Source organism: Perognathus longimembris, chromosome 19 (assembly GCF_023159225.1).
Source record: "Perognathus longimembris pacificus isolate PPM17 chromosome 19, ASM2315922v1, whole genome shotgun sequence".
Classification (NCBI taxonomy): Eukaryota; Metazoa; Chordata; class Mammalia; order Rodentia; family Heteromyidae; genus Perognathus; species Perognathus longimembris.
The window spans coordinates 39,814,748-40,103,105 of NC_063179.1; the positions used below are offsets into that span (position 1 = coordinate 39,814,748).

General features: G+C 37.5%; 3 protein-coding genes across 6 annotated transcripts; 1 reads left to right on the plus strand and 2 right to left on the minus strand.

Moving 5' to 3' along the window:
• Positions 1–9,419: 9,419 nt before the first annotated feature.
• Adamts6 (ADAM metallopeptidase with thrombospondin type 1 motif 6) lies at positions 9,420–226,779 on the minus strand. Of its 3 annotated transcripts, XR_007214095.1 has the most exons (27): positions 226,457–226,779; positions 217,937–218,306; positions 214,448–214,812; positions 205,106–205,274; positions 197,205–197,419; positions 196,228–196,311; positions 195,584–195,729; positions 155,186–155,287; positions 153,063–153,106; positions 148,328–148,433; positions 133,812–133,958; positions 125,758–125,899; positions 111,982–112,089; positions 102,616–102,761; positions 100,562–100,625; positions 91,894–91,996; positions 80,832–80,965; positions 79,189–79,312; positions 78,300–78,380; positions 75,416–75,579; positions 74,650–74,788; positions 56,096–56,225; positions 47,702–47,906; positions 35,060–35,236; positions 32,209–32,365; positions 22,125–22,965; positions 9,420–9,430 (listed from the first exon to the last, which is right to left on the minus strand). XR_007214095.1 is itself a non-coding variant. In XM_048368166.1 (26 exons), exons 2-26 carry the CDS (start codon positions 218,031–218,033, stop codon positions 22,856–22,858), a joined length of 3,459 nt encoding a protein of 1,152 aa, XP_048224123.1. In that variant the 5' UTR covers positions 218,034–218,306; positions 226,457–226,779; the 3' UTR covers positions 19,874–22,855. The 3 variants fall into 3 exon arrangements, 2 of the variants coding, with proteins under 2 accessions (XP_048224123.1, XP_048224125.1); XM_048368166.1 differs by lacking the exon at positions 9,420–9,430 and having other exon boundaries at positions 19,874–22,965; XM_048368168.1 differs by lacking the exons at positions 9,420–9,430; positions 155,186–155,287 and having other exon boundaries at positions 19,874–22,965.
• Positions 226,780–237,910: 11,131 nt separating this feature from the next.
• On the minus strand, positions 237,911–260,831 carry Cenpk (centromere protein K). Its single transcript, XM_048368202.1, has 9 exons — positions 260,652–260,831; positions 257,742–257,798; positions 256,658–256,730; positions 251,214–251,260; positions 247,764–247,846; positions 247,578–247,676; positions 246,228–246,360; positions 242,579–242,629; positions 237,911–238,578 (listed from the first exon to the last, which is right to left on the minus strand). Exons 1-9 carry the CDS (start codon positions 260,766–260,768, stop codon positions 238,420–238,422), a joined length of 819 nt encoding a protein of 272 aa, XP_048224159.1. The 5' UTR covers positions 260,769–260,831; the 3' UTR covers positions 237,911–238,419.
• Positions 260,832–262,556: 1,725 nt separating this feature from the next.
• Ppwd1 (peptidylprolyl isomerase domain and WD repeat containing 1) lies at positions 262,557–283,391 on the plus strand. Of its 2 annotated transcripts, XM_048368225.1 has the most exons (11): positions 262,557–262,771; positions 265,677–265,779; positions 268,422–268,522; positions 268,673–268,793; positions 271,029–271,476; positions 274,421–274,611; positions 275,793–275,982; positions 278,290–278,471; positions 279,715–279,796; positions 281,327–281,509; positions 282,638–283,391. In XM_048368225.1, exons 1-11 carry the CDS (start codon positions 262,576–262,578, stop codon positions 282,779–282,781), a joined length of 1,941 nt encoding a protein of 646 aa, XP_048224182.1. In that variant the 5' UTR covers positions 262,557–262,575; the 3' UTR covers positions 282,782–283,391. The 2 variants fall into 2 exon arrangements, with proteins under 2 accessions (XP_048224182.1, XP_048224183.1); XM_048368226.1 differs by lacking the exon at positions 262,557–262,771 and having other exon boundaries at positions 265,728–265,779; positions 268,422–268,447; positions 268,771–268,793.
• The last annotated feature ends 4,967 nt before the right edge of the window (positions 283,392–288,358 follow it).

The following is a 288,358-nucleotide window of genomic DNA, read 5'->3' on the forward strand; positions in this document are numbered from 1 at the left end:
TGGGTTGGTTTTTTTTTCACTATTCCGTCCAACATTTAGAAATCACAGTTTGTCTGACGACTCTCACCCCACTGCTCAATAAAACAAGACCCCCCAGCCCCTCAAATCCCCTCGCTAGTTCCATATGTTCAGTCATTCCAGGTCTGAGGCTCTGCCTAGCGTCATCTGCCAGGCCTTGAGGATGACCAGCGGGGGTCAAAGGGCAACCACAATGGCTGTTGCCAAAGGGCAGGGGCGGGAGGGGGATCTGGCTTGACACTTTTGATCCCTTTCTGCTGACCTGCCCCTGTGGAGAGGCAGCTTGCAGAGCCCTGACACTCTTTGGGGGCTCATTTTCCCATGGCTGGCTTCTGTAGGGAGGAGGCTGTCTGGCCAGGGGAAAGGGAAGAAATCCAATCCTAATGGAGTCCACAGGGGGCCCTGTCCTACCCCGTGCTATGAAAGAGCCGCCTTCACACGCCTGACCGTGCTCAAGCTGTTCTCCACACCCTCCAGGATGCAAACTCTGCCATGCTGCTCAGCCCTCACTGGACACTCGTGACCCCAGGCGAAGGCCCCGGTGTGAGCCCGGGACACGTTCCGAATGGCAAACTCACCATTTTAAGTACACTCCTTGATTCATGTAAGTCATTTCCGTTCAAAGCTGCAAATTATTAAAGCAAAAATCCACCTGCATTCCAATTCATTCAACTGTGTTTGTTCCTGGCCCAGGGACACAGAAAAAACACAGATCCTGTCTCAAGGAACATGGGGTGTATAAGGAGGGTAGACAGTACATAAAGCCAAACTAAGAATACATTTGCATTGCAATCGAGTCCTGTGTTCATTTATTAATAACACTGGCTCGCTCTGTATTTTGTGTGTATCAGGTGCCATGTGTGATTTTCAGCTCATTAATGGCTAGACGGTGCAGGAGTAATCCATCATCAACCAGTGGCCGGAAGTCAGGAGGGAACGCTTGGTTTCCTGCCCTCCCCACCATGTTTGTGTTAAGGTGCTTCATATATATGTGTGTGTGTGTGTGTGTATGTATATACACGTATATATGTATATACACGTATATACGTACGATATACGTACGTATATACATATATACGTGTATATACATACATACATGTGTACATATATACGTACATATATATTCTATTTTCATCTTTAATTATTTGTACAGAGGAGTTGCCATTCAACAAAGCAGTTGATGAATCAGCAAGGCAGTTGAAGATCAACGTCTCCCCCTTTCATCATTCCCACCCAGCCCCCGTGGAGATGCGCAGCTTAGGCTGCCAGCCCCTGTTGATCCCTGCCCGGGCTCTTTTCATGGCTTTCAACATGAAGCCAACTTGGCTTCCACAAGAAAGAAAAGTTCACAATTTATGTCTCAATGGAGCATCCTGAATCAGAAAGTCAACATTACGACATGCCCTGAAATCTAAAACATTTTGAGGGTTGACATGACCTTCAGGAAGTTTGGAATATTTGAATGATTTTGGATTTCAAATATGATCAGAAAAGTGTATGCAAACATTATACAAATCTGAAAAAAAATATAATTCAAACAATTATACCATCCAGCATTACCCTTCTTGGGCATTTATCCAAAGGAATGTAGGTCAGGATATAATGGAAGTTTCCATGTTAATTGGAGCACTACGCACAATAGCCAAGCTCTGGAGGTGGCCCTGATGCCCTACACCCCATGAATGAACCAAGAATATGTGGTATGTGTGCACAATGGAATATTACTCAGCCATAAGGGAGAATGAAATTATGTCTTTTCCTTGGTAAGTCATTAATCCCCTCTGTAGTAGGGTTTCATCTTGTGTCTTGAGCTCTTCTGTCTTCTCATTTTATTATCTAACATTTGAGTTCTTTTTAGTCAGTGTATACCTTTATTAAGCTCTAATTCAGAGCAAAGCATTTATAGAGAATTTTTTCTCTGGTTCATAAATTTTCCTATGCCCTACATTTTCCTCATACTCTGAATTCTTGTTGTTGTTGTTTTAATAAAGTGTCTGGCCAGTTGACCAAATGACAATTCACAGAACGTAGAAATTAATGATTTCGGGGGGAATGAGGGATGAGGTAACAAACAGTACAAGAAATGTATCCAATGCCTAAGGTATGAAACTGTAACCTCTCTGTAATTCAGTTTGATAATAATTAAAAAAAAGAAATTAATGATTTCAAAGATAGTATGAACCTAAATAGTTATCATTTCATAAGTCAGGTAATGAGTATACTTCTTTTTTTGAACATAGTCATCCCTTCCTTTAATTTCCCTCAGTTTCCCCTTCCCATCCCTGCTCACAAGTTACAGGGGTCATTTTCCACACAGTGTATATTGAATAATGTGACTGCATTTCTTCTCTCTTCCTCTCTCCCTTTCTGTATCCCCTGCTTTGCCCCCTCCAAGAGAAAAAAAATATCCAAACCAAAGCCACCACTACTACCAGCAACAGAAAAAAAGCAATGGTTCCATTTCCTGGAATTTGTCAATAAATAATATTTTAAACATTCAGGGAATTTATACTTCTGTGTTCCTCCTCTAAGGGCATCCTCCTTTATGATTTTTTTTTGCTTGTTGTTTAGTGGTAGTACTGAGGTTTGAAGGTAGGCCCTTGAGCTTGAAAGGCAAGTGCTTTACTACTTGAGCAATGCCTCCAGCCATTTTCTTTAGTTATTTTTCAGGTAGGGTTTCTCTTCCTTGCTAGAACTGTCCTCAGACTGTGATCCTTCTACCTATGCCTTCCTCATAGCTCTGATTGCAGGTGTGCACCACCTGTACACGCCTGTATGTACATATGTACGTACGTACGTATGTCTGTCTGTATGTGTTTGCAATTCTGGGGATGGAACCCAAGGCTATGCACAGACTAGGCAAGCTCTCTCTCATGCTCTCTCTCTCTCTCTCTCACACACACACACACTCACACACACACAGACAGACAGACACACACACACACGGAGCTACATCCCCAGGCTGGATCCTGTATCTGTCTTTTTTACATTGTATTCTGCATAATATCCCCTCCTGTGGTGTGCATAAGCTCCATGCCATTCTGTTCAGTTGGCTGATTCTGCATGTTATGAAACTGTATGTACCACAGTGTCCTTGTACACACATGAATTCCACTTACATTTCTTTCCAACTCTTCTGAGACGTGTCTTCTCTGAGATTATAGATACAGCAGTATCTTTGCTGTTGCTTTTTTCTTTTTATGATGAAGTTAAGTTGGCAGGTGGAAATCTGTGAAAAGCCATAGCTTTGCACAGTGATCTAGGTTGTGGTTTCCTTTGAAGTTTTTTTCCAAAACGCTTGTGCTATGGTTTACTCTCCTTTCCTGTAGATACCAGGGCTGTGCTTGTTACTGAGCCTGGCATTTGTTAGTCTCTGCTAAGATGGTCTTCTTACTTGTGAAACTACTACTGTCCACTAGTAAGGGGACCATGCTCAGGAGTCACCAAATGACCTGTAGACTTGTTTCTTTCAGACAGATCTGGAAAATACTCTTAAGACTTGGCAGAATCTTCAGTATCTTTGCCTAGAGTGAAGCAAACATTGGGTTCTAGTCCACCTACTCTAGGAATAGGAACTGGGGAACAAGACGCTCCCTAGTTGACAGCCATCTGACAGGAACTATGATTGATAGCAGGAATACTTGATCATGTTGTGAAGTCAGGAGCTCGGAGATGGAGGATGGGTAGTAGAGGCATGGCTTTCGTGGTAGAACACTGGCTGTGAGCAAGAAAGCCAAGCACAAGTGTGAGATCTGGAGTTCAAACACTTCTACAGACCCTCTCCACCCTCCTCAAAGAAATAGAATAGAAGGTGGAAGGGTTGAGATGTAGCTCAGAGCCTTTTCCCAGTGTGTGTTGAGGACTGGGGTTCAATCCCCGGCACTGTCAATAAAAGAAACACCAGGAACAAGATAGACAGACCCCTAGCAAACCTGACCAAAAAACGAAAGCAGCAAACCCAGATAAACAAGATCAGAGATGAAACAGGTAACATCACCACAGAAACAACCAAGATTCAGAACAAAATAAGGGCCTATTTTGCAAACCTTTATGCCAACAAATTCGAGAACCTGGAAGAAATGGATGATTTCCTAGAAAAAAATTCGTATCCCCAAACTCAACTATGAAGATTTAAACCTTCTGAACAGACCCATATCCAGCATTGAAATAGAAAAAGCAATAAGTGACCTCCCATCCAAGAAAAGCGCAGGTCCAGACGGATTCACTGCAGAATTCTACAAGGCCTTCAAAACAGAACTCACACCAATATTTCTCAAACTTTTCAATGAAATTGAAAGAGAACGTTCACTACCAGACACATTCTAAGAAGCCAGTATAACCCTCATCCCAAAACCAAGCAAGGGCTCATCACAAAAAGAGAATTATAGACTGATTTCCCTGATGAATATAGATGCAAAAATTCTCAACAAAATTCTGGCCAATCGACTTCAACAGGTCATAAAAAAAAAAATCATACACCACGATCAAACTGGATTCATCCCAGGGATGCAAAGTTGGTTCAATATACGCAAATCAATCAATGTAATCCACCACATCAACCGGAACAAGGTAAAGAACCACATGGTTATATCTCTGGATGCGGAAAAGGCATTCGATAAAATCCAGCACCCATTTAGGCTAAAAGCCGTAGAAAAACTGAGATTCCAGGGAACATTCCTGAATATAATAAAGGCAGTCTATGACAAACCAACAGCAAGTATCATTCTAAATGGTGAAAAACTAAAGCCATTCCCTTTAAAATCAGGAGCAAGACAGGGATGTCTGCTCTCTCCCCTTCTCTTCAACATAGTACTAGAATTCCTAGCCAGAGCAATTAGGCAAGAAGAAAATATAAAGGGGATCCAAATAGGAAAAGATGAAGTTAAACTTTCTCTCTTTGCAGATGACATGATCCTATACCTAAAGACTCTACTCCCAAGCTACTAGAGCTGATCTAAAACTTTGGCAAAGTTGCAGGATAGAAAATAAACCCTCAAAAATCAATGGTCTTTCTATATGCTAATGACCCGAACGCCGAGGCTGAAATGAGGAAAGCAACTCCTTTTGCAATAGCCTCAAAAAACATAAAATAACTTGGATTAACCTTAACGAAAGAAGTGAAAGACCTCTATGATGAGAACTTTAAAAACATGAAAAACTAAATTAAGGCAGAACTAAGGAAATAGAAAAACCTCCCATGCTCCTGGATTGGGAGGATTAATATAATCAAAATGGCAATATTGCTAAAGACTATCTACAAATTCAATGCAATACCCATTAATATCCCAACACAATTTTTTAAGGAAATAGAGGAAGCAATCCAGAAATTTATATGGAACAATAAAAGACCCAGAATAGCAGAAACAATCCTAAGCAGAAAGAACAGTGCTGGAGGAATTACAATACCCAACTTCAAGCTGTATTATGAAGCTATAGTAATAAAAACAGCTTGGTATTGGCACCAGAACAGGCCTGAAGACCAATGGAACAGAATTGAAGACCCAGAAATGAACCCACAGAACTATGCCTACTTAATCTTTGATAAAGGAGCTAAAAAATAGGATGGAAGAAAGACAGCCTCTTTAATAAATGGTGCTAGCAAAACTGGTTCAACACATGCAACAAACTAAAACTAGATCCTTATATATCACCCTGCACCAAAATCAATTCCAAATGGATCAAAGACCTCGAAATTAAAACAGATACCCTGAAAACACTAAAGGAAGGAGTAGGAGAAACACTTGGGCTCCTTGGCACAGGACGGAATTTCCTTAACAAAGACCCAGAAATGTGACAAATCAAAGAAAGGATGGACAAATGGGACTGCATCAAACTGCAGAGCTTATGCAGGGCAAAGGACATAGCTCGTAAGATTAAACAGAAAGCCCACAGATTGGGAAAAGATTTTTACCAGCCATACAATGGACAAAGGCCTCATATCTAAAATATATACAGAACTAAAAAAATTACATTCTTCCAAAACAAAACTGCAACGAACCAATAGCCCCCTCATCAAGTGGGCTAAAGACTTAAAAAGAGACTTCTCTGATGAGGAAATGAGAATGGCCAAGAGACATATGAAAAAGTGCTCTCCATCACTGGCCATAAAAGAAATGCAAATCAAAACAACATCGAGATTCCATCTCACCCCAGTAAGAATGTCCTATATCAAGAAAACTAACAATAACAAATGTTGGAGGGGATGTGGCCAAAAGGGAACCCTACTTCATTGTTGGTGGGAATGTAAACTGGTTCAGCCACTCTGGCAAGCAGTATGGAGATTCCTCAGAAGGCTAAACATAGAATTCCCCTATGACTCAGCAGCCCCACTTTTGGGCATCTACCCAAAAGACCACAAACAAGAACACACTAAAGCCACCAGCACAACAGTGTTCATTGCAGCACAATTTGTCATAGCTAGAATCTGGAACCAATCCAGATGCCCCTCAGTAGACGAATGGATCAGGAAAATGTGGTACATATACACAGTGGAATTTTATGCCTCTATCAGAAAGAATTACATTGCCCCATTTGTAAGGAAATGGAATGACTTGGAAAAAATTATACTAAGTGAAGTGACCCAGACCCAAAGAAACATGGACTCTATAGTCTCCCTCATAGGGAATAATTAGCACAGGTTTAGGCTAGTCACAGCAGAGGATCACAAGAGCCCAATAGCTATACCCTTATGAACACATAAGCTGATGCTAAGTGAAATGAACTCCATGTCATGGAAACAACTGTTATATCACTGTTGTAATTACTTTCAACATGCGAGGTGAAACCATAGCTTCTATTATTGATGATCCTCTTGTATGCCCTTCCTGTGGTCGTACCTTCACTATCTCTGTATCTTATCTGAGTATATTGGAAACCGTGTATACAGGTATTAGAACTAGGAAACTGTAAGGGAATACCAAAATCGAGAGACACAGAGTAAAAAAGACAAACAATTACAAAAGCAATACTTGCAAAACTGCTTAGTGTAAATCTACTGAACAACTCATGGGGGTAAAGGGGGAGGGGGTGGGGGGATGAGGGAGGAGGTAACAAACAGTCCAAGAAATGTATCCAATGCCTAAAGTATGAAACTGTAACCTCTCTGTACATCAGTTTGACAATTAAAAAAAAAAAGAAACACCAGGAATGAAGGAGAAAGTCAAGGTCCTATGTTTGAATGCAATGGTGGAAAAGGGTCTCTTTGACATACACCACAAGCTAGGGCAATGGCAGACTGACTGTGGGGTACTGGTAAGTAGGAAAGCACACAGTTCATACACAGGACATCATTTGAGCCTCCTGCCAGCACAAGGAGGAATTACATATGGCAAACCAAGAGGGGAATGAAGCAGGTAAAATAGGGACAGATGGCAGAGACAAGTGTCTCTGCCACAGTGTCATCGCCTGTCCTCTAGGTGAGCTGTGTAGGGAGGATCTTCTCAGGCCTCTTCTGTGTCGCCTGTGCTTTAAAAGGGATTGCAGCTAGCTTACAGAAGCACAGGGCTTGCAACCCATTGCTGCTTTACTAGTGCAAAAAAAATAGATGTAAACAACTGTGATCAAACTGTGGCAACACCATTCAAAGCCATCTCCCTGCAGGCTGTGCCAGCAACAGCAATCTCGTCATCCTGGACAGCTGGTCCACCTCGCTCCACATGCCCTGTCTCTAGGGACTGGCCACTCCTCCTGGCTTAGTGCTTTATTCTCTTTTGTGATTTCTAGTATGATTTGAAAAACTAACTATCATGCCTTTATGCTGAAACTACTTGATTTTCCAGTTTTCTCTCTCTCACTCTCGCTCGCTCGCTCGCTAGCTCGCTCCCCCCCCCCACTATCTCTCTTTTTCTGACTCTGTTGCTACTGTGTTGGGTTTTTTTATGGTAATTCAGAGCATTGTTTTTTCCCCCTTTGTTGATAAGCTTCTTGACAGCCATGAAGTTGTCTGGTCATTTTAGGTTGGCCTGGCACATTTTAAACTGTCCCAGACTTATTGAGAGGAAGCCGCAGGTCCTGGGGGCTTTGGTAGGAATTGAATCTCGTGATCATTTTCAGAGATGGGGTTGCCCTGAGCCAGGTGTGGTATCTGATGTGTGCCAACTGGACCAGCCAGGGTCTAACAGTGAGCAGCGCTGAGGAGTGAGTCCCCACACCTGCTGTTCCTGGGGGCCACACACAGGGACAGTACAGGTGTCTGGCGTCTATCTGTCCTCCCAGGAGAGAATCCTAATGAGGGGAGCCACTCTGTTTGCCTGCTTGGCTGCTTTCCTGCCCTGTTTTGGGAAGGTCTCCATTGCACGTCACCAATTGTTTTCCAACTTGAATTCAAAGCCAAAGCCGTGCTGGGCCTTCAAATTTTTTGGATGTTTGGTGGGTGACACTTGTATCAGAAGAGTGCTGTGAAAGAGGCAAGAGGTCTGCAAAAAAAAAAAAACAAAAAAAAAGCCTGGCTTGGCTGGGAGGCAGGAAACCTAACGCTGGGGCTATTTGTGCCACACCGCTGTGGAAAAGTTGACGCACATCTCCATAACTCAACTTCTCCACCTCAAAAAGTGGGGATGATTCTGTCCATCAGAGCTTCTGAGGCCGCAGGGCAGGCTTGGGAATTGTGTTCCAAAGGATCTGAGTCTCTGGTGTAATAAAGCTCTCTGCTCATAAACCAGCCCGATTATTTATCATCTTGTCACAACTTCTCTGCCACCAGGCCAGACAGACAGTGACGGCTTGCTGATGCCCATTTCTCTCTTGTTGGACTGAACACTTGAGCTCTTCACAGAGCTCCCCTGCCCCCACCCCCACCCCACGTCTGCCCAGCCATCATCACAAGATATCAATTCACCAATCTGGTACACAAGGCAGGGGCACTGGCCACGGAGACGGCAATCGCTCTGCGCATGGATTGTTTCTAATGCTGGGTACAATATGGTAACTAGAAATTAGCAATCATGACAGTGGGTTAAGATCATCATCTTCAGACGACTTGCTGTCTGGCAAATGTGTTTGATCAGGCCTCTGCCACAGGCCCCTCAGTGTTTCTCGCCCTTGTTTCTTCCCTCCATCTGCTCCACAGCCGCAGTCCAGGGCCAGCAGCCCGCCTTAGTCCTCATGACTGCACCTATTTTGGTCAGACACCAAGGGAACAGGCAAAAATTCTTACAGAATTACACTGGGGAAGGATCTACCCAGATTTAGCAACTTCGACATCTCAGATGGAAAGAGTAGAGCAATTCTGAATAATAGATGAGGAAAAGATGCTAGAAACAAGGGAGGGCACTATTTTTTAGTAGGACTGAAGACAAAAGTTCAGGGATCAGGCAGTAGGGAAGAATGCCTTCCGTCTTCAAGGCGGGGCACCAATGGCCTTTCCCCCAGTTCTCTGGCAAGAGCACCAGTGATATTGCATACGTCTCTGAGCCTGGCCTCTTTTCAGTTCTCTAGATACATTTGGAAGATTTCCCAATGGAATCTCAGAATAGCTACCCTCAGTACAACCTGCTCACAGGACTGCAGAGCCAGGAACGTCCCAGGGTAAGCATTGTCTCCAAGGTGATGCTTTTACAAGGCAGTCCCCCTTCCTCGGGAAGAAGAAGAAATGAGAGAGAGAAGAAAAGGCAGGGAAAAGGGTCATATCATTACTAAATAGAATGTAGCATTCAAGGATGTAAGTCCACTGGAATGAGCATCCAAAATGGAAATCACCCAAATGGTATCTGATTGGGACAAGCCAATTTCATGGCAGAGGGGAAAAAGAAAGTGCCAACTACCAATGGCCAGGAGTCCAGTTGCTCACATTTCATTGGCTGAGGACAGTGAGTTATATGGCCAAACTCAAAGGCAAGGTGGTAGGGGTAGACTCTTGCATAGCGGGAACCACTGCAGGTCACGTGGCCATGCAACTCACGTGACAGTGAGCATGTCTGCCAGGAAGAACAGGGCTGTTATGACAAGACATGCCACCACTAGATGAATGGGGACCACCATCTTGTTTCCCTCAAATCAACACATAGTCTTAGGGTTTAGAGCATGGCGAGTCCTAGGAGCCTTTCTTCTTTTTCTCTTCCTTTGTTCTTACACCTTTCCCTTCCTTTTTCCTTTCTCCTCCTTCCTCCCTCCCTCCTTCCCCTCCTACTTCCCCTTCCTTCTGTCTTCCCCTCCTTTTTCCTTTCTTCCTTCCTCCCTTCCTCCTTTTTTCCTTTCTCTGTTGTCTTCTTTCTTTTATATAATATACATATACTTTCTTTCTTTTTTCTTCTTTAGTGCCAGTACTGGGCCTTGAATTCAAGGCCTAGGCACTGTCTGTGAACTTTTATTTTTATTTTTTAAATCAAGGCTAGCACGATACCACCTAATCCATATCCCTCCACATCTGGCTTTTTGGTGGTTAATTGGAGATTAGAGTTTCATGAACTTTCTTGCCTAGGCTGGCTTTGAACCTCATTCACCAAATCTCAGCCTCATGAGTAGCTAGGATTACATGCACCTATTCTTTCTTTTATCTTTTATCTCCCTGGTATAATATACATGATATAAAACTTGTCATTTTCACGGTGTTTATAGTCAAACAGCATTACGTTGAATAGAAGCAATCATCACTACTTGTCTCCAGGACTTTTGATCTTCTCCAATGGAAATTTTATGTTCATTAAATACTTCCTCTCCCCACTCCCTCCACCCTCTCCTCCCTTGCCATAGCTCCTGGCAACTATCATTTTACTTTCTGCCTCTATTAATTCGTCGGCTCCAGAGAGCTCGTGTAAGTGGAGTTGTGTAGTATTTGTACTGTGTGTCTGGCTTATTTCAGTGTCATGTCTTAATTGTTCATCCATGCTCTAGGGTGGGTCAGAATATCCTTCTTTTCAAAGGTTAAAGACTCATCTGTGTACGTGAGCCCCACGATCCATCCATCCACTCGTCTGTGGAGGGACTCCGGGCTTGTGTCCTCTTTGTGGCTACTGGGAGCAATGCTATAGTCGATGTGGGAGTGGAAACATGTCTTCAAGCCTCTTCTTGCAGAGGAATTGCTGGCAATTCTAAGTTTAATTGTTGTAAGCAGTTGCCATTCTAGTTTTCATGGAGCAGGACTTCATTTGTCTCTGAACTGAGGTATGTAAGGATGTCTGCTCTTGATGACATTTTTCCTTGTTTGTTCCCCCTAGCACTACCTAGTCAGTCCTTTCTACATCTGGATGTATTCGTGAAGAATTTCAGGGTTTTTTCCAACATCATTAAGTTGGAAGAAGGAAGAGTCTAATATACAGTTTTATTCAGTCATTTTATCCTCAGTTTTGATGTCACCTTCTAATTTGTCTTCTATACAGCTTCGGGAATGGTTGGGCTACAACAGGTTTAAAGTGTTGCTTAGAATAATCTGTGGATTATGACATTATCTGGAGCTCTTGGGTGCAGTAAACTCCTCCTTTCAATTACGGTAACAATTCTCTCAGTAGGAGTGGTTACAGTTTCCTTTATGTAGTAAAGGAAGGCCAAGTCTGTGGGATTCAAAACCCTTGCTTTCATGAATAATTCAATACGGCAGTTAATAAAGATGAGTAATTGTTAATATGCAACTGGAGGGCCGCAATGATGGGTGATTATTCAAGCTTCTCTAGACAGAGCAATGATATCATCTGGCCAGGCTTCTTCAAGCTCCCTTGCACTGCAAGGGGACTTTGCTAGTTATTTATACAAATCCCCCTCACTTGGCCAGAACTCCCCAGGCTTTTCTTATGCTGTGGAGATACACCTGGTAGCCAGTGCAGGCCTCAGCCTGGCGAGCTCTGACCAACTAGTTCCCCAATACCGGGCTTCAGACACAGTCCTGACAAATCTATCTGAGACCCCCATGTGGCTTCTCAGCCCCTACTAACAGCCATTCCCTGTCCCTTGCTACAGAGGTAAAGGTATTTCAAGTTGGCTCAGTCTCCCCTAAGCTGGCCTCTCCCCATGTGGCTGAATTCTGGCTTCTGTGTCCCTGGGATTCATTCTCTGGGGGGCTCTTAAACGTTCTTGCTCTCCAAGGGAAAGTGGCAAACCTGCAGAAACCATCCTGTTAGCCTGTGCTCCTGGTGTCTGGGCTGTTCCCTGCAAATGAAAGGAGCACAGGAGGATAGACAAAAGAAAGCAGAAGAGGAGCCTCTAAGGGCTGGGGGACTTCTGCCTTCCCTGGAAACCGCCTTTCTTCATATTTAAGCCACTTGCATGGTTGTTTTTGTTATATACTTGCAGTTAAAATCTTCCTTCTCTGAAAAAAAAAACCAAAGACAAAGGGAAATAAAGGCAGTTGTAGGAAATTTGAAAGCACAATGTATTGCTTTGGATATTAAAATGTACACTTTGTTGTTATTGTAGTTTTGAGATGGTGTCTCACTGGATGGCCCCACTGGCCTGGAACTTTCTATACTGCCCAGGCTGGCCTCAAACTCACAATCCTCCTATTTTTGCTTCCTGAATGCAAGGTTTGCTTGTGTGTGCCATTGTTTTGTCTGAAGGACATGGACCTCTGGCTCCTGGCTTTCCTCTCCTTACTTGCTTTTCTGCTTACAAAAGGAAAGACCAGTTAACTGAGCATTAAACTCTTGACTGAGAGCTTAATCCCATTGTGTAATCTCCTTTCCTCCCTCTTTCTCCATGGCAGAGCTTTGTGGGACTGAACTCTTTCCTCCCAGGTACTCATCACCTATGTTCACCAAATAACATCATTCACCACATTTGTTGTATTGCCCTCTCTGTAATTCACCGAAACAGTAAGGGGGAAAAAAAGCTATTTGAAAGCTTTTTGCAAACATATCTCACCACAGAGATATCTTCTTGTGTGTGTGCTAGTTCTTGGGCTTGAACTCAGAGCCTGGGGGCTATCTCTTAGCATTTTTACACAAGGATGACACTCTGCTATTTGAGCCACAGCTCCACTTCCAGCCTTTTGGTGGTTAGTTGGAGAAAAGACTCTCATGGACTTTTCTACCCAGGCTGGCTTCAAACTATGATCCTCAGCTCTCCTTAGGTAGCTAGCTAGGATTACAGGCATGGACCACCAATGGCCATCCAAAGATAAATTGTAATTATACATTTTATTCCACATATTCCCTGGTGGCAATGAATTATTAATTCCTAGTGGTGATAGCTGAAAATTTTGCAATGGGCTTGTGGACTGAAGGGGACATAGGAGAGGGGTTTTACAACCCGGGGTCTCTTTCTATACAGACTGCAAAGCTCAGCAGAGCCACAGACATTGAATAACAAGGCCACAGAGCCTTGTAAACACTGGGGATTGGAGAGGGAGAGAATATAAATTTAAAATGATTTGGGGTTTTTTGTTTGTTTTTTTGGCCAGTCCTGGGCCTTGAACTCAGGGCCTGAGCACTGTCCCTGGCTTCCTTTTGCTCAAGGCTAGTACTCTGCCACTTGAGCCACAGCACCACTTCTGGCTGTTTTCTGTACATGTGGTGCTGAGGAATCGAACCCAGGGCTTCACGTATTCGAGGCAAGCACTCTTGCCACTCGGCCATATTCCCAGCCCTGATTTGTTGTGTTTTTTTTTTTTTATATGTTTGTCAGGTAAGTTCTAGCAAAAATGCTGGGAAATAATATTTAGTTTGTATCTTGATATGTGTACATGTCTACTTAAAAAAAACCCAAGTAAAAATTTACATAAGTAGGAAATACTTACTGTCGTCAAATGATTCACTCTTGGAATTCTTTACAATAGTTGCATTCACTCTCATAGACATTTGTTTACATAGTAGCACAGCAAGTTAGAAGATTCAGCTCATTGCTCAAGGACGACCATTCTGCTAGTCAAATGACAGATTTATTTCGGAAGCATCATGCAAATAAGTGGGAAACAATGACATTACACAGATGTACACTGAATGTAAGCATTGGGGTGTATTTGTATTAGTATGCAATGGGGGTGCATTTGTATAGTTCCATCAGTGGCCAAGAAACAGACAAACTCCAAGTCTTCCATTCTCGGGGTAGCTTCATTAATGTTGCTGACAGATCTCAGTTAATTAGCTGTCTGGAAGGAAAGTGTTTCTTTTAGAGACTCCAGGAAGGTGAGATTAGCACTTTGCTAATTTCCAGCCAAATGATTTGGCTTCCAGGGTTTAAATTTTACTCAATCCTTGGTGAGGTCAGATAGAGATCTTTCTTCACCCTGATCCAGAAGACCACACCATCTAGGTGGTCCAGGTTCCTGCTAATTTTAGAACGGGAAATAGCAAAACATTGCAGGATATGGATTTCACACTGAACGATGAAGCAACGCCAGTGATTTTTAGACAAATTTTAGACAAAATTTTTAGACTGGGTGGGGACTAACAAGAGGAGGTTGTTCTGTCAGGGAGGAGAAAGAAGGTTAAATACCAAACTAGATTATTTGCAACTATGAAACTGAAACAAGGAAGCCTTCTGGGAATGCTACTGGGGTGGGGGTGGGGAGAAGTGTGATGGGAGGGTGAAATTGACTGGAGTACAGTATAAACATATGTGGAGCTGTAACCATGAAATCTTCTCCTGTATATCTAATATAAAAGTGATAGTGATGAATAAGAGGTTGGAAGAGAAAGACAAGGAAAAGGAGAAGGAGGAGGAGGAAGAGAAAGAACAGGAGGAGGAGGAGAGGAAGAAGAAGAGGAGAAGGAGGAAGAGGAAGAGGAAAAGAAAGAGGAAGGAAATTAGCAGCACTGGTAGTATGGGGGAACCTTTTGTTAAACTGGAACTTTTGTATACAAATGAATGAAATCTTTTCAAAGTAGTTGCTTGTTCAAAAGCACATTTGAAATTCCTTTCTACAGTCTTATTTGTCATAATCTACAAGCTATTTTTGGCAAAAATTCTTCCATGCAAATTACTCACCAAAGCTGGTCTGGAGTGAGTTCGGGGTTTTCGTTGGTTTGTTGTCACAAATCAGCTCCATCCTATTAGAGAAGGTCTCTGAAGAAGCAATGTTAGAAAGTCTTTGAAGGATGACTTTTGCAATGAGGACAAAGTGATCTCTGGGGTTACATGGAGGGGAACAGCATTCATTTGGATAGTTAAGTTCCAACGTGTTGATTTTTATGCCAGACATAGGGAATAGTTGTAATAACCTGGGGAGGCCCGAGTCTGGACTGGCAGAGAACGGAGGCCTGAGAGCAGAGGCCTGCTGAGAGTGGAGGCCAGAAGAGAGCTGGAGGCCCAAGGAGAGCAGACAGAGAGCAGAGCTAAGCTGAGCCTGGTGCCTGCTGGATGAAGGAAGCCTGAGGCCTGTGGAGGGGCCCAGAGCCTGAGGCCTGTGGGGAAGTCCAGAGCCTGAGGCCTGTGGAGGGGCCCGGAGCCTGAGGCCTGTGGGGAAAGTCCAGAGCCTGAGACCTGTGGAGGGGCCCGGAGCCTAAGGCCTGTGGGGAAGTCCAGAGCCTGAGGCCTGTGGGCCCAGAGCCTGAGGCCAAGCAGACAGAGAGCTTGGAGCTGAGCAGCCCAGGAGACCGAGTCTGAGGCCTGTGGAGGCAGGAGCTTGGAGCCTGAGGCTTGTGGAGAGGTTCGAAGTCTGAGGAGAGGCGGAAGGCCTGTGGGGAGGCCTGAGGCCATACAGGTGAGGCCTGCAGGAAGGGGACTAGAAAGAAGCTCCCTCCTTTGGAGGGTTGGGGGTTTGAAGGTGAAAGGTTGCAGGTTCGGAGGTCAGGGCAGGCCTCAGTTCTGGGTAACTAGCCCAGGACAAAGTTGTCGCAGGCCAGCATTTGGAGGCAGAGGGCTGTTTGGGTTCTGGGTTTTAGGTTGTAAATAAAGTTGCTTTGTAAAAAAAAAACCCATTCCCATCTTAAGTTGTGCCTCGATGGATTGTTTTCGCTCACGGAATACAGCATAGTCTGTACACATAATATCTACAATTGTGATTAAATGCGTGATAGAAGCAGTGGATCTCACCACTCCCTTCCAATGGGAGCGAGTGCACGCGCACGCGCCGCGCGCACGCGCACACACACACACACACACACACACACACACACTAAGCCCATCAGGTAATCGTGTCTTTTCGGCCTATCATGCCCTTTAGAAGTTTTTCAGATCCAAATGGGTTACCAGGTTATTATCTTCTTTCGTTATTTTAACTATGGCTTCTTTTTAATCAAAAGTATATAGGACACTTTATTTCATTTTTTCTTGTTTTGTTTAAATCAAATGATAGTCTGTATTTTTTTCATCACATACCTCTCTCATACCTATCTCAGGATTATACTTTTTATATTTTATTTTAAAGTTTAAAGCTCTGAACCAAATTACTTTTTACTGCTCTTTGAGTGTCCATATGTCAAATATTGATCTTTTATGTCAGTATTACCTAGGGCACCTAGGATAGTCTCCCAAGACAAAATGTATGGGAAACAGAATTAAGTTCTATTCATTGATGTAAGATTAATTGGAAGGGTTTTACAAAACACAAAAACATGTTATGGAAAGAAGAGCAATAGCATAAATTCTGATTGTCTTTGGGCCACAAACAGAGCATATTTAATTAAGCTTTAGCTTTCTGTTTCCCTAGTACCCAGAGTGACCTGGCTCAGGGAGAAGTTGGGGCAGAAGGGCAGCAGATCATATCTTGCCAGGCTGGGTTAGGCCAGAGCAGCTGCTGGGCCGGGCATGGACGTGGGTGGCCACCTGTGGCTCCCAGAACAGCTGTTTGGTAGAAGGCCAGCTAAAGCCCCATGGTGGGGTGGAGACTGGAGGCCACTTGGGCGGCCAATACATTCTGGCATGGGCTGAAAGAACACCTGGTTCTATTCTGTGGACCCACCACAGGTCAAAGAATGTTCTTGCTGGCGGAAACCCGATGGCCTAAGTTTCGAGTCCCAGTGGTCTTTCTCAGACTTAAATAGAGAGAAACCCACCTTTCTTCCTAGGAATTTCTTCTGAAGTCAATCTTGGAATCCTTCTACTCCACTTGTGCTGAAATGGGTCAGCTAGGCCATTTGGTACGTCTGAAAATGATGTAGAGGACTTTCAGGCAGGGAAGGCCTCTGTGGCTCACAGCAAGAGAAGGGCACGCTTTGTGTGCAAGTGTTTGGCAACTGACCTCTGTGGCGGTCATCTTTCATCCCAGACAATCTCTGACCTCCCCTTGCTCCCCTTCCCACAAACAATCTACAGGCTTAGATACCACTTTGGGACCAGTCAGCAGACACAAGAATTCCCATACTTATCACCAGCACCTACCAAGACAGGAGCCCTAAGCTCCACCCTTGTCTGACCTCCGAAGCCCCTCCCATGACCTCATGTCCATTGTTTTTCAAGAAGGAGGGCCTCATTTCTTCAGGCCGGATGAATCAGTTTCTCTCTGACATTGGGGCATTCTTCTCAACTTCTTAATCCAAGTGCAGACCAGGCAGCTCCTCCTCTGTGAGTTAAGGAGCTTGACGCTCCTCTAATTGGTTCCCTGACCTCTGGTCCAACCTGTCCAAGTCTCAGTTCTGGCACTTGTACATAGGGATGCATAATAGCATCCTCTTAGTTTTGCTGTAGCTCATTCTAAGAGATACCATGTGCTGAACATTTAATGGACCTGGGCCCATAGGTACTCACATCTATGAACTATATGAGAGAATGACAGTCTCTGTGTCATTCTCCAGACAGAGGCTCAGACTGTCCTTGAGTAACTCTGGATTGGTACCTTCTATTGCCACCTTTGCTTGGGATTTCAGTGGTCCTGTCTCCTAATACTGTTCTGACAGTAGACATTCAATAAAAGTGAAAGACTGTGGACCCAAAAGCTGACATGCCACTAACAACTGCCCTTACTGGTCACACAGACCAGGCCCTTTTCAAGAGTGCGTCAGCTTTGTTCTAGTTGAAATGGTCTTCTGATGGCCTGAGGAAGAATGTACTCTCAGCTCTGGGAGGCCTGGAGTTGGTGAGATTATGTTTCCTCTACCTCTATGAAGTAGATAGATATGTCTCCCTATTCCCCTTTGGTCTCAGCTAGTGGAGTCAACTGCTGACAGTTGACAGGACTGAAAGGGCTCTGACCTAATCAGTGGATGGATTCATGATTTGTTGGCATTATCGGGAGGTGATGGAAACTTTGGAAAGTGGAGCTTAGTTGGAGGAAGGTCACTGAAGTATATTATCTGGGGCTATATCCTGTCTCCTCCCTGCTTCCGGGCTGCTCTATAAGATGAGCAGCTTTCTTCCACCATACCCTTCTCCTATCACATTCTCTCTTGCCACAGGCCTGAAATCGATGGAGGCTGCTAGCCAAGGGCTTAAACCTCCAAAACTAGGAGCCAAGGTAACTAGGAGCCTTAGGGAGTATAAAATCTTTAGAATGGCATTAGTGTTCCCTAGGAAGTGGCAAACTCTCCATGGGAGGCCGATTGTCCATGGAGTTAGTACCCTTAGTACAGTATCACCCTTTAGACACTTCAAAGGAGGAGGCATGTCCCGCAAAGCATAAAACATGGAAGGAAAGATACACTCCAATCTGAGGAATCTTAAGTTAAAGCAAGCCCTCTCTCTCGGTAGTCCCCAGCCCCAACCCCCAGCAGGACTAGCCTTTGCAAACACAGTGATACCCAGGAGAACCAACCATTGGTATCACGATCACCCCATTAACTGAGCATTTGCAATACTTGAGCCACTTTTTGCTCCTAGGGTGATCTAGGGGAAATATACTTCTAACCCTAATTATCTTACTTGACCAAACCTGACTTCTGTTCTTGTTGTTATTTATTTTTTGAGACAGGACTCACCACAAAGCACAGGCTGATCTCAAATTCCTGATTCTCCTGTCTTAGCTTCCTGAGTCCTGGGGTTACAGGTGTTCATCACCAAACCTAGTTTACCTTTAATGTATGAGTGTGCGTGAGTGTGTGTGTGTGTGTGTGTGTGTGTGTGTGTGTGTGTGTGTGTTTGTATGGGGCATGGAGATACTGGACTAAAGGAGCATGATGCTTAGATTTTCTACATATATATGAAGTTGTCATTAAAGTATTAAGTAGTTAAGCATCTAGGAAGGTCACACAGATTTAAAAGGTTTTTATATCAAAAAGTATAAACAAATAATACATATATAAAATTACCCTTTTATATTATTGTATCCTTCAATTCAACAAACACTATTAGGTCACTATTGACTTAACAGGAAGTGTGTGAACAGTGTGTCCATCATGCTTCTATGTCCCCTGTTCAGTCTCTGTAGAAAAATCCGTCAGGATGCATTCCTTGGTCCTCACCTGAAGAATTTACAGGGTAAGCAAAGAAGGAAGGAAAGAGTTGTGTACAGAATGAAGATGTGTGGCAATGGCCAAATGAACTTCCTTTCTAGCCTCAGAGTAACTGGCTGCTGAATACTTGGCTGTTCTGCAGGTGTAGTTTGAATGAAAATCCTAATGCCCTTGCATCTAGATAGGACTAAAATAGCCTCAAATAAGAGCAATCCCCAAGAATGGTATTATGGTAGCGGGTGCCAGTGGCTCACACCTGAAATCATAGCTACTCAGGAGGCTGAGATCTGAGGATCATGGTTCAAAGCCAACCCAGGCAGAAAAGTCGCAGTGAGATTCTTATCCAATAACCACTCACAAACAGGAAGTGCTGCTGTAGCTCAAGTGGTAGAATGCTAGCCCTGAGCACAAAGAAGCTAAGGGACAGGGCCTAGGCCCTGAGTTCAAGCCCCACAACGAACAAAAAAATTTTTTTTAAAAACATATCATGGTTATTTCAAGCTGTATAATTCAGATAATATAAATGTGATATCCCAAGGCAGGGATTCCTTTCACTGAGTTTAATGCAAGCTTTTTGGGAAACAGACCACTTTCACTGTATTATTCTTACAAGCTGAATTTTTTATTTTTACTAAATTATCTATATTTTAAAAATCTGTGCCTGGTGTGGAATTTCACTCCATCAAGTGTTACAATGACTTTTTTTTTTTTCATTTTCATTACAAGCAAGAGAATGAATGTAGGACAAGTGTTAGGAAACATGGCAATAAATTAGAATATAATTTACAAAAGCAAAAAAAAAAAACCAGTAACAGTGTACCACATTAATACTGCATATAAAATAATAAGCAACAACTAATCACAATGATACAAAGGTAATTCCATTCTGTATTATCAAGGATACTTAACGTGACATTCACTCAAATAGAAAAGTTCCTAATGGGATATACTGTAAGTCTCATGTAGCTCTAGGGATTCAATCATTTGGGTATGTTTGCATTTCTTTCTTTTTTTTTTTTTTTTGGTAGACTATTATACCAATGTCAGAGACTGCGCTCAGCCATGGTATCAGTTTCCCTGGGGTTCCCGAAGCAGATGTCAGAGCCTTTGGACATCTTCCAGGGCAGCTGAGCCTCCACGGAAGAGCCTGTTGTTATGGTGTAGGAGTAGGGCTTCCTGGAGCTACCTGAGTGGCGACAGTAGCAGTGATACTGTAACGTGTTGTGGAATATGTTTGTCTTTTCTCTCTTCTTCTTTTTCCTTTTAACCAGTTCAGGTGGAAACTCAGGGCCTACCTGAAAATGTTGAATCCTATTACATTCTATGCTTTGTGGCATCTTGAAAGGCAAGCTATGCTCCAGGGCAGGGATCACCCCAGCGGGAACTCAGGCCTCGATCCCCTTTCCCGCCGCGAGGCACTGCAAGGAGCCATGGGTCAGCCCTGATGGTATTAGCTTCCAAGTGGGGATAAAGTAGGACCTTTGGTCAGTATTGTATCTTCTAGAAATAAAAAAAAAAATGTGCTGCTATTTGTGTTAATGACAATCAGATGTAGATAGGAAACCTATGCCTAAACGGCCACACAAACCACGTATGCTTTATTTAATTTCACCAGGGCACATTAGCACCAAGTTAATGGTTCTTTGAAAAAGGATCAAGAGGGAATTCAAGCTTCAACTGCACTGCCCACGGGCTGCTTTTCTTCCCCAATTAGCTAACATGGCGCTTGGGTTGGTCTTCCAAGGGCAGCTACATAGATAGGGTTTAACAGTATCTCTTGTGTATCAAGAGATCTTTCTGGAGAACTCAGGGATGGGAACTGCGATACTGAGAGACAGGCAGGGCACGAGAGGTGGGTGGTTGTGAAGGAATGTACAGAAAACAAGCCAGTGCCATCTAGCCGCAGCAAACCTGGAAGATTAGGTGACATTTCATATCTCAGTTTCTTTTCCTTCTTGAAAAAAAAAACAACAACGAATCATGGTGTGTAGGACACATGCTTTTCAACTGTACATACTATGCTTACAAAGTAGCCATTTCGTTTTGGTGCAAGCATGATCTATACACATGTACACCAAAAGAGGCCTGTTAAACACAGAGCACATTCATCAAGAACCTGCTATGAGCTACAGAGTATTCAAGTACAAAGTGTTACTATAAAGAGTACCCTTTAAAAAAAATCTAGCTGTTGACTCTTTGGGTGAGCAGGATGTGAAGATAGGGGCTAGTCATTTTAATTTAGGTGGATGACCTTCTAGAATTTGACTTGCCCAAGAAACTGGGCTTCACATTTAATCGACAGTAACAAGACAGTATCCATTTTTTAAAAAAATACTAAATCCTTGGTAGGATGATGGTTAGAATTACGCCATATGAGCTCTAGTGTTGGTGAGTTTTTCTTCTTTGGTTGTTGTCCCTTGCCTACTTTCAAACTCAAAGAAATAGCACATTTATATGCAAGCACACTCATCTATCCATATACTCAAGCGCCTGAGCTTGTGCACACACACGCACACACACGCACACTTGCTCTCATAGAAATAAATGCCCTTCTACCATATCAAAGAAGGGACATCTGGAACGCATCATAATTGTCAGCAAATTGCAAAAGGGGCTGCCTGGTTGCTGCCGAGGCGGCCTATCTTGTGTCTGGCATCATCTCATTAGGCTGGGCATGCGCGCAACAATCAAGGCAGAAGCTGTTGTGTGGCTGGTGAGAATGTAAACACAATGAGTTTGGGGGGGGGGGTGGCAGGGAGACTCAAGTGAAAAATAAGGCATGTTGTGGGGTATGGTGGTAGTAGTGAGGGGCCGGGTACTTCAGTCTCCACCATACCACAGGTCTGGCTTCTGGATGAAACTGAAATGTTTTTCTCTTAAAGTTTTTAATGGAAATCTCAGCTTCACTTGCACACTGAATTTATAGACTTGCACAGCTGCAGCAACCGATGCTTTGCTTTAAACTAAGTCCCTCATTGTCCACGTTAATATAGTTTTATATATGGCTCACAGCAGTGTTCAGAACAGGGGGATTATTCCTAAGGAAATTAAGTGGAATGGAGGAGAAGAATACAAACTTCCATTACTTTTGATTTATAATTGGTCCTTAAATTACAGTTCAAAGCCCATTTTATAATTTAAATGGTGGTGCTGTTGTAGTGAGATAAAGTATAGTAAATATTTTTTAAGCTATGACTTAAGAATTCTGAATCTTCTTTACTTCCATAGTTAACCAAGTCATAACAGCTACATTTTAAACAGTTTTAAATACAAATGGATTCAGTGTCATTGCTAAGTCCATAATAAAAATTATCTTAATGGTCCAAGGAGGTAAACAGGCTATTGGATTTACTCGAAAGAACACAAACGCTCCACAGTAAGCAAGTCTCCCTGTGTTGTTTGGATCTCTCCAATCTGGCATTCCCTCCTAATACCGTGTCCAGCACTTTGGATCAATAAATCCCACTTCACAGAAGTTAAAATAATATTGAATTCCTGTCAGCTAGGGCTGACCAGTGGTTACGTTTTCCACAGGGTAATGCTTTTGCAAGGACATCAGTCCTCTTCCTCGGGGTGGCTCTCCTCCATGGATGCATTTCCACGATGAAATGACAAGGCTCTCTCTCTCTCTGGCTTTCCGTGGGTCAGTGTCCTTGGCAGGTCTTACAACACATCTGTCTGAAGTATGCTCGACTGCAGAACTTGAACTTCAGCACCAGTGGGCAATAAGCCACTTTGTTCACATCTTTGCACTCTAATGAAATGGGGGCAGAAAATGGAAAACAATTAGGGACACATAAACAAGTACATAAACAAGCTGACGGGCCTGGATGCTTAGCAAGGATCCGCTCCCCCAATCCACCTTGGCGTGCATATTCATGTGGTTTTTGTTTTTGTTTTTTCAGCATGCCCTGTCCGGTACAGCCTAGCAGAAACATTCTTTTGGTATGGTTTAGCACAATTTTTTTTTTAAATAAGTTTGCAAGGTTTTCCTTCCAGACGTTTATAAGTATGGTGCGTGCCCACTGCGTCTTGAAAGAATTACCATTTGTTGGGATAAGTGATCACTTTAGACAGCTTGGAAACATGAGTCATTTTTCTTACAGAGCTTTTATTGCTTCTTTCTCAAGGGCTATTTTATTCAACAGTGCAAGGTTATCCAAAATCAAACATGAGTTGTATTGTTTGATACCAAAGTCCACGTCTCGTCTCAAGAGAATCTCTGCATCTGTGAGGCAAGGGACGGGCCTGAGTGAATGAAAAGGATTGCTGACCGTGGCCTAGATTCCGCCACTGCACTAGACAAAGAGGAAAGCTTTGAGGGGTTGGCCTCAAATGGCAGCAGTCTGTGGGTTATGGAAACATGTAGAAATGTCTTTTTTTTAATTTGGAAGTGAGACATGGCCTCCTTTTTTCCTATGTGTATTTTCTCCTCAGTGCTAGAATTGCCACAGTTGCAGTCTGCAGCGGTTGCAGCCAGAAGGTGAATCAATGCCGTCTCCCCCTCCACCAGAGGCTGCGTGCAGAGGTGGCTGCCGGTCCCCCCCCCCCCCCCACCAGCCACGCCAGTCCACCGCGGCTCACAGTGGCAGCCATGTTCTTCTCCAGATTCGGCATCCTTCCACCTGGAGATGCAGAAGGACTTTCTCATCTTAGTAATGAAATGCTTATACACGCCCAAGAAACCAAGTCCCACCCTCGTTTTGCCCAGGTTGGTTCTATGGAAGCATCCTGGGTAAACGATCTAAGGCAATAAGCATTCAGGTGGGGCACTGCTTGCATTTCCCCCCACCCCCTTCAGAAATCCACTAAAGCTCTAAGGAACTAATATCTGATGCATGGGATACACATGGAGAAATTAAATGCAAATAAATGGGCAAGTTTCCAGTTCTTCTTATTAGAAATGTACGGTAACAATCTTCCGGATCCCACTTTAAAATCCCTTTCAATGACAGTCTTAAAATTTGAAACTGGAATCCTCAAATCCTCTAAACACATAAACTCTGCCACTTACTCAAGATTTGATTTTCAAAGAGAATAATATTTAGAAATTTGAACAGAAACTTTTCACATTAGGAGTTTCAGTAAATTTGAATTTTGGCTGAATGATGGTTAAGAAGTACAAAAAATATTCTTTAAACTTTGTACTAAAAATTGGATAGTATTTGGTGGATCCCATGTGAATCTGAGGTGAAAAGAATACATATTTTAAGCTAGAGGTAATTAGTATTATATCTTATTTCTCCTCTCTAGTCATGATCAGCAAACATACCCAGCCCCCCACAAATGTTAGAATATGAATATGCATATTTTGTAGGAACATTTTTTAGCACAGTTACCAAGAAGTCTATGTGAGAAGCGGTGAGAAAAGCTGAGCCTACCCCTGGTAATACAAAAATCACTCAACTTCAGTCCCAAATCACATTATGCTCTGCAACAGGTCTTTTTGTAAGACTGTTTAAAATACAAAAGTAAACTTTGGCTTTAACCTTCTTTGCCAAAATATAAAAATGATTTAGCTGATAAACAGATAGATGAGAACTGGTTGTTTTAATAGTACAAGGACATAAAATTAGAAGCCAGACTGCCTGGATTTAATACTAGCTTTGCTGTGTACTACCTTTGTGAAGCAATCACTTCTCTGTTTCTAAGTTTTCTTTTTCCATTTGTCTCAAAGAGTGATTATTCAGTTTACCATGGAACATAGGTGACTACAGGTTTATCAAATAGAGCAACTGCATAGAAAACAAATGGTAAGTGTAGGAGATTGAACTAATGTCTCTTATTGTCAGAAGATGGGAAGGAAGCAAGGCGTTAAACTCTAAACTTCTCAATGGGAATGTGATATTTGAATTGCTTCTGGGAAAATACTGCCCTGAAAATACAAATCCAGTTGTTTCAGTCATTTAGAGTAGCCAGAATTATTGCTTCCTACCTTTCATCCGTTTGCACGAGTAGACAGATAATGTTTAGGTACATCAAGAAATTTTAATGGTATATTATGGAAAGTATCTTCAAAACATTAATATAGAAATGGAGGGACAAAGGGCAAACAAATGCAGCCATGGCACTCACTGGACACCATATTAAAAATGAGCTATACAGCTTCTGGTGGGATGGGGGGGGGGGAACTGGGAAAGAACAAGGCAAGGGAGGACTTTGTCCAAAAGGGAATGTTCTCTTTGACTATGTAACTGTAACCCATCTGCTTAATAAATATTTTTAAACTAAGAAAGATTAACAATATTTTAGAGACCTGTTTTAAATTGGGTTGGTGCATTCGGGCTGGGCACTGTCAGTTTTAGCTTGGCTAGAGAGGGGTGCTTTATTCTAGGCTTGGATTGACTTGCTCCTGATGGAGTTGAGGGGTCCTAATCACACAGCTTATCCTTTCACTGCTCTTCCTCATTCTCAAAACCCATTACAATCATGAAGTCAGTTCTTTGTCTTCTACTCTTGAGTCAATACATAATACAGCTAACTTTTGTTAAAAAAAATCTGGGAAAATTGTACACCAATTACATTTTCCCACTGAAATCAAAACAATCACAAAAATGTGTTTTAATACAGGAATGATGATAAGTTGACATTGTTCTCTGGGTACTACTTAAAATTTTCTCTATACCCAAGTTTTATTTTTAGTATTTTTATCTAAAAATAAATACTAATAGATCTACTCAATAAATCCATTAGGTCTCTTCCTTCTTCTCCTTCCTCCTCCTCTTCTTTCTATTCACTTCCCCCTTCCTCTTCCCTCCTCCTCCCTCTTCTAAGGGAGACAGGGTCTCCCTATGTAGCCCATGTTGGCCTCTAACTCATGACCTTCCTGTGTAGGTTGTTGGGATTTTGTATAAATACATCTGCCTTACGAGTTTTGATCTTTGCTATCATATTCTTCTCATTCTATGTAAGCACTCTACCACTGGCCTACATCCCTAACCCTTTTCCTATATTTTAAAAACATGGAATCTGAGCCATAAGGGTTGTAGATTTTAAGAGGAAAAAGTTTGTTTTTTTCTGTCCCACTATCAGCTGGGCGTACTGGCTATCCCAGCTAACCACTCTCCTGGGAGGAGAATGGCACCACACTCTGTCAACCTTTTTCTTGTAAGGATGTTGGAAGAGGAAGAGGTCCTTATTATAGTCTGTCTTCCTTCCTTCCTTCCTTCCTTCCTTCCTTCCTTCCTTCCTTCCTTCCTTCCTTCCTCTCCTTCCTTCCTTCCTTCTCCCTTCCTTCCTTCCTTCCTTCCTTCCTTCCTTCCTTCCTTCCTTTCTTTCTTTTCCTTCTTTCTTTCCTTCCTTCCTTCCCCTCCATTCTTCCCGCACTCTCTCTCTCCTTCCTTCCTTCCTTCCTTCTTTTTTGCTGGTCCCGGGGCCTGACCTCAGGGCCTGAACTCAGACTACCCCTGAACTTCTTTTGCTCAAGGCTTAGTGCTCTACCACTTGAGCCACAGCACAACTTCTGGCTTTTTCTGAGTAGTTTGTTGGAGATTCTCACAGACTTTCTTGCCCAGGCTGGCTTCAAACTGCAATCCTCAGATCTGAGCCTCCTAAGTAGCTAGTATTACAGACAGGAGCCACCAGCATCCAGCTTATATTGTTTCCAGGACACATTTTGTGGAGTTAACTAGTCTCTCCTTTTACATTCTATTCTGTTCCTGCTTAACACACACACACACACACACACACACACACACACACACACACACACACACTCCCCAAGACCAAAGAATTCTAGTAGAAAAAAAAATCAATTGATAGAGTATGCCAAAATTTTTGGAAACACATCAAGTATCTGAAGCCAGCCCCTGTGTCCTGTGATATGAATTCAATCTATTATTATGACTGTAAATAACTTGCCACACATATTGGTGTGGTTCTTATTGGAAAACTAGGCTTTAGTAGAGCTGAATGACGAAATTAGACAACCTGTTTCATAGGCAGCACATGAATCTACTTATCACTGATGTGCCAATGAGATTTTTTCCCCCAGGTGCTTTACATTAGTCTTCAAAAACACTGATCTAAAAGATATGCTTTCAAAAGCCTTACACAATTAGGGTGCAGTTGGATTCAAATTCATTCTAACTTTGAAGTCTTGATTTGGCCTAGAGAAGAGAAGGCCAGCTCCTCAAATGGAGTGCTTTAGCATTTCATTCACCAAACACTCTAGAGCTTGCCAACTATACCACTACATGTACATACACACAGATCTTTCCACAACCACAGTGGACCCTTCAGTGTCTATCTTTGTAGAACCGTATCATAGATTCTCTGTGCCTCTAAGCTGTTTATGAGACTCGGATGAACATAGTAAGTGGAGTTAGGAATTAAGCACCTAAGGCATATCTTTTGGATTAAAAAATAAAAGTATCTGACAGACTACCTGACGAAATGGGAAGGCGGACATGAGCATGGTGCATGGTTGGGGAGGTGTCCTTTGTGAGCTCTTCTTGATAAAATTGCACTTGAGGCCTTGGCATTTTATACATCTTAGCCAAGGAGGAAATCACAAGTCTCACCTGGGACATTATTCACTACTATAAGAGCAGTGCACCCTGTAACTGATTTGGGTACCCTGGGCATTGTATATATGTTTATTGGAGCCAGGGAAGGGAAGGGGAACATCAAAATGGAGAGACAAAGGGTAAAAGGTGAACCAATGCAACAGCAATACTTATAAGACAATATGCTGTAAATCAACTGTACAACTGGGGTCGGGGGAAGAAATTGGGGAGCAGGGAAGGTGGGAGAAAAATGAGGGAGGAGGTAACAAGGTTGATAAGAAATGTACTCACTGCCTTATTATGAAACTGTAACCCTTCTGTACATCACTTTAACAATAATTTACTTAATAAATTTAAAAAATAAAGGAAAAAAGAGCAGTACACCAAATTCCTTTTATCTTGAAGCAAGGTGATACCAGCTACCAACCTCTATTCTGACTTCACAGGACCATGGAGGATTGCATTCTCTTTTTGCTTTCCCACTTTGTTTCTGCCCAGTTCAATTCCCTGGATGCCACCCACACTCAGCCCCATGTATATAATCCAACCCAACTCCAGACAGCCAGGAATGTGAACCTGATTAGGAGCTCTTTGAAGTGGTAAATAAAAAATTAAAAACTGACCTTCCCTACCTCCTAGAAATCAGCATTCAAGTGGTCTTTACTGTTTTTCTCACTGATTTTAATACCTCAGATTCTACACTAAAACCTAAATTCTGTAGCTATTTTGTTCCAGTGATCTCGGCATGAGACCTTTGGAGCCTCAAAGGCCATCCCAAGAGCATCTATGTTGCAGGAGACTGAGATCCATCAAAGCCACCATCAGACATGGTAGGCTAGTATAGTAAACCAACGTACTCTGACCAAACCTTTCCTGGGTTGGGGCTCAGAACACACCGTGAATCACTGACCTGACAGCAATCAATACTAGATGACACAGTGTCTTGTGCTGTCAAGAAGTGGAAAAGACTCACCATATAAACTACAAGGAAACTTGAAACTGCATGTACAACACAAAAAAATGGCATTTGTTGGATAGAGTTTCATGTGAGCTTGAATAGGCTCGTCCCAGCTGCCATACATACTTTAGAAATTGTTCGTAGGGTTTCAAATGCAGTGGTACGCAGTGCGACTATAATTCACCTTCAGCAGCACTGGTGTGTTACCCTCACCAGTGGCAGTCTGTTAAGCTGTCAAGATCATGCTTACGTTTTAGCCTTTTGCTGATGGCTTTCAGAAATAGAAAACTAAAGCAGATGTTCAATATAGTAAATTATATCTTTTTCCTTTCCCTATTTCCCTACCACTATTTTGGCTTCTTGATACCCTATTTCTCTTTCTCTTACTTTTTCTCTTTAGCTGTCACAACTCTCCATTTCATCATTCCTCCATTTATTCTACTATTGTGATTCATTTATCTATCTATCTATCTACCTACCTGTCTATCTGCCTGTCTATCTTGAATTCTACCTATCCATCTTGTTATTGTTGTTTTTTGCTGCTAGGTAACTGAACTCAGGACCTTGCACAAGTTAGCTATCACTGAGCTATATTCCCAGCCCAAAGCATCCTACTTTAAAGAATGAGTTAATAATAGTATGTAGACAAATAATTGACTTTTAAAGTAAAAAATGATATAACCCTTTTCTAAAAAGATCTGTTTACTTGGGCTAGACCTATCCAACTTGAAAGATGTTTCAAAATTATATCCATTGTTCTAGTTTCCTTAGGACTTTGTTTTAAGAAAAATGATCACCGGGTATGACAAAATTACAGAGACCTAGCCTTTTTGCAAAATGTCTGGTGTGGTGGTGCATACCTGAATACCAGCACTTGGAAAGGGAGATCACCAGTTCAAGGCAAGCCTGGGCTACATTTCGAGAATCTGTCTCAAAAAAGCAAAACAAAACAACAACTAAAAAGTATATGTGCATCTAGTGGAAACTGACATGTGTTTAGCTCTGCCAGATCTGAGTTCAAATCCTTTCCCTACGATATCCTAGCTTTGTTCATTTGTGCAAGCAACCCTTCCTCTCTGGGCCTGGGTATCTTTAGCAGTAATAACGCTCAAAAGATTGTTGTCAGCATAGTAAGAACACATACACATACAGAGCGATATATTTATGTATGTCACATGAGTAAGATAGCTAATATGCAAAGGGTCTAGAAGAAGAAGCTGATAGTTACAATTTTCCCTCCCATTGAATTTTCACATCTTGACATTGTGAAAGAAAAACAGTCTCCCCAAATCTAAGAAACTGATTGGCTAATAACTTACAGTGGGTCAAAGTTATTTGCCATAGTTTCCTGGAAGGGAGATATCTTTACTTAGATTATTTAGAAGACAGTTTTTCCAAGCAAGCTACTTCTATCCATCATGGATACTGAGCTCTTCTTAAGATAGCCTTTTCGAGAATGTCTCATAAAGACAAAAAAAAAGTAGTCAGAGAATTTACAAAGTAAAGTTTTGATTTGCAATTAATGTAATACAGGGCTATACTATTTTGAAAATATAAAAATGTATAACAAATGTATTGTATTATGACCTCAATATATAAAAACAGGACCTTTCGCAAAGAGGCAAGGACTCTGTATTCTGTCAAACCAGATATTTGCTTTTACATATTTATGGCAGTTTTTTTTGTTGGTTTGTTTGTTTTATTAGCACTAGGGTTTAACCTCAGGACCTTGAGCTCTTTGGGTTGGCTTTATGCTAATGGCTTGCACTTGAACCATGCCTCTAATTCTGGTTTTTGCTGGTTAATTGAAAATAAGTCTCACAAATCTGTCCATACTGGCTTTGAACTAGATCTTAGTCTCCTGAGTAGTGAGCATTTAGGTGTGAGCCACAGGAACTCAGCTTCTGACCTTCATTTTCAAGCAGAGCCCCACAGTTAGGTTTCTTAGTTACTTTAAATGTGTCATCTTCTATCTGTTCATATGCACGATTTGATCACACCTCTGCTTTATGGAAAAAGGAGTCTGAACCCCATTCACTACGCCATATTTGCCTCCAGATTCTTAACAGCTTTCGATTTCCTTTGGAAGGGCTTGGGGGGAAGGGGGTCCGGAGTGAGAAGGACTGGAAGTCATCATGCTTGCCGGGCAGATATTGTGCATTTAAACTATACTCCCACTCCTTTTTCTTGCTTCAGCTATTTTTTGAGGAGAGCTTTGAACTTTGCCTGGGGCTGCCTGGATCACTGTCTCCCTACTGAGGCTTCTTACATAGCTGGAGGGATACAGATGAGTACCACCATGCCCAGCTTGTTTGTTGAGATGGATTTTGCTAACTTTTTTGCCTGGGTTGACCTCAGGTTGAGATTCTCCCTCTCTCCATTACAGGAATGGCACCTGACTTTTTATTCTTATTTCTGACATAGTGCTTTGTGTGTAGTAGAATTCAACACACTTTTTGAATGATTGATTAGGTGAATGAAAGTACTTTTCTTAAAGTAAAGGATAAGAAAATTGAAGATTTTGGCTGATTCTGACAGTAATGAAAAGAATTTTCCAGTATCTAAGAAAAAGAGACATGTTAGAGCACTGTCATCCTGCTTTATTAAGAGCCACACAATTGTTTTCACCTTCTACAATGAGAAATTGAGCATTTATACCACAACTACTTTTACATATATGCCTTCATTACACATAATAATTGTGAATTGAATTTTCATAGTGGTTGAGATTTATTGTCTCATCAAGAAAGAAAGCTTGGGCTGAGAATATGGCCTAGTGGCAAGAGTGCTTGCCTCAGTATACATGAAGCCCTGAGTTCTATCCCTCAGCACCACATATATAGAAAAAGCCAGAAGTGGCGCTATGGCTCAAGTGGTAGAGTGCTAGCCTTGAGCAAAAAGAAGCCAGGGACAGTGCTCAGGCCCTGAGTCCAAGCCCCAGAACTGAAAGAAAGAAAGAAAGAAAGAAAGAAAGAAAGCTATGATTTTCAATATTTTTAATTAATTAATTTATTTATTTATTTTGCCAATCCTGGGGCGTGGACTCATGCCTGAGCACTGTCCCTGGTTTCTTTTTGCTGGAGGCTAGCACTCTACCTCTTGAGCCACAGCATCACTTATGGCTATTTCTGTTTCTGTGGTGCTGTGGGCTTCATGCATGTGAGGCAAGCACTCTACCACTAAGAGACATTCCCGGTCCAGAAAGTTTTTACTTTTCAGAGTGACTCACTAGACAGCATCTTCACATAACAGAGTTCTACTTAAAAAACATTCTAATTTGGCCATGACCTCAGGAACTTCCCACTCTAATCTCTCACTTCATAGATTGGTAGGCTACTTCTAGAGCAATTAAGTGACTTAGTAAGGCTATAGAGTTCCAAGAGTCAGCGTTAAACTTAGGTCTCCTGGTATTAGTCCAGTGCACACACAAAGCTTTCACCACTCTGTATGCAAACAACACGCTAACCATGGGTTTCTAGGAACATCAGAGGCATCATGAGAGACCACAGACCTCTATCCACAGGTGACTTACCTTCAGTACTGGAGATGGGTGTACTGTCACATTTACTTTCACACTGCTGCATGGACGGAGGCCGCACAGTATCTGGACAGTCACTAGATGCTTGGCCAGTATAGGAGAGACACTGCACCGTACGCATTTGCTGTCCAAGGCCACACTGGGCAGAACACTGCATTCAAAGGTAGAGAAACAAAATTATGGTTTCAACAATTCTCAGTACACAGCTGTAAAGGAGGGTCATCTTTGGGAGATCATTTATTCTACTATAAAATTGATGTTAAAACTCATCGCCCTAGAAAGCCAGAGTTTCCAGAAGATAAGAGCAGGTAGTTGCTTAAGCTCTTTCTCCAACAATTGCATGCCATGTTAATGAAATGTAATGGGAGAGGAATGAGAAAATTCCGGTGATGAAGTAAAATACTGAGAAATTCTAGACTGGGTGATCCCTTTTGGTCCCTATTTATTTTAGGCATTTAGGTAAATAACCCAGCAGGCTATTAGACTGTTGCTACTATAGTAACAGTGATTGGCATGGAGCCTGCTAACGGGTCATTTTTTAAAAGCTTGCATAAGCATTTTCATTTTCCTAAGGGATCATAGGCCACACACCTGAGAGGTGATCAGGGATTAGCCAGTTAGCGTGTTTCTCTTTCCTTGTATCTACTCAAGGATGCAGTCACTTCAGGATTGTAGCTACTGAGTGGCTCAGTGTTGCTGGGACTACTCAGCTGTCTAGCTAGAAAAATGGAACTAGATCTGGACCTGCCACCCAAAAGCCTCTGAGATCTGTGATCAAAAGGATAGAACGCTTACCAGTACAAAGACAGGGGAGGGTGTGTTTACAAGGTATACACATTGAAGCCTTATTGCATTTGTTTGCAGTAACTCTCAGAGAAAAGGTATTCATATAGAAAATAAGGATGTCTTCTTGTACAGAATGACAAGTAAATGCACCCTAAAATGCACAAAAATGTGTGATATTACAATGTAGTATGAAACTGATTCTTCTATGGAGAAATATTTATTCTTATCAAGTGTACTCCAATTGAGCATTTTGGAAATGAAAAGAATCTCTCCAGAATTGCAAGCTTTATTTCATGATGATACAATCTTCCCTAGAGCTTGGCACAGAAGAAATATGTTTACTTACCTCTGTGGGCACTGAAAAATTTTGCTTTCTCCCAAGGAAAGAGAGCAAGTGTATATATGTACTGCTATACTCCAAAAATGTTGAATTTTTGCTATGCTCTAATAATAGTGGATTTGGGTCAAAAGTTTGTTAACTACTTCTGGGGATCAAACCCAGGGCTTCATGCACACTAAGTAATTGTTACGCTCATGTGCTATAGCCCAGCTTTGAAATGCCTTTTTTTTTTTTAAACAAGTGATGGCAGGTAAACAAAATCATACTGTTATAGTTTGAGTCTTGGGAAATAGAAAATGACTAGTGATCGGCAAATTATAATACCACAGTAAAAGGATATTGGCTGGCTAGAAATTTCCTTTCTATGGTATTATAGTTATTATCATAATCATCATCATTAAGACAGGTTCTTACTGTGTAACACAAGCTTGCTTTGAACTCATGATCCTTTTGCCTCTATCTCCCAAGTATTGAGATTACAGATTTGTTCACCATACCTGGCTGTTTTATTAGTTTCTAAGTATAATTTAACAGATACCTTATTTGACGTTTAGAAGAGCAGTACTTAATTTTCCTATGTGCCTCAAATATGCCAATTTTTAATGAAATTGTAAATGAACAGATATAACTTTATTGTGAAAAACTTGACACTACAAAGTGTATGTTAGCATTTCCCTAGCCTCAGGTCCTCAGCTCCTCCCACTAGCCCCCAGATCCACCCATACCTGATGAGCCACTGCTACTCACTACTAAGACCTACCTACTTCCCCTTTACCCCCAGAGAGAAGCTGCCACCTGGATAAGGTGCAGATGCCATGTAGCTCCCTCTCCCGTGGGATCTATGGCCCCACTAATAAACCTCCTTATGAACCTTCTTCTCCTGCCTGTGATTATCTCCACATGGTCCTCTGGAATGGCCAATACCTATGCTTTCAGTGTATATACAGATACTATGTAATGGCTAATTTGAACCATCCTAGCCAATTAATCTAGCTAATTAATAAAGGATCTACATTACAAAGTTTGTCATTTTTGTGATGAAAATCAACCTGCTTTAATGGGATGTTAGATAATTTATATCAAGTTAACACAACAGTACATGAGAAAGAAAACTAGGAATTGGAACATAAGATAAAAATGAGTCTACTATAAAAAAATACACACCTAAGCCCAATTCATAGCCTCTACCAAATAAAGAGAAAACATTTGAAGTGCAAGTATTAATGATATTTCTAAGACTGTCAAACACATTTTGAACCTAAAGCTGCCCAGATGTCTCTGTGAGGTTAGAAGGAATTAATTTTCTTTTTGCATGTGTGACATTGAAGACATTTGGTGTTAAGTAAGTTGATCTTGAATTAGAATCTAAAGCTTTGGTCCTTCTTCAAATCTGTACTGATGGGGGGGGCTACCTCTATTTTAATTTTAACTTAAAATGGTAGGAGAGAAAGTGTAGGTGAAATTGGGGTGTGGGGTGGGGGGGCAGGAAGCATGTATGTTCAAGGCCAGCTGGGCTAAATAGTGAGGCTTGATCTCCAAATCAAGAAGAAAGAAAAGAAAAGAAAGGGAGGGAAGTATGCAGGTGGGGGCCAACGACTGGCTTCTCTGCAGCTCAAGCTTAGATTTCCGTGTGAGCATGGCGGCTCCGCAGACAAAACCTCAAGAGCCTCAAGTCTGCATTTCTGGGTTCAACAGGACCCCTCGATCCAGGCACCTTACCTGGCCCCAGTCTCCTGTCACCCAGCGAGGAGGTGGGCAGCGGCCCAAGCTGCAGCGGATGCGAACAGGAGGTTTGCTTTCGTCGGGACATTGAGCCGCTGGGAAGGTTTTGGCAAGGTCACTGCTCTTGCACAGAACGATCCGGTGCTTGAATCCTGGACCACATTTCGGAGTACACTGGAAATCAAACACACATGAAGGAGTCACAACAAGGTAAGGGCAACACTTGCAGGGAAGTCTTTCAAGAAGTAAAGAAATGCACATGTGTCAACAACACTCAATTCTAGGCAAAATCTCTTAGGTATGAAATTCCTCAAAAGTTGTAAAACAAGTTCTTTGATCTTTTCCTTAAAGTCTTGAAGAGCTGAAGTCAGTGTTTGCTTCTTTTCCTTTTTCAATCCTGGACCTTGAACTTGTCCTCAACACTTTTCTGAGCTTCTTTTGGTTCAAGGCTAGTGCTCTACCACTTGAACCAGAGCACCACGTCTGGCTTTTTCAGGGAAGTTTATTGGGGATGAGAATCTCACAGGTTTTCCTGCTTGGTCTAGCCTGGGACCCATGATCCTCGGTTCTCAGCCTCCCGAGTAGCTGGGATTACAGGGTCTAACTCAGCATTTGCTTTTCTTGGATAATTTCTTTTCTTCTTTTACTGGATATAGGCTTATTCCTCCCTATTCTTGGCTTCAGCTGTACTAAGATGCTCCTCATTTTTGGAATGTGGAATTCTTGCTTTCCTACTTGCTGGTATAATTTTCTTAAAGGATTTTTTTTGTTATTGTTATTAGTAGATCTCAAGAATTTGTCTTTGTGAAGCAACTATTCTTATAGTGTGGTATCTAAGAATATATAGGTATTGCACAAAGAAGGAAGGGAGGAAGGGAGAGAAGGAGGGTGGGAGGGAGGGAAGGAGGGAGGGAGGAAGGGAGGGAGGAAGGGAGGGAGGGAGGGAGGGAGGAAGACAGCTCTACTTTCCTTTGTCCACCAACAACAAACCTAATGAACTTGACTGTTCTTTTGAATGGGATCTGTCAACTTTTCAAACTGGGGAATAGATGCTTCTTGGCATGCCATGATTGTTATCATCAAGCTCATCTCTACATGTTTCTAAGTCACCTCTCTAATGGGGTGGCTGATTGAAGGACTGAAATTCTCCAGCTTGCCAAAATGTCTAGACCCTTCCTTAAAATCTGTACTTCCTCTTACTCAAGTGAGGACTTGGCTTCACTGTTTCTATGCCTTTCATCCAGGAAGTATACAAAACTGGGGACACAAAAGGAAGTTAGATGGTTTCTAACCTCAATGAGCTCACAGTCTTGTTTAGGACATCCATGTGTGACCATACACTGATGTTACACACCATAAAGGTGCATGCAGAACATGTAAATTCTTGTGTGCCTAATCACAAGTTTGTTTCCTAAGTACTTTTTTTACATATCTTTCTCATCTCTACCACACTATAACCTGAAAATCACTCTGCTTCTGGTCCTGCTTTTCATTTGATCCCCACATCCTGGTTTTGAATAGGCACCTAATAAATAGATGTTATTCTGTATCCCAAGAGGTGATGTTTTGATTTACTTACTGAATGATGATATTTTCATGAACATTGTATACATTATTTATTACAGTGCTAGGAATTCAAACCAGGACCTTGCCCACACAATGCTCTGTCACTGAGCTGTATCCCCGGCCCCTGCACACATCTTTAAATCATAGTGGTAGTAAGGGTCATCCTTGTAATAGAAAGGGAGAACAATATTGATTTTTTCCAGGTACAAATCAAGGATTCTATACAATTTCCTTATCATCATGAATGTTGTAACAGAATGTCTTTCCTCTAGCCTAGAAAGTTTCATTAAAACTAATTTTGAAGGATGATGATACAGTTTTTTTTCCAAGACAGATCTAGAAGAAGCAAAAATTGGGAAGTTTAGATCAAGAGGAAAATTCCTTTTCACAGTACAATAATAGCCTTTAATTCTGCTGCCACCTCCCTCTACCCACATAACCAGTCTCTCGGTATTACTAGTCAGTCTTCTGATTCTCTTGCACATCTATTGATGTCTCTCTGTCTCCACTGCCACTAAACTTATTTCAGACAACCATTTCCCACATGAAATTTTGCAACTACTTCCTAATAGTGCTCCTGTTTTTCAGCTCTTGCTTCACTCCCAGCCACTTTCTGAACATCAGAGGAAACTTTGTAAAGCACGAGGCTGATAATATTGCCTTTTAGCTTCAAAAAAAAATCGTTAATGGCTTACTATTGCTTTGAAGGTAAATTTTAAACTCTTTGAATGTGCATATTATATCATGAGAGCAAGGTTCTACTTAACCTCTTCAGATTAATTTCTCTATATCTCTGCCATGCTAAATATTTGTAGTAGTCTCTAGTGCCATCCCAATGCCTGGCACAAGCTAACAGTGTCGCTGCTGCTGCTGCTGCTGCTGCTGAAACTATAGTGACTGCTCAAGCCCCCTGCCCCCACACTATACTACTAGCTTTTGTGTATGTGTGTCAATCCTTGGGCTTGAACTAGGGGTCTAGGCACTGTCTCTGAGAGTGGCTCAAAGCTAGTGCTTTGTCACTTGAACTACAGTCTGACTTCCAGACTTTCCTGCCTGGGCTGGATTTGAACTGTGATCCTCAGATCTTAGCCTCCTGAGTTGCTAGACAAGGATGAGCCACTGGAGTTTGGCTCACTAGGAGCTACTGTTGAAGAAACCGTATATGGTAAGTATTATGCTAAAACTTGTGTGAGATGGCCATTATTATTATACTTTTAAAACAAAAAAGAAACACCTAAGTGATTGGTAGAAAATTGTTAATACTAAGTGTGTGTACATATGAGTCATGAGTACTTGACTAGATACTAAATATTTCTAATAAATTTTTTCCTTATTTATTGTCAAAGTGATGTACAGAGAGGTTATAGTTTCATATGTTAGGCCTTGGGTACATTTCTTGTACTGTTTGTTACCGCCTCCCTCATTCCCCCTTCCCCCTCCCCCTTTTCCTTTCCCCCCATACGTTGTTCAGTTGGTTTACACCAAATGGTTTTGCTTTCTAATACTTTTAATACTAATAATTCTATTTCCTGGATATAAGGTATGCTTATATGGCTAAATTTAATCCCCACTGTAACCCAGCCACTTTATACTTCAACTATGTAATCATTTCTCTAGAATAAAGTCTTTATCCAAATCTCTTGATTTTGCCTCACTTTGCCTTTTAATTTCCAAGCCAATCTCTTCCATTATCCCAGCAAAGCAGGTGGTGATTTCTGCCACCCCAGGTAATGGTAACACGAAGGAATCTACTTCTTTACATTCCATTAAGGCTTCACAGCATACAAAATTTGCCCAAATACATTATCAAATGATGTTTGAGAATTATTATAAATGAGAAAAAGACAACTGAGTTAATGAGTAAACTGAGTTAACGACAAATAACAGAGCTAGAACAAAGTCCTAACCTTCTGATTCATTCTTTTGGGCCTACCTATTATCCATTCCTCTGTTAGTATGGTATTCCAGACTGCTCTTCATACTCACAAAAATAATTTATAAGAATACATAATAAATATGAATTAGCTAATTCTTATAAAGGATAGAAGATCCCTTCATATTTTCAGAAAATAGGCAGGGAGTGCATAGGTTATATAGGAACTAGGTCTTGATTTTGAGGTTATAATTAGCATCTAATTTGGAAGCAAAGAATGAAAAAATAAAGCACTTCTAGTGCCCCTTGCCCCTTTTCACATTTTGAAATTATCTGTATGTATAGTAAAGGCTGAGACATGCATTTTGCTTATTCAAGTATGTTTTTTTTCCAGTAGCAAGGAGTTTCTGCTATTATTTTAAGAATGTAATCATCTCAAGCAGTCTATACTAAGAGCATATGCCAAGTTCTGCTTACAATTAAGGGACGCAGACAATGCAGACAGACAATTCATCCAGATGTGTCTGAGGAGCCACAAGGAAACCAAACCCAAACAAAACAAGTAAGACTGATGATGAGAACGATAATAATAATAATAATAATAATGAGTTTTACCACTATATCTTACGTATCAGGCAGTGTTTAAATCTTTATATGTAGCAATCTAATTCACCCTCACAGAAACCCTATGTATAGCATTGTTATCACACTTGTTTCCAGGTGAGGAAACTGAAGCTGGGGAATACAGACAAGTCCAGATGGCAACTTCCTGTCAGAAGAAAGCTTGGCAACACAAGTGTCAAAGACAGCAGCCCTCTGAGGGGTACTGTACAGTTACATGCAAAACTAATTAATGACACCTTCCAAAATCCAGGCAAGACATTGTTTGGGAAAAATTATACCCCCCAATCCACCAAAGAAGAGCTCCAAGGAGGGAATGGCTCAAATCTACAGTAGTTCTCCATTTTTTTTCCCCCTGTGGTTTTGCTTTCCACACTTTTGTGGTCTGGAAATACTGAATGGAAAATTTCAAAAATAGGTAATTCATGTTTTAAATTGCACACCATTCTGAGCAGTGTGTTGAAATCTCCTGCAGTCCTGCCTGGAACACGAATCATCTTTGTCCAGCCAGGCCACGATATGTTCGGGACACCCCCCCTCCCCCCCCCCCCCCCCCGCCTCTTCCCACCCCCCACCCTCCCGCCTTAGCAGCCATCTTGGCTATCAGAGCGACTTGCCATAATGCTGCATTTGTGTTCAAGCAACCTTTATTTTATTTAGTAATGGCCCTCCAAGGGCAAGGTTGGTGACGCTGAGCATGTGACTCTGTCAAAGAAAAGCTATAAAATGCTTCATTTCATTGAAAAGGTAAAAACGTCCAACCTAAGAAAAATGAAATTATATGCCATATACTAAGAACCTGTATTCTATCTGTGCAGCAAAAGGAAATGTACGTTTTGCTATTGACTTCAAGTAACAAGAATTATGGTCACACTGTGTTCAGTGCTTAGTTAGGGTAGAAAAGACATTAGATTTATGGATGAAAGACAGGATACATCTTTCTAAATGGCCACAACAGTATGGAGTCATAAGAGGACTTCAGCAAGACATCCTCTGAAATGAATGACAGGAAGCCATTTGTTACCGTATGGGATGGTGACACAGATTCAAGAATAGGTCTGGGCTGAAAAATATAAATACGCTGAGGGGGCTGCATCTGCCCATGAAGTTGCTGTTACATTTCTCACAGAGTCGTAGAAGTTGAGGAGAAAGGAAACTATCCTTTGTCTTCCACTGTGATGAAACTAGGCACTTCTGGCACAAGACACCCAGTGTAACCTATATTCATAAAAGAGCAAACGAGATCATACACATAGAGAATAATAGATACTACGTTAGCAGAACGTAGGGCAGATAAAGAGGCCAGGTGTATGCTGTAGAAGGCATGTGCTCTCAAAAACAAGAACAGAAATAGTATTTGGAAAAAGTCACCATGGGGTTCCCTTCAAACTACAAATTGTAAAAAGGCCTCATTTTTTTTTAAAGTTCCAGTCATTGTCCTGCTAAGCTATGTCTCCATCCCATTTTCCTACAGGCTATGATTTCATGCTGAGAATGGAAGCTAAATGAAAAACTGCCCTCAAAAATTCTCGTCTCTGATGCCAAAGGTAACAATAGATCCCATCCCATCTCCAAAACCAAACCAACCACCCAACCAATCAACCAAACCAGAATTACAACACCTCTCTCTGCTCATCGAGTGCTGACAGCCTGGTTGAATCCTGTAGACTCTCACTTTCTTTAGTACCTGCATGATCCCTTCTAATAATTATAACCTATGTGTTATACTTTCTGGAACCTATGTGTTATACCTTCTGGAGCCTATATTCCAGAAAGGTAGAACAAGTGTCTACATCAGGTCTACTTGGAGCCTGTGGTCTATGGCCCACCACAGAGGTGACACTCACATCTCTCTTATTTGTGTTTTAAAATCCCCAGTTTTGTTAGTTATTGCTAACCTACTCTGGTGCCTAATAGATCAAGTTTTGTCTTCATGATAGTATGTTTAGGATAAAATATGGATATATAGGCTTCTGCATGAATCATGGAATCAGGTATCCAATGGAGCCCCAGTATATAAGGGTTCCTATTGTACATTCCTACCACATTTTTATTTAGTAAATACACCATGCCCAAGCTCTACAGAGCTAGCTAAAAATACTACATATGCACAGCAAGTCTCTCAACTCTGGTCTCAGCAAACATATTTCTTTTTTTTTTTTCCTCAAATTTTTATTATCAAACTGACGTACAGAGAGGTTACAGTATCATACGTTGGGCATTGGATACATTTCTTGTACTGTTTGTTGCCTTGTCCCTCATGCCCCCCTCCCTCCCCCCCTTTCCCTCCTCCCCCCTGGTGTTCAGTTCACTTACACCAAACAGTTTTGCAAGTATTGCTTTTGTAGTTATTTCTCTTTTTTTACCCTGTGTCTCTCGAATTTGGTATTCCCTTTGAATTTCCTACTTCCAATACCAGTAAACACGGTTTCCAATATACTCAGATAAGATTACAGAGATAGTGTAGGTACAAACATAGGAAGGTGATACAAAACATTATCTATAATAGAAACTACACATACACATAGGACGTTGAAAGTGGTTACAACTGTGATATATCACTTGTTTCCATAACATGGAGTTCATTTCAATTAGCATCATCTTATGTGTTTCTAAGGGTATAGCTATTGGGCCTTGTGATGCTCTGCTATGGCTTGCCTAAACCTGTACTAATTATTCCCAATAAGGGAGGCCATAGAGTCCATGTTTCTTTGGGTCTGGGTCACTTCACTTAGTATAACGTTTTCCAAGTCCTTCCATTTCCTTACAAATGGAACAATGTCATTCTTTCTGATAGAGGCATAAAATTCCATTGTGTAAATGTACCACATTTTCCTGATCCATTCATCTATGGAGGGGCATCTGGGTTGGTTCCAGATTCTAGCTATGACAAATTGTGCTGCGATGAACATTGTTGTGCTGGTGGCATTACTGTGATTTTGTTTGTGGGCTTTTGGATAGATACCCAACAGTGGGGCTGCTGGGTCATAGGGGAGTTCTATATTGAGCCTTCTGAGGAATCTCCATACTGCAGCAAACATATTTCTTAAGGGTGATCATAATAGTAAATGCCTAAGGTTCTAAAAACAATAAACGGCACAGGGAAGCCACGTTGAAGGGACTCATTCCAAGCAGAGTGCTATCCTGCAAATCCTTCTCACCCTACATCAGAGATATTCAGGCAGGAACAGTCTTTGTTTGTTTGTTTGGTGTGCTTTTTAGTTTGTTTCTTTTGCTTCAGAAGCCCTCTGCTTCCATTAATTGAATTTCACAATTGCCTCTCTTCTGGATGCTGACAAATGTGTTTCCCATCTTACAATCTGTTTTATTAAGCAATCTAACAAAAAGGAGCAATTCCAGAAGAGGAAGGTATAGCTATGGTTAGTTATATGTATGGTTAATAGGAACTCACTTAAATAAGAATGCTTCAGAGCACTTCCCTGGAGTAAGACTGGTCCATGCCACATAAAAGATGTTTCTGCATGGTTTTTGAATATGCTATAAATCCTCTAGTCATTGCAAGAAATTTAAATAGTTCAGCAATAAAACTTTATTTTTAGGCTAAAGAATATAGTTACAAATATAAAAATCCATCATTCTTCCATATAATAAACCAGAAAGTAGTATAGTAGAAGACATTATTTCAGTAGAAAGTCTGCTCTCTAATAAAATTATTTCTATTTTTCTCTGTTGTAGGTGAATAATTGTTCTACCCTCTTGCATTCATAATTTTCAGATCTCACCATTATTTTAAATCAGATTAGACCACCTATATAGGAGGTTGGGTATAAGAGGTGGTTTTTATGAGGCACTTTTACGATTATAAAGCAAAAACATATTTTGTAGAAAAAAGTACTTAAAACCACACCAGGGAAAGTAATTTGGCCTCCACTTATAAAAGAAACATTGGGCAAGGCATCCTGACTCAATGTCTGTAATCCCAACATCTAGGCTGAGGCAGGAGGCGGGTGAGTTCAAGGGCAGGATGGACGTAGTAAGCTTCTCTGTCTCTCTCTCACACACACACGTGTGCACAAATAAAAATACTAATATTTTGAGATTAGAGTAAGTTCTCACTGCAAAACTATGCTTAACTAATCATAGAAAACCAGAGTGGAACCTAGGGGCACGGAGAGTGGTAGCACCATTGTCTTCTCAAACAAGATGCAAGCCTTGTAGGTACACTCCTCCCCCCTTGTCCTCCTTCAATAAGGCTACCTAAAAATCCCACCGAGTCAGCGGAGGATGCTGCTTATTCCTTATCCACTTGTGTAAGAAAAGTACACGAAACAGGCCGAGGGCCAGAGGTACTCTGGGAAGTCAACCGTTCTGGGTTAGGACTCTTGGAACCCATCCATAACATGTAGCAGCACTTTCAAGAGCTACTTGCCAAGTGAGGGCAGAAAAATAAAATATTTAAAGTCCAACATAATATGGGTTATCCTGAGACTGAGAATAGATGATAGGAAACGGGAAAGCCATACGTTCGTAAGTTCCATAAAAAGCTGCCAATGAGCCATTTCCCACCACAGCAAATTGGCTCTTTTTTCTTTTGTTATAAGCACTGGGTGGGTTTTCACTGTTGGGGAAAATAGATGCTGGCTTTCCAACAATGGAAATTTTATACTATAGTAGAACGGATGACAAAGAAGTAGAAAGGGTCAAAGGTAAGTTCCTCTTACTGCAGTGTATTTTCATCAGCTGAACCTCGCCCTTCTGTTAGCAGAGCTCACCCAGATCATTGCCGGGAAGGAAAAGGAGCAGAAAGCGAAGTTTTCATGGGTGTGTCAAAAGAAAATCTTGTAAAATAGTTACAAAAAGTTAATCATAAGGAGATTGAACATTGCCTGCTCTTCGACTGAGAAGAACAGAAGGGAAACATGGGTGTCTTGCTCTCCCTTAGCTACTTGGACATCTGTCTCATTTGATGCTATTTATTTACTTTTTACCCATTTAGGGAAGGGATGGGCTGCCTGATAAAGGTATAGAAGCCTGAGAACACAACCCACCATTTCCAACATAAACAGGAGAGACTATGGGACAGAAATCCTCTCAGCTTGAACAAAGAATGACAGCACTACTTTACCTGAATTTTCTAAGTCATCTGTGGAGAGACAACAGCAGCTACCAACACCTTACTGAAGGTGATACTTCCAACATGGGTATGCCACTTCCCAGCATTCTTTCTTTCTAAGGTTTTGGCTCAGCTATCTTAAAGAAGATAGCAGAAATGTGATTAAAAAGGCTCTCTGCATGCATATCCATACACATATACGTGTGTATACGCGCACAGACATATTTCTTTAAGAACCTTCACTGGTGCTTAAAAGTATCTTAGATCCATTTGCACAATCTACATAAAAGAATAGATAGATACGATTGTGAAACTTAAGAACAGGTAAGAAAGATCTATTTGAAACTGAATTTAGAAGCAACCCATATGTGTCTTATTGATATGCTTCCATTTCAAATAGTAACTTTTAAGGTTTTTCTCCTCCGCCCCTCTTCCTCCTCCTCCTCTTCTACACTCCTCTCTTTCTCCACATACACACACACAAATGCTGAGGATTAAGCCTAGTGCCATGTGCATGCCAGGCAATCACTTTACCATTTGAATCACAGCTCCAGCCTTGTTAGTTACATTTTGTTTTGTTTCTGACACAGGACCTTGCAACTCTTTTTGCCTGGGCTGGGCTTCAAACTCAAAATACTCCTGCCCCCTCCTTCCTAGTAGCTGGGATTACAGTTATTGGCCACCATACCCAGCTTAAAGGTTTCCTCTGCAAGGTGATTACATTTGGTTGTTTTATTTTAAAACAAAAGTCAATAGCACCCACCGGACACCAGTGGCTAACATCTATAATCCTAGCTGCTCAGGAGCTAAGATCTGGAGATCATAGTTCAAAATACCAGCCCAGGCAGGAAAGTCTGTGAGACTTTCATCTCCCATTAACCACAAAAAAAGGGGGCCAGAAGTAGCTTAAGTGGTAGAGTTCTAGCTTTGATCACAAAAGCTCAGGGACAGAACCCAAGCCCTGAGTTCAAGCCCCAGGAACAGCATCAAAAAACAAAACAAGATACCATTGGCACAGAAAAGCATAGATCAGGCAATAAACATGAAGCAAGTCTATATGTGATAAACTTCTGTCTTTCTGTGTGGCTAGAAAAAAAATTCTTCTAGTTTCTGCAGAGGAAGGATGGTTTGCAAAGATGATTTCATTTAGACTTGTGTATTCAAGCCTTCCTATTACCTGTCATTACTTAATTCAATCTTCTTTTCCATTTCTATTTATTCTTTAACCCAGCACTTCTCCCCAATCTACTTTCATCTTACAATCACTGTTTTTCTGTTCTGCTACTTTTCTCATCAGATAAACCATCTCCAGCTTCCCTAGTCTATCTAAATTCTATTACCTCTTACATTCAGCTAAATCTGCCTCAACTAAAGAGAGTTCCGAGCTGGCCATCAGTAGCTCGTGCCTATAATTCAGGAGGCTGAGATCCAGAGTATTGCACTTCAAGGCCAATCCAGGCAGAAAAATTCAAGAGATTCCATCTCCAAAATAACAGAAGATCTGGAGGGGTAGAGTGCCAACTACACAAGCATGAATCCCTCAGTTCAAATGCCAGGACTGGCAAGCAAAAGAACTTCAGATTTGCTCTGAATTTTTACAGTAGTTATGCATTTATATGTCACAATCCACTTTCAACAGACACTATCATGTTCTGTAGTTGTTTCATGAATATGTATTATTTTCCCAAGCCTACATTGTTTTTTTCTATTCTCCAGAGTGCCTGTCCTTCCTTGACCTGAAACCTTTAAACAATTTTGTCTAATCAGAAGATTCCCCCATTATGATTTCTCCTAACAAATTTATCATTACATATCAATTTTATGCATTTATATAAGGCTCCTATCCATGAATATGTATAGTACCCTGCAGAACATCTATAGTTTTAAACAATCATAGATTTCATCTTTAAAATGCATTTGGAACTTGATGTAACCCTGTTAAGCAAAGTGGTTTTCTATAACCATGAACTGGCTAATCCCCATGTCTCTATAATTGATTGAAGCTACAAATAAAAAAAGTAGGTAGGCAGAATGTAATTACTAAAGTTGGAGGATAAACCAGGAAACTTGGGAAAACATTCCCAGTTGCTGCTGAAGGTTCCATGGCTCACCACAAACTGGTCAGACCTTCACTTCCATGTGCCATCTTAGAGTCCTCCCTCTACCCTGGTACCTCCAGGACAGCAAGGCCTCTCAAGCAGTAAGAGTCACAGGGGGGAATAGGTTTCTAAACTATAATCATTTTCTTCTTCATTCATTGGGTGGTTGGTTTTTGACACACTTGGAAGATCTACTAGCAATACCCAAAGGAAGTACCATAACAGAGTCTAAAGCAGCATCCTGGTTTTCTGGCTTGAAAGACTTAGATCTAGCTGGGTACTCATTTTGTCTAACATTAGCCTTATGGAAGGATTCTTTGGAAATCCTTCTCTTGAGAATCCTGCAGCTCTTCTTTGTGAATGTGGAAAGTGATATATATATATATATATATATATATATATATATATATATAGAGAGAGAGAGAGAGAGAGAGAGAGAGAGAGAGAGAGAGAGAGAGTGTGTAGTGCAAACTAATCACCTCTTACTTTATTTTCCTGACTGCATGTAGATTATATTACTTTGTACATAAGTATGCCCCCAAGAATTTTAGCCAGATAGAGATGAATTCTGACTTTGCTATTTTGGTGTTATAATCGTAAAGCCCATGTTTCTTCCCCATTTGCAAAGAGAAACAGTTGAACTATACAGACACAATATGCCACAAGTCATAAGGTATAAATAAAATTTATATCTAAAAATAAAGTCATTAGCCTATTCATATTAAAGAAGATTTTTAAGCCGGTGCTGGTGGCTCACGCCTGTAATCCTACTATTCAGGGTGCTGAGATCTGAGGATTGTGGTTCAAAGCCAGCCTGGGGAGAGAAGTCTATGAGACTCCTATCTAAATGAACCACCAGAAAACTGGAAGTGGTGCTATGGCTCAAGTGGTTGAGTGCTAGCCCTCAGCTGAAGAGCTCAGGGGCAGGACCCAGGCCCAGAGTTCAAGCCCCACCACCGAAAAAAAAAAAAAAAAGATTTTTAAAAACTATAAAAATATGTCTTCCAAATAGAACACTAGCAAAGATCATTCTAGATCCCCAGGAAGTGTCCGGATAAGAAAAGCTCCTGATTTTCTTTTTGTTCATCTGCTTTGAACTAATTCTCACTAATTCTGAGCTTATGAAGCTGGATAACAATAAGAAGGAAAAAAATTCATGTAAGTAGCCACCACAGAGTTATTTCAAATTCACTTTCAACTTCTGCTTTCTCAGTGATTTCCCTGCCTCCAAAACCCTTTACTTCCTGGAAAGCAGCAGTAAAGTATAACATGGCCAAACTCATTGTGAGGCTGTTCTTACTTGCTAGGTTCTAGATGTCCACGTGCTAGGGTTGTCCCTAATACTAAATGCATTTGGCATTGCTAGTTAAGACATCTGAAAACATACAGCCTTGTCATTCTCTTACTTCAGACCAGTCCAAAGCCACCCACTGAGGTGGACATGACTGGTTGTTGCAGGACTCTTTTTCCATAGGTCGGTGGGTCAAACAACCACTGTAGTCCAGCGTCTCCTCCTCCGAAGGCCCGATCTTCCGGATGCAGAGCACTGCCCGTGTGCGCATGCCCCCATCACAGGTCTTGCTGCACTCCAACCAATCCCCAATGAACCACCTGGAGCAGGAAGCGGAGGAACACAGATAAGCGACTCATCAGTGCATCCAGAGTTCTCAGTCAAGTGAACGTGCTTCTGAGAAGGGACTACATCCTTTACCCAGAAAAGCTGACAGTTCCATGTTGGCTGATGTAACAATGCAAACGAAGGAGTCATACAGGAGACTATTGATTGCTATTTACTTGCCTCCTGGAGGGTAGCATTTGGGCTTTGGAGCAGGTAGAACCCATTTTCCTCTAGGCAATGCACTACTGTCATCAATGAACATGCTCATGCTCTTGGGTATCAGAGAAAAGAGCACAAAAATTGTAAGGCCAAATTCCTCACCGTTTCGCTGGCCCTAAGCTCCATGGTGCAGTGTGAAATAAGGAAAGGAAAATCTCAACTGAAGACAGAGGAGTGGTGTCCTAACTTGAGCCTGGGAGTACTATCCTATTGAGTCTGGTATCCTAAATTTAGCTGACTAAGCCATAATGGCCTTTGTAAAGCAATTTTTCAAACTTAAGACATTTGTCAAAGTCTAAGTTTTTTCAAACTAAAATTCTGTTTTGGAATGCTAATTTACTCTTGAGTTTTAAACATTTAAATACTATCATATTTTTTTTCCTGATATTTTCCAAAGGAGATTCAAGATGCTTTTCATTTTATTTTCCTTTCTGTTTTCCACAGATGAACACAATCCCAAGTGGTTAGTACCATTTTTGGTCAGGAGAAAAATGTGTACTGAGAATAATGACTTGCATGCCAGCTATAGTGAAACTGTGATTCAATTTGCAACAGTGATTTCATCACCAAGATTAGGGGATAAAACAGAAATGTGTCTAACTCAGCCACAAAAAGCTCAGTCATACCACTTCCAGCCATGATCTCATTAGGTCTCATAATGGAAGAGGGACGGAGCGCTTCAAATTAAACACAGGTGCAGGCTGAGGGTAGCCACCGGGATTCAGAAGGTGCTGCCGTTCCTCAGGGCATAAGGTCAAGGCCGCCTCTGCCCTTTAATTATTTGTCCTTTCTTTTCATGAGAACCATCTCTCCCTCCAACTTGGAATACAGGAAAAGAAAAGTAGTATTAATCATTCCCTCAATTTCCTTTCTGACTTTCATTTCAGGAATCACATTCAGTGTCTGATGCATCTTTATGATTCATCAGGCTGCCTCTTAGCATGTCTCTGAACGGTTAAAACATACCCTGCTTATTTACAACATTCTGCAATTTCACCACTGCTTTTGATTATCTTAGTTGGTCTATTTTCCATCCTAGGTTAAAATGTCCCGACTGCCTCATCTCTTATACATGTTTGGTCCTTTGATGTCATTCTTTCTATTTTTCTATCTTTTACCTTCTCCTTTTTAGATGCAGTAGTAAAAACCTGAACCTGAAATTACCTTTGGCAATCTCAACTACTGAATCTTTACAGCCTAAACAGTCCCAAAGCTAGTTCTTCCTGAGCTCTTCCTAAAATTTAATGATCAAACTGTCATCATCCTCACAAAGTGCCTTCATTACCATCAGATGGTAACAATTTGGACATTCGTATCTGCAGTCAGATATACTTAGCTAGGTGCTGGTGGCTCACAGTTCTATCCTGGGGGAGACTGAGGTTGGAAGGATCATGATTTGAGGCCAGCCCAGGCAAAAAAGTTCATAAGAGTCTTTCTCACCCCAAGCCGGGCACAGTGACACATGGCTGCCACTTCAAGCTACATGGGGAGCAGAAACTGGGGGGAGCTCAGTTCCAAGCCAGGCCAAGCAAAAGATGCATGCATGCATGCAGGGAGGGGGGGAGGGGGGGGAAATCAAGACCCAAGCTCAAAAACAAACAACAGAAACAAAAAAAAAAAAACCCAAAATATACAAAGACAAATGATTGGAGGTGTAGCTCCGTAGTAGAGGATCTGCCTTGCAAGAAAAGTACCCGGGCTTCAGAAGAGAGAGAGACTTTCTCTGCACTCCATACAAGCTGTCTGTGTCTTTAATTATACTAACAGTAATATTTGGAGAATGAACGAAGAGAGACGCTATGCAAACTATTGTTTCAAACTTGATAAACCAGCATATTTTTGAACAGAGAAATCATACAACCAGAATATGAATATGCTTTGATAAATAAAAGAAAACAGCATATAAAAATAAACTTAGTAAATACTGGACGGAGGATCGATTTCCCAGTCTAGAATGAAGCTGTGGCTGAAGTGGTAGAATGAGGGCCTCGAGCAAAAAAAATCTAAGGGACAAGGCCCAGGCTGTGAGTCCAAACCACAGTACGGCGCCAGAAAAGGTAAAAACCTTAAGAATTTTCTAACATCTTTGAGACATTCAATTATATAACCCATTGGCTATTAAAACCTTTGTAAGTTTTAGTCTTATTTATTTATTTATTATTGTAGTACTGGATATTGAACTCAGAATCCCACAGATATTAAGCAAATTCATGGAGCCAGATTCTCAGTCCAATTTAATGGTTAGGCAAGGGGTGTGTCTCATTAGCAGAGGGCCTGTCTATGTGCATGAAGCCCTGGCTTTGACCTATACCACTAAAAAAAAAAAAGCCAAAAACAAACAAAAGGTTGTAAAAAAATAATTTTTAGAAAGATTTTCAAAAAAAATTTAGTATGAAAGAAAATAGTAATTTCTCAGCTACTTGGAGAGTGAAACTAATATTAACAGGAACTCTACCCTTCTAAATATCCTATAATGTATGTTTTATTTTAAAAAATCAATACCATAAATTCCCCCCTTTTTTGCCAGTCCTGGGGCTTGAACTCAGGACCTGAGCACTGTCCCTGGCTTCTTTTTGCCCAAGGCTAGCACTCTATCTCTTGAGCACCACTTCTGGCTTTTTCTATATATGTGGTACCGAGGAATTGAACCCAGGGCGTCATGTATATGAGGCAAGCACTCTACCACTAGGCCATATTCCCAGCCCATAAAGTCCTCTTAAATGGCAGCAATTGAGACTATGTCGAAGAAGCAAGCAAAATGAGACCTACGAAAGCGCCACAAGACACTTGGTTTGAGATTTACAATATTTGCAACGTCTGGGAGAATGAGGAAAACATCACTGGAGATTATTTGCCCTCATCTGGGAAATTATGACAGTTGGCTGAGATGACGTCTATGTTTCTTCCTAGGTCTTAAATTCTGCAGTTTTTATAGAGGACACTGATGAATCCATTTTAACACTTAACAAACTATAGTTGTCCCTGGGCGAGGTTCAATGACTCAAAATAATTGTCAAACATTAGACCATTAAAACTATCATTGAAGAAAACCTAGCCCCATTATAATTTTTTTTCTACTCTCAGCTTCTGTAACATAATTCTCTTATTTTGCTTGTAATGTTTTGCCTGGTCATATAGTTGCTTTTATATGCATGTGTCTAGTTAGATAGATAATTGTTAGGAACCTAAGGTGCAGTGCTTTGTGTATTGCAATTAATTAATTCATGTTTTCAATTTTCATCCACAGTATTATCATAATGTATCGTCTATTGTTCAATGTCTCCAGTTTTAACACATATATGTATTTAAGAACTCTTCACATGAGGTCATTTGTAGAAATAATCTTGCTATTCATATGCACCATGGGAAAAATTGAACTCCTGGCCTTTCTTTTTGGTTTCCAACCTATTACTGCCTCCTCTCCTTCAGAAGGGCCACAGCTTCCCATCAGTCATATCTTTAAAACAAATATATTTTGCTTTGTCTCAACAGGTATCTCAGAATGGCCTCAAACTTACCATCTTCCTGTTTTAGTTTGAGTGCTAGGATTACAGGTATGCATCCCAAACCTAGCTCTATCAGACAAATACTGTAATATCAACTCCTCCCTTCCTTTTTTCCAATTATTTAGGTTTATGTCATACATTCCATTGTACTCACTCATAGTCAGTTTACAACCTTGACTACTATACCCTTTCTCATAAAAAGTCGCTGCTATGAGCATATTAATTTTCCCCAGCAAGAGTTCTGCTGATCCTCAAAGTTTTCCAAATAAACACTACTGCTGTTTCTCTATCAATGGCTCTTTTGTCTATTCTTCCATCTCCTGTCATTTTCATTATATAATACAATGATAAATATCACTGTCTCCCATGTTTCCAATATATGCTTTCAATATAACTAAAGACCTTTGAAATATTTTCATATTTGAAAAGATATTTTGTGATAAAAATACCATTTGGGGTTTTTAAGTAATGGTCTTGTAAAACAATACTACATGAAAATACAGATTCCTTCCTCAAATCAAAAGAATATGTATCAGGTAGACTAAAGATTATATTAAAGGAAGAAAGAAACTTTAGAATAGGTAAGACTTTTCTAAATATCCGATCAATGAAAGAAGTAGAAGTTTTAAAGTTTTCCTAAGCCATATTTTAAATTTTATGAAAAAAACTGGTGAAGTGCCATAAATAATATGGAAGACATATTAGAACTTAAGGAAAATACTTGTAAAACCAGTAAAAGTTACTATCTTTAATACATCAAGAGTTCATTGAAAATGAGTAGCAAGGTCAAGCTCTAGTTACTCACACTGAGCTATTCGCCTCCTAGCTACTCAGGAGAGAGAGGTTAGAAGGAGCTAAGTTCAGGCACAGCCTAGATAGAAAGTTCCCAAGGTCTCAGCTTCCTGTAATCTCCAGTGACATAAGGAAGCACAAGGTGGAAGACCACAAGGCAGGTTGTGATCAGAAGACTGCAATTCCAGCCCAGCCGCAACAATGTCCAAGAGACCCCATCTTATCAGAAAAAGTTGAGTGTGGTGGTATATGCCTATAATCCAATGTACGTAAGAAGTATAACTACAATCACAGTCTAGGTTGCTCAAAGCAAAAGAAAAGCAACCTTATCTCAAAATATAACCAGCATAAAAAGGCTGGAAGCAGGGCTCACGGTATAGAGTGCTTATCTAGCCTAGTATAAGACTCTGAGGTCAAATCCCAGTACTACCAAAAAAAGTTTAAAAAAAAGTAAAAAAAGTTAAATACTTCTATAAAAATGGCATAGGCTACAAAGAACAAAGCAAAAAGAAATGTATAAACATCCCATGAACCCAAGTTTTTAATGTCCAGTCTCAGCAATCAAAGAAATTCAAAACAGTGGAGCAGATACCTGAGTTTTTTCCTCATAAAATAGTCAGTGGGTTATATCCATGTAGGGCAATGGCATCTTTATATATTATTAGTGGGAGTGTACATTCAAACAGCCTTTCTGATGAGCAATCTGACAATGTGTCTCAAATCTTAAAATGTGCTTTTATTTGAAGCAGAAATTTTATTCCAACTTATTTTTCATAAGGACATAATCTGGGAGTGCAGTCTTGGTGGCATATAATGGTTAGCACTATGATTATCACGGGAGACTCAAGGCCAGAATACAGCCTAAATTGAGCAACTGTAAAATACCAGTTTAAATAAGCAATCACAGATCTTCGAAACACTGTCATAGATACTTAATATTCAAATTATTTTGAGATCTGACTACTAATCATCATATGTAGAATATTATTTTGTTCTATACACATACTTATACATATGCAGAAAAATGACCCAAGATGTATTCATCAATAGTAATATTATCTATCACATCATCATCTGAGAAAGAGCCTGATTTCTTCTTTCTTTTAATAACTTCTTATTATCTATAATCTATTATTTTTATCCTTAGAATTGCAATGTCTACTGGGAATCCTATTCTATATGACAACCACTCTGAAGAATCAGGATTACCTTTTTCATAGTGTGAGTTGGAAAGAAGAAATAAGAAATTAAGAAGGAACTGAAATATAGACTGATATATTTATAATATGTACCTGGGAGAAAAAATGAGGGAAGAGCTAACAACTTTGACAAGAAATATACTTACTACTGCACGTATGTAACTGTAACTATAACCCCTCTGCACATCATCTTAACAATAAAATTAAATTAAAAAATAAAATATGTACCTTTAGAACATTCCAAAAAAAAAGAAAACCGTTAGACTAAATTTTTCTAGCTTTTGCAAATTCCTTTGAACTTCCCTTTTGAATTTTATCCTTTTCACTTTCAAACTTAAGTTTAATTTCATTTAAGAGGAAAAGAGATAGGGAACTTAATTTTAATCATGCAAGTTAACATGTTCTTAAACCATTAAAATTAAAAAAAAAACTCCATTGTAAACCCACATTGTATAGATGAGATGCAATGACCAATGACTGAAATCTCTAAGGACACAGGACTTTTAATCATGTAAGCTTGAACAAATAAAAAAGTCTTAGGTCAAAAGAAAATAGGGTAACCAGTCCTATTCAGATATCTTAAATGGTTGACAAAATACCAAGCAGGACATTTGAGGATTTCAAATCTTGAGTATCATCAAATGAACTTGGTACATTGCAACTTCACGGTTACATGAACAATATCCTGAAGTTATTGGAAATATGAGAAGAGGCAAAATTAGCCCATGAATTTTGACCATCACTTTGTTTTGCATAAGGAAAAACTATTTTTGATAGTGAAAAACTTATTGTTAGGTACATTTATAAAGATAATTGTCAGGAAAGAGGAAAATGGAAAAAATAAATAGTCTTAATAATACAGACAATAAATTATTACATGTCTATATTTTCCCATTTCTAAACTGTAAGGATTTATGTGGTGATATCATTTTTTAAAAAAAAGATAGACATAAAATTATAAAATCTTAGAATAAGACCTTTTTATAATTCTAGTGTTCCTTGCTTGGTAGTTACTATACTAAATCATTTCAAGAGACTAGTAAACATATTGGAAAAAAATCTAGGTTCATAAGACATTACTGTTTGGGGGGTATAAATAAAATGTACCTGGATTTGTGTGTGTGTGTGTGTGTGTGTGTGTGTGTGTGTAACATGCACATATATATATTTTACTGTAAGTCCCAGGTTTTTGTGACTCTACTGTGGTCATATTTGGAAAAGGCTTCATTATAAAGTGTTTCTCTAGAGTTCTAAAGGGTTTGAGACATATACATTCATTAGTTTACTCTTTATTCCCCTTCTTATCAATGGCATAGCAAAAGGGTTAATGGCTAATGTGATTTCCCAAACAACAATGAAATGCCTTTGAAGATAAATGTCTGTCATGATCAAATTAGTAATTATTGTCTTTGCTCAATCAAAAATCCTTTTTATTCTTATAGATTACAACATGTGTTGGACAGCAGGTCTCCTTCTAAAGCTGTCATTAAAATGACTGTCTTTCTCTGGGTGCTTCCCTTTACTTTGCGTTATAATTGCTGTATAAGCCACTAGAAAGAGACTCAAGTGTACACCTCAGTGCCTGCACCCAACACTCAGGAGCCAGGATACCTTAAATAATGGAACATAAAACTGGATCCGCAAGTTAAAGCACTGATATTCCATTCTGGAGCTTTTCTAAATCATTTAAAACATCTTTAGGACCTTAGGTACATTTCTGGAAAAGACAGGAGTGCAAGAAAATCATTCTCTCTCTCTCTCTCTCTTTTTTTTTTATCAAATTAAAGTTATATGTGTCATCAAGAAGGGAGGAAAATGAGTATTATAGTTGTAAGGCACCATTTGTTGCAAAGGGAAACCTGTTAGTAGATGTTAACATGCAACATGTATGCCTTGGGATTTTTTTTTAATATGTAGAAGAGGTGAGCTCTTGACAACACAAATTCAGAGTGCAGATGACCCACAAGGAAGTACAGACGCGAAAATGAAGCCAAAGAGAAACAGGTCGGAGTCATTCACCCAGGCTCCCAGCTTGAACTGTAATCTTGTTTGATTCAGAGAAAACAAAGACAATCACTCAAAAGTTCTCAAATGTTTTCCCCTATTCATTGTGATCCCCTGTGAAATGCCCTTGAATTGGGGGTGGGGGTGGGGGAAAGAGGCTCCGTTGCTCTAGTTCACTTGAAACCCTCTGCTGGATGTGGCTTAGAACTGATGCAATAGAATCATTCCCAACACTGTGGCAGGACCAAATTCTTGCTTTAAAGCAGTTAATAACTGAAGCCTATGCATACATAGGGATCTTTGCTTAGTAAAAAGCCATCGGTCTCCTATCTCCTACGATATTTCCTCTCTTTTTCATCCGCATGAATATGTATCACAGGAATATGTTTCCAGGTATGACTATATAATCTCTCTTCTCTTTGTAATGGGAGACCGCAATTGTCGCCTTCCTCTCTTACTTACTCAGGTGGACAGGGCTCTGTGTTGCAGGCTCTTTGATTTTCTGGTGGCTTACTGTCAGGATCACAATAGTTGTTCTGGACGATGGAGTTGTCGTCTACCCTTTTGCACACCACTTCCTGTCTTTGGACACCTAGAAGAAAGGAAAGTAGCATTAGCTGCCAAGCAGTTTACTTTCCCAAAAGTTAGGTCTGCTAGCTTTCCACTGCGGGCAATGAACCACACTGGATCGCTGCTGTCTTATCTGTGCCAGAAACACTTGACCGCTTCTCTAAAAAGGAGAAAAGTCCTGGTCATTATACTGAAATTTTAGGGAAAAATGATTGCGTTCATATTTAGGAAAATAACTGCTTTCAAGGGCAGAAAAGACACTATTGGTAACTTTAAACAAGTAGTACTTCCATTTGTATAGTCTTCTTCTTCATGCTTTCCCTAAAAGCAAACTTGAACTTCCCCAAATATTATGAGATAAGATGTATTACTGTACATTTCAATGCAAAACAATGGCTACATGTTAAAAATAAAACAAGAAATCAGGCGCTGGTGGCTCACACCTGTAATCCTACCTACTCAGGAGGCTGCGATCTGAGGATTGCAGTTGGAGCCAGCCCAAGGAGGAAAGGCTGTGAGAATCTTATTTCCAATTAACCATAAAAACCTTTAAGTGGTTAGAGCACTAAAGCTCCGGGACAACACCAAGGCCCTGAGTTCAAGCCTCAAGACTGACACAAAAATAAACAAATGAGCAAGGGGGATGGGTTTCCTTTTGGACATTTTTTGACAAGCCCCATCAATTTAGTCTTTGTTAGAACACATCACGTCTCTATGTTTTATCTTTTCCCCCACATGTACACACATAATCTCTCTAAAAGCCCATGAAGTTTGCACTTCAAAAATTGCATTGTCCCTCTTGTGGGCTGTAAGCAACTAATCTGTATTCTCTAAAAGAGTTAATTATATTGTTGATTACATCACCAAGGAGACACATGCATAGTTCATTCAAATCTTAATTTATGGAATACTTACCTTGTTCTAAAAAACTTTAGTCCATGGGATTTGTTGAGCACAACTAAAAATATTCTCATTACAGAATGTGTAAAATTCTCACACACAGGTCTTATTTATTGGCAAAGTTATTGATTATATTTTGCTCACATTTCACATAATTCAGACATACAACATACACTCTTACTTAGAAACGCCCATGATATACAGTGTTCACACTCCTTTTCTCTTTTATATTAAGGAATCAGAAGAAGTAGAGACAGACATAGTCTGACTGAAGAGGAAAAAAACCCATCTAACTACAAGAAAATACCTAATGTTTCAGATCATCTAGGCAGCTTACTTTTAGAAAAAGGAATAAAAGTACAACCTAATCTGTCCCTCTAAACATCAATCTCAGCCCAATACATAGGAAAAGTAAATTACTCAGCAAGAGTTGTAAAAGTTACACGAACAAGATTCTGAAGATCACAGCCTTGCACCTAGCTAAACTCACATGCAAAGAAAATCCTTCTGTTTTTTTCCCCTCTTTCTTTTCTTTCGGTTATTTTAAAGATATCATTGCCTTAAAAAATACGAGTTCCATTACAAAAATCAGAGAATCTGTGTGAAACAGGATCATTCAGTGAAGGAAAGAAACTGAAAAGCTAGGTGCCAAGTGCCTTCCCCAATCTCCCTTGAAAGTCACGGGAATTATGGTAGAGTTGTCATGGGAGGTGCCCCAAGAAGGCCTTTCAATGGAAAGATTGACAGCAAAATTCATTAACCACCATGTGGCCAGAGATCTCAAGCCCATGGCAGTGGTCAATCATTGAAAGCAGGATTTTTTTCAAGGCTCTTCCTGGTCACCTTTTTAAGTTTTACTAAAATTAGAAGTCAAAAAAATAGTCAAACAATGTAAGTGGAGAACTATCTTAAAATTATATATTGTATTTAGTCTCTCCAACCCCAACCCCATGGGCTAGATGACTCAGTTTATACAATGACAAGAGTTTGGAATTCTTTAATATTGAACTTTAGATTTTTGAAGGAAGAATGACTCACTTCAGGTATGGCTATGACCCATCCACAGATGTTCCGTGATACTCATCAGTTTACTTCCCCACTGCATCATCCAGCGGGGAGATAACTGAGTCCATGTGGCCCTCCTCGATAGATAGACCTACCATTAGTCCCACAATTCAACTGCCAAAAGCAGTTACAGGTGTAGGGTACATCCTCCACACACTGTGGTTCAATAGTTTGCTTGTCCCAGAAAGAGCAAGGGATTGGTTGTTTATATATATATATATAAGTTAGCATGTATATTTTTTTAAAAACCTTTCAAATATGTCTAAATTTGAAACAAGAATGTTGGCATTCAGTTCACTTGTTTCTCAGAAAAGGAGAAACATTTTCAACATTAGAAAATGGAACTGATATTATTGTATTAAAGTAAAATCTTACCATTTGGGGGTGCCAGTCCTAGGGTTTGAACAGGGCCTGAGTGCTGTCCCTGAGCTTTTTGGCTCAAAGGTAGTATTCTACCACCTGAATTGCAGCTCCACTTCTGGCTTTTGGCAGTTAATTGGAAATAAGGGTCTCTTTCCTACCTAGGCTGGCTTCCAACCACAACCCACAGATCTCAGCCTCCTGAGTAGCTAGGATTTCAAGCATGAACCATCAGCACCACACTCAAAACTTTACTTTTTTTTTTTAAAGTTGACTCTAGAAATGTTGTATGGCTATAATCACATGTATTAAATGCTTAATGTAAAAGCAGAACCTCTTCAACTTGAAATATGGATGAACTATTAATATAATTACTAGAAATGTGCATTTCACTTTAAGTTGAATTCTAGCCACACACACACACACATATATACATATATATATATATACATATTGTCCTAGATAATACTTATTGTTAAAAATTTCAAAAATATGCAAAGCCACAAAACACAAAATAAAAATTACCAATAGTCCCATATTTTTGTTCTAGACTTTTACATTTTAAGAATTATTTTGTTATTTGGGGAGATATAGTTTAAAAAAAAATACATGCATACACAAATTAAAACTACCCAGCTGAATATGGCAGGCCACTCATTCATTCAATAGATAATACCTACTAAATACCATAATACAATACCTAATAAATACTGTAAGACACTGGACTATGTGGTAAAGACTACAAACAGACTTAATTTTGCCTATGCCTTCCAGATGTCTTAAAAAATAGAAATTAAGAGTATTTCTGGGTTTATTCCTGCTTCATGATTTCAGACTATTTTTTATGAAGTAAAAAATTAAAGTCCTTGAAAGGACAGCTGAGATTGTTCCACATTTTATGAAAATATTTTTCTTTGCATTCATCTTTTATTAATTTTCTTCCAAACTGTTATATTAGACAATGTGGTATTTCACACTCAAGAACTGTCTATACCAGTAACCTATTCCAAATCTTTTTACAACACTACTATTTTCCTCTAACAGTGCACAAATCTTCCAGCTTTTACCCCAGGACCTGGCAGGATCACAATTTCTTTTTTCTACTTTGTTTTTAAGTTAATAGCAACATGATAATGATAAATGAATGTACCTACATGGGTGGATTTTTTTAAAAGATCTACTTTTAAATCAAGGCAAATTGCACCTTTGAACTTTATAAAGTAGAAAATACAGATCAACTGGAAATAATCTAAGTGAATAAGAAAAATGGAATTTAGAAATTTGATTAGTGTCTTGTACATAGCTTCTTTCAAAGTAGTCTGTGAAACATTGCTAAGTTGATTTTAGACCCTATTGGGAATAATTACATCAAGTTACATAAAACCACTATGTCTTCAAATCAAAAGACTTACAGTTTATAAGGAAAATAACATAAAATGCCCACATGGTCATTCAGCATACATCTAATCAAAAACAAAATTCTAGTGGCTTAGTGTCCATATTCCCTGGAGATAGGCAGATGTTTTACTGAACTTAATTGGCCAAACTTAAAACTGCACTGCTTTATTCATAAACATCTAAAGTTACTGGGATGCCAACTGTGTATCTATTTTTTTCCTCGATGGTTAAGTTAGAAACTTAACCTTTATAAAATTTATATATATATATATATATATATATATACATTATTTGTTTGTTTGTTTGTTTATGCCCATCCTGGGGCTTGAATACATGGCCTAGGCATTGTCTCTGAGGGTTTTTTTTTTCTCAAGCCTAGTGTTCTACAACTTGAGCCACAGCTCTACTTTTGACTGTTGTTGTTTTTTTTCCATTTCTTTTGTTAAAGTGATGTACAGAGGGGTTACAGTTTCATACGTAAGGCAGTGAGTACATTTCTTATCCAACTTGTTACCTCCTCCCTCATTTTCCTCCACTTTCCCCCTCCTCCTTTTCCTCTCCTCCCCATGAGTTGTACAGTTGGTTTACACAATATAATTTTGTAAGTATTGCTGTTGCATTGGTTTGTCTTTTTGTCCTTTGTCTCTCAATTTTGCTATTCCCTTTCCCTTCCCTAGTTTCAATACACGTATATATAATGTCCAGGGTACTAAGATCAGTTACAGTGATATCAGGAGTTAAACATGGGAAAGAAATAAAAAGGGGGGGGCACAGTTTCACATGGCATGTTGAAGATAACAACAACAATGATATACCACTTGTTTCCATAACTTGAAGTTCATTTCACTTAGCATCATCTTATGTGTTCATCTGGGCATAGCTATTGAGCTATTGTTATCTTCTGCTAGGACTATCCTAGATGTGTACTAATTATTCCCTATGAAGGAAACCATAGAGTCCATGTTTCTTTGGGTCTGGCTTATTTCACTTAGTATTATTTTTTTCCCAAGTCCTTCCATTTCCTTATGACTGGGGCAATGTCATTCTTTCTGATAGAAACATAGAATTCCATTGTGTATATGTACCACATTTTCTTGAAAGGACATAGCTTGCAAGATAAGTAGAAAGCCCACAGATTGGGAGAAGATACTTACTTTGACTTTTTGATGGTTAGTTTAAGATGAGTCTCAGAGACTTTCCTGCCTGGCTGTCTTTGGACCAAAATCCTCAGATCTAAGTTTCCTGAGCAGCTAGGATTACAGAGATGTGTGAGCCACTTGTGGTTCAATGATTCTTATCCCAGAACCATGGACTAGAGATGTAGCTCAATCAAAGTGTCATCTAACATCTGCAAGATTGTGGGTTCAGTGCTCAGCACTGAGGAAAAACAAAAGCAAAACAAAACAACAAATCTCTTTTTTTCTGTGAGTTTATTTGGTCCTATCTTTATTTTTCTTCTAATAGTTAAAAGCTAAGATCTATTTTCCCACTAGTTGTTTTTTATAGAATGGAAGGATCCAGTTGAATCACTGATCTAGCAAAATATGGCTTTTAATGGCATTTTGAAAGAGGAAAAAGAGTAAGAAGCACAGAAAATATCAGGCGAGTGCTGAGTGGATTCCCTCACTTGTTGTTCTTATTTTGGGAGATACTGGTGGCTGGTTCCAGTAAGAAAAATGCACAGTCCTAAGGCCAATGGTGAATGAAGACTTCAGAGACCTTGATTTCTTGCCTCTTTTCTAGTATCTTCCATGCTTCCCTCATAAACTGCTAATGTTCTCATGAGATCCCAGCCTATCTTCTTTCAGAGAAATACTTTTATAAACCCCACTTGTGACACAATATTCAGTATTATAGTGCTTTGCTCAGGACAGTTCACCATTTTAAAACCGAAAGAAGACAATGTCCAAGTCACTGTTTGAAAAGGTTAGAAGTACTAAACAAAGAAATATATAGGGGTAGGAGTGGATAAGGGCAGGGAAAGAGTTGAGTCTTTTTCATTCTACTCATAAAGCCTGACATAGGTCACAGGCATTCAATTGACAAATGGGAACCACAAAGAAGTGAGTAAAGAAAAGAATTATAAATGTATCTTTGGGATAGATGGGTAACTAACCTCTGAATTACTGAACTTAGTGTCAGAGCATTTTATTTCTACCCAAGAAGCATTTTTCTGAGATTGATGGGAATGAGAGCTGTACTAAAAATGTTGCGGGTGCCTAAGGCACTAGTTTGCATCCAAAGTAGTTAGCAATCAAGAAGACACTCTATAACACAGTACACAGAGCAGATGGCTAGTGATACCCATTCAGTCGAAATCTTCAGTGCAGATAGCATCAAAACAGTGACAAGTGCCAGGAAATTTTTTAAAAAGTTCTCTCCCTTTCACTGCTGGAATCTGGCTGTTGTGCTGCGTGATCATTGGCCAGACACAAGCATTTACAGGGCCGAGCCATCTGCCTTGGATCTAACAGCTGGCACCCAGAGTACCAATCAACAACACCCAGATGGCTTCCTTCTTTTGAAAGAGCCTCGCGCTAGTTTTTATCTTTCAAAGGTTTCTCTTCTCTGCTTTCCCAGAGAAAATAAATGTCCCAAGGAAATGTAGGATGGCCAAAAGGAAACTGTGACTCTAAAAATATTATATTTTTCTAAAGCACTTGCAGATATTAATGATAAGGTAGAATGAGGACTCCATCTATATTTAAGGCAAGGTTTTCATTACTATACAGAGAAAAGTAAGACAACCTTAATCTCAATGAGATTATATTAAAATGGGGGGGCAGTTAAAGTAATTACCATTATAGTTATATTGCATGATGAAGATACCTTATCCAATAAAATGTTTCATGTTCAGAGCTAATATATTTAGCTTTATGTTCCTTCCATTATTTTGTACTGCTGTCTGATTTGCCTTTCCTGGTTTTTAAAAATTGATTTTAAGAATTCTCTTTGGCTAATGACTATGATGTTATTCCCTTTACCTTATTATGTTCTGATGTTTTTCCTTACCCTAACTCTCCTCAAGTTTAGTTACCTCTTTTTGAGATCTGTACAGTTTAGATAAATGGTCTAAGTTTTCATTTCCTTTTGTAAAATGTGGCAATCAAATTAGATGATTTTTAAATTCCATAAATTCTATACTACACTCTCTTTCCTTCTTCCACACTTTAATAGTTCAACATTTTTTCCTGTATGTCTGCTTTCCCTGTACTCTATACACTAATAAATCAAGAATATAGGCAGCTGTGATTTCCTACTTGGTTTGAGAGTGTGAATTCTTACCAGTTTGTTGCATGTTAGCCCAAGGAGCTAACCATGTCAAGAGGCAGAGTAATATTAACTAGAAAGAAAGGATTTTTGGAAGGCAAATTTCCCAATATAATAAAAGAATCCATATTACTAAAAAGGAAAAGGCAGGGTCTTTGGTAGAAACTTACTTGTTTCTAGCACTTAAATTTTTAGTTTTTGTAAATTTTCCTTATTTATTTTTATACATAGTATTCTTTTTTTTTAAATTTGTTATCCTTGGGGCTGGGAATGTGGCTTAGTGGTAGAGTGCTTGTCTAGCATTCATGAAGCCCTAGGTTCGATTCTCAGCACCACATATACAGAAAACTCTGGAAGTGGTGCTGTGGCTCAAGTGGTAGAGTGCTAGCTTTGAGCAAAAAGGAAGCCAGGGACAGTGCTCAGGCCCTGAGTTCAAGCTCCAAGACTGGCAATAAAAAGAAATATAAAATTTATTATCCTTAAGAACTTGTACAAAGGGGTATCGACTCAAGATGTTGTGAGTACAATGCATCTCAACCTATGTCAACTCTCCTAATTCTCTCCCCTCTCTCTCAACCTCATCCATGCCTTCATTTAAAATTTTAAAGGACTGCTATTGAGAGTACAAGGCCTCAAGCTTCTTTGTTCATTGTGATATACTTATTACCAATAAAGAAGCTTTTATTATTTGTTTGATTGTTGGTCCTAAGGCTTGAATTTTGTGTCTGGGTGCTGTTCCTGAGCTCCCTTTGCTCAAGGCTAGTGCTCTACCACTTGAACCACAGTGCCACATCCAGCTTTTTCTATGATTAATTGGAGATAAGACTCTCAGGAACTTTTCTACTTGGGCTGGCTTTGAACCACAATCCTTAGAGCTCAGCCTCCTGAGTGACTAAGATTATAGGCGTGAGCCACTGGTGCCCAGCAGAAACTTTTATTTTGAATCACATGTAAAAATCCTCTTCTTGGAGGCAAAGAGTAAATATTTCAGATTGATTTAAAGTGAAGACACAATCATAACTAAGCTCTATAGCTATTAAAGGTAAATCTTCATTTCTTCAAATAAGAAAATAAGAATAGTAATACCAAAGGCAGCCTTAATGTTTTCCAAAAGTACCCTCCATAGCACTATGGTTGTTACAAATGCTGTTTTGAACAAGAATTTTGAGAAGGGAAACATAATCTGTGTCAGACTGATCATTCATATGACAGAACTGCCACAAACTTTGGTTTCATTCTTAGTGAGTGAAACTTTGCTTAAGTTAGAGTACATTATCTAAAGAAACATAGGTGACAAAAGAAGAAGAAAGACAGCATTAGGGAAAATGTTTTGCACTAGCAGAGATTTCTTGTCTTCACTATAAACCTTAAGAATAGATAGTGGTAAACACTTTAAAATGCTAAGATTACCAAGCAAACCATCCACGTGTAAGATTTTTTTGTTTTGCAATCAGAAATCTTGTGTTGAAAATGTACAAGGAAATGCAAAGAAGCTTTAGAAAAGTAGGTTATATAAAAGAAAAAGAGGAGTGCAAATAATTATTTGGGACAAATAAGTGAACAAACACATTAACTTTCAGAAGTCTGAATGAGCTGTTGTCTGAGTTTGTATAGAAGCATCACTCCCTGTCCTCAAAGGGCATGCTGTATGAGAACACAGGGAAACCAGGTGTCATCCATGGTTACAGAGACAAGGACTTCAGGAGCTGTGATGTTCACAGATGCCCTGCCATGGTGCCTGGTAAAACTAGCCCCATAGGTTACAGCACGTTTTTCTTCTCAACATTGAAAATGACCTAACAAGGGCATGGGGGAGGAGACTGAATATGGGCATGCACTGACAGACTATTAACTAGTCTTCTAAATATCTTTCTTTTTAAAGACCAAGAAGAAAATTAGGGAATGTTGAACAAGAATGAGCTTCTAAACTCAAGTCACTATTTTTTCAGGGGTTTGCATTATGAAAAACATCACTGTGATCTGGTTTATGTCTGAGCTTGGTATACACAGAAACAAAATGTAAAGGGACCCTCATAGTTTTGAATAACAGTACATTGTACAATCTGACAGCAAAAATACCTGTCACAGGACATTTTCTCAAAAATGAATTATGTAGCTGTGGTTCTTCAAAGGGGCATATAAGGGAACAAGTAAATGCTCTTAATTATGCCAACTACGATTTCATCTGTAACCTGTTATTTACCTTTGCAAGGAACTTTCACATAGAAACTCCCAAGTCAAAGATAAGCAAATTTAGACAGGATTCAGTCATTTTACATCTTTCCTGCTTGATTTCAAACCTTGGAAACAACCATTAAAGAACGTGAGCTATGGCTCGAGTGGTAGAATGTCTGCCTACCAAGTGTGAGGCCCTTAGTTCAAACCTCAGTACTATCAAAACTAAAATAAATAAATAAGGATTTGATTTTGCTTTCTTCTGTCTGTACTAGTTTGAGAATTCTCTGAAAGTCACAGTGTATTCATCCTTTATATGCTGCCATACAAGTGTTAGTGATTATTATGTCTGCAGAAGTTCAGGCTCACTACTCTACCTGTTTAAAACACATTCCATTAGTTCACCAAAACAACTGCAAACTAATCTCTTAGTGATGTTAAATGTGCTAGGTAGACATTTTAGAACTGTCAAGAAATTAAAAGGACGTCCTTTTAAATAAAATAAAATATTTGGCTCTTGTTTTCTCTGGTAAACAGGGAGATGTTTTGCGAGCTTTTTCTTTCTTTTGTCAGGTATTAGGAACTAGCCTACAGATTTCATTGCATACTGTTTCTTGTGGCGTTTCAACTCAGGGTCTTGTGCTTGCAAGGTGTCTATCCACTCTCCAGTCTTCTAATAGTTACTTTAAAAAAACAACAACAAATTTAAAAGTGTTTGTTTGTTTGATTTTGTCGGTCATGGGGCTTAAACTCTGGGCCTGGGTGCTGTTCCTAAGCTCTTCTGCTCAAGGCTAGTGCTCTACCACTTTGACCCACAGTGCCACTTCCGGTTTTCTGGTGGTTAATTGGAGATGAGAGTCTCACAGACTTTCCTGCCTGGGCTGGCTTTGATTGGTGATCCTCAGCCTCCTGAGTAGCCAGATCACAGGCGTGAGCCACTGGTGCCCAGCTACAAAGTGTTATTTTTGAATATACTTACCGCGCTTCCCCCACTTCTCCCTTGGCACTGGTGACTGAACTTAGGACCTCAATCTCGGTAGGCAGGTGCTCTACCATTTGAACCATACCTCCAACCTCTCTGTCTGTTGGTTCTTATCACACAGTCCTTTAAGCCTGAGCCAGCCTGGGCTGTGATCATCCTACCTGTGCTTTCCTGTGTTACTAGAGAAGACCGGCTCTGACCACGGAGCCCAGGCATTGTGTCTTCTCTGACGCTGGGATGACAAGTAGATGCTACCACACCCAGCACTGGCTGAGATAGGGTCTCATGAACCTTTATGCCCCACTAGACTCAAACTGTGATCCACTGATCTCTGCCTTCCAAGTAGCTCTTAAAAGAACATATTGTACACTTTATACAATCTTGCATTCTTATACTGAGGTTTGAATTCAGAACTCTCACACTTGCTAGGCAGGCACTCTACCAGAGAACCACATCTCATCCCCTCATTTTCACTGGGTATTTCTGAGATAGGGTCTTGTTTCTGGCAAGGCATGAGCCTGAATCACAATCATCTTCTCCTCGTAGCTGCGATGACAGACCTGTGCCACTATGCTCAACTCTCTGTTGAGGAGTCTTCTGGACTTTATTGCCTGGGCTATCCTTGAACCATGATCCTCCTCATTTTATTCTCCCGAGTAGCTAGGCTTACAGGTAATGATCCACTCAGAACAATATATCATCCTCGAAGATAACATATAGTATTTCCATAGAAACATCTAACCTTTCAAAGTCCAAGGCAATTAGCTTTTTTAATTCTTTAAAGTTATTATGCTAAAAATTATGTTGTTACTAAACAGAACAGTGTAGGGTATTACACAAACTTGTTAGGCAACAAGGAAATAATTGCTATTAGAAGCTCATTGTAGATATGTCTTTTCTTCTTCCCATCCTTTCACTTTCTGCTTTAATTATCTAATAATCTCATACTGAGCTAATAAAGGCCCAGGAGAGAAACATATGCTAGAAGACACATCAAGAAGGATATTCAGTACACAAATAAAGAAATTCACCTACTTTAAGACCTCTAGTTCTTTCATTGGCAGTGCAGAGAATCTAAACATTTACATTCTGCACACTATGATGGCTCTGAAGAGTGAGCTTATATGTAAAGGTGACATTTTTCCCATGTGAATGACACCCATTTTACACTAAATCAGGAATCTCAAAGCTTGGGTTAATGGAACCCTCAGGATATTGAGTTTTGTTTATTAGACAGGTCTAAATAACAATTTTTATGGCAAAAACACAGCTCTAAATTAGGAAAATTCAAAATTGTAATTGAAAACCACTTAAGAAATCATCTGAGAGCTCCAGTATAAGAATATAAGACTCCAGATGAATTGGGTAAAGATTCATAAAGTAAAATAAACTTAAAAAAGAATTTGACATCGAAAAAAATATAGAATAACCTCCATGTTTATATGTTATTCATTCATTCATTCATTCTGTCTGTCTCTTTCTTTCACCCCCACACACATACCCTCACATTAAGCTCACAATGACATCTGGGAAAGAGAGATCAAAATAAATGCAAGGAGCATCACATATAGAAGAATAGATTACATAGATATAAAAGAGAAAATAATGACAGAATTTCATATAGTAGCTGGAAATCAATCACACTCTTTAATGGTCAAATAGTACATGTAAAAGATGCTTTAAAAACCTGTACTATTTGGTTTTCCATTTAAATAAAATATGGCCTGTGGCAATAAATCTGTCTCATTTTGCAATGATTAGTTAAGCAAAGTTTTAACTTCTCCCCCTTATCTGTAAAGTAATATATAGCAGACAATGCTTTTATTTATAGAACCTAACCAAATTGAGGTTTTTAGCATGCGAATTTTCACTTCTACAGAAATAAAGTCCTAGGAAAGAACAATTTGGACAAATTATTAGGAGTGTTAACAAAGCTGATGGAAGGACAAAGACTGTATATTTGGAGTACAAATATAAACCAGAAGTAAATACAATATATGTAATTTTGATCTTTCTTTTCATGGTGAATTAGGTATTCTTATAGTTTCTAAAAAACCAAATAGGTATAAAGTTAAATACTAAGAGCATCAACTCTTATGTTTGGGAGGTTTTATTTAAAGCCAAGAGATTTTGTGAAATCAGATGGGAGATAGCCAAACTGGGAATGGTTTGAATATTGGGGATTTGAAGATACCCAGAAAGACAAGTTAAAAATTGTGAATATTTTTGCAGTCTGAGTCATTCCTTTAAAAAACTATCTTCCTAAAACAATGAATGCACAGACAAGAAAAGCATTCATTATTTTTTTTTATAAATACTGAGTTAAAACAGGGATCCTATGTGTTGTGATTTGACTGTGAGTCTAATGGCTATCTGGGCATGTACAGGCTGAGTACACCTTATCCAAAATGCTTAGGACTGAACGGTTTCAGATTTCAAGACTGTTTTATTTGAGAATATTTGCATAGACTGTATTAGTTGAGCATCCCTAATCTGAAAATATGAAATCCAAAATAAAAAATTGGGGGTATCTTCAGAATTTTGAATTAGCGATGGTCAATCTTCATTCATTTTAGTTCCCAAGTACCCCCTGAAACTTGAAATTAGAATGAAAAGCTTTAAAATAAATCTGTTTTGCACAATTTGTCATTTTAAAAATCTTTATTGGATGCTTATAAATGATTCATTCGGTAAAGATGGAAAGGATGTGCATCAAGTGAGCTACAAAAAATACTTGCCTTTTTTTTCTTTCACATACTGATTGAATTTATTTTGGTTATATACCCATTAATGGGATTGTTGGGTTGTACTATAGTTCTATTTTTCATTTTATTTATTTTTATTGTCAAAGTGATGTACAGGGGGCTTACAGTTATATACATGAAGTAGTGAATACATTTCCTCTCCAACTTGTTACCCCCTCCCTCATTTTTCTCTCACCTTCCTTCCTCCCCTATCTCCCTCCCCGCCCCCACAATCATACTAAGTGAAGTGACTCAAACCGAAAGAAACATAGACTCTATGGTTTTTCTCATTGGTAATAATTAGTATACATCTAGGATAGTCCTAGCAGATGATCACAATAGCCCACTAGCTATGTACATAAGCTCACATAAGATGATGCTAAGCGAAATGATCTCCAAAAATATGGAAACAAGTGGTTTATCATTGATGTTGTTTTTAACGTACTATGTGAAATTATTTATTTCGTTTTCTGTTTATCTTCCTTAGGATTTAGCCCCTGTTGTTGGTGTACCAAAATACTTTCTCTAAGCATGTTTGAGGGCCAAGAGCTACACTATATAAAATCATGAAACTGATTGGCATTCTTTCAATTCTTACATTCCTTCTCTGATGTCAGTCTTTATTTTCTTGCCCTAATATTCATTCCTAAACCTCATTAACACTTACAATTAACTACTTGCCAATTGGTGAGAGGTGTGTTAGTAATGTACCCCCAGAGATATTTGCATCTGAATGTTAACTAGGGGGTGGGGGTGGATTAAAACTTTTAGTCCAAATCAAAGGCAATGCTTTTCAATGTGAGCTGCACATTAGAATTGCTCAGGGATCTTTTCAAACTCTGATGCCCCAACCAATTAACTAAGACTTGGGTTAGGGAAGCAAGTACTAGAACGGCTTAAAGTTTTCCAGGTGTTTTCAATATGTGTTGCAGTTAAGAACATTACTTCTAGTGAAAGTATTTGATAAAACAAACTTTCAAGTGAGTGAAAGAGATATATTTGAGTAAGAGCATGTTTCTCTACATAGAGCTGCTAACTGGTAAAGGAGCTCTATTTAAAGTCAAACTATTATTTTCTCTTTCTTATTAATATATATTAATCATAGAAAAGGGTTCATATGAAATTTCCATTCCAGTATCCATGTTCTTTGATCAAATTCATCCCTCCCATTACTCTTCCTCCTTCCCCCTTGACACTTTATTAAGCAATTTTACTGGGTTGCATTATTCTATTTGCATACATGTGTTTGAAATGCTTGAATTACTAGACAAATGCTACATTAAAATATCACTAGAGACTAACTGCTAAGTCTGGATTTCAGCAAAGTATCACTTGACATTTACCTACAAAATAAAAATAGTAGCAATGCCTATCTTAGTGTTAGAACTACCTGTAAGTTAAAAAGATTAGTGGTTGTATAAATTACAACTGTAATATAGATTATTACCTTAAAAACTGGTCACTGCTTTAATGGGCATTTATTTTAGGAAATCTATGTGTCAAGCAAAGTTTCTGGAAGTATTGTGTATTGTGCTTTTATCATTAGAACCTGTATTACCTGGAAACTTGTTGGCAATGTAAAAGCAAGACCTGCTGAATCAAAAACTAAAAGCAGAACTAGTTGTGTTTGAAGCCTTCCAAGCAATTCTGAAGCATGCTAAAATTTGAGAACCACCATCTAGCCAAATACCAGCAAAAAAAGAGGCAGGGGAAGGAGAGAGAGAGAGAGAGAGAGACAGAGAGAGAGAGAGAGACAGAGAGAGACAGAGAGAGAGAGGAGAGAGAGAGAGAAAGAGAGATTGAGAGACATACAGAGAGAGAATCTGTAAAATTAAAGATCAAAGAATAAATATACACATTTTATTTTAACCTTGAAAAAGGTCCACTGGCACAAATTACTATTCAAAATAAAACTTTTTGTGCTGTGTTTCTCAACCGTTTCTCTATCAATGAGCACATGCTATTCACTAATCCTAGTATTGGTAGTGCATAAATTTGCGAGTCAGATGAATTACAAAGTATGCAGTAGTTTGAACAAAGGATAAAGAAACTCTAGCAGGAGTGCCAATGGGTCTGAAAATAGGCAAGTTTTAATTCACTGGGTTTTCTTGAAGAGGCAGAGTCACAGCTGTATCTTAAAAATTACATTTATCCTAAAAGCAACACCCTGTAGCATCTCAATGTTCCCAATCACGCTAAGGAAGTGTTTCATCACTGACTCAGAGCGAAGGCCATTACTTGGACTGACTCAGCCGCAATGTTTCCTGCATATTAGATTTGTCATTGGGTGTGCTAAGCAACAGAAAGTCTGAAATTGTCTTATCTTATTTTTTTTTCATTAGAAAAAGCTATCATCACGGCTCCCAAATTCAAAGTTCAAAAGTCTGGACATTAATAGAACATATAAAGGGCAATCATTTTACCAGCATAAGTAGGTGGATAAGAATGAGTCATCTGGTAAGAAACTTGAGGGACTCTCTTCTGACTAAAACTGAAAGTTCTTTGACATGTCTTGCTTTCTCTTTCTGCACTTAAAGAAATGACAGTCTCAATAACTTCTCTAGATAGATAAAACTAGAATATCACAATTATGAGCTGACTTTGTATTAATATTAAGTTTCTGAACAAAAATAAAGTATACATGACTTTTTCTTGAAAGGTTTTTAAACTGCTGAAGCTTCACTTAACCATTACTGAGTAGTGACTCTGGTTCTCCCTTTGATTTAAATTCCTGAGTCTCACAGGACATTATGTTCCTCAAACATAGGCTTCCTTATTTAGAAAATTATGGTTAAAGTAGGGGTATATATACTGAGAGGAGCTTCAATGATTGTTATTTACACTAGCCTACCTACCCTAGGATGTTCTATAGTCTCTGCTGTGTGCTACTTGCGCTCTTTCTACTATAGAATACTTACACATTCTAAACTCTCATTTGTATGCTTGTCAAAATTAATTCCTCTCACTCATTGACTGCTCATGAACATTTATTAAGTGCCCGGTGTGTTCTAAAATATTGTTCTGCCCTGCAAAATGAGTCTCCTGCGAGGCGCAGGCTTCCGTGGCCAGGCTATGGGTTGTGTACCTCAAGTGCTAGAGTTCAGTTTCTCTGAAAGTCAACACCCATGACACACAAACTTGGGTGAGAATCAGAATCGTAGACTCCTGGTCCCCAGTTGAAGAACTCCTACTCAGTAGGCCTGAAATGGGTCCCCACATCGACATTTCCAGTCACTGCTCAGTTGGTGTTGATGGTGGAGGTCTAGGGACCTCACTTTGAGAAGCACTTATCAAGCTAAATGACACCTCATACGGCAACTTTCAATCGCCGCACCTTCCTCTCCCACAGAAGGTAATGTGCTAAAGGCCTAATTCAAATTCATCACCACTCAGAAGCAACCAGATTTTGGCTTCCAAGAACTACCTCAAATATCTAAGATAGAAGCTCCAGCATCAAAAACATACATATAAGGAAGAGAAAACACGCCTTCCCGGGGCTTTTCTCCCACCCTGCTTTTTGTTTCCTTGTTTTATCCCCAAATCATAGGAAGTCATTTCTAATTTTTCTCAATACACATGTTATAAATCACCACCAATGTTTTAGATTTTCTTCATAATTTTTACTCGAAATAAAACAATTGTTTTCCTTTTGGATTAATGTTTCATTGCATTTCCCCTACCCCTTCCATTTTTTGTTGTTGTTGTTACACTATCTGTCCTCTGAACAAACAGAATCATAGGGTTGAAAGAACATTGAGAATTTGCTTAATCCCTCGTTGGCCTCAGACAAGACTCTAAACCATCCCCATATATAGCAATTTCAGAAAAAGAACAGGCTCCAACGATTTCCCATTCAACATTCTGTCACACACTTGAAGACACTAACACACTACCCCATTGCCTTCTTCTCTTCTCTAAGCTAAGCAACCTTAATTTTAGCCTTTTGGAATTTCCTAGACTTTAAATTATTTGGACTCTGCTTTAATAGGTTTATCTTACTTTGCCTCAGGGACCGAGCTCTGTATGTGCTCTTCTAATGGAGATTTTTTTATTGGTATGTGGAAGAGGGAAAGTTAATTTATCCAGACTAAAAGTAATGCAATTGTAACAAATATATATGTAAATGCCACTAAAAATAAAGCAGTGGCACTCACTTGAATAAGCAGTAATGCCATTAGTGGCATTAGCAGGAACTTTGTATTTATTAAAAGAAAGCAATGTGGTATAGCAGTATAAAGTACCATTTCACAGGTAAAATGGGTAGGGATTAGAGAATTTTAAAAATATAATGATATTTCACATGGAAGAGACCATTAATAGATTATTACTTTGCTCTTTTGATTTTTTTCACATAGCCTTCACTATGAAAATTGGAGTTGTAGTTCATTGACAATTTGATTCTTACGAGCTTAAAACTGTGGAATCTGTTGTATGATAATCCTCTCTCTGAAAATGATTTCTCCAAGTCTCAAAGAATCAGAGGGATTAGCGACTCCATGACTATGGGACAAGATAGGGATATGGGACAAGAAGAGGGAATTCCCTCTTCTTGATTCAGACTGGGGGTGTAGGTCATACATTAAAGGACTCGGTTTCACCTTGACTCACTCTAAACATCAGTCCTGAAAAGTGAGTCTTTGCTTTTGGAGTGGTGAGGTGGTGTTCAAGTCCAGACCAGGTCTGAGGACCCGGCTTGTTTCCTTGGGTAGTGGGACCCCAGTATGCGGTGGAGGCCATGCGTTAGTCTCCAGAGAGAAGGAAGATGCTGCTTGCACAGCACTTCTACTCACCAGTCCATGCAGCAGCAAGGGTGTTGGCTTTGAAGGAAGCCAACTGTCCTGCTCTCCCAGCCAGAGGTAAAGAATTGCATTGGTGGCCACTAGAGGGAGGAGGATTAGGAATAGAGTAAATTGTGGGGAAAAGGCACCCATGAAAAACGCACATGGGACAACCAACATATCACCAACCAGTGCCTAGCAGCTGCTTCTATCTCTCTGAGGAATTGTAACGGGATTGCTACACACCATTAGCCCAGAGAACCAGACACCAATCATTACTTGTAGCTTCCCATTATGTAGCCTCTTAACTTTGATGGCGGAGAAGGGAGTTTGAACAGGGTTGTGGGAAACACACCATCACACAAACACAGGCACACATACATTCTCTTCCCCCATTCTAAGAAGTTGTATCTGTGATGTCTGAGTTTTGCTCATTTTCTTATGGAAAAACTTTTTATGTTCTTTATGAAGAATATATTCATACACAAAAACAACAAAAAACAGCCCACCTTCAAGATAGTCGGGAAGAACAGCAGCAGAGACACTCATTGTGCCAAGATGTATTTTACCAACAAATCTGTATAAATTACATGAGGTTGAAAACAAATGGAATATAATACAATTAAAGTAAAGTTTCTTTTGCTAAATTACAGCTTGAAGCAAACCTGCAAAAAATGTTTCCAATTAGCTTCTTCAACCAACACAAAGCACAACTGAGAGAATGTTTTGCTTTCCATTCAGCCCACTGGGTGGGCTGCCTAGCGGGTGTCTTACCTCCAGCGCAAGTAGCTGAGCATTCTGACCAAGGCTGATGGTGCCACGTAAAGCCCACTTCATTATCTCCACTGCCCGTCCGAGTGATGGGAACGTTGAACTTATACCTAATTCCCAAATTCTGTTCCTGGAGTAGAACCTGCCATTGAAAACAGCTGGTGAAGATAATTAGAATACAATGAGCCTTCACTCAGATATTTAGTATTTCTTTTGAAGAAGAAAAAGTTACATAGCAAGTCTTATAGGAAACTTAAAAAAAAAAAAACATTTAAAAAGTATCTATCTTATCTATCTGTCTGTGTGAACGAGTCTTGTGCCTAGGCTGGCCTCAAATTCAAGCTAGCTTTCAAAGCACATACATTAAAATGTTTCTCTCTTTAGAGTGTGATAAAGCGAGGATGAACTTGGCTAGAATATAATGTAAATATGTGGAGATCTAACTATGAAATCCCAATCCTGTCTAACAGATACGTCAGGGGTTTTTTCCCCCTCAGTTTTATTTTCATGGATAGGCTACAAACATTTCTCCCTTCTGTTTTGTTTGGATATAAAAATATTACTCAAGAAAGCAACAAAAGACAAAACAGACACATGGAAAGAGCAAATACTTTAACTGTGCACAGATTCTGCTCCCTTAAAGAAATCATTTTACTTTTATTTACCTTGATTTCACCACCAGTAGAACAGAGATAGTAAAATCCAAACCCTCTCACCTCAGAACAGGGGATGAAAACTAGGACAAATAAAATGATAAAGACACATTTACCATGACAATGAGATTTTCAGAGGTGGGACCGAGAGCTTCTAAGGATTCAGGTTCATCCGTTGGTCTCTTGTAGTGAAAAGCTGTTCCAGCAACATCAAACTTCCTAGGCCAGTCAATAGTCCAGGCACCATTAATGTAGTAATCGTCCCCTTCAGATTTTAAAGCTAGAAAAGAAAATGAGAAAGTTCATTTGCTAAATTATCATAGGTCAATTACTGCACAAAAGTATACAATGAACATGGATGTTCACTTAGACAGATGATGACACTTGGCCAATTCCTGGTCCCTCCCTCCCTCCCTCCCTCCTTCTAAATAGTGAAGTAGCAATTGACTGAGCAGCACAGGGAGAAGCTGGAGCTCTGCACACTGTGACATCAGAACTAAAGAGAAACTAAAGAAATAGATCCAAGCCGGCCTCCAGTGGCTCACGCCTGCAATCCTAGCTATCCAGGAGGCTGAGATCTGAGGACTGAGGTTCATAGCCAGCCTGGGCAGTAAAGTCCATGAGACTCTTACCTCCAATTAACCACCAGAAAACCGGAAGTGACATTGTGGCTCCAGTGGTAGAGCGCTGTCCTTGAGCTGAAGAGCTCAGGGACAGCGCTCTGGCCCAGAGTTCAAGCCTCATGACAGACCAAAAGAAAAGAATGAAAGAAAGAAAGAAAAAGAAAAAAAATAGGTCCAAGTCCATACAGAAAGCTAACATATAGCAAGGGCAAAAAGCTTAAATTAGTAAAGACAAAGAAATTGGACTAAGATAGAAGACTAGCCTTTGGGGAGAATACTGATGTTCTATCTCATTCTTTATATATAAATAGACATCCCAACTCTATTCCCAGATAGATTCTGAAAGAGTTCACAACAAAGACTTGTATACTCATGCTCAAAAGATAGAAACAATGTATCCACAGACGGATGGACAAACAAACCATGGTAGACTCATAATGTAATATCATTCAGCTATTAAAAGGAATGAAATATTGTTGCATACTATACTATAGTGAGCTTCAAAAACATTATCCTATATAGAAGAGGCCAGACAGAAAAGTTCATATATTGCATGCTTCCATATACAAAGAATAGTGTAGAATAGGTTAAAAAAAAAAACTATAAGGACCAAAAATAAATTGATGGTTGTCAAGGGCTTGGGCAAAGGTACAGCAGACTGCTTAATGGACACAAGGTTTTCTGTTGGGATGATGAAAATGTTTTGGAATGTATAAATGTCATTGAATTGTTCACTTTATTTTTAATGCTTTCAAATATTTATACTTTTCAGATGTGCATATGTTACATTTTAATCAGAATAACCCTCTCTATGGCTTTCTCTTTCCCACTCCTAACTTTCAATTGATCAATAGCTCTCAGTGTTTCTTTACATCACTTGTATACAGACTGGAAATGTATTTTTAAATGATTCTGCCTTCATTGTTCTTTTACCCTTTCACTTTAAGTGCTCAATTTTATGTGATGTGAATTTTACCTCAATAAAAACAAAACTCCAAGAAAAAGAAGAAATGCCAGAGGGATAAATGTTTACATGTAAATGTAGTTAAATTATAAAGTGCCAGAAGAAAATGTAGCAGAACTTTTTCTCATAACATTACAGTATAAGAAGCTTTTTAAAGCATGAAAAGAAACTCAGCAAGGAAAGGACTAGAGAAATATCTTAGTGGAAGAACACTTGCCTAATGCCTGTTGTTCTATTCCCAACATCCCCTCTCCCTCCAAAAAAATCATATAGAAAATTAATAGATACACAAGTTTTTAAAACCTCGATAGGAAAAAAATATATTCAAAAAGCTTTTTAAAAGGCTAAATGTCCCTGGTTCCACCTACAATCATAGCTATTTAGGAGGCTGAGAACTGAGGATCACAGTTCAAAGCCAAGCTGGGCACAAAAGTCTGTGAGACTCTTATTTTCAGTTAAACACACACACATACACACACACACACACACACACACACACACGAAGTGGAGCCATGGCTCAAGTGGCAGAGCTCTAGCCTTGAGAACAACACACACACACACACACACACACACACACACAGGAAATGGAGCCATGGCTCAAGTGGCAGAGCTATTGTTCTCAAGGCTAGAGCTCAGGCCCCAAGTTCAAGCCCCAGGACCAGCACCAAAGGAGGAAAAAAAACACACACAAAAAAATAAGCTAGCATTTCACTTAGCATTTTATATTATCCTCTAAAACATGGGATTTAACTTCATTTCAGCAGGAACGTGTTCTACCTCAAAGCATGTCTTTCATCTCATAATGAAATAGGGGTTCCGGTCTGCTCCTGCACCACCTCGGCCACATGGTTGGGGGTAGGGTCTGGGATCTTGTCTTCAGGGATGGGGTAGGTGAAGTCCCTGCCCCCCCCCCTACCCCCCAGCTGAAGTTCATACCTGATTCCTGAAGGCAGGGGCAGCACTTGGCTGATAGGTTACTAAATGTGTCAGTCCAGTGCCTGGGTCTGGGTTTCCTGTGGCCCTGCCCCCTGACCTGACCCTATTTAGACCCTGACCAGCTCAGGTGCCATTACACCAAGACCCATGTCTCCATGTTCTTCTCCTGTCTCCCGGCTCTTCTCTGGTCACCAGGGCATCCCAGTCCAGCTCCCCATTGGAGCTGAATTGGTTTGCTGGTATTGTTTTTGTTCTTTCCTTCCCCTCTGGCCTGCATGACTCAGTTTCCTAACAGTGTTGAGTATATTTGCTGGCTGCTGGTCTTTGAGACCCGAGTCCACCATTCAGTCACTGGCCTTTTAATAAAGATCCCCAATTCTACCTTTCAAAATATGGCTTCTTCATTGTCTCAACTTATAGCAATCATACTGATTTGCTTTTCCTCATTCATTTTTAAAATCTAGCAAAACAACTTACCAATGTAGTTCTTTGACATGGCAACTTCTCTGACTTCAATGTGGACAGAGCCTCTGGGTATCTGCACCACTTCCATGTAGCCTGGGACATAGAAGATAGCCAGTAGTAAGCAGCCTCTACCAGAAAATGAGTGTTCAGTAACTACCCAGTCATCCGTGTTCCTTACTTCTTCTATTCTCTCATTGACTTTGTACTTTATAAGTGAGGGAATATGGGCAAATTCTTCTTTAGGTTCATGAATATATTTTAGAGAAAAGATGTTTGTTTTTTAAATTGTCTCTGTTTTTAAAACTCCCATTGTTATTAGCTCATCATTTTCCTCCTAACACACAAAGCTCTTGTCAATATTCTAGGGATTCCCATGTCCAGTTGGGTATGATAGTACATGCCTGTAGTCTAGGACATCTAAGAGGCCGGGAAAGGAGAACACAGGCAGCTTGAGCTTAGGAATTGTGTTGTGAGCACCACTGTGGGACGTCATATTTTACAAATCCAGAGCTGAATGCAGCTTACTGGGAGAATAATTACTGATTAGGAAGGAAAGGCTGGGTTCTATCTTCAGCACACGCACACACACACACACACACACACACACACACACACAAAAGGAAAGAAGGAAAAAGAAGGGAGGGAAGGAAGGAGGGAGAGAGGGAGAGAGGGAGGGAGGGAAAAAAGGAAAACAAGCATAGCTAAATGAAGCCAAGCAGGAAAAGAATAGTCTTTTCCTCAAAATACTTTGCACAAAGCCCCATATTAAACTTAAATGACTGAAAACAACTTAGGGATAATACCACTGTCTGCCTGAAAACAGAGACAAACCTAAGGGGAGAGAAGAAGTGGAGTGTTTTACAGTGCTGAGCGCAGGGGCGCAGCCGCCCGGGGCGCTCACCTCCTCTGGGCAGGGAGTCGTTGAAGAAGCCCTCAAGGGCGTCACAGGAGCTTCCATCCCCACCGCAGACCCGACAGCGATCTTCCCGCGCATCCGACCCCAGGATATTATCACAGCCCACGTGCTGGAGACGCACAAGAATGTTCAAGGGTGTCAACAAAGAACCTCTTGGAAGCATCACGAATCAAATACATCTCACTTACTGAAGTACTTGTTCTTCCAGGAAAGGAAGTTAAAAAAAAAAAAAAAAAAAGAAAAGAACTATTTTTCCCTCTGCCTCCTTTTCTCAGTAAGTCCCAGTGAACATTTCTCATTCTCTACGTTTAAAGGAAAGACCATTTGTCTCCCTAGGAATAGATGCCAATATTTCGATTCCAGCTCATGTCTTCTTTCACATATACATCATGTTCTAATTCTTACAATAGCGTAATTTGTTAGCAACCAATCAAGAATTTAAAAAAATGAAGAAAGATAGCTTATAGTCCTGTAGTCCCGACTAACCACAATGTTTTTTTTTTTTTTCTCATCTTAAGCCACTGTCTCATTCTAGATATTGCATTGTCAGTATTAGAGATTCCTGTTTCTAACAAAGAGAACATGGAAGCATGCCATGTATAAAGCTGAAATTTTACCTTTTATTTCTTCATGTAAGTATTAAAATGTGGAATTTTAGTATTTTTAGCATGGTTTGGTGCTCGAATTTGCACATTTAATCATTAGCTATTGGTAATATACATGTTAGCCCTGAATAAAAACTGTGCTTGGAACATTGTAATATATAAAAATATAAGTGCCATCACAAAATAACTTTTCCTTAAAGGAGATAAGTATACTCTCTTGTACACACACACACACACACACACACACACACACACACACACACACACACACCTGAATCATGACATCTATCATCTACTAACCAGAAAGGCAGGAATTTTTCCAGGAAAAGCTGACACTAAGCAAAACAGACAGCATTTTTATCTCTTCTTTCTCAGTTATTTCTCTTTATCATTTAGTTATGTTCTTTTTTTAAAGTTAAACCAAACCAACAAAGCAAAAAAGTGCTGAGAACGGTGGTTTGGCTTTTCTTATTATGATAAGATTCATACACACATCTAACAAAATTGCATGCATTTCCTCCTACAATTTTCAAGTATTCTGACAAATTCCCTAAAGTAAATGCTTTACTAAGATAAAGACTAACTGTATAAGGAAAACCATCATAAATACTTTAAAAGATAAAAGAGGAGGACTGTAGCAGTTTCACACTTGGAAGAAAAATCATGCTGTGAAAGACATAACATGTGCAAATAAGAATATATGATAGTCATAGGAATACTTACTCTCTGTTTCTTTTTCAACCGTTTTGTTTATAAAACTGAACAAAAGAATAATGGAAATTAAATTCCAAACTAGCTTCATATCCCTAGCAACTGCTTTAAACAAGAATGATCAGATCAAGTCACATTACTCTTGTGCATAAATATGAATGGGTCTTTCTACATAACTGATGGACTTGATTTAAAATTGAATTTGCCTAAAGACTTTCTTAAAAACAAATTAACTAGAAATAAACACCATCTATTCATTGAGAAAAAGATAGAAGTCTCAAAAACCCCAATGAGGAGTAAAATCTGAGCAACCTTGCATTCTCCATTGATACAAATATCCAATGAATCTGCATTGCACTGGGTCCCATCAATCACTGCAGGGGCACGTTCAGTGTAGAAATTGTAACCTTCAGCCAAACAGTTTAATGCACACGGCTTTACACCACCTGAACAAATAAAACAGAAGAGCAATTTTTAAAATAGGATTGTTCTTATGAAGGATGAATTCGTAATAGTTACAGCAAAATTATAACTCATACATACTGTTACCTGATTATATACCTAGATGTATAAGTTTCTTTCCTCTTTAAAAAAAAAAAAAAAGCATGTTTGCTGGACACCAGGTCTCATACTTGTAGTCCTAGCTACACAGGAGGCAGAGATATGTGGATCAAGGTTCAAAACCAGCCTGAGCAGACAAATCCAAGAGATTTTTATCTCCCATTAACTAGCAAAAGGCCAGAAGTGGAGCTGTGGCTCAAAGAGAGCACCTGCCTTGATCACAAAAGCTAAAGGCAAGTATGAAGCTCTGAGTTAAAGTACAGGCACTGTGAACTAAACTAAAATAAGTTAATTCTTATTTTCCTTATTTATGCAACTTAAAAAAGGCCCTTCTGAGTAGTTTTAATGTGTTAAATTTTTCAGGTACTTCTACTGTATGTTTTCAATATATTTTAGTTCCAAAGGAATCACAGTGGATATAATCAGATGTTAAAAAAATTAGGAAAGAAAAATATTTCTAAAAATCAAGGAAATAAAGCTTAAGGAGGATTGAAATAACAACAAAAACTCCTGTTATATATACTCATGAGGCTTATAAGTAAATTCTGCTACACCAAACAAGGATATGTAGTTTTAAAACAAAACTAAATTTGTTTTGCCCTTAATAGTATCACATTCTAAGAGTTTGAGTTTATCATGTCAAGATAGATTCTTGTGAGACTAGTAATGTAAACAGAAAGTTAATGACAGCACTTAAACATGGACAATTTGTATGAGATTAATAAATTAATGATAAACATAAAATCATTGGTTTTCAACATTTCTTCATTACAATTGAATAATTAAATAATATCTTAATGTTCTCTTGTGAATAAATGTATATACTAATTTGGGTGTTATCATCTTAGAAACATGTACTTTTAAAGGATAAAGTAAAAAACAGTAGTGGCAATAAGAACACTAAATATCATGACTTTATAATAGGTATTGGATAACAAAACTAATGTAGATTAATTGTAAGGAAAATAGCCCATTAAAAGATGTCACTTGTAAATATGTAGTTACAAAATTATGTGTTAAAATATTTACTTTAAAATCTTCATTCTGTGAGGTTTATAATACTTTGGTCTTATTCTTAGAAATAAAGAAGACAACTCCAAGAAAAGGTAAATTAGGCAGATAAATAAAAATATGCCTAGGTTCTAGTGAAGTTTCTTAGAAATTTGATTTCTGCAACGTGAGTATATATATTTTTTAAATGGAGTTACATTGAATGATGTCATTAATAATAAATTAGAAGTAGCACATTCTACTGGGGTAAATAACTATTTTATTTAAATTGTTATGCAAAAAATGTCCCAAAAATTTTAGGTATAATTTATTATTATTTTTTTAATAAAAGGCAAGTGGTACCTGTGGCTCCTGCCTATAATCCAAGTTACTCAGGAGGTGGAGATCTGAGGATCTGTTTGAAGCCAGGCCAGGCAGACAAATTCTAGACTCTTATCTCCAAATAACCAGCAAAAAGTTTGAAATGAAGGTATGACTCAAATGGTAGAGTACTGGCCAGTTGTGAGTGAAAAAGCCAAGAGAGAGCCTGAGGCCTTGAGTTCAAGTCTCAGTGTTGGGGGGGGGGGGTGGAAGGTGGGGAGGAATGATGAAAGCCTAGACCTTTTTTTTTAAGCACAAACTACTCTGGTTTGGAAAAACTTGTCCTAAGCTACCAGTTTATATATTCTACAGCTAGAATCCAGGTCCATGTTTCTTTCTATTTTTTCAAAGAAAAAATGCTTCTACATAACTAATAATATTGTTTTTTGGCTTAGGTTAATGACACATTTTTCTATACTAACAAAAGAATGAAAAGTAGTAAATACAATTATTTCTTCCTGAAATCATAATAAAATTAATTGTTTTTATAGGATTCTCAAGAACAATATGACTCTAAATTTCTGTGGACTGCATAGGGATTTTTATCATAATTAACAGTGCTTTTCTCATTTCTAATGTTTTAGAATTTAACATAGCACATTATGTTCTAAGATTGCTAACCCAATTATAACATAATATTAATCATATAAGGTAGTATTTGGTTGGAAAGACACTGATTGGATTCCTTAGCCCACTGTCCTGCATCATGGAAATAGGAATAAATTTCTTGTTTACTGCTGAACACGTGTTCAACTTTTCCTGTTACAATGAACCTTCAGAAAAGGTACTTTTGGCGTGACATAATCAAGACTGAATAAGAGAAGTCTTTATTATTCTCCTGCAGAAGCAATGACTTTTACAACCACCTACAAATGAGAGTACCTTTTGTGAGACTGAGACTCCATGGGAGTTCCAGCCAACCATTGAAACAAAAACAAACAAACAAATCTGAGGACAGATTTAAGAATAGTTTCTTTTCCAACATAGCATCTTGTGAGTTTTACTGTTACATTAGTTCACCCTTTGTTCTTTGTCTCATCAATTTTGGGGGGTGGGTGGGTGGAGGGGAGTCAGGGAGAAGGGAAAGTGGGAGAAAAATGAGAGAGGGGCTAACAAGGTTTGACAAGAAATGTACTTGTTGCCTTACTTAGGTAACTGTAACCCCTCTGTACAGCACCTCGACAACACAATTAACATTAAAAAGGAGAATAGTTTCATTTGATCTTCACTATAGTTTCATATCTGTGTCTAAAACATCCACACAGCCCATTATTTCTCCAGTAGGGCACAAATGATATGAAAGCTCCCTCAGCTGTGTGGAACACTAAGAAGGAGGCTCACTTCTTTTTCATCCTGCCCAAACTACTGTGTTGATAGGTATGGCTTTAGTGTCTTAGAAAATCTAGAGACAGAGAAGAAAGGCCACAGGCTTAATAAATGATGATATTTCCATCAAGAAGGTAATTCATGAACCATTTGGGATATTTCACCTGTGGACACTCTCACAATGGATGATGTGAAAACCCTGAAGGCCTCCTCCTCATTTCTCAAGATCAGCAATCTATGTGTGCCCCCATGGATAAGGGTCTAGTGCAAGTATATAACACAGATATCTAGCTCAGGATCAACTTTGCAAGACTAGAAGAAGGCACAACAGTCTAGCACACCACTGTAAGAAAAATAAACAGGGGGCTATCAGCACTTGGGGCTGCTTTATGTGATCTAAAGAAGAACATCAAATCTTTATTATTATTATTATTATCTTTAAGTAATTGTACTAAGGGTTTCAATTGAACATATCAGTTTATGAGTTCAAGGCATCTTGACCAAGTCAACCTCTTCTATCATTCTTCCCCATCTATCCCAACTCCATCAATCCCCTCAAGTTACCTGGGAGAATTTCTCCACAAGAGAGAACAGTATGTATGGAGTAGGTACCAATAATTGATATCTGGTAGAATTCAGCATGCTGCAGTGGGTTCTTTGCTGAAGAACTCAGTAAAAACTACTAGAGTAACTGCTTCCTCAAATGTGAACACAAGAATTTAAGGAACAAGAAAAATCAAGAAAACACAGAGCAAATAATTCTAAGGAACTAGAGATCTACAAAAGACCTGATAAAAACTAAAAGCAATTATTTGTTAGAGATATAGGAGCTTAAAGATACCATCTAAGACCTTATGCTGAAGCCCCAGTGAAAGTAACAAAGAAAGAAGGAGGAGAAAAAGGGGGTAGGGGGAAAGAAAAAGGAGCTACAAGAGAGCAAAGATATTCAACTATTTAATTCAGAAAAGTAGCACATGAGCAAATGAGATGTTTGATAGAGGCAGATCTCTCTCTCTCTCACTCACACACATATGCACAAGCACACACACATATACAGAGCAAAGAAAAACAAAACAAAAGTTCTGGAGCTGAATATAATAAATGAAAAGTGCATCAGAGATATCAACACTAGACTCAACCGGAAAAAAATAATCAGTGGGCTCAAATGGGGTCATTCACTGAAAAAGAAAAAAGGAATGAAAAGAAATCCAACACAATTTATGGCAAAATAATTTAAAAAAGAGCTATAATATTCACATGGTGTGGGACTCTTAAGGGAAAGGAAGCTTGCTTAAAGAAAAAAAATGGCTAAAACCTTTTCAAATCTGAGAAGATTAACATCTAGGTATAGGAAGCTCAGTGTTCTTTAATAAAGTTCAACCCAAAGAAAAAGTGAAAGGTATAGTATAATAGAACTTAAACATTAAAGTCAGCCCAAGCCCTGAGTTTGAGCTACAGAATCAGCATGTGCGCATGTGCACACACACACACTCCCTTTAATAGAGAGTAGAAAAGACCAAGAAAATTATTATAAATAACACTTCCAGATATATATGCATCTAACACTAGAGAAACTAAATATATAATAAAGCAAATATGAACAGACCTGTTAAGAAAAATACGCAGCAATAAAACAGTAGGGAGCTTCAACAGTCTACTCTCAAAAACAGATTTCTGTCATCCAGACAGAAATTCAACAGGAAAATGATGGAGTTTATATTGTAGATCAATGTCCTTAACAGACATACAGCACAACAACATTAAATACATTTCTCTCAAGGGCATGCATTCTCTAGGATATGCACTAGGTAAGCCATAAAAGAAGAAATTTAATATCGGAATCATTTTATACTAGAATAATTAGACCATACAACAAGAATCAACTAATTTAATAGAATAACAATTTCTATCATCTATTCTGATCACAATGGTCACGACCCAGCAGGATTTATCCTAAAGATGAAAGGATGGCATAACAATACAAATCAATAAACATAATACATTGTGTTAGTATAAAAAGCAACAGGCAAACCTTAGATGATCATCTGAATAGATGCAGAAAAAGCAACTGACAATCTAACAATCTTCAATATAAAAATTTTCAACAAGGCTGGGTCATGGTGGCTCAGACTTGTAATCCTAGCTACTCAGGAGACTGATAACTGAGGATCATGGTTCAAAACCAGCCTGGTCAAGAAAGTCTATTAGACTCTCAATAACGCTTCAAGGCAGTGTGGTTGTAATGACTTTGGATATGACACCTACAGTGTACATGACAAAAGCCAAGATAAACAAGTGGGACTGTATGGAAGTAAAGTGTTTTTCACAGCAAAGGAAACAGCAAAATGAAAAGAGACCTATGGGATTGGCAAATATATTTTCTCACCATATATTTGATGAGATGAACGACTGAAGGAACAAACAGAACTCAATAGTAAAGTAAAAAAAACTCCACTGAAAAAATAAGCAATAGGACTGAATTGACAGGTATATCATCAAGGAAAAGAAAATCAAACCACAAAGAGATATTATCTCATACTTATTATGACACTGATTAGCTGAAAGTCATAAGATAACAAGCGGCAGAAGGAGTTCTGAGAAAAGGGAATTCTTACACGCTGTTGGCAGGAATGTGATCTATTACTGCCAAATGGAAAACAGCAAAGAGTTTCCTCAAAAATTTAAAACCAAAACTACTATAAGATGCTGCATTCCCCCTTGTGGAGATATATCCAAGGAATATAAAATCACAAGTTCAATGAGATCACTTCATTCTCATATTTTATTCCCTAGCAGCCAATATAGAGAAACAATTTAAGTTGTTGATAGATGAATAGACATAGAAATTGTGAGGCGTGCACACACACACACACACACACACACGCATGCATACATACATATAGCTTATTATGAATTATGTTATACATTTCAGTCTTAGGAAAAAGCAATTGCTATCACTTGAAACAAATGCTTGGACTTGGAAGACAGTATGCTAAGTGAAATAAGTCAGGCTCAGGAAAAGAAACACTGCATGATCTCATTTGTATGTAGAACCTAAAAATGTCAAACTCATAGAAACAGAAAACAGAGAGCAAAGATTGGCTGAGTGGAGAGAAACTGGGAAGGTTCTGGTCAAAATTATAAACTTCAGTTATAAGAGTAATCAATTCTAGGTCTCTAATTTACTATAGTTAACTGCAACATTATAAACTTGTTGATTAAACAAAAACAAATAGAGGAGTGGGGTATTGAAATGAAGAAAGGAGGGGAAATAGAATGCAGCCATAATATTCAGTGCATACCCTATGAAAGTATGAAAATTGAGAGGATAGGTTGGGTAAGACAGAGAGAATTATGAAAGGGGCGATGTTGATCAGGTTGCATTGTACTTGTAAACTTATTTGTTGAATGGTAACTCCTTTGTGCAACTATTTAAAGATAATGAAAACATTGTATAAGAAAATAAGACTTGAACAAAGAAAAGCCAAATAGAGAACATGGAATCATATACTAACTGTAGATTTTGACACTTCTTTCAGTAGTTAGTAGAAAAATAAGAAAAACACTCTAAGTCAACTTGACCTCAATATGTATAGAATAGTATCCAGGGCTGTGGATATGGCCTAGTGGCAAGAGCGCTTGCCTCGTATACTTGAAGCCCTGGGTTCGATTCCCCAGCACCACATATACAGAAAATGGCCAGAAGTGGCGCTGTGACTCAAGTGGCAGAGTGCTAGCCTTGAGCAAAAAGAAGCCAAGAACAGTGCTCAGGCCCTGAGTCCAAGGCCCAGGACTGGCAAAAAAAAAAAAAAAAAGAATTTAGAATAGTATCCAGTAACTGTAGAAAACATATCATTTTCACATGTACCTAGGACATTCATTAAGAATACAGACCATTCTCTGATTATAATTAATGAAACAGATATCTAGAAAATACTTAAAAATTATAAAAGTGATTTTAAGAAACCCATAGTATAGAGGAAATCTAAGCATAAATAAAATTAGTTTGACCTTAAAGAAATAAAATTACAAACTGAACAATGCAATGAGAAAAGTACACTAAAAATAAATAATATAATGTTATAAAAGCAAAAATTAAGAACTAGAAAGAGAATTATGCTAAAACCAAAATTTGGATTAAGAGATTAAGAGATTGATAAATTCCAAGCAAAACTCATAATCATAAACAAAGAAGACATAACTGTCTTCACTGTCAGAAATTAGGATATATATCACTACATAACCTACAGATGTTGAACAAAATAAGATATTAAACAAAATACATGTTATGATCAATTGCTATCAATAAATTGGACAACATGGAAAGAACAAATTTCTTTAAAAAATGGAAGAGAAAAAAGTTTTGAAAAATATGAAAATCCTTATTAATTAATGGAGTAGAATTTGCAGCATTTTTTTCATATAGAAAAAATAAACTTGAGTGTTTTTACAAGTGAAATCTATTGTAAGAACTCATATCAACTTTTGCAAACTCTTTCAAATTAATAAACATTATACTCTGGAATCCAGCTACTAAAATTTGTTAAAGATACCACATGTATTAAAAAAAACCCTACAATTCAGTATTGCTTACAAATATATATGTAATAATTCAGTTAAAAGCCCAAACATATATATGTATATATATTAATATCATTATATAGAGTTTATCTTGAGGTTATAAAGTTTTTTGATGTGGAAAAGTCTACCAAGCCTGTCAGCATTTTCACAGAATAAAGAAAACAATATAGAATCAGTATATGCACAAATTGTATTAGATAAACAATCTAGTACATTAAGGTAATAAAACATAAAGCAGAAAAAAGGAAATATGAGAGAAATATGACTGCTTGTCATGAAAATATAATCTTCAAGACAACTATTAGAATATCAGAGCTTAGAAATGTCACAGAATACAAAGTTAATACACTAAAATCAATTTTATTTTTATATACTAAATCAAATAATTAAAAAGAAAAATAAAACACAAATTGCTCAGGAATACATTTAATAAAAGATGTGCAAGACCTTATACTCTATTTAGAATGCTCTATTCAAAGGACAAAAATTAAGAAATACTGGTGATGATGTTGTAAAAAGGAAAATTATGAACTGTTGGTAGGAAAGTAAATTAGTGCAAACACTATAGAAAACAGTAATGAAGTGCCTCACACATCAAGAAGTAGAACCATTCAGTTCTAAGTACACATTCCAAGGAAATGGAATCATTATTCAAAGAGATACCAAAACACATCCATGCTTTCTGTGGTACTATTTACAACAGGCAAGATATAGAATCAATCAAAAACCAAGCTATCAATCTATTAATGGATGAATAAATTTTAAAATTATGTATATAGTCATATTTATAAAATTTATATATGCATATATGTATATATGTGTGTATGAATTTCAAGGTCTCTAAAAGAGAACTGGTAATATCTGATAGATGGAAATGTAATTGTCCTGATTTGATTATTACACACTACATGTATCAAATTACCACCTTGTACTACACAAATAAATACAACTAGGCAATAAAAAACATTTAATTAACCATGGCTTTAAAAGGCAAAAGATTTGAGCAGAGTATGAAAATATATAAATGGGTCCTAACTACAGAAAATCAGCGTCAATATAATCGACCATCACAATAGTTAAATTAAATCTCCATTGAGACACCAGAAAGAAAAATTACTGGTAAGTGAAATAAATAAGGCTCTCAAATATTGTTAGTGAGAATGCAATATAGTACCATCACTTCACAAAACATCTAATGGTTCTTTTAAAACTCAACTTACACTTGTCCTATTGACCAGTAATTTCACCTCTGTGTCTTTACTCAAGAGAAATGGAAATATATGCTCAGAATAAGAGCTGTTCACAAATGTTCATAGCAGCTTAGCCAGGCATGACAGCTCAACACTAAGAAGAACCAAAGTGTCTGTGGAGAGTAAGATGAAAACTGTGGTTTCTTCAATGGACTATTGCTTTGCAATAAAAAGAGATGAGCTATTCCTTCTGAATTCAACAATTGCTCAAAAGCAATGGCTTTAAAGAAGCCTTACACAGAGGAGTGTATATAGCATTAATACAAGTTATATGAAGTTCTGGGACAGACAAAACGAAGCTCTGCTGATTAAAAACAGAAGTCAGAATAATGCCTTGGGGAGGACTTGCTGTTAGTGATTATAAAGAACTCTAGGACAGTTTAGATGGAAGGCTTCTGTCCCTACATCCTCATCTCAGTGTGATGATCAGAACGTTTGGAAAGTGATTAGGTCATCACTCAAGAACTGGCTTAGCGGGACATCAAAGAACTCTTCTTCTCTCTCCCAGGTGATGATAGGCCAAGAAGATGGCAGTTTGCAATCCAGAAAACAAAAGCAAAAAAAAAAAAAAACACAAATCCTTACCAGAATTCAACCATGCCGCACCCTATTCTTGGACTTCTAGTTTCCAGAATTGTGAGGAATAAATTTCTGTTATGTAAAGTCTTTATTCTAATTGTTCATGGAAGTGTGAACGGACAAAGACTTCCTCTTCTCTGATAATTTTGGAGGTAATGGTAATGTTGTGTATAGAACAGGGCTTCACAGCGACATGAGTTTGTCAAAACTCGAGGAGCGCACAGTAAGATTTGTGCATTTCATTGGACATACTTTTACCTCAAGTGAATGTTTCTAAAGTGAATTATGGTTAATGGCATGCATGATGAAATATTTAGAAGAAAATGACTGCAGTTTAATCTGGAATATATTGAATATAGATTAATAAATGGATAAAGAAGTGAGCAGATATGAACAAAGTATATAGGACAATGCTTGTGGTAAAATATTAGTGATGAGTATACAAATATTACTGTAAAATCCTTTATATTCGTCTCTATGTTGAATAACGAGATTCTACAAAGACAAACAGTACATGTTGTTTGAAAGTACAGTAAGCTCACCTTCTTTAAAGATCTATTACATGCAGTGTTACCAAGCATGATAAAATAAATAAGGAAGGAAAGTAAAGAAGGAAGGAAGGACGGAAGGAAGGAAGGAAGGAAGGAAGGAAGGAAGGAAGGAAGGAAGGAAGGAAGGAAGGAAGGAAGGAAGGAAGGAAGGAAGGAAGGGAAGGAAAGGAGAGAGAGAGAGGAAATAAATTTCAAATAAAAACATATTAGTACCCCAACTGCATCATGCAGCTCATTCAAAGTGGAATGGTTCTCATGGCTTTCCACATTATCCCAGGTATTTTTAAATACCTTCATTTTGTGAAAATATGCTGTTAAAGAGCAAATAGTGACCCCCAAAGCAAGGTGAAAGTTGGTATGCTTAATTTCAGTGAAAAAGTAAAAATTGTAGATTTGCTGAAAGTGGCATATCTTTAGCAGTATGGGGACACCAAATCTGGTACCTGCAGTAAGAGCATGAAACAGTATTCTGAGCATTTGTGGTCATTTTTCTCAGTGGTGTTCTCCATGGACCCATGTACCTGTGGCTATCAAGGGTCTTCTGTACATTCAATTTTTCCACAAGAAAACTTCAACAAAATTTAGTTCGTATTTTGAGAGCGAAAAAACCCCACCTTGCTTGCTGAAGAACTAGTGTTTGATACATGCCTACATTAAAAAGCAAAAAGGGTTTCTAATTGAAAAAAACAAACTAACTAATAAGTGGGAAGATCTTAGATGCTGTGTAAGAAAGAACTCATTTTCCTGTTTCGTGTGAGTTGATTTATAATGGCATGCTTTGTTGTAAGGATGCTAATTAGAAGTACTCAGTGATTATAACCTAATTTACATTGATTCCAAGAGCGCCTCAACTCACAGCGCAGAACTCACAAATTCTATACAATTTTTATGTACATGTCTCCTTTTTAGGAGTTTTATATCTTGTTAAATAGAAATTTGATTTCAAAATATAATTTCTGATTATTTATATTAACATATAAGCCTTATCACAGGGAAACTAAAAATAGGAGCCTTTTAAAACAACACTAGCACTTCCCTGCTTTAACATTTAATTTTACCTATCATGTGCATAAATGTGTGAATGTGTATGTGTTTATTTATTCTCATATTTGCAAAGCTCTCAAGCAAGAATGCTCTGCCAAGTTTATACATTACCTCCAGTATAGGGTTTCCAGTTATAATACTTTCCTCGGAAAGGCATATTGTCAAAGTCTGCACACTGTTTTTCTCGAAAATCTCGGGAACCCAAAGGGCATGGCTAAAATAAAATAAAATCATAAATGGTACCATTGTTGTAAAATGCCAAAACCAAGGGACGTTGTCCCTAAAATTAAAATCACCAGAACTCCATTGGATTAGCTTACTGCCTTACTCTGGTTGTAATTCTGGAATTTGCTTTATCATTTTACAGTAAGTATTCAGAGAGAAGTGTCTGAATTGTCATATAGCTATTGAGGAAATAACTAAGATGATTAAAACAGAGTGAAGTGTTAGTTACCATATCATTATACATTTGAATGCATGTCATAGTCCTCTTTGTAATCAACCCACCAAATGTCTTCTTACAAGCACATACAAAAACTAACGGAAGAAAATGAAACACAAATGTCTTTATGCTAACAATATTTTGAGGACCAGGTACCATGGATAGAGGTCTTTATTTTAAGTGTAAGGGATTCAGCTCTATATATTATAGTGTGGACCTTTACTGTTTACTGAGAGAAAAAAAACCCAAACAACCTGTCTTTTAAATGTGGAATGAACTGGATAAAATGGCAAGCCTCAGGTCTAAATACCTTCAAATTCAGGAGATTTGGATTTATTAAGATACATATTTCACTTATTTTACAGAAAATAAAACACTAAGTTGGTATAAAACAGTTGCCTGCTTTTGGGAAGGTAAGGAAAGATGTTGAGAGGGTGAAGCAATGATCATGAGCTCATAAAAAACCTTGAAATGCTTCTTCGCTAAGAAAATGTTTCTTTTCTTTTTGTTCTGTTTTGTTTTTATGTCTGAGACGGAGACTTGAGCTCGGACCTGTCATTTTTGCTTATTGGCTGGCTCTCTACCAATGGAGACACACCTTCCAACCCCAACTAATAAATTTTTGGAAGAGAAAAATGCTGCCAATCTAGCTAGACTTCAATTCCAAATAACACATCATTCTAAACTCAAACTTTAAGTAATTCAAGGATTTAAACGTGTAGCATCTCAAAGTGTTTGAACAACATGACTTAATTTATCTTTGAAATTCCTGTCACTGGAACACTTGAAAAAAAAGTTACTGATTTTGAAACACAGAGATAACATTCTCCTTAAATATGAAGCAGAATATGTCATTAGGTGAAATTCTTAAGGGATGCATTAATATTAGTGACAACTATGTTATCTGGAGGACCTTTCTAGTACCTTCCCTTGGAACTCTACATTTGTGACATATCAACTTCAAAAGCTCTGGTTTAAAAAATACTGGGAGCATGCCTATACCCTATGAAGAAAGGGCCTTGAGTCTTAAAATATAATTTAGCACATTAAATTATGACACTCCCAAACTGAAACCTAAAAGATATTCTGATCAAATTGCTTTTCCTATGTGCCTTTCATAAAATATTACAAAAACCTATTTACCGTAAGCTCTATAATGTACATGCAGAAGGATATGACTGTGGTTGTTTGTGTTAGTATTTGAAACTTTTAGAATACTATAGATTAAAGGAATGCTTTCCTTTTCTACTATTTTTCGAGAATCTCACATAAGAACTAAAGTTGTCAGTGGCTTTTCCATTCAGCAAAACTATTTTTAAAGCAAATACCAATTTCAAACACTATAGGTAATATGAAGTATAGGTACAAGCTTTCATGGTACAAGCAACAGGCAAGTGTTGGTAACATACCAACCTTAACAGTACATCCAACACCTTTTAAACTCTTTGGAGAAACAAGACACAAGTGGAGAAAACAAAACTACATAATGATTTCAAGCAATTAAAGACCACATCAAACAGTTGTCATCTGATACTGCGCATAGGTGAAGGAAGGATGTGTGAAGTGGTAAGTCAGGGTAATACTGACCGAAAAGGAAAACTCTGGATATGCTCCAAATTACTGTAGTCACTGATAGATTTAAAACAAATGATTTTGGAAAAAGTGGGGTACTATGAAGACATAAAAAGCAACAGAAACCAGAAGGAGATGATATGTTAAGAATGATTAGAGAAAGGCCATGTTAGGTGAAAGAGAGGAACTGCAAAGAAGCGTGAGAGGAAATGACACTTCATGAATCAAATCCAGTCCATAGCGAAATTCTTCACTAACAAGTGAAGGCAGCATGAAGGACGTTCACTAAAAGCAAAGAAAATACAAATACTGTCTTTCATCATTTTCTAGGATTTCTCCTAAATAGAAGGAAAGTAAGAATCTGATAGAAGGATTATTACTGCTTAATGAAGCACTCCGATAACATTCTTACTGTTTAATGAAGCACTTAGATAACTTAGATTAGAACTAATCTTCTCTTGTCCTGTGATTAGCACATAACAATAAGACAATACTGGCTAGTTCCTACTCTATGATGTGCCCATTAGAACGTGCTGTCTGTCCATCCCTCTCAACACTCTTGTGAGGTAGTCAGAACCAATAATCATTTTATAAGCAAACGTAAATGGGGCCCAGGAGGGTTGATTAGAACAGATGTCAGGGGCCAGGGACACCTTTGTCATCTGAATGGGAGCATCCTCAGGATAATCCAACACAACAACAAAAATTTAAGGGTCAAAATGCAAGTGAATATCCACATCTGTGTGCCAACAAAGACATTGATAGAAAGAGATAAGTCACATTTGACCTGAGCAGTACAGTTTACCAATTCCTGCTTTAGGGTGTTAACAGAATAAATACTTTTCTGGGTAACATTTTGTAGAAAGAAGTACCAAACTGACCTATTAATTTTTGAGCTAATCTAGAAACATGCCTTTCATGGTGTTAAAGGTGATTTATTCTAATTTGCACAGATGATTACACTTTATGTAAAGTTATCTACAGAATGGTTATACTGTTCAAGCCCCATGACCAGCAACAACAACAAAGATACATTGGATATTCCTCTTTTCTGTTTTCACTATCAAATGCGTTTTCCCTTCATCCTTATTACACCAGACCCACCTTCAACACTCTCCAATACTAATGCTTGTCTTCCTCTTCAGGAAAGCAACACATTCTTAGCAGTTTGTACTCTGGTAGTTGAGAGTGTTTGAAATCCAGCCTCTATGGCTTAGCAAATCCTGTCATTGACAAACTAGTACGAAGACAAGATGTACTGTTGTTCTTCTATATGGACACCCTTGTCTAAGTTACACAAAGATGCTATGTGGGTTAATAAAAGTTTTGCTTCTACACGATCTAACAAGTTGCAAACAAAATTCCTGACCCCCGATTATTAGATACTCTCTGACTAAATCATTTCCAAAGTTAATTTTGGTGGCCAGTGCAGAAAGAAGCACATTGATCTCAGTTTTGATTTAGCTCTTTCATCTTGTCCTGGAAAATGTGGGAGGGCGGGTGGGTATATGCATGCGTGCGTGTGCACGCATGCACACACATATGCTAGCCTTCAAACAGTACCTTGTGCATTCTAGGCAAACACTCTACCAGCACTACATTCCCAGCCTTTAATTATAAAGAAAACAAAAGTCTGACAACTCACATTATTCAAAGTTGAACCCAGTTTGATACCACAATCTTCTACACAAGTTTTTTTTTTAATTAAAAGTATACTTTTATATTCCATGTGTACTCTGGACTTAAAATGCTATCAATCCATAACCTAAATGGTCCTCCTAGGCTTATAAAAATATGAAGAAATAAATGTACTTGGTAAGTGTTAAGTGTCTTGTAAAACTAAAATAAACAAATTCTATTCTGTGTTGTAAAACCGAATCCTAAACCAGGCTTTTCTAGCTACTTGGAAGGCTGAGATGGAGAAGATCATGGCTCAATGTCAGCCCAGGCAGAACAAAGCTCACACGATCCCTCATCAGCCCACAGCTGGGCACAGTAGTGCATGCCTGTCATCCCAAGTTACACTGAGGCTGAGACCAGAAAGATGGCAGTTCCAAGCCTGGGCGGACAAGTCCACAAGATTCTATCTCCACGGAGGGAGGCTGGGCACTGTGGTAGATGCCTGTGATCTCATCAAGGATGTAACATCATGTCATAAGTGGGTACCCATGTGAGAAGGGAGACCCTATCTCAAAAATAGCCAGCAAAAACCAGGGATGGAGGCATGGTTCAAATGGTAAAGCTCCAACATAGAAAGGTAGAACACCTTGGACTGCCAAAAATAAACTAAACTAAAATTCCTATATCTAGGATAATTCTAAGTCATCAGAACAAAAATAATTCAGGAAAACAAAAATATATGATTCATAATCAATTTGTCTATATGCAAGTCAAAAGGACATTCCATAGAGATAATATTTAAAAGCCTATTTCTAAGCAACTCCTGAATAAACATTTCTTCAGAAGATTGAACACAGAACAAGGGTTTTCTTGCAATGGCCCTATCAGATAACTGTGCTAGTTCTTACCTTTGCACAATAATAAAAAATTATCAGGACCTAATCAGCCCCTTGTCACTATGTCCTCTGTTGCTGGAATCAATGAAAATTTAACACTATCATTTACATAAGATTCTGCCTTCCAAACCTAAGTTCCGATAGGTCAAACTTACTGGGTTAACTCATCCTAGTTAATTCAGGATGACAAATACATACTTGTAGTTTCTGGTTTAATGGTAAGACTACACTTCACTCAAGTCTATGTGTTTTGAATAAATGTTCCTGATTTCTTAAATACTTTTCTCAATTGTCTAGTTCCATATTGTCCAATGATTGCCACAGGCCATATATGGCTATTCAAATATAAGTTAAACTTAGAAAAATATGTTTTTCAGTTACACTAGCGACATTTCAAACACTCCCTGGGCTAGTGGCTACTCTGCTGGACAGTATACATATTTTCATTATTGAAGAAAGCATTATTACAGAATGCTGCTCTAGATTAGGTGTGTGGAAAAATTAAAATTTTATCTATTATCTATTTTATCTCCAGCTTGTGTAAATTATGTACAGACTTTTTCAACTTAGATAGTATGGGAAATAAAATTTAATATAAAACTGCCTCAAGTTCTGAGTTGGTAGTCAAGATTAATGAGAACATTTTAAATTATGTATATCCATAGTTGTTACATTAATGCAGTTACATTGCATGTCCATATAATTTCTAAAAGCTGAAAGAGAAGATGAAGACAGAAATGTCAACTTATCAATAGTAAATTCTACAACATGAGCTTCTAATTCAACTCATGAATATAATATAATGCAACAAGCCTAAAATATCTGGTATTTTTTTACTATGACCTATTCGACATTATCCCATTATCCCTATTATATAATAATATAATGTAATATAATATTACTAGGGCTTACGTGTGTGCCCCCCTCTACAATTATGTAATAATGAAAATAATTGGGATTTAGAGATGAGTTTGAGTTGTTCTCTCCTCCCTGAGTCTGACATAAAGTAGTTACTCTCTTCTTCTATTTGTATATAAAACCTTTTCTTCTGAGATTCATGCCATTCATCCAAATCACTATTCATACAGTAAATGAAATTTGCTTGCCCTCATTAAGGAGTGTGCTACTGATTTATAGTCTTGGAATATACCTACAATCTTACTATCTTTGAAGTTCTTTCAACTCCTTCACTTCCACTCAAGTTTAGACATGCATCCCCAGGACTGCACTTCAGATTCGTCATCACTGAGAATTTTCTAACTTGTTATATCTTAAATGCAAATACATTCCACTAACTATGATCTCAGTTTCTAACCTCCTGACTCTTTTTGTCCTATTATGCTAGTTCTTTCATTTTCATGGCTCTCTGATGTTAGGTTCTTGGTTATGTTTTTCTCTATGAGCTCTGTCCTGTTGTACTCTTGTCTTCATCTAATCTATTTTCATTGAAACTATGAACCTACAGCTTTTTTCCTAGTGTCCTAATGCCTTAAAGATTATACTTTTAAGTATACTGGCATTGCACTTAATATTCTTTTCATCTAATGTGTTTTCATTGTCTCTTTCTCTTTTTTCCTGGTCAGTTCCCATTTGTCTTTTGAGTTTCTAGCTTTCTGTGGCAAGAAATCTCGAAATCCCTAATTAGGCCACATGCCAATTCTGCTTTCTAGCATTTCACACTCATTCCAGCATCTCACTGATGAGTCTGCATTGTGATTTTCTGCCCGTAAGTGATTTCTCAGGAAGCTATAAGATCCTTAATCGCAGAGGTTTTCCTGAATCTTGCTTTATGTGTGTGTAAGTGTGTATGACACTGGGATTTAAACTCAGGGCCTCACACTCAGATTACTGGCTCATCTAGTGTTCTACCTCTTCAGCTGTTCATCCAGCCCTACTTTTTACTGGTTCTTTTGGAAACAGCCTCATTGGCCTTTTCTATTCTGGCTGGCTTTGAATCAAAATACTCTAGATCTCTGACGACTGAATAGCTAAGATTACTGGTGGGAGCGACTAGCATCATGTATTTTCTTTATTGCTCTTTTCAGATTCTAATATAAGTAGGTATTCAATTAATTTCTTGAGTAACTAAAGAAATAATACAAATTTTAAAAGATCATCATCATTGAGCTCTATGAAATTAGTCTAAGATCCTAGTTTAATAGAATGAAGTATTAGAAAGCAGAGGAAAATAGAGTAGGAGAAGGAAAGGTTGCAATTTTAACTACCGGATTCAGGATAGGCATAATTAAGAAAGTAACAATTGAGTAAAAATGAAAGAATGCTCTTAGCCATTACATAGCATGGGAAACAAGTACAAAAGGTCAAGAGAACATCCTAAGGTGTTCACAATTGTCATGTTTAAGGAAGGAGGTCCATGTGACTAGAGCAGAGTTAGTGAGGAGGAAAACACTAAGACACGAGCTCAGAGAAGCAGTGAAGGCCAGAAAGTATAGACCTTGCAGGCCTCTGAAGGACTATGGATTTAAGTAAAATTGCAAGTCATCACTGAGAAGTGGATAATGTGTCTCGCTGTGCCTACTGTATTGAGAATTGGGAGGGATGAGTATAGTTATAGGACATCTTCATAGTAGAGGACATTAAGTGGAATAGGTTTGTAGCTCAGCAGGACAACACTTTCCTAGCATGTATAAGGTCTTTTCTTGATTCCTAGTACCACAATATTTTTGAAGGGCTTTTTAAAACAATCCTATGGAAGATAGTAGAAACTCAGAGCAGAGTTAGTAACAGAGGTAGTGAAGTTGTAATAAGTACTCAGATAAATGACTTATTTTGTAGACAAAATGAGTAGTATTTCATGAGGATTTAAACACAGCTGCAAGACAGAAGGAAGTTGAAAAGACTTTAAGATTTTTAGCTTAAGCCAAATGAGGTCAACATTTGAGATGGAGAACGCAGATGGAGGAATAGATTTATGGAATTGTTTTGTAGATAATATTTGGTACATTTTACATATCAAATGGTTATTAAAAGTCTAATCGAGTAGTAAGATATGTGCCTAGAATCTATGGAAGAAGTCTGGTCTGAAGATAGGAATTTGGTGGTGAAATAGCAATGTGCCTTTTGCTGGTATCCAAAGAACTGAAGCTGGATGAGACTCCAAGAAAATGAGTGTTGAAAAATACGAAAAGGGCCAAGGACTAAGTCTTGGCTAGTCTAACATTAAGAGAAGAGAAGGGAAGAGGGGAGGGGAGGGAGAAAGGGAGAAGAAGGAGGAGAGGTAGGGAGAGAAGCAAAAAAACATTGAAGAGTAAAAGACAACCTTTGAGAAGGCAAGGAAGATAAAGACTCCAAAGTAATTATTTGCTTTATCAACTAGAAATCAACTGTGACATGATAAAAGAAAAATATTTCAGCACAATAGTAGAAGCAAACACCAAATGAGCAATTGAAAAATAGAATTGGATTCTGTATGTCTTTTGGGAAATTTCTTTCAAAGGACAGTAAAGAAATAGGAATACACTGTCAATTTCTTTTTTTTAGATAGGAGCTTGTTTATATGCATATGGAAAAATCTATAAAAGAACATACTAGAACCATAGTGCATATGCTTATAAGTTCACAAGACCTCATAGGACTGTAGAGGGTGAGCGAGAGGTTAACAATCTGACATCATGAAATCAAAGGCTGCAGGAAGAAAGAAGACTGAAACATGAAGGAGTAAGGAGACATAAAGACATTCAGTCCAATTCTAGGCCCAGATACTGAGGATGAAGAGAACAGAAGCTCCTATTTGCAAACTATAGAAGAAACAGATTTTGCCAGTGTTGGATCATGAATTCTTGAGGACACCAAAGAATTTTAGCAATTGGCAGACGTAGGAAACAAAGGAGGTGATGTACGGAGTCCTATTAAGTTTTATAGGATTGGATGGAAAGAGAGGAGAACGGTGCAGGAGTTCCAACATGCTTGCAAAGAGAAGCTCAGTAAAATGGATGCTGATGAACTTAGAAAAGATAACGGTGGAGAAGTAGTAAATGTTCTGAGGCTGAGCAATTTAGGGTACATGTCTCTCTCCCCATACCTGGTGGAAACTAATGCTGGATGTTCTCTTGGACTCTTGTTTATGAAAATAATAGAGTTGAGGCCAGCTTTATTACAAACCATTTAGGAAATACATATGACCCTCACACACATGGAGATCTGGCTGAACAGCTTACAATTTTGAGTTTTTCACGGCTCTGGTGAGGAAGGCAGCTAAGTTTTCATAGAAGAGTTTGGTTTTACTTACATCCGTGTTGCAGGAGCGATACCGTTTCCTTTCGCCAAGGCAGTATTTTCCACCTCCTGAAGGTCTGAGGAAACATTTGGTTTAACATATGAATACATCTATGCCACAGGCAGTACAGACATTGCTGATGCATCATACAACTTTTAATACAAATATACATTTAATACAAATATAATATCAATCATTAAAATGATAACCATGTGGGAAATTCCCAGCAGTAATTATGGTTATGGAACATACAAATTAGGAAGATTTATCTGAGTATCTTAACTGTTAGGATTTACATGATAAGAAAATGTGGTGAAATTAATATATTTTTAATTACCAAACTACAGTATTCCGTTAACAAAAGGAGCTTTACTTATTTAGAATGAAAAGCCACTTCAGTCACATTTAACAAATCAATAATCTGATTATATATAAGTAGAAGTTAAGTTTTTCTCCCAGATGGGAAGCAGAGACTATTACATAACTTTCTGGAATTAGCTCCAGCTCAAAGTAAATAGTTTGGAGATGAATTTCCATCTTATTTCAAGTATTACATGAGGTTTAAAATTCATATTTTAAAAATCAGATGGCCTTGTACTAAATACATTTTTATATAACAATTTGACAAATTGTGGATTTACATAAGCTAAGCTGTAAGGATTTTAATATTTGGGAAAACCATATGCTGTTCCTAGCATACACAGTTACTGAGTGGAAAAATTATCTAACTTCTTTTAAGAGGTCTAGATCATTCCCTTACATCTCTGGACATATATTATTTGAAACAAACTCATACTAATTTGTAGCAGCCTGTAGTTGAATTCAGGTTATTCTGCACTTGCTTTAAAATGATCACGTTTACTAGTATCGATGGGAAAAGTAAAGCTAGATTTGGAATCTATTTCAATGTCAGCGAGCGCTGACTCCTGTAAAGGAAAGGCAATTATTCAGCTTGAACCAGCTTAAGAGAAATGGGTCAGAGAAACACAAGTTGGTGGGAATGGTGGTAGTGATGGCTAGCTTATAAATGGGTAACAAGAAGTTCTGTTTAATATTAGAGTAAAAATTAATAGAAAGCAGGATAATAGAAACAACTAATATGACGGTAAACTCTTTTTAAGCTAAAGAGATAAGAAATTAGAAATTTGGAAAAAAGAAACAAAAGGAGGGGCCTTACTTAAAAAAATAACAATAAAAATAGATTGTTTTTTATCATAGGGGCATCTAAATATCATCAAAGGATCATACTGTATCAACTACTAGCCAGGAAAAGAAGGCCCTCAGTGTCGGTTCTGGAAGAAAAAAATATGGCACCTGACATACAACAGCTAGGGAGTTTCATCGCCAGCACAGAAAGTACCACTGAAGAGCAGTCCACCTGCACTGGCATCGGTGGGAGGGAGACGCAACAGAGCTGGCAAAGGAGCCTGGTGCGGCTGGCCTCAGGCCAGGGCGACGCTGGCTGGAGAAAGGAGCAGTGGGAGAAGAGCAGTCTGACCTGCACAAAACAGTCGTGGGGAGCAAGGTGGTGGCAGCTCGGGAAGATGATTAATGGGGGCATGTGAATGGAAACTATTTTAACACATGGGCAGTATCCTTTTCATTGTGATTTGCGATGCGAATCAAGGCATTTCAACCCTTGAAGTGCTCTCATTGGCCCTTTTAATACTAATGTAGCAGTAATAATTTTATGTGACATGTGAAAAGACCTTAGGTTTCCTGGGAATAATGGTAATGTAGCAAAAACCAGACCTGGATTCATCCATAATTCAGTAGTTTTCAGAGGAGGAAATCTATCTGATTATTACTAGATTAGAAGTCTGGCTTATCTAGGGCAGATACACAATGCATTTCTTTTCTTTTTCTTTTTCCTTCCACCATCAAGGGAAAGGAAGAAAGAGTCTTGTCTAACAAAGCTCCTCCACTTTCCTGTGCCTATTGCTTGTTCTGAAGACAAGCATTTGGCTCACTCACGAAACGTTTTTACAGATAACATGTGAAACCACAGCTTTGACTCATTTCCAACTGTGTCTTTCTGTTGGCTCTGGCTTACTTTAGCTACTTACGCTGGGCTGCCACAGTGTCTTAAGGATGAAGAGACGCCTCCCCCGCAGGTCCTGCTGCACTGGCCCCACAAAGACCAGGGACCCCAGCCCCCATCTGTGCTCTGGGGCCACGTGCCAAAGGGAACACAATCTCCCTGATAACACCACTGTAAGATTGCACAGAAAAAAAAGAGCAGAATTAGATTGTAGGCAGACAGAGCTGTCAGGACAGAAAAACATAAGAGTCGGGCAAATAACCAACTTTAGGCATTAGCCTTCTCAGAAGAGATAACAGATAGTTCCTTCACTGTGATTACACTCAGGGAAGGTGCATGGGACTTGTACATTATCTTTCGGTAGGCCATGATTTTAGACATCTTTAACATGTACCAGGAGTGTGTGTAAAAAAAAAAAAAAACTCACTTCTCTTCTTGTTTTTCTTTCTTCAGACTTTTAATGTTTCTTGTTATGGAACGAGCTACAGACCTCAAAGTCTTTTTTTTATATATCTTAGTAATTTTTTTAAAAATTGTTATATTCCACTATTATTAGACTCACAGAATGATAGCACAATATGGAAAGTTCCCCAGTAAGGAATTTTTATGATGGTAACTGCTCTTTCTTTTTAAAAAAAAATGGTTGAGGCTACAATAGTAAAAGAATGTGTTGTGGCATTTCATCTACATCAGCACTGCAGACATAATAAAAGTAATGCCAAGACACTAGGGATTGGGTACAAAAAAACCCTTATATACACTGACTAGCCATGTGTATGGCCCCCGCACGAACATGTGTACTGGAATGCTGTTCAGCTTTATTCTCTGCAATAAACCACACATACTGCCCCTAAGTAGAAAGCCAGGAATAATTTATCGAGATGCAGACATCGCATAATCAGCTCATAACTCCAGCGTGATAAATCTTATTTGCAGAATATGACAAAATAAAAGTCTTCTTTAAAACCAATCATTTGTACATTTTTATTAGTGCGCTTTTTGAATGATTCAACTGACAAACCAACCGAATAACACAAAAGTCACTCCTCCACACGTGTAACAATAGGAAGCATGGCTACTATAGTTGAGCAAGCATCAGTACATTTGAATATTAAATGAAAATACAAAGGGACTACAGTGTATGGCACTCGGAAGATCATCAGTCAGTGATGCTAATTCTATCACCAACTTTGTTGAGTTTTGCCCCCAAGATATATCTGAAATTCCTTCACTTTTCTCATTCTTCACTGCTATCACCCTAAACCAAACGGAGTAGCTTCTAGCCTGGTCATTCAGTCTCCTTTTTGCTATTGGAACTTATTTTGCAGACAGCACTTAGAGGTATCTTTTTAAAACACATAATTGCATCATGTCAGTTTGTTGATAAGAGTATTTCAGCGGTTTTCTACTTGCCTCAACTCCTGTGTAGAGGACTAACTGACCTAGCACCTGCTTTCTTCAACCTGTCTCCTTTACACTGATGGTTCCAGACATCGACTTTTTTTTCTTTTTTAAATACAGAAAGCTTATCCCTAACCACTCATTCTGTATTTGTATTTGCCAATCCTCCTGGTAATACTCTCTTCTTAATTGTTTATTTTTATTTTGTAATTGTCATTACATTTCGTTCCTTATGATGATGAAGAGGATGGGAAGAAATCTAAGCTCTCCTGCATGCTAGGCAATCCCTCTACCACTAAGCCATCATACCCTCAGCCTTTTCTATTTTGATTTTGAGTTTTTCATCTTTTTTGAGACAGGGTCTACCCATGTAGCCCAGTCTGTCTTGAGCTTGTGAACCTTTTGGTTTGGCTTCTTGAGTACTCAGATTATAAGGATGCACCACCATGCCCAGCTTCCAATTCCTTGTATTGCTAGGTTCTCATTTGGTCTCGAATCAAGGATCATTTCAACAGACAGGCTCCTGGACTACTTTATTGTGAATCTACTCCTCTCTCTGCCAGGATGTTCTCTCTTATCATTTAGCACTGCTTTAAAGTATCCAGTTTCTTTCAAAGGATGTCTTTTTTCCCTCCCTCCTTAGAATGGAAAGGCCTGGAGAGTCATACAGGAATATTAACTCAATGAACAGAAAGAAATTCAGTTTTCTGGGATCACTAGCCACATTTCAAGGCTACTGTAGCTACATATGGCTAATGATTACTGTGTTCTACAGAGCAGTTAAGAGAACATTTCTATTATCACAGAGGATTTTATTAACAATGATTAATGTGTAGAAAAGTGCTTATAATTTAGAAAGCATGAAACAAAAATCACTAAATGAATAATTCATTAATTATATAAATTCATCATCAGATAGGCACTAGAGACTCTAGAAGTTGAGAAAGTCAAGTTCCCTGAGTTCAATCCCAAATACTACCAAAAAATAGTTCAGGTATATATATATATATGTTTTCCTGTTACTTCAGATTTCCTTGATTATACCCAGGCCACCTTAAGACTACTGATGGTATGTATACAGGGAAATTTTCACTTTTTAAATTATTCTTGAGAGAAAGCAATTGTGATGACCCATAGAATATTAATAAGATGTACATTCTACTGAAGAATTTTATAAGACTGCCACACATGTTTCTAGGATACTTACTAAAATGTACAGCAATGTGAGAAGTCACATAAATTCGCTTGTTCTCTTTTGAAAGCTTATTTTCTGGCTGGGACTGTATGTAGCTTAGTGGTAGAGAAGGTATTTATTATTTGAGGCCCTGGGTTGAATCCCCAGTCTCTTCTCAAAAATTAAAAATATAAAACTTATTCTTAAGGCAAAAGATAAATATACAACAATATTTATCTTGTTAAATGGTGCTGAGCTTTTGACATTAATATCTATATACCATAGTATTTCAAAAATGGCTTATGAGAACTTTTTATGCATAAATTGATGTTTACATGAATTAATCCCATGGAGTTATAATATGACAATTACAATAAAATTTTAAATAACAAAGTAAATGGCTAAGAAATTCAGTCACAGTATAAGTATCAATTTTCTAGGAGTGGACAAGTGATTAGTCATTAGTTTAATAACTTGTTAATAACTTGCTAATAACAGTTTGTAAGTGAACAACTTCACCTTATACAGAAAACAATATTATACATTTCAGTTTTTTTCCTAGAAGTATCTCAGATCTCAGGATCTAAAGCAAATCACCCAATTTCTTTCGTTTCCCTAACTATAAAATGGGAATTAACTTTAGGTTTTTATTACAATGTAGTTTAGAGTAAGAGAACATTAAAAAATTGGTATTTCAGATGTATTGCCACGTAAGTTAAAAACCTAACATCTCGTTTGATTTTGACTTCTGGCAAAAGTGTTCTTTTGTGTTTTGTTTTCTTTGGGTTTTCTCCTCCATATTTACAGGAAAGAATCTCCTTGCAAGTTTTACTACTTTTTTTCCATTGGTAGTAAATATCTTCATGCCAAGGAAAAGATTTAACTGAACAAATTAGCTTTAAGCAGTCCATACAAGATTTCACATGACTCAAATGATTTGAGCTACTTTCTTCCATATTTACATTAATTCATATATAAAATATTGCATGTGTAATGTGTAAATAATGAAGAGAATAACTATATTGCACCAAAATGAAATAATTTGAAATATATAAATCCTATAAGCATATGAAGGTAAAATTTTGGAGTGTTGTGTCATATCTCTCTCTTTTTTTTTTTTTTGGTTTTTACATGAAGTTCCAAACATACAATTTCCAGAGGCATAGTATATTTATTTTATTAAACTAGAAAAGTAAAATATGCATATACAAAGCTGTTTCTAGTCTTTACTCCCAATAGTTTTAGTCAATTTAGTAACTTTGGACTCTTCTAACTAAGTTATGTTACATCAGTCTAAATTACCTAGTTAAATTGGATCAATCTGGCCTCCCTTCTCCTAATTCAAGTGTGTTTAATAAGCTCAAAAGGTGAAAGAAATAAGACCATCACATGCCCAAAATAAAATCTTATATTGCTTATTCTTGCTTTTCATGTTCTTCCTAAACTAAATATATTAAATACTACATTGAAAAATATGCCAGTGAACCTTTAAAAGACTTCCATTAGAAACAGTAGTCATGGAGGAATCAATATTGTTCTCTCAAGAATTGTTTAATATCGTGATTTATACCAAGGGGTTCTCTTTAAACAATCTATTTAAGCAATCTAATTTTGGGACTGTGTCAGAAATTCTCAAAGGAAATTTCCAAGATGAGTATATGAATTATTTTAACTTTTTTTTCTTTTTAACTGCAAACATTTTAGGATTTGATTTTGGTATATGTGGTAGCAATCAGAACTAGGTCTAGTCAACATCTGGGATGAGAGATCACTAAGGAAATCCTAAGCTTTTTAAAGGAAGTGATATTGGTGATTAACAGAGAAGAGTCTACACAAGTCATCAGAAGCACAAAATCACAAAAGGCCTTCTCTCTCTGCTGTGCAGGTGTGGGAATGTTCAAGCTATATTTCAACCCAAATTCTAATTTAGAACTTGTCATTCCATACTTTGTAAATTTCTAGAGTGGCTGGAAGAACTACTCTTTTTTTTTCAGTTCCTGTATATAGTTTAGGGTCCAGTCAAAATATAGCATATCCTGCCCTAAGTGGATTAATATCTAAGGCTGCACCTACTTTTGGGTATCTATCCAAAAGACCACAAACAAAATCACACTAAAGCCACCAGCACAACAGTGTTCATCGCAGCAATTTGTCATAGCTAGAATCTGGAACCAACCCAGATGCCCCTCAGTAGGCGAATGGATCAGGAAAAAGTGGTACATATACACAATGGAATTTTATGCCTCTATCAGAAAGAATGACATTGCCCCATTTGTAAGGAAATGGAAGGACTTGGAAAAAATTATACTAAGTGAAGTGACCCAGACCCAAAGAAACATGGACTCTATGGTCTCCCTTATTGGGAATAATTAGTACAGGTTTAGGCAAGTTACAGCAGAGGATCACAAGAGCCCAATAGCTATACCCTTATGAACACATAAGATGGTGCTAAGTGAAATGAGTTCCATGTTATGGAAATGATTGTTATATCACAGTTGTAACTACCTTCAATGTACCATGTGTATCTGGAGCTTCTATTATTGATGATGTTCTTGTATCACCTTCCTGTGGTTGTACCTACACTATCTCTGTAACATGAGTATATTGGAAACCATGTATACTGGTATTAGAAGTAGGAAATTGAAAGGGAATACCAAAATTGAGAGACTCAGGGTAAAAAAAGAAAAACAACTACAAAAGCAATACTTGCAAAACTGTATGGTCTAAGTGAATGGAACACCTCATGGGGGGAAAGGGAAAGGGGGAGGGGGGTATGAGGAACGAGGTAACAAACAGTACACGTAATGTATCCAATGCCTAACGTATGAAACTGTAACCTCTCTGTACATCAGTTTGATAATAAAAATTTGAAATAAATAAAAAAAGAGGAAAAAAAAAGATCTAAGTCTGCAAATGTCTTATTATAAATCCAGTGTTTTGGAAAGGCATATGATAATCTTAGGCTAATCCAGCTCAATGTTTGACAATCGAAGACATTGGGAATCAGTGTCACTTACATGTAACCCTAAATATTGGACTATTGCCCAAGTCGGCTCTTCCAGTGTCCTTATATCTCTCTTTTGGCAATATACCAAATATTTGAAACCTTCTTTGTGGTCATCAACAGAGACTACAAGGATTGGGTTTTGATTATCCTTAATCTCCCATTCAGTAACAATGCCAACACTACTACTAAAGCTTTTACAATCTAAATCTTTATTTACTATTTCATCAAATATGGCAACCCTCTAATTCCTGGCCAAAGGGCTATTGCTGATGCTATATCCAAAGAAAGTTCTCTGGCTGAAAATTCTATTGACTGATTTGTAAAACACTGACCCATGGACACACAGTACCAGTTGCGCTGTCTGGGCCCATCAAATTTCTTCCTTTGGTTAATGCTACTGTCCCTGAGCACATCCACTCAGAGCATATGGTTCTTATTCAAACCTTGAATGCCTTATTCAGGCAAACATCCAATGACTGTAATAGCGATGTCAGACCCCCCAGGACTCACGCAAAGATCAGTTTTTAATTTTTTGGCCATATTTCTTACTCCATCTGCTAAATGTGCATGGAACGATTCCCATGCTTACATGGAACATTTGTGGAACTGTGCCCCGGGCAGGAATCCCATATCTTTTGCAGCCAGAATTTGACGAGATCATCATGGATCCAATCCTCTGGATATGTCTATGCTATCACTCAAGCAATATTTCTAACCCCTCCCTTTCAAAAAAAGATTTATTCAGAAAACAATGAGCAGCTTTGGTTTTATTCTGTTGGCTAGACGGGGTGTAGGTTTCTTCTTGTTTCTTCTGGTGGGAGTAGTTTTGAAACTCGTTTTTAAGATAAAAAAAAATTGTGGATGTTCCATTCATGTCTCTGAGACACAGAAACTCATTCCTGTCCTCTGTGATAGCCTCTGCTGTCACTCAAGGCAGTCAGCCACAAACTTCTCTGCCCATCACCATCTAACAGGTTCGAAACTGAGAATAAGAGGTAATGATGATGCTGAGGAAACCCCCAGAAACCTCATGAGGTATTATTTCATTCCATCTCCACAAAGCTCTACGAAATACGTGAACATTGGTTTTCTATCACTTTCAGGTAAAGAATCCAATATTGAAACAATTGCCACATAATCATATGTTCTTAGTTCAGTGCTGTACCCATACTATCTTCTTACTATGTTATTCAGATAAGAAACTGTTACAGGTAACAAACCCGTTTAGCATGAAAAGTTAAAATCAACGGGGAGGTAGAGATGGAGAATCATGGTCCAAGGTCAATATAAATGCTCTTCCCAGGAACATGGGGAATCAAAAGTACTGTACATCTCAGGATTAGAGATCCAAAAAGTTGACCACCGGTAAAAATCCTATTAAGTGAAGTGAGCCCGACTCAAAGAAACATAGTCTCTATGGTTCTCCTCATTGGTAATAGTTGGTACATGTCTAGGATAGTCCTAGCAGAAGATCACAATAGCTCAATAGCTAGTTCATTTGAATACATAAGATGATGCTTAGCAAAATAAACTCCAAGTTACGAAAATAAGTGGTTTATCATTGTTATTATTATTTTCAACATTCCATGTGAAATTATGCTTTTGTTCTTTCATCTTTCTTCCCCATGGTTTTACCCCTGATATCACTGTAACTTATTTTGGTACCCTAGGAATTGTGTATATGTCTATCAGAACTAAGGAAGGGAAGGGGAACATCAAAGTGGAGATACAAGGGGTAAAAGGCAAACCAATGCAACAGCAATACTTACAAGACAATATGCTATAAACCAACTGTACAACTTGGGGGTGGAGGGGAGGGAACTGGGAAGAGGGGGATGTGGAAGAAAAATGAAGGAAAAGATAACAAGTTTGATAAGAAATGTACTCACTGCCTATGTATGAAACTGTAACCCCTGTGTATCACTTTGACAACATATAAATAAATTAATTTTTTTAAGTTGACCACTATTAACATAGATTAAGAATGTGAATGTTTAGAAATCATGTTTGGCCCAGTTTCCCTGTCTGTGTGTCTGTGTGTCTGTGTGTCTGTGTGTCTGTCTCTCTCTCTCTGTCTCTCTCTGTGTCTCCCATATTTTATTTATTCTTAAGAATAATTTTATTTCTCCTATCTGCTTGTCTAAATTTACATTTAATTACAGTTAAACTTATATTTAATTACATTTAATTCATAGTTAATTTTAATATTAAGAGTGTTGTCTGAGTATCTCTCAACATGGTATCATAGGCAGATAGGGGTAATATATGACATTTCACAGCCTCTTTATAATGTACAAATACCAGGATATTAAATAAATGTTTGTCTTCTAAATGATTGGTGGGGTCATGTGTTCTCAAATAGCCACTACTCATCATTTAATTATTTGGTGTGATTATATAACTCATAGAATGCTTCTAGGAGAGCTCTTAAAATTTTTACATTGTTGTGCTTTGGGTCAAACCAGGGCCTTGTACATGCTCAGCATGCTGTATCTGACATGCACACGTGCTACGCTGTTTATGTATCACAAAGTTACAGACTCAGCCTGGGCTTCAAAAACAGATGTATTCTTTTGCTTAAAAATAATTTAAAAACCATCAGGCCTAGCAATAGCATTATTCTAGAAAAACAGGAATAGATCACAAGAATAATAATTAATCAATGACAAATGAACAGTTTCTCACCACGACTTTGCCCCCTTACAGTTGTATATTTCTTTGCAAATTGATGTAAATTGCTACTTGTCATTGACAAGATTGGTTGATTCCAAAATAAACCTACGCTGTTGTTGCAAGAATGTGGTTCCTAGTATTTTTCTATTACTTCGTGAAAAAAAAATAAAGAATTTTTAGTACTTCATGAAGGTTTTTGTATTTTTATTGGCTACTTACAAAATCTGGAGGGGGAAAAAAACCCGTTAATCCTTTTAAAATAGCCCTATCAATTCTTATATTTAGAACAATTTACCAACATTTCCAAACCCAGCATGGAAAAGCTATCAGTATGGCACTGGGTCGTGGGTCCTGGATGAAGCCGTCAGCGCAGATTAATACACTGTGACAGCTGCCCAAAAAAAAACTGCATTCTTTTTATTTAAACATCCCACTGCAAGCTGAAATTCAGAGTAATCTTTGTTGAAAATAGCCTACTTAACAGCGAAGAAATCAGAACTAAGAACAGATGACAAGTAGTAGTTATTATTATGAATTCATTCAATAGTAATAAGTTCTAGAATTTCCATCTATAACAATTCCTAAACAATTGGTAGTGTAGATTATGTCTATCCATATCTATTTGAATAATTCTTACCTTCTCCCCGTGTACCTGAGGATGGGGACCAGCTCCTCATGTATGCTAAGAAGATGCTCTATCCCTCACTTCTATTTCTAGTCCTGTTTAAGCCATTCTTAATAATAACTTTGAAAATTAGGCCAAGGAAGACTAAGTGGTTTTAGTTTGACTATTAAGTCTGTTTTGGAGGTCACATAACTTTTTCTAGGAATTATTTATCAGTAAAAATACTAGATTATAGAATATGACTATGAGATTGTTGTTGAACTTTTCTTGGTGCAAACATAACTTACATACATACCAATAGAAGAAATACAAAACTGACATAGAAAAATGTTACTCCCTGTAAATTCATACATAACATATTGCCCAATATAACAACAATTGGGCTTGAAATTCATTATTTTTTAAGTAATATGTATTAATTTTATAGTGCAACTCAAGAGTTCTTAGTGATCGTCAGAAATATATTAGTTTAGTCTACATGTCAAAGAGATAGTAAATCATTTGAGCTTACCCCTTTCTCAATATTCCCAGTTTGACACAATGTCCCTTCAGCGGCGGGAATACTGTTGGTAACACAACGGTTGCTTTTGCTGAGGCACCAGAGCTCTCTACACACTTCCTAGGAAAGAAGGCAAAAGCAAGTTGATCAGGAATAGAGAAAGACTAAAGCCATGTCAACTCTTACATAAAATCCTCATACTCAGCATGATTTCAAAAGAGATCCCAGGTCTCGTGTTGCTGTGGAAGCACAATGAGAAGGATTTGGAGAAGGTTCTTTAAAAAAAAAAAAAAAAAAAATGTAGGGGGCTGGGGATATAGCCTAGTGGCAAGAGTGCCTGCCTCGGATACACGAGGCCCTAGGTTCGATTCCCCAGCACCACATATACAGAAAACGGCCAGAAGCGGCGCTGTGGCTCAAGTGGCAGAGTGCTAGCCTTGAGCGGGAAGAAGCCAGGGACAGTGCTCAGGCCCTGAGTCCAAGGCCCAGGACTGGCCAAAAAAAAACAAAAAAATGTAGGCCATAAAATGTGGTATATATACACAATGGAATTCTATGTGTCCATCAGAAAGAATGATATTGCAGCATTTGTAATTAGGAAAAAATTATATTAAGTGAAGTAAGCTAGACCCAAAGAAACATATTATTGAAAAGGACAATGTTTATAGCATCTGTCAGGCAAACATTCGATCGAGATAGGTTCTAAACACTTTATTTTCTAAAGTTATCTTGAAAATCTACCTAAAAGTAACAAGTGCTTATGATACTTTCTCAAAGTCTTAATGTCAAGATTCACATTATAGCTCTCAGTGTTTACAGAATAATGCATGTTTAAAAACAGAATTATTCATCAAAGAGGAGATTATTACCTTAGTGGGTTTCTAGCAGTTCAAATTTTTCTAGGGCACTCTCTGTTCACAGGACATTATGAGGACATGGGACTCGAAATGTGCATTTGGACACACTCAACATGTTAAACTAGTCACAGAGAAAGGCTCTGAAGAACTTTCAAATAGGTTTTACTATTGGAAGTTCAACTCGAGGAAGAAAAATTATGTTATTCAATTTAGGACGAGTGACCAAGATCAAAAATAAATATTCTTGGAAATAGAAAAGGCAAGCAAATGTCTTTCATATCAAGTAAGTAAAAAGTGTGAAAAAGTGAAGAGTATAATTAGCAAAATGAAATCATGATTTTTTTTGGACTAGCCATCCATCAGGTTAGTTCTAGAACACCACAGCTTTCTTTCACATACTCATGGTTTCTGGTGTCAATTAAGATTTGTTTTATTACCTCTATGAAATAATAAGTCATTGTTGCCATGTTAGGATTCCCTTTGTAACTTAAATTTTACTTTGTGAAGCTTCTCTGGGAGGAATTTGGTGTTGTGCTGGCCCCTGAGTTTAAAGAAGGAGACAGAAGTTATCAATAGCCCCAGCAAAGGACATTTCTGCTCCATGACAGGGTACAGATAAAGTGGTATCTCTAATAGCATAAGGTCAACTCCTAACCTGTAAGGATTACTTAGTGGTACCAAAGGAGCTGCAACATTCTTCACTCATTTGAAAGGACTGAATGAGGCTCTACTATGCACCAGAAATAATGTAAGTGCTATGAAAAATACTATGATTACTTAGAGCTCATTGGGAACTAGAATAAGTAAAGAAAAAAAAATCACAGTCAGACAAGAACCACTGATTAGTGCTGCTCTCTGATCAAAGTTTGTCCATTTTTATGACAAAAATTAAAAGAAGGATGTCAATACAGTTGCTATTTTCCATAAAACTAAGTTCAACAATCTTAATGGATTGTCTTGGTGATGATGGTGGTGGTGATGGCGATGGTGATATTAGCGTTTGAACTCAGGGTTTCACACTTGCTAAGCTGGTTTTCTTCCAGTCTTGGTTTTTGCTGGTTGTTTTTCAGACTGGGTTTTGCTTCCTACACAGGCAAATGCCTGTATGATCCACTTGTTAGGCAACTTGGTAGGTAGACTAACAATGACAATGGCTCTTGTAGACACTTTTTAAATGCCTAAACTGGACTCAAATTGTGACCCCAACATTCAAAGGTCTGTAAGTAGATAGGATAACAGGGATGAACCAACTGTGCTTGGCATATTTCTTGTTTCATTCATTTTTTTTTATATTACAAGAGACTGAAAGAGTTCTAAAGTTGGTGTCTGGAGTTTATAGTAGTCATTACAAAATGTTCCTTTAGGCAAAATTGAAAGTTGGCCTGTCTATCTTGCTTTTAAATATCAGTAATTATCAATGCTCAGATTTCCAGTCTGCTTAATTTTTTTTCAGATGAATGTTAGTATTTGAAAATACTAACAATATAAAACTTTAGCAAAAATAAGTGATAACAAAAACACATTTAGATAACCAAGGCTTATAGCAACTATCTAATATGAAATAATCTACTTGACATGCAAAAAGTAACTCCTTTCAACTGAGGCTACTTTGATCAAAATAGTGTAATTAAGGGCTACAGTGTATATAATGAAAAGGGTAGAAAGAAATTAGGGAAACGATCCCATTCATAGTATCATCAAAAATTAAATAGCTGTAAATACATCTAGAAAAGGATGTGAAAGACATCTACAATTAACTGTAAAGCCTTGAAGAAAGAGATTGAAGACCACAAAAGATAGAAAGATTTCCCATGGTGATGGATAAGCAGAATCCATATCATAAAAATCACTACATATCTATAGAAAGCAATCTAAAGATTCGATGCAGTCCTCATCAAGATTCCAATGTTACTCCTCACAAAAATTGAAAATTTGATCCTAAAATTCATATGGAAGTACAAAAGACTCAAAACAACCTAAGCAATCCTGAGCAAAAGGGGCTAAACTAGAGGTATCGTAGACCAGACTTCAAATTATACTAAAGAGCCATAATATCAGAAGAACGTGCTGGCACAAAAACAGACATGAAGACCAATGGAACAAAATAGAAGACCCCAACATAAACACAGATAACAGCCAGTGATCTTTAACAAAAGATACAAAAACATACCTTAAAGAAAACACACTCTTCCGTAAATGGTGCTGTGAAAATTGATTATCCACATGCCAAAACAAACAACAACAACAACAAAAAAAAAACCTCTAATACTCTCACCTTGTACAAAGACTAATGCAAAATGTATCACAGATATTTCTTCCCTAGTATCAAGGTTTGAACTCAGAGCTGGTACTCACTGGCTTGTCTGCTCAGAGGGTATTGTACCGCTTGAGCCACGTATCTAGTCCAGCTTTTTGCTGGTTATTTCAGAGATAGCATATTGGCAGACTTTTCTGCTAAGATTCTCCAGATGTCAGCTTTCTGAATAGCTAGAGATTACAGGCCTGAGCCACAAGCACCTGTCTGTATCAAAGATCTTAAGCGGGGCTGGGAATATGGCCTAGTGGCAAGAGTGCTTGCCTCCTAACACATGAAGCTCTCGGTTCGATTCCCCAGCATCACATATACGGAAAACGGCCAGAAGGGGCGCTGTGGCTCAGGTGGCAGAGTGCTAGCCTTGAGCAAAAAAGAAGCCAGGGACAGTGCTCAGGCCCTGAGTCCAAGGCCCAGGACTGGCCAAAAAAAAAAAAAAGATCTTAAGCAAAGACTTAAGACTTTGAAACTACTACAGAGAAACACAAGGAAAATGATCGAAGATATAACTTTAGGCCAACATTTCTAAAACAGGACTCCAATTGTTCAGTAATTAGGAGCAAGAATTGACAAATGGGCCTGTATCAAACTAAAACAATTCTTCATCATCATCATTCAAACTAAATCATCAGTAGAATGATAGGCGATCCACCAAATAGGAGAAAATCTTTGCCATCTATTCACAAAATCAAAGATTAATATCTAGAATACACAAACACCTCAAAAAGTCAAGCAACTAAAGAATATATAACCTAATTAATAAATAGGCAAATAAGTTAGTTCTCAGAAGTCTATATGAGAAGGTATACAGCATTATTGGCCATAAAGGAAATGCCAATCAAAACTACATTGAGATTCCATTTCATCTTAGTCAGAATGGCTGGAATGAAAACTAACCAAATGCTGACAAGGACACAGGGAAAGGAATTATCTCGTGCCACTTCTATGGAAATCAGTATACATCCAAAAGCTAAATTAGACCTGTTACCACTCTACAATAGCACTCTTTGGCATATATGCAAAAGCATGTAAATCCACACACAAGTCCAATCCCTGTACATTCATGTTTAGTGCAGTACTATGTATAATAATCAAGCTGTGGGATCCGGCCAGGCACCAAAAACTAATGAATACCAAGTGGTATCTATGCTTCATGATATACCATTCAACCATAAAGAAGAACAAAATCTTGTTGTTTTCAGGCAAATTGATGGAACTAGAGATCATCATGGTGAGCAAAATAAGCCAAACTATAAGTCAAATGTCCCATGTTTTCACTCATATGTGGAATCTAAGCCTAAAATGAAGAAGAGGAAGAGGAAGAGGGAGAAGAAGGAGGAGAGGAGGAGGAGGAGGAGGGAGAGGAGGAGGAAGAAGTGGACATGAACATAAAAGGGGACTTCTGGGGTAGGGATGAGCAGGAGGAAGATAAAAAGAAACCATAGGGCCAGATGCCAGTGGCTCACACCTGTAATCCTAACTACTCAGGAGGCTGAGATCTGAGGATCATGGTTCAAAGCTAACAGGTTCAGAAAAGTTGATGAGACTCTTATCTCCAATTAACCCTCAAAAAAAAAAAGTCAGAGTGGAGCTGGGGCTCAAGTAGTAGAGCACCAGCCTTGAGTACAAAAGCTCAGGGACAGTGCCCAGTCCCAGAGTTCAAGCCCCAGGACTGGCGTGGTCACAAGCACACACACACACACACACAAGAGAAGATATAGGAGGGTGAAATACAGAGGCTCTCAGTGTATTACACCCATCTACATGAAGAGAGTACAATGAAGCCCATCATATATGTTTAGAAAATGGGATAAGAAAAGAGGATTCGAGAAATACAATGAAGGGAGGATAAAAGAAAAATTGAATAATTGACTATTTTACAAAGACCCTCTCAGTATAATTAAATTCAGTATAATGACATGAGAAATTAGATTGTCACTTCCATCTTTTTCAAGTAATTACATGTTAGGAGAAACTAAAAAGTGGGAAGCAAATCTCTTTGATTTCTGTAGACAGTATTAAAATGACCACTTTATAAAAGAGGGGAAGGGGATCATAAAAGTACAACATTATTTTATAATTAGTATGAAAGGAAGTAAGGCAACATACAAAGAGACAATGGTATCTCTTGGGAGACTCCTTATGCCATTTTGCATCCTGAGGGCGTCCATCCTTGCCGAGGAAGTGCTGTTTCCCTATCAGTAGCAGTCTCAACAGCTGCTTGCCCTTCAGGGTCTCCATGACCAACAGAGCCCCGAAGAGGTCAGGCAGGAGCATCCGCGAGGAGAAAAGTGATTTAACCTTTGATTGCAAAAGGAAAACTGAACATGCAACAACGTATGGTGACCTCATGGGCCGACTCCAGGTGCCTGAGAGCTTCCAAAGAGGGCAATAGATCCTTCTTTTTGCCTTGAAGAGTTTGCTTATTTATTATGTAAGTAAACATGCAAGAGAATCTAGAAACACAAAGGAACAACAAAAACCCTGACTTAGAAATTTGGCTTAATAAGGGAAGACCAATTGGAAGAAATTCCAAACATGATTAAATGGTTCAAAAAGAAAGAAAAAGAAAATCTAAGAAGCAAACCCAGGTTAAAAATTACTGACCTTGGGGACTGGGAATGTGGGTTAGTGGTAGAGTGCTTGCCTAGCATGCATAAAACCCTGGGTTTGATTCCTAAGTAGGACATAAAGAGAAAAAGAAAAAACGAAAGTGAGAAGTAGCACAGTACACAGTAGCTCAAATGGTAGAGGGCTAGCCTGGAAGGGCCACACCCTGAGTTCAAGCTGCAGGACTAGTCAAAAAAAACAACCTACGGACCTTTACGCATACTTGGGATTGTGGTCTTAAGATTTTGCCTTGGAACCCAGGAAAAGTAAAAATGAAAACACTCTCCTATCACATACATGCCTGCTAAATATATAGAGATGGCAAGGGAATACTTCTTTTATTCCCTAACCTATGTCAAATTACACTGGAAAATATTTATGCTACCTCAAGATATTTAAGGCAAATGATTCTACAATTTTTCTGTTATATTTAATAACTTGAAATTTGTCCTTCCCATTGTAAAAAAAAAAAAAAAGAATGATTATTGTGGGTTTTTTAATGCTTGTGGTAAAAATTTGCCACCATCATTCAAACTCAAGTAAATGTTCTAAAATCTTAAGACAAAACAAAACAAACAAGCTACTCAAACTCATTTCATTTAAATGAAGCTACTCAATTTAAGCTACTCAAACTCATTTAAATGGTTCCACAATGTACTTCTCAAGATTTCACTCAACCTCCAACTTATTTGTATATCTTGACCAAAAATAGTCTAAGTAGGGAATACTCTAAAAGCACAAAAAAACCTAATCAATGTACAATTATATGAATAATTCTTAATAATAAAACAATGACTTGAATCTTAGTTAACTGGTGGGAATAAAAGAATAACCAAAAGGGATTAAAAGGCCATACTGTCCTAGCCATGAAAGAGACTGTGATCTGAAGACCATGGTTCAAAGCAAGCCGAGACAGAGAAATCCTTGAGACTCTTATCTCTCAGCAGCAAAAGGCTGGACCTAGAGGCTTAGTGCAAGGCCTTGAATTCTAGCCCCTTTACCAACACCAATAAGTAAATAAATAAACAAACATGAATACATCAAAAATACGTAGTAAGGCCATGCGCCGGAGGCTCATGTCTGTAATCTTATCTCCAATTAGCCACTCAAAAACTGGAAGTGGAACTGTGGCTCAAAGTGGTGGAGTGCTAATCTTGAGCAAAAAGCCCAGGCCCTGAGTCCAAGCCCCACAACTGACCAAAAAAAAAAAAAAATCTGTAGTAGTAGTAGAAGCAAAACACATCAGTTTTGTGACATACTCTCCAGAGGGAGCATATTCCAATGAGAGAACCACTGGTCTCTAGTATTGCCTGTGACTTACAAAGACATATTCCATATAGATACTATTCCATATTTTGGCTTTATGTGTACATTTTTGTATCTATTTTATTTTTTCTTAATTTAATTGTCAAGGTGATGTACAGAGGGGTTATTGTTGCATACATAAAGTGGTGAGTATATTTCTTGCCAAACATTTTTACCCCTTCTCTCATTTTTCTACTACTATCCCCCCACAATCCCCTTCCAAATTGTAAAGTTCATTTCCAACATACGACCTTGAAATAAAAGCAGATAGCCTGAAATATAAATTTTTTATGATATACTGTTCTACTGGGTAGACAGATGAGAAAATGTGAAGATTTCAGTAGACTTCACTAACTATAAACAAAGTACCTATATAGGAAACTTTTTCCTGCTATAAATTCATACAATCTGATATTGCATTTCCAAGATAAGATGTTTTTCTTTTTTCTTTTTTTGCCTGAACTCAGTCTGGGCACTGTTCCTGAGCTTCTTTTGCTTAAGACTAACACTCTACCACTTGAGCCACAGCACCACTTCTGGCTTTTTCTCTTTTTGTGGTACTGAGAAATCGAACCCAGGGCTTCATGCATGTTAGGCAATCTACCACCAAGCCATATTCCTAGCCCTCCAAGATTAGATTTCTTAAAATCTCTCATCCTTTCAAGTATGAAACAAATATGGTGCCTAAACTTTTGTAAATTTTGTTCTGTCATTTAGTCATTTCATTAAGGTACAAAAGGAGACAAATTTAAATACTTTATTTTGATGTGCAAGTAAAAAGCCCTTGCCACAAATGAATTTCTTCTGGAAAGGCTCAAAATTAATGAGAAATCTTAAAGTTTCCAAGGCTACGTCATCTTTTTATGTTATATGTTCTTTTCTTTTTCCATCATAATACTGGGTTTTTGCCATCAAAAAGTCAAAATCATGGGGCCTTATATATAAACATCTTTATTAATTGTGTCTCATAGACATGGGCAATTTAAAAAGAATGAAAACATTCACCTAGAAAAGTATAGGTGTTGCCACAATGGAATGCCATCAGTGACAACCATTTTGAGTTCTGTATAGTGTGTGTTAGGAGAAACGGACTATGAAAAAGAAAAGGCTGCGGGCATGGCTCGGGAGCACAGCACTTGCCGAGCACTCACAGGCCCTGAGTTTTTAGTTTTCTAATACACTTTTTCCATCTTACAGAACTGTATTTGTTCCCTAAGATACAATGTGCCATAAAAATGGTGTCATTTTCTGCAAATCTGTAATCTCTCCTGGTTGGTCTCCTTTATTAAAAACACTTCAAAAGTTCAGTTTCTCATTACTCTTCAAACAAACAACAAAAAAAAAATGTTCTTTTACTTTAGTTCTTTTTTATCATTGGGGATGCATTCTTCACCCGCTAAGGAACCACAGTTGTAGGGAAAGCTAAAACGACATTCCCGAAACATATAAAGTAGGGTGAGATTTGGCTTCCTCTTTCTTCTGTGCATGCTGTTTAGAAGTCTTAAAGCGCACAGTCCCCCTCTCAGAACTTTGAGCACACAATAGGAGAGTCTTCACCCAGATGAGTGAAGACACAGCTCTTCACCAGCAATTCTTCTCACTCATCTATTCAACAAATATTTATGGAACAACTAAATGAGCAAGACATGGAGCTATCCACTGTGCAAATAATCATGAGCAAGTCTGATGAAATCTCTCTCCCTAAGTAAATAACCTTGTCATTACAATGACCAATCACTCAGCCGACAAAGATTTACTGAACACCTACCAGAAGGCAGAGAACTATTCTTAACTAAAGATAGGGCAGTAAATATTAAAAGCAAAATCTCTGACTCCAGGAAAAATAGATTCTAGTAAAGAAGGTGGCAATGATTAAGATGAAAATATATAATATGTTAGAAGGGCATATATATTAAGGACAAACTATTGCAAGAAATTATGCATGTACCTACATGTGTAACTTGAAGGAAGGCCTCCTCTGTTTAGTTAGTTAAGTAGATAACTGGTGATCAAGTATGCAAAGTGATTATGACTTTTAATAAATGCTGGAAAGGAAATGAATAATATAACGTGAAAATGAGTAACTTGGAGGCCTATATGCAGAGAACCTACACTTATGTCAGATGTAAATGATGAGTTCTGTCAATATGTGACTCTTCCCAAAATACAGAAGGCTCATATTTTCCTAAAGCAAAACCACATATCAACTATTCAGAAATGATACAAAAGATGGCAGATATTGATAGACAAATGGGAACATTTATTGAATACCCATATGCCAAGCAACTGAAATCTAATTTCCATGCTAGTCATATGTTCTTGTTATCTGAAGTTTATAACCAAACTAGGTTGTTATCAAAGGGAAAAGGTATCCCAAAATATGAATAAAATCTACTGACATCAAATTTGACATGAAAGGTAATAGTGAACGGTGAACAGGTATTTTTTATTCTGTCAAAAATATCCTGTTGCACTGTGAAATTATGTACTAAAATATATTCTCATTTACAGAACATATTACCTATTTGAAAAAAAGGATTCAATTGCACACCGAGATAGGTACTAACTGTATAACATACTATGCATTTATGTGATAACTCAAATCTGTGTACACAGTGACAAATTCACATAAAATTAAACAGTTCCCATAAATTAAACCAAGCTATGATGTCTCTAAAATTTAACTGGCTAAAATTTGCCTCTAGATGAACGATCTCTTGATGGTTAATAGTAAATTATATACTAGATATTGTTAACCTAAGTTATTAAGTTCATTTGAAAATAAGGTATGGGATATGATTTAAAGTGGCAGAATGGATCAATAACGAACTAAGCCTGGGAAAGCCCTGCATTAATTGGTGCTTTTTGGAAAGCAGTCAAAGGACTCTCACAGTCCCTACCTTATAGAAGCTCATAAGTTAATTCCTTTTTAAGTTCAAACTCACTCTTACTGCAGTACGCTTTTTGCGGATCTAGTTCTTATTATTCTTTCCAATAAGAAAGAAAATTAATCAAAACTGGGAGAAAAGTGAAGCGATACACTCAACAGAGCTTTACAGGAACACATTTACTCCTCTAACCGGTCAAAGAAATACTCCCTTCACACACTGATACTGCTATTTGACTTAGAATGTATTTTCTTCCGGGAAGCACCCAAAGCTTGCTAACATAGCAGATATTAAGGATAATCTCTTAAGGATCTGGATTGGCACACTGTTTATATTTAATTATTAAGAATTCCTAACTTTTTTTTAGTATAGCAATACATCTCATATAAAAGAAATCACTTACCACAGTGGTTATTTAGAAGGCAGAGATCAGAAAAAATGACTTAGTTCCAGGCCAGCTACTACAAAAAGCCACACCCCTACCCCAATCTGCGAGGCAGGCATAGTAGAATACACTAGTAATCCTAGCTACACCAGAAGCCAGAGGTAGTAGGATCTCCGTCTGATAGTGGCCATGGCTCACGTGATAAAGCTCCTGCCTTGTATGCAAGAAAGTCTACCTAAGGGAGGGGGAGCGGGGACAGGACAGGACAGGACTGAAATCTTACACTCAGATTCGTCTGGAGCAGCTCTCATGATCACCTCCCCCCAAAAGGGACCAGAACAATATGAAGGGTTTGTTTTTAGTAATAAAAGTAAGTGATATCTTTCTGATGAAAACTAAACGTGTGTCTTTGGAGCAAAATATAGCTGCTGTCTTCATTTTAGTAGCATAATAACTATACCTAGAAGAAATAGAACTAGCCGATTTATATCTATATATTTTGACTGTAAAGTGAGCAAAATTGTGTTCCTTTATGCTTAGTTTTTCCAATGTGTAAAATATAAAGGAATTATGAGTTTCAACAATATGGTTGGAAGAATCTCAGGGGAAAAAAAAGATATTATGCAATTTCCAATGACTATGAATCATTTACAGATTACTACATCATAGAACTAAATTACTTTGCATGATGTGCCATACTGTTCTCTTCTTTATTGTTACAGTCACTATACTTTTCTTTCTGTCCTACTAGAATTTAAGAATATTGGGAAAATAAAACTAGACTATATACAAGAATTAATTGTGGAAAATGTTGCTCCAAGTAAGATAAAATAGAAAATTGTTTCAGTATAACTCACATGTACATAGATTGTCCCACTCACTATGACTGCAGTACAAATCAGGCAATATATGTCATAAACCTAGAAGTAAGCCAGCAATAACCACACGATGATCAAACCATAGAACTTCATGCTCTTGCTCAGCTTGCTTGCTGACAGCTTGCAATCCACCACTCCAGTCATGCCTCGAATCTGGCATTTTGCTAGATAGTTGGAGATGGAATCTCAAAGATTTTTTTTGGCCTGGGCTTGCTTGGAACTGCATTCTTCCAGATCTTCTGAGTAGCGAGGGTTACAGATGTGAACGATTGGTGCCCAGTGAGCATTCCTTACAATCATGCTCACATGCTCAACTTGTACCAAAAAACAAAAAAGCAACAAAAAACAACAATATTTTTTTTTTGCCTTTTCAATTTCCTAAGCCCTAAACTTACATTCTTTTTTAATCTGGCAAACCCTTAATGTTTCAAACAATTCTAAATACGACTTTAGAAAACCATTGTAGCTTTGATTATGGAAATCCAATCAGGTAAGCAAGTCGTGCTGCAGTTGGCAATGAAGGAAAAAATAAGCATCCGTTCTAGCACCAGTAGGAAAGAGGAGAGGGCAAGGGGGAGGGGGAAGGGGAGGGGGGAGAGGGAGGAGGAGGAGGGGAAAGAGGTCAGGAAGAAAGGCAGAAGGGAAGGAAGAGCAGCAAGAAAATTTATAGAAAATCTTAAAATGTAAGAATTTTAATAACACATAGGTCTCGAGAAACCATCATTTTGCAGAAGACATCAAAACATGAAAGGATTCAAGATAAAACAAACAGTACAAGAAATGTATCCAATGCCCAACGTATGATACTGTAACCTCTCTGTACGTCAGTTTGATAATAAAAATTTGAGAAGAAAAAAAAAAAACATAAGAAGCTGCATAAGCTTGCAAGATTCTAGTGTCTCTACCAAGCTTCTCAGTGTTAGTTTATATATGTTCCATATGTCTTTAGAACTATAACACATAGAAACATCTCAAAGCAGAATTAATGAAAATACAATTTTGTAATTAGATTATCTCATGTCTAGTCACTCTAAAATGAATGAGAAATTTACCTAAAGTCAGGAATCAAGTAGTTTTTAAACTAATTTATTCAACAAAAAAACACTATCTACAGATCCTACAAATCAGAAAAACATAAATCATCTAATGTGGAAAATTAAAGGTGGATTTAAATCTCAATTTCCAGTAGGCAAAAAAACATACATTAACCATTTCACTTGCCAATAAAGAAATGAGAGCTATAAAGATTATATAGCAAACATTTCTAATATTATCTTATTAAGAATTTCAAGTAATTAAAGTTTAGTTGTCCTTTTTTGGGAGAACAATCTAGAATAAAAGAAACTAACACCATATGGAAATAAGAATAAAAGATTATAAAGAGAAAGGAAAGATGAAAGTTTTATTCATGGCTCACATATTCAGATACTCACATGCCATCTTTAAAAACCTAATGCACAAAACGTACTGTCAAAGCCTACCAAAAGTAATAATAAACTTTTCACCCGGGAGATATTTACAAAATCACTTCCTTTTTACTGTGCCCAGGAGAGTAACTGATACAGTACAATGAGGATATTATTCAAACTTTAAAACTTAATTCTTATTTTTGCTGTGTTTAATTTATTTAGGAAACATTTAAACTTTACATCCGCCAGGAAGTGGAGTTGTGGCTCAAGTGGTAGAACATTAGCCTTGAGCAAAAGAGGTCAGGAACAGCACCTAGGCCCTGAGTTCAAGTCCCAGGACTGACACAGAAACAACAACAAAAAACTGAAGCTTGGGACTTGTATTTTAACCTGAAAATTTGGGGCACACAATTTGGCATTTTTAAAATCTTATTTTAGCTTTATTCCACATACTTAACTTACATACCTACGATGAGTTCCCTTCACTAGACACGGATACAATGAGTTCCCTCCACTAGACACTGAAATCTTTCCATGTGAAACTTAAAAGAATTTTCATATGTGTTCTAATATAGACACTGTGGTGTCTCTAGGCAGAGGTGAAGAATCAGTTGTAATGCTTCCATCCTTTTTCCACAAGTTTTCCTTGTTCACTAAAGGAGTCAGTGTCATGTTGTTCCTGCTTGGTGGTGGTGTTGGAATGTGGATGGCACAACCTGCAGTGACTCTGTCCTAGCTACTATGGATTCGAGCAAAGGAACGTAGCCAGTGAAAAATGCCCTTTACCCTAATTATGAGCGTATCAGAAATGGGGAGTGGGCAAGACTTAAAACCCATCACTTCAAAAGAGAGAACTGGCAACATAAAGATTAAAAAAAAAAAAAAAAAACACCAAACATAAGAACCTATTCAAATTCAACTTGCATCCCTCCCCCAAAACATTGAAACTCATTTAATCTTGCAATGGTCAAATATTTAAAAATAGGTGTGATATGAAATGATAGCATAAAAGGCAGTGTCAAAAAGTCTATTTAAATCAGTCACATCACTGAAAACAATCCGAGCTCAACCATAATTCCATGTACACATCTGTGTCATAAAAGACCACATATCAATGACTAAACGTAAGGATGAAGGCCTCTTACCCCATATTTACATTGGCGGGATGTTGCTCCGTACTGGAAACGGCATTGCTCATCGGCGTCGTACACCTGACCTGGGGCCACAGCTGGATAAAGAAAGTCACGCTTGGGAGGCTCATTATCAAGGCAAGTACCACGGCCTGAACTGTTCAACATAAAGGATCAAAGGAAATTAGGTATTCTGTGGACTACTTCTGTCACAATAATGAAACCATGTCTTGAGATCTTTGTTTTAATAATACGTTGCAAGAAAACAATAGCTTGTATCAATAAGTAATCATGTGGCAAAACAAAGTAGCTTTACTGAAGCTCAAATAAAAGCTCCAGATCATTTGTTTTCCAGTCCCAAGACAACAAACGCATCTCAGACCACAATCTGAAAGAACTCATGTTGGGCTTTCAAACACTGGTTCGCACTAATTTCTAGAGAAATCAAAATGGATCTTCACATTGCTCTAAGCCTCTTGTTTATTTTCATTGAAAATATAGCCACATCTGGTAGTAGAATTAAAAACATGAAATGTGGAACATTTTTGAAAAATAATTGTACTTGTAATCCTTAAACGTCTAATTTATATACCTTCACCTTGGTCAGAACAAAAGGCCTGTGGTAACTCATGTCAGTGAGTACTTGAAGTACTTCACTAATAAATGGACTAAATGACAGGCTAAGATCCAAGATTCTTCTCTCAACTATATTAGGATGCTTAATCTTTCAAAAGATTCCATATTTCATCTAAGGTCATCAGAATTGGAATAGAGAATGTTCTTCTCTCTATAATTTCTGCTTTGCAAATATGCCTGTATTCAAACATAATATTTTAATTCAGTGGAACAAATAACTTATAAAATCACTAAAAGCCAGACAGAAAACCTTAGCTTAAAGAGCTTTAAACTCTGCTAAATATAATTGTTCATTTTTATTTAGTCAGTGTGTATAAAATAGGACAGATGCTTTTTTACTTTCATTTCACGTGTAAGTTAGAATTTTTAAGAATCCCTATGCCAACATTTAAAAATTTTTTCCAACATTCTTGTCCATTGTGCCAGCACTTGTGTTTTTTTTTCCAAAATCTTTTCCATCCACTTTGCCAAAGGAAAATAATTTCACAAGTAAAAGTTCCTCAACTGTTTTTTAGAACAGTAAATTTTTTCATTTATAGATAGGTAAGAAAAAATCATGTATAACAACAGTTTCATATTCACTTATTTCATATTCACAGCATTTATCATATTCTTAAGTATAAACATTTACTTGTTATACAAAAATATTTGTATTGCAGCAAATAATAGCTTTAAAAAATAGAATCATATTATTCCAAAAGTTAGATAGATTAGAAAGACTGAAGAGATGTAATAATGTTTTCTTTATACTATTTTTCTTTTATTTATGCCCCTCTTAACTAATTTTTAAAGAGAATATTCAATAAAATGTTTAGATGGGATACTTAGATATCATGCCCATATAGATGGATTTTACTACTGGCTGTTACAATCATTTCAGTCGTCACCACTCATGATAGCTAACAGAGAACAGCTGTTTACCCAGCTATTCTGTTTTCATGACAGAACACTTATTTCATTTTTATGACAGTTTCAACAGTTGATCTGCCTCATCACTTAAATTATTTATACATGACTTTTAAAAATAACCAGTCATTTTTCTGTAAACGTTCAGCAAATGCAAATCTATTAGTAAATTTAAAATGGTATTTTAAGGTTAATGACAAAGAGGTCATATTTGAGTAACATATGAAGAAAAAAAGATCATTGTAATAATAAGGTGAAATATGTGTGAAATAATTGAATAAATTGTCATCTCCCAAATTTGCCTTCTAAAATATCAGTTTTCTTTCCATAAAACTATAATAATAAAGCTATAAATATGTTTGTGAAAGGAGTCAAATATATAATAATAAGTTTAAATTCCATTATAAATAAATAGAAAGTACTCAGAATGTGTACAAAAGAATCTAAGTTCAGTATCTTATAGGAAATAAATACTTACCAATAGCATAATAAAAAAAGGATAGAATATATTCACATAAGAGTACCAATTCAGAATCTATTACATTTTTAAATATAATAAAATTCAGGGATACAGAAAATGAGACTAAACATTTGGATAAAGAATTATACAGACCCCAAAGGAGAATCCAAAGCAAGATATACTAAGAAAATAATTCTTTCCTGATGGCAAAAATTGGCATAAGTCAGAAGGAAGCAAGAATAATTACTCCAATTAACATTCTTATTTCAATGTATTAATAGTCTTCTAATCATGGCTAATGTTCTTTTAAAAAAAAAATCAGATGATCATTGCAAGAACTTTCAGACTAGAGAGAATGCCATGAATCTGGGCACCTGGGGCCAAATCAATTCTCAGGTTTATCACAAATGTAATTTCATTTCCATAGTTCAAAAGCATCTATTTCTTTTGCATAAATGTGGTAGAAATAGCTAAACAAGTTTTGTTCTTTTTCCTCCAGTAGAGTAATACAGCATATGAAATAAAATATAAAAGCAAACCATATGGTCCTCCTAAAAATGAACCTGTATTTAGGGACATTATCCCATTAAACACCTTTTGAAATATCCTTAGCTATGTTGTACAAATTAGCAAGGCTTTTTAAGTCAAGAATCCTACAAGTAAGGTGTTGGAAATATTTCATGTCTGATTAAAATTATTTCTACACATTTTTTTCCTGGGGGACTTGAACTTGGGGTCTGAGCTCTTTTGTTCAAGGTTAGCACTCTACCACTTTGAGCCACAATGCCACTTCCAGTTTACTGGAGGTTAATTGGAAATAAGAGTCTCATGGCCTTTCCTGCCTTGCTGTCTTTGAACCATCCTCAGATCTCAGCCACCTGAATAGCTAGGAGTACAAGCACAAGCCATCAACACCTGGCTTTCTACACATCCTTAATGTATGTATGGTATAATTTTTCTTAGCAATCATATTCAGAACTATAATGAAATCCCAATTAGTATGTTTGAGGAAAGGAATAATTTTCATATGTTAATGCTTAACTGAGGTTAAACAATAAAAATGCTTTTTTACATATTAAAATTGGTGTATCACTTTCCTAGTACTTTTCCTGTAACTATCAAGTAAGTAAAGTCTATAGATCACAATCATCATTAATTAAATGTTAGAAATACTAATTTGGGAAACTCATGCCTTCAAGTTATCAATCATCATTCTGAGATACACAGATGTAAATACAAAAGATAAAGAACATGGGTCTGAGAGACTGACATGGAACTCTAGAAGGGCTTTTCTCTTTTTATTTTTAAGAAAAAAAAACTGAACTTTAGTCAACATCTACAATGCACCTATAATTATTAAGTTTATAGGCTCTGTTTTTGTCTATGTTTCTGAAATAAGTAAAAAAAAGTATAAGTTTAAGAATATACTTCTTCCTTCACTATGTAATTCACAATAAAGTATATTTACATTTCCAGAAATCTTTGCAGGATGATAGGATAATCACATTTTATGTCTTTTACTTCTAACTTAGAGGTATTTTATTTATATGGTCTAAAAAGTTGAAATTAGGAACATGAGCAAGCTCTTCAACTAAAATTTATGGATCCTTATGTAAAGTAAGTCTTACTGGCTTTCTTTCCAGAATTCTAATCAAGAGTTAAGTTCATTTTTACTAAAACAATCAGACTATAAAGTAGAGAAACAATGTCTTGTCTATATTATAGGGAATCAATCTGACTAGCAATCTTTTCATACAACTGTTCATAGTTTAACAGTCATTATTTCACAGTCCCTTAACAAAAAGCCAACTATCAATGCTCCTTGTCTTTTCTCTACAAGTAATTCAGACATAATACAAACATAAATTAAATAAAATGAATGAAGCTGATATCATCTATAACAAGCCATTGGGCTTGGACCTATGTTCTCGTGTAATAATGCACTTAGGCAAATGTAAACCTAAATGTATTATATTGTATGAACTGTTTTCTTTAACCCTAATAGGAGGCTTCAATTTTGTACTTAAAGTGGCTTCCCCTATCCTCTTCCACATGCAATTATGACTTATCAAATATATATAAATATAATATTATATATACAGTTAGGGCAAGGTTCCCAAAATGTGTCAGTCAGATAAATGGAAAGAAGAAAACCTTGTCAAGCCACACTGCTTGTTGGATACATGTGTTAGAAAGGTCCCATCTACAAACACTGTTTTCAACCTAATGGATTGATGTTGACCTTCAAAGGAATTTCTAGAGAGGACAGTGTGTGTGTTGGTCATTTTGTCCATCCTCTATTATTTCTCTTATAACTCTACTCTTACTTTTCTTCCTAGTTCACATCTAAGCTCTAACATTCAGTTTTCATACTCCCTGGAAATGACTACTCTGTATTTAACTTGGAATTGCAGGAAAGTTTGCTATGGATGTTTTATATTTCAACCGTTTAACAGATTTTAACTTCACGCGAGTTGGTTCACAGAGCCCCCATAATTTTATTTTTAGAAATGTTACGCAATTACTCTGTACTACTGGTAGGTGGTGGGGAATGTCTGAACACCTGGTCTAAGTTACTGCTAACTGCCTTCTACTGCCTGGTAAATTCGCCCATCGTCATCAGTGAATGTGAGCCATAATACCAGGTTCAGCTTTCTCTACTTTCTAAGTGAATAAATGAATAAATAAATAAGTCCCGCAGGCAGATAGGAAGGACACTACCTGCAAAGCCGTCGTCGGAAAACATCACAAGCTGGAATAACACGTCCATTTTAACGGAAATGGGTTCTTTATTATTTAATCAGGACGGCTTCTGGGCGATTCATGAACCACTTATTGAATCACCGAGTATAAGAAATCTGAAAAAAAATATTGGGAGTTGGTAAACACCATCTCCTGATCGATCAGTAGCACCTAGTGTTTCAGAATGACATGAGAGACTTTGTATTTTACTGGCATTTAAAGGCCATGGACATTTTTTTTCAGTTGAACATAGGAGTGAATCTTTATAAATCATAGAAAGCTCATTGTTAAAATCCACCGTCGTCTTTGGCCTATACAAGTCACTAAGTAGAGAAAGGTATGCATTTTGTTGGCTAGGCTGCAGTTCCTGAACAATTCATCTTTCAAGATTTCTTTTTCTTGAGCAGATAAGCTAAAATAGTACTATGAACCTTTTTGTTCCAACTACAAAATATAAATGGAACTTTAATCCTTGATCAGAATCTCACTGGCTTTTCAAAAAAATCACCTCTAACTGTTAAAGCAATTAAGTGCATTGCATCGATAAAGGGGAAAAATGAATTGAGAAACTTAGTATTGTCTTTGTGCTCCAGTGAGCTGACCTTTCTCAAGGGCCTTGTGTTTGAATATTTTCATGGTTTAGACAGATTATAATCATATTTGTTTAGCAAATTACTAAAGAAGGGAGGAATACCAGTTTTTTCCCCATGAGTCTCTATCCATTTTCTTTCATACGCATTGTTTTATTCATGGCTTCATTTTTGTATGCATTCCCATGAGGAATTCCATGAGATACAGTGTGAATAAACCCATTAGAACCCCATCAATGCTAATCATGATTACATATACAAAATGTAGAATAGCAATAAGGATTAAATAATGCTGTTTGCATTAATTTGGCTCAATGAAGCACCTCATTGCAACTAGTAATAATTTATATATATTTTTTAAAACAGAGGTGATTTCTTAACTGTACTTTACCAAAAATTCAGAGATTCCTTTTTGTAGTGTCTTAGCACCTACAATATGGTTTCAACTATAGAAGACCTAGCAAAAAAATCAAAATTGGTTCATGTACAGATGTATGTATGCATGTATATACTGTGTGTGTGTCTGTGTATGTGTGTGTGTCTGTGTGTGTGTCTGTGTGTTTGTGCCAGGACTGAGGCTTGAACTCAGGGCCTAAGTGCTGTCCCTGAGCTTTTCTGTTCAAGGCTAGCACTCTAACATTCAAACCACAGCTCCACCTTTTTGGTGGTTGTTTGGAGATAACAGTCTCAAGGATTTTCTTGCCCCAGCTGGCTTCAACTTTCGATCCTCACACCTCAGCCTCCTAGTAGCTAGAATTTCAGGTGTGAGCACCATCACTCGGCCATCTATGTACATTTAATATAAAAATAATATGTACAACATGCTAATGTTTACAGCATGAGAGTATTAGACTCTGGCCTTGTACTTAGTATACGGGGATGGTGCTAATGAGCAATACACACCTGTGAGACAGAAACAGGACACAAGAGAAAAGGAAATTGTACTTTAATAAGCAAGAGAACGGTTGCCATTGACAGTACATACATAGGAAACCTGAGCATAATATAATTCATCTTTCTGATGATAGAGATTAAAAACTACCATAAAAATGTGAGTCAACTCAATAGAGAAATTTCAGGTGTTGTTTGATATCTGTGGATACAGGATCAATAATATTTAAAATTTAGGAAAATTATTTCATTTAAACCATCTTATAAAATGACAATACTCATGCTTTATATTACCGACTACCAAAAGATATTGACAAAATTCTCACAAAGGACTATTTTTCATTGTAGTCCATCCAATTTAGCACTAGAAATAGTGTTATAATTTTCTGTCATTAATATTAAAAGTTGTGGTTCTATGATATTCAGAAGTATACTCTGAAATGAATTTCCAAATCTTTCAACTCTATTATTGCAAGAGACTATTTAAAATTTATATTTTTAATTTGAGTAAAATTCTGTGCTAAGTTAATTTCAAATCTGCTGATTGAGACCTTTTGAAATTCTGATTATAAGTTTTCAGAATATATGATCTGGCTATTCATACATAAGAAGGAAAATTTTAGTGAATAATATTATCATGTACAAGCCACCTAAAGTTTCAAGTTTTCTTTCTTTTTTTTTTTTTTTCTTGCCAGTCTTGGGCCTTGAACTCAGGGCCTGAGCACTGCCCCTGGCCTCTTTTTGCTCAAGGCTAGTACTCTGCCACTTGAGCCACAGTGCCATTTCCGGCTTTTTCTATATATGTAGTGCTGAGGAATCGAACCAAGGCCTTCAGGTAAACTAGGCGAGCACTCTACCACTAGGCCATATCCCCAGACCTCCCTGTGTTTTGTATGCTTCATTTTTTTTCAGGAATATTTAACTTTTCTTATCTAAGAAAAAATAACACAAAGCAGTGCAAAGAAATAATGAAATGATAAAGCAAGGAAACCTTGAACTTACATTAAATAGTCATGACTAGCATCTTAAGGAATGCCTATAGAGTGTGTTACATAAACATATTACAGCAGTATACATAATTATATACATAACATAAAATGATGTAAGCATTATTTTAAGTTTACTTAAAACCCTAGGATACTAAGGATTAAAAAGGTTGAATAATATGCCCAAGCTCACACAATTAGTAAGACCAAAGTCTGTCAGTTTCTAAAGTCCAATTCAGAAGTTCTATGTAGATAGATGTGCAAGAATATCATTTTTCCTAAACAGAGCAATATCTGTGCTCATTACAGTCATGCCTGCTCTCATTTATATCTCATCATCACATTTAACCAAGTTTTTGAAATATACATCGGAGAACTAGGAAAGGAGTTCCCAAACTTTCGTTTTCTCCTCAAAGAGTCATTTGGCTTTGCTGTTGTTGTTTGTTACTATTAGATACTTTGGCATCTTACAGAACCCAGTTTTTAACCAACATGATTAAATGTACCATCAAATTTAAAGCATTTGAGTTAAAGTTTGGCTTATTTGCTATTTAATTATGTTTCTGTGTAATTTGTTTTCTGAAATTGCTTCCCATTTATTGAAAAATCCTCATTATTCATATCATCAATCCTGCATACATGTTTCCTCCACTTCCTCTTGTTTATTCAATAAGTTATCTGAGTACGAACTAAAATAATTTTCCATAATGATATGCTAAAGCATGTTGGGATCAGCCTGAAATATAACTGGGCTCTATAAAAGTTAATCATTATGCAAAGTTGAAGCACTATATATTATGCTTCTACCAGTGGCTTACTTCTAGAGCAATTTATCATCACTCTCCAGAGATTACTTACTCTAGAAAGCTGGTTATATAGTCTCGACTGCAGGCAGACCAGGAAAAAGGATTGGTATTTGCAGTAATGTGAGCTGCCATAAGTTTTGCTGCTTCATGACCTTTGGTCCCACAAGAATTTCCAATTCCATCATGGTTCATACCAAAACTGTTTTAATGAGGAAGAAACATGAGAAACAAAAAACAAAAAAATAAGAAAAATAAAACAAACAACCCCCACATAACTTTTATTTCCTTATTTGGCTGTTTATTGCTGTTATGGCTAGCATCAAAACAGACCAAACCCTCTAAAGAACTTTAAAATTGTCATAATAATTGCAAAAAATTCAATGCTACATATCTGATTCTCTTCACATTTATTACATCACATATACCCCATGTTATCTCAGTTTATCTTACATTGAGCAGAAAAGATAATATATTACAAACTCTCACTTCATAGTTGAGAAAATAGATTTAGAAGACAAATGAAATATTAATAATTAGACAATAAGCAGGGTGCCAATGGCTCACCTGTAATCCTAACTACTTAGGAGGCTGAGGTCTGAGGATAGCTGTTCAAAGCCAGCCCCAGTAGAGAAGTTCCCATGAGACTCTTATCTCCAATTAACCACCAGAAAAATGAAAATGGCACTGTGGCTCAAGTGGTAGAGGGCTAGCCTTGAGCAAGAATAGCTCAGGGACAGTACCCAGGCCTTCTGAATTCAAGGCACATGACCAACAAAAAATTATTATTATTAATATTATACAGTAAGTGTTGAAACTGTTAGTAGAACCCACCATTAAATAATCTGTTCATTCTGTCTCACTGTTTCAAACCAAAAAGGAATCCAACAAAAGTCTATGATTCAATGAATTCTAAAATGTAGGCCAAACACAATAATCCTTTATCTTAACATTAATAGAAGAAAAATAAATGCCTACATAATTTATGTCTGTGTCTGTATCCAAAACACCCTTTGAAAAACTTGACAAATTTAAGGGTTGTGGTTTTGCTTTGCTTTCAAAGCTTCCCTTTTCTTTCTTTCCTATTTACTATAGCCATTCTTAGTGCTTTGTATAATCTCAAAACACATTTCCATAATTAAAAGAACTCTGAGATGCATGTGCTCACTGTATATTAAATATTCTGTAATCTTTTTCATGAGTGGCCAGAAGATTCAGTTGAATATTACTTTAAAAAAAACATGTTTTCATTTTAATAGTCTAGCAATGTACCTTGACATGTATTCAAGGTAACTGGACTATAAAACAGATCAAGGTAACTGTTATATGAAATCTGGAAAGGTAGTGGAGAACAAATACCTAAAATAGGTAATGAAAGTAAATATTCATATTTGCCCATGTGACAATGTAGGGACATATGATATTGGCACTGGATTAACAAGCAAGGCTAGATTTGGGACATGATTGGGAAAGCCTTCATGAGTATATTATGAAAGAGAACTAAAAAGACATATAATATGTCCACATATACAGGAGAAAATGGAGGAGCTAGTAATTAGGTGGCAGAAATAAAATTAACACATAGAAGACATTCATAAGAGCATTCATAGCCCTGAAGTAAAATATCAAATCACCTCCCAAGAATACTAATATTTAGTGTTGTCATTTGACATCAGCCCACTGGAGTTCACCTCTTTGAATCATCTGTAAAGGAAGTCTCACATAAGTTGACTCTGACATATCTGTCAAAACAATCAACTACAGATTTACATCGTGAGCTTAATAGTGTCAATGTACATTTCAAGAAAAATCGGAAGGCCTTATTTCTCTCAAAAACTGATGCTGTTTTATTAATACTATTGCAATTGTTTTCAAGTGATGATATTTGAAGAATATTTCATTTTAACAACATTCTTATAAATATCCCTATGTTATGCAAAGACAGGTAGCAGCAAGATTTTAAGAGAATCAATTTGAAGATCCTTCTTTATATGTGCTTTCTAATAGACCTCAAGCTTCTGCTTTTTATTTATTAGCATCTATTAGTTGTCCAATTGAGTTTCTTTGCAATACTTTGCAATTCAAGGTACAATAATGTACCTTGATCATATTTACCCATTCATTGTTAACCTTTATCTTTATACTCAAGCTTCTACTTTCAAAATTCTATTTCTCTCATCTAACAAAAAAGGCATATCTTTCATAACCGTAATTTGAGAACAGTGCATTACTTTGGAGTATGAAAACATGGTGCCAAGAAAAGAGCAAACTGAAAACATCTAGTGTCAATGTTAGGAAAGAAAATGACTTCAGTCATTTAGGGACTGTGCTGTGTCCATAATTCACTGTCATCGAGTTTGAAAGAACTTCTCAAATTAATAGCTAACAGATTGGCAAAGTATTTTTGGTGATTGATCACTACTATTCTGTTTGGAAAAATAATTTAAAAGTTTATAGAACTAAGTGATAATTCCATAAAAATACTTTCTATCACTATTTGTGTATGTAACCAAGTTTTCTCAACATTTATATCTCTAGAAAAAAAGACATATATAAAATATGAAACAATATATAAAATATAAAAGTGGATGCAATAATTTAAAATCTAGCAATACTGACATAAGTTCAGTAATTGGAAATTACATCTAATTAATGTATACCTTTTAATAAAAACTTTGTTTTTATACTTAATTATTTATAAATTATGTAGTGCATGTTCTTTTGAGCAATCACCAGTAATTATTGTAGTGTTATGAACATTCAATGAAAAGAAAAAATACCTGATCATCATAAGAAAATTTGAATGTAATTTGAATTTATATATGTTTTATTTTAGGTATGTGTAACTTAAAAATAATTGAATATATTAGAATCTATTGATTAGGCTAAACTACGCATTGAATATAGTAGGATATATTAAAATATATGTTAAAATTCTTGAAGGGCATCAGCATATTGCGTTAAAAGAAGAAAACAATGATGTAATTGGGAAAAAAAAGAACAGGTTTCATTATGATGCCCAGGCTGGCCTTAAACACGTAGGTCAAGTGATTCTTTGTTGAGATTTTTGAGCCCTTCCACTGTGTACAATTATGTAAAAGTCTGGCTACAAGAAACGTGTGTGTGTGTGTGTGAATTTTTAAATTTATTTATTTGCTTTTAGTATCTCTAAGCAGTTGTACAAAGGAGTTGCCATTTAACCAAGCAGTGTATGAACGCAATATGTCTCGATCAACGTGACTGGTTTCAGTGTCTTCAGTAATCTTACTCACCCTCCCCTCCCCACACGCTTCTTTGTTTCGTAGGATATACATTGGATTCTTGACCGCATTGTTTCCTTCCGGGATCATTGTTATAGCTTGTTTTACGTATTTTTTCATGTGTAATGATAGTTACCTAGTCATTATGGTATCTAAAATGATAGTATTTTAAAAGGAACTATGCCTTTTTATTTTTAAATACAAATATTTGCAATACTTTAGAAATTGTATCCTGACTTAGAGATAAAAGAAAAAATAGAAATTTACTGAAAAAAATATATATATAATAGAATTTAGGTTTTTAAAAATAATTCCTTCAGAAACATACAATCAAAAAGATTTTTAAGGCTGGGGATATAGCCTAGTGGCAAGAGTGCCTGCCTCGGATACACGAGGCCCTAGGTTCGATTCCCCAGCACCACATATACAGAAAATGGCCAGAAGTGGCGCTGTGGCTCAAGTGGCAGAGTGCTAGCCTTGAGCGGGAAGAAGCCAGGGACAGTGCTCAGGCCCTGAGTCCAAGGCCCAGGACTGGCCAAAAAAAAAAAAAAAGATTTTTAAAGGAATGAATTTGGGGAACTGAGTACCATATCTTTACAGTTTAGGTGTCAGATGCAGATAGTTGTTTTAAGAATTCAGGGCCCAAATGGTTCTTTTCTTTGTTGCTGCTTTTGTTTTCTTTTCCTTTTGTCTTGTTTTTTCATTTAGCTCTCTTTGGGAGGGAAAGAGGGGGGCACAAAAACGGAGGGACAAAGGATAAACAAATGCAGCAATGATACTCACTAGACATTATTGAAAATGAACTACATAACTTGTGGGTGGGGATGGGGGAAAAACTAGGGAAATTTATTCTTTATCTGACTTATAGTACTGTAACTTCTCTGTACATCATCTTTATAATAGCAATAAAAGTGCATTGAAATTCAGGTTTCAGTCATCTAAGAGAATGTATAATCATGTAGCGTGTGTTTCAATTATGGGAAATCCCTAGAATGATCTGCCACTGTTCATGGATGATGCAAAGTGAAATGGACATTTACATGAACTATTCCTGAAGTTGCCTTGAAAAGATCCATCGCCCAGGCTGATCAGGATAAAGTATACATACATTTCTCTTTTAAAAATAGGTTTCCTCCTGAGAAAACTGCCAGCAGACAATTTGGCAAAAGAAGTCAAACTTATTAGGTGATCAGAGAAAACGAAACAAGATGTCCCTTCAAAACTATTCCATGAGCTAAAGTTAAAGTGCTAGCTAGGATTAAGTGTTGACATCGGTGTAGAGGGACAGTTGTATTGTGGTCAAATCATCTGCCTAGAGAGCAATTCAAAGCAGTACTCAGTCACATTAAACAAGAAGATACGTTATGACCTCGCAATCCTTATTCCTGAGCACAGATCTCAGAAATATTCTCAGAAGGAATATAAAGAATGCTTACTGCAAAATTATTCATGACAGTCAGGAATTGTAAATCACGCTGGCATCTGTCACTACAAAATGGATATTAAGTGAACAATAAATTATTTTCATTTGGTGGTTTTGCTTTCCTTTTTTTTTTAAGTGGGGGGAGTGTTGAACTCAGGGCCTGTGCACTAACCTTGGCTTTTCTGCTCAAGGAGAAGGCACCATCTACCACTTGATGCACAGTTCAATTTCTGGCTTTTGGTAGCTAATTGAAAATAAGAGTCTCACAGACTCTCCAGCCTGGGCTGGCTTCCAGTCAAGATCCTCAGATCCCAACCTCCTGTGTAACTAGGATTACAGGCATGAGCCCACTGGTGCCTGGCATGAACAATAAATTGTTAGTGTCAAAAAAAAAAGTTGTGGGCTGGGAATATGGCTTAGCGGAGAGGGCTGGCCTTGCATTAATGAAGAAGCCCTGGGTTCGATTCCTCAGCAGCACATGAGCAGAAAAAGCCAGAAGTGGTGCTGTGGCTCAAATGGTAGCTTGTTAGTCTTGAACAAAAAGAAGCCAGGGACAGTGCCCAGGCCCTGAGTTCAAGTCCCACAACTGGCAAAAAAAAAAAAAGTTGTGTGTGAGTAACAGACTCCTGTTGATTAGCTGCAAACTATGAGATGCAGAATTTGAGATATATCCTCTCTCTCTCTCTCTCTCACACACACACACACACACACACACACACATACTTCCCTTGAAGATGATTAATATAACAAAAATGTAAAATATCATATGATACATCAAAAAGGGAGAGAGAGTTTGACCAAAATAAAGGGTATCATCTTTCAGTGTTAAAGCAGAAACTATCTAGACTGAGATAACCTGTGTAATAAAAATAATTGAATTCAGCTTCTATAACTCAAAGAAAGTCTATCTACCAATCTATTGACATACATGCTTTTCTCAAATACTTTATCTATAAATTAGATCATTTTCTTGCAAATGGCATTTTTCCTTTAAAGTCATATTTACTATATATATGGTTGAATGTATGTGATAAACCTGCCAGTATAATGTCAGTTTTATCATATACGTACATATTTAAGATATGTAAGTTAGCTAATTTTTTATTGTATTTTGTGTCCTTTCTAATACATTTTCTGGCCAATTAACATTGTGGAAGTAATACAAAGAAATAATTTGCTATTAACTTGCGGATATAATTTTTATTAGATGTTTTGGGGAGATTTATAAGAATGAAAAGAATAAATATAACCTACGGAGTATACACTTAATATGCATTTAGTCTTTAGAACCTTCATAAAATCTTAACAGATGTTTTCAAGTCAAGCAAAATATCTGTACAATTAGAAATCTTAAAATACCTAGTTTTCACATGTTAAGCAAGCTTAATTTTAAAACCGAAGACAGTGGTCTCACTAATACATCAACAGCATAGTTTTCTTTTGATGGTAATGGTGCTTGAAACTGTCAAAAACTTTATTTTACAATCACTAGTACAAAGAGCATGTACTTTTAAACAGTCACTAAAGGGGAAAAAATCAGTAGATGTGAACATTAAGTTCTTCAAATTTTTTACTATGATAAAAAAATTAGGAAGACTTTTTAAATGATGAGATATTTGTAGTCTAAATTGTAACTACAGGATGTCAATATTAAGCATTCTAATTGAGGTAGAAAGGTACAAGGGAATAAAGAGACATCTTTCATTAGAGTTCTTTGTCATGGGTGGACCTGTTCTTATTCATAACTGATCTTGGCTATAAATCACTTGTTATAATAGAGCAAAGATGGAATTTAAAGTATATACTCAAAGCCTTCTGTGTCCACATCTGGTAAATATTTTTAAATTTAGTAGTTACCCAATAAGATAATTATTACAATTTGCTCATGTGTTTTTTAAAACAGGGGTTGGGGTTTAATTTTCCTTTTATGCTTTATATTTAATTTACTTAAACAAGTGAACTCAAAATACAGAACTTATGTAGGAAGATATTTAATGAGGGTGGTTTCTAGCCGACTCTAGTAATAAGACTCCATGTATATATACAAAACAATGTTCCCATTTCTATAAGCAGTTCTGAGTTAAAAGTTAGGTTTCCAAAACCCAATGAAATCACTTTAATATATCTGTATTTCTTCTACTATTATTTTACATATTATTCCTTTCATTAAACTCTAAAGATGCCAAAAACCATGTAAAACTATCTACTAAAGATACACTAAGAGTATCTGGACACAAGACACCCCACAAGAAGAATCAATGAGGTGGTTGTGTGAATCAAAATTCTCAACTGAAGGACATAGAGATAAAAAGACTATAAAATGTGTACACACACACACACACGTGTGCACATACTCTCTCTCTCTCACACACACACATCTATGAACTCTAAGACACTAGGCAAAGACGCAACTTACATGGAATTGGAATATTAGAAGAAAGAGCATAAATAAATAAATAATGACAGATATCAAACCATAGATGGATTTAAGAGAACAAACAATGGAACAAATGTCCAAAAATCTACACAGCTAGACATATGTTTCTTAAGTAAACTGAAGGAAATAAAAGAAAAATCTTTCAAGGTGCCAAAGAAAGATGCTTCTTCTGTCTTAGTTATAGAAGAACAAAATGAGAATTACAGCTACTTCTCATAAGAAATTCTATAAATTATGTATCCCCTAGAACTAGCCTTCAAAAGTAAAAGAGAAATGATGAATCTGTTCATCAAACCTACACTGACAGAATGGATTGTGAAAGGCCATGCACTATAAGAAATAGTTGTAGGGTTTTTTGGTCGGTCATGGGCTTGAACTCAGGGCCTAGACACTGTCCCTGAGCGCTTTCACTCAAGGCTAATGCTCTACCACATTGAGCCCAGCTCTAAGAAATGTGGTGTTTTTTTTTTAAATCCATCAGAAAAAATAAAATTATGTAGACTAGAAACTCAAGTAACTTTTAAAAATGACAGTAAAGGAATACTAGAATGAAAATAAAGGCTTTCCTCTTATGTTGAGTTGATATAAAAGATAACTTCTTCCTGGCACCAGGGACTTCCAGTACCACAGACAATCAGGAAGCTGAGATCTGACCATTATGGTTCAAAGCCAGCCCAGGCAGGAAAGTCTGTAACACTCTTATCTCCAATTAAACACTAGAAAACTAGAAGTAGAATTGTGGCACAAGTGTAGAGCACCAGCCTTGAGCAAAAGAGCTCAGGAGAAAAACCTAGGCCTTGAGTTCAAGCCCCAGGAATGATACAACAAACAAACAAAAACAGAAAGATAGATTCTTAAGTAACAGCTTAAAATGTATTGGTTATTACAGTAAATAGGCAAATGAAACAAAAGACAAGAATACCAAAAAGGACAAAAATGAGAAATTGGAATATGTTGTTATAAAATGTCTATTTTATTCATAAAATAGTATAGAGTTACTTGATCGTGGACATAGATTAGCTGTTATAAATATACTTAATAAAAAAAAGTATATTATCTGATCACAACAGAAGAAATTGCAAACAAAATTTTAACTGAAGAAAAATTAAAATTTAACATAAAGTGTATGTAGGATAGTGACAGGCTTCTGAGAAAATTAGTCTATATTTTCCTTATTAAAGAAGGGAAATCTGAAATCAACGATTTAAGCTTCCACTTTGAATAGGTAAAAAAGAACAAACTAAATCAAAGTAAGTATAAGGAAGATAAAACAGAGTAGCTCAAAGAAATAGAAAATAAACAACCGGAAAAAAAGATCAATGAAACCAAATGCTGCTTATAGAAACAAAAAAGGGGGTGGCAAACAACACATTAATTATGTTATAGCTAGATTGACCAAGAAGAAAGAGAAAACAAATCACAAATATCAAGAATGAATAGGAGAGTTGTGCACTGGTGCTTCATATCTATGATCAAAACAACTTGGGAACTGAGATCTGGAAAAGGGAGATTTGAAGCCAGCCCAAGAAGAAAAGTCCTTGAAATTCCATCTCTAAAATAACAGGCAAAAAGATAGACGAAGTGTCGCTCAAAATGTCAGCTAAGCAAACAAGCTAAATGAGAACACACCACCCTGGATTCCAACCTCAGTATAAGAAAAAGAAAGAATGGAGACATATCATTATCAAAGATAATGACATTAACAAAGATATTAAGAGCAGATTACGAATAATTGTGTGCTGACAAATTTGACAAGTCAACGGAAATAAAGTAATATATAGAATGATATAATTACCAAGAAGTCTCAGAAGATTTAGAAAATGTTCTGTAATATCTGGTAAAGAAATTAAAATATTAATTAAAAACCTTCCTTCCCATACAAAATCTCACAGTTTAGATGGCTTTGCTTTACCTATCAGCTAAAGAACAAATAACACCAATCTTAAATGTACTAATTCCTCAAGGAAAAACAGAACAATTCTTAATTTATTTTATTAGATTAACTTAATTTTCATACCAAAATGAGACAAAAGCATTTAAAGAACAGAACCAAATATTTTTAGCAAATTTTGCTGAGAAAACTATGTATTCATTTGAGAAAAATGATAAGCTTCAATCCAAACCTTTAGAGTTCGTGAAATTTTAATTTTTTTGCTTTTCATGATTCACCATTAAAAATGATGAGAAGCAGTAGACAAGGAGAAAATAGTCAAGACTATGTATATATGATAATATATATTTTCAATCACAGAATATAACTAAGTTAAAACATGGGGGAGGGATTCACAGAAGTTATGAATGACAGATACACACGAATCTGCCCATTAGCACTAATGTCATTGTCAGAAAATAGATGCTCACTAGAGATCACTAAACGTAACAATAGTTAAACAAAAAGCCTATAGCCGTAACAGAAATCAGTAAAGATTCAAAGTAATTAGAACTGTCATAATCTGCTGATGGGAAAGTCAAATGCTATACTAACTTATAAAGACTGTTTATCATACAATTAAACTAATAATAGTACCAGCAATACCACTTAAGAGAAATGAATGTCTACAGACATTACACCAATTCTTAACAGCCTCAAACTAGAAGAAAACTCCCAAAGTGATAGATGAAATAATACTATTCAGAGAAAAGTATCAGGTAATACTCAAAGAACATTGATGACTCTTAAAAATACTACACTGAGGAAAAGAAGCTATACACAGAAACTACTATATAACTAAATCTATATAAACCATATAGACCTAGTATATAACTCCCCTTCAAAAAAAAACAGATAAAAGACAAGTGTGATCTATAGTTGTCTGAAACCAGAACAATGGACAGAGGAAAAAAGAGATTTCTTGAAAAAGAAAAAGTTGAATTTTTATCAAATAATAAAAATGTTAAAATCTTGATTTATGGAATTGATTATAGAGTAATGCATTTTCATCCAAATCATCAAATTATAAGAATAGTATTTTGACAGCAAAGCTACACAAATCAAATAACTAAGTGTATGTTTATTATTAACCTTTTATTATGAAAGTACCCTGATTAAGCATTTAAAGACACTTTGGTACTTGCAGAAGAAGGGAAGGTTATATAAAAGATAACTTTATTATCTTTCCAAAGCCTTGCCATATTAGTCTTTTTAAAAATACTCATCTCCTGGACTGGAGAATGGCTCAGTCCGGCCACTTGCCTGACAAGTGTGTGGCTCCACGTGAAAGCCCTGGCACCTCTTAACGAAAATTCTATAGACAGTATATTCCTAGCTACCAAGGAGGCTGAGCTCTGAAGGTCAGAGTTCAAAGCCAGCCTAGGTGTTTCTTGAGACTCCATGGACTCCGATCCATTAAGAAAAAGGTGAATCGGAGACACCGTTACAGCCGTTGAGTGCCCACTTCCAAATATAAGCATGTGTTCAAGCCTCCCTATAGCATTAAAAAATAAAGCAAGAAAGCAAGAAAGAAAATACATCCCTATTCATAAGACAAATATTGCTACTTATTCCTAAAGGCAAAACCAATCCTTTCCAATACCTTTCGATCTAACTTGGAATATTTTTACAAAATCTCCCAAAAATTAGAGTTAAAATCCACTTAATCACAATTAATTTACTTATATCTTTAAAATATATCATCTTAGGGCCTATTCTTTTTTTGTGTGTGGAAAAATATTAAACTTATCCAATAGCAGAGAAAGTAGGATAAGTGACAAACATTATCAACATTATAAAATCTGAGATGTTGAGACTTGTGCTTTCTCTCTTTTTTCCTTTTCTTTTGGAAGCAAATCTTAGATATCCTGTGACTTCAGTTCCACAAACTTCAATACGCATCCTTAAGAAATGAATTTTGGAGCAGGAATTGGCTCAAGTCGTGTAATATTTGTCCAGCAAGCATGACGTCCTGAATTCAAGCCCCAGTGCTGGATTTTTTTTTTTTTAAGGGAAGGTCCTGGGCATTAATTCAGGACCTGGGCTCTGTCCCTGAGCCTTTTTGCTGAAGACTAGCACTGTACCATTTGAGCCACAGCAGAAGAGTCTTAACGAACTTCTCTTCCCCAGGCTGGCTTCAAACCTCTGTCCTTAGATCTAGGCCTCCTGAATAGTTAGGATTACAGGTGTGAGCTAACAGAGCCTGGGTTTTTTATGTTGTACATTAGTCTGAATACATTAGATGTGTGGCTGAATTCTTGCCATCCTTCTTTGACACATTATTTTCAGTTTCTCAAACCCATGACAATTATACAATTAATTCAACAATCTTTCAAGGAACATTCTTTCCTATAAGATTTCACTAAGTGCCATTGGCTTATAACCAACTTTGAAGCTAGACATATTTAAATATAATATACTCCAATTTTTTATTTGACAAGGAAACTAATTTCTAGACTTTTGAAAGGGGTGGAAAAAAATAACCAGCCACTAATGCCTAAATAAAGAAAAATTACCCTATACCTACTTGAAATGGATATAATATCACTGTTAGTGTATACATTGGTTATAAGACATATTCCAGACAATTTCATTCCCAGTTCTCAGCACGAGTTAACATGCTGAAGTGCTGAAAGCATAACTTTAAGATCTTAAGAGCAAGCAGAGTTATTTTCAGCCATAAAACAGATCTTCTCTAATAACGTAGTAATTTGGTATATTAATGAATATAGTATGCTAAATATATTCTGCTCTGATACCTAGGGAAAGAAGGGTAGAGGATGGCAACATAGAAATCAATGGGACATGAAGAAAAATAACTTTTTCCTGTCAAATTACATTTTTGAATGAAAATATTCTTCTGTCTCTCAATCTACAGGATTATTTTAGATATATTTCTCTCCATTCACTCTCAAATAAGAATTAATTGGAAAACTTAATTACTCCAAGGCAAATAAAATGAGAGGTATAGTCTACATTTTTACAATTGTTCTACATAAGATAGAAATCACTCATCTTAGGAAGAATTCAAAGGAATCATTCTTAAGGCCAAACAAATAGATTAAAAAAAAATCTTAATGATAGAACAGCTGACACTGATCAAGATGCACTATACTCATAACTGGACTTATAGAATTGTGATATATTTGTACAATTACTTAATAATAAAAATATTTTAAAGAGAGAAATTGATAAAGATAAAGGAGAGGAGGCAGAAAAAGATGGGAGACCCAGAGAGCTCATAGGTGGATAGAGAAAAACACTAAACTTAAAGACCTAAGAAAGGCCCAGTTAGGGGCTGAAAATATGGCCTAGTGGTAGAGAGCTTGCCTCGTATACATGAAGCCCTGGGTTCGATTTATCAGCACCACATATATTAAAAAAAGCCAGAAGGGGCACTGTGGCTCAAGTGGTAGAGTGCTAGCATTGAGCAAAAAGAAGTCAGAGACAGTGCTCAGGCCCTGAGTTTAAGTGCCAGGACTGAAAAAAAAAAGAAAGAAAGAAAGAAAGAAAAGGAAAAGAAAAAGTCCAGTTAAATTCTTAAATGATATAAAGATAAGCCCTAACAACTTGTTTAAGTATAAAAAATAGTAAAACTTAAAATGTGTATGTGAACACCCACTTGTAACTACATGAAATAATAGAGCATTCATATACACATTATTTTCCCACTATGTGGTATGTGTCTGAAACTCTCAATATAATTGAATTTAACAGAACCTACTACATTGCATATGAGGGTCATTAATGAGCCAGATTTTTCTTTTCTTTTCATCAGGGCCTTGTACTTGTCAGGCAGGTGCTCTGTTTTTTCAGCGATGCCCCAGCCCCTTTGACTCTCATGGCTTTGTTAAATAGGGTCTTGCATGTATGCTGGGCAGTCCTGGACTGCAGTCCTCCTGCTTATACTTCCTTACACTCAGTTTTTCAGTGGAAGAAATGAGGGTCTTGTGGATCTTCTGCCTAGGCTGGTCTTCTACCACAAGCCTCCTGAACTCTACCTCCCAAGTAGATAGGATTACAGTACAAGCCAGCACACCTGGCTTGAGCCAGATGTGTGACTTAATGATGAGATGTCTGGTTTTGCTTATTGTCCTGATGATTATTGTGATGGAAGACAGAAAATTATGTTTAAGACAACATTAAAAGTGTACTGCAAGCTTTAATAGTGACTTTTGTGTGTCTAAATTGAGTCAGAATTGAAATTCACCAGTTGCTTGAATTTATACCTGTATCAATTCAAAATTTATATTATTTTAAAGATAAGATCACAACAAAGGTTGGAGAGAGAGGGGAGGCAGGGAAGGGAGAAAGAGGAAGGGAGGAGAGAAGAGAAGGAGGAGAGAGGGAGAGAGGGAAGGGAGGGCGGAGGGAGGGAGGAAGGTAGGGAGAGAAATAAGCTAGGGAACTACTTCTGAAGCAAAAAAAAATCATTCTTGTTTTCTCTCATTGGTTTTTTTTTTCACAAAAAGATGATAAACCTTAGATTCTACAAATATCAGAAATACCTTTATATATACTGCTGTTTTATGTAAAAATGCTTGGCTATCCTTTAAAGGGTTTTTCCTTTTTTCTTCTTAGCAGATCTATTAGTCTTTGCTAAAGGTTAATGGTTTCTATTTTAGAGTAAAAGAATTTTCTTTAAACAAAACATAAAAACACCTGCATTTGATAGTAAACCAGAGGACCTTTTATTTCTTTTTTGACCTGTCAAGGTACTAGACTCACATTTAAATATGACTAATTAATGACCAGTCATGTTAGTCTTATAAGCCCCACTTTTTTAAAGTAGAGGAAAATATTGTCAAAACTTCTTGCCCCTGCCCCACCCCCATTGTGAATAGACTTTTACATTAACTTTTTCCTGTTGTTTGAAATAAATGAAGAGTTTTGTTGCCATTTGAAGATTGGGGGAAAGCCATATGATAGTTTTTCCACTGGCATGAATTTATTTAAAACAAATGTTTAAAATTTCACGTGCTTTGAAGACCTGAGGGTGATATCTCATTACACATACAACAAGTTTTGCTTTTTTTCAATGACATGCAAGTATGTCTGAATGTACAAGTTACATCACAATGACTGCCCCACTTTTATTTCTGGAAAAAGTGTATTGCATGAAGAAAGAAACAAAAAGGATATTTTATGGTAGTGGTGTCAAAAATGTATATGTATTGTCAGTTGAAGAAAACAAAGTTTAAACCATTGGACTTTATGAAGAACTGGGAATTCGGGAGGGAGCTAAAATGAAAGTGTTTCATATATAAAAAATAATATGTAAGTCTGGTGCATTCACCACTGAGGATACCAGTAACTGAATCACAAAAGTTATGTAACAAGTCTCTAGCTCTTTGGACCATTGATCTCAATACCCCAAAAGATAACAGTATCTACTGAAATCCAACAAAAAAAAAAAAATCCCTATAAAATATAGTTGAGCACAGGCTTTCCAAACAGTAGTTACAAGAGGCTCAAAGACTAGAGTTCTAAAATTTATTTTGATTTTCTTAAATTCACTCACTTGTGACCAATCTCATGTGCAATGGTAAAAGCTGAACCCAAGCCAATGTCTTCATTAATGCTGCAACTCCTTTCAGGCTCACACATTCCAGCCACAGAGGCCAAGCCTGAATAAACAGAAAGAGACACAAAGGGTCAAGCCAAGGTGTTTCAGTCTTTAAAAGCCCATACTTTATAAATGCCTGGATTCTTTTTAATAACCTCCATGCACAGAAGGAGCAGTTGGCAAAAGGTTAACTTTCTAGTCATTTGCAAAATCACTGGGGGGAATTTCACTTTGCAGGCTAGACATTAATATTTTTTGAACTGCAGTCAGTACTGGAAAATGTCTAGACTAGGGGTTAGATTTATAAATTTTACTTCTGGTAACTTGGGACCACCTAGTAACTTGAGCCAGAAGAGGGAATTTAAGAAAGCATTTCTATTTTAACATTCTTTAGGCTGTAGAAAGCAAAATATATTCACATTATTTTTCTAAAGAGATCTGTTTAAATTTAGTGGGTTCATAAAAATATACAAGCAACTTTTTAGTTATCAAAAAAAAGAGGAGGAATCCCAAATGTTTTTAATGACATTTTTATCAAAACAAAATGAATGATTCAAAAAAAAAAAAGAATTGTGAAAGATCGGAGGCTTCTGCGTTTTTTTAATCTTCTGAAATTGAACTTGATGCTAATGCAATGATTTCTTTTAGTATTTTAATGGGAAGAAAGTCATTCACAATCTCAGTGTAGTTTTTCTCTCTTCCATGCCCTTCAATAAATCAAAAACCATGGTGTTAATTCACCGATTTTAGTGAAAGGTTTTGTTATTTGAGGTATTCTCCACTTGGGAATTTTAGTATGCAAAAGCCTTAAAATTTACCTCTAAGAGAATATCATGCTTCGTGAATTAGTACAGAACTTTATACTGGTGCTTAGAAAAAATAATTTTTGTGCCAAAGGAAAATAATGTCATTATAATGAAACGGGCTAAATCAGACAACACACAAAGATGATACATTACTTAGAAGATGTTCGAGGAAAAACATTTTTATGTTAGTAATTCTATGTTCATTGTCACTCAAAGATGAAGAATTACCTTCTTGCCAAAATTATTTCGATTCAACTCAATGAATATTTACTGAGTACAAGAAGCAACATTCCATGCTAGGTACAATCACATTAATTGAGAACAGCAAATGCTATTAAATCTGTATTTTTATAAGTGACAGAGAGCTCTACCAGTTGCATTTCTCCATATTTTCTTTTTGCTTTTTTTTCTTTCTTTCTCTGTCCTTCTTTTCTTCCTTTACATTGGTATTGGGGTTTGCACTCATACTTGCTTGGATCACTTAGATGGTACTTTTCCACTTGAGCTACACCTCCAGCCTTGATTTTTTTTTCAGCCTTGATTTTTTTTTTTTTGGCTGATTATTTGGAGATAAGACTCTTGTGAATTTATCTTCCTGAGCTGGCCTCAAACTGCTGTCCTCTAGATTTTAGCCTCCTGAGTAGATAGTATTATAGGTATACAAAATCAGTGCCATTGTTATTATCCAATAAAAATATCTAATATATTAACTATTGAAACATTGTGATAGAGTAGAGGTTAGCTGGACTACTAATAGTTTACTTTCCCTACTATTTTATAAGGGATACGCAAGAGTTAGGGAGAGAGTTGATTTCTGTCTCAGGAGCTATTAATATTGTCATTGAGGGCTGGGAATATGGCCTAGTGGCAAGAGTGCTTGCCTCCTACACATGAAGCTCTAGGTTCGATTCCCCAGCACCACATATATGGAAAACGGCCAGAAGGGGCGCTGTGGCTCAGGTGGCAGAGTGCTAGCCTTGAGCGGGAAGAAGCCAGGGAAGGTGCTCAGGCCTTGAGTCCAAGCCCCAGGACTGGCAAAAAAAAATACATATACATATACATATACATATATACGTATATACATACACGTATGTACATATACATGTGTATATATGCATATACGTATATATACATATACGTATATACATATATATATAGTCATTGCCCCTGTCCTGCCCTTCCATTTCACTTAAAGGTCTTGAGACTTGAAACAATTATTTACAAAGAGAACACAGTTGGGGCAAATGAATTTTGTTGCTAACCAAAAATATTTAATAATACCAGGTGCTGGTGGCTCATCACCATAATCCTAGCTACTCAAGTGGATGAAATCTGAGGATCATGGGTGAAAGCCAGACAAGCAGGAACTGTCCATAATACTCTTATCTCTAATTAACCATCAAAAAGCTGGAAGGAGAGCTGTGCCTGATGTGGTAGATTACTAGCCTTGAGCAAAATAACTCACAAACAGCACCCAGGCCCTGAGTTCAAGCCCAAAGAGTGGTACAAAAATAACAGTAATGACAACAGTAAGAAAGATTACTTCTAATTTCCATTGAGGCAAACATGCGTATACACAGTGAGATTCCAAAAAAACTTGTGGCACATCATGTAGCTTTAAGTTACTGGGTTCCACGATCGTATGAGAAGAACAAACTCATAATGAATACTATTTGTATTTTCAGCCAATGTAGTTTAAGAATTTCTTTTTTAAAAAGAGAATGACGAAGTATAATTTTTATTAACATTTCTTGTATTTACCCCAACTATATTATTACATGGAGCAGCTTGTTTGTTTTGTGGCTTCCGTGTTATCGTGGGATGTTATTGATTTTTTTGTTTGCTTTTTAATTTTTAAATTTTGGGGATTTTTTGTTCTTTTTAGCATATGCTACTTGCTCTATTTTCACTTGAGAATTCTCACTCATACCCTGAAGCACAGATTTACTTCTAGCTATCTGACATAAAATTGTTCATTCTACTCAGAGCCTTTTTAAGAAAGAATATTTGACCAATAACTACTTGAAAAATAAATGTGAATCTGAACAAAAGTGAGAACATTTTAAACGATAATATATAATCACAAGCTCCTGCCATTTTTAAATTCGCTATAAAACTGAAACTGTTGAGGTTGTTATGTGTGATAGTGTTAATAGGGGTTTGCATACGATTTGGGTCAGTTAGATTTCCTCAGTTTGATGACCACAGTTTACACCCTTCAACCTAATTAGCCATATTACAACTGGCTAGAGAATATGCAAAACTCAATACAAAATTCACCACGAAAGTTACTAGAAAAATAATCGCTTGATTACAATCAAATTATTAAAAAGTAATAACTAAACACATATATTTTCTTCTTAAATGATTTTAATAATGTTCTTGTAGCAAAAGGGTGGGTAGCCTGAGTTAGTTATCAGTTCAGGGTTCTCTCCACCGATCTTTTTAACCAAAAACAGTGCAAAGAAAATCATTTTGGTGTAAGTGCTTTCAGCAAAGAGAGATTTACCTGTGTTAAATGTTTTAAGAAGCAAACCTCTTCATGGCTAATATTTGGGACTGGCTAATCAAATTTCTTATTTAGCTATAAATCTTCACGAAGATGAGAGTACGAAAAGATAGGTAAAAATCATAAAAAGAAAAAAAAAGACCAAAGAAATTCCATTCTTTATAGAGATTTTTACTGCCCAGGAAGTTGAATAACAGTCTCTGAAATTGACTTTGATTCAATTTTCCTAAAATAATTAGGATGTACATAGGAAATGATTTCCTAGCTATTTCTTTTACATATATATATATATATATATATATATATGTAGAGAGAGAGAGAGAGAGACTTGTGTTAGAGAAACCAGAAATTTTACTTTCACTGGATTACATTTGGCATGTACAACAGTCTTTATTTATCATAAATTAAAAGCTCCTGCTCCTTGAAATAATACTAATTGTCTTGTTATCTTCCCCTGGAAAGCCATTACCTCCCATCCTCCCCATTTTTTACATGGTTAACTTTCAACCAATATTGAACTATGCTCTCTACCAAGACATGACTATTTAATTCTCAAGTACTACAGAAATGCTTTCCTAAAAAGCAAATGCTATTTGGGGAATATAAGAATGATAATACGATCTTCTCTCCACTTCCAGCTATAATTGTTTTTATTTTTATTTGGGTACTAAATAAAATCTTAATATCTTAAATCATGGGTATATACTCTTTTCACAAAATTGTACCAAAACCATATTGTTCTTGCTGGACACTTATGGCTCATGCCTGTAATCTTAAGAATTGCTGTTCAAAGCCAGCCTGGGCAGGAAAGACCATGAGACTCATCTCCAAATAACCACATTAAAAAATCCTAACTGGAGCCTGGGAATATGACCTAATGGTAGAGTGCTTGCCTTGCCTTGGGTTCCATTCCTCAGCACCGCTGTGGCTCAAGTGGTAGAGCGCTGGCCTTGAGCAAAAAGAAAATAGGGACAGTGCTCAGGCCCTGAGTTCAAGCCCGAGGACTGGCAAAAATAAAAATAAAATAAATAAAAAAAATCCTAAGTAGAGCTGAGGCTCCAAGTGGTAAGGAACTAGCCTTGAGCAAAGAAGCTCAGGGACCGTGCCCAGAAACTGAGTTCAAGCCCCACAACTGACCAAAATATATGAATACATAACACATATATATATGCTATTTTTTTCTTGGTACCTTTCATTTAAGTATTCCCAGATTTTTTTCCTTTTCTTCAGTACCCTACGATACAGGTTGATTTCACTGGCCTTCAAATGACCAAGGTAATAAAGAATAAAGTCGCTTGGCCAAGAAAACAATGTGAATTATCCTTCCTTTGTTTGTATTTAGTTATTTATTAGTAAATAAATAAAATAAACTTACCCAAAGTTCCACAAGGCTTGTTTTTGTAAGTGCAGATATCATACCTGGGTAAGAAAAACACAAGAGAAAGAAAATGTGTAATCTGGTCATATTTGTAAAATGATTTCTAGGCATTTATCATATTTCTTTGTTGGAGCACTCACTGACTGTCAAAGTACAATCAACGTGATTATGAGCAGCAAGCTGGAGAGCCAGCATTGTAAGCTCTCTGTGGGGCAGATTGGCTGCAGGTCAACATAATATGTGCCAGTAAAAAGGCAAGGTTAAAGTGGAATTTTGTAATGGAAAGTTTCATAAAGCCATCCACCATATTATTTTGAAGCTAGAATTGCTTCTCTGCAGGTGGCTTTTAATGAACAATCTCTTTCAAACCTGCTGGAATATAATCTTAAAGCCACACATTGTGTTTGATATGTTTGAACTGTATGCACTATTTGAAGTTCCCTAACATCTAACACCACTTAAAACATGACAGTATAATTCAAAAATGGGAATTAAGATGGCATTATATATTCTTCCTACTTGTATATTAGCAAGGCATCATTAAGTACAAATCAGTGAGGCTGGGCATGATGGCTCTCTCTCTTGTGTACCAAGCTACTTGAGAAGTAAAAATTGGCAGGGTTATGATTCAAGGTCATCCCAGGCAAAAGGTTAGTGAGATCCTTCCTGGACTGGGCATGGTGCAACATACCTCATGCCAGCTACATGGGAAGCATAAATAGGATGATCATAGTCTAAGGCTAACTCAGGCAAAAGCATAAGACTCCATTGGAAAACTAAACTAAAGCAAAAAGAGCTGGAGGTTTGTGGGTCAAGCAGAAGAACACTTGCCAAGCAAGTAGGAGATACTGAGTTCAAACCCTACTAATGACCAAACAAGAAAACCAAATACTTCACAAGGGATGCAATAAAGGTCTAGATGTGTTGCCCAACAGGCACTTGGGGTGAAAGACTTATTCTAATGTTGTCTTTCACAGTAACTCAGTACAAATGATTGAATTCATAAAATAATGTTGCAAGTTTAAAACTCACATTTAAAATGCTAAGTCAATAGTGAAACATTTATTTTGAACATTTTTAGATATCCATTCAACCTAATCTTGAGACAAGATATAGCATGTCTAGAGTAAGAATAAAAAAAAACTTAACAGAATGAAATTTTTTATTTCTCTGTGTTTTGTGTAAGAACTGAAAATATTTTCATGTTTTAAAAAAAAAAAAACTAAGGGGCTGGGGATATGGCCTAGTGGCAAGAGTGTCTGACTCATATACATGAGGCCCTGGGTTCGATTCCCCAGCACCACATATACAGAAAATGGCCAGAAGTGACGCTGTGGCTCAAGTGGCAGAGTGCTAGCCTTGAGCAAAAAAAGAAGCCAGGGACAGTGCTCAGGCCCGGAGTCCAAGCCCCAGGACTGGCAAAAAACAAAACAAAACAAAACAAAAAACCTAAAGCTTCATAAAATACAGAGAATTCTAAATTGTAAAAAATGTATTTTAGTATAACTAGGGCAGGAATTAGTAGTGAGTTGTATTCTTAATCATCAATCAACATAAAAAGAAAAAAACTATAACCAGTTATACCAACGGTGCTACTAAACATACTAAAATCCCTAGGGATTACCTCTGTTGTTTCAGAATTTCAAATTCTTCATTCTATTCATTTCATATCTAAGGAAAGGAAGTTTCTTTTCTCCTGATCATTCATATATTCAACTTCTTTCTTTTCTTATAATTTTTAAATGTAAAATTATCATGTTTGGGAACACTCTTAAATGCAAAATATATACAGGGTACTGGTATACTCATGAAAAAGTACCTTAAAGTATGTTTTGGGTGTCACAACCAATTTATCTTGTGACTGTCATGTGCTAACCTATTACATTACATAGACACAACTTATTCCAGAAATCTCTGAAAAGATGTAAGCAAAGACTTTTCACAAGTAATGCAGATACAGATGTTTAAACAGAATTTATTTCTAAATTCTCAACACCCAGATTTGGCCTTTCTGGAAACCAATCTGCCTGAGAATTCACTTGCAATCCATTAGTTTTCTGTCCAACCTCTTTCCCAATTACCCTACTCCTACTTGCTAAAAAAGAAAGTAAACCTCTCACCTATCCCAAAATTTGTGATGGTATTCCATCCCCAAAGTAAAACTCTTCAAGACATAAAGCACAGGGTCAATGAAGAAAACATTGGTACTGGGAAATAATAACCTTAGGAGCAAAGCAAGAAATATTGAAGAATATGCTTATTTCATCTTTGGCAAGGGTATATCAGTCTTCCTGTTTATAAATCCATTTGTATATCTATATCTCAACTGAAATTTATAAGTGAAATTATTTTCATGGAGTATATTGACATAGTCATTTAATCTAAAAACAAAATCAGATGACTGATTTAAACAAATTATATGGTGAACATTTTTCATGACTGAATGAACTAAATATGCAGCTCCAAAGTTTTGATGAGATCCATTTAAAGCATATAAATTTAAAAATATTTAAATAGCAAAGTCCAACAAAATAAACACTAGGAAGCTGGGAGTAGGGTGGAGTCAAGGAGAAAGATGTTGACAAATGAAAAGCAGAAGAGGGGGAGATAGCAGTTAAGAATTCAAGTACAAAATAAGAAAAGTGAGAAAAGGGTTGGGGAAGGAAGGGATGGACAGGGAAAATATTGACAGGGGAGACATGGCTCAAAATACATTGTATCCATAAACTGCTTTGTTAAACAACTCCTTTGTACAATTACTTATAGATAATAAAAATGGAGAGAGATGAAACCAATTTAGATTGTACAAAATGATACACCTTTTAAAATAATTCATTTAGGTCAGTTAAGTAAAAATAAATAAATAAATGTCAGGACAAATGATATCCTTTACTTCTAGCTCACACGGTCTTTTTCATTATTATTTTGGCTATATTTGTTATATTATATTTATGATAAAAGTACTTTAATCACATTGCATTTATTTCATAAAGACAAAAAAACACCATTCAATAATATGGGCTAAAACATTTTATACATTTATGCATTTTCTTCCCATTTCCCCAATTCTGATATATCTGTGGAATTCTCTACCACATAAAAGGGGAGCTTTAATTTCTTCATGGCTTTTGAGCTCTACTCACATTGGTCCTTCTCTATCCTGTGTATACAGATAGCAATTATGAACTATGGATTATCTTTAATACCAGTATTGAAGAGTAACATTTTAATACTCATTTATACACAGACTTTCAAAGAACTTCCATTACCTGACATGTTGGGCACCTGCTTATAGCTTTAAGAGGCGGTCCTAGGCCCACCCCTTCTCCTGGCCTGGGGTCTTGTGGCTGCTAGCCCCACCTCCAGCCTCGGACTGCATGGGCGCCAAGATGGCGGTGAGCGGAACCCAGGGGGCGGTCCTGTGGGACATGACGACCGCCCATAGAGGAAGTCTCGTGATATCACTGTGATGGACAGCTCATAATCAGCCTATCGCCGTGTCTAGCTCGCCACTCCAAATCCCTCCCCTTCCTGCTGCCATTACTGCTATATAAACCCCACCCTAAAAATAAAACCTCGGATTCTCGCATGACGGTTCCCTGAAGCGCCTGGCGACTGAGTCCTAATTTAAACGTAAGGGGGCTGGGTGGGCGTTTTTCACGACTACACACGTCCTCGCTTTTCACACTAGGGCACGCTCCAGCCTTTCCCCCGTGGGTCGGGAGAAAGCGCACGAGGGCCCAGAGCCCTACAATACTACTGTACATGAAGCACCTAAAGATGAATAAGTAACATAGCTGAAATCTAGGTTGAAAAAGATAAACATAGATAAGCTACAAAGCAATGTAGAAAAGCAGAATAAATAAAACACATGTAAAAATTATATAATGCAATCAATATTTTCTAGCTATTATAATGATGACATCTGTACATAGTTATTTTACACAAAATAATTACAGAAAGAGTGACTGATTCTACATAGCAGCTAAGAAGCAAATGCAAATAGCTTAGGTCAGTCTGCAAAAATAGAAGTTCCTAAATGATGGAAGACATGATAGGGTAAAAAGAAAAGTAATTCATGAGGACAAGGCATGGTGGCTCATGAATGAAGCTTAGCTACTCGGAAGTAGCCTGAGACTAGAAGAATCATGGTTTGAGGCTAGCCTGAGGAAAAATTTTATGAGACCCATCTCACAAACAAGTTGGGCATGATGGTATATGCCTATGATCCCAGCTTTACGGGAGGTATCTGCATGGGATGATGGTAGTCCCAGGCTGGCCTAGGCTAAAACTCAAGACCCTACCTAAAAAATAAAGCAAAAAGAAAAAGTACATCATTGTTGTAATTATTTTCAACATGCCATGTGAAACTATACCCTTTTTTTTCTTTTTGTTTTCTCTTGTATTCCCTTCCTGTGGTTTTACTCCTGCTATCACTGTATCTGATCTTAGTACCCCGGATACTGTATACACATGTATTAGAACTAGGGAAGGGAAAGGGAATACCAGAATCAAGAGACAAAGGATAAAAAGACAAACGACTCCAAAAGCAATACTTACAAAACCATTTGGTGTAAACCAACTGTACATACAACTCATGGTAAGGGGAGAGGGGAAGGAAGAGGGGGGATGAGGAAGAAGGTAACAAGTTGAACAAGAAATGTACTCACTACCTTACATATGAAACTGTAACCTCTCTGTACTTCACTTTGACAATAAAGAAAAAAATAAAATAATTTTAAAAGAGGAAAAGTTAGGGCATAGCTCAAATAATAGAACATCTAACAAGCCCAAGGACCTGAGCTGCAACCCCAGTACCACAAACAAAAACAGAAGAAAGAACTAAGCATTTACACACACACACATACACACACACTCATCCACAATGATACCTATTTCATTAGATTATTCTTGTTTATATTATTCTTACAATCATCTTCCCTGAATATATACAATAGTAACCGAATATGAACAGAAGACTTCAGCTTTAGATTATAAACTTTTTACCACCTTATTCATTAATTAAATAATAAAAGTAAAAGTTGTACTTGTCATACACATTGAGAATACATCTGAAACATTTAAGTTTTTATGCAAAGTAAAGTTCTTCAACCATGGTTAATTTTCATTTCAAAACTCAGCTGATGAATACAGACAAATTTCTAGACTTTCATTGAGTGTTTACTCAGTATTTTACAACCTGCACGTAAGTGTATCAAATCTGAGGAATTTTAATTATTTTTAATCATTTAGTTGTTATTTTTGCCTTCTACAGATGTACTGCTCTTTAATATTCTACTTTTTCAAAATTTTGTAGGTGTTTCATATTCCTACTTACCCTTTTAATGTACTAATTCCTGTTGCCTTCCCTACAAATTGTTCTCTTTACTATTAGTAAATGTAAAATAACCTTGAGAAGTCACTTAATTCAAGCTGTACTACATTTATGCTAATGTTTCTGAACCAGCTTTTTCAGTTCTGTGATATGTATTTTAATAGTGTCTTATATCACTCATATTTTCACCTTCATGTCATAGTAATTCTCACCATCTTCACACTTATATCTTGCCCCTGACCATCTCATTTTTATCATCACATTCATCTTTAATCTCATCCACTCTCCTACCATACCGTAGGATTTGTCTTATTTTCCTGCAGATCTAAGCAGCATGAGGAAAAACTGCTAAGAAGAACATGCAAGGGACCTTGTTTTATCCTGGAAACATAAATAGCTTTTAGAGGCTATAATGCTTCAGTATGAGCTGAAGAAGAGACTGAGGAACAGAGTTTGCATTACTCACTATAAGGACCTTTCACACAAATCAGTCACTACGAAATCTTTAGTAGTCCAATGTGACAAATTAGTTGTCTAGTAATCAGATTACAGTTAGGTCTGTAAATGTGTAAAGCTAGACTAAGATACACACTAGAATCCCAAGGAACAATAGCAAAGCTGAGGTACTTAGAAGAAATACTCTGCTTTCTGATTTTTGAATACAAAAAGAGCATCTCATCTCTGTAGTACTTTTTTGTTGTTGTTTTTCTTAATGAATGTTTTCTTAATGAATGAATAATAAAGACTTAAGGACAAATCAACAAGAATTAAGAAGAAATAATCTTTCACCATAGTCAAGTATAGAATTAGCCCAGATCACCCTCAATGAACAAATGGATCAAGAAAATATGCCAGGTGTAGTGGCTCATGCCTGTAATCCTAGCTACTTAGGAGGCTAAGATCTAAGGACTGCAGTTCATATCCAGCCTGGACAGGAAAGTCTGCGAGACTCTTATCTCCAATTAACCACTAGAATTCTAGAAGTGGAGCTGTGGCTCCAAGTGGTAGAGTGTTAGCCTTGTGTTATAAGGTAAATTATCCAAGAAGCCACATTTTGAAAGATCAAATCTTGGTGTCTTTATTACAGCATTCGCCCTCTGTGGACAGCCAGTGGATACAAAGGCCTGCAATCAGCAAACACCCTTCACATTGTTAGGAAACAGGCCAGAGAGGAAAGAACAAAACAATACCAACAAACCAACTCAGCTCCACTGAGGGCTGAAGTGGGACACCATGGTGACCCGAGATGAGCCAGGAGACAGGACACAGGAGGCAAAGACACAGACATGCAGCACGGCATAATGGAGCCTCAGCTGTCTGACCCTAAATAGGGTCAGGTCAGGGGGCAGGGTCACAGGAAGCTCCCAGTCTCAGGCACTTGACTGACAGGTTCAGGAACCTACAGACCAAGTGCCCACCTCTGTCTCTAGGGATTCAGAAATACCCATCCCTTCCTCTAGGAATTCAGGCACCGCCTTGGAGACCAGATGCCAGACACTACGATTCACCATGTGGCCAATGATGGTGCTGGCCAGATCTGACCTCCTTACTTCATTTGAAAGCCTCACTTGTGAATCTAGGATCGTAAAAGTTATTTGTTCTCCTCTGCAGTGGTGAAACTCAAATGTTAGTGAAATAAACTTTTCTGTTTTCTTTACATGTAAAGACAAAAGCATAATAAAACTAACTTCAATTTAAAGGGTTTTACTTTTTTCTTGTGGTGGTGATGGTTTTTGTTTTCCACTCCTGGGACTAATCCTTTGTCCTTCTCCACCTGAACTGTCTTCAGTGGTTTTGTCACTTGACTGATATCACAATATTTATTTACAATGAATATAGTATATTCATTATTCTATATTTTATGTACTACAAAAATGAGATTTTATATCATTTGTAGACTGAAGTTTAGGAACTAACACATTTTAATATCTATATCATTAACAATATATCTAATCATTTTATCTAATCAGCTAAGATATCTATAGATTAGCAATTAAAATCATTTTAATAGCTTTATCATATTCCACCATATAGATGTAGCAAAACTTATTAAATCCCTATTGTTGAAACTTTAAACTGTTCCAAGTTTTCACTGATAAAAGACATAATACTGGGGCTGGGAATATGGCCTAGTGGTAGAGTGCTCGCCTCGTATACATGAAGCCCTGGGTTGATTCTTCACCACCACATATATAGAAAAGGTCAGAGTGGCGCTGTGGCTCAAGTGGCAGAGTGCCAGCCTAGAGTGAAAAGGAGCCAGGGACAGTGCTCAGACCCTGAGTTCAAGCTCCAGGACTGGCCAAAAAAAAAAAAAGACATAATGCCACTATTTATTTATATATTGGTCTAATAATGCTTCCTTATAAATTCCTAGACATGAAATACATGTAAGAATTATTATTCATACTGTTGTAATCTGGCCCATTTAATCCTCTAACATGATATCCATCTCTTTCTTTTCTTTTCAGTTTTAAGACGTATTTGCCTTCATTTCCTGAAATAAAAATGTTCTCTTATATTTAATCACCTCTAACCATGCTATTCTCTTTCCAGAACACTAGTCTACTGAGCAAATGGTCTTTTGCTAAGTTTCTCTTACTGAATGTTCAGAACTTTTCAGTTCCCTGTGCTTTCCCCTCCCACCATAGTTCTCGTCACCTAGATTATTTTATGTATTCATCTTTCTAACTAGATTGTAATGTTTTTGACATCAGAAACTAATTTGTTTTATTCACTACTGTTTCTAGTTGAATTTCTGAAACATGGAAGTGTTTTGTGCTTACAAATTTAAAACCCTCCAGAAAGATATCACTTTGAAAGTCCATTTGCCAAAATCTAACAACCATACCAAATTCTCAACTCAATTTTCGTTTCTTACGAACTATTAGTAAAAAATTATTTTTAAGTTACCAACACAGTTGAATGATAAACTTCTTGTAAGTCAATGAAGGAAGAAATTTTTTAAGTACACGTAATATACTGTTAGGTTTTTTTTATAGTACTAGCAAATAGAAAAGGAGACAGAGAAGAAGGAGCAGGAGAGGAAGAGGAAAGAGGAAGAGAAGAGACAGAAATGAGGGTGGAAAAATAATGACAATGAGGGTTGTGTGGGTTTCTGTACAGTGATTATAATTGTTAATAACACATCATATAAGGACTTGGAAAAAAATCATACTAAGTGAAGAGAGCCAGACCCAAAGAAACATAGATGCTATGGTTTCCCTCCTAGGGAATAATTAGTATATGTCTAGGATAGACATAGCAGATGATCACAGTAGCACAATAGCTATGCCCAGATGAACACATAAGATAATGCTAAGTGCAATGATCTCCATGTTATGGAAATAAGTGGTATATCATTGTTGTAGTTAATCTCAACATGCCATGTGAAACTGTACCTTTTCTTTTTCTCTGTGGTTTTACCCCTGCTATTACTATAACTGATCTTAGAATCCCGGATACTGTATATACGTGTATTGGAACTAGGGAAAGGAAAGGGAATACCAAAAGAGAGAAACAAAGGATAAAAAGACAAACCATTCCAAAAGCAATACTTACAAAACCATTTGGTGTAAATCAACTGTACAACTCATGGAGGGGGAGAGGGAAAGGGGGAGGGGGGGCAGGAGAAAAATGAGGGGGGAGGTAACAAGTTGGATAAGAAATGTACTCACTGCCTTACATATGAAACTGTAACCCTTCTGTACTTCACTTTGACAATAAAGAAAAAAATAAAAAATAATATACCATGTACTTCAAACTTGCTAAACAAATATATTTTAAGTTTTCATTCATACAAACAACTGATGATTATACAAGGTAAAATAGATATGTTTATTAGGTTTAGTAATTTCACAACTTACATATATATACGTATATTAGTATATTACATTATAAACAGTTTATACACACGATTTTTACTTGCCAATTTAACCTAATTCAAGCAGTAGGAGTATATAGCTTATTATTCACTAAGAATAAATGAAAATATGGTTACTTGTAAAGCCAAAAGACAAATAATCTGCAAAACCTAATGAGATTATAGATTTAAGGCAATATTGTATTTGTTATCCAATCTTCAAAATTTCTTTCTTCTCCCATTTTGAGAATTTGTTATTAGAGACACTGGGCTATGCCTAGTTCTTTGAGCAAGAGACATAGAAACTGAATCCTATGAGACCTTCAAAAAGGAACCCTTTAAACACTCCATGGGTTTCTATAGCTAGCTCCAGAGTTAGTTGAAAATCTTTTTTGTTGTTTGTTGTTGCTTGAGACTGGGTCTCACTGTGTAGGTCAGGCTGACTTTGAACTCATGATTTCATGAGTAGGGGGACACATACATGTAATCAATTACATACTTAGTTAAAAACAATCTAATACTGTATTTTTTTTTCAGTCAAGGGGCTTGAACTCAGGGCCTGGGAGCTGTTCCTGGACTTTTCTGCTCAAGGCTAGGACTCGACCACTTTACACCATGGCTTCACTTCCAGTTTTCTGGTAGTTAATTGGAGATAAGAGTTTCACAACTTTCTTGCCTTGGCTGGCTTTAAACTGCAATCTTTAGAGCTCAGCCTCCTGAGTAGCTTGGATTACAGTCATCAGCCACTAGTCCCTGGCAGAATTTTGTATTTTTAAGAACTTACTGTGGTGATCTAATCTCCCTTTAGTATGAGTTTTAAAAAGGCGCTGGGCTTCTCTTCCTTCATGTCAATTCTCCTAGAACCTCAGAGAATTCTGTAGAACCTCCATAATTATTTGTAAATAAATAATAAATGAACTTAACCTAACAGAGTAGCATGAAAAATAGTTAAAAATGATTTTTTTTCAAAATAGTTAAAAACAGTTTTGCAGGTCCACTCAATATGAATCCCATAATTTAAAAAAAAAAAAAAAAACAGAAAAAGATTGTCCTAAACACAGAAACTACTGGCTACAAAAAAAAACTTAGTAAGATGCAGATGGCTTAAAATAGTTTACACAAACATGAAATGCATTATGTTTGGATTCTAAATGTGCAGTAAATGTACAACTGAAATTCCTCTTTGTAAGATCTACAATTATGGCAAATGTCTTAGTATTCCAAAGACACTCAAATAGCCACCATGACCATCCACCTTTAAAAAAAGGGAAGGCTTTAAATATATACATAAACCTGGTACTGGAAGTTCAGTACCAATACCACTTCATAGGACCAGGCACCTTGGTTTCAACCTACTACTCCCAAATTGTTTCCGTTTCTACACCACTGTAACTAACAATCTTGCCAGACTACACAAAACCATTCAGTGGTTTTGTCTGATGTGGAAAAAAGTCTATGAGGGACTAGGAGGGCCACAATTTTCATGCCAGGATAAAGATCTAAATTGGTTGAGCTAGAAATTAGTGCCTTAACCCAAAGCATCATCTTATTTCAATTTTCTACCTTTTTGAGTCTAAATAATTTTTACCAGGGTAATTTTTTCACTTAAGATTGTACTTCACTGGGGGCTGGGAATTTGGCCTAGTGGCAAGAGTGCTCGCCTCCCATACATGAAGCCCTGGGTTCGATTCCCCAGCACCACATATACAGAAAATGGCCGGAAGTGGCGCTGTGGCCCAAGTGGCAGAGTGCTAGCCTTGAGCAAAGAGAAGCCAGGGACAGTGCTCAGGCCCTGAGTCCAAGCCCCAGGACTGGCAAAAAAAAAAAAAAAAAAAAAGATTGTACTTCACTCTGGTAGATTTTTTTTTAAAGCATGTATGTATAGAGCTTTAAATGTTTGTATAGTAACTACCATGTTATAAAAATGAGTGTCTGGATAGCTGAAGAGAATACGAAGTGAGCCTATCAGAATATCAAGATTGTAGTCCTGGTTCTACTTATAACTAATATTAATTCTTTGTCAAGTCATATCATTGTGCTATAATTTTTAAATGCTGGCTCCCTAGACTTCACAGTATTTGTAGAAAGCCAGATGTAATATTCTATATGAACACAAAGGTACTTCATAAACTAACCACTTAAACTTAATAAAATAGTATACTTTCATTGTTACTGTGTTAACCCAAGAGATTTCTGTTGATTACACTATTTTTCTACCAAAAAATTATCCAAGAGTTCCTTCTCTAGGACTTCTTCCTAACAATAGTTATAATCTATAGGGAGATTTTTCCCTGTCAATTCAACAGTACGAAGTAGTGCTTAAAACACAGTCCATGTAGGGGCTGGGGATATAGCCTAGTGGCAAGAGTGCCTGCCTCGGATACACGAGGCCCTAGGTTCAATTCCCCAGCACCACATATACAGAAAACGGCCAGAAACGGCGCTGTGGCTCAAGTGGCAGAGTGCTAGCCTTGAGCGGGAAGAAGCCAGGGACAGTGCTCAGGCCCTGAGTCCAAGGCCCAGGACTGGCCAAAAAAAAAAAAAAAAAACACAGTCCATGTGTTCCAGATGAAAATTACCACAATAGCAGGAATGACAGGACTCAATTGTTTCCATAACATATTTCTCTTTTCCCTTACTTTCTACTGACTTCCGAAAACATTTCTGCCTTCATCAGAATGTGAGACAGACAGAATTCAGTCCATAATTTTCACTCCATTAGAACTCATAAAATGCTCTTTTAAAATAAACTGATAATTCTATTTCAACTAAGATCCTTTTAAAGAAAAATTTTAAGTATCATAATATGAAAATTATACTTTCTTATAGTTTGCCATCAAGGACATACCATTTATGTAAACTCCAAGCTGAAAATTAAAACTAGCACTAGAGGGTTGTATAATATCCAGAATTCATAAACTTATACTTAAGGTATTATAAGATCATGTCATCATTTGTGATTCATCATAAATTTAATTATATTCAAAGTAATTTTTGTACTTAACAGTCACAGAAATCTAATTCTTAATTCTTCTGTGAATAAAATAGCTAACCATCACATTTTTAGGAAAAGTATTAGAAAATTATAATATGTAGGGCTGGGAATGTGGCTTAGCAGTTCAGTGCTTTCCTAGCATGCAAGAAGCCCTGGGTTTGATTCCTCAGCACCACATAAACAGAAAAAGCCAGAAGTGGCGCTGTGGCTCAAGTGGTAGAGTGCTAGCCTTGAGCAAAAAAGAAGCCAGGGACAGTGCTCAGGCCCTGAGTTCAAGTCCCAGGACTGGCCAAAAAAAATACACTATGTTATATAAATAATTTCAATATGAATGGCTTCAAATTTGGGGAAATTTTAAAGTTAGAATTGGAAAAGTGGAAAAAGCATTAACCCGTATTTTCCCTACAAACTGATGCTTTCTAGTAAAAGATATAAAGTTTATTGGTAACTCACGTAAGGCCTAGTGCTTCCCTTGCACCTTGGCAATGGACAATTCCACATCCTGAAAGCTCACTGAGCTGATTTTAGTATTATTCACTCCTTTCATCAACTCTAAAATGGGGTTATGTATAATCCTCTAAATACAAATCCTGTTTGGAAGCATTGCTGAGTGGAGCTCTATGCTAGTAATGTGCAATTGCTAAGAAACTTTCAAGTAATCTTTAGGGAGAGCTACCTGCCAAACAATACCATTTTGTTCATGGCAGGAAAATTACCTCTGGGATTTAGAATTTCAAATCAAAACAAATCATCAGTTATTTAAGAATGCTTCTGTCAATAGAAATGTTCACATCATGGAAAGACTGTGTCGCCATCATTAGTAAATGATGCTTTATTAAGTTCTTGATTGTAAAATCCTTACTTATTTTGATATCATCTATTTATTGTAGCTATGCTGCCCCAATCACATCCGCTTATCAGAATATAATTCTAGCCAGCTTGGTCATGACATACAGCTTTTGTAACATACAACAGCATTCCTGTCCTTTTAAAAGTGGTTGTGTCTGTTCAAAGCTGACAAAGATAAACTGTGTAACTTATATAGAAAACAAAACAACTGATCCACCATGAGATTCACCATTTATTAATTTGTATTTATTTATTTTTATTAGTATAATTATTAATTAATATATGCCTCAGAACAGACATCTATCCCTGAAGGACAATAAAATAACTGTCTCAATTATTCTAACAAATTTCCATGATAATCAATAAATATATCAAATTCCTATGAGCTAAAACATGGTATTACATGTATCGCATAATGCAATAGATTAGGAAAATGTATAACATTTTAATTTAAAAGTTTTCTTAATATTAACTAAATAAAATGAAATGAAATACATTATTTAGCATAGAATTCTTAAGAGTCTAATAACCCTATCCTAAGGACCTTCTTTAGAATGTTAGATAGGCAAATCATCTTTTATGTAAATTTATATCAACTCCAATTTTAGCAAAAAAATCCCAGATAACTTCTTTTTATGAAATTAAAAAATCATTACCTTATAGTGTACCTCATTTGTTTAGGACTTATAATACTTTAAAGATATAATAAAAATCATTTATAATTCCAAGTAGTAAGCATTCCTACATAATCAAATGCTAACAGATAAGTTTCTGTGTTAAAACCTTATAGTAACAGAATTAAATGTAAAATATTGAAATTTAAAAATGCTTTGATATTATAGGCACAAAGTGATAGACTAGACCCCCCCCAAAAAAAAGTTCATTTATTTCAGGATTAAATCAGATTATTTCATCATCTCTTAGAAAAATGCTTCTAAAATTAAGTTGGAAAAAATGTAATTAATCTAATAAATGCAACCTAAGAGATACAAAAGGATACATTTTTCATGTTACATAAACACAGAAGTTAAACTTATTTCCATGAATCCTACATTAAATTAGAAGTAGTCAATTGTAATAATGGTTGGAAATCTTTATAAAAATACTGTGTTCCTTCCATTCTGATTATGACAAAAGGAAGGAACAAAATACTAGGTATAGAAACTCTAACAAAATGATATTTGAATCCAGCCAAGATGGGAAAAGCATAAAGGAAGAAGTCGCAAATGCCCTGATCACTGAGGAAAATGCTGCTTCGCTCACTACTGCATTTTGTTTAGCCTGTGGATTTACGACAGAAAAATTCTAATGCTGCCATACAATCATCTGAGACTTCCACATCTCTCCTGCATCCCTGATAACTTTGTTTCATCAAAATTAATATCTCTAAAGCTATCATCTTACCAAACCCATATTCTCACAAACTGGTTGAGATTTAAAGGCCAGATTGTACTAAGTGTTAAACAAGTAAAGTCCAAATTCAACCCATCTGACTGCTGTGCTCAGAGTCAATACAAGCTCTGGAGGATCCTCTCCAATTCCCCACCCCCTGCCATGTTCAGTAGAGAGGCTACTCTGTTCTATAAATACTGTTGCTTCTGGATGGCTTTCAGGGAAAAGCCAAAAGAAAATAAATTATAACAGTCAATCCAAGAGGCAAGAAGGCATGGATAACAACCAAGACAGACTCTCTCCTTCCTAAACTCCCATTCCAAGAAAAAGAACAGGGGAGAGGAGCCCTTTAAATAAAGATCAGTGATTTCACAAGACAGAACAAGGGAACAGAGAATCGTGTGCTACATCAGATTTCTTCAAAATAGTACAAAGACAATCGTGACACTCCTAAAGTGAATATTTTCATGAGCAAAATGCATTGAAAACTAAACAAACTGGATATTTCATTGATCTTCTTTACTGCTCATTTTCCATATGCAGGAGTAAGTGACTTAAATTAACTTATTATAGAGTTGAGAACATCTCATACAAGGCCTCTATATTCATCTTAAAATACATTCTTTAATCCAGGCACCTGTGGTTCCCACCTGTAATCCCAGCTACTCAAGATACTGAGATCTGAGTATAAAGGTCTGAAGCCAGCCAGGCCAAAACAAAAAAGTCTGTGAGACTCATCTCTTAATTAACCACGAAAAGCCAGAGTGGAGCTGTGGCTCAAGTGGTAGAGCAGTATCTTTGAGCACAAAGGCTCAGGGACAGGGCTCAGGCCCCAGAGTTTAAAAAAAAAAAAGTCTTTATTTGGAGATGGAATAAGTCATCCATCATCTTTAATTACAGTCCAACCGCAGATACTTGAGAATACATATGTGTAACTCATGCATACTCTAGAAAGTGTGCCGAAAAATTAAATTTTACCTGTTTCTTTCTACTTCTTAGGAGTCAGAGATTAAGAAAATAATAGTTTCAGGCTAACCTGAATAAAATATTAGTGAGATCCCCTATCAATCAATAAGCCAGGGGTGGTGGTACACCCTGTTGTCCTAGCTCTTCAGAACACCACAGTTAGAAGGATCACAGTCTGAGACTGACCCAGGCAAAACACAAGGCTCAATGTGAAAAGTCACTAAAGCAAAGAGAGGCAGAAGGTGGTAAAGCACCTGGTTCACAACTATGAGTTCCTAAGTTCAAATTCCACTACTGTAAAAAGAAACAAAACAAAAAGCCTAAAAGAAAAAAAGGCAAAGTTAAATCTGATTTTTCTGCAGATACAATTAGGTTTGAAGAATTTATTTCCCACTGCTCTCAGTCCTCAATGTCAGTTCTCTGTGGGAACTCTGTTTTTCATGCCCAAGATCAAACCAGCTCCTGGGGCAACTTCCATCTTAACATATTTGGAACATTTGCTTTACCCAAAATGTTTGGGACCAGAACAATTTTGGACTTCTAACGTTTTGGAATGTTTGAATATCCAAAATGAGATGTCTTAGGAATGGTACCAAAGCCTAGAGACTGAAGTCATTTCTGTGTCACATATACCTTAAACACAAAACCTGAAGATAATTTGATATGGATAATACACCTTTGTTTTGATTTGCAGACTACCACCGTAAGTCTCAGATCTTAGCCTCTCGAGTAGCTAAGATTACGGGTGTGAGACACCAGTGCCCGGTAGTCATTAGTTTTTAAGAATTTCTTACAAATGAACATACTAAATACTTCCCTATTTCATGAGATAAATATTTTTCAATTTTCCTTGTGGTTTTCTAGCAATGATTATAATAAGAGTTCTATACACAATGGAAACTCTCTTAGTGTCCTGGTTGCTGAAATGCCCAAAATATGGAAGGTAAAAATAGGACTGTTAGAAAAACAGTCTCTAGGGGCTGGGGATATGGCCTAGTGGCAAGAGAGCTTGCCTCGTATACATGAGGCCCTGGGTTCGATTCCCCAGCACCACATATACAGAAAACGGCCAGAAGTGGCGCTGTGGCTCAAGTGGCAGAGTGCTAGCCTTGAGCAAAAGGAAGCCAGGGACAGTGCTCAGGCCCTGAGTCCAAGGCCCAGGACTGGCCAAAAAACAAACAAACAAAAAAAAAAAAAAAACAGTCTCTAAATTATAAATAATTATCAATAATTATGAATACAATGATTCCAGTTGAGGTAATTCATATACTTAAAATATGACATTTTATTTCTAAAAGCTATCTAAGGAGGCATCTACAAAATGATTCTCTCCCCTTTTGCCTCCAAAATGAATGTCTTTAAGTGGTCAAGTAAAGAAATAATCAATGACACTAACATTGTTGTGACCGTTTTTACAATGAAAATACTAAATTAAACATTAAACTTAGATTTAAGCTTTTAGGTACTCAAAGCAAAGTGGAAAAGGGAAAAGATCATATCATTTTCATAGCTAATAAAAGAAATCTATCAATCATTGTAAAGACATTGTTTCCTCTCTAAAGCTGTCTTTTCCACACATTTTAATTAGCCTCCGTTGTGTAAGGGGTTTCATTTTGACATATCTATAAAACTATTTCATAAAGCAAAAGCATAGAATGAGAAGCCTATAAAGGCTTCCTATAAAGTGAACATTGCTTAGTTGACATAGGCTGTCTTCGACAATGGTTTCATAGATGCAAAGCTAAGGGTCGCTTTATGAAAACCATTCTATGAGGAAGTAAAGCTATTTCAAATGAACATGTATTGAGTACTACAATGAATCTAGGCTAATACAATCCAAATATGATACTACATCATAATCCTTATAAACAGCCTTTTGTACATCTACAGGAAGAGTTAAAAAAACAGCTTTCTTTCTTTAAAAAAATCACTTATTTCAGTTGTTTTCTGGAACACAGACAATTTATGGTTTGAGTCTTTGGTAAGAGCCAGGGGTAGAGGAGTTCTAAAGGAAGGAAAAGTCATAGCTCTTCAGATTTTCTGGTACTGAAAAGAGCCAAAATGGTCCTTTCAGACTCTAGACAGAAATTCAGACTACCTGCAAGTAAAGAAGCTAACATTTTATACATGCAGCAGCTTTGGCTACACTGATTAAAATAAAATTTCTAGAATAATGGAAGGGATGACAATGAGAAAGATGCATTGCACCTATAAATCAACAGATTAAATGATAAAATTACTTCAAGATTACAAAAGTAGAATCGAATTTAATCTCCAGTACGTGGTTTTTTTGTGTATATGTGTGCCCGTTGTGGGGCTTGAACTTGGAGCCAGGCGCTGTCGGTGAGCTTTGTGCTCAAAGCTAGCACTCTACTACTTGAGCCACAGCTCCAGTTTCAGTTCTCTAGCGGTTAGTTGGAAAAAGAGTCTCCCTGCCGTTCCTGCCCAGGCTGGCATTGCACAAAGATCCTCGGCTCTCACCTTCTGAGTAGGCACAAGCCACCAGCCACAAACCACCAGCACCCAGCCCAATAAATCTTTAAGAGATGGTATTAGCCATCACTTGCTTTGACCATTGGAAAAGTCTTAGTATGCCTTCTATGGGCTATCTGATTTGAACCACATACTATCCTAACATACAAGTAATTTAGCAAGCTGGACTCATTTAAATTTGAATATTTATACTTTTGAGTCATGACTGTCAAATTTTAATTTTTATGTGCGGATGAATAGTCCATGGAATTTATAATAAATCATTTCTTGTCCATGAGTCATCAATCAGATAGTTTATACAATTTGTAGGATATTTGCAAAATGAATATTTTGGGTCCCTTGGGGGAAAAAATTAAGACTGTCAGATGGTAAAAGCAGAATAGAAGACAAAATGGAGTCATCCCAAGTAGAGGGCAAGAGAGGTAACTTGCTACCTCTAACTTCAGTTCATGCCACACTTTTATCACCTAGCTTCACAGTGAGTCTCCTTTCTACCTCAGGACAAACACAGTTCTTAGGTTTGGATGACCCTTCACATTGGCCTTTACAAGGCCAAATTCTCTTTAGAAACTTTCCCACGTTATCCAAGTAGGCGCTTCATTGTTTTCTTTTGTTGTGTCTTTGTTTTTAAACAAAACAGCCAACAATAGAAATGTATTGTTCACAGTTCTAGAGACTAGGAAGTCTAAGACTAAGGCACCTGTAGATGTGACTTATTATCTGATGATGAGGACTCGGCTTTATGGCAGATACTTCCGACAAAAGGAGCTAATAATCTCCCTCTGGACTTGGATAAGTGCATTAATCTCATTCATGAATGCTCTGTCCTCATTAATCCATGGGTGCCACTTTTAAATGGCATCATCTTAGGGATTAGGTTTCAGCGTATGAATAATGGGAGGACAAAAACATTCAGATCATACCATAATGTATCTGGTTTTATCTTGTAGAGATTTCATCACAATAATCAGTATGTATTTATCTATTGCTTGACTCTTACTCCTAGAATGAACTCCAGTGATACAGATTGCATGAGTATTTTAATTAAGAATATTCCCTACATAGGGCCTGGAAAAATATAAATATTAGCAAATATTTGAACACCAGTCACCAATAGTTTAAGTTGGAATGGCCTATGCTTGCATCTCAGCGCTGCTGTTTTCCTCCTGGGCAATAATGAGTAAAGCTACTCAACACCTGCTTCCCCAACTGTGAAGTAAGGTTATATAGTAACAATGTAACCATAAAACTCCTATAGGAGGGGTGTGCCTTCAAATGGTAGAATGCCAACCTTAAGCAAAAAAGTCAAATGAGAGCTCAAGACCCTGAGTTCAAGGCCCAGTTCAGGCGCACGCACATGCCTGCATTAGCCAAGTTATGGAAACAGCTCAAGATGCCCCAGTATGAATGAGTGGATCAAGAAATGTGATACCTATGCACAATGGAATTTCACTCGTCCATTAAAAATAATAATATTAAGTCATTTGCAGGGAAATGGATGGACCTAGAACAAATCATGTTAAGTGAGCTAAGCCAGGCTCAGAGGACAAATAATGCATGTCCCATAGGTGAAAGCTAAATCTAAAACACAAACAAGCATGATAATATATATAAAGCTCTGTGAATATGCACACAAACAAGCTACCTGAAGGTAGTATACTTAGGAGAGGAAACTAAAGGTGTAACGCCTTTGAACAACTAATTCACTGTCTATTAAAACAAATACCAGCAAGTAGAAATATGTGTTTTGTTTTTTTTTTAGGAAGATCAACAGGGAGGGTACACAAACAGAAGAAGGAAGAGTGAGGAAATGCAGCCATTATGTTCAATGTACATTATGCAAAATGGAATTCTGCGACTTGAGAGTAAGGATGGGAAGGGAAAGTGGGTGAGAGCTTTGAAAGGGTTGGCGCGGATCAAGAAGCATTGTTCTCCTAACCTGACTTACGCAATTGTCACCCTGTATGCAACCACTTAATAATAATAAATTGAATTTCAGATAGAAAAATATGAATAAATAGGAAAACCACTTCCAGAATAAGAGAACCTAGATGTAGTAAAGTTCTTGGCTAGCAGGCTGAAGGTTCCTTATTTCAAAAAGAGAGAGAAAATAATAAAAGCTACCACATAGGTCACTATTCCTTTATTCCCCAATCATTAACCTGTTACACTTAGGTAGTTAATATCAAGTGCTTAATATCATAGTTTTTAAATTTTTATAATTCTGTATCTAGAATTTCATACTTTACAAATGGGTGCAGTTTGCCTTTGAGAGTAAAAGTTTAAAATGTCTGACAGGTTGACAGTAAGGTCATTGTAAACTTCAGATTTATGAGTAGGTCAAGTTAACCTAGTGTCTAAGTGACACACCAGAACTCTGCATCATATGAATAAATTTCTTACTCTACGACTAGATAATAATTATAACATTATGGTCTCAGAAGATGACAAAGAAGAGCATTGGATGGAAAAACTATAACTCATTGGATGGACACCTCATGTGGATTAAACTCATGGATCACTTGGAAATTTCCACAGTGAGGTTTGTTGGTTAATACTCTAGCCAAAAAACACAGTGTAAATTACTCTAAACCATCATTTACAAAAGACTAATCAGTGAGAACAGTGAACTTAAATACCACACATTCTCATGCTTAGAATATCTTTCAAAAGCTTGAAATCTGTAAAGAAAATAAATAACTTGTAGAATTTCTACAATAATATTACCAGACTATTATACTGTACATATATATGATATATATATATATATATATATATATATATATCATGTGTGCTAACCCTTTTCCACCAACTACCATCCTTCTGTAACCCTCTAAAAATTATCATGGGTCAATTACTGTACTAAAGTATATAATAAACACCCATTTTCATTAGAAAGATGATAGCTATAGCTATTTTTCCCGCTCCCTATCTTCATTTCTTCCTTTCTCCCTTCCTGTCCCCCTCCTTCACTTCCTTCCTTCTATCTCTGTCTTCCTTAGCAGGGAATCTACCCAATGCCTGAAGTCAGCCATTTCTCTGGGGAGGCCCGATGTCTTCCTTTTTTTATACAGTTACTTTCTTTTTTTTCCTGTCTTGGGGCTGGAACTCAAAGCCTCAGCAGCTTTTGCTCAAGGTTCTAACACTTGAGCTACATCACCACCTCTGGCTTTTTCTGAGTAGTTTAGTAAAGATAAGAGTCCCACGGACTTTCCTACCCAGGCTGGCCTCAACCACGCCCCTCAGATCTCAGCCTCCTGAGTAGCTAGGATTACAGGCGTGAGCCACTGGCACCTGGCCAGTTCGAATATTTTTAAAATCTTAGAATTCAGAAGTCTGTTTGATGAGATTCTAAAACCTGGTGGGAAAATCCAATTTTAAAACATGGATTGGCAAATTTAAAAAATTTTTAATTTAATTGTTTTAAGAGTAAATGTATCGATAAGTATTATGTTTTTAACTTATCTAGGATTTCATAATATGAATTCACATATCCCCTGTCAGCTCTGCCAGTCTTTCTCAACATTGCAAATTGTAATTTCTTTTATTTTTCCTGTTTAAAACTGGAATATGCTCAGTATATCTCACGTTACAGTCATTCATTTCAAGCCAACCTTAAAAATTAGTCCAAATACAAAAGCCAAAAACATTATTTAACAAACTATCTTCTCTCCAGAGTACACATAGGTAGTGTGTTAAACACAATACTTTATTCTTGTTATCTTCTGGGTTCAAAATATTGCCTGAATTCAACATATAGTTGACAGTTTGGAAGATTGCTTCGAGAAGTTCGTAGGAAATATGTCAGCTCAAACTTCTTTTTAAAATATGTGCCCCTAAGACTATTCCAGTCATATTAGTATAACACATAACCATGGACAACTTAAGCATATTAACCTGTGGTTCTGTATATACTTGTAATACACACACACACACACACACACACACACACACACACACACACACACACACAGAGGCAATGTTAACATGACCTATCTCATTATTTCTCCATCTGGTAGAACTATCATCTGAAAACTTACAATTCTTATGAATATTAACATATTAAAATTTCCAAGCAGATCTGCACAATTTTTAAAATATTTCTTACACAAAAACTGACTCTATAAAACAGCAGTGTCATTGGAAATAAGAATAAACATTCTTGCTGTCAAAGTACAAATGGTTCTCCAAACATGAGATACTAGAGTTTTAATGCAAATTAGTGATAGTGATAAGTATAAAGACTCTAAACCCATATTTAAAACTCATCTTTTGGCAGACACTGGTGGCTCATGCCTGTAATCCTAGCTACTCAAGAGACTGAGATCTGAGGATGACAGTTCAAAGCCAGGTGGGGCAGGAAAGTCTGTGGGACTCTTATCTGCACTAAACTGGGGGGGCAGGGGGGGAACGCTGGAAGTAGAACTGTGGCTCGAGTGGTAGAACACTAGCCTAGCCTTGAGCAAAAGAAGCTCAGGGACAGGGCCCTGAGTTCAAGCTACATGACTAGCGCACACACACACACACACACACACACACACACACACACACACATCTTTTATTAAGTAAATAGAGTTCTCTGGAAATTTAAGGATTTGTTTTTGAATCCTGTATGTCAAAATTACCATTCTAACATTAGGTTGATTTTATGTTTGCAAAAATACATGAAATGTAGGCCTATTACTTTTAGTCAGATTTTATTTCTTCCTTTCACATGTGAAGCAAGAAAACCAGGTAATTACAAAAGAAAAAGAAGAACATATCAGTCTTCATTTTAAGCCTAGAAAATCAGGTTAATGGCTATAAGACCTGTAAAGCATTGAAATTAACCATCGTTCACATAGCGGACGTTTTTGCAAAGATGGTCAACGTAACACAACACATGTATGATCCTTTGAACACCTCTCATAAGAGAATGGATCTAGTTCATCTCCCTTGAATCTTGTCAATCTTGTGACATCAAAAGTTAAATAAATCCTATACCAGAATCCACTTCCACTTGTTTCTCTTGAGTGCTGGAGTCAGTGTGCAAGGAGGCTGATCGCCATGGAGAAACACATTCGGAAAGATGAACTCAGCCAGCGCTTAGTTCCTGCAATCCCCCTGTAGGTCTAGCCTCAGTTACAAGCTGAACCTAACACTGCTTTAAGAGACCTAGCCAGACCCCTGACCACTCCCCAAACTCCTGACCCACAGAAGCCACAGCAAGTATAAAATTGAATGCTCATTATTTTAAGCCTCTAAGTATTGCACAGTCAAGAGCAAAGACTCAGTTAAAGACTCAGTTAAAGAGGGATACAATTAAAAATATGAAACCCAGCAGGGCGCTGGTGGCTCACACCTGTAATCCTAGCTACTCAGGAGGATGGAATCTGAGGATTGAGGTTCAAAGCCAGCCCAGGCAGGAATATGTAAGACTCTTATGTCCAATTAACCAGCAAAAAGCCAGCAGTGGATCCGTGGCTTACTGGGTAGAATATTAGCCTTGAGCACAAAAACTCAGGAACAGCACCCAGGCCCCGAGTTCAAGCCCCAGGACTGGTATATAATATATGTGTGTATGTACATATATGTATGTATGTACGTACATATACATGTGTATATGTGTATGACTATATAAGTATATATATGAAATTCACATACATTTTTAAGTTTCATAAGGCTCTCATTTTCCTTCACATTCTACTCAGTAACTTTAATCTGCTGAAAACAGCAATAGCAATAAGTAGAGCTACTTTAAAAAAAAATTATTTATACCTAACTGAAAAGTTCCAGAACCTAAACTTCCTCTTGTCTATTCTAATAAAAATTTTACCTGTACAAAGCTTATCACTTCATAACTTACAAAGTTGTAGGTACATGATTTCATTTAATCTTATAAATAATCCTATAAAATAGCAAGGAGCCAAAGAAAAGGCTGAATTAAAATAAAATTACATAAATTGCTCAAGATTGGCAAACTTCTATGGGAATATTTAATCCAATCAAGTGAAAGACTACAACTGCTACGACTATCTAAGACGGTGTTGGCATACAGAAGATATATTAGACTGTCACTGACCAGCTGACATGGAGTAAATGTGCTACTCTCCCAGGAACCAAGAATAAAAAAGATATTAAGTATAATGCTCCTATGTATTATACTAGTTTGCTTTTTAAAAGTGTCCCTTGAAAATCTTGCATTTTTTATTACACTAGATAATCACTAAAGGTTTTCCAAAGACTACTCTCAGGAGTGTTATAATATTTTACATGTCAAACAAAGTAGGTGTTATTTCAAAGTCCATTAAGGCTTTACATAATCAATGCCAAGCATCTCAAATCCCAAGGGAAAAAAAATTTTAACACGCTGCAGCTGGATATCTTTTTAAAAATATGCACCAAATGGAATTTTCATTGAGCTGCAAGTACGATTTATCAGGGGATTGTTGCTAATGCTGTTTAGTGTTCAAATACTGAATATTATTTATAGGGAAAAACAACAGCTTTTTAAAATTCTCTGTCTATACTTTGCCACTAACCACATACTCCCAACCATTGGAATAGTTCCATCTCCTTTTAACAACTTCTCATTAAACCTCATGAACCATGTCCTGTACTTAATGGGCTGTTAATATTTTAAAGCTTCTGCAGTTCTACTGTAAATCTCTGGTCCCTTCTGCAACATTGAAAAGATACACCCAAAGACATATTGAAAATATATATATATATATGTATATATACATTTTTCTAGACCACACAGCTTACATTTTGACAGATGAACAATAAGTCATAATAAAATAGTAGGCACAGTAATTGGGACAGCTATATATCTGAAAACACTAAGTATGGTTGGGAATACGCAGACATTTCACTGACTTCAAACTTGTCACATTTGCCCATATCGGTACAGTAGACTTGATTAACCATGAACATGAGACTTTAATGCTTTAAAAATAAACAAAACTGGGCTGGGAATATAGCCTAGTGGCAAGAGTGATTGCCTTGTATGCATGAAGCCCTGGGTTCAATTCCTCAGCACCACATATATAGAAAAAGCCAGAAGTGGCGCTGTGGCTCAAGTGGCAGAGCGCTAGCCTTGAGCAAAAAGAAGCCAGGGACAGTGCTCAGGCCCTGAGTTCAAGCCCCAGGACTGGCAAAAAAAATAAAAATAAAGTTTAAAAAATGCTGGGAGAAGGTGACTCATGCCTGAAATCCTAGCTACTTAGAAGGCTGAGATCTGAGGATCAAGGTTTGAAGCTAGCCCAGGCAGGAAAGGCCTTATTTCTAACAAACAACTCAGAAAAAGCCAGAAGTGGTGCTGTGGCACCAGTGGCAAGGGACTAGCTTTGAGCAAAAAGGCCAGGGACAGCCCTGAGTTCAAGTCCTAGGACTAGTACAAAAACAAGCAAACAAAATTAAGGTAATACACCAAGAGTTTAAACTGATTGTTTCACATTAGGAAATTTACAGAGTTTTGTTAATGGAGGCGGTAAGATAGACACTCAAAAAACATTTCATTCATTTCAAACTGTGGGGTGGAATGATCTGAATAAATACCCTGGATGATGTAATTTATGGCCAATAAAGATAAATATTTTCTATATTCAGAGTAGTTGTTGAAGGCTGCTATTTCTACTGACATTTTAAATTAAACTGATATTTTCTGTAAAGAGTTATAATTTGCTATAGGAAAGTAGAAATATTCTACTACAAATCCCAGTAAATCTTCCAACAAAGCCAATCAGAAGATACTAAAATTAACAGTAGCTATCACTTGTTGAATATGAATTTGTGCCAGGCACTGTTTTAGAAAATGTGCATAAATTATTTAAATTTTCACATCCACTCTTTGAGGAAGATAGGCTATAATTGTAATTTTACTGGTTAAAAAAATTAAAACACAAAGAAATAGAATGACTTGCCCGATGTAAGGCAAGTGTTAGGAAATGATCATGCAAGGAATATTTTTAGTGTGATAAATGCTTATCATAAAATGTAACTTATTTTGGACATACAGTTTTAAGTGAAAATGAAAATGTCAAAAGCTTGAAAGCTTTTGAGAATCAAAAAGTTACCTTGTAATGCAAGAAAAGTAAAACTAATATAAAGGTAAGTGCTAACTTATAGTTGCCTGTTAATAAATGTAGTTCTTGAGAGAATACATTAAAATTATAGTCATACCAAAGTGCCAATTTTGTGTGTTTATGCCCGACTTGGGGCCTGAACTCAGGGCCTACGTGCTGTCCTTAAACTTTTGTGCTCAAGGTTAATTCTCTACCACTTGAACTACAGCTCCATTCTTCTTTTTTTTTTTTTTTCTTTTTGGTAGTTAATTGGAGATAAGAGTCTCATGGACTTCCCTGTTTGGGCCAGTTTTTACCATGATCTTCAGATCTCAGCCTCTTGACTAGTTAGGATTACAGGCATAAGCCGCTAGCACCCAGCCTAAGTACTTTTTATAAAGACATTTACACAAGGACATATAACTAAATAGTCACACAAATATGCACGTATACACACGAACAAGAGTATTTGACAAAATACATATTGTTTATCATGAAACCATATCCAGTACATACATTAAATAGTAATTTTACTACTCTTATGTTGACTTTTTTGGTAAGGTATTTACGCATTACACAGTTACAGGCATATATCATCACTAATATGATCTGATAGAAATACATCTGGAGAAAAGGATATTCTACATACATTTGCTTTAACAATTACCTTATAACCAGTACATATTAGCAATATACTACAGTAATTGAATATTCAATAATTTTGGCCAAGAAAAAAAATATAATAAGATTTTGTGGAAAAAAATCTATTTTGGCATCAAAGTAACAATATAAGTGATAAAATAAACTTAATAATAATAATGAGTGAAAATCAACAACTGACCTAAGTGAAAATCGTGATTAATTCAACCTAACACTTATAATGGTATTTTGCTATATTTTTAGCTATTTGTAACTTAAAATGCTTAATGTCTGTTTACAATTCTTTTATTGCTATGTGCCACAGTATTCTACATTATTATTTTATGAACACCAACTTCAGCAAATCATTATAACTTGCTTCATAGTTTACTAATAAATAGTCCAAGCTACATTATGGAACTACACGTACTTATATATGGAAAAGGATGGGCTTGTCTTTTTGATCAATTTCTAGTCCGTCAGAGTAACCTTAAAGACATGGCAAGAGGTAGCCATATCCTAAAGAATTACTGGCTAAAACTATAGGCAGGCTCAGCTGGACACTTCTAACAAGACAATAGTTTCTCTAAAGGAGCTCTGCAGTAAGCCTATGCTTTCTAAGTCTCATTCCACTTTAAGAACCTGAATAAATGAAAACTTGGCATGATATTCAGGCAAGATTGCAAACCTTACACAAGCTGTCAATCATGGTTTTCCGTGATACTAAAGAAAGGCAACTTTCTTTAGTAGGGCAATACATTACTCTGGTTTGTCAGAACATTTCCAATAAAAAGCACAGCAGGGATTTTTTAAAGTGAACTTTTTTCAATATTATCTAAAAACGCCTAATTGCAAGAAAAAAATCTAAAATAAGAAAAGTGATAAGCGCTATTATCAATTACTCATAATTGGCCAAATAAGTTATAAAATTCCCTAATTCCCTCTATTCACAATAAGCATTTTCTCTAGTATCCACCATTCTAATTGCATTGAAACTGCACATGTAACTTGATGCCATAATGTTAAAGGTCATTTTATACTAAAAGTATGTCTGTTCTTAAACCTGAGAAGACCTAGTCATTAATAGAGAGCTAATAAAAATACATAGTTTCTATATTCAGAGTAGCTGTTGAAGGCTGCTATTTCTACTGACATTTTAGATTAAACTGATACTTTCTCTAAAGAATTATAACTCCCTTTTGCCTTTACTCAATCAGGAGTTTGTTCTTACATTTCATTGCACATACAAATACTAAACATTGATGGATCCAAAACAAAACTCTCCAAATTAAGGTATTCTAGCACATTGAGTACGTTAAGCAGAGGAATTTGAGCAATGAGTGGTAAGAGAACCACCTCTGGTCAAATTCTTCTCTGATGCAAGTCATATGATTGTGAAGTGTCACATACCTGAAGAAAACAGGATGTTTATATCTGCAAATGGAGGGACAATCAACAATCCATGCTGAGAGGCATCTGAACAAACGGATCTTGTAGAATGTTCCCCACTTCACTATCTCCTTACCTCATACTCATATATACGATATTTCTCATCATTTCATACTCTTCATCAAACCAAATATAAAAATAGTCAGGTTTAACTGCTTCTTCAGATATTTATTTCCTTATGCAGATTGTCATGTCACATAAAGCTTACATTTAACATATTTGCATGCTTTTATTTTTGTGACCCTTCAGGCCTAACGGGAGTCTCTAAAAAGAATAAGGGAAAAGATTTTTTTCCTTCACAATACTAACCATGTAAAACTATGAACTATAATTTTGTGAGGAAAAAGTAAGAAATTTTAATAGGACTTCTGGGAACGTAAGCAGAACCACAGAGAATTTACTGATGATTCTGAATGGGAGACAAATAACCCCAGGGCAGGAATACATGCAATTAAAAGCAACAATTGTGAAAATAGATTTTGTTCAGAAAGAGGACAAAAAGCATCCATGCCCTCACCTCACACCATATATGAAAGTTAACTCCACATAGCAAAGATCTGCGTGTAAGAGAATAATTTTTAAAACCTTAACAAGAAACATAAAATGAAGCAATTATTTCTTTTTTAATTTAAATTGTATTGTAAGGGTGATTTAAAGAAAGGTTACAGTTATCTGTCGGGTGACGAGTACCTTTCTTTTTGAACAGTGTCACCCTCTCCCTCATTTTCTCCCACTTTTCCCCTCCCAGACCCACTCCTTCCACACACTATAAAGTTCATGTCTAACATAGTGTCTAGTGAGCATCACCGTTGAACTGCTTCACCATTTGTCCCACCATTTCTGTGATTCCTCTTCTCTTCCCTAAATCATATAAACTTATATACAAGACAAAGAGTACAGAAATACTGAGATTCCACCACACCACAGTTAGAATGGCCATTATCAGGAAAACTAATAATGATAGATGATGGTGGGGATATGCCCAAAAGGGAACACTACTATACTACTGGGAGGAATGCAAACTTGTTCAACTATTCTGGAAAGCAGTATAGAGGTTCCTCAAAAGAGTAAATACAACTTCCCTATGACCCAGCAATCCCACTGCCAGGCATTTGCTCAAATGATCACAAACCAGCCCACACTAAAGCCACCAGGACAATCGTGTTCATTGTAGCATTATTTGCCATAGCTAAGATATGGAATCAACCCAGATACCACTCAGTGAATGAATGGGGAAAAAAAAGTGGCATAAATACACAATAGAATTCTATGCTTCCATCAGAAAGAATGACACTGCCCCTGTAAGGGGGCATTGTAAGGAAATGGGAAGACTTGGAAAAAATTATATTAAACTTAGATAAAGTATAAGCAATTACTTCTTAAATACATACAAAAGGCACAAAGAAGAAAAGAAAAAATAGGTAAATTAGAATTCATTGAAAGTAAAAACAGGTGCCTCAAAAAAAAAAAACCACTAACAAGAAAATCAAAAGACACTAGGGAAAATATATGCAAATTATATATTTGATGAGAGTACAAATCAATAAATAATAACAGACATTCGTACAATGCATCATCCAAAAGCTGCACAGATTTTTCTAACCAACCTATGGAACTTTCTCCAAAACAAGTTGCAATTTAGTACATAAGAGTTTTACTAAATACAAGAAAATGGAACTAATCCTGGTATATTATCAGTCCACAATAGTATTAAACCAGAACTTAACAGCAAAAATAAATAAAATGTTCTATGAAGACTAAAGAATGAACTGTTGAATGATTAATAGCTCATTGAAGAAATAGGGAGGAAAATCAAAAAGTTCCTGAAATCTAATGAAAATGAAAGCAAAACCAACCAGAATCTTTGGGATACAGCAAAGGGAGTATATAGCTATTTGCACCTATATTAATTTTAAAAATAAAATAAAAACAAAAAATTACAAACAGAAAAGGAGTTATCTCATAAAAAGAAACCAATGAAATCTAAAGGATCCAAAACAAATACTTGGAAAACATATTGAAATACACTAGCAAGTCTAGACAACATAGATACATTTCTAGATACAGTCAACTTACCAAAAAAAATGGACTAAGATTGGAGCAATAATGCAGTCCTAAACTAAGAAAAGCCCAGGGACCTTATGGATTCACAGCTGAATTCCATTAGATATTTAAAGGAGAATTAACAGCAAACTCCTCAAAAATTTCAATGATATAGAAAGGAAACAAATGCTATCAAATTCATTCTCTAGGGACAATAAAATACTCAATCTGAAAGTGGGAAAGCATAAAACAAAAAGAGAATTATGGACCAATGTCTTTTATGAGCAATGAATAGAGATGTAAAAATTCTCAATAAAACGTTTGAAAATGAATTTAACACCTCATCGAAATGACCATACACAAACACCATGTTGGTTTAATTCCAGAGATGCAAATGATTCAACATACATAAATTAATTAATGCAAAACAGCACCTAATATATAGTCATGAATATAATCATTATTCTTCTAGAATTCTACTGAAAAGTAAAAGTACCTACATGCCAAAGAACTCAAGAAATGTGTAACTAACTACCTAATAAACACCATATGCAATTTGCATGCAATACCCAAATTAGGAAAATAACATTCTTACTTTTTCCCCAAACAGTTATCAATTGATTTTACATATTTAATTTTCCCTGTTGGCCAACAAAGTACCTTGATATCTTAAAATCCTGATGGAATCCTAGAGAATTATAAGTTTAAAAATTACATGTTTATGAAATTGCAGAGCTTTTACATGGCAAAGATAAATAGAAAGCCCACAGATTGGGAGATCTTCACTGGCCATACAACAGACAAGGGCATCATAACTAAAATATACTTAGAACTCAAAAAATTAAATTCCCCCAAACAACTCCTCCAAGAAACAACTGCTCCATTAATAAGTGGGCTAAAGATTTTGAGACTTCTCTGAAGAGGGAATAAATAGACATATAAAGAAGTGCTCAACATCTCTGGCCATAAAAAGAAAATACAAATCAAAACAACATTGAGATTCCACATCACCTCAGTTAGAATGGCCATTACCAAGAAATTTAATAACAACAAATGGTAGCAGTGATGTGGCCAAAAGGGAACCCTACTACACTATTGGTGGGAGTATAAACTTTTTCAACCACTCCAGAAAGCACTATAGAGGTTCTTCAAAAGAGTAAACATTGAACTCCCCTATCACCAAGCAACCCCAATTCTGGGCACTTACCCAAATGATCATAAACAAGGCCACACTAAAGCTACCACCACAACCATGCTCATTGCAGCATTATTTACCATAGCTAACATATGGAACCAACCCAGATGCCCCTCAGTAGATGAATGGATCAAGAAGATGTGGTATATATACACAACGAATTCTACACTTCCATCAGAAAGAATGACATTGCCCCATTAATAAGGAAATGGAAAGACTTGTAAAAAATCATATTAAGTGAAGTGAGCCAAACCCAAAGAAATACAGATTCCATGGTTTCCCTCATTGGTAATAATTAGTATACATCTAGGATAGCCCTAGCAGAGGATCACAATAGCTCAATAGCTATGTGCACCTGATCACATAAGATGATGCTAACTGAAATGAACTCCAAGATATGGAAACAGAGTTTTTTCACTGTTGTTGTTATTTTTAATGTATTACGTGAAATTATTTCTTTTTTTCTTTCATTTTTCTTTCCTATGGTTTATCCCCTGTTGTCATTGTATTTGATTGTGGTACCCTGAGTGTACCTCAGTGCACCTTTATCTGAATTAGGGAAAGGAAGGGCACATCAGAATGGTGAGACAAAGGGCAAAGGGTGAATCAATGTAACAGCAATACTCTGAAAACAATAGGTTGGAAATTAGCTGTACAACGTGGAGTCGGGAGGGGACAAAGCGGGAGGGAAAGCGGGAGAATAATGAGGAAGGGGGTAACAAGTTTGACAAAAAAATGTACTCACTACCTTACATATGTAACTGTAACCCCTCTGTACATCATCTTGACAATAAAATTAAATTTTAAAAAACTATGTTTATTCTGTATTAAGGATATTAAACCCATTAATATATTTTTGAAAAACAAGACAGGAAATCAAGGACAAAATAGGGGGTGGCTCATGCCTGTATTCACAATTACTCAAAAGGATAGCATTTGAAACAAGCCCAGGCAAAAAAATAACTAAAGTAAAACGGCTGGGATGTGGGCATGTCACTCAACTGCTTAGTAAGCATGAGGCCCTACGTTTTAAAAAAAAGAAATCAAGTTTGTCTTTCTCTTCAAACCTAGACTAAGGATCCAAAAAAAATTCTGAAGAGATAATATGCAGAGATAAATGGGAAAAAAGAAAGTCTAAGACAGATGTAATGAGGATATATGAAGGTGAGACTGATGAAAGGGGTTACCATCAATCAAGATTCATTATACTCATATAGACATGTTGAACTGATATATCTTTTTACAACCATTAAAAATAAAATTAGTATTTTTTAAAGAAGAGAAAGTCTAAATAAACATGAAATTAATATTAAGTTCACAGTTGGGTTCTGGTGGGTATATTTGGAATCCTAGATACTCAGGTAGCTGAGACTTGAAAGATCCCAGTTCAAAGCCAATCCAGAAAAAAAAAGCCCCAAGTCTCCATCAATTGGCCAGCAAAAAGCTGGTCTGGAGTTGTGGCTCAAGCGGTAGATGACTAGCCATGAACAGAGTGTACAAGGTCTGCACAATTCCTGCAATGAGTTTTAAAAAGAAAAGAAAAGAAACATAAAAGAAAAGATTGTTTACTGTTAATCAGGTTCAGGAAATGCTACCCTAAATGTGTGAAAATATATCTCTTAGGAATACTAAGTATTTTTAGCTGACCATTTTACACTGAAGTAAGAAAATCATAAAAGCAAGATCTCTGACTCTGACTCTGCTCCCTTTTCCAGAGCAGGTCACAAAGTTGACTGACCTTCCCCGCTAAAAATAGGTCTTAACCCTTAATTTCAGAGCAGTCCTCCTTATACACAGAGGAAAAGAATGTCCTAATTCTAAAACAGAGACATAAAAAAGAATCTAGACAAGTAGGCCTTGCTGAGTTTCCTGTTGTTTATCATCTTTAGATCATACTCTTTTTTTCTCCAATCATTTCTTTCCACAACTATCCACTTCTTCATCAGACTTAGAAAAACATAGTTTTCCCTGTTTAAGCCTGTATTTATAAAGCTCCTGTGTCACATGAAACTTATTCAATTTGTATGCTTTTCTTTTTGTTCATCTGGCTCTTATTATCAAGTCTCTGCAATGAATCTTTGTATGGGTGAGAAAAGAAGTATTTTCTCCCTTTCACGACATCCATAGTATTGTGTGCCATCATAATACTGAGTTATTAATCAGAATAAACCAGCAATAATAGGACATTAAAATTAAATAAATTGGAGTTCCTTAAGAAGTCAATAAAAGAAGTTGAGCACCAGGGCTCCTGTGTGTAATCTTATCCTACTCAGGAAGCTGAGAGCCCAGGATCAGAGTCAGAAGCCAGCCCACGTAGGAAAGTTCATAAAACTCTCATCTCCAATTAACCACCAAAAAGCTAGAAGTAAAGCTGTGGCTCAAGTGGAACAGTATTAGCCATCAACTCAAAAGCTCAGGGACAATGTCCCAGCCCTGAGTTCAAACCTGGGGACTGGCAAAACAACAACAACAACAAAGTAAACAAAATACACAGTTAATAACATATTTGACAGAAAATATATCATACCTTATGTCAAGTTAATTCTCTTTTCATCATTTGTGTTCAGTCTTCTTAATAGAAAAACAATATAATGCTATGGTTCATTCTGTAGTTTTGCTTGCTTGTTCTACTTTACCTCATGTCACATGTCAGCTCCTATTCTAATAGTATTACATGACCTTCATAGACTTTATCTTAATAATCAAAGTTAACATCTCCAACATTTAAAAATATGCCTCATATGCCTCACAAATGATATATTTAGTATAATATTACTTCAGTGTTCATCTTACAAAATATGCATAAATGGGATCTGATCTTGATGTAACATCAGAAAAGAAAACTTAAGGTACACTTCATTAAAAGCATGTAGCATTTTAAAATGTCAAAAGAAAGCTAAAGAAAAGCTTGAGTAACTATTTTGTATCAAAAGAGACTCTTAACCAAGACAAGATAAATAAATTCAATGTGTGATCCTGGATTATTTGCAAAAGAGGGGGAAAGGATAATGAGATATTTGACAAAATTCAAATATCAACTACAGATTAAATAATACCACATCAATATTAAAAGTACAGATTTTGACAATGTCACCATGGTTATATAACAGAATGTCTGTGTCCTTAGAAAATACAAACTGAAGTACTTACAGGTAAAGGAGAAGATTTTTTAAAACTATTCTCAAAAGGTACGTGGAAATTTTATAATGTTTCCCCAGGTCATCTGCTGCCAGACAAGCTAAAGCAACTGGGACTAAATTTACCCTTCCACTTGAAATAATTTTCAAGAAGAAATTTCAAATTACCTTAACTTTCAGTACAATAAATATCAGAAAATATTTCCTGAGAAATGAGAAAGTAAACAAATCAGCTGCATGATTGCTCCAGTTTACTACCTTGAGAATTTCAAAGTCATGGCACAGAACTGGAAAAGTATGGTAGAGCCAAATAAACTCTTTAAAGATGTTGGTGGGGATATGGTCAAAACGGAATGCTACTACATTGTTGACAGGAATGTAAACTTATTCAGCCATTCTGGAAAGCAATATGGAGGTTCCTCAAAAGACTAAACATACAGCTTATCTATTACCCACCAACCCCACTCCTGGCATCTATCCAATTGACCACAAACCAGGCTACACTAAAGCCACCAGCACAACCATGTGCATTGCAGTATTGTTTACCATAGCCAAGATATGCAATCAACCGACATGTCCCCCAGTAGATGAATGAATCAAGGAAATATGGTATATATACATAATGGAATTCTACACCTCCATCATAAAGAATGACATTGCCCCATTCATAAGGAAATATTAAGACTTAGAAAAAATCATATTAAGTGAAGTAAGCCAAACCCAAAGAAACATAGATTCCATGGTTTCCCTCATTGGTAATAATTACTATATGTCTAGGATAGTCCTAGCATAGGATCACGGTAGCTCAATAGCTCTGTGCATATGATCATATAAAATGATGCTTGTAAAAAGTGAACTCCAAGAAATGGAAGCAAGCCTTTTTTTACTGTATTATTTGTGGAGTTTTCTTTTCTTTCTTTTTTCTTTGATTTATTACCTTTTGCTACTCTTTTTTCTGTACCCTTTGTCTTGTATATAAGTTTATCTGATTTGGAGAGGGAAAGGGGAAGCTCAGAAATGGTGGGACAAATGGTGAACTAATCCAGCAGTGAAACCCACTAGACACTATTTTGGAAATGAACTATACAATTAGAGGGGGGTAGGGAAGTTAGAAGGGAAAAAATGGGAGAGAATGAAGGAGGTGGTGACACTGTTCCAAAGGAAATATACTTATTACCTGACTTATGTAACTGTAACCCCTCTGTAATCTCTTAATAATTTTGTTTTTTTGGCCGGTCCTGGGGCTTGGACTCAGGGCCTGAGCACTGTCCCTGGCTTCTTTTTGCTCAAGGCTAGCACTCTGCCACTTGAACCACACCGCCACTTCTGGCCATTTTCTGTATATGTGGTGCTGGGGAATTGAACCCAGGGCCTCATGTATACGAGGCAAGCACTCTTGCCACTAGGCCATTTCCCCAGCTCCTCTTAATAAAATTTTTAAAGAAATGCATATTAAATGCCACAAAAATAAATAAACCCTTTAAGATGAATATACAGAATAGAAAATACAAGAAATCAAGACAAATATAATTAAAGGACAGAAACAGAGACAGTTACACAAAAAGAGAATTTGAGTGATTTACATAGTGTCTCCTGGACTATCCCTAAGTACTGATGAGCTCTTGAGTATCAGAGAAGTATGGTAGGGCAGAGAAACAGTCAACAAAAAGGAACAGAGGTAAAAATGTCTACCACATACATATTTATGAACTGTGAGGTTTGGGGCCTATAATCACTCAACCCAAAGGAAAAAACCTCATGATGCACAGACTATTAGGAAGAAGACTCAGAGATTTGCCTTAGTATTGGAGATTAGCCCTAGAATAATGATTCCAATTTTCCATAACAAATTTAAGAGCAAAATATAGAAGAAATAAACAGTATCCAAAGACCCAAAGGAAATACTGTAGGATTGAGCTCCTAGGCGAGGCAAGGTGAGGCAAAATTATTATGAGGCCCTCCTTGATATATACTTGTCGTTCCAGATTTGCTAAAAATATAAATAGAAGGATTGAATCCCAGGTCTTTACAGACAATAAACAAAACTGTATTTTAAAAATATGAAAATGAAAAAGGCTGGGCATGTTGACCAAGTGGTAGAGTATCTGCAAATCCCATTACTGCTGAGAGAGAGAGAGAGAGAGAGAGAGAGAGAGAGAGAGAGAGAGAGAGACAGAAACAGCACAAATGAAAGAAAATTAAACCTGAATCAAATATAAAATGAAAAATATAAAAATCATACTGGAAATCAATAAAATATAAAATTAGGGAAGTCACTGAAAATAAAATTGATATGAACATTAAACCTTCTAACCAGATTTATTAGCGAATAAAATAAGGCAACAAAAATTAGCACTAACACAGAGGTAATATTGCAATTCCACAAATAATAAGAATTATACCAATATATTCCTCCACTTACATGAAATATATTCCTTGGAAGACTCAAGCTATGGAAACTCATTGCAGAAGATTATCAGGACTGTAGTTGCAATGCAGTGACTAAGTTCTTGCTAAGCACCTTAGCTTCTATGAGGCTCAAAGATGATTAACATCAAGGCACAAAACCCAACAAAAAAGAAACCCCTAAAGTAGTCCTATATCTACTAAACAAGTTTAATTGACAACTTTAAAATTATCCCACAATTTAAATCCTCCTCCCTGTATAACTGATATCCCATAAAAACATGCCAATCCAATTATCTTCACTATTGAATTCTATAATAGATCTGAGGAAGAAATAAAATAATACGAATCCCATATAAAATTCCAGAAAATTTAAAAGTCAAAAATGTTTCCAAATTTTGTGGAATAGACATTACCATACTATCCAAACCAGACAAAGCTATTATAAGAAAGATAACTACAAAATAAGATGCAGCATAAATAAAAGTATAACAAAAGTTTGTCAAATTCTATCTGACTATATTAAATGTTCGAACACATTTGTTTATCCAAAGAATGAAAAGTTGGTTTAACATTCTAATGTAGTCCATGTAATTTACTGGAAGAAAAAGAAAAAAAATCATCATCTGTAATGACACAAAAAGAATCTAACAAAACCCAATATTTTCAGAAACCTAGGAATAGAAGGAAATTTTCTCAACTTTATATAGGTCATTAAAACAAAGCAAACTTAGAGCTGAAACATGATTGATGATGAAACACAGAATAACTGCTATCATCACTTTAATTATACATTGTATTAGATGCTGCAATTAATACAAAAAGTAAGAAACACAAATAAAATAAGACTACATTAAATCTCTGAGCACAGGATCATCTTTGTAGAAAATCCAATAGAAGTTATCTTTTAAAAGCTACTAGAACAAACTAACAAGTAGCATGTAGCAGTATAAAAAATCAATATATATGGGTGTGTGTGTGTGTGTAAATTAATTGTATTTTATCACCAGTGACAATTCTGAATCAAAGTTTAGAACCAATATCATTTTTAATAAATTGCAAAAAAAATGACCAAACATGCAAAAACACTGCAAAATGTCAAGTCACTAAATCCAGCAGTCAAGAGGAGAGAATTACTTAACAGTCATAAATATCAGGGGTGGTGATTGTTGGAGGTCAATTTAGAAGTCTGCCTAAGATAGCATATAGTAAATACTTGTTTAGATACATACATCAGTACATCAATAAACCAATATACATTTTGAACTTACTACATTTTCAAGTTAAATATTTATTGTAGTATGCCCTCATTGATTACTTGAAAAAGACTTCTACAAATAAGGCACAGTTTTTAGCTATAGTATAATTTTTAAAATTCACTATATTGTAGCCAACCTTAGGCCCGGAGAGAAAACCATGTCCTTCCTTCCATTTTCAGTTGGCGACATAGAAACGCAGGTGATGTCTGGAATCCCCACGTCCCTGCTACGCCAGAACCTGGCTTGAGCCTCCCTACGGGCACAAGCTGTGGACGGCGCCTACGTCCATCCTTCAAAATGTCCCAGTTTACACAAGAATTACAGGCCCACTAGTCTGCCATCGTCCTAGCCTGGAAAGGAAACTGAGACTAGATCAACTCTTTTGATTTAAAAATCAATATGAAAAGCTTAAAAGGAAAAGAAAGGAAAGGCAATGAGGGTTTGGGCAGTGGACCTGAGGAGGATTGGTGGGACCAAAGTGGTACCTGCATCACAATGCCCACACACCAAAATCAAAGTTCACGATCCCTATGCTACCTATAAACCTGACATATCCTTAAAAGCTTAGTAGTAGACCACAGGCCAGTGGTTCATGCCTGTATTCCTAGCTACTCAGAAGGAGCAAGGCTCAAAGCAACCCTAGACAAATAAATCTGAGAGATTCTTATTGACAATTAAATAGCAAAATAAGTAAATACACGGCAGAAGGAAAGGCATGGCTCAAGTGGTAGAGATCAAGTCTGGTAAGAAAGGTGAGGAGGCCTTGAGTCTAAGTTCCAGTGATGGTATACACACACATGCACACACACACACACCATACACATACCACACACACACACCACACACACACACACAGTTTAATAAAAGTACATTTTAATGTGTTACATTTAATTTCCCTTCTATCTGTTCTCATAAATAATCATGAACACAATATATTATCCTGACAGGTACATTCTTAAAGAAAAATTTGAAAGCATTTAATTCTTTATATTATAGGACACGTCCTAACAGGAAACTACTTTTATAGCTATTTTTAAACTACCATTTGAAAAGACATTCGTCATCTTACTTCAGAAATTCTAATTCTATTAGGATGCAGAACACCAAAGTAATACATTCATAACTTATTAAAAGGATAAATGTGCTCACTTCATTTATAAATCAAAAGATTTGATGCTTTATAAAATTTATTTACAAATTCTGTATATTTCAATAATACAAATGGATAAAAGCACAATTAAATAATCTTTTTAAATGGGATTTTTTTAAGATACTTAGGTATCTGGAAATTTTGAGAACTTAGATGAATAAGAATGCAGTATTAATACATACCCCTACAGAGATGAACCTTGAAAGCATTTTGCTAAGTAAAAGAAAGGTCAAAAAGTCTGTAATCTTAACTGCTCAAGAAGCTGAGATCTAGAGGATGACAGCTGAAGACCAGCCCCTCCAAAATAACTAGCAAGAAGCAGAGCTGGGGGCTGGGGATATGGCCTAGTGGCAAGAGTGCCTGCCTCATATACATGAGGCCCTGGGTTCGATTCCCCAGCACCACATATACAGAAAATGGCCAGAAGTGGCGCTGTGGCTCAAGTGGCAGAGTGCTAGCCTTGAACAAAAAAAGAAGCCAGGGACAGTGCTCAGGCCCTGAGTCCAAGCCCCAGGACTGGCCAAAAAAAAAAAAAAAAAGAAGCAGAGCTGGAAGGGTCATTCAAGAGGTAGAATGCAAGCTAAGCTAAGAAGCAAGGCAAGTGCAAGGAACTAAGTTCAAATTGCAGCATCAATTTAAAAAAAAAGTCATAAACTGAAACATACTGTATGAGTCTATTCTTATGAAAAGTACACAACAGGCAAACCTATATGGTCAAAAAGTTCAATTAGGAGTTGACTGGGGCTACAGCAAAGGTGGAGCCTGCAGTGAAAGGAATAGGACATGACTTCCTTTGGGAGTGATGAAATTGTCTCAGATTAATTATACAAAATCCACTGAATATAAAAAATCCACTGATCTATACCTTAAATGGGTAATTTGTGTGGCCTGAAAATTCTATCTTAAGAAAACTGTTACCCTAAAAAGAACTTGGGCTGTAATTTCTAATCTAAATATATAAACTGTCATGTGTTATTACCTTAAAATGGAAAACTATGTTTCAAATGCTTTATAGAAGAGAAATCCAGGAAACATACATATTAGTGTTTATGCTAACTGGCAAATAGTAATGCTAGTAAACTCTCACTTTCTATTGAATTTGAGACTATATGTGAATTTCTTGATAAAAATATGAAGGCAGATTATATAAGAATTCCTGAAGATAAATTTAAAAATTGGTTTGAATGTGTTAGTGAAGCCAGGCTCTGGTGCCTCATATCTTTAATCTTAGCTACTCAGGAAGCTGAGATCTGAGGGTCACGGTTCAAAGCAAGCTTGGGCAGGAAAGCCTGAGAGATTCTTATCCCCAATTGGCTGGCAAAATCCTGAAATGGAGATGTGGTTCAAGTAGTAGATTGCCAGCCTTCAGTGACAAAGTCACATAAGAGTGTAAGGCTCCAAATTAAAGCCCCAAAACTGGAGCAAAAGAAAAAAAAAGATTTGTTAGATATTTCCTGATGTCATATGAAAATAAAAATATGTCAAGTTGAAAACTTGCATTCTTATGTAGCAGTTAACTCGCAGTTTATTAATGAAGTAAGGTTATATATACGTGTCAAGCTAATGTTTTAGACATTTCACAATGAAATTTGAAGGACATGATAAAAATTCAAAGCAGATTCAGGAATAAAAATGTGATGTTACATTTTGGAGGAAAGTAAGGGTTTTACAATATAAATACAGAAGCTTGACATATATCTGTGATCATTTTTATTAACTATTTATATATAGTACACTGTTTCCTCTTGTAATTTCAGCAACACTAATTACATCCATATTTTTTACTCAAAGTTTCCGACATTAGCATAATTTCTAATATATTTTTAGTTCCTTAAGTATTTGGGGGGAAATTTCAGACCACCTTGATGTTGAGGAACTATAAACTTGATCAGACTAATGTGTCAACATTTATGAACATATGGTGTTTTTACACTCAGCAAGCATGAAATAAATATTATTTTCTGGTTTATGATGACAGGTGGATGAAGCCAATAAGTAAATATAACTAAAAGAAAACAAAAAAAAAACTTTATATGGTTCAGTTAAACACTAAGCCTACATTATTTTACTAAGTTTCAAAATTCTGATCTCCATGTCTCAGGCCCTGCCATAGACTTTAATGTCTATGAGCACGGCACCAATGCTATATATATGATGCATGCTTCACATGACCTCGCAAATGAAAAGAAATAATCAACATAATAAAGCTTTTCTACTCAATCAATACAGCTTACACAGCTTTTTGGCTATTATTGCCTCTTTATTGTTTCTTTCATTTTTAGATGCTGGCAAGAGGTACAAAGACACACTTTTTAAAAAATATTTCAACAGAAAGCTTGCAACTTATAACTAAAGTACAAAAAAATAAACTAAAACAAAGCTTGACATTGTGGTGTATACCTCGTAGCTGCTCAGGAGACTGAGACAGGGTATTGCGTGGATACAGAAGTTTGAGGCAACAAAATAGAAGCTCCATCTCCCCCCTCCCCCCCCCAAAAAATAACTAACATGAAGTAAGATAGATTGGATAGCATAGTCAAATAAAACAAAAGAACATCAGTGACAGAGTCCTATTTTTCATTCATTAAATGAGCAACTTTAAGAAACAAATGAGTTAATTATTCTGAACCAGTTTCCTCATTTCTAATGAGACTAAAACAATAATATTCTACTTCATAGTTGGTACTAGAGAATAAAAAGTATACAGGATTGGAAACATTTTTTAAATCTGGAAAGCAATTTAGAATTCATTGAGTTATTGTTGAGTAATAATTTTGCTTGGGAGAAAAACTAAACGATGTAATAAGTCTACTTCTAAATGCTGACATATATTAAATATGTTAGATAAGTAGACATTCATACAAGAAATTGTGTAGTAACCAATATTCTTGATTTTGAATAAGTTAACAGAAATTCATCCAACTAGGAGGTAAAAACAGTTAATGTTTCATAACCAAGAGTGACAACTTTACTTTTGAAAATATCTCTATTTCCTCATAGTTTAAAGCTTGCTTTTTGTGTCTAGTTCAATTAATAACTCATGCATATGCTTCAAAGTAAACATTATAACTAGGATTTATCAGTAGAAAAAATTGTTAAATGTCTAATTTTAATTGTTTCCTTATTTGGTCCATTTGATACAAAAGCATTGATTGCAGACTGCATTCTTTCTCAGTAATAAAAAATAAATAATTATTTTGCTTTTTCATTGTTATTACCTGAATGGGGTATTAGATAGAACCAAATAGAGTTATAATATCAAACAAACATAACAATCAAAGGAAAAATATTTGCAACAAACCATACCTAGTAATAAGAACTGCATTATCGTGGTGGGCAATCCCATTTTCTGGAATGGTGTTTCCATCACTTTGGTGGGAGAGAATTGATTTCTGCCACTTACAGAAGCTATCGAGGGACTTGTCTGCATGGTGGTTTATCTCCAAGTTTGGCTGCAATACAACATGCATACCAGAAATGTTCCAAACAAATTACTAAGGTCAGTTCTTAAAACTTTGAAGACTAAAGTGGGACTAAAATTAGAAGCAGTGGTTTCTAGGAATAATCTCTTGCCAATTTTTATTTCTGTAATATCTGACCTGGAGTTCATTTAGTTTATTAATGAAAAGATATTCCATTTCCAGCATCAACAATAATGTGAACATATATGGGATTATTAGTACACAAAGCAACCAAAACCGTTATTATAAGGTCCATCCAATGCTCATTCTTACACTGAAGCAAATAACTAACATCTATAGAGAAAGAGAGCTTTAACAAGACCTAAAAGTTATATTATTGTAATGTATTTTAAATTTGCTTGAAACATTGAAGTTTAAAGCTTAAAATCATATTCAACTAGGACTAAGAAGAATAACAGGAAATATATTCTTTTATAATAAACAACTCCATAGCCTGAGTTTTACATTTATAAATTAATTTATTCTTACCTGATCCTCTGTGAGAACAATTAAGCGAGCCACTATAATATTCACAACGTTTCCTAGGCTGGAATCACGGTAAAGTTTGGCAACCTGACCTCCAGAAAAGAAGAAAAGACACAAAGTCAGACAAAAATCATAAGGCAAAAATTTGCTTTTTTAAGATTAAAACAATTTTTATGACATTAACCATGTTGTACATGAAATGATATTCTTTTGCTAACAATCACTTAAAACCTTACCCTCCGTTTGCCTTGTGCAAATATTTCTACATAAATCTACCTCAAGAATATTTTCTCCAGAGACGCACCAAATAGTAATTAGAGGGCAAGCTGATGATTCAAATTTTAAAAAGTTCCTTAAACAAGATCCAACAACCCATTGAAAAAGAAAAAAATATATAAAGTAGTAGGTATGAAAACTGTACATTACATAAAAATAATGAACAAAGTCACTTTCATTTATTTTCTATGGAACATTAATTTTCTATGGAACATTAATTCTTGTACTGAGCGTGTAGCTTACTGGCAAAGCAAATATTTAGCATACCCGAGGTCTTGGGTACAATCCCAAGCATCAAACTATGATTAAAAAGTAAATCAAGGCTGGGAATATGGCCTAGTGGTAAAGTGCTCGCCTCGTATACATGAAGACCTGGGTTCAATTCCTCAGCACCACATATATAGAGAAAAAGTTGAAAGTAACGTTGTGACTCAAAGTGCTAGTTTTGAGCAAAAAGAAGCCAGGGACAGTGCTTAGGTCCTGAGTTCAAGCCCCAGGACTGGCAAAAAACAAAAGTAAATCAAAATAATACAGACCAACCTGTTTCTGTTTTTAACCAATTTTTATTATTATTTGTTTCATTATTATTTTTTCATAATTTATTTAATAATTTTTATTATTTATTTCATATTTATGACTCCATAATCTTCATACAAGACAACAAACCACTAAATAAAAATACTTTATAGAGGGATAAAACTTACAATATTCATCACACTCAAAATGTAATGCTCAATGTCTTTACGTCCATGGTAGCCCACCATCATTTTGTCTGCCACAACCAGCGTCTCCACGAAGCGCTCAATGCTCACGGATCTTTTCCGTCTGTGGTGGGTATGTGTGTCATTGGTTGGTAGTAATAAAGGAAGAGCAGATGATGTATCATTCAGCCCCCAAGGTTTGCCACTGCTTGTGAAGTCTACCAAAAGAACAAAAACTAATGAAGTAGATTTATCAGTTGAAACCATTTATATGTCCTTCATGAAGATATGACTCTCATGATTGTTCAATTATATAAGGTTTATCAAAACAAGGGAAGGGATAGAGAGTAGTGAGCTAGAAGTAGGGCTCAAGTCATTTAAAAGTTCAAAAGATAAACCTTTAAATTTCAAATCAATCAATTTTTCCAATAAAATTAAACTGCGCATATAAAACCAGTAAAACAAATCTCTGTAATAAAGTACTACATAAAAAATTTAAATCATCACTTCATGTTCTTCTAGGGGGTAATTAAGTTTTAATACCTTTAAAGTCACTAATACACACTCGAAAGAATCGTTTCAAAGTTGTTTAAAAAGCAATGACCGTATGAACTTTGGAATAGACAGTTCTGATGGAAAACACAATGTTGCTATATCTAATCTTAAAACACTTTTGAACATTTTGACAAGAAATGTACTACCTTACATATGTAATTGTCACCCCTCTGTACATTACTTGACATTAAAAAAATTTTTTTACATAGAAACTGCTTTGTTAAAAAGTAAATACACAACTTAACCTGAAGGGCAGGGGTGGGTTGGGAGGGGTGAAGGAGAATATTGAGAGGGGTGACATTCATCAAGATAGACTGCAGTGAGGATCCCAAGAGCCCAATAGACCCTTATGAACACATAAGATGATGCTAAGTGAAATGAACTCCATGTTATGGAAACGATTGTTACATCACAGTTGTAACTACTTTCAATGTGCCATGTGTAGCTGTAGCTTCTATTATTGATGATCTTCTTGTATCCCCTTCCTGTGGTTGTACCTGCACTATCTCTCTATCTTATCTGAGTATATTGGAAACCGTGTATACTGGTATTAGAACTAGGATATTGAAAGGGAATAACAAAATCGAGAGACACAGGGTAAAAAGACAAATGACTACAAAAGCAATACTTGCAAAACTGTTTGGTGTAAATGAACTGAACAACTCATGGGGCGGGAAGGGAAAGGGGGAGGGGGAGGGGGAATGAGGGAGGAGGTAACAAACAGTACAAGAAATGTATCCAATGCCTAATGTATGAAACTGTAACCTCTCTGTACATCACTTTGATAATAAAAAATTTTTTAATAAAATAAAATAAAAAGCAATGACTGTATGAACTTTGGAATAGACAGTTCTGATGGAAAACACAATGTTGCTAAATCTAAACTTAAAACACTTTTGAACATTTTGACAAGAAATGTACTATCTTACATCACTTACATCACAAGTGTACATCACTTGACGTTAAAAAAAATTTTTTTTACATATAAACTGCTTTGTTGAAAAGTAAAAAGTAAATACACAACTTAAGCTGAAGGGCAGGGGTAGGTTGGGAAGGGTGAATGAGAATATTGAGAAGGGCCACATTCATCAAGATAGACTGCAGTTATCGACTGCTTTGGTGAATGGCATCTCCTTTGAACAATTAAAGGTAACAAAATATTCAAAAAAGGAAGCAAATTTTAAAAATGATGATGCAGATTTTCTTTCAATTAAACAAACTCTGAAGTCTTAGCTTCTTTCTGTGTGAAAATGTTCCAGTGAGAGATGGAAATGTCACTGCTAGGAAAACAAAGGTAAGAAGGAGCAGCGTTGAGGGGGGTATGGATCTAATAATAGTGGGGAGAGGATACCTGTGATGAGAAAGGTCACCACAAGGAGAGACATGCAAGAAGCCTTTATACCCTTTGACAATAATTTTTTTTAAGTAATATGCTGTTATTAATCAGAACCAACTTAATTAGAACCAACTCCATTCTTCTGGAAATCTCAGTTCTAAAAGGTGGTGAATTCACTTTCCGCAGAATTTTATTTAGTTTATTTTTTTGTGATAGTGCTCGAGGTTGAACTCAAGACATGAATGCTGTGCCTGATTTTTTTTGTTGTTGTTGTTTTTCTTTCTCAAGGCTGGCGTTTTACTGCTTGAGCCACAACTCCATTGCCAGCTAGCCCTTTGGGTGGTTAATTAGAGATAACAGTCTCATGGACTACCCTGCCCAGGATGGCTTTGAACCACATGATCTTCAGATCTGAGCCTCCTGAGTAGCTAGGATTACAAACATGAGCCACTGGTACTCAGCTTTTCCACATAATTTTGCAAGTATTATTTTTCCAAACTCTATAGGTCAGAGATGTTAAAAGGAGAAACAATTCTGCACAATTTGCTTTAAGCCATATGTATCCCTGCATTTAGACATCTCGGTTTCTACTGCTAAGGAATCTTTATTACCATGGCATTTGGAGGGCCGGGGCATAGCCCAAGTGGTTACTCTTAGTTAAAAAACATATTAACATTCGAGTTGTTTTCACCTGTGTTAATTTATTAAAAGAGAAGAGGGGGCTGGGGATATGGCCTAGTGGCAAGAGAGCTTGCCTCGTATACATGAGGCCCTGGGTTCGATTCCCCAGCACCACATATATGGAAAACGGCCAGAAGTGGCGCTGTGGCTCAAGTGGCAGAGTGCTAACCTTGAGCAAAAGGAAGCCAGGGACAGTGCTCAGACCCTGAGTCCAAGGCCCAGGACTGGCCAAAAAAAAAAAAAAAAGAGAAGAGGGTTGGCTATTATACAACCTACTTAAAAGGATGCCTATTTAATTAAGATTGTACACACTGCCTTACATATGAAACTGTATCCCCTCTGTACATCACTTTGACAACAAAGAAATAAATTTAAAAATTTTTAAACATAAAAAACTGCTTAACCACAAAAAAGATATCAACCTATATTAGGTATTTTAAATAACTTTGTTCTCCAGATTTTTTTTTACTAATGTCCATTTCTTTTTTGTTTTGTTTTTAATGGACATTAAGGGAAAACATGTATTTGCAACAGAGAGGTTCCACAAGTAATTCTTTTTTTTTAATTGTTAAGGTGATGTACAGATGGGTTACAGTAAGCCACTATAAGATTCCCACTAAATAATTCCTACTACTACTAATAATAGTGTGAAGTGTTAGAAGGTATAATACAGCCAATTTAAGAGCAAAGGTAAGTAAGGAAATGAGTGCAGTTGTTGCTTAATATTGTTACTCCCTTTGTTTTCTCCTGTTTTCCCTCCCCCTCCCAGACACCCCTCCTGCCAGTTATATAGTTCATTTCCAACATAGTATCTTGTAAGTATGATTGTTGGGTTGGCTGGATTGTAAAATGGTGTGCTAATAGAAATGAACTACAAGATATAGAAACAAGAAGTCTGGGGGATATTTTAGTGTACTATACTCAGTTATTACTGTTTTCTTTCAATCCCCCCCCCCTTTGGCTTAACCCCACTGTCATTTTTTTTTTAATTTCAGTACCCTTTGTCTTGTATATAAATTTATCTGATTTAGAAATGGGAAGAGGAATCACAGAAATGGTGGCAGAAAGGGTTAACTGACTTATAAGACCCTGAGTTCAATTGCCAGTACCAAAAGAATTAAAAATTGCCTTGTTTTGTAGTAAAAAAATGACTCATAGTTCTCCAGACGACACATGTGATAAATGCTTCACTCAATTTAATTTTTGATACACTGTAGAATGTTGAAGGAAACATTATTCCCTATAACACAGTTAGCTTTCTCCTAAAACTAACAATATATGTCTGTAACCCAAAACAGTATTTTGACGTTTTCATCATTATCAGATGCTTGACTATACATAGCCATGCATCGTAATTTCAATGACCCACTTTACCTTTTATTCATGGCATCATTTGTGGTAGTCATGTGTTTACTTGTTGCCCACTGCCTGTCCTCACTAGGTACAAGAAGCTCCATAAAAACAAGGACCTTGTCTGCATTATTTATCGCTGTATTCCCAGAATCTAAAACAATCTTACACATATATCAAACAAGCATTTGTTTAATAAATATATAACTGCATAATGAACTTAAATCTAGGTATATAGATATATTATCTATGCCAATGGACTGAAAGGATATTCAGTTGTCTCTGAGTACAAGAATAAGAGTGACTTTTAAAGTTAATTTTCCTGTATTTCTCTAACTTCAAAAAATTGTTTGCACAAAACAGTTTTGAATTATAGTTTGAATCTAAAAAAACAGAATATCCATATATAACATGAAATAGATATGTCCAGTGCCAAAGTATTTTTACATTCTCAATTTTGATATAAACTTAAAGTTTCTTTTAACAGACTAAAATGGCATTGTGTGGCTATAAAATCACATAGCTCACCTGTTCTGTGCCATTGAAATAGTATTAAATTCTTGCCAGACATTTCCCAAACTTGCTAAACACAAGGGGCTTTTTTCCCCAACAACACCAGGCAACATTTCCCAGAACTCAGAAAAACCACTATAAGATTCCCACTAAATAATTCCTACTACTACTAATAACAGTCTGAAGTGTGAGAAGGTATAATACAGCCAATTTAAGAGCAAATAGTTGACTAAAACTAAGAATATTAAGCCTGGAGAAAGTCAGTACAGTAGCTCAGGCAACAGATGTGAGACTGGACTGACTGAACTGGTATTAGGGGCTACTTCCTGGACTGGATTGAGGAGAGATGTACTTAGAACATGGTATTAGTGCCGGGAGCTGAGGGCTCACGCTTATAATACTACTAACTCAGGAGTCCGAGATAAGAGGAATGTGGTTCAAAGCCAGCCGGGGGAGGAAAGTCTATTAGACTCTTTTCTCCAATTAACCACCAGAAAACCAGAAATGGCGCTATGGCTCAAGTGGTAGAGTGCTAGCCTTGAGCTGAAGAGCTCAGGAAGAGCACACAGGACCGGAGTTCAAGCCCCATGACTGGCCAAAATAATAATAATAATAATAATGAAGAAGAAGAAGAAGAAGAAGAAGAAGAAGAAGAAGAAGAAGAAGAAGAAGAAGAAGAAGAAGAAGAAGAAAAAGAAGAAGAAGAAATAATTAGTAATTTAGAAAAATAAGGGTATAATTTCATGATTGCAATAAGAATGGATTTGGAAGTATGTAGAAAATAATCTGCCTGAGTTAGAATAATGCAATAGGTAGTTTAAAAGAAAACATTCTGGATATTAAAGGTCTAAGAGGTATCTTTTAGACTATGACAAGGTTATAAACACTTCCTGGATGAATTGCAAAGTATTTACAATCATAAAATAAAGGATATTAAGTTATGGAAAATTTTTATCAAAATAAATAATGAGGAACCTGAGGCATGGCTCAAGTGCTAGAGTGCCAGCCTTGAGTGGCAGTATCTGCACACTAATTCAATAGATGAATGAATGAATGAATCTTACATTGTAAAGGAATTTATATATAGCTGTAGCTACAACCTAAAGTTTGTTAAACATTAATATTTTCCCATATGGTTGAGGGTCCTTATTTAAAGACTCAATCTAACCTTCTTATTAATTTACTAATGAATTTTGTTTCGCATTTTAACTGTACTTAATTTAAGTGGCCTTTTCTAATATCAACTAGTCCTCACAAACCGAAACCTTCCAAAATCAAAAGCCTATAAGGAATGTTTATTTCTTTGCTGGTGGTAATGGGGTGCAAGCTCCCCAAGATGGGGCTTTGTGCTTAGAAAAATGTTCCACCCCTTAAGCCATGCCCCTTTTTTTGCTTCACTTATTTTGCAGGTAGAGTCTCTACCTTAGCCTTGGCCAGCCTCCTGCACAGCTAGGGTGACAGGGGCAAGGCACCATGCCTGCCTTATTGTTTGTTACAAGGGTCTCGCTAACATTTTCTCTGGAGTTGCCCCAAACTGCAATGTTTCCATCTCCATCTCCCAAGTAGCTGGGGGTTACAGATTTGAGCCACTGTGCTTTGGCCTAAGAAGTTTATAAACCTTGTTTAAGAATCAAGTATGTGGGCTGGGCTGGGGATATGGCCTACTGGCAAGAGTGCTTGCCTCGTATACATGAGGCCCTGGGTTCAATTCCCCAGCACCACATATACAGAAAACGGCCAGAAGGGGCGCTGTGGCTCAGGTGGCAGAGTGCTAGCCTTGAGCAAAAAGAAGCCAGGGGACAGTGCTCAGGCCCTGAGTCCAAGGCCCAGGACTGGCCAAAAAATAAAAAAAAAGAATCAAGTATGTACTCAGGAAACTGACATCATGACTGCAGTTTGAAGCCAGTACAAAAAAGTTGCTGACACCCAGATCTCAACAGAGAAGGATGGGTGGATGCTATGATACACGCGTCTCACCTCAACTACAGTAGGAAGCATAAATGGGAGATTCACAACCCTGGCCAAACAAGAGATTCTAGCTCCGAAAGAACCAGAGAAAAGTGGCTGGAAACATGACTCAAGCTGTAGAGTAGCTGCCCTGACTTCAAAAACCTAGTACCAAAATAATCGTAATAATAATAGTGTAATAAATTACTTGAGCAACAAATTCAAAAGACCATTTAAACACTGAAGAAGGAAATGACCCTCTGAGGAACATGTGGAAGATAAAGACTATGGAGAGATATCAAAAGACACCACATTCCCTGATTCCAAAGGCAATCGTTGGAACTTATTCTAAATCAACTTGCTGGTAAACTCTTCTTTGTATTAAACTGAAATCTCCCCCCTGAAATGTTTTGCTCCTTCTTGCAGCTTCTGGAACAAAACTTTCAAAGAGTGGAAAAGAAAAAACTACTTTGAAAAATGCAATAGCTTTTAAACTACTAGAAATAGTTATTATAATAGTAATACTAATGAAAATACAGTTGGACTGAGTAAATAATGTGAGCTAAGATCAGCAGTCAAAGAGGTCTGTAAGTCTGTCCAAAACTATACCAGAGCCCATGGTCCTTTGATAATGCTATTGTATGTCCACTACTGCTCTTAAGTATTCCTATCTTTAGATTAGCATTCCCTAACCCTCTAACTGGAGCTTTTTTATTCAATGTTAGTGCTCCATCACTAGAGCCACATCTCCACTTCCAGCTTTTTTGGTGGTTAATTGAAGATAATAGTCTCATGGACTTTCCTGCTCAGGCTGTCTTTGAACCATAATCCTCAAATATCAGCCTCCTGAGTGGCTAGGATTATAGATGTGAGCCACCAGCAACTAGCTAAATAGAATTTCAACCCGCATAATCAGCACGTACAGACTCCTTAATATGACTTAGGAGTCTTTCATGTTTGTTTCTGTCTCTTCAAGCCACATTCTAATACCTATTAAAGGAACTGTCAATTTCTGGAATGTGTCATTCCCCAGGGTGGGGAGGGGGGGGTGGGGGCGGGGAGAGGTTATAAAATGCTGCATCCTGTATGGAGAGCACTCTCGTCAGCCTTCTTCACTCCTGTCTACCTACCTTCTCTTTTCCCTTAATGCGCAGCAGAAAAGTTACTTCCTTCACGAAGCTTTCTTGTCATTGTTCCAATGCTATATTTCTATAGGCCCCTAACTCAATGTTATCATTGCCTTCTGAGTACCTCCTTAAGACCCTTCAAGTCTTATTCAGGAGATATTCTTATTAAATTTGAATTCCTATTACTAGCAAGAACACATAAGACTAACCAACAAGTGCAGATTACTATGAAGTATCTATGTGTGAAAGCTGTAAATATTACCTAAAGAAGAAATGTTGTATTTACATGGATTCTTTTCTAAGTACTTCTCAAAATTATCTATTATTTCTTCTGATACTTATTAGAAGAAAGAAAAGGAATGATGCAGTATGTTTCTCAAAGGCTGTACACTCACCTGAAAGCCCACAATGGGAGTGGTCATACAGATGCCGTTGCTGAAGGGTAGACTTTTTGTAAATAACATGAGGATGGCCATTTTCATAATTAAAATGCTTAGAATCCTCTGTGGTATTCTTTAAAGGCTCAATAAAATATTCTTCATCTTCTGTAGCAATAATGCCATGCTAAAAGGAAAAGAAGCAACAAATTTAACAAAGAGAAACATTTTAAGTATTAGATTTTATCATTAACAAGAATCTAAAATAATTTGATAACTCTCCAAAAACAGATTAAAGTATGTGTTAATTAAACACTCAGTGTACTATCTTTCCTTAGTAAGACATCAGATAGATACATTTCCTTATTACTTAAAAAGCTATAAATTGGGCTGGGGATATAGCCTAGTGGCAAGAGTGCCTGCCTCGGATACATGAGGCCCTAGGTTCGATTCCCCAGCACCACATATACAGAAAACGGCCAGAAGCGGCGCTGTGGCTCAAGTGGCAGAGTGCTAGCCTTGAGCGGGAAGAAGCCAGGGCCAGTGCTCAGGCCCTGAGTCCAAGGCCCAGGATTGGCCAAAAAATAAAAATAAATAAATAAAAAGCTATAAATTAGGGCTGGGATGTAGCTCTGTGGCAAAGCACTTGCCTAGCAAGTGCAACGTCCTAAGTTTGATCCCCAGTACCAAAAAAGAAAAGACAAAAAATACAGTTAAAAAAAGCTATAAACTATGATAAGCATATCATTTATATTATTTTCCTTCTTTTTTCCCAAAAATTGTGTGGAGAAGCAACAGAGACCTCTTTGTGAACTCCAAAACTTACTTCCTTTCCAACTTGACTATGTATTCTGTATTTAGACTTAGCTTTGTGATTGTCTCCACTAATTAAAAAAAAAAAAAAACTGGGCAGAGTCCTCTATAACACCTTCAGGTACAGAACCTAAATACCGCCCCACTCTTACTTTGCATGCTGTCAACTTTACAGAAAGCACTCTAAAGACACAGAGGAGGTCGAAGTCAAAAGAGAAGGACTTCCAGGTGCCGGTAGCTCACACCTGTAATCCTAGCTCTACACAGGAGGCTGAGATCTGATGATTGAGGTTCAAAGCCAGCACAGGCAGACAAATCCTAGAGGCTTATCTTCTTACATCCAATGAAAGAGCAAAAAGCCAGAACTGGATGTAGGGCTCAAATGCTAAGCAAATAATTAGCAAAGCTGAGCACTAATGGCTCCCACTTTGTAATCCTAGCTACTCAGGAGGCGGAGAGGATCCCAGTTCAAAGTTAGCAGTGGCAGGAAAGTTCATGAGACTATTATCTCCAATTAACCACCAGAAAACCGGAAGTGGAGCTCAAGGTCAGCATCAAGGGTCTGAGTTCAATCCCCACACCTCACAAGAGGGGTGGGGGGCTGTGTCTCTAAATGACCACTTGGAAAGCTGATTAACATAAACACTGATGTAAGGGAGAAATAAACTTGTTATAACCATTGATACTCTAAGGTCTAATTTATCCTCAATTAACATACATCCCAAACATCCCCATATTATAAATGAAATTAACAGTCTCAAGAGGTCAGGAATTTACCAATATCATAGAAAGGAAAGAAAAGGAGCTGGAATTCAAGCAGAGCTCTGCTTCACCGTATTCTATCACCTTACACCGATTTACTTAGCCAGGTCCTATGCAGAGGTCCTATCTCCTCTTTAGAAGCTTCTCTAGGCCAATGGAGTGCTTTCACACACCTCTGAGCTCCACTATAGTATAATATAAGTATCGTATCTGTGCATTTAATGCCACAATTATTTGTTGTTACCTCTCAAATCTTTTCTATTTACATTTTGTGTAAATTTTCAACTGTAAGTGATAATCTTTCCACCTAGACTGTTAACATTCCTCAGGGAAAAAGTCATGCCTTATAATGTTTAGAATCAGCTATAGGCATAGAAAGTATCTGACATGTTTTAGTTCAAATCAAAGTTTATTGATGAAGAGAAATATGATCATCAAAGTTGTCTGCACTAAGAATAAAAACTTCCACAAATCAATAGATGCTAACTTCGATTCTTGTCCAAGTGTTGCACTGGTGAGGATATCTCTTAATCTAACCACCCAGAACCACCAGATAAAACACAGATTCTCCGAGCTTATTTCCTCAGCTGGAAAAATGAAAGGGTTGGTTTAAATTACTGGTTTTAAAACAGCACACTAGGGAGCCCGAAGGAGGTCCAAGAAAGTGCCCTCAGGAGCTGCCCCAGACAACAAAAGGAGACCTCCATGGCTTAAATTCCTGGGCTTAGCATCAGATGTGCTTTTTTTAATGTGTATATTAAATTTCCACCTAACATTTCATATGAGAAAGGGTTTTGCTGCTTTAAAAAGAAAAAAGTTAAAAAAAAACCTCTGAACCTGGACATCTCTAAATGCTACATAACTTGTAACCTTCGTGATTCTGTTTAGAGAATTTTGTTAAGTCCTGTATTTTCGGAGAGGAAGATTGACATAATCAGACATGAAATTGGTGACTATCTACACCTACATGGGAAAACACAAAATAAAACACATGCTTTAGGCACTTCTGTAATTTTTTGCTACTGTCTGCTTTAGTTTATGAGTAGTGGTCCCTCTATTAAGTGCAAATGCAAACAGGAATAAAATAATATGCCATTAAGAAACTCCAGTACCTGAGCATGAATTACTTTACCAGTTATGTTGACAACAGATCAGGAAGAAGAAAGGGCAAGGATCAATAAGAGTTTTGAATAGAGGAAAGTGTAGGAAATGGAGTCTAGTGTCCCAGAACAATAAAGTCATGCTGGCCTGTGAAACTAGACCAGTGAAAGTTGAAAGGTTCCAGGCAAGAAACTCAAAAAAAATTTTAAATATGTTAATATAAAGTAAAAATTAAATCAATGTCTTTAACTCTGAAAGGAAAATCCAGAGATTTCATGTGCTAGGTACTTTATAAAGTGTTTACTCACGTTATTTCACTTAATCTGAATAGCACTTCAATGTAAGTACTATGGCCAGCTCCTCACTGCAGATGAGGAACTTAGATGGGGCAAAGTTAAACAACAGACTCAAGGATTGAACTTGGAGCTTGGAATCTTTTTTTTTTTTTTTTTTTTGGCCAGTCCTGGGGCTTGAACTCAGGGCCTGAGCACTGTCCCTGGCTTCTTTTTGCTCAAGGCTAGCACTCTGCCACTTGAGCCACAGCGCCACTTCTGGCCATTTTCTGTATATGTGGTGCTGGGGAATTGAACCCGGGGCCTCATGTATATGAGGCAGGCACTCTTGCCACTAGGCCATATCCCCAGCCCTCGGAGCTTGGAATCTTAAACATCATACTGTGATTTATAAGGGCTGTTTATATCATGCATTCACCAAATATTCTTTAGATGGCTGTGACATGACAGAAGAGACTGTGTTTCAAGGTAGTATTCAATAGTAAGCCAAAATGGAAGAAATCTCACAGGACCTAGAATCGTCTTTCACTAAGGGAAATCTTTTTTTTTTTTTTTTTTTTTGGCCAGTCCTGGGGCTTGGACTCAGGGCCTGAGCACTGTCCCTGGCTTCTTTTTGCTCAAGGCTAGCACTCTGCCACTTGAGCCACAGAGCCACTTCTGGCCGTTTTCTGTATATGTGGTGCTGGGGAATCGAACCCAGGGCCTCATGTATACGAGGCAAGCTCTCTTGCCACTAGGCCATATCCCCAGCCCCACTAAGGGAAATCTTTAAAAATTAAATTTTTAACCCACTTATGTAAGTAATTCTAGCTACTTGGGAGGCTGAGATAGAGAGGTCGGCAGACTGAGTGAGGCCTATCCTGGCAGAAACGTTTGTGAGATCACTTTTCGCCTCGCAGCTCAGTATAGTTTTACATTTGTGTCATCCTAACTACAAGGAAGGCTGAAATTAGGAAAATTAAATTCCAGACAAGCCTAGACACAAATGTCCAAGAGACTCAATCCCAATTAAGTAAGCTTGAAGTGGTGGCAAGTGCCTATCACCCCAGCTATGACAGGAAGCTTAAAATAGGCAGATCAAGGTACAAGGAAACACCCAGGCAGTAAGCAAGATCCGATCAGAAAAAGAACCAGCAGAGAAAAGAGCTAGAGGCACCGCTCAGCAGTGGAGTACCTGCTAGCAAGCATGAGTTTCTGAACTCAAACCCCATTGCCATCAAAAAGAAAGTTACAAATTTTAGGCCTTTAAATGTTTTTATTTTTCTAAAGATATTATATATATATATAGCAGTACTGACAAATTTAGGGCCTTGCAACTTGCTAGGTAAGTGCTTTACAACTGGACATTTTCCAGCCCTTTTGCTTAGCTTCAATTGTTTTTTCAGGTAGTCTTAAGCTTTGCACCCAGACTAGACTTGGACCATGACCCTTCTACCTATGTCTTCTATTTGTAGCTGGCATTATAGAGATAAACCATCACATCAAGATTGTTGTCACTTTAAAAAATAATAATAATTAGTATATATTAGTAGTACAGGGGAGAGTCAGTGTGATACTTTCATATATGCATACAACATACAATTTATCCTTCTATCACTTTCCCAATCTGCTATTTAATCCCTATGCTTAAACAACTTCAAAAGCCAGGTACAGGTGGCTCACTCCTGTAATCCTACCTACTCAGGAGGCTGAGATCTGAGGATCAAAATTCGAAACCAGCCTGGGCAGGAAAGACCATGAGGCTTTATCTCCAATTAACCACCAGAAAACTAGAAGTGGCACTGTGGCTTCAAGTAGTAGAGCACTAGCCTTAAGGAGGAAAAAAAAAAAATCAAGGACAGTGCCCAAGACCTGAGTCCAAGCCCTACAACTGACAAAAATAAAAATAAAAATAATTAAAACAACTTCAAGAAGTTTCAGTGCTTTATTTTCTAAATTGCTGGCTTAAATGGGGTCTTGCCAATATTTGACCTCAGCTGAACTCAAACTACAGTCCGAATATCACAACTTCTTTTTTTTTTTTTTTTTTGACCAGTCCTGGGCCTTGGACTCAGGGCCTGAGCACTGTCCCTGGCTTCTTTTTGCTCAAGGCTAGCACTCTGCCACTTGAGCCACAGCGCCACTTCTGGCCTTTTCTATCTATGTGGTGCTGGGGAATTGAACCCAGGGTTTCACGTACACAAGGCAAGCACTCTTGCCACTAGGCCATATCCCCAGCTGGCTATCTCCACTTCTGGAGTAGCTGGGATGGCCAGTATGAGCTGTCACAACTGGTGCTTCTAGATAATCTTTTTGTTGTTGTTGTGTTGTTTTGTTTTTCTTATGTTTGTCCTGGAGCTTGAACTCAGGGCCTGATGCTGTCCTTGGGCTTTATTTTTCAAAGCTAGCACTCTACCACTTGAGCCATAGCACCAAATGCAGCATATTGGTGGTCAGTTGAGATAAGAATCTCCTGGATTTTCCTGACTTGGCTGCCTTTGAACCATGACCTTCAGATCTCAACCTCCTGAGTAGCTATGATTACAGGTGAGCCACTGGCATAATTGCAGGCACGATGCCCTATATATCTCATTCCCAATTCCACCATCCATAGCTCTTAAGGAAAATGATTTTTATTAACCTAGATATCCACTGTCAGCCTATTATTAACAAAATACGAGGGCAACAGAAAGTCACCTTAAATCGACAAGGACTCAAAAAAATGTCTTTCCTAGCCACCTATTCTAAATTAATTATTTGAAGATGTTCTCACAACAAATCAGGATTAAAAACTAAGAAAGAGGAAGATATAGAAACAACTTAAAAAAGAAAACGATTGTAAACTATGAGGTGTAACCTAAGTAATCTCCAAGAACAATGCCTCTAATAAGCATGAAAAATATTCAGCTGAGTGTGGTAGCACACATTTATAATCCCAGCACTCAGAGGACAGGACAGGATGGTCTCCAGTTGGAGTACAGATAGGGTATAGTAAGACCCTGTCTTTAAAAAATAAAAAAGAGAGAGGGAGAGAATATCCAAATGGAGAGACAAAGGGTAAAAGGCAAACCAAAGCAACAGCAATACTTACAAGACAATATGCTGTAAACCAACGGTACAGTTCGGGGAAGAGAATTGAGAAGGGAGAAGGTGGGAGAAAAATGAGGGAGAAGGTAACAAGTTGGATAAGAAATGCATTCACTGCCTCACATATGAAACTGTAACCCCTCTGTACATCACTTTGACAATAAATTAATTAATTTTTAAAAGAATAAAATAAAAAAATTTAAAAGATAGGATACAACCAAGCAGTAGACATACAGACTACATAATGATCACCCGATAAATAAATTTCATTTTTATCTCAATAGGAAAAAAAATGGTAATTACAAGCTCTAGAAAACAAAATCTTGATAAGAAAACCATAATCCAGACATAAGCAAAATAAAATTGACAATATTTAAAACAATAGACAGCATTGTTAGAATTCTGTCCTTTGAATGATACAAGGGTTGTAAAGACTGATAAGATGAATGAGAAAACATGACTAAAAATGACTGCCAACGAACATTAATTTGTATAAAGTAAGTTAAAATGCAGTTAATTAAGCAGTGGCCTTTGACTAAGAGGAATTCAAGCAGAGAAGAAAATAGTCAACATATCCCTACTTGCAGATGATATGACCTTACACTCATAGACCTGATTTTTTTTAAATGTTTGGCAATGAAGCAGAATATAAAATCAACACACAAAAATATGTACCTTTCCTATATACTAACAATGAACAGGTTAAGAAAGAAATCAAGAAAATAATTCCAAACACACTAACCATAAAAATAATACGTACTTATATATTTAACCAAGAAGATGAGAACTTTTACAAGTATGATAAAAAGCTTGAGCAACTGAAGAGGACACCAGAAGATGTTTAAGACTTATGTCCATGGATTAGAAAGTTAATATCATGAAAATGCTATTACTATGAGCAATCTACCAATTAAGTGTAATATCCATCAAATCCTTAATACCATTCTTCACAGAAATAGAAAAAAAAAAGCAGTCCTAGAACTCATATGGAATCACTGGATATTCTAAATTGCTAATGGAATCCTAAAGAAAAGAACCAGTGCTGGGGATACCATGTCAGACTGCAAATTTTATTAGTGATCCATCGTAACACAAACAGCATAGTACTGGCACCCAAACAAACATGAAAACCGGTGGAAAAGAAAAGAAGACCCAGGTCATATCCATACATCTGTAACTATCTGATTTATGACCAAAAAGAAAAAGAAAAAAATTCCTTTTTAATAATTTGATACTGGGGAAAGTATACATTATGTCCTCCTGCACAAGACTGAAATTAAACACAGGCACCAGTGGCTCATCTCTACGATCCTAGCTACTCAGGAGGCTGAGACACAAGGATTGTGGTTCAAAGCCAGCCCAGGCAGGAAACTTGGTGAGATTCTTCAGTCCAATTTACCACCAAAAAAAAAAGAAGTAGAACTGTGGCCCCAGTGGTAGAACACTAGCCTAAAGCACAAAAGCTCAGGGACCGTACCTAGACCCAGAGTTCAATCTTCAGGACCAACCAAAAAAAAATCTAAATGAAAGAAATCCCTCTCTCTCATCCAGCAAAACATTGACTCTAAATGGATCCAAGATCTCAAGGTAAGATCTGAAACTGAAATTATAAGTTTCAAAAATATTATCTGTTTGATTATTGGGCAGGGAATACAAGATCAATAGGATACATCTAAATTTCTCCAAATCTAAATCTAAACTTTCTCATCAAAATGTACGAAAAAAAATCATTCAACCTTCTCCATTCCTAGATGTTATCATCTTTGAACAGATCTTCAGTATATCTTTCATATTTGTACTCATATCTCAATCATCTTCTTTCCTCAAACTTCATAATGAAATTCATTTTTGGCTAATCTGCATATATCATCACCTTGTTAAAACTAGCAATTCAATAGTCAATTTAAATGCCAGGTTAACAATATTACATTTAACATGAGAAGTTCTAGAATCTACTTGTTCATTCAAAAAAATAAATCTTTTAAGCATAGCAATAAGTGTGCTCAATGTACATAATTATCAAAATTAAACCCAAATTTTAAATTTATTTTTATTCCTACTTTTATTGTTAAGGTGATATACAAATTTGTAATAATTAGTGTGTGTCTAGGATAGTCCTAGCAGTTGATCACAATAGCTCAGTAGCTATGTCCATATGAACACATAAGATGATGCTAAGCGAAATGAACTCCAAGACATGGAAACAAGTGGTTTATCGTTGTTGCTGTTATTTTTACACACTATGTGAAACTATATTTTTTTGTTTGTCTTCCCTATAGTTTAGCCCCTGTTGTCACTGTGTTTGATTTTAGTACCCTGGATATTGTATATATGTTTGTTTGAAACCCAAACTTTAAAATCTAAGTCATTATGTTGGTTCATTTCACTTCATGGTTAAGGAATATGGACAGTTTGAACAAATTCTTACAATATACTTACAGTGAAATGTTGCCTCCATTATAAAGTCTCCCTACTTATTTCAAATTTAAAATATGTTTAACTCAATTGTAATTGCATAATGACACGAAAGTATAAACAAGAATATAGGTCTGGTATAATAAGAAAGAAAATCAGTTTCTGAAAATATGACTAAGGCATAAAAATGTTTGTACATGTTCACACAAAGTTTTAATTGACCATCTATGGTAGCTGGAACAAGGTAAAGCCAAAGAGAAAGTTGGGGAATACGCTCCATCAGCAACCATTACTATGTTTAAGTATCTTTCATCTCAAGTACTTGGCATAAATCCTATATACATTAACTCCCTTCCTAAAGTAAGAATATCAATACTCACATAAATATTGGGAAAAATGATTTCAAATGCACTATATTAAAGATTTGGCTTCAAGAAATTCTGCCCATAAGTAGATTAGAATTCATTTTAAACTATGTTACCTACCAGAGAAAGATAACCTAAAAGGCAAATCTGTGCTGTGATTTCCTGCCATAATATAAAAAACTGCCCTGAAACTCTTTGCCAATGACTATGTTTTGTTTATGCGTTAAAATCAAACTATTTGCCCAGGAAAAAAAATTAAGACTAAAAAGAAATCTGAGGTCGTGCTCATCCCTCTGCTGCTAATGAAGAGTTTTATAAGCTATTCCATGAAAAGGAAATGTAACAACTATGAATAAAATGATCAAAAGCAAAAGCAATAGAAATAATGAACACTTTTAGGCCATTACTTTTTTACTTAAAACACCAATGTATATTATTTTATATATTTATTGTTTTATATTTATACATGTGTGTTATTTCAGAGGAAAGACTATTACTTCATAAGCTTATTTTCCCATCAGAAATTTAAAATCATATCTACTTACCAATCCAACACAGTTGCTTAAAGCCACCTTGGTTGTACTACGTTGATCTTGCAAATATCCGGTATAATGACAGTTGTCTAAAAAATCATGTTTCCACTGGGGTCCATCTTTTCCCCAGTATTCTACTGTAAAATGTTTGGATACAAAATCTGTATTGAGAGTCAAGTTTAGGTGAAAGTGCTTGCCGTAGGCTGAAAGTTTAAAAAATAACTTCGACACCGCCTGCTGTGGATGGATAGCGTCCATACTCCGTCTTCTTCTTGAGTGCTTATCATTTTTCACAGTAAAGCTGAGGAAAGCTCCATTTTGATCAACCCTTATTGGAATAGTTAGCTGGTAGTGTTCAAGATAAGTCAGGAATTCCTCTTTGTAATCACAAGGTAGAGAATCCAGAAAAAGCACATGGAAGAAAAGAAAATTTAACCGAAGTAACAACATAACTATCTCAGCTATAAGCTATGCATAGTTATAGGTGGGGTACAGATGAAAATATGAAAAAATATAACCATAAAGGCGTAAAATCTAAAGATTGAGTTTTGATTCTTTTATTTCCCAAGTTCATTTGGGAATTACTAATTTTCTTTCTAAACCTTAATTTTTAAAACATGGGTTCCAAGTGCTTAACTATAAACAAAGTATGAAATTTTTACATGCAAATAAAAAATAACAAAAAGTACACAGAGTTAAAAGAATGGGATTCAGTTCAGATAAGAATACACTTTTGAAAATTATTCAAAAGAATTTATATATAACATCCATGGCCTTGTAATAAGTATTTCTTAAAAAACAAAATCATTATTAGGAAAGTAAATGCTGTAGACACTTTGGAAAATAGTCTGATCACTTGTCAAATGTTGATCATAAAGTTACCAGTTGATCCACCAATTCAATATAAACACAAGAGAAATGAAAACAGAAATCCACATAAAAACTCCTTTGTGAATGTTCATGCCAGAATTATTCATAATACCCCAAAGGGAAAAATAATCCAAATTTCTATCAGTCTATGACTAATCCAAAAGTGCACTTCTACCAGTGCAATAATTAAAAAGGCACTATACCTTCATAAGCAAAGGCGATGTTTCTAACATTATAAAAACTTTAGGCTAACTAAAAGGTGCCAATCACAGAAGTAACACATAGGGCTAATATTAATAATATTAATAATAGAACAATCTCTAGAAACAGATGTTTAGAGGCTTAGAAACTGCCTAGGACTAGAGCAAGAGAGGAGTGTGAAAAGTTTGGGGAAATTTGGAAGTGATTACTAAGGCTTTCTTTATGGAGTAATGAAAATGTTCAAACATTCATACTATATTGGTTGTACAACCTAAAAACCATTGAACTATAGACTTTAAATGGGTGAGGTACATGCTATGTGGATTATAATTCAACAAAACTCTAAAATCAACAGAATAACTGAAAATTTGGCAGACCTAATGTTTTTCTTACTTAATTATCCCTTCCTAAACTAGGTTTACCATTAAAAGAACTCAAATGCCCACAGCTTCACTGTCTATATGGAGTTTATCTCACAAACATAAAGTCCTATGACACCATAATCCTAGGAAATAGATTGAAATACAGTACTTTATTTATTTCTTCTCCACTCCCTACCCCCCATCCCCCACCAGTCCTGGGGCTTCAACTCGGCCTGGGCCTGTCTCTGAGCTTCTTTTGTTCAAGGCTAGCACTTGAGCAACAGCACCACTTCTGGATTTTTCTGAGTAGTTTATTGGGTTTTCCTGGCTGGGCTGGCTTCAAACTATGACCCTCAGATTTCAGCCTCCTGAATAACTAGAATCACACCTGAGAGCCACCAACACCTGACTCTATTTCTTTTTTTCTTTTTTCTCTTTCTTTCTTTCTTTCTTTCTATCTTTCTTTCTTTCTTTTTTTTTTTTTTTTTTTTTTTTTTTTGCCAGTACTGGGGCTTGAACTTAGCTAGCGCTCTACCAGTTGAACCAGAGCACCACTTCCAGCTTTTTCTGTTTATGTGGTACTGAGAAATCAAACCCAGGGCTTCATGCATGTTAGGCAAGCACTCTACCACTAAGCCACATTCCCAGCCTATATTTCCTTTTTGATAAGTAACAGTTCATAGACCATGGCTTTGTTGATCTCTGTGTGTGTGTGTGTGTGTGTGTGTGTGTGTGTGTGTGTGTGTGTGTGTGTGTGTTGATCCTAGGGCTTGAACTCTGTCCCTAAGGTTTTATTGCTCAAGGCTAGTGCTCTACCACTTGAGCCACATTTCTACTTTTGGCTCTTTGGAGATTTAAGTCTCACAGACTTTCCTGTCCAGGCTGGCGTGGAGCCCCGCAATCCTCAGCTCTCAGCCTCCTGAGTAGCCAGGATTACAGGCGTAAGCCACCAGCAGCCAGCTGTCCATCTACTTTTAAGAGCAATAATCATATGGAATTCTATACATCAATCTATAACACCCTTGAAAATCTGTCAAAAAGTATCACTATACATTTATGGGAAAAATACAAAAGATACAGCTTTTGATAATTCTATGTGGAATAGACTGGTCCATGGAAAAGAAAATGATATTTGCTCTTGGGATTTCTGTTGTTAAGATCATTTTCAGGCAAGTGCTGTGCCATTTGACCCATACCCCCAGGCCTCTTAAAATCATTTCTATGACACAAAGTTCAACTCTATAGATACTCTATGGTTTAAAATTATAAGGGTTAGAAATTGAAAAAAAATTAGTTTACAATTCTTATTCTTTTAGTCCTTAGATCAGAATTCTTAAATTTGGGAAAATCACTTTTTCCCCAAAGGCCCATATTTAAAAGGTCTTGTATTAAAACTTGTCTAGTTTTTTTTCTTATCTACAGTATAAACATTGGGATTCTCTTAGAAAATAACCTTACTGGTAAATCTCATGAAGGAAGCTATTAAAATTTAGGATCTAGAAAAGGAAGCTTTGTGGGGCAGGGTGTATTACTATTTTCAAAAGAGAGATCAGTCAACTTCAAAATCCACTGGATGTTAAACTGACTCTTGGGAGGATAATTAGACAGATCCTCATAGTTCATAATATTAAAAAAAAACACCTAGCATTGAAATGACTCAATAGGCCCCTGTTCCTGTCACTACATATTCCACAAAATTCTTTTTCTTGTCCAAGGCTGGTGCCTGAACTACAGTTCCCTCAATAGAAATTCTTATGTCCAAATGAAATATTCTGCATTATTTCTTACATGACTATCAGCGATATTCTTTTTTTTTTTTTTTTTTTTTTTTTTGGCCAGTCCTGGGCCTTGGACTCAGGGCCTGAGCACTGTCCCTGGCTTCTTCCCGCTCAAGGCTAGCACTCTGCCACTTGAGCCACAGCGCCGCTTCTGGCCGTTTTTTCTGTATATGTGGTGCTGGGGAATCGAACCTAGGGCCTCGTGTATCCGAGGCAGGCACTCTTGCCACTAGGCTATATCCCCAGCCCCAGCGATATTCTTTTTAAAGTTTCAAAAGCAAGACTCCTACCTTGAGAACTGTATGAAAGTCTGTGGTCATTATGAAATTCTGCTGAAGCCATGATGAGGCTCAACATCCAAGTCAACGTCTTCCACAAAATTTCCATAATTTAGAAAACTGGTGATTTTTTGGAGGGCTACCTATGTGCTAGAGAGTCAATATCATACCAAAATCGAAGCATAACAATGCTGTACTTAATGCTTCTTGCAAAGTAGCTGTTAGATGTTCTGTTTAATGGATACTCTTTTCCAACATTCTGTACTTTCTCCTGTGTCCAGATTCATGTTCTCAATCCAAAATGAAGAAAATAATGGTAATAAATGTGTTCAGAAGCAAAGCATTAAGTTGATCAGTCACTAAAATATGGCCATTATTTAACCTAGAAGAACAAAACAAAGAAAAATGTAAGTTAATTAACAATTATCTTGAATGGACAGATTTACTATGTATAGTTGCCAAAGACATAACTACGTAGTACAGTTATATTAGACCATTGTTTTTCTTTAGAGTCTAAATAAATATACATGAATCCATGTATCTAAATCTTAAAGAAAATATTAAAGCTACTTAATGAAGTCTACATGAAGAAATTTTGAGATTAAACCACATAGATAGTGCTTGTCTAGCATGCAAGTTTGGTCCTTAGCACAAGAAGAAGGAAAGAAGAGAAAGCTAGAGGAGGAGGAAGAAAGGAGGCGGAGGAATTTGAAGAATCATAATGCTTCCTTTTTAACTTTGAAGATAACAATGAATGGATACAGTGGGCTAATCTCCTTTGGATACAGTTTTTTTTTTTTAAAGACTAGTGCTGGTGTCTCATGCCTGTAAATCCTAGCTACTCAGGCTGAAATCTGAGGATCACAATTTGAAGCCAGTCCCAGCAGAAAAATCGGTGAGACTCTTCTGTCCAATTAGCCACCAAAATGCTGGGCGTAGTGCTGTGGTTCAAGTGGTAAAGCACTAACCTGGATCAAATAAGCTCAAGGACAAGCCATAAATTTAAGCACCAAGACCTGCACGCACGCGCGCGCACACACACACACACACACACACACGGGTGCAAGTAAAAAAACATTTCTTGTCAAACTTGCTACCCCCTCCCTGATTTTTCTCCCACCTCCCCTCCTTCTCAATCCCACCCCCAGTTGTACAGTTAGTTTACCACGTATTATCTTGAGTGTATTGCTGTTGCATTGGTTTGCCTTTTACCCTTTGTCTCACCATTTTAATATTCCCCTCCCCTTCCCTAATTCAGACAGACATATATAAAAATACCCAGGGTATCAGAACTAAATATAGTGACAACAGGGGCTAAATCATAAGGAAGATGAACAGAAGAAAAAAATTCACATATTATGTTGAAAATAACAACTCTTATCTCCCATTAATAAACAAAAAGCAAGATGTGGAGGTGTGACTCAAATGATAGGGCCACAGCCTTAAGCAAAAAAAGCCAAGAGAGTACAGGCCCTGAGTTCAAGCCTCAGTAATACTAGTACTAACAAAATAAAGACTGGCTTCAACATCTAATGTCACTCCATGGACTCGATAAACAGTACACGATTCCATTCCTTAACATGCTTCGTACACTCATTCATATCCAGGAATCATGCTGCTTATTGTTTTGTCCTGAGAAACATGTCTACAAATACAGTGCCACTTATCAACTGTCTTTGAACACTAAGACAGTGTCACAAACTCAAGTTCTAAAATGTTGGACCATATTTAATCTTTGATTTTATCTGAAAGCCTTAAATGACTTACAAAGCAACTCAAATAAAGCAATTTCAACATGATAGATTACACTTGAAAAGAAATTTTTATTTTATTTTTATTTATTTTTTTTTTTTTGGCCAGTCGTGGGCCTTGGACTCAGGGCCTGAGCACTGTCCCTGGCTTCTTCCCGCTCAAGGCTAGCACTCTGCCACTTGAGCCACAGCGCCGCTTCTGGCCGTTTTCTGTATATGTGGTGCTGGGGAACCGAACCTAGGGCCTCGTGTATCCGAGGCAGGCACTCTTGCCACTAGGCTATATCCCCAGCCCTGAAAAGAAATTTTTAAAACTTCATTTAAGCATAACAACAGATTGGAAGTCCTAGCTCACATACTATACTTTCAGCTATCAACCTCACTCAAAATTCATGTACTGACATTTTATTCAGACTACTAACCTAGTTAGCTACCTGATTCCCCAGCATACAGAACATTAGGGGAGAAAAGAAAAAAACTGAGGAATTAAAAACTATCTCACTAACAGCAAAACAGTCCCACAAAATGAACATGAAACTAAAAAAGTAGTTTTAGAACCGAAAAGCAATCCAGTTTGGGATAAAAGCAAACCATTCTTTAATAACATAACACTTTCTCTGTGTATATAAACTGTGTTGTAGCTCAATATCTGATTTTCATAGTACAATGCCTGAGTCAGAAACACACACCTAAACCATTTTTAATAAGATAAATTACTGTTAAAATAAGGAAGTACACAAAATGTTTTAGAAAGGATTTTCATCTTGGACCTCTAATGCATAGGATTATCCTACAATAAATGCTTACTACATGTTTGTTGTTGTTTTTTAAAGTGATGAACAGATGAATAGATCAATTAACCACAGTTAATTAATAATAAGACATTAAGAAAATTAATTTAGGCATGTAAAGGGATATTTGTAGTTAACCAGAAAATTAACTTATGAGGAATACTTCATTCCCTGTGGTGCTACAAATACTGGTTATTACAACCTATAAAACAACCACAACCTTTTAAAATCCCTTACATCTGCATCTACAAGTTATTAAGCCACTAGGCCTTGGGAAAGCTAGTCATTAACCAAAAATATTATCTTACTATTCTTAAAAGACAATAAAAACATCAGAATACCAAAAGGATTAAGAGAGAATAAAAGATTAAGACAGAATCCTTCCTCTGGATAAGCCCATAATCTAAATAGCAGAAAAATTCAAAGCAGACATATAAATACATAATGAAGTTATGGAAATAGGTTAAAAGGGATCACAAGACTTGTGAAAGAAAGATAAATCAAACAAAACTTGAGAGAGAGAGAAAAGCCACATTTGTGATAGCTTCTAGAAATGAAGGAAATTTCATAAAGTCAAATTGCTGAAGCTACTCATTAAAACTAGAATACATTCCAGAAGGTGTTGCTGGCCAGAGAAAGGGAGAGTGCTAGCATTAATAATAATGCAAATAGCAAATTTGCTTCCTATGCAGAAAGCTAATAAGTAATACCTGCCATGGTAGTTTAAAGATAGACCAAAAAACAAAGGATTTAGAATATACGTTATTTATTTTCATCTTCTCTCACAACACATTCATGCAGTAGAGGCTATTGGTCTGTGGATGGGAAGATTCTGATAGAACTTGTGATTCTCTCAAGTGTGATAATCCCCTCCCCTGAAAGAATTTAACTCTAACCCTGAGAATAACTCAACATTGAGGGGATGCCACTCCCATTACTAGATTCGAAAAGATTCTGACTTCCATCTTGCTAGCCAATTCTCTGTTGTTGACTTAGGTGAGATCCATTGTCATGTACAAGCCCACAGAAAAAGAAATAAAAGCAGTCTCCTGATGCAAGAAACTGAATCCTGGACTCAAATCACAATTCTACTGGTAGAGCACTTGCTTAGCAAAGGAGAGGCCACACAAAGAAATTGAATTTTGCCTCTAATAAGTGAGCTTCAAAAGCAGATCTTTCCCCTGTCAAATTATCTGCAGAAACCCAGTCTTTGCCAACACTTTACTTAAAACTAAACCCTGAAGAAAAGGCCATAGCTAAGCCATGGTTGAGCTCTGAGTTCATAGAAACTGTGAAGGCATGATGTTTCATGTCATGTAATCGGTGGTGAATTGTTATGTAGCAATTGATAACTAATGCAGTTACTGATTTCCAGATAGACAAGTTGACACAGAAGCCACAGAGAACTATGAAACAAGGAAGTCCACATTCACACATTAAGTCATCTCACATAAAAAATCTAAATTGTCTGTATATTGTCACATTTCCAGTTTGACAAACTAAACATTCAATAGTAGTTGCACAGAACTATGTTACATAATAGATGCAAGCCAGTCACTGGTGGCTCCTGCCAGTAATCCTACAATCCCAGCTACTCAAGAGGCATCACTATTGGAAGCCAGCTCAGACAGGAAACTCCATGAGCCGCATCTCCAATTCACCAAGAAAAAGACAAATGGAGCTGTGGCTCCAATGGTGGAGTGCTAGCCTCGAGCAAAAACACTCAGGATCAGCCCTGAGTGTGATCTCAAAATTAATTCTAGAACTATTTAATTAAGATAGGCACTATATATATTTTCTCAGGTAAAGATGTGTAAAGTTACTAAATCACACTAGTATTCACTAACACTAACACCAAGAACCCAGTTAATTTGCTTTACAACCTATGTACATATAATCTCCATACTCCAACCTTAGCCATGGGGTACTAAAGTATAATTATTACTTTGTGAACATTTATTTTTAGTGTTAGCAATTTTTCAAGTCACTAGAATGTTTTCAGTAGTAATGAATTACATTAACTGGATTCTTCATATACTTTATACTATGATCTTCCTTTAAAGAAAAAATTTAGACTTAACACATTTCAGTCAATTTTCTAGTTGTGGTGATAGATCGATTTTCCTGGATATTGAAATTAATGTCAAACTTACAGAATAATTGGGTGGGTTTGCGAAACAACAGCATTTCCCCCTAGAGAAATTTGTGAACTTTAGAATTTTGTAAACTTTACTCTTACTTACCTTCAAATTGTTCTGAAACATCCACAAATTTAAGGCAGTAGTATTAAGAGAAAATGAAATATGTAACAATTTGGCCAAAAATCGACTAATATGATATTCAGGATTTGCAATAAAAGGGGCACTGGTGTCTAATTAAGAAATTAGGAGCTCTGAAATTAAACAAACTAGTGTTATGGTCTTATTCCATCATTGCCTATAGTATCTGACCTGGGAGCATTCAACAAATTTGAAGTTGGAGGGATTTTTCTCCTCCTTACTCACTTTCTACTCTAACTCTTCACATTCGTCAAAGCCTTTAGAGTTTAGTGAATGAAGTTAGCAACATATATTAGTGCTTAGTTGGCTAGAGTTCAACCAAAACCAGTTATCTAACCACTCTTAATTCACCTACACAAGAGAATACATTAATCTACTTTCTGACACCTGCTGGAAATGTTCATCTAGGAACTATAAACAAGCATGTATGGAATTTGACTTTTCCTGAAGTGTCTAAAGTTCAAGCTAATACTAAATCACCAGACGATTGTCCAGAAATTACAATGCATTAAGATGTAAGATGTATAGCGGAAGTCATTAAGATGTAAGATGTATAGCGGAAGTATTACTATGGTGTGGAAAGCACAAACACTTTTAATTTAATTTTAATTTGATTTAGTTTGATTCCAAATTATTGAACTTCTCAGGATCTGTTTTCTCATTCATAAAAATCATAATGACAACAACCAATAAAAAATTATGGAGAAGATCCATTATATTACACCTGATACGGTGGCTGCATACTTCACTTTAATAATTAAATGCTAGCCTTCCTCACTTTAGTATATGTCATTTTCTAAAGGCTTCCCTTCAAAAGTAGTTTTATGTTCTTCCTTTCCTAAAAAAATGTGGAACAGTTGGATACAATAAAGACTCAGTCAACAAGGCAGAATTGTCTTTTAAAGTAAACTGCAAAGAACTCAGGTCATGATGAGTTATAACTATTTTAATTTTGAAAAGAGAATCAGTTTTCCATTGTATACATATGATGGTTTTCATAATACAAAGTTATAAAGTTAGGGAATCATTTACCTGCTTTTATATATCAAAGCTGTACTACCTGAGTCAAAAATACAGTCAGACAATTTTCAGTCCAGTGATTCCTTCAGTAGCTTCCCCTGGCTGAAGTTTACTGCTTGACTTTTTCCTCTCTCATCTGCACTGTCATCTCCACTCAAGTGATCTGGGAGTAGCTAAGGTAATAATTTTCTCTCATGAACTATTATTATGGAGCTAGAGAACATGTTTAGAAACCTCCATTTCTTTCATCCACCTTTACTTATTTTAAAGCTAATTTGATGTCCATGGAAGCAACAACAATATCATGTACCTTTCACATATTTAATTTTTATACATGAAAATTAAGTTCTCATTTCACTGTCTATTCTCTCAGCAAGTATTCCTCAGCTACTATATGCTAAGGAAAACACCAGGTTCAAAGTATAATGGTTTGTGGATCATTTATAAACTTTGTGAGATTAGTCTCCAAGAAAAGATGTGGTTAAACATTTAAATTAGCAAATGAGTCCAAAGCAAAAATAACAAAATTTACCAAAATAGAGCTCTAAAGGGCATACTGTCTCAAATTTCTTTCCTCAGATAACAAGGTAAATATCTCCTTTTAAATCTTTTTCCTGAAAACAGAAACATTTTATTTCTTGAGTTTAGTGTAAAAGTTGACAATCAGGGCTGGGAATATGGCCTAGTGGCAAGAGTGCTTGTCTCGTATGCATGAAGCCCTGGGTTCGGTTCCTCAGCACCACATATATAGAAAAAGGCCAGAAGTGGCGCTGTGGCTCAAGTGGCAGAGTGCTAGCCTTGAACAAAAAGAAGCCAGGGACAGTGCTCAGGCCCTGAGTTCAAGCTCCAGGATTGGCAAAAAAAAAAAAAAAAAGTTGACAACTTTAACCTTTCGTAGGACTAAATATCTAGCAATATCTTTCCCTTCCTTTCCCCTAAAGAGTCACAATCTGTCATTAAGCCTTCCTAATATAATAACACTTTTCTTCCTGTCACCAACATCACAACGAGGGCAAGAGTCAACCATAGACCATGAGTAGCTACTAGTAGTTACTAGGGAATCAGGAGGAAGTAGAAAGAATGGACAGGGTAGGAACATTCATCTCCCAGGTATTCGAGTAGACATGAGAAATATCCACAACAGTTCAGGTCTTGGGAATCACAAAAACATTAATACCACTACACACATTCTGCCATTTGTGACAAATAAATGAATCTGATTTGTTTGAAATCAACTTATTTGCCTCTATATGCCATTCTTTTAAAAAAAATCACATTTAAGCAGTAAATAAGCCAGACTGCAGCTACCACTTTGGTGGAAAGAAAAAAAAAGAACACAGAAAGCAATTATCACTAAAATTAAGTTTCTTATTTTTCTTCAACTAAAGCATTTTATGTTACATTTCTTGCCATCATGCTGTCTCATTTCATAAAGTTTCAGGTGATCAATATAAGTTTACCCCTCAAAAAAAATTAATCACAACCATTGAACATAAAAGAACATGTTGAAAATTACACTCAGAGTCTTGTTTAAAGTTCCAAGCATTGGTTCTGTTTCCCTTTTCCTCCCCCTGCTCTGCACACCCTCATCACCCCCCCTACCACCACCACCACCCCCACTCCACTTCATCCAGACAGAGGGTAACAGTCTGAGCTGCCCTGGTTGAGTTGATCCTAAAGTTAACATTCAGCAGCCCATTTCCAGACAGCAGCGCTAAATCTATTTGGATAAAACGCGTGTGACCCAGACAGTTGGCATTTGGCCCAAAAGCGTTGCACCGGCAGCTCAAATAAAAACAAGAGTAAGAAACTCACTCTCTTGTTCCCTCTCAGCGCGCCTTCTCGCCCTCTCTTGCTCTCCTTGCCTCTAGTACAAGGGAGGAAATTATCAAAGACAGATATTGTGGTACACATGATCAGAAAGAGGTTTACCAATACTCCCTCCAGCACTCTTCCTCCCCCCACCCCCAGTTCGACACCCACCCCCCAAATCCCTGCACTTTGGTCCCATACACCATGTATACAGACAGACATACCCTGATAAACAAGGCTCCAGAGGGCTATGAGTCTAGTATGTCCCGAGTGGCCAAAAGCAAATCAAAAACACACGCCTCCATCTCTTTGATTAGCCTATTAAGAGCTTAGCATATCGTAGAGCATCAGGCTACAGCTAGAACATTATTGCTATTCTCTGAGCCCAGGCATAAAATATGCACTTGTCTGAAGACTGAAGACGTTGACATGAAACTATAAACTACAGAAGGCTTTTCTTAAGAAAACTGGAAACGATTTAAAACACGAATATTATTAAGACTTTCTCCCTCACTATTTGGTGATTAGTTAAAAGACCGAAATAACCATCATAATGACCACTTCACAAAACATGGATATTCATATCATAAACAGATTTTGCATCATAAAATACTTGCAAGTCTTAAAATTGTATACAACTCCCGAGTAGTCTAGAGTTAAAATGACTTCTATCTGTAAAAGTTCAGTCAAGCTCACTCCTTGCCATAAAATAGAGAGAGAGAGAGAGAGAGAGAGAGAGAGGAGAGGGAAGAGGGGAGAGGAGAGGAGAGAAGAGGGTGTTAGTTTTCTTAGGCATTATTAAGAAGAAAAGCAAAGTGCAAGTTTTGTTTTTTTTTTCCTTAAAAAAAGTTTCATTGAATATTGTGAAGTCTTCCTTACCGTTTTCATCTTCAAATTCTGATTTTAAAAAAAAAAGTAAGTTTCAAACAATAGAGATTGCAATGGACGACTCACGTACTGCCTCTCCTTTTTTTTTTCCCTTTTTTTTTTTTTTCCTTTTTGCCCCCCTTTGCAAAAACCACACCAGCCAGTTATATTCTGCAGCCAGAATAAAACCCTATAGTCTGGCTAGCCGGGGCTTTCGAGAACCGACTTTCCGATTTGGCAGAAAAAGAGAATGCCTCCAATCCATCCAGGCTATCAACCTGAGATGTGCCTTTGCAACCACCACCCGCCTCTCTCTCCCTCCCCGCCTCAAATAAAAAAAAAGAGAGAGCGAGAGGGGGGTGGGTGGGGGGGTGGGGGTGGATAAAGAAAGCAAAGAAAGGAGAAAAGGCTAATTGGGGATGGAAGTGGTGCCCTTCTCTTCCTGGACAGCTTGGTGCCTTTGCTATGCAAATCACATGTGCAGCGCATCAAAAGGTATCAGCCGCAAGGAAGAGCCGAGGCGCAGGAAGGGCAGCGCAGTTCTGTGGAAGTAGCCCTAGCTCGCGCTGCCGGCCCCCGGCCAACTTGAATGGATTGCAGCGAGGAACTTTGGCAGCTTTCCGTCGGAGGCAGAGCGCACTGACGTCAGTCTGCAGATGTGCCGGGGCTGCGTCGGGGCGGGCGCGCATGTGTCCTGGGCCGTCACGTGGAGGGGGAAGGGAGGTAGAGAGAGGTACAATCGGGGTAACCGGCCACCAGCCATTCGCAAGGCTGGAGACAATGTCAACGTTTCCACACCGGGAAGGACAGGGATTCTGGCCCCGGTAACCTCTCTCCCCTAATCCATCCTGCCTCCTTCCTCTTCTTCTTCTTCCTCCTCCTCCTCCTCCTCCTCCTCCTCCTCCTCCTCCTCCTCCTCCTCCTCCTCCTCCTCCTCCTCCTCCTCCTCCTCCTCCTCCTCCTCCTCCTTCCTCCTCCTCCTCCTCCTCCTCCTCCTCCTCCTCCTCCTTCCTCCTCCTCCTCCTCCTCCTCCTCCTCCTTCCTCCTCCTTCCTCCTCCTCCTCCTCCTCCTCCTCCTCCTTCCTCCTCCTTCCTCCTCCTCCTCCTCCGCCTCCTTCCTCCTCCTTCCTCTTCCTCCTCCTCCTCCTTCCTCCTCCTTCCTCCTCCTCATCCTCTTCTTCCTCCTCCTCCTCTTCTTCCTCCTCCCTCCTTCTCCTCCCTCCTCCCTCCTCCCTCCCTCCCTCCTCCTCCTCCTCTTCCTCCTCCCTCTTTTTAGAAACTCCCATTGGGTTTGTGATTGGTGTTTCTTGGCCAAAGGAAAGAGGGGAGGAGAGGTGGGTGCCTTTAGGTGCACTAATATCAGTTTTAAAAAAAATAATAAAGATCCCAAGTGTCATGCTCTGTTGCTCTGTGTATTTTTTTTTTGAGCCAAATAATAAGCAATCGGGCTGCCTTGGAGGGATCCAGAGGGCACACGCTTACCCCAGGGGGGGCGGGCAGATGGGGGGGACCCCCGTGCCACAGGCGTGCAAGGCGCCTGCATCTTCCCCCAGCCAGGTGGCCGCCCAGAGGAGAGGCAACCGACTGAGATCCGCACACTTTCCATGATCCTGGACTATGGGTTATGGGGCGGGGGGGGGGGGGGGGAGGAAGAAGATTCCATTATTTCCCCAGGAAGGAAGGTGCATGGTGTTTTAAGCTGGGGGGGGGGGGGAAGGTACAAGTATGCTACAAGTATGCAGATCACTTTTAATTGTAATGAAAAGAAATCCAGAATCAGCTTTTCCTCCCCCCCTTCCTCCTTCCCACCCCCCCACCCCCCTCCCCTCCTGAAAGGTAAGGAGAAAAGGAAAGGAAAATAAAAGAGGAAGCCTGCTGTGATCTCAAGATAAACAAAACCTCCAAACTGGTTCTTCCAGCCTCCCATCTGCCCCTTCCCCGGCCCCCTCCCCTCCCCTGCCCTCCCCAGCTCCTAGCACCCCCCCCTCCCTCCCGCTTGGTAGGAAGGATGAGCTGCCCCTTCCCGGGGGGCACTTTGGGCTTTCCTCGGTGGCGGCTGCGGGGAGGGCGCCCCGGGACGGGCACGGAGCTGGGGCGAAAGGACCCAGCCATGCTCCCCATGTCCTAAGCAAGCAAACAAAAGTCCTGGCACCCGGATCGGAAACAGGAAGGGGAGGAAAGAAAGAACCACACGACGACCGTGGAAACCCGTGCCATCGGCGGCCCCTCTACCTGCCTGGCTGGACCTGCGGGGGGGGGGCGGGGGGGCTGTGCGAGGAGTTCCTGAAGTTTGGGGGGTGGGGGGGGATGGGGGGGGGGAGATGTGGCACTTTGACACTCCAGCCCTTGGTTCACACCAAACCCATGGCCCACGACCCCAGGCAGAAAGGCGCGCAGCACCCGCGGGACCGGCAGGAGATGGAAGGTCTTCTGACACCAGAGCTTGCATTTCTAGCTGCTGCGGGCATCATGGCCCCCGTGATTCCCTTCCCCACCCACGCCGGAGGTCCAAGGTGTCATTGTTCTGGTCGATCCACCAATAGCTGGCGAAGAGAAGGCATGAATCGGATTCAGGGCGTCCAACCCTGCGCATGGCCGGTCCCGGGGCTTCCTTCCAGGGGAGAGAGGGAGGAAGGCATTGGTCCCCGGTGAACCGTCAGCTTGACCTTTATCAGCAGGATGAGCTAAGCGCCATTGGAATTGTAGGAATATGTTCTGCGGTGGGCAGCTGACAGTTGTCTGAAATAGTCATGGGGCGGGGGGTGTATAAAATATCTGAAAAGTGGCTAAGACACAGCAATCATTGCTAACACCAAACCTAAGAACTCTTCTTACACAAAATCACCTGTTAGGGAGACGTAAAACTTCATCCACCCTCCTTGATTTTTTTTCTTCAAAAGATAATATTGAATAGGTGCCACCAGCTCCAAAAAGTGAAGGTTGAGACCTAATTAATCATTTGCGTAAGGTACCCGAAAAGGTTTTACTCTCAAGATAAACTGCCCTAACTAGTAGCAGTGTTGTGAAGCTTCTCCTCTGAGAAGTGCACTTTGGCTAATTACTTATTCAAAGAGTGCCATCCTGTGTCTCAACAGAGTAATGAAAAATTTCCAACAGATTTCTCATTTCCAAACCACTGAGTTAAGAACAGTAGGATCGTGAAAAATCATTAGTGTATATAAACACTACACAGTTTAACTGTATATCTCTGCATATATGTTAATATTTTAAATGTTTTACAGAAAACTTCAGCATATATAAAAGTAGAAACAAGTATAAAGTACTCCCAGTGTAGCCAACATCCGGTTTTAACAAGAGCCAAAACATCTCATTTATATCTCCCATTCCACCTTACTAGAATATTTGAAATAATAAAATAAATTTCAAATAATAACATATAATAATTATTATAAAAATCAAGCTATTTAGGTAGGTAGAGCTAAGTATACAGGTAGAACACTTGCCCAGAATTGAGGCCTTGGATTTGATTCCCAGACTGGCAGAATTAAGGAAATAAATAATAAATAAATCCAAAAGTAAACCAAGATATTTAACATACACATTACCTTACAAACTTAATATTTTTGGCCTGGTAAGAATGCTAAAAATTTGTTCACTCAACAGTTTTCAAGAGCAAAATATACGTATTAACTATAAACAAGGATTAACCATAAACTATTTACAGTGGATCTCTTAAACTTAATTTCCTTCACCAAAAGTTTGTACTCTTTGACTGACATCTTCCTAAACCCATCACATGCCCTCAAATCTTAAATCTCTTTGTCCTCCCTCACTTCTTGTTTTCTATGTCAATATTTTGCTATCTTATTATATATTCAGCATTTATGTTAGCATAGAATTTTTTTAATGTGACAATAGGTTGATGTAACCACATTATCAAAAAGTTTTTATTGCAGGAAATGAGAGCTGGTGATTGATCACCAGCACAGAAGGGAAGAATGAAATAGCAAAATATTTGCTAAATAAAATAATAAAGCTTTAAACTCTCAATTTTAGTGTCAGCTGAAATGCCTTAAAATTTCTATACTAACAAATCTATTTTCTCTTACAAAACTTTTCCCTCCCAAATTCCTTCTTTTTCCATTTAATTATAAGATTAGAAAAAGGAGTTGGTATAAGAGGAAAAAGTGTTAAGAGCAAACTCCCTAGATAATTTAGAAAACCAGCTTTGCAAAAAGTATTAGAAACTTAATAGATTTGGATGAAGAGAGCCTATTCAGAATATTGGGAGTGCTATAGTGCTTCCTAGTATGTGAGTATTTGAGGCCCTAGGTTAAATCCTCAGCACTGAAAGAAAATGGAAAAGAAATTAAGGAGAGGAATAAATTTGCATATATGTATCCATATATTTTAGACTGAAAATTTGAAGTAAAAGCTGAAGAGTCTGAGAGCCAAGGAATTAGAGACTAAGGAGCTTTTGAAGGTAAAAGAAAGACACTGCATTGTTAATTTATCAAAATGAAAATGAAAATTTAAAGAAATGCATTCTTAAATTAGACTGCATGTAGATTCAAAACACAAGATGCATTCAGACTTTATACTTGCTTGGATTAAACTGAAATAGGTGACTAATTATGGTTAATTGGGCTGGGAGTTTGGCCTAGTGGTAGAGCGCTTGCCTAGCATGCACGAAGCCCTGGGTTTGATTCCTCAGTTCCACATATACAGAAAAAGCTGGAAGTGGCACTGTGGCTCAGTGGTATAGTGCCAGCCTTGAGCAAAAAGAGCTCAAGGACAGTGCTCAGGCCCCAGTGTTCAAGCCCCAGGACTGGCAGGAAAAAAAAAATCCTAATTATGATGAATTATTCAATTTTCCTTTCTGGTATTAAAGATTCACTATAAAATCCACCTCCCTGTATTTTTGATAAAACACATTTTATTCGTTCAATGAGATGGAATTTAAATTTAATATAGTGAAAATAAATATTTTATATTCTTTTTAAAAGACTAGGATTTCTTAAGCAAGGGGAAAAGTGAATGCTTTTAACTTCATTAAGTAAACTTTACATAAACATTCAAAACTAAAACCATAATGCAGAGATTGGGAGACAAATTTGTAATACATATAATTCAAACTGAATAAATAAAGCATTTAACAAATCTTCACTAGACTATGAGACCAAAAATAAAATGGCATGAAACAGCCAAGGCATAGGAGAAAACAAGTTAATATATAATAGATAAACGATGCAGTGTTCCAATCTCAGTAGCAATCATGAAAATGTTTCCTTTTCATTCAAGAGGTTAAAATTTCTTAATGTCAATAATAAAGATTTAGAGTCAAGCACTCTTGCCACTAGGCCATGTTCCCAGCCCAATAATAAAGATTTAAAGAACTAGACAGCTACACTTTGAGGGGGCTAAGGACTAACCCAGAGCCTCAAGTATTTTAAGCAGATGTTTTACCACAGAGCAACATCCTGAGCCTTTGCTTTTGGTTCCTTTTCTTCTTTCTATTTCTGTTTCTGTTTTGATTGTTTTGCTTTGGTTTGAGATAGGGTCTTACTACATAGCACAGGCTGGCTTGATATCCTCCTGCCTCAGCCTCCCAAGTGCTGAGACTATAGATGAGTAACTAAATAACCAGCTGATGGTATATTTTCAATAGAACATGTATAAATTACGTGCAAATCCCCCAAAACAGGAATTTGGCAATAGTTAATAAATAGAAAGATTTGCATAGTCTTTGACACAACAAAACCTCTTTCAAGTATACAATCATAAGAAATTTTCACATCAGAAATTCTCCTTGATAATTATGTCAATATTATTTGTTGCAATTAATAATTTGAAAATAATTTATATCATTATTATAGGGAAATATGTTGTAATATACTATTGTATGGAAAATTAGTTAACAGATTTATACCTACATGTGTCAACAAGAATGAACTACAAACACTGAAATATATTTTCATTGAGAGATTATGATAGAAATCGGGATTCTATCTATATATTACTTGTAAATTTTTAATAGCGCATCAAATATATCTCAAACTTAACAAAATAAACATAAGAATGATACACACTATCTTGAAAATCATAGCTATCTGAAAGATAAAAATTCTCAAGAAGCCAGGTGCCCATGTTCATACCTGTAATCCAAGCTACTTAGGAGGCTGAGATCTGAGGATCACGGTTCATAACCAGCCCAGGCAGGAAAGTCCAGGAGACTTTTACCTCCAATTAACCACCAGACAAACAGAAGTGGTACTGTGGCTCAACTGGCAGAGCACTAGCCTTGAGCTGAAAAGCTCAGGGACAGCATTTAGGCTCAGAGTTCAATCCCCACAACTGATCAAAAACATTAAAAAAAAGAAGAAGAAATACATTGTTAATATGCCCTTGTGTGGAAAATTAATGCAACAGATGGATGGATTATGTCTGCATTGGAATATATTTGCATGGGTATATTGTGATAGAAATTGGAATTAGGTTTATACATAAAAGAATGGTATCTTGAAGATCATAGTTACCTGGAGGATAAAAATTCTCAAGACTCCGGGCACATGGTTCACGCCTGTAATCCTAGCTACTCAAGAGGCTCAGATCTGAGGATCATGGTTCAAAACTAGCCAGGGCAGGAAAGTTGTGAGACTCTTTATCTCCAATTAACCACCAAACAACCACAAGTAGAGCTGTGGTTAAAGTGGAAGAGTACTAGCCTTGAGCAAAAAAATTCAGGGATGGCACCCAAGCCACAGAACCAGCACAAGCGCGCACACACACACACACACACACACACACACACACACACACACACCACAATCTCTAGATGGTAGGATTAAGCAGGATTGGATTTCAGATGCTGTGAAATGGATTATTGAAGATGGCTATCTTACATCTATTTGTGCAATCATATAAATTTTCTATATTAATCTGATTATATAGATCATCTGTTACTTGTACTTGCCCATCCTACCTTAATTTTGAACAGGGTTACATGAACATGAAATACAATTATATTCCCTCACCCACATAACCTTTTGACTTCGCTTCACTTTTTCCTTATGATTCCTACCCCCAAATAGTCCCTAATTTACACTTATGCCATTTTTTTAAGTAGAGATTCAACATGAGGAAAAACATGTGACGTTTAGAACCTTCTGTACATGTTCTTCAAATGCTAGTTCATTCACATATGCTGATCAGCATTCAAATAAATGATGTAGTAGGATCCTATGGTAAGTAATTTTACTTTTTTGAGGAACTTCAATACTAATTTCCATAGTGGCTGGATTTACATTTCAACAGACACTTTATAAGAGTTCCATTTTCCCTACACCTTTGCTAACACTGTTTTACTGGTGATTGTCATTCTGTTAAGTGAAAAGGACATTGTACCATTTTATTTACATTTCTCTTAGGACTAAAGATGTTGAACAATTAAGTCTCCATATATGTATTGGATATTAGTCTTTCTTTATGAATAGCTGATTTAACTCAACTGCCCATTTATTAAATGTTCTTTGGGTATTTTATCTTTCTGCTGGTCGTGGGGCATTAACTCAGAGCCTGGGCCTTGTCCCTGAAGTCCTTTTGCTCAAAGCTAGTTCTCTACCACTGTGCTCCACAGCTCCACTTCTGGCTTTCTGGTGGTTAATTGGAGTCTCAGACTTTTCCTGCCCATGGTGGCTTTGAATCGTGTTCCTCAGATCTCAGCCTCCTGAGTAGCCAGGCTAACAGGCATGAGTGGCCAGCGCCCAATAGTTTCCCCTATTTTATACAATCCACTTTGTCAGTTCTTGCTCTTTCTAAGCAGTTGTCTTATTCCAAAGTTTGTAACATCCCCAAACTTCCATCATCTTCCCTATTTACCTTTAAGTTTTCAAGCTGAACATTACATTTAAGATTTTGGTCCCATTTTGTATTGGGTAAGAGAGGATCCAGGTTCAATGTTCTTTATGTGGATATCCAGTTTTCTCCAACCCAATTTGTTCACAGGGCTATCATTTCCTCATTGTGTGTTTTTTATGTCTTTGTCAAATATCAGATGGCTGTAGATGCATGGGCTTATTTCTGGATGTTCTATTCTAGTCTATAAGTTTACTTGTCTGTTTTTGTGCCAGTGTCATGCTGTTTGTATTACTAGGACTGTGTAGTTATTAGCCCGAAGACAGATATTCTGATACCTTTTGCATTTTTTAAAGTAATTATTTGCTCAGGATTGCTTTGGCTACTTGGGGAGTTTTCTGTTTCCATAACGATTTTAAGATTTTTCTACGCCTATGAAAAACATATTAGAATTTTATCACATTGAATCTGCATACTACTTCTGGTAGTATATTATTTTCAAAATACTAACATTGCTATCTATGAGATCTTTCCATCTTCTGGTGTCTTCAGTTTCTTTCCTCAAGATTTCATAGTTTTTATTGTAGAGGTCTGTCTCCCTCCTTTGCTAAATTCCAAGGCATTTACTTTTTTAACCTCTAAGTTCCCCCTTTTCAGGACTAGTATAAGAAAAGCTACTCATTTTTGTCTTTTGTATCCTTTTACTTGCCAAAAAAAAAAGCAGGAGACATTTTGGTGGAATCCTTGGGGTCTTTTATATATGAAATCATACCACTTACAAATAGGGATAATTTGACTTTTCCTTTTCAGTTAGTACTCCTTTTCTTTCTCTTGCTGTGCTAACTATACCAGCTAAAGATATTAAGAACAATACTGAAAATGAGTCAAGGGGCCTGGTACTGGTGTTCACAAATGCAATCCTAGCTACTCAGGAGGATGAAATCAGAGGATCGTGGTTCAAAGCCACTCCAGGAAGCCAAATCTGAGACTCCCAGATCTATGGCTCAAAGTGGTAGAGCATTAGACTTGAGTAAAAAAGCTCAGGGACAGCACCCAGGGCCTGAGTTCAAGCCTCATGACTGAAAAAAAAAAAAAGGATATTCATCTCATTCTTTAGGGGAATCAGTTTATCTGGTTGTGGCTTTTCTTGGTTAGAAGATTCTATTACTCCTTCTAGAAATGAATGTCTTCTAGATTTTCCAATCTATTAAAATACAATTTTTCAAATTTTCCCTGTTCCTTTGAATTTCACTGGTATTTTTTCATCTCTATTGTATAAATTTGAGGATTCTCCCTTTCTTTAGGTTTGGCCAAGGTTTGTCAATCTTTGTTTTTCTTCATTGTCAAAGTGAAGTACAGAGGGGTTACAGTTTCCTATGTAAGGCAATGAGTGTATTTCTTATTAAACTTGTTACCTCCAACATCTTCTTTGCATTGTTCATTCCTCATTTATCTTTGCTCTTATTTCTTTCCATCTACTGCTTTTAATTTTTTTCCCTCATTTTCTAAATCTTTGTGGTACGTAGCTATTATACTTTAGATCTCACATACTTTTAATGTTTGGCTTCCTCTCAGACCCAAGTGATGAAGCCAAGCAAAAGCAGAGTGAAACTTTTGAAACTGAGTCAAAATAAAATTTCCCTCTTTCTAGCTGCACTAGAAATGTTCATATAGTGACAAAATCAAATACAGGAAATATGCCATGGCATCTTACTCCACGAGAAGCCAATTTTCAACCAGACAGAATTCTTCCCACTCCCAACCTATGCCAACATATTAACCATTAACAAAATTAAAGATTCTTTTTGTGCCTGATTAGAGATTTGTTTTTTTTTTTTTTTTGGCCAGTCCTGGGCCTTGGACTCAGGGCCTGAGCACTGTCCCTGGCTTCTTCCCGCTCAAGGCTAGCACTTCGCCACTTGAGCCACAGAGCCGCTTCTGGCCATTTTCTGTATATGTGGTGCTGGGGAATCGAACCTAGGGCCTCGTGTATCCGAGGCAGGCACTCTTGCCACTAGGCTATATCCCCAGCCCTAGAGATTTGTTTTTAAACTAGTAACATCACCCAAGAATGTGGTATTGCTCTCAGCTACTTTGCATTATAGGATGAGCATCCCTACTTCAAAACCCCAAACTGGAGAAGGCCTAGCACTCAAAAAGTCTGCGATAGTACAGCATTTCGACTATCGATTACTAACAGTAGAGGTTGAAATGGAGGTATGGCTCAAACAGTAAGGCACCAGTGTGAACAAAAAAAAGCCAAGTGAGGGGACTGGGAATATGTCCTAGATGCAAGAGAGCTTGTCTTGTATACACGAGGCCCTGGGTTCAATTCCCCAGCACCACATATATAGAAAAAACCAGAAGTGGCGCTGTGGCTCAAGTGGCAGAGTGCTAGCCTTGAACAGAAAGAAGCCAGAGACAGTGCTCAGGCCCTGAGTTCAAGCCCCAGGACTGGCCAAAAAAAAAAAAAAGGATCATCATTTCTTCTCCACAGTAAATTCACGGAATAAAATATACAAGTGCCAAGCATGGTCATGAATTTCTGAAATCCCAGGACTTGGTGAAGTAACGAGGATTGAGAATTTAAGGCCAGTCTGGACTACACAATGGATTTTTGTCTAAACGCCCCCCCCCCCGAAAAATAAACACAAATATATTTTCTATATAGAGACATATAATTAGAACATTATTTGCCTACTTTAAAAAAGATAATGTAATTAATGGAAAAGAAGAGATGGATAACACACAGTAGAAAGCATTTCCAAATACAAAAGCCCATACAAGTTTTATCTTTGAAAACTAACGATACTGTTTGGAATTCTCTAGTTTCACTTGTATGTAATACTAAATGAACACAATACTTACTTTACCTACATGTGAAAGGGTCTTCTCTACACAAATATGAGAGAACACCAACACTCAAAGAATTTTAGGAACAAATTTATTTGTAGAAATTCGCAAAAAGTTTTAAAATTGTATTCATTTCTTTATTGTCAAAGTGATGTACAAAGAGTTACAGTTTCATACATAGGGCAGTGCGTACATTTCTTATCCAACCTGTTACCTCCTCCCTCATTTTTCCTTTGCCTCCCCTCTCCATCCACCCCCCATGAGTTGTGCAGTTGGTTTACACCCTTTAGTTTTTAAGTATTGCTGTTGCATTGGTTTGTCTTTTTATCATTTGTCTCTTGATTTTGATAATTTTTCAACACAATTTTCTTGGTAATAATTAGCAGAAATGTGAGGGTATTAACTTATACTATCAGTTGGTATTTAATACAAAATAAAAAATTTCATGGCAGCTTTACCTATTAGCTTTCCATATTCCAATTTTTAACAATCATAGGAAAAAAACATATATGAAACAGATTTGCTCAATATTTTTAAATTATGCTTCCTAGTTGGATATGATTTCAAGTTTAAAACTATCTCCTGAGATGGGTAGTTGAGTGCTTGCTTACCTCGGACAAGGTCCTGGTTTGCCACCTAGCACCATAAGAAAAAAAAATCTCCAAATTAAATGACCTTTCTTTTTTTTTTGGGGGGGGGGGCGTTGCAATACTGTTCTGGGGCTTGAACTCAAGGCCTCAAGCCTTTTCAATATGGCTGGTGCCCCACTGCTTGAGCCAGGCCTCCAGTTCTGGCTTTGCTGGTTACTTGGAGATAAAGGTCCACCCCGCTGGCTTCAATCTGGGATCCTCAGATCTCAGCCTGTAGGCATGAGCCAATAGCTTCCAATATAACAATTCTAGAAAAATATTAGCAACTTCACAGATTTACAATTTTTCAAAGAACTTTAAATAAAGACCATAAATACAGCCTACAGTATTTTTCACTTGTAGTTGAAAACATCAAAGTACTGAATGAGTAAAAAAAAAAAAATCACTTTAAACATGAATAGTTGACAGTACGTGTTATTTAAGTTTTAAAGTAGATCAACAGCCTGGCTTGGTGGTGGCGCACACCACAACCAGCACTAGAGAGACGGGAGATGGAGATGGACACCGGCCTGGCTCCATGGAAAGACCCTGCCTAACAAGCCAGCAGGAGGAATGGGGACGGTGAGCTGTTTACTGCTCCTGGCTTATTCAAATGGTACTGTGCTTCCTTTGTCTCTGGATAACACAATTCCTTACGGTATGAGAAGAGCTCATCCTTTACTGATGAAAGGCTTCCAGTCTCACTCGGGTTGGATCTTCAGGATGTCTCAAGGCAATCCCATTGCGCAGCAGCAGCTCAACATACGGTGGCCAAAAGGAATCACTAATTTGGACATAGGGATCATGCGGAACATCAAACATTCTATTTATAAGGATCTAGGAAAAAAATATTATTCAAAATATACTTTAATTGGGAAAAAGTCAACCAGATAACAATGAAGTTTTCCACCAAAAAATACTGACTTCTTATTTTGAATCATTATTTATTTATTTATTTTTTTAAATTTTTTATTTTTTTTTTTTGGCCAGTCCTGGGCCTTGGACTCAGGGCCTGAGCACTGTCCCTGGCTTCTTCCCGCTCAAGGCTAGCACTTCGCCACTTGAGCCACAGCGCCGCTTCTGGCCGTTTTCTGTATATGTGGTGCTGGGGAATCGAACCTAGGGCCTCGTGTATCCGAGGCAGGCACTCTTGCCACTAGGCTATATCCCCAGCCCCTTGAATCATTATTTATAACATAAAATTTTAAATATTACAGTGGCTTGGCTTTGATTTCTTTTAAAGACTACAGATATGATTGGACGGGAAGTTTCTAAGTGAGTATCTGTATCTTAACTTTCAAAAACATTTCCTAAGCGCTGGCAACAAAGCATTTACAATTCTTCCATTTCTTTTCAGATTAATAATTTTAGGATAAAAATAAGATTAAATATGAAATTTATAACATAGTTGGAAATGACTTGCCAATAAAGCACATAGGGGTTTGATTCCCAGCAACACACACACACACACACACACACACACACACACACACACACACACAATTAAAACTGGGCTCTGGTGGCTTGTGCCTGAAATTGTAGCTACTCAGAAGGCTAAGGTTTGAGGACAGCAGTTTAAAGCCAGCACAGGCAGGAAAATCTGTGAAACTCTTATCTCTAATTAACCACCAAAAAGCCAGAAATGGAAAGTGTGGTTCCAGTGGTAGATCACAAGCCTTGAGTGAAAGAGCCAAGTGAAAGCTTGAGGCTCTGAATTTAAGCCCTCATAACACACATACACACATACCTACACACACACACACACACTTAAAAATTAAGTAAATTGAACAAAATACACACAAAGTTGAAAGGAAAGTTGGCAAATATGTCTTAATAGTTCAGAAAAACAAAATCCTGGAATACAATTGGGAAGAATATGAAAGTGTGTGTGTGTGTGTGTGTGTGTGTATGTGTATGTGTGTGTGTGTGTGTGTGTGTGTGTGAGAGAGAGAGAGAGAGAGAGAGAGAGAGAGAGATGAAATCCCAGTTCCAGTCCTCAAAACACCTAATCTACTGTTAAATTTTCAAAGTAGTCAAGTTTATGATTATCTTGTCCTGCAACTTCTATCCTAAATATCTTTCCTTTTATTTATTTATTTACTTTGCATCTGTGTGCCTGTGCTGGGTATTGAACTCAGGGCTTGAGTGCTGTCCCTGAGCTTCTGTGCTCAAGGCTAGTGCTCTGCCACTGAGCCACAGAACCATTTTTGGTTCTTTGGTGATTAATTTGCCAGGAAAAGTTTCATGGAGTTTCCTGCCTCGGGCTATCTTTGAAACACAATCCTCAGGTCTCAGCCTCTTGAGTAGATAGGATTACAGGCGTCAGCCGCCAGTGCTCCAGATTAGGTTTCATTATTTTTTTTTTATATTGTATCCAGCAACCATATGTTACTCAAAAATTATTCATGTACATCAGTTAATATTTTTCAATATTTGTCATGTGAAGTGACAATTCATTTAATACGGTTAAGACATCCTGCTGGGCACCAGGGGCTCATGTCTACAATCCTAGCTACTAGAGAGGCTGAGAATGGGAGGCCATTGATTGGAGGCCAGCCTGGCAAAAAGTTCACAGAACCGTTTCTCAACCCATAGGTGGAACAGTGGAATATGGCTGTCATGCTAAGCTATCTGGGTGGCTGAGACTGGCTGGATTGCTTTTCTATGCTTGTGTGAGCGAAAAAGTATGTAGGACTCCATCTTAATGCAGGAAGGAAGCTAGATGAATGTAATATGCCAATTATCCCAGCCACCTCAGGAAGAGGCTGGGGAAGAATCAAGACTGATCTGAGAATCACGTGATCTGAGGATCACATTTCGAAGCCAGCCTGGGCAGGAAAGTCCATGAGAATCTTATCAACAACTACCCACCAAAAAGCCAGAAAGCCAGTTGCTGCTCAAGTGGTAGAGCACTAGCTTTAAGAAGGAGAAGGGAGGAAAAAACAGCTTAGGGACAGGGCCCAGGCCCTGAGTTCAAGCCCCAGGACTGGCATCAATAGAAAAAAAAATTCAAAGGAAAAGCAAGGCTTGAGGTATAGCTCAATGGTAGAGTGCCTGCCAAGCCTAGAGTGCCCTGAGGCCTGGAGTTTAAATCTCAGGACAGCCAAAAAAGGGAAAAGAAAAGCAAAAACATGCCTGAAAACAAACTGAACATAGTTACAGTATAAGCAGAAAAAGCCGAAATGATGCTAACAGATTCTAATTATAAATCCAATAAATGTATATTTCTTTTCAAAGCAATATAACTCATAAAGAAAGAAAGATACACTGAGGCACTATTAGTGGGATAAAAGCAGAGATTTTTTTTTTTTTTTTTGGCCAGTCCTGGGCCTTGGACTCAGGGCCTGAGCACTGTCCCTGGCTTCTTCCCGCTCAAGGCTAGCACTCTGCCACTTGAGCCACAGCGCAGCTTCTGGCCGTTTTCTGTATATGTGGTGCTGGGGAATAGAACCCAGGGCCTCATGTATCCGAGGCAGGTACGCTTGCCACTAGGCCATATCCCCAGCCCAGAGATTTTTTTTTTAACCTAATATATTGAAAGTTATTTTTTTAGGTACTGGGGTTTGAACTTAGGATCTCACACTTGCTAGACAGGCCCTCTACTACTTGAGACACATATTTCAGTCCTTGAAACTCTTCTAATTTACCAGTTTGGGGCTGGGGATATGGCCTAGTGGCAAGAGTGCTTGCCTTGTATACATGAGGCCCTGGGTTCGATTCCTCAGTACCACATATACAGAAAATGGCCAGAAGTGGCGCTGTGGCTCAAGTGGCAGAGTGCTAGCCTTGAGCAATAAGAAGCCAGTGCTCAGGCCCTGAGTTCACGGCCTAGGACTGGCCAAAAAAAAAATAACAATTTACCAGTTTGTTTCTTTTTAAAGTATGCTAGTTATTCAATGCTTTCTTTTCTTAATTAATTTCCTCTGTGATTAATTTACCATGGATTTATGATAACAATAGTTGTTCTACCACTTGATCCATGACTTAAACACAGCTTTTTTTTTTTTTTGCTGGTTAAAGATGGAATCTCACAGACTATTTTCAGACCAGGCTAGCTTCAAACCTCAGTTCTTCAGGTCTGAGCTTCCTGAGATGTAGGGCAACAATAGGCTCATTTAAATGTTTCAAAATACATTAAGTACTTATTATTATGAATTTAATAATGACAAGTTCAAATAGACTTTAAGAGAAAAATATATAAGACAAAAAGTTCTAATAGAAAAGGTTGGAATTGCTTAATCTTTCTTTGAATAATGAGAAAAGAGTGGTTTTACTTAAAGAAATTTTGCTTACTTTCTACAAATGTGGAAAGCTCAAATATTTTACAGTATGAAGTTGTTAACTAAAAGTATATCAGTGTAACAGCACAGGATTTTAATACGCAAATACTAAATAATATCATATAATGGGAAATAAGTAAGGGTTAGACTTTAATGATAAGTTCTGTTAAAAATGAAAATATTCTTCCTAATATAAGAGAACACAAATGCCAACTGTGTAGTACAGATAATTATAAATGTATTTAATAGTGTCAACGAATTAAAGCAGAATTTTTGTTTTTAAGCTTCAGTGTAACTATTCAAAAAGGACTAAGAAGTAGTTAGGGCTGGGAATGTGGCTTAGCAGTACAGTGCTTGCCTTGCATGCATGAAGCCCTAGGTTTTATTCCTCAGCACATAAACAGAAAAGGCTGGAAGTGACACTGTGGCTCAAGTGGTAGCGTATTAGCCTTGAGCAAAAAAGAAGCCAGGGACAGCACTCAGGCCCTAAGTCCAAGTCCCAGGAGTGCCCCCACCCTCCAAAAAAAAGGAGCTATAAGACTACACAAAACACTTACCTCTATAATCTCATTCAATGTTATCAGCTCTGCAGTTGATTCAATGTTTGTCTTTAAGATAAATGAAACATTTGAAATTAGTATAATATTGAATTATATTGTAAGATTTTTAAATTAACATTTCATAGGTGTAGTAGTACAAGGCAATTTACAAAGCTCATAATTAGGTGATTTTAAAAGGATCTTGAACATAACCATAACCTATTGTACTTAAGCAGAAGTCTTAATAATACATAAGCATATAAAAGTATAATGTTTAAATCCCCTAATGAACAACGTTGTGAAAACACACAATCACAAGCAGCAAATAATGAGTGGCTGGCCTCAGACTTCTGGACAGCTTAAAAGAAGTGCTTTGCTAATCTTGAAATTAAAAAATTCTACCAGAATCAGTTACAGTGATATCAGGGGTAAAATCATGGGAAAGAGAGACAAAAGAAAAAGGGCATAATTTCATAGTATGTTGAAAATAACAGCAACAATGATAAACCACTTATTTCCACACTTGGAGTTCATTTCACTTAGTATCTTATGTGTTCATATCTACATAACTATCGAGCTACTGTGATCTTGTTACATTGGATATTGTATATAGGTATATTGGAACTAGGGAAGGGAAAGGGAATATCAAATTCAAGAAACAAAAAAGGATAAAAAGACAAACCAATGCAACAGCAATACTTACAAAACTATATGGTGTAAACAAACTGTACAACTCATGGGGGGGAGGGACATGGGGAGGGGAAAAGGCAGGGGAAAAATGAGGGAGGAGATAAAAAATTGGATAAGAACTGAACACACTGCCTTACGTATGAAACTGCAACCCCTCTGTACAGTACTTTGACAATAAAGAAATTTAAAAAATTCTCTAAGTAAAAAGTAAAATACTTTTTAAATTAAAGGAAAAGAAACACTTGATTGTACAGAGTAGTGTGCTTAGAAAAACAAATGTTTTTAAAATCTGGTGTGAAATGTACACCTGAAATCACAGCACTGGAAAAGCAGGAAGATCCTGACTTTAAAACCAGTCTAGACTAAATAATAAGACCCTCTTTGAAAAAGAACTCAAATGTTATATAAAAAATGTACAAACAGAAAAACAGGGAGTTCAAAGCCATCAGTCACTACATACCATAGTAATTTCCAGTTCAGCCTGGCCTACATAACACAATAGAACAGGATGGTAAAAGCAGTTAAGAATCTACCATTTTCATTTTTAAGCCATGATCTTTCTATGCTACCAGAGCTGGTCTCAAAGTCTTGGACTCAAGTAATACTACTATTCTCCTTAGCACCTCAAACAGTTTTCTGGCTTTGGAGAGTTTTGTTTTTTGCTTTTTACAGTAGTGGAAAACAAAAATAGACATAGCAGATGCTAGGTAAATGTTTACCACTGAGTTATACTTTCAGGTAACTTATCTTGCCATTTTGTAACATGTGCTAAGAGTTATTATATACATCATTCTAAAAAGAGTAAAGATAGGGGGCTGGGAATATGGCCTAGTGTCAAGAGTGCTTGCCTCATATACATGAAGCCCTGGGGTTCGATATATAGAAAAAAACGGCCAGAAGTGGCGCTGTGGCTCAAGTGGCAGAGCGCTAGCCTTGAGCAAAAGGAAGCCAGAGACAGTGCTCAGGCCCTGAGTTCAAGGCCCAGGACTGGCAAAAACAAAACAAAACAAAAAGAGTATAGATAGCTAGATGCCAGTGGCTCACACCTGTAATTCTACCTACTCAGGAGGCTGAGATTTGAGCATCACAGTTCAAAGCCAGATTGGACAGCAAGACTTTTTGTTTTCATTTTTCTTTTGCCAGTCCTGGACTTGGGACTGAGCAATGTCCCTGGCTTCTTTTTGCTCAAGGCTAGCACTTTGCCACTTGAGCCACAGCGCCACTTCTGGCCGTTTTCTATATATGTGGTGCTGGGGAATTGAACCCAGGGCTTCATGTATACGAGTCAAGCACTCTTGCCACTAGGCCATGTTCCCAGCCCCGACAGGAAGACTTTTATCTCCAATAAATTACTACAAAAGCTGAAGTGGAGCTGTGGCTCAAACAGTAAAACACTAGCCTTGAGCAAAGGAAGCTCTTTAAGGTCCAGGACCAGCAAAAAAAAAATACAATAAAGAGAGTGAAGATGTCAAATATGACAACAAATCCATGATGATTTCTGGTAATCAATGTAATTTTTTGGTGCTTGAAACCTCTGGCCGTATGAGTAAGCAAGTTTCATAAGTCTAAAAAATAAAGCTGAAAAAATAGGCAAAGTAGAATTAGAAAATGTATGTTAGTTGGTGTAAAATTAGGATAAAAAGGCAAAAAATCATGATCCTCCCTCATCAACTGGTCAGTTAAGAGTGTCATATATATTTTCAGGATGAAAATGAAGTGTAAATAATAACGGATAAAATAGTTGACAAAAGTCCATAACAAATGTAATGCCAAATATTAATTTCAATGATAGGGAAAACAACACATATTAAGAAAATAAGAACTTTTTTCCCCTTTTCTTAGTATTCTCATATTTATTTGATATATCTGAACACACTCTGGAGGAATAACTGGAGTGGCAGAGCATGGGCTTAGCATGAGGAAAGCTCAAGTTTCAAATCTGGTGTGAAATGCACACCTAAAATCATAGCATTAGACAGGCAGGAAGAGGCAGGAAGATGCTGACTTTAAGACCAGTCTAGGCTAAACAATATGACCCTGTTTGAAAAAGAACTCAAATATTATATAAAAAATATGCAAACAGAAAACATACAACCGTAGCAGGAAGGATTTTCTAGGAAGAATTAACACAGAGTATAAGGCACAAAAATGTGAGAAATCACTGCATACCTGCTGAATCTACGGAAGAATGGTTGGGTTCTCTTAAGATATAGACAAAGAATGACTAGTGATAAAGCTAAGTGAAGTCTAAAGAATAAATTCATTATTCTAAGAATCATATACTTTGTCCTATTAGAGGCCAAATATTTTTAGCTAAAAAAAACTAATACACTTCTATTTTAGAGAGATCATTCTGGTGACATTTTCAACGATTTAAATTTTGAAAGTTTTTATTCATACATTGTTTTAAAGGATGGAATTGAAGTAGTTGTTCATAACCTATCATTGAATAAAATATTTGCACTTGTGGAAAAGACATTCCATCATGGTTACTATTTAATCTAGATTAAATTAACTGCTTGACCTAACACATTTTGCCAACATTTAACTTACTTTAAAATATACATATAATTATTATGAAAACTTTGGGAAATAGTAAACAGCAAGTGTCAAAACATTGTACACACAAAAAAAGGCTATTTAAAACATAAGTATTATTACATTTTTGGGTACAAATTAGATTCAATTTATAAAATTTAATCATCTCTTGTTATCCATTTAGCAATATACTGTAAGAAGTTTATCAATTCCTTTGATAATATTCAATATATTATTTTTAATCCTAAATTTCTCCCTTCATACAGAGATAATTCATCTTATTCATTACCAAGTAGATTCTAGTTCTTTAGCCAAGACAAAGGCAAATTTCTGTCATGATTCCATATGTTTATATTCAAGCAACATAGGATTTCCCTTTGGGCCAAGGTAAAACAATATCAAATGTGGTAATCTACATAAATGTCTCTATAAAACTTACCTTTTTCCTTTTAGTTTTTCCACTAGGCAGGGGAAAGTGGTCTTCCAGAAACTCACCCAGGGCAATCAAGAGTTTCTCCTTAAATTCTTTTATACTGAGAATTTTTGTTTTCATCTCATTAGCAATTACAAACCTAAAAAGCAAATTATAAAAAAAAAAACATTTAATTGATAAAAATACCATGCACATATTCCCAGTTGTTCCTAAAGTTAATAAAAATCTTTCCTGAAATTTTATTTGCCCCAACTAAATAACTTTATGAAAGTAATAATCTGCATGTAACATACATAATAATCTGCATGGAAGAAAACGAATGGTACCACCAAGTTAAATCATCCATAAAAGATCATGTAACTAACAGTGTTTGAAAATTAGAGCAAGCCAGGCCCCAGTAGCTCATGCCTGTAATCCAAGCTATCAAAAGGCTGAGATATGAGGATAATGTTTCAAAGTCAGCCCAAGAAGTCCAAGAGACTTAACCATCAAAAAGTAGTAATGGAGCTGTGACTCAAGGGGCAGAGGACTATTCTTTTTTTTTTATTTATTAATTGAACACAAATTTTTTTACAAGGTGTTGTGCAAAAAGGGTACAGTTACATAGCAGGGCAGTGTGTACATTTCTTCTTTTTTTTTTTTTTTTGGCCAGTCCTGGGCCTTGGACTCAGGGCCTGAGCACTGTCCCTGGCTTCTCTTTGCTCAAGGCTAGCACTCTGCCACTTGAGCCACAGGGCCACTTCTGGCCATTTTCTGTATATGTGGTGCTGAGGAATTGAACCCAGGGCCTCATGTATACGAGGCAAGCACTCTTGCCACTAGGCCATATCCCCAGCCCCTGTGTACATTTCTTGTAATATCTTACGTTCTGTTTTTCTATCCCTTCTCTAGGTCAGGTAGACATATATACAATATACAATGTATCAAGAACATATACAGTATTCACAGAATTGGTCTCTACTGTCTCTCCGTCTCCCTTTGTTAACAGTCATATATCAGGGAGATCATGCCCCTTTGTTTTCTGTGTTCTAGGCTTGTCTCGCTCAACATTATTTGTTCAAGTTCTGACCATTTCCCTGCGAATAACAATATTTCACCATTCCTAATCGCTATGTAGTATTCCATTGTGTATAAGTACCATATTTTTTTGACTCATTCGCAGAGGACTATTCTTGAACAAAAAAAATCTTTGGAACAGCACCATCCAGGCCCCAGTTTACGCCCAGGACCAGTACACATGGACACACACATACAGTAAGTTAGACAAGACTAATGATTCCTTATAAAATTTCCCTCCTTTTCCTGTAATTACTTTCTTCTAATTAAAAAAAAAATCTGTAACACAAAACAAATTACTTGGATTTAGAATGCTCCTTAACCTGGCTTTCCAGTTCACTGTGGATTGTAGTAAGAGTTTCCAATACTTGTTGCTGCTCGTCCATCCACTGCTGCTCTCTTAAAAAAAAAAATAGCCAAATGAAACTATAAATTATAATTCAACATATAAATTAATGACTCATCATAATTTTAACACAAATATACCTTTCAATGTCTTCCTTTAACTTTTTATTCTTTGACTGAAGAGTGGGTAGTATCATTTCAAGATCATGTTTCAATTTTTGTAACTGGAACCAAAAAATTCATGTTAATTTCTCAGTTTTTAACCCTATGGTTTTGTTTCTGAATACTTATAGGATACCTCAATTCAGAAGCCAATAGTAAAAATGCTCAGCAGAAAATCCTTGAAAGGATGAACATGCAAAACAAGTGCTACATTTTTGCGACATTATAAATACATAAAGATAAAGGAAGCCCAGTGCCAGTGTCTTGAGCCTATGATTCTAGCTACTCAGGACACTGTGATTCCAAGCAGCAGTTTGAAATCAGCCCAGGCAGTAGACTCCATGAGATTTCATCCCCAAATAACCAGAAAAAGACAGGATGAAAGTGTAGCTTAAGTGAGAAATGGCCAACAAGCAAGTGAGCCAAGCCAAGCCAAGGCTCTGAGCTCAAACGTTAGAATCAAAACAGGAAAATAATAATAATAAGCATTTTTAGCTAGATATTTTATTTCCAAAATGAAATATGTAAAACATCTAGATTAGGTCTCTTTTCTAAAGAGAATATACAAAAAAGGCACAATACCATTATTAAACAATGAATATTGATCAAATAATTGGCCTCTAGGGATTGTTGAGACTTATATACAGAAAAATACAAAAGACTAGTAAAGCCAAGTACTTTTTAGGCCACTCATATATAAATAAGATTAAAAAAAAAAAAGCTAAGTAATCTTACAAACTCAGAAGGCATCTGAGGATCTCAGTTCAAAGCTAGCCAAAGCAGACAAACCTGACTCAACTCCAACTAACCAGCAAAAGCAAAACAGGAGGTGTGTCTCAAAGGGTAGAGCCCCAACAATAAGCAGAAAAGGCTCAGCAAGAGTTCAAGACTCTGAGTTTAAGGCCCAGTATCAAGAAACCAGAAAAAACAATTGAAAAAACAAAAAACCACCCAAACCACTAATAAGACACACAGTTTAAAACCAAATAAATGAAGACCTACATAAACGCACACTGTAATAGTGCCTTGAATCTACATTTAGTATAGAATGTGTCAATTATCATATTAATTTATAGATTCAAAGGAAGTTCAATAAAAACTCAGTTCAAAATTTATATGGAAACACAAAACTTTGTAATGAAAAAAGCTACACTTATACTACCTGACTTTAAGATATTAAAGCTTTACTAAACAAGATAATGTGATATTGGCCTAAATACAGAAGCATAAAACAGAAACATCTACAACACAGAATGAAAAACAAGTGGTGTCAGAAACACACACACACACACACACACACACACGCACAGAGAAAAAACATAATATGCATTAGGTCTCATACTATCCATGACTCAAGGCATATACTGGTGATTTTGGAATACATCCTTTGTAGATAAGGAAGTACTACTATAATCAATTTTGAAGAATTCTACTAGAATCAATTTTGAAGAATTCAAGGAACAAAAGGTGTGACAGTTACTGCTGGAACAATTAGTATGCATATGGAAAAAAGCCACAACCATTTTGGACCATTTTTCAGTAACATATTTAAGCATTAACTCAATGGTTAATAGACTAGTGTACAACACTTCAAAATTCTAATACAAAAACTACAAGAAGATCTTTGTGACTGAGTAAGTCAAAATATTCCTTAGATTTGAGCACAAATCGTAACAGGAAATTCCATAAAATAATTAATTAAATTAGGAATTTACAACCAAAAGCAAACACTTTTAAGACAAGGAAAAGACAAGTTTTAAGAAAGGGTTAAATCAACATAGTTAAGTGCTGAAAACCTTGTACTTTACTACTATGGGCAGAGTAGCCCTCGGTCAGCTATGAGCTTGTTTTGTAAGCCTGAAGCCATAGGCCATGAAGTATCAGTTTGAAATTCTATGCCTGTCCTATGCATCTCTTCCATCTAGTTATTCATCTATACCTTTTGTAATTTTCTTTATTTATGGTTGTGGGGTTCATTGAACTAAGGGCCTGGGCTCTATCCTTGGGCTCTTTTGCTCAAGGCTAGTGCTCTACCATTTTGAGCCACAAAGCCGCTTCTGGTTTTCTGGTGATTCACTGGAAATAAGAGTCTCATACACTTTCCTGCTTGGGCTGGCTTCAAACTGCAATCCTCCTATTTCAGCCTCCTGAGTAGCAAGGATTATCGATGTGAGCCACTGGCACCCGACCTGTATTATCTTTTTATAATAAATAAAAAATGTGTCCTGAGTTCTGTGAGCCTCTCTACCAATTGCTGAGTTCACAGCCACATTTTTTTCTGTCTTTGTCATGGGAACACTTTACAGCTCAATACCAACTTTGTGCCAGTAGTTCTGGACTACTATCACAAAGAACCATAGATTGGGCAGCTTAGAAAAAAACTGAAATTTCTCAAAGATCAGAATGCTGGGCTGGGGATATAGCCTAGTGGCAAGAGTGCCTGCCTCGGATACATGAGGCCCTAGGTTCGATTCCCCAGCACCACATATACAGAAAACGGCCAGAAGCGGCGCTGTGGCTCAGTGGCAGAGTGCTAGCCTTGAGCAGGAAGAAGCCAGGGACAGTGCTCAGGCCCTGAGTCCAAGGCCCAGGACTGGCCAAAAAAAAAAAAAAAAAAAAAGATCAGAATGCTGAAAAATTTTAAGATTCAGGTAGCAGCATATTTATTAACTGGCAAAATGACTTCCCCATAGTGTCTTACTGCTATATCCTCATACGATGTAAAAAAAAAACCTTTGGATGTTTATAAATACATGGAAGGTATTTGTCCCATTTAGGAGTCCACCTTCAGGATCAAATCACTGAGAAGTCTAACCTCCTAAAACCCTCATACTAGGGATATGTCAATACAGGAATTATTTTTATGGGAGGAGGCAGAGTAAGAATGTAATCATTTAACTGTGTTTTATCCTTTTGTTTTTAAGAAGAGACTTTATCAACTGAAAAACAGAAAAGCAAGTAAGTTTTACATATTAACCAGAGACATCAACAATAGTTCTGATATGAAAATTGACCTTAAATTTAAAAATCTTTAAAATACTCAGTTCAGGGGCTGGGAATACGACCTAGTGAAAAATGTGCTTGCCTCGTAAACATGAAGCCCTGGGTTCAATTCCCCAGCACCACATATATAGAAAACGGCCAGAAGTGGCGCTGTGGCTCAAGTGGCAGAGTGCTAGCCTTGATCAAAAAGAAGCCAAAGACAGTGTGCTCAGGCCCAGAGTCCAAAACCCAGGACTGGCAAACAAAAAAAAAAAAAATTCAGTTCAATAAAACATAAGTAAAAATAAAAATATTCCATTTCATATTTTTAATATTCCAATTTAAACTTCCATATTTAAGAGTTTCATCCTAACACATTATGAGCTGATCTAAAACAGTTCTTGTTATAAGTCATTTGAAGTTACTATAAATTTATGCATGATTTACCTCTTCCTTCCCTAATGTAGTTAGAACATCATCAGTCAGAGGAATTACTATAAAAACAAAACACAACAAAATTACACATGTAGTTAATTCTCTATCATTTGATTTTGTGGTCTTCTAAGATTATTCACACTTCATTTAAATATAGACATTTTATGGTGTGTATATGGTCTCTTAAGGAATTATTTGAAACATCTTTGCCCAGCCAACAAAGTACATGTAACTTGGGGTAAACTTAATCATATTTATGAGTTTTGTTTTCAGTACATTTTTCTATTTTTCTAAGCTCCCAAAAGGAATCAATGATCTGTGTTCCTCAAATCTTCTTTGTAGTCAAATGATTGATCCTATGTATATATTTACATACCCACATATAAAGCAAACAAATATAAAGTTTTGTTTATATCACTGTTGGCTTTACAAGACTAGGATCTTATTATACATACTATCCTTATGTTCACTCAAGGAGCAATAACATAGAATCACTTCTTAGCCATCTGGTATAGATCTAATTCATCAAGTTAATAACTGCATAATATTCAACAGTGAAAATGTATCATAACGTACTGAATGATTCACCTAAAACTCAGCACTAACTTGGCACTTAGCTTATAGTTATACCAAATGAGACTATAGTAAGTATCCTTTTATGTCTTTTTATTGTCATTTTTATTCCCATGGAACGTATTTTGAAAAATGGAATTCTGCAGAATACTTTGAATTGTAGAACATGCTACTACACAGATTTTTTACTACACGTTTCTAATAGATATATGCTACATAGTCTACTACATAAATACATTTTAAAAATATACATGGGGCAATGGCTTAAACATAGAACAAAAAATTTTTACCAGTCTGAGAAAAAATTAGCATTTAATTTATAATAAGAAAACAGTTCAGTTCTCACAAGAAGAAAGGTTACCTCTCCTAATCAATGCCTATTTAAAACAAGTTCAAATGATAGGCTACTGGAAACTTTTAAGGAGTACTCTAAAAGAGCTGGGCACTACTGGCTCATGCCTATAATCTTAGCTACTCAGGAGACTGAGAACTGAGGATCACAGTTCAAAGCTGGCCACAGCAAATAAATCCTGGCCACAGCAAATAAATCCAAGAGACTTTTACCTCCAATTAACCACCAAAAAGCCAAAGTGGAGCTATGGCTCAAGTGTTAAGAATGCTAGCCTAATTTAACACAAAAGCTTGGGCTGGGAATATGGCCTAGTGGTAAAGTGCTCGCCTCCTATACATGAAAAACCCTGGGTTCGATTCATCAGCACCACATATATAGAAAAAAGCCGAAAGTGGCGCTATGGCTCAAGACGTAGAATGCTAGCCTTGAGCAAAAAGAAGCCAGGGACAGTGCTCAGTCCCTGAGTCCACGCCCCAGGACTGGCAACAAAAACAAAACAAATAAACACAAAAGCTCAAGGACAGCACACAGGATTCAAGCCCCAGAACTGGCATAAAAAATACTTAAGAGAGCATATTCTTAAAAAAAAAAAAAGACTTTTTAAATATCTGCCATAGGCTTGAATAAAACTGTTTTTAAGCAATGCCAGGAATGGTTACTGCTAACATCTGTACAGTTGTCCCTCAAAAGACTGTGCATTAAAGGAATGAACACCAGCTTATAACACTATAGGGAAATGATGGAACCTTCAGGAAGTCAAGTCCCCATAGGGAGAAGGATATCCTTGGAATACTGTAACTCAACTGGGAAAAAGAATAAAAATAAATTTAACCTTAGAGTCTGAGCACCTATGCCTCATACCTATAATCCTAACTACCCTTAGGTGAGATTGAAGGATTAAGATTCAAAGACTGCAGTCCCATTTGTCCAACTTTTCTTTGATTTGTAGCCTTTCAGGGTCTTTGTTAAGGAAGTTCTGTCCTGTGCCAAGGAGCCCGAGTGTTTCTCCTACTCCTTCCTTTAGTGTTTTCAGGGTGCCTGTTTTGATTTCAAGGTCTTTAATCCATTTGGAGTTTATTTTGGTGCAGGGTGATATATAAGGATCTAGTTTTAGTTTGTTGCATGTGTTGAGCCAGTTTTGCCAGCACCACTTGTTAAAGAGGCTATCTTTCTTCCATACTATTGTTTTAGCTCCTTTATCAAAGATTAAGTAGGCGTAGTTCTGTGGGTTTAATTCTGGGTCTTCAATTCTGTTCCATTGGTCTTCAGGCCTGTTCCGGTGCCAATACCAAGCTGTTTTTATTACTATAGCTTTATAATACAGCTTGAAGTTGGGTATTGTAATTCCTCCAGCACTGTTCTTTCTGCTTAGGAGTGTTTTTGCTATTCTAGGTCTTTTATTGTTCCATATGAATTTCTGGATTGCTTCCTCTATTTCATTAAAGAATGGTGTTGGGATATTAATGGGTATTGCATTGAATTTGTAGATAGCCTTTGGCAATATTGCCATTTTGATTATATTAATCCTCCCAATCCAGGAGCATGGGAGGTTTTTCCATTTCCTTAGTTCTGACTTAATTTCGTTTTTCAAGGTTTTAAAGTTCTCCTCAAAGAGGTCTTTCACTTCTTTGGTTAAGTTTATTCCTAGGTATTTTATGTTTTTGGGGGCTATTGCAAAAGGAGTTGCTTTCCTGATTTCAGCCTCGGTCTTCGGGTTGTTAGCATAGAGAAAGGCTGTTGATTTTTGAAGGTTTATTTTATAACCTGCAACTTTGCCAAAGTTTTGGATCAGCTCTAGTAGCTTGGGGGTAGAGTCTATGGGATTCTTTAGGTATAGGATCATGTCATCTGCGAAGAGAGAAAGTTTAACTTCATCTTTTCCTATTTGGATCCCCTTTATATTCTCTTCTTGCCTAATTGCTCTGGCTAGGAATTCTAGTACTATGTTGAAGAGCAGGGGAGAGAGTGGACATCCCTGCCTTGTTCCTGATTTTAAAGGGAATGGCTTTAGTTTTTCACCATTTAGAGTTATGCTTGCTGTTGGTTTGTCATAAACTGCCTTGATTATATTCAGGAATGTTCCCTGGAATCCCAGTTTTTCCAGGGCTTTTAGCATAAATGGGTGCTGGATTTTATCGAACGCTTTTTCCGCATCCAGCGATAAAACCATGTGGTTCTGCAGAGCTTCTGCATGGCAAAGGACATAGCTCTCAAGATAAACAGAAAGCCCACAGACTGGGAGAAGATCTTTACCGGACATTCAACAGACAAAGGCCTCATCTCTAAAATATATGCAGAACTAAAAAAATTACCTTCTTCCAAAACAAAACCGCAAAGAACCAATAGCCCCCTCAACAAGTGGGCTAAAGACTTACAAAGAAACTTCTCTGATGAGGAAATGAGAATGGCCAATAGACATATGAAAAAATGCTCTACATCACTGGCCATAAAGGAAATGCAAATCAAAACAACATTGAGATTCCATCTCACCCCAGCAAGAATGTCATATATCAAGAAAACTAATAATAACAATTGTTGGAGGGGATGTGGCCAAAAGGGAACCCTACTTCATTGTTGGTGGGAATGTAAACTGGTTCAGCCACTCTGGCAAGCAGTATGGAGATTCCTCAGAAGGCTCAATATAGAACTCCCCTATGACCCAGCAGCCCCACTGTTGGGTATCTATCCAAAAGCCCACAAACAAAATCACAGTAATGCCACCAGCACAACAATGTTCATCGCAGCACAATTTGTCATAGCGAGAATCTGGAACCAACCCAGATGCCCCTCCATAGATGAATGGATCAGGAAAATGTGGTACATATACACAATGGAATTTTATGCCTCTATCAGAAAGAATGACATTGTTCCATTTGTAAGGAAATGGAAGGACTTGGAAAAAGTTATACTAAGTGAAGTGAGCCAGACCCAAAGAAACATGGACTCTATGGCCTCCCTTATTGGGAATAATTAGTACAGGTTTAGGCAAGCCATAGCAGAGGTTCACAAGGCCCAATAGCTATACCCTTAGGAACACATAAGATGATGCTAAGTGAAATGAACTCCATGTTATGGAAACAATTGATATATCACAGTTGTAACTACTTTCAACGTCCTAGGTGTATGTGTAGTTTCTATTATTGATGATGCTCTTGTATCACCTTCCTATGGTTGTACCTACACTATCTCTGTAATCTTATCTGAGTATATTGGAAACCGTGTTTACTGGTATTGGAAGTAGGAAATTGAAAGGGAATACCAAATTTGAGAGACACAGGGTAAAAAAAGAGAAATAACGACAAAAGCAATACTTGCAAAACTGTCTGGTGTAAGTGAACTGAACACTGGGGGGGGGGGAAGGGGGGAGGGAGGGGGGCATGAGGGACAAGGTAACAAACAGTACAAGAAATGTATCCAATGCCCAACGTATGATACTGTAACCTCTCTGTACATCAGTTTGACAATAAAAATTTGAGAAAAAAGAAAAAAAAAATGCAAAAAAAAAAAAAAAAAGAAAAAAAAAAAAGATTCAAAGACTGCCTGAACAGGAAAGTCCGGGAGACTCTTATCTCCAATTAACTACCAAAAAACCAGAAGTGGAGCTGTGGCTCAAGAAGTAAAGTGTCAGTCTTGAGTGAAAAGCTAAGGGACAACATGAGTCCCAATACTGACAATAAATAAAGCAAACAAGGCTAGGAGAGTGGCTCATATGAGAGTATTACAGCCATTAACAAGCCTTTGATCAATCTCTGCCACTACCAAAGTAAAAACAGAAATGCTAATTAAAGACTAAAAGGGGGGGCTGGGGATATAGCCTAGTGGCAAGAGTGCCTGACTCGGATACACGAGGCCCTAGGTTCGATTCCCCAGCACCACATATACAGAAAACGGCCAGAAGCGGCGCTGTGGCTCAAGTGGCAGAGTGCTAGCCTTGAGCGGGAAGAAGCCAGGGACAGTGCTCAGGCCCTGAGTCCAAGGCCCAGGACTGGCCAAAAAAAAAAAAAAAAAAAAAAAAAGAGACCCGAATTGTGAAATGGTAACCGCTCTATACAATACCTTAATAATGATAAAATTATAAAAAAAAAATAATAAAGACTAAAAGGTATTAATGAAGATGTGGAAAGATAATGGAATTCACAGAAAAACAGCAATTAAAACAAAACTTTAGGTGAAACTGGAAAGTGAGAAGAGATTTATTTCCTAGGACTGCTCCTTGGGGAATGTAACAAACTGGAGTAATGGATGATAAGCCTACAATGAAGACTAAGAAATGGGAGGAAAGGGGCGTTTTTCTATTTCCTTTAAAAAAAAGTGACAGAGGGCTCAAAATTTATTATTAAGGTCAGACTGATATGCTTATGTAGAATCATCACAAAATAATGTGCAAAAAAAATTTTTTTTAATGAAGTGGCTTCCTAGTACATCTGGAACTTAGTTCAAGCAGACCAAATGGTCATGTCATTCTTCTTGAGATCATAAATGCATTTGCCACTGTTACAAAAACACAAACTTAAAAAGAAAAAAATCTTACCTTCAGGCGTTTCATTTTGCCATTGCTTGAGTTCAGAAGTCAAACATTTCACTTGCATCATCAGTAAAGATAGCTACAAAAAAGAATGAGAACTAGGTATTTCTTGTGGATTTTTTTTAAAAATAAGATTTGGTAATTATACTGCATATAATAAAAGTAGAGGTCCAATTATATTTTCTTGCACATGGATATAGTGTGTAACTACTGCTATCTAATTAATTCAATCGTTTCTCACAGATCTGAACAGATTTGTCATGCTCTAAATTCTTTTTTTTTTTTTTTGCAGTACCAAGGTGTAACCTCAGAGTCTCCTGCTAACCATGTCACCAGCTCACTTTTTCATGTTTATAGTTTTGCATACTTGCCCCATAGGAACTTCCCAAGTATCACATTTTAAACTCTTATTGGATCCACTTTAGTCATAAGCCAATCTCAGTCCTTACTATATAATGAATATCTTACCGAGAACAAAAATCAGTTAAAGTTCCACTCAGATTGTAAAAATATCTTGTTATTATATCTAACACAAAGTAAGCCTATATCTGCTGTAATATATTTTTAATGCTCTAATTTTTTACATTTTATCCTAATAAAAACCACAAAAAATTCACTCAACTGTTAAATATATGTGTGGCTAATAAAGGCAATTTTTAAAATGCCTTTTTGTTTTTTGCTAGTCTTGGGGCTTGAACTCAGGGCCTGAGCACTGTCCTGGACTTCTTTTTGCTCAAGGCTAGCACTCTGCCACTTGAGCCACAGAGCCACAGCACCACTTCCAGCTTTTTCTGTTTATGTGGTGCTGAGGAATCAAACCCAGGGCTTCATTCATTCATGCTACGAAAGCACTCTACCACTAAGCCACATTCCAGGCCCTGCCTTTTTTCTTTTTGTAACTTGTTCCCAAATATTTTAGAACACTTCTTCTAACTCTTATATTAGAGTAGGGAAAGTTTTCTTTTTAACTAAGAATACAAGTATTAGCAAAGCTATTATATTTGGAGCAAATGTAAACAGATATACTTCCCCCCCCAAAAAAAAAAATTACACTTATCTATTTTTCAGGAAGTGAAGGAAAGGTTCATACCTGAGCATTTGAATTAGTTAGCGTCTCAGTTCCAATAAACGACCATTTAGAATGACACTTGAATTAAAGTAAGAAAAAAAAGGTTATACACTGTAACATAATTTCCTTCTCTTCTTTTCCAGTTCAATTTAGCATTCCACCACATCATCAAATACCCTAGTTAAGAGTGCCAAAGTGAATACACACAAGAAAAAAAAGGAGCAATGCTACAATGAAAGAAAAACTTATAGCGATATTGAATTGTAGATATATAACAGATAAAAAATAGGAAGAAGAGGGAAAGTATTGTAGGAAAGTAATGAAATATGTGAGAAGTTAAACTCATAAGAAAAAAAACTTTCAAGAGACACTGTTTCTGTGCCAATAAAAACACCCAAAACTGTTAGTATCAAGAAGGAAAAGATGAGTAACTTAAATATTGCTTCTAGTTACAATATTTGTTAAAATGCTTTTTAATTGGTAGTTGTAGTTCTAGGGATTGAACTCTGGATGTTGCACTTACAAAGCAGGTGCTTTACTGCTTGAGTCCTACTCCCCAATCCTTTTGGTTTTAGTTTTCCTTAGGGCACAGCCTTACCTGGGCAGGCCAAGACCACAATCCTTCTATTAATCCTGCTAATTATTCTTCATATAATAGAGATGAAAGGTATGTGCTAGCCTAGCTTTGTTGAGAGGAATCTCATGAATGATTTTGCCTGGGCTAGACTGGAGGAACTATGATTACCTGATTCCTATCTATTAAGTAGCTACACTTACAGGAGAGTGAGCTACTGTGCCCAGCTTTTCTTTAAAATATTTGTTACTTTTAAATCCGAATTTCCATATTGAAAAAATACCAAAAGGGAATTATACAAATTATCTAGTTAACACATGAACAATACAGAGTACCAGGATTTCAGCTTTTTTTTTTTTTAAAGACTGCCTAATTATGCCTTACTCTAAATCTTTACTGGAAAGAAGAGTATATACCTGTGGTCTGTATTACACACTATTATCATTTTGTAGAATTTTTCATAGAAATATTGTAGTATGCTAACTGGTGTTATCTCATTCAAACAGAAATTATACATACATTTCAAACTTCTAAATTAATTCATGTTTCTACTCATAAGGATATATTCTCCACACTTCTATATTCTCTATTATAGAAACTAATTCCCAACCACGCATTGGTCCAATCTATGAACCTAAAATAGTAACCATGGCAATTTAATTCCTCTACTTTCTCATTCACTAACTTCTATGTACTTCTGACTCTATCTCTTTTTGGGGGGGGGGGGGGGAGGTGCTGTTACTAGGGACTGATTTCAGGGCTTTTGAGCTCATGCTTGGCTTTTCCCAATGACGACTGGTGCTATACCCTGCCTCTATGCCCAGCTTTTTTTTTTTTTTTTTTTGGCCAGTCCTGGGGCTTGGACTCAGGGCCTGAGCACTGTCCCTGGCTTCTTTTTGCTCAAGGCTAGCACTCTGCCACTTGAGCCACAGCGCCACTTCTGGCCATTTTCTGTATATGTGGTGCTGGGGAATCGAACCCAGGGCCTCATGTATATGAGGCAGGCACTCTTGCCACTAGGCCATATCCCCAGCCCTATGCCCAGCTTTTTGATAGCTAACTAGAAATAAGAGTCTTATGGACATTCCTGCCTGAGCTGACTTACAACTGTAATCCTAAATTCTCAGCCTCCTGTGCAACTAGGATTATAGGAATGAACCAGCAGTGCTTGGCTCCTTGTTTCCGGAATCCTTCCTTCTACGGACAAGGACAGCATTTAGGTCTTTATTATTTCTGTGTTTTTATCTATTTTAGAGGGGGGAGTGGTACTCAAACTTGGTAGGCAGGCACTCTACGACATGAACTATGTCTCCAGTCCCTTTCTGCACTAGTTATTTTTAAGGGAGAGTGGCACTTCATGCCAATGTCCTTCTATTTGTGCTTCCTTGTGTGATTGGAGATGATAATTGTGTGCCACTACACAGTGTCACTAATTGAGATGGAGTCCTGAGAATTTGTTTTGCTTAGGTTGGCCTGGAATCACAATTCCCAGCTGTGTGACTCCTAAGTATATAGGATTATAAGCTTAAGCTTGTAGCAACTGCACTGGGCACCTTAATTAGTTAACAGACTATTACTCAAGTCTCCTAAGCTTACGCCTATAGCCTCACTCTTCTGCATTATTTTCTTCAAAGCTTTCAGAGTAATTTTTTAAATTTGCTTATCTGATCATGCCAATTCTGTTTGTAATCTTTCAGTGGCTTACCATACTTTACATTCAACAAACTCTTTCATGCTCCTCCTTTAACTTTTGTTTCACTTAACAAGACTTTCTTCTCCTATTAATACCCTACTCAATAGAGGTTTTAATTCTTCAAACTTTGCACTTCTACCCCAACATTTCTTTTTTTTTTTTTTCCTTGCCAGTCCTAAGGCTTCAACTCTGGCCCTGGACACTGTCCCTGAGCTCCTTTTGCTCAAGGCTAGCACCCTACCACTCACATGAGACACAGTGCCACTTCTGACTTTTTCTGTGATTGAAGTAAGAGTCTCACAAACTTTCCTGTCCTGGCTAGCTTCAAACCCTGGTCCTCAGATCTCAGCCTCTTGAGTAGTTAGGATTAAAGGCATGAGCCACCAACACCCAGCCTAACACTTTATTGTTGTATTATATACAATATAATTATCTTACCTCCATAATGTCATAATCTCAAGAGCAGAAATTGCCGTGATTTTTCCTTTTTCAATAGCTAATTTTGTATATGTTTTTGAATTTCTATAGGTTTAAAACCTATACAATTAACACATATGATAACAGCTTTAGAGAACCAGAAAAAATTATTTTACCTAACTATAATTGCTATTGGAATTCATTTAAATAGTTACCTGATAAATCTATTTTATCTTTTGATACTTACATTTTCCATATCTTTCCACATTTCTTCACATTCTTTAATAAGTTCTTCTTCAGAATCTATAACAAATTCTGTACCTGTAGTACTATCTGGATCCAGATCTTGTTCAACCACCGACATGTTCTCGATGATTTTCTTAGCCTTATAGGGAAAACTAAAATAAAAAACATTCACTCTGAGAAGTAAACTTGTTTACTTCAAAACATATACACCCAAACACATTTAAGGGTTTACCTTTAACCTTTCCCCACATTTTGTATCTTTAAATCTATCTTCCTAAAAAAGAGTACAGATACACTTTAAAGTCCCAGGTTAGGATTAAAATACCTAATCGCTTGAAGAACATGACTATATATAGAAGTAATATTATGCCATACTAGCTTAAATGCATTATTTCTCACCAGGCAAAGATTAATATTACATGAGGTTTTTTAATCTAAGCTATATTCACTTATTAAAAAGCGCTCTTCATATGAACCATTACTCACACAGTATAGCTAAAGATGTGTAGTTGAAAAAATGTCTGCCCTTGTGAAGCTTATATTCTCATGAAGAGACAGAGACTGCAACATGTGAAATGATTTCAGGGAGCGAGAGGTGCTATGAAGTGGTAAGGAATACAACAGAGACAAGTATCTTGAGAATTCAGAATCGTGAAGGTTAGAGAAACTGCAAGAATAGATTAGTACATAATAAAGCATCCCTACTACGGGCCCTAAGCATTGTCTCTTTACTATTAGCATGTCTGTCACAAAGACCAGCTGGAAGGTAAAAGCTCCAATGATGCAGAAATGTTTTCAAGGCATAAAACAAAACAGGATACAAGAATGGGTAAGGCAAATTTGTGAGACACAAAAGAGAGTCACTGACTACAGAAAGCAGACAAGAAATGAGGACAGGTCGGTAGCCTTTACAAAGAAAACTTTACCAAGTGACTACACCGAGGCCAATGTAAACAAGACATTTTTTTCCTGGTTTGAAACAGGCAACCACAAGGGTCTTGTTGAATACAGTGTTTCAACGGCTTTCTCTTTTTTTCTGAACGAAAACAAGAGGTCATTTGGGGAGAACCTAGGTTTTGGACTGTGCCTCACAGGCACTGAAGGCACACACCCCCTCCCAGCCCTCATCTTTTTAAATCATTTTTCACCTGCCACCCAGCCTCTTTTGCCCGGCTAGCCTCAACCCTCTCCTTCCTACTTGCACCTCTCGGCACCTCCACCTTCCAATCAAGGGGAGGTGGTGCGGGCAGGCTGGATTCACGAAGCCCCGGGTTCAGTCCCCCGCACGGGGGTGGGGGGTGGAGGGGAGCAGCGCCGGGACCCCACGCGGGGCGGGGCGGGGCGGGGGGACGCCGAGGCTCGGGCTCCGCGGCGTTCCCGGCGCCCGCAGCTGGGCCCTCCCGGAAACCCGTGCGGGGCGCTGGCTCGCCACCGCCTCCGGAGACGACGAGGGTAAAGCAGCTCCGCAGGGCGTCTGGCCGGTCGCTCGGTTCGCCCCGGCTCCGTCCACCCTCGGGCGTTAATCCGTGGCGTTCCGGGGCCCAGGAGGCCGCTCGCCCTGCCCAGCGAGAGTCGCACGGCCCCGGCAGAGGCTCCCGACCCGCTACTCTCCCTGCCCCGCTCCACCCTGGGGGGGGGGAAACCCGAATGGCCCTGGCGTTTTCCCGGGCCCAGTCTCTCACCCGCACCCCGCACCCCGCACCCCGCGAGCGGAACGGAACGTTCGGGACGACGCGGCCGGCCCGGGCTCGGCGGCTCCGCTTTAACGGCCTTTCGGCCCGGGCGCGCGCTGCTCGCTGATTGGATCGCCCCCACGACCAATCCAGAAGCTCGCGCCGGGCGGTGACGTAAAAATCCGGCGCCCGCAACTTGGAACCCGTCGCCCGAGCCCTACACGTCGCGCCTTCTCTGACGAATCAGACGACATGGCGGCCGAGAGCAGCAGCGATCCTCAGACGAGACGGAGGAGGCGCCGGGACGCCGAGGACCCCGAGAAGCCGGAACCGAGCGAGAGAGAGTTGGCCGTGGTCGTCGCGGGAGCCCCGGAGAATGACGAGGAGAGCGAGGAGCGCTGGGTGGGGCCTCTACCCGTGGAGGCCACACTGGCCAAGAAGAGGAAAGGTAGCGGCGGGCGGCGGGAGGGTGGGTGTCCAGCCCGCGCTCCCCCGCCCGGGGCGCTGTGCGGTCGGGGTGGGGGGGCCCTCGGTGCTGGAGCCTCCTCCCCCAAGTCGTGGTTGGAACTTGGCCCCCGCCTCCTTGGGATAACGCGCGCCCTGGTACCCGCTGACACCTGCGCTCGCCCGCGCTGGACACGCGTGCCGCCGGCCTCGGCTTTGTCCTCGCGGTGGCTGTCTGAGCTCGAAATGCCTGGACACCGGCTAGCCAGTGGCGAGAGATCCATGAGGCTTGAAGGGCGAGGGGCGATAGAGTGTGGGTGCGGCACGGAAGGAAGGCGACCGATGCCGGTTTAAAATCGGAACCAATTAGGAAAGGGAGTTAAACCCTTTAACTCGTGAGTTTTCAACATGTTGGGAAAGTTACTTAAGCTTCCTGGATCACAAATCCTGTCATCCAAACCTGAGGTCTGTGGTTTCCCAACCAAACCTCGTGAGTGAGGCATGAGCTGAAAAGTATTTTTACCACTTAATGTGGAATAAATATTTTTATGAAATAATTTTTTAAAGGCAGAGAGGGTAAGTTTTCTTGTTTCTCTGGCTTTCCTGTAAAATGTCCTTGAATGTTCGCGTACATTTTAGACAGTTAAAAATGTGCCCTTTCTAAAGCTCAAATCTGACCCTATCAACCTTCCTCTAATTAATGCTCCTCATTGATTTTGATTTTAAAAGCAAAGCCCAAACTCCCTAGCTTGATCGCTAAGGCCCTTGTTCTGCTGTCTTCCTCCTCAGTACATCTCTCATTAGCCTTACCTCCCAATCCCTTGTTTTGCGTTTCAGTCATACCAAGCCACTTGAGAATGGGCCATATACTCTTCTCAAATATAACCTGTCTTTACCTAGGATAATTTCTTTTTCCAGGGCTGGGGATATGGCTTAGTGGCAAGAGTGCTCGCCTCCTATACATGAAGCCCCGGATTCGATTCCCCAGCACCACATATACAGAAAATGGCCAGAAGTGGCGCTGTGGCTCAAGAGGCAGAGTGCTAGCCTTGAGCAAAGAAAAAAAATTTTTTTTCTTTTTCCACTGGACTAAATTTCATTTAATCCTTAGCCTTTGGCTATGTATCACTCCATCTGAGAATCCTGTAATTTCACGTCTTGGCTGAGTTTCAGAAACACACTAATCCTACCTCTGAGGTAAGGTTTATCACACTCAGTATTTGTGAAAGCAAGTAACCTTCCTATTTTGTGGATTCAGATTTTGACAAAGCCACTTTTTTAGAATAATGGATAATGGACACCCATTGGATAATGACACCCATACATTGTATTTTTAAAAATTTTTGATCCTCCTGTTGGATGTTTCCATATCTACCTTTTCCCTCATGACACTTGCTGTTTGTAATTGTATACTTATTCATTGATTTTCTAACTAGTGCCCACTACTAAGACTAAACATATAAGGACATGAATCATGCTGGTTTTGCTCCACTGCTTTCCACAGTGCTTTGTATAACTATCTACATGAATATTATAGTGCTTATGCTGTTGCTTAATTATCTTACTGCATGTAAGTATTTTGACATGCTCTTACACTGAAGAAATGAAGAACATAGAAAAATACAATGATAATAAATGCTGTTAGGAAATAAATATAAGCTTAATAATTCTTAATTAGATACTTTCTAGTTTTTAAGCTAGTCAACAGTATTCTGTTTGAAAAAAAATAAAACTAGGAACCATATAAGACTTTTTCTTTTTGTGGTTACAATGGTACTAGGGTTTGAACTCAGGACCTCAGGCTTGCTAGGTTGGTTCAAAAAATAGAGATATTCCCAAAGACCCCTTGGGCTTAGTCAACTTGCCTTTGGCTACAGGTTGGGTTCAACATCCTAGCTTCCATGTGATTCTATTGATTTTTCTGGAGGAAGACAAGGCCAACTATACCACTGAGCCATGCCTCTGGTCCTCTTTTTTCAGTGGTTATTTTTAGAATAGAATCTCAACTTTCTGCTTGCCCATATCTGAGCTGTGATCACCTTCTTGCCTTTGCTAGGATCACAGGCAGGTGCCCAGTATCCAGCCTCCCACCATGAGTCCGGAGTACTTTTTTACCCAGTTGGCCTGGAACCCTTATCCTCCAGGCCTCAGTCTCTCACATCTTGTAAAGACAGGCACTAGCCATTGCACCCAGCTGTGGTTTCAGAAAGACTCTTTTTATGCCTAGTCTGGTTTTGCCTATAATGCTCCTGTTTTCACCCAACATAAAATTCATGGTAGAATTCTTTTTAAATAATATCAAAGTTTGTATCTAGGGCTAGGATTTTGGCTTAGTGATAGAGCGCTTGCCTAGCATGTGTAAGGCATGGGGATTGAACCCTTGTAACACAAAAGAAAAGATCAAGGGGAGGGACAAAATTTTGTGTAAAAGAATAGGTGTTTCATAATTATTCCAGCTTTCTAAAAATAGGGCTATTCATTCAAACATGGCCTTTGAGTACTCGACTTTTGTACATACACATTCTCAAAGACTTAAGTGGTTATTTGACACTACTTCCACAGATGGTCATTGGCGTCTTAAATCAGCCCTAGTTCTTAGGATCTCCATTGTTTAGGACCATGGTTGTGTTGTTTTCATGAAGCTTTCTACGGCTTTGAACCCATATTCATCCAAAGCCACTCAGTTCTTAAATTTTTCAAACAGTTAAGCATGTGTATAGCCCCTGGGGACCTGTCATAACTGACTGAATATTGATAGTTAGCTCTCTGCTAACAGATACTGGATTTAAATGAATAAATCGTTATATGTAGATTGAGAGAAAGTGAAATCTAGAATAAAATGCAAACTAGAATTTAGAAAATTCTAGCAAAATATTTGTTTATTGAAATGTTTTATTTTTTATTCTCAGTTCTTGAGTTTGAAAGAGTCTATCTTGATAATCTCCCCAGTGCATCCATGTATGAGCGCAGTTACATGCATAGAGATGTTATCACCCATGTGGTATGCACCAAGTAAGTCTATGATATTTTTAACCTTGAAATTTTTTTAGAAAAACTAAGTTCTACATGTTCTTTTCTATATAAGAAATATATTCTCTAAAAGAAAACCTCGGCTATGTGTGTATATATGTCATAGATATAAACACCAAGAGAGAATTGAGCCAGATCATGTGTGAGCTACCCAAAGAAGAGGGCATATTACTTAGGATAGTAATAAATGTTTGTTGGTGTCTCTGGTGCCAATAGATAGTCAGAACTAAGACATCCTGAAACTATCAAAAACTTTCATAAAGGATGTGGAGGTCATTTGGAGAAAGGATATAATAACAGTAATACCTATTGTTTCTTGATCTCATAATATGTAATTACTGTGCTAAGGGCTTTTTTCATAAATTGCTCAATTTCACAAATTCCCAGTTATTTTATTTTTCCCAGTCCTGGACCTTGAACTCAGGGCCTGAGCACTGTCCCTGGCTTCTTTTTGCTCAAGGCTAGCACTGTGCCACTTGAGCCACAGCGCCACTTCTGGCCGTTTTCTGTATATGTGGGGAATCGAACCCAGGGCTTCATGTATATGAGGCAAGCACTCTTGCCACTAGGCCATATTCCCAGCCCAAAATTCCTAATTATCTTAGGAACAATTTTGTTGGACAATATATCATCTTCCTATTATGGATGATGAAGTTTAGAAGAAAAATGTTAAGAGCTAAATCCCAGAGGGTTTCTATTCCTTAAACAGATTTTGAATGTATAAGAGTAACTTTTTTTAAGGAACACACGGGCTGTGGTAAGATGGAACAAGAATAGGTAGAAAACAGAAATCTGGATGAGATATTATGGTAGGTTGGAGGATGTTGAATTTGGAAAGTACGTGGATTATTTTACCAGTCTATTCTTTTTCTCTTGAACACAAATTGCATTTCAGATATTAGTGTTTATCTTTTCATATTTTATGTATAGGATGCTGATCAAATAAGAGCATCTTGCCTAATCCAGATTTGCCAGTGTAGAAAGCAGCCGATAGATGCTAGCATTGCTGTTACTCACAAATTGAATTCTTTTTTTTAAAATTAGAGCTGTGGTGATACATGTTTTGTAGTTATGTACTTTGGAAGCCACTCACTATCTATGGACCTGGAGCATTTTAAAACAATTTTTCTGATTTATAAAACAATGATAAAAAATATCCATGTAATAGTTGTTATAAAGGTCAAATAAGTTAATGTATATAAATACTTGACATATATTAAATTTCAACAGATGGTTTCTACTTTTATATACCTTACAGAAGAAACCGTTCTGCCTTAAATCTTTTTGGCCCTTAAATAACCAAAGTATCTTGGCTAAGGTATGAATTCTTTATCAACTTCTGCAGAGTAGTAAACATTACCATAAAAGACTTCATGTGGAGAATTTTTAGCCATAAAAATATTGCAGCAGGGCTAGGAATATGGCCTAGTGGCAAGAGTGCTTGCCTCCTATACATGAAGCCCTGGGTTCAATTCCCCAGCACCACATATACAGAAAATGGCCAGAAGTGGCCCTGTGGCTCCAGTGGGCAGAGTGCTAGCCTTGAGCAAAAAGAAGCCAGGGACAGTGCTCAGACCCTGAGTCCAAGCCCCAGGACTGGCAAATATATATATATATTGCAGCCTCACAGGGCCTAGAGGCCCATGCCTGTAATCTCAACTACTAAGGGAACAAAGATGAGTTGATTGTAGTTCCAGCTTAACCCAGACAAAAATAGCTAACCAGATCCTCTCTCAAAAAACCTGACTGGCCACATATGCTTATAATCTCAGCTATGCAGGAAGCAGAGGTAGGAAGATAGAGGTCCAAGAGCAGCCTGACAGAACAAGACCCTATCTGAGAAACAACTAAAGCAAAAAGGACTGGAGGTATGACTCAACTGGTAGAGTACTTGTTCCAAGGCTTAAGTACAAACCCTAGCACTCCCAAAAAAGGGAAAAAGAAGCCCTAAAGTCTTGGTCTTACCTGCTCAGGAGAGCAGAAAAAAGAGAATGGAAGTTTGAGACTAGCCTGGTAAAAAACAGTAAGATCCTAGCCTCAGAAAACAGAATGCCTGTGTGGAGCACAACTTTAATTCCTAGCTCGTCAGGAAACTGGAGAGTTGAGGTCCAAGGTTATCTCGGGCAAAAGTACAAGACTTTATCTTAAAACAAGAAAAATCAAGCTAAAAGGGCTGAGAGTGTGGATCATGGTAGAGTACTGAAAGCTGGACGTCCTAAATTCAAACCTTAGCATATAACCTCAGTTATATCTTACTTCAGTGTTGAATTCTGAGCCAAATCCAGGATTAAAGTGGATCGTAGTGTCTTATATATATTCTGCATAAGGGAATATTTTTATGAAGTAACAAGAACCAAAAAAGAAAAAAACTAAACCCGGCAAAATTGCACTGGCCTGTAATACCATCATTAGAGGAGCTGAAAATGGAGGATTTTTAATTTGAGACCAGTATTACCTATATACAGAGGCCCTGGCTCAAAAAAACCAAAGGGGAAGAGGGAATAAATACAACAAAAATACAGGCTTTTTTAAGAGTCAAGATTGTTAGTGAATATTTGCTTTGGGTATACAGAGTGATTCAGGCATCTATCAGAAATTAACTTTAAAATTTTTGATATATGCAGGACTGATTTTATTATCACTGCCAGTCATGATGGTCATGTAAAGTTCTGGAAAAAAATAGAAGAGGGAATCGAATTTGTTAAGCATTTTCGTAGCCACCTTGGTAAGAATATCATATTTTCTTCTTTTTGGTATCTCTCTTTTAAATACTGCTGATGAATGTTTCCTTTAAAATCATGTTTTTGTTTTTCCTTTGAATCATATGCAGTTATTTCACTGGTATTTACTAGAGTATTTTAATTTATTTAAATAGGAGTTATTGAGAGTATTGCAGTTAGCTCTGAGGGAGCGTTGTTCTGTTCTGTGGGTGATGATAAAGCAATGAAGGTCTTTGATGTAGTGAACTTTGACATGATCAATATGCTGAAGCTTGGGTGAGTCTTTTTAAAGTATTCTCTTAATTAATTAAATAACCTTTAAGCTAAATTTTACCACTTCATAATTTATTGCCAAACTGTTAAAAAAAATGGACTTTGGGGTTTTGCTTAGGAAAATTAGGGCTACTCCTTGTGATGCTGTTTGGAGGCTGCTACTCTGATTTTTAATCATTAGTCACAGAAATTTCTAGACAGCATCATAACAAAGACTTGCATTCAACTAATACCTCACAGTACATTATTGAGGATCCATTGTCTAAGTAGTGGTAATTTGGAAGTAACTTCCTTGCTGTACTATACTTGTTTTTTTTTTTTTTTTTTTTTTTTTGCCAGTCCTGGGCCTTGGACTCAGGGCCTGAGCACTGTCCCTGGCTTCTTCCCGCTCAAGGCTAGCACTCTGCCACTTGAGCCACAGTGCCGCTTCTGGCCGTTTTCTGTATATGTGGTGCTGGGGAATCGAACCTAGGTCCTCATGTATCCGAGGCTGGCACTCTTGCCACTAGGCTATATCCCCAGCCCTGTACTTGTTTTGATAATGCAGAATTGTATCCCTATGAGGGTTTCAGAATTTGTTGACTTTAAGCTTTTGAGGTATACTCAGAGAATGTGGTTAGACATTACAGTAGTAAAAGTACTACTTTGTTTTAAGCATGTGTTTTTTACATGCTAATTTGTACATATCTCAGTGAATGTCATCGAGAGTCAAAGCATTGTCAGAAATCTTCTGACCTTGCCTTATTCTGCTTCCAAATGGGGGTGGAGGTGTGACTCGGTTGGTAGAGCACTAACCAGTGAGTGAAAGCTTCAGGTACCAAGTTTGAGCTGGTCTGGGACCTAAAACACAAACACCTTAGACTGAACATTGACTTTAAACAAAATTTTTTCAGTATTCTGGAGGCTAGGAAAGTCTGAGGTCCAGGTTCCTGCAAGAAAGCCCTCCTGGGCTTTTCCTTGTGTCTTCTTGACTTAGTTTGAATAAGCAGGAAAGACTAATCTCTCTCTTTTTATAAGGTCATAGGCTTTTCAGATTAAGGATTCACCCTTATGACCTCATTTTAACCTAATTACTTACTAAACACCGCTATGTCCAAGAAACCTATTACATTGTGGACTACATTATATACAACATAATTCAAATCTAAATTTGAGTCCGATTTTATGAACCACTGAAATCAACAAAGTCTCATTTATGGTAAGAACTTTTTTTAAATTCACAGAGTTGCTTGACTTGATCCTGTATTTTTATCCTAATTTGTTTCCTCTATACATTTGCTATTGTTAAAAATAAATCTAGTCATCAGTATTAGCCATTAGACTTTTGAGGATACTCAAAAGAAGTATGTTTCAGAAATTGACAGAAATTCAAAAGAACTCCAGAAAGGTTTTGAGCACCAGCACCATTTTGGTATAATAGTATAATTTCTCCAAGTGACTACTTTGCAGAGGACAGCATGCATTTGAATATATGTTTGGTATACGCATTAAGCTATCCAAGTTCTTCTCTCTACATTGTTCATCAGGCAGCATGCCCAAAGCTTATACTTTTTGTTGTTGTTGGGTTTTTGTTTTTGTTTTGTACCTGTCTTGAGGCTTGAACTAAGGGCCTGGGTGCTGTCCCTGAGCGCTAGTGCTCTACAACTTGAGCCACATCTGTTTCTGGTTTTTTGGTAGTTAATTGGAGATAAGAGTCTTTGAACCTGGATCCTCAGATCTCAGCCTCCTGAGTAGCTAGAATGAGAGACATGAGCCACTGGCACCCAGCTCCTAGTTTTAATATTAAGATTGATTAGGACAACATTTTTCTTTTGAGTATTCCCATAACTTAAATGTTTTTATTATACTTAAATAATAGATGCCAATCTATTTGAGAGTAGGTTATAATATACATCCAAAAGACAATGGTCTAAAATATCTTGAGGCCTAGGTCTGTTTAGATTTTTTTCCTTATCTACCGAAGAGAAATAAACAGAGTACTTTATACATTTCATTTGTTGTAGTGTGGTAGATCCTTAGAGTTACCATTACAATGATGATATTCGAGAAAATTTAGTAACTATTCTTAATGGTTCCTCTTTATTCTGTATCTCTTACTTTTGAGCAAAACATCCAAAATTGTCTAAACCATTGACTAGGACTTTTTTGTTGTGTTAGCATTTTGTGTTTTGGTTTTTGGTAATGTGCCAGGGAGGAGTACTTGTCTTAACACCTTCCCCTAATTCTTTACTGCTTTAGTTATTTTCCAGGACAGTGTGAATGGATCTATTGCCCAGGAGATGCAATATCTTCAGTTGCTGCTTCTGAGAAGAGTACAGGAAAAATTTTCATTTATGATGGTCGAGGAGATAACCAACCACTTCATATATTTGACAAACTCCATACATCACCTCTTACTCAGATAAGGCTAAACCCAGTTTACAAAGCAGTGGTATCTTCCGACAAATCCGGAATGATTGAATACTGGACTGGGCCTCCTCATGAATATAAATTCCCAAGAAATGTGAACTGGGAATATAAAACTGACACAGATTTATATGAATTTGCCAAATGTAAGGCTTATCCAACCAGCATATGTTTTTCACCTGATGGGAAGAAAATAGCTACCATTGGATCTGATAGAAAAGTTAGAATTTTCAGGTTTTTAACTGGAAAACTTATGAGAGTCTTTGATGAATCATTAAGTGTAAGTATAATTTAAATGTAATCATTTTGTCCAAAAATGTTTTTATTTGTACTGTTCCTCAAGTTTTTTCTTTCTTTCCTTTTTTTTGTGGGGAGGAGGGTATCAGGGCTTGAATTTAGGGCCTTGCAATACTGTACCACTTGAGCCACACCTCCAGTCTAGCATTATGCTGGTTAGTTGTAGAGGGAGTCCAGTCCCACAGAATTTTTTTTCTAGGCTGGCTTTAAAGTGGGATCCAGGTCTCAGCCTCCTAAGGAGCTAGGATTATAGGCATAAGTCACTGGCACTGGACTTAATTTTCCCCCTCCTCTAGAATTCTGGATTAATGGTTATTTTCTCTTAGCACGTTAAAATTATTATTCAGTTGTCTTTTACCTTGAGTTGATGCTCTTTGCAACATCGTTCTCTGGATTTTATTATGTGATATTTTCCAAGCCAGTTAACCTCCTATTCATGTAGCTCAATGTTGTGTTTTGTTTTTGTTTTTTCAGTTTTATTATTGTGATTTTCTTAAGATCCTCAACCATTATTGTCAGTCTTCTTTCCTTCTTAAACTATTCATTCATGTACACATGACCAGAATGCAGCTTTTTGAAGCTCTTCCTAGATTCCTCAGGAAAGAAATATGCAGAAAAAACTTTTAGATACACTATTCATTATTATTGTCTTCAACATTTGTTGAAATGATGTGACAAAGTGAGATTCTGGATGGGAATATTTTCATTTATATTAATAGGAATATAGCATTCGTTAGCTATGTTAATTGTACATATAAATATAATGACTAGTAAGTGGAATCTTAGATTTTGATAGGGGTAGAGATACTTCTAACAGTTTAACAGACAAGAAATTGGTATGAAGTTTTACTTAGTATTTATAACTATGAAGTTATATATTACACAGGCCTTGCTTCAAAGACTAGAATAGGATGCTGGCACTGTGAAAAAGAAACATGATCAAATGCTTGCTAGGTTGAATAAACATATATGAAATAATATGACTGATGGCTACCTAAAGACTTTATGTCTTGAAAACTGAGTCTTTTCTAGCTGAAACAATCATGGGTCCCCAAGTACCAAGGTACTTAAATTCCTGGCTCACCAATAATTTAAGGTATGTCAGCTTGTCTGTGTTAGAGACTACAGACAAGAAAGTCTAACAAGGCCATTAGATGTTGAACTCCTCCTACCTGTGCCCTGACATATATACTCCTTGGTTTGTTTTGAAATTTTGTTTTGTACTTCACATATCCAGAAAAATTGTGACTTTCAGTTAAGATAAGCATGAAGCCAGGCAATGGTGGCTCACACTTGTAATCCTAGCTATTTACGTGGCTGAGATCTGAGGATTGTGGTTCAAAGCCAGCTAGGGCAGGAAAGTCTGTGAGACTCTAATCTCCAGTTAAGCATACCAAACAGCCAGAATTGGTGCTGTGGTAGAAAACTAGCCTTGCCTACAAAAGCACCCAGGCCCTGAGTTCAAGCCTCCTGACCAACCAGAACAAAACAAGCATGAAACAACAATAAAAGCAAAGAGACTTAAGTCTGGCTCCTCCTTTTTTCCCCTCCCCCAATAGAGGGTTTTGCCATGTAGCCCAAGCTGGCCTCCAGCTCACAGTTCTCTCTTGCCTCAGCCTCCAAAGTGCTGGAATTACAGGTGTTTGCCACCATTCCCAGCTGCTTAAGCCTTGCTTAAGTCTCATCTGCAATGAGGAGTTACTTTTGAAATCTGTTCTAGATATCCAACAAAGTAGGTTTGAGTGTAAAGCTCCTTACCTATTCTAGTGATTTGGAGTACTGGTACTAAAATCCATATTGTGGATTAAATATCAAAAGTAATTTCAGAATGTAAGAGGCATTCATAAAATGCTCATTTGTTTCCTGAATCACATTTACCAAATTCTAATCAGACTTCTCATGTCAAAATAACTCGAAACATTTTCTGAAATAAGAATTCGTTATAAATTAGATAGTTCATTCAATCAACAAAAATTGAATATTTGTTACATCAAACACATAATCCTTGCACAAAGATTTCGAAGACTGTAGCTCTGTTGTTCATTAGTGATGTGTGACCACTGAGTGCCTAACGTATCTAGACCCAAAGAGAAGAGCTACTCAAAATACAATATATGCAAAATTTCAAAAACAAGCATTTAAAAATGTTTCAGTTGTTAAAATTGTTAGCTTAGAAACGGCGATCTTTGGCATGTATTAAGATGAGTAAAAATTCAGATGAATTTTTATTGTACTTAATTTAATGTAAAATTTAAATTTAGTTATGTGCCTTTTATTTCATTGTAAGGTGCTAATCTGAGGCTTTTTAAAAGGCTGTACAGCAGGGCTCTGGTGGTTCATGCCCTAATCCTAGCTACTCTGGAGGCAGAGATTAGGAAAATTATAGTTTGAGACCAATCAGGCAAAAACATTGGCAAGACACATTCACAGAAAAAGTTAGGTGTGGCAACACATGGTTCAGGGAAAAAGAAATATCCTAGCAGCATAACTAGAGCCAAAAATAAATTCCTCAAAAACAGAGCCAAAAAAAGTAGGGGGCATGACTCAGCAGTAGAGCATCTACCTAAGCAAGCACCAGACCCTCACTCCTCTCTCCAGTACTGCAAAAATAAAAGGGAAGAGACAGTCAATTAATCATTTCTGTACAGAAAATGTTTAATTAGAAAAATCAGTTACCATTAATATAAAATACTTTGGTTTTATAAGTGGTAATGGTAAGGATCGAAGATGGAACCTCATGAGCATACTAAGAACACATTCTGGATCTACCTACCACTGAGCTATACTTGGAGGCCTGAAGTATTTTTATATCTTGCTTAGGGCTTTTAAGGGTTCTTAATAGGTACACTGCTTCTATTCTCCCTGGTTGTGTTTGTCTGGTGGGGAAGTGGAGAGAGTAGCATTTTCATGAATACATTATTTCCTAGATGTTTACTGAACTGCAACAAATGAGGCAACAGCTACCAGACATGGAATTTGGCCGACGAATGGCAGTAGAGCGTGAGTTGGAGAAAGTGGATGCTGTAAGATTAATTAATATAGTTTTTGATGAAACTGGACACTTCGTGCTGTATGGAACAATGCTGGGCATTAAAGTTATAAATGTAGAAACAAACCGGTAAGCTTTCATATGATGTATGGTTTCTAAAAATACATTTATGCGGGACCATTTTCTCCATTAGGGGAACAATGAGAGTTCTGTTTGTTACAAGAAAAATGGAATGGTCTCAAATGTCTAAACTTAACCAAATGTTTTGACTGGATTTTTTCTGTGGTCTCTCAGTTGTTTATAATCTTATGTAAAAAGTTTCCACTCATGTTTGTAAAAGCAATGGAAGAAGATATGAATAGTTTTCAAGGTTTGTTTTTTTTTAAAGCAACTTTCAGTCTGTCTTACTTATTGATTTAAATTAGTGTCATTCATGTTAAATCTTGCCAAATATTTTAACCACAGAATTCAGCATTACATCCTGCTAGACATAAAAATCAGAAGTTCAAATGCATGAAACCACAATAAGCCTTTTGTGCAAATAGTCCATTTTGTCTTAGTACAAAATATCCATGCTCATACCCTGAATATAAAGGAAAAGAACTTAAATGGTATTTTAGGAAAGAAACTCTATGCTATGCATACCCACCTATAAACATTTATATTACTGTTCTTGGCAATATAAGATTTTGGAATCTTTGTGAAAAGATTAACAGGAATAGGTTAAAATTATACACCTGTCCCCGGGTGCCATGGGGAGCTGGTTTTAAGAACCACCAGAGAAATCAATCTTCAAGGATGCTCAACTTATGTCATATAAGATGGCTTCTTTGCATATAACCTACTCCTAGCTTCCTATATACTTTCAATCATCTCGCACTTATAAAATTTAATATAATGTACATGTTGTATAAATAGTTGTTACACTATATTGTTTAGGAACAATGATAATGGGGAAAAATGTATATGTTCAGCACAAACTTTGGTGTTGGCCTGTACTCGAGTTTGAACTCAGGGCCTCACGCTTCCTAAGCATAACAATTCTTCTCTAGAAACTCCTTTTCATTATTTTCTCTCAGATAGTAGATTGGTAGTAGATTGGTATTTTCTTAACAATTATTTCATTTGAAAATTATACTTGCCTACCAATTCAAAATGATGACCCATTTTGGAGTGGCGTAAACACTTCAGAACATTTTTTACTATTTTATTTTATATAAAGCAATGGTTGATTCTTTTATCTGTAAAGTTGTTATCATGATTGGAATTCATTCTGGTAATTGTATAAAAAACATTGCTGTATTTTCCAGGTGTGTGCGGATCTTAGGCAAGCAAGAAAATATTAGAGTGATGCAACTGGCTTTATTTCAAGGCATAGCCAAAAAGCATCGCGCTGCAACTACAATAGAGATGAAAGCTTCTGAAAACCCTGTTCTTCAGAATATTCAAGCTGACCCCACAATAGTCTGTACGTCTTTCAAAAAGAATAGATTTTATATGGTATGTGTGGTACGCTGGGAATTACATTTTCTTGGTTTGTCCCTTCAGTGTTTGAGAGAACGTTGGACATGTTAGTAGACGAGTAGACGCTAAACAACTGAAATACCATCTTCAAATATTAATATTATTTAATTCAAACTGGCTTCTATAACTACTTGTGCTCAGATGATAGGAAATTAGTAGATACTGTCATGATAGTATCCAAAAGTTTCACTACAGGGTTTTAAATTTTTAATGTTTTGCCAGGTGCTGGTGGTTCATGTCAGTAATCCTAGCTACTCAGGAGGCTGATACAAGAATCATGGTTCAAGTCCAGCCCAGCAGGGAAGTCAGTGAGACTCTTATCTCTAATTAACTTCTAGAAAACTGTAAGTGGAGCTATGACTCCAAGTGGTAGAGCACTAGTCTTGAGCAAAAAGCTCAGGGACAGCTCCCAGACCAAAAGGACTTTTTTTTTTTTTTACTATTCCTCAGCTTTTTCTCTTTCTTTCCTGAAGACATAATTGGGAATTATCTCAGCACATCCATCCTACCAGTTGAGGCATGCTGCAGCATCTTTTCATCTGAATTTTTTTTTTGTGGGGGGGTGGTGTGAGATTAGTCATGGGGCTTGAACTCAGGGCCAGGGTGCTGTCCCTGAGTTTTTTTACTCAAGGCTAGTGCTCTTAACACTTGACTGACGGTCCACTTCCAGCTTTTTTTTGGTTAATTGGAGATAAAAGTCTCACAGACTTTCCTGTCCAGGCTGTCTTCAAACCACGAGCCTCAGATCTCAGCCTGAATAACTAGGATTACAGATGGGAGCCACCAGTACATGGTTTGACTAATTCTTGATATATTCTAAAAATACAAACCTTAATTTCTAACCACTTTATTAAAACACAAATTTTCTTTCCCCAGTGTTTACTTTTACGTAATTCAAGTACACGTTTTCCTTTTAAGGTTTGAGCAAATAGAAAAAATTTTTAAATAATTGTTTCTTTGTCCAGGTAACAATGTTAAGAATTTTCTTTCCATTTTTTTAGATGTACATACCCTTAAGCTAAACTAAGATACATTCCATGTATTTTTTTTAGTCTTTGTTTAAATCCATCATATGAGATAAATAGTACTCTTTTAAGCCAGATGTAAAGCTGTAACTCAAGTAGAGTGCTATCCTTGAGCAAAAGAAGCTTAAGGTCAGTACTCTGGCCCTGAGTTTAAGCTGCAGGACCAACAGTAAAACTAATTTTTAAAATCCATACACGAGCTAACTCAAGGAAATCCAGGTTTTTATATCTCAAAGATTTTTCTCTATTTTCATTGTGCCCTGAAGATCGTGAGATTTCTATACCTTTACTCAGAGTCTGCTTTCTCCCTCCCAAACTTCAGAGTTTTAAGTAGATCAGGAAACACTGGGGAAAAAAGAAAGTCAAGATCCATTACTTGTTTTTTGGGGGGGCCAGTCCTGGGGCTTGGACTCAGGGCCTGAGCACTGTCCCTGGCTTCTTTTTGTTCAAGGCTAGCACTCTGCCACTTGAGCCACAGTGCCACTTCTGGCCATTTTCTGTATATGTGGTGCTGGGGAATTGAACCCAGGGCCTCATGTATATGAGGCAGGCACTCTTGCCACTAGGCCATATCCCCAGCCCAAGATCCATTACTTGTCCTCTTTGGGAATCCTCATCTTAGCACTACATTCTGTTCTCAGTAGTAAGACCTTAATATAGTAACCTGTTAGGCATTGATTTGTTAGTATATCCATTCATATGGATTTGGTAACTCCCTTCATTAGGAAATAGGTACTTTTATCCCCACTTATATATGACAAATGGAAAAGAAATCAATTCACTTCCCCCAAGTCACTTAATTAGTAAACTGAAGAGATGGACTTCACATGTAGGCAGCCTATTAGTTTAAAGTAAGCGACAAGTAGCAGTAAAAGATAGAAGTAAAGAGCTGCCACAAATAAAGGTTATCTTTGTAACCACATACCAAGAAAATTTCTACCAAAAGAAGTTAAATCTCATTTGAAATCACATATGTGCTTTATATTACATGGATTATTTTCACGTTAAAATAATACAAATCATTTAACTGCCTTACAGGTCTTAAGGGAAGTTATTAAGCTAAAAATAGGAAGTGGTGCTGTGGCTCAACTGGTATAGCTCTAGCTTGAGCTGAAGGCGCTGTCACTGAGCTCTAGCCCATGACCGATAAAAGTAATTCTGATGAGAATATTTATTTCCTCAAGTACGTCCTTTGAAATGAAATTTTATTTTCTGGTGAAAAGTTTATTAGTTCATTTACTCAATTTTCTTTCTTAAGTTTACCAAACGAGAACCAGAAGACACAAAAAGTGCCGACTCTGACCGAGATGTTTTTAATGAGAAACCTTCTAAAGAAGAAGTCATGGCAGCTACTCAAGCTGAAGGACCAAAACGAGTTTCAGATAGTGCCATTGTGCATACAAGCATGGGAGACATTCACATCAAACTTTTTCCTGTTGAGTAAGTTTGTTTTGTTTTGTTTTTTGCCAGTCCTGGGGCTTGGACTCAGGGCCTGAGCACTGTCCCTGGCTTCTTCCTGCTCAAGGCTAGCACTCTGCCACTTGAGTCACAGCGCCACTTCTGGCCATTTTCTATGTATGTGGTGCTGAGGAATTGGAACCCAGGGCTTCATGTATATGAGGCAAGCACTCTTGCGACTTGGCCATATTCCCAGCTCCAAGTATTTTTGTTGTTGTTGTTATTTTATCTTAATATCACTAGCAGTGTCGATGTGTATTTGAAACTCTGTAACTTAAAATTGTTATTTTTAGGAATTTTGAAGAATTTTAGTTCTGTCTTGAGAGTGTTTGTTGTTTGGGGGACGGGGGGGGGGCGGTTGGGTTTTTTCTGTTGTTTTAGTTTTTTTGTCAGTCATGGAGATTATTAAACTCAGGGCCTGCACAATGTCCAAGATCTTTTTTGCTCTCAAGGCTAGTGCTGTATCACTTAGAGCCATAGCTCCACTTCTGGTTTGAGGTGGTTAATTGGAAATAATCGTCTCACAGACTTTGCTGGCCAGGCTGGCATCGAACCTCAATCTCATGAGAGTAGCTAAGATTACAGGCATGAGCCCCCAGCATAATGTTTTTTTGTTTGTTTGTTTGTTTGTTTTTAAATTTAACCTTTCCCAGTGAATATATATATATATATATATATATTTTTTTTTTTTTTTTTTTTTTTTGCCAGTCCTGGGGCTATGACTCGGCCTGAGCACTGTCCCTGGCTTCTTTTTGCTCAAGGCTAACACTAGCGCCACTTCTGGCTTTTTCTATTTTTTATATGGTGCTGAGGAATCGAACCCAGGGCTTCATGCATGCAAGGCAAGCGCATTGCCACCATGCCATATTCCCAGCCCTAACCTTTCCCAGTAACTTAATCTATAAATAGATAAGTAACTTAAGATAGGTACATATGTATGTACGTACGTATCTTAAGGTGCTACTTTTTACTTTTAACTATTTGCTGGCCTTGAAATAAACTGTCAAACTCATACTAATAAGCAGTCAGGATGTAAAGATATTCCATTAAACAGTGGAAATATATACCAGGACACTACTGACATGTCCTTTGAACTCTTGCTTGTCCTGAAATTAGAGGTTATAAGAAAATACTCCTGAGTCATTTAGACATTCAGAACATCATAAGGAAACACAATTGGTTCCAAAGAAAATTAAGATGCTCTAATTGGTTTATGTCTTACCAGGTGCCCTAAGACTGTGGAAAACTTCTGTGTTCACAGCCGAAATGGCTATTATAATGGACACACATTTCATCGTATAATTAAGGTAAGTTCTGCAAGTTTTGTATGACTTATTTTGAGTCCCTTCTTTCACAGTCATCAGATTATTAGAAAGGAACAGGGAAATGGACTGTGGAAGCTAACAGTAAGAATAGATAATCATGAATATCTAGAATCAAGACAAAGATGGCATGACCAGGACACCTTCTCAGAAACACTGGTACAGCCAAGTGTAATGGCTCGGCCAGTAGTCCTTGTGACTTGGGATCCTCAGAGTGAAAGATTGAGGTTTGAAGCCATCCTAGGCAGAAAAGTCCAAAAGACTAAAATTAACCATAAAAAATTCCATAGTACACGTGTGGCTCAAGTAGTAGAGTGCCAGTTAGGAGCAAAAAGTCAAAGCAAAAGCTCCAGGCCCTGAGTTCCAGTCCTGTTACTAGCACACACAGAAGAAAACACTGGGCCAGTATTTGTCAGCAAGTAAAGGGTAAGCTAATGAGTAAATAGTCACGGAGAGATAAAATCCATAACCATAGTCAGCAGCTGGTGGCTGATTCCCATAATCTGGACTGCTTGAGATTTGAGGATCAAAATTCAAAAAATTTGGACTGAGCAGCCAAATTTTTGAGACCTTTAATTGCCAAATAATTAGCAAAAAAAACAAGTGGAAGCATGGATCTAACCCAACTAGATGTCCTGAGTTGATTCAAGCCCCAATATGAACACACACAGACACACACACGCACACATCAAAGGGGAGGGGTTGGGGGAATCTCACAACTAGGTTACTCTCTTTAATAGATTGATAAACCAAGAAGGTAAGATTGCAGATCACAGAATCACTGTTACATCTGATCAGCAAAGTAAGCTTGGTCCCAGAATTTTGAGCAGCATGCTGTAGAGCGGATGGGGTAGTGATGCAATTACTGGTTATTGGCAGGTCAGAAATGGCAGGAGGAAAAGTCAGATGTCCAGTGTCTATAGGATTAGTGAGATGACTTTCCAAGAAATCCAGGGCATTTGATGAAGTGGGGAGATGATGGTAAGGACAATTGTGAAAGACATGAGATACTACACAGATATATTAATATTAATATTATATTATTATTTAATATTATTAGCTGATTTTTCTATATTAGCAAAGATAATACATGCTTATAAGTGGCAGAACCTTTTTTTGTTGTTGTTGTTTTGTTGTTTTGGGGTGGGGGGGTTGGCCAGTCTGGGGCTTGGACTCAGGGCCTGAGCACTGTGTCTGGCTTCTTTTCGCTCAAGGCTAGCACTCCAGCACTTGAGCCACAGTGCCACTTCTGGCTGTTTTCTATATGTGGTGCTGAGGAATCAAACCCAAGGCTTCATGTATACGAGGCAGGCACTCTTGCCACTAGGCCATGTTCCCAGCCAGCAGAACCTTTTTTTGTTTCAGTCATTGAATCTAAGGTAGTGATTAAGCAATGGAAATATGTTATCCAAACTTAAATATACTTATAGGTTTAACGATATTTCAAGGAAGTTGAAAGTTGTAATGTACTATGGATGGATAGTGTTGATGTGTTTTTGTGTATTTTCTGTTAAGGGCTTCATGATTCAGACAGGAGATCCAACAGGTACTGGTATGGGAGGAGAAAGCATATGGGGAGGAGAGTTTGAAGATGAATTTCATTCAACATTACGGCATGACAGACCCTACACCCTCAGCATGGCAAATGCTGGATCAAATACTAATGGATCCCAGTTTTTCATAACAGTAGTCCCCACAGTGCGTACAACATCTTTGTCTTTATAAACCATAGATTCATGGGTTATGATTAAATGGAAGAGAGAGCTGTGTTATTCTATAACCTCTGTATTATTTATAGCTGCCAAAATTTTAAAATGAGAACGCTTTTTAGAGAAGAAGTTTTAAATAATATGAGTTTGTTAATAAAACAGTACAAATGTGAAATGTGTTCTAGATATTTGAGTTTTAAGTCTCAACTCAGCCACTACTAATCTCGTCGCCTAAAACAAATTATTTCACTTCTCTGGACCTGTTTCCTCATCTTTTGAGTATAGGAATTCAATTATGAATTTCCAGGATTGGACAAATTCTCCACAATATTATATGTTATAATTCATCAGTGGTATCTAAGATTTGATAAAATGCAATATGAAGCCATAGACTATTGCTGTGAAATTTTACAAAATTATGAAAAGGATACACTTTTTAAAATAAATTAAGCACTAAGCACTAAAAAATATTTGTAACTACTGTCTGCCAGGCACATAGTCTCATGTACCAATACTTGGAGTCATTATCCTCAGTTTTCAGTAATAGTTGAGAAAACAAATGGTTAAGCATAACTAAGGTCAAGTAGCTAACAGAGCCACCTCCCGAGCTCTCAAAGTACATGCTAGTAAACTATTCCAGACTGCCTCTTAATTATTCATGTAAAATTCCTACAGAGAATTTCTGTAGCCTTAATTATAATTGTTTTCAATCAAGCAAAGTATCTTCAGGAAACATCTTCCATCTCCTTTTGATCCCAAGTGTTTAAGTATCTAATTGAACTTTACACAACCTGTTATCTGTGGGTTCTTCATCTGGCCATTTGGTCAATCAGATTCAAATGATTTGGAAAGGAAAGCTGGCTCTACTTTTTTTCTTTTTGTTAAACCATAACCCCAGTATAGCATTGCAATATAATAGGTCTAATAATGGAGAGATGATTTCAAAGTATGCAGGAAGATAGGTACACATTATAAATATTAAGCTAGAGTATGTGTACTGAATATGGTAGGGGATAATCCCCCACATAAGCTTAAATTCTCCTCAGTTTGTTCACCCAGAAGATGTGATTTAAGAAAATGCTGTTTACCAATGTTTTCCATTTGTTCTCCACTACAGCCTTGGCTGGATAATAAACACACGGTGTTTGGACGAGTAACGAAAGGCATGGAAGTTGTACAGAGGATCTCCAACGTCAAAGTCAATCCTAAAACAGATAAGCCTTATGAGGATGTCAGCATCATAAATATCACTGTCAAATAAACTTTCTTTGTGTTTGTAAAACAATACATAGATTAAATATAAAGACTATTTTACATTAGGAAGTTTAAGACTTGCTGAATATGCAAACCATATTTGAAAAGATAGAAAACTTTTTATATTTCTAATTAAAGGCTTTTAAAAGCAAAAGAGTTGCCTTTTTCTTCCAGATTTCTAATCCTAAGAGGTAATAAATTGAATGGACTAAAACGTCATGCAAATAGCACTTCCTGTGGGTCCTCAAATGCTAAATTGTTAAATGAGAACTACATGCATTTCTCCCTTCGCCTTTGGATCCATGTGTCGTGGGTGTTGTGTATACGTGTGTGTGCACAGCTGCGCTTGGGCTTGGCTTTCACACAAAGCTGGCACACCACAATGGAGCCAAATCTTTTAGTTTATTTTTACTGGTTAATTGAAGAGTCTCTTGAGCTTCTTTGCCCCTACTGGTTTCAAACCTCATTCTTCAGATCTCAGCACATGAGTGGCTAGGATTTGAGGCTTGAGCCTCTAGTACTGGACTAGGTGCTTTATTTTTTGTTGTTTTTAAAGGGGCATGCCTGGAGTGGGGGCATGCCTGGGGTAGGAAATTACAAGTCTGTTGACCTTCCTGTTGCACCCTGCAGTGTGCATCAATGTAGGAGTTGGACTGAACTTGCTGATAGAGGTCTACACTTGTCTGAAACTCAGGATACTATCCTACCTCAGCCTCTTGAGTGTTGGGATTATGGTATTGGCATCTGTCACTGTGCCTGGCTCTATTACTTTCTGGCTCCTTTTCATTCAACTACTTTAAACAGAAGTTGCTTGAAATTCTGTTCACAGTGTTTTCAGTAGGTGCATTTTGGAATATTACCACCTCAGTGATGATTTTTGTATATACAGAAGCTTATGTACTTTCTGTCTTTGACACCTTTCTGAAACCAGGATTCTTCCCCCCTTGATATTACCTATTGGTGTCTCCATTAATCTGATCCACCTCTCCAGTTTAACTTTTCTAAAACTGAATTACAGGGGCTGGGGATATAGCCTAGTGGCAAGAGTGCCTGCCTCAGATACACGAGGCCCTAGGTTTGATTCCCCAGCACCACATATACAGAAAACGGCCAGAAGCGGCGCTGTGGCTCAAGTGGCAGAGTGCTAGCCTTGAGCGGGAAGAAGCCAGGGACAGTGCTCAGGCCCTGAGTCCAAGGCCCAGGACTGGCCAAAAAAAAATGAATTACAGTCTTACCCTAAATAATTATATATATATTGTTTTATCTCTCCAATGACTCCTCAAACCCAGTGTTATCTATTTTTATCTCTTTCCTTCAGCCTTTAAATGTAAATAGTTATTCTTTTGGTCTAATATTAAAAGTATATTCAGTCTTGACAACTAATCATGTTTAACTCATTGAATCTTGTACAGGAAAGGGATAGTGGATACAAAGGTCACTTTTAAATCATTTGACAAAACTAGGAATTTCATGGCAGATGCAACATAATAAAATTGATTACTGTGATTAGAAAAGAACATTTCTTAATGCAGCAGGGATGCTCACTAAATACTATGTTGAAAGTGAACTATGTAACTTGTGGGTGGGATGGAAAGGAAAAATGGAAGAGTGACATTGTTGAAAAAGAAATATACTCTTCCCCTGATATGTTAACTGTAACCCTCTGTACACCACCTTTGAAATAATAAAAAAAAATTTAAGTAAAAAGATAGACCAGTATTTTGAAGTAGAGAGCCAAATGGGTCAGAAAAGGAATAGCATTGGAAAGAGCCTGTAGTCCCAGTGAGGGAGTGGCAGTGGAAGATGGCTAAAAGTATGAAGTTAGACTCGGCAGTTACTCCAGAAAAGATTCTCTTGAATAAGAGAGGAAGAGGAGGACAGGTGGGTGGGGAAAGTGTCCCTAAAGGGACAGATGACAGCTCAGCGGCCAGCGTCAGCAACCAGCATGACAGCCTCCACCCCAGGAGGTGGCAAAGGTGTCTCCACGAGTCTCCTGACCCCCAGCTGCTTCACCTCTGCAAGATGCCCTCTTGACTGGAATCCCACATGGCCACAGATTGTTCACCACCTCGGATGGCATGGAGGCCTCGTCTCCACTGGGCACCTTATGGGCCCACAGGAGGGCCATTAGCCCTGACGTCTCAGGATGATAGCAACTGGGGGCCTTTCTCAGGGCCCATTTTGGCCTATCTAGGCTGTCTGAGGCCAGTTAGCCCTAAGATTATGGCCAATCAGCCCTGATCTGACTCAAGGGGCCATGGGCTTGGATTTTTTAGACAAACGTTTGAGGCAAATTTGCTTATAGTCATGATTTGCTTGTAAGAAGGCAAAAGGTCTGCCCAACACACCTTAGTAGAAGACTGGTCCTCAGTTTTCCATGGAAGAGCTGTTAGGCTTGACTTGGTCTGATTACATTGACTCCTTTTCCCTGAGGAGAGTTGATGTAGCAGACTCACCAAGGAGAGCACTTTGGGCCCTGTCCACACAAATGCTGTTTGAGTAGCCTGCGGAGTAGTAGTTGAACAGGTAGACCTGCTCTGAGATTAGACAGGCAGGCCTCCCTTGCCTAAAGGAGGAAGTTGGGCCTTACTGGGGCCTAAGACAGCTGATACCCTAACTGTTGAAACTGTTAGGCCTCACTAGGGCCAAGTTCTGTTGTAACCATTAGGCCTCATTGGGGCCTAGGAGAGCTGATGTTCTGTTGAAACCGTTAGGCCTCACTGGGGCCTAGGAAAGCTGGTGTTCTGTTGAAACCGTTAGGCCTCACTGGGTTCTACGATAGCAGTTGGACTTAGTCTGAGGAAAAGGATTTGGGATCATTGTCCCTGAGGAGAGCTGATGGAGCTGACTTCCACCAAGTAGAGCACCTTAGGCTCTACACAAGTGCTGTTTGGGATGAGTAGCCTGCAGAGTAGTAGTTGATGAGGAAGATCTGCTCTGAGGAGATTAGTTAGGCCTCACTTACCTAAAAGGAAGTTAAGCCTCACTGGGCCGAGGAGATCTGATAGCCTAACTGTTGAAACTGTTAGGCCTCACTGGGACCGAGTTCTGTTGTAACCATTAGGCCTCATTGTGGCCTAGGAGAGCTGTTGTTCTGTTGAAACCATTAGGCCTCACTGGGGCCTAGCAGAGCTGAAGTTCTGTTGAAACCGTTAAGCCTCACCGGGGCCTAGCAGAGCTGAAGTTCTGTTGAAACCGTTAAGCCTCACTAGAGCCTAGGAGAGCTGGTGTTCTGTTGAAACCGTTAGGCCTCACTGGGGCCTAAGAGAGCTGATGTTCTGGTGAAACAGTTAGGCCCCGCTGGGGCCTATGATAGCAGTTGGACTTCATTTAGTCTGTGGAAAAGGATTTGGGATCATTGTCCCTGAGGAGAGCTGGGGTTCCTGACTTCCACCAATGTCTGCAAACTCTAAGATGAATAGCCTGCAGAGTAGTAGTTGAGCAGATACACCTGCTCTGAGGAGGTTAGATAGGCCTCACTGGCACCTAGAAGTGCTGATGTTCTGTTGTGACCATTAAGGCCTCCCTGGGGCCTAGGAGAGCCAATATTCTACCTTGAAACTGTTATGCCTCACTGGGGCTTAAATAATAGCAGTTGGTATTCATCCAGTCTGAGGAGAAAGATTTGGGATCACTGTTCCTGAGGAGAGCTGGTGGGCCTGACTTCACCCATTGAGCACTTTGGGTTCTTCCGTCTGCAAGAGCACTGTTTGAGAGAAATAGCCTGCAGAGTAGTAGTTAAGCAGGTAAACTTAGTTTGAGGAGAGTTTACCAGACTCACTTGCCTACAGGAAGCATGTAGGCCTCATTTGGCTCTAGGAGAGCTTTGGTTCCAACTGTACCTCAATAGAATAGTTGGTTCTGACTTGGCCCATGGGAGCGCATCTGACTTGCCCAATGCATCATTGGTGCTAACAGCCCAGGAAGAGCAGTTTGGCCTGGGATGGCACAAAGACAGTGATTGAGGTTGACTTGCCTATAGGAGTGAGCGTTGGGATAAATTGACACTGAGTTGGCCAGTCGGGGAGAAGATAGAGTTATCTTCGCCTAGAGGTGTATGAGTACATTGTACTGGTGCAGTAGCCACTCCAGCTGTTGTGACCCAGTCAGAGTTACCCAAGCAGAAGGAGGTAGACTAACGTGGTTTAAGGCTGACTTTGTAATGCCCTAGAGGAGGGAGGGGGGAGGGGGTGGGGGTTGGGGGAGGAAGCCCCGCCCCATGTCGTCATTGCCACGCCCCACTGCAGAGCATAAAAGGGGATCCCGCCCCACCATGAGGGGACCGGAACCACCATCCCCAGACTGCAGCAGGGTGGGGTGAGGGCGGAGGGGGGGGTGAGGATATATAAGAGGGCGGGATTTCCGGGGGGAAGAAAGAAGAGGCGCAGGGAAAGCAAGGCGCCAGGAGGTGCCTCTCGGAGCTGAGCAGTGGCCCGGTTCCCCTCAGGCCGGAGGGGAGCCTGGGCCTGTGGACAGGACGAGCAGCGCAGGGGGGCCCGAGTCTGGGCCTGCAGAGAAGGGAGGCCAAGGCTGCCTAGCTCTGGGCCGGAAGGGAGGAGAGGCCTGTAGAGGCCCGCTGAGAGCCCGAGGCCCCGGGACAGCGGGCAGAGAGGAGCAGAGCGGAGCCTGCGGCCTGCAGAGGGGTCGGGCGCCTGAGGCCTGTCGAAGCCAGAGCGGAGGCCCACGGAGAGCCACGTGGAAAGTGGGGGGGGGGGAGGCCTATGGGGAACAGGGGCCTATGGAGACAGGAGAAGACAGGAAAGAAACTCGGCCCCTGGAGGCGGCAGCTGCTCCTAGCAATGGGGTAGCCCCGGGGCAAGGCAGTTGCAAACTGACTAATAAAACTGCTGGGTGGATTTCCTCGCTCCCCGGAATACAACTAGTTGAGGCAAGAAGTCAGAGAGATCCTAGCTGAAGAGGAACTAAAGTGAAATGGGCTACAGGTGTGGCTCAAGTGGTAGAGTGCCTCAAACCCTCGAGTTCAAACCCCAGTAACAGCAACAAACAAAAAGTCTGCAGGAAGGGACCAGATGGGATGAGGGAACATGGTGGCAAAGGTGGCTAATCAAGGAGTACTGGACACTTGGATGCACACGTTACAACTGCCTTGTACAACCTTTTTGAAGTGCAGGACACTGAAAAGCCTGAAGAAGGTCATGGAGAAAAGCAATCGAGTAGCCCTCCCCCCTCCCCCCTTACTTGGCTGGTGGCTGACACCGAGCCAGAGCAGTAGAGACGGTGACAAGGAGCTAGTGAGCGCTCGGGTCAGGATCCGCTGACCTAGAACCAACGCTGGTTCTAGAAGATGGCACATGTTTTCTGAATACTTAGTGTCTTTGGGGGGCCTAGTTAGAGGAGACACAGTGCTTGGTCCATGTCTAAGCATCTGCTCACTCCCTGTCATGCCCACCAGGGCTGTAGCCCTTCCTATCCAGCTCTGCTCTGACTCTCACAGGGCCCTTCCCTGTACCTTCAAAGGGTGGAAAGGCCTAGAACAGACACTTCTGATCCAGAGCATGATCCATGGCTCATAAAATGCCAGGCCATTGCTGCTGCTCTCTGGGCTCTGAATATTCGATAGACA

Bases quoted from the DNA above. Each gene is read 5' to 3' on its own strand.
- Cenpk (XM_048368202.1), bottom strand. From the start codon at position 260,768: ATGTCGGTGGTTGAACAAGATCTGGATCCAGATAGTACTACAGGTACA. The intron at 247,847-251,213 runs GTAAATCATGCA...TTTTGGTTCCAG, and splicing joins CTACATTAGGGAAGGAAGAG to TTACAAAAATTGAAACATGA. The intron at 246,361-247,577 runs GTAATTTGTTTT...TTTGCTTTTTAG, and splicing joins AAGGAGCATTCTAAATCCAA to GTTTGTAATTGCTAATGAGA.
- Adamts6 (XM_048368166.1), bottom strand. From the start codon at position 218,033: ATGGAAATTTTGTGGAAGACGTTGACTTGGATGTTGAGCCTCATCATG. The intron at 79,313-80,831 runs GTTGCTCAGATT...GTGCGTCTCCAG, and splicing joins GTATCAATGGAGAATGCAAG to CACGTGGGCTGTGATAATAT. The intron at 56,226-74,649 runs GTAAGACACCCG...CCTTTCTTCTAG, and splicing joins CTCAGCTACTTGCGCTGGAG to GTGTCCAAAGACAGGAAGTG.
- Ppwd1 (XM_048368225.1), top strand. From the start codon at position 262,576: ATGGCGGCCGAGAGCAGCAGCGATCCTCAGACGAGACGGAGGAGGCGC. The intron at 275,983-278,289 runs GTATGTGTGGTA...TTCTTTCTTAAG, and splicing joins AAAAGAATAGATTTTATATG to TTTACCAAACGAGAACCAGA. The intron at 281,510-282,637 runs GTGCGTACAACA...TCTCCACTACAG, and splicing joins TCATAACAGTAGTCCCCACA to CCTTGGCTGGATAATAAACA.